At 43.3% G+C, this 288,358-nt stretch overlaps 7 protein-coding genes across 16 annotated transcripts; 5 read left to right on the top strand and 2 right to left on the bottom strand.

Annotated features, from left to right (window-relative positions):
- The first annotated feature begins 6,551 nt into the window (after positions 1 to 6,551).
- On the top strand, positions 6,552 to 12,882 carry LOC110492509 (40S ribosomal protein S23). Of its 2 annotated transcripts, none has more exons than XM_021566895.2 (4): positions 6,552 to 6,721; positions 12,097 to 12,256; positions 12,351 to 12,471; positions 12,700 to 12,882. In XM_021566895.2, exons 1-4 carry the CDS (start codon positions 6,568 to 6,570, stop codon positions 12,844 to 12,846), a joined length of 582 nt encoding a protein of 193 aa, XP_021422570.1. In that variant the 5' UTR covers positions 6,552 to 6,567; the 3' UTR covers positions 12,847 to 12,882. The 2 variants fall into 2 exon arrangements, with proteins under 2 accessions (XP_021422570.1, XP_021422571.1); XM_021566896.2 differs by lacking the exon at positions 6,552 to 6,721 and adding an exon at positions 11,263 to 11,391.
- Positions 8,593 to 11,351, bottom strand: LOC110492506 (glucose-induced degradation protein 8-B homolog). 2 transcript variants are annotated; one of them, XM_021566891.2, is made up of 5 exons: positions 11,217 to 11,351; positions 10,560 to 10,688; positions 10,272 to 10,468; positions 9,888 to 10,085; positions 9,121 to 9,524 (listed from the first exon to the last, which is right to left on the bottom strand). In XM_021566891.2, exons 2-5 carry the CDS (start codon positions 10,678 to 10,680, stop codon positions 9,351 to 9,353), a joined length of 690 nt encoding a protein of 229 aa, XP_021422566.1. In that variant the 5' UTR covers positions 10,681 to 10,688; positions 11,217 to 11,351; the 3' UTR covers positions 9,121 to 9,350. The 2 variants fall into 2 exon arrangements, with proteins under 2 accessions (XP_036803399.1, XP_021422566.1); XM_036947504.1 differs by lacking the exon at positions 11,217 to 11,351 and having other exon boundaries at positions 8,593 to 9,524; positions 10,560 to 11,202.
- A 271-nt stretch (positions 12,883 to 13,153) lies between the features above and the next one.
- Positions 13,154 to 49,275, top strand: dnah12 (dynein, axonemal, heavy chain 12). The gene is made up of 72 exons (XM_036947505.1): positions 13,154 to 13,447; positions 13,785 to 13,993; positions 14,178 to 14,265; positions 14,420 to 14,446; positions 14,627 to 14,816; positions 15,870 to 15,939; positions 16,092 to 16,250; positions 16,363 to 16,558; positions 16,650 to 16,838; positions 16,991 to 17,144; positions 17,267 to 17,358; positions 17,461 to 17,639; positions 17,729 to 17,864; positions 18,274 to 18,399; positions 18,528 to 18,662; positions 18,747 to 18,940; positions 19,046 to 19,280; positions 19,801 to 19,986; positions 20,125 to 20,325; positions 20,510 to 20,704; positions 20,810 to 20,931; positions 21,224 to 21,359; positions 21,467 to 21,613; positions 21,792 to 21,911; positions 23,099 to 23,255; positions 25,276 to 25,448; positions 25,546 to 25,698; positions 25,818 to 26,057; positions 26,157 to 26,402; positions 27,046 to 27,165; positions 27,274 to 27,383; positions 30,890 to 31,073; positions 31,262 to 31,402; positions 31,516 to 31,599; positions 31,714 to 31,902; positions 32,084 to 32,203; positions 32,303 to 32,491; positions 32,582 to 32,733; positions 32,873 to 33,011; positions 36,572 to 36,738; positions 36,850 to 37,105; positions 37,298 to 37,600; positions 37,688 to 37,866; positions 37,976 to 38,168; positions 38,336 to 38,497; positions 38,684 to 38,878; positions 39,002 to 39,135; positions 39,327 to 39,489; positions 39,705 to 39,962; positions 41,073 to 41,204; positions 41,293 to 41,382; positions 41,485 to 41,867; positions 41,986 to 42,133; positions 42,218 to 42,578; positions 42,685 to 42,877; positions 43,143 to 43,335; positions 43,428 to 43,600; positions 43,728 to 43,868; positions 44,045 to 44,203; positions 44,329 to 44,473; positions 44,653 to 44,803; positions 44,905 to 45,158; positions 45,258 to 45,398; positions 45,615 to 45,752; positions 45,908 to 46,141; positions 46,360 to 46,548; positions 47,026 to 47,129; positions 47,240 to 47,444; positions 47,551 to 47,688; positions 47,826 to 47,917; positions 48,001 to 48,068; positions 48,964 to 49,275. The coding sequence occupies exons 2-72, from the start codon at positions 13,809 to 13,811 to the stop codon at positions 49,155 to 49,157; spliced, it is 11,895 nt and encodes a 3,964-aa protein (XP_036803400.1). The 5' UTR covers positions 13,154 to 13,447; positions 13,785 to 13,808; the 3' UTR covers positions 49,158 to 49,275.
- Positions 49,276 to 49,552: 277 nt separating this feature from the next.
- On the top strand, positions 49,553 to 55,645 carry asb14b (ankyrin repeat and SOCS box containing 14b). 3 transcript variants are annotated; one of them, XM_021566871.2, is made up of 11 exons: positions 49,553 to 49,624; positions 50,279 to 50,444; positions 50,554 to 50,609; positions 51,025 to 51,156; positions 51,233 to 51,391; positions 51,496 to 51,741; positions 51,852 to 52,017; positions 54,014 to 54,346; positions 54,525 to 54,726; positions 54,833 to 54,986; positions 55,108 to 55,645. In XM_021566871.2, exons 2-11 carry the CDS (start codon positions 50,326 to 50,328, stop codon positions 55,275 to 55,277), a joined length of 1,737 nt encoding a protein of 578 aa, XP_021422546.1. In that variant the 5' UTR covers positions 49,553 to 49,624; positions 50,279 to 50,325; the 3' UTR covers positions 55,278 to 55,645. The 3 variants fall into 3 exon arrangements, with proteins under 3 accessions (XP_021422546.1, XP_021422547.1, XP_021422548.1); XM_021566872.2 differs by lacking the exon at positions 49,553 to 49,624 and adding an exon at positions 49,639 to 49,770; XM_021566873.2 differs by lacking the exon at positions 49,553 to 49,624 and having other exon boundaries at positions 50,073 to 50,444; positions 54,525 to 54,723.
- A 575-nt stretch (positions 55,646 to 56,220) lies between these two features.
- On the top strand, positions 56,221 to 82,263 carry LOC110492491 (protein TASOR). Of its 5 annotated transcripts, none has more exons than XM_036947503.1 (20): positions 56,221 to 56,670; positions 58,157 to 58,302; positions 58,765 to 58,857; positions 59,073 to 59,145; positions 59,840 to 59,931; positions 60,198 to 60,492; positions 60,728 to 60,833; positions 61,826 to 61,929; positions 72,356 to 72,465; positions 72,868 to 72,940; positions 73,048 to 73,122; positions 73,245 to 74,039; positions 74,496 to 74,785; positions 74,867 to 76,111; positions 76,560 to 76,682; positions 78,197 to 78,356; positions 78,842 to 78,950; positions 79,721 to 79,899; positions 79,980 to 80,081; positions 80,342 to 82,263. In XM_036947503.1, the coding sequence occupies exons 1-20, from the start codon at positions 56,361 to 56,363 to the stop codon at positions 81,799 to 81,801; spliced, it is 5,940 nt and encodes a 1,979-aa protein (XP_036803398.1). In that variant the 5' UTR covers positions 56,221 to 56,360; the 3' UTR covers positions 81,802 to 82,263. The 5 variants fall into 5 exon arrangements, with proteins under 5 accessions (XP_036803398.1, XP_036803397.1, XP_036803396.1 ...); XM_036947502.1 differs by having other exon boundaries at positions 80,339 to 82,263; XM_036947501.1 differs by having other exon boundaries at positions 79,980 to 80,114.
- Positions 82,264 to 100,625: 18,362 nt separating this feature from the next.
- On the bottom strand, positions 100,626 to 104,216 carry LOC110492501 (amphoterin-induced protein 3-like). Its single transcript, XM_021566880.2, has 2 exons — positions 103,613 to 104,216; positions 100,626 to 103,195 (listed from the first exon to the last, which is right to left on the bottom strand). The coding sequence occupies exon 2, from the start codon at positions 103,174 to 103,176 to the stop codon at positions 101,737 to 101,739; it is 1,440 nt and encodes a 479-aa protein (XP_021422555.1). The 5' UTR covers positions 103,177 to 103,195; positions 103,613 to 104,216; the 3' UTR covers positions 100,626 to 101,736.
- Positions 104,217 to 151,508: 47,292 nt separating this feature from the next.
- Positions 151,509 to 278,634, top strand: LOC110491138 (metabotropic glutamate receptor 7-like). Of its 2 annotated transcripts, XM_036947497.1 has the most exons (10): positions 151,510 to 153,603; positions 197,661 to 197,877; positions 208,780 to 208,915; positions 209,620 to 209,774; positions 215,025 to 215,162; positions 217,604 to 217,804; positions 232,358 to 232,497; positions 246,391 to 247,326; positions 265,355 to 265,616; positions 277,381 to 278,634. In XM_036947497.1, exons 1-10 carry the CDS (start codon positions 153,094 to 153,096, stop codon positions 277,428 to 277,430), a joined length of 2,745 nt encoding a protein of 914 aa, XP_036803392.1. In that variant the 5' UTR covers positions 151,510 to 153,093; the 3' UTR covers positions 277,431 to 278,634. The 2 variants fall into 2 exon arrangements, with proteins under 2 accessions (XP_036803393.1, XP_036803392.1); XM_036947498.1 differs by lacking the exon at positions 246,391 to 247,326 and having other exon boundaries at positions 151,509 to 153,603.
- Positions 278,635 to 288,358: the final 9,724 nt, after the last annotated feature.

The raw sequence follows: 288,358 nt of genomic DNA, 5'->3' as shown, positions 1-288,358 counted from the left end.
ATTACTACTGCACTACTAACCCCCTCCTTCAACCCTGAGGGGAAGAGATGGAGTTATATTACATTATCATTACTACTGCACTACTAACCCCCTCCAACCCTGAGGTGAAGAGATGGAGTTATATAACATTATCATTACTACTGCACTTACTAACCCCCTCCTTCAACCCTGGGGGGAAGAGATGGAGTTATATAACATTATCATTACTACTACACTACTAACCCCCTCCTTCAACCCTGAGGGGAAGAGATGGAGTTATATAACATTATCATTACTACTGCACTACTAACCCCCTCCTTCAACCCTGAGGGGAAGAGATGGAGTTTTATAACATTATCATTACTACTGCACTACTAACCCCCTCCTTCAACCCTGGGGGGAAGAGATGGAGTTATATAACATTATCATTACTACTGCACTACTAACCCCCTCCTTCAACCCTGGGGGGAAGAGATGGAGTTATATAACATTATCATTACTACTGCACTACTAACCCCCTCCTTCAACCCTGAGGGGAAGAGATGGAGTTATATAACATTATCATTACTACTGCAATTACTAACCCCCTCATTCAACCCTGGGGGGAAGTGATGGAGTTATATAACATTATCATTACTACTGCACTACTAACCCCCTCCTTCAACCATGAGGGGAAGAGATGGAGTTATATAACATTATCATTACTACTGCACTTACTAACCCCCTCCTTCAACCCTGAGGGGAAGTGATGGAGTTATATATCATTATCATTACTACTGCACTTACTAACCCCCTCCTTCAACCCTGAGGGGAAGAGATGGAGTTATATAACATTATCATTACTACTGCACTTACTAACCCCCTCCTTCAACCCTGAGGGGAAGAGATGGAGTTATATAACACTATCATTACTACTGCACTACTAACCCCCTCCAACCCTGAGGTGAAGTGATGGAGTTATATAACATTATCATTACTACTGCACTTACTAACCCCCTCCTTCAACCCTGAGGTGAAGAGATGGAGTTATATAACATTATCATTACTACTGCACTACTAACCCCCTCCAACCCTGAGGGGAAGAGATGGAGTTATATAACATTATCATTACTACTGCACTTACTAACCCCCTCCTTCAACCCTGAGGGGAAGAGATGGAGTTATATAACATTATCATTACTACTGCACTACTAACCCCCTCCTTCAACCCTGGGGGGAAGAGATGGAGTTATATAACATTATCATTACTACTGCACTTACTAACCCCCTCCTTCAACCCTGAGGGGAAGAGATGGAGTTATATAACATTATCATTACTACTGCACTTACTAACCCCCTCCTTCAACCCTGAGGGGAGGAGATGGAGTTATATAACATTATCATTACTACTGCACTTACTAACCCCCTCCTTCAACCCTGAGGGGAAGAGATGGAGTTATATAACATTATCATTACTACTGCACTTACTAACCCCCTCCTTCAACCCTGAGGGGAAGTGATGGAGTTATATAACATTATCATTACTACTGCACTACTAACCCCCTCCTTCAACCCTGAGGGGAAGTGAAGGAGTTATATAACATTATCATTACTACTGCACTACTAACCCCCTCCTTCAACCCTGAGGGGAAGAGATGGAGTTATATAACATTATCATTACTACTGCACTTACTAACCCCCTCCTTCAACCCTGAGGGGACGAGATGGAGTTATATAACACTATCATTACTACTGCACTACTAACCCCCTCCTTCAACCCTGAGGGGAAGAGATGGAGTTATATAACATTATCATTACTACTGCACTACTAACCCCCTCCTTCAACCCTGAGGTGAAGTGATGGAGTTATATAACATTATCATTACTACTGCACTACTAACCCCCTCCTTCAACCCTGGGGGGAAGAGATGGAGTTATATAACATTATCATTACTACTGCACTACTAACCCCCTCCTTCAACCATGAGGTGAAGTGATGGAGTTATATAACATTATCATTACTACTGCACTACTAACCCCCTCCTTCAACCCTGAGGGGAAGAGATGGAGTTATATAACATTATCATTACTACTGCACTACTAACCCCCTCCTTCAACCCTGAGGGGAAGAGATGGAGTTCTATAACATTATCATTACTACTGCACTACTAACCCCCTCCAACCCTGAGGTGAAGTGATGGAGTTATATAACATTATCATTACTACTGCACTTACTAACCCCCTCCAACCCTGAGGTGAAGTGATGGAGTTATATAACATTATCATTACTACTGCACTACTAACCCCCTCCAACCCTGAGGTGAAGTGATGGAGTTATATAACATTATCATTACTACTGCACTACTAACCCCCTCCTTCAACCCTGAGGGGAAGAGATGGAGTTATATAACATTATCATTACTACTGCACTACTAACCCCCTCCTTCAACCCTGGGGGGAAGAGATGGAGTTATATAACATTATCATTACTACTGCACTACTAACCCCCTCCTTCAACCCTGAGGGGAAGAGATGGAGTTATATAACATTATCATTACTACTGCACTACTAACCCCCTCCAACCCTGAGGTGAAGTGATGGAGTTATATAACATTATCATTTCTACTGCACTACTAACCCCCTCCTTCAACCCTGGGGGGAAGAGAGTGACGAAACAAAGATAATGTTGACAGTTACTCTTGATATACAACCTAAGGGACAGTACTATAGTACTATAACAGTACTATAACCCCATGATAACAATTCAACCTTGAGGGAAGATATGTATAGGCCTATGCATCTCAACAGTGCAACATGTATTTCCTCATCTACCTTTCTTCATTTGAACTATTCTTAAAAACATGGACAAACACTAAACAAAAATATAAAACACAACATGCAAAGATGTCATTTATTTGATTGAGTTACAGTTCATTAAAGGAAATCAGTCAATTGAAATAAATTAATTAGGCCCTAATCTATGGATTTCACATGACTGGGAATACAGATATGCATCTGTTGGTCACAGATACCTGAAAAAAAAATGGGCCTCAGGATCTCTTTACGGTATTTTTGAGCATTCAAATTGCCATAGATAAAATTAAATTGTGTTCCTTGTCCGTAGCTTATGCCTGCCCATAACATAACCTCACTGCCACCATAGGGCACTCTTTTCAAAATGTTGACATCAACGAACCGCTCACCCATACGGCACCATACACGTGGTCTGCGGTTGTGAGGCCAGTTGGACGTACTGCCAAATTCTCTAAAACGACGTTGGAGGTGGCTTATGGTAGAGAAATGTACTTCCCTTGCAACAGCTCTGGTGAACCTTCCTGCAGTCAGCATGCCAATTGCACACTCCCTCAAAACTTGAGACATCTGTGGCATCGTGCTGTATATTAAAACTGCACGTTTTAGAGTAGCCTTTTATTGTCACCAGCACAAGGTGCACCTGTGTAATGATCATGCTGTTTAAATCAGCTTCTTGATATGCCACACCTGTCAGATGGATGGATTATCTTGGCAACGGAGAAATGCTCACTGACAGGGATATAAACAAATTTGTGCACAAAATATGAGAGAAATTAGATTTTTGTGCGTATTGAAAATTTCTGGAATGTTTTATTTCAGCTCATGAAACATGGGAACAACACTTTACATGTTGCGTTTATATTTTGGTTCAGTGTATATGAAACCAGGTTATCCAGTTGTTTCCAACAAGAGGCTTTCACCTCTCCTGTGTTGTCAGAACAATGCAATTTAAGAAAAGAAGACAAGAAAAAGGAGGCTACTTTTAAGCAACAAGGCAAAGGGGAGTGGTATATGACCAATATACCACAAACCCCTGAGGTGCGTTACTGCTATTACAAACTGGTTACCAACGTAATTAGAGCAGTAAAAATAAACATTTTGTCATACCCGGTCTGATATACCATGGCTTTCAGCCAATCAGAATTCAGGCCTCAAACCACCCAGTTCATAATTCCAATGAATAGCTCCATATTTCCTGGTTCCTTCCTCTAACATCTGAAAGGACTGAACAGATATCACTAGTGATATGATAATAGCTTCAGGTTTCTGCCAAAGGTGTTTAGACCAAATATGCACTGCTCTAGTAGAGTTTAGTCAAAATACTGTTTCACTTCATTGATTTTGGGGGGTGGAGTTGAAAGCAGAGGCTTCTGAACTTGGAACTCTCCGATTAATTATTTCTGTTGACATGTGACATGACCCTGAGCTTCTCCTGCCATGTGAAGAGATGGAGAGAATGATTTTCCGAACACGTTTTACACCGATATTTCACTCCATAGGCCATTTACATGTCTTGGTACTAATATTTCTAACCAGGAAACAACTGTTTGGCAGGGTAATTAAGAAAGTACTGGCTGGATGATTTGATCCGCTTTGAATGGGAGCAGCATACAAAGAAAACACAACTAACCAGTAACGTCATTCCTGTAACCAAGAGAACCGCACCCTTTTCACCACCTAGACACCGGCACAAGTGCTGGGTCCTCCTCAAACAACAGAGACATTATCATACTAACAGTCACATACTGCCCTTCAAATTCCACTCATGACTCTTAGCCTCTCAACCTCAAATATCCCCAAACGACATTCCATTCATACTCTACAGCAGGGGTATTCAACTCTTACCCTATGAGGTCCGGAGCCTGCTGGTTCTGTTCTACCTGATAATGAATTGCACATACCTGGTGTCTCGGGTCTAAATCAGTCCCTTATTAGGAGAGGAACAATGAAAATGAAGAGTTTGAGGGCCTTACAGCTTGTGCAGTAGAATCTCTCTACCATGACATTCTATCACCATCCCTTGGTTCTTTTGCTTTTAGGGCCAATGGGTAATAGCATTGTAATAGGGTGTTTTTAAAGTGAATATGATTCATATAAAATGCCTTGTTTTATAGGCTGTATTGTCCTGATGGAGCAGCTGTAAGATGTAAATTGTAATAGGAATATTTAAAGGAGCTACATCACACACACACACACAGAAAGTATTCAGACTCCTTCCCTTTTTCCACTTTACGTTACAGCCTTATTCTAAAATGAATTAAATAAAAATTCTCAATCTACACACAATACCACATAAGGAAATCAAAAAAGGTTTTGAAATTTTTGCAAATGTATTTTTAAAAACAAAAATACCTTATTTACATAAGTATTCAGACCCTGTGTTATGAGGTGCATCCTGTTTGCATTGATCATCCTTGAGATGTTTCTACAACTTGAATGGAGTCCACCTGCGGTAAATTAAATTGATTGGACATGATTTGGAAAGGTGTCAATATAAAAGGTCCCACAGCTGAAAATGCATGTTAGAGAAAACACCAAGCCATGAGGTCGAAGGAATTGTCCTTAGAGCTCTGAGACAGGATTGTGTTGAGGCACAGATATGGGGAAGTGTACCAAAAAAATGTCTGCAGCATTGAAGGTCCCCAAGAACACAGTGGCCTCCTTCCATTTAAGAATGATGCTCTTTCTACTCTTTCTTGAACTGGCCGCCCGGCCAAACTGAGCAATCGGGGGAGAGGGGCCTAGGTCAGGGATGTGACCAAGCACCAGATGGTCACAGACAGAGCTCCAGAGCTCCTCTGTGGAGATGGGAGAACATTCTAGAAGGACAACCATCTCTGCAGCACTCCACCAATCAGGCCTTTATGGTAGAATAGCCAGACGGAAGCCATTCCTCAGTCAAAGGCACATGACAGCTCAATTGAAGTTTGCCAAAAGGTAAAAAAATAATCTCATAACCATGAAAAACAAGATTTGTCTGGTCTGATGAAACCAAGACTGAAACCAAGATTGAACTCTGAATGCCAAGCATCACGTGTGGATGAAGCATGGTGGTGGCAGCATCATGCTGTGGGGATGTTTTTCAGCGGCAGGGACTGGGAGACTAGTCAGGTTCGAGGGAAAGATGAACTGAGCAAAGTACAGAGATCCTTGATAAAAACCTGCTCCAGAGCACTCAGTACCTCAGACTACTAGGAGCCAGGACACACTGATTATTATTGTATTGATGACATTATGAACACTGTGACTCTGTAGCAAAGTCACTGTATATTGCTTTGATTTCGTACCAGCCTCTCAGCTTGATGTTTAGAGAACATTTGGTACCGTCTGATTAGAATATAAAGGGCCTGTCTCCAAGAGGCCCGTTACATTATTTTTTGGTTGCTTCTGCTCTGGAGGGGTTCTCCCTGAATTATTGTAATAAAGCAGATAGATTTTTAATTGATATTACCAACAACTGCTCTTCTTTTTGTTCACTTAAATCCCAAACAGACGTGTAAAACAGACAAAGTTTTAGGCTATTTAATTCTCAGATTTCAGGGCTCATAGGACCCCATTGTCCATCTGTGTTTAAAAGTGAATAAATGTAATGCAATGGATACTTTTTATTCTAGATATTGTATGTAATGAGAGCAGCTGCAGGTTGTGCAAACAGGCAATAAAGTATAATCATCTCCTCTTGTTGCCCACCTGTCGCTGACGTAGCCTCCGAGGACCTGTGTGAAGCAGTAACCCCAGAAGAAGCTACCCAGCACCATGCCCTGATCCCTCTTGGTCCAGTTGAACTTCTCCGCCATGCTAACGGCACAGATGGGCATGGCCACGCGGGCACAGTACAGCAGACAGGTCCCCAGCAGTAGCACCACCGTCCATACCCGCGCCAGGGGTCTGCATAGCGGGGACAGAGGACATAAGTGTGACCAGCAGAAAACAGGAATGTGTGTGAGAGGTACATTAATGTGTTCGGTGTGTGTAATTGACAATATGTGTGGGTGTGAGTAAGAGTAGGTGTGATATTCTCAGTAAAACCAACATCTGTGCATTTATTCTGATTGTTTCTTGTAAATGGCAAATTGGAACTTAAACTAAACCAACTACGCATATTCACAGAACTTGAAACGTCTAAATTTGACTGGGCTAAATTGTGTTAAATAGGTTAGGCCTAAATCTCATTATATGATAATTATTTGAGTGAATCTGACTGAATTCTTAGTTGGCAAGTCAAAGCAAAGATTAGGCTATCATGCCTTTAATAAAATTCTATGAATGCCTGACTATCAGACTTCCTAGACCTAGAAGCTTTTAAATTCCCCAAAGCTATGTGTGTGCAGCTTAGTAAAGTTAGCTTTAAAATAATCTTGAGACCACCAGTTGACAGGCATCATCTGATTAATAAGAAAGTCGAGTATTTATTTGGGAATGTCCCTCGTAGCAGTGTTAAATTTGGACTCAAAAGTAGCAACAAAGTATCAAAAACAAAGCTACATGTGTTTGAGTGGTAGATTTTATGTTTGCTGAAATCAAGGAAGAGAAACATTTTCTGAAAATATAATTTGCCAATGCCAACACATTACAGTAAACTATAGAGGAGCCGGAATCATTGCAAACTTGTATGGCATTTGCTAAATAAGGAACTAACAATCTCTCATATATTATTATATTATGTGTGGTTAAAAACACATAACGAAAGGGTGTGTCATTTCATTATGGTAGTTTTACGTTGAAATGAACACTTCTAGACTGTGGGAAAAACGTGAGATTGGCTACTGAAAATCGTCGTAAATTTACCTTGGCCAATACGTATTCGGTTCACTCCACTTCTTCTGATGACCTCCAGCGACCCCGGTTTTGTCTGTGATTTTTTCTTTGAGGCAGACCAAATCTGGACTAGAGTTCTTTCCATGTTTTTGCAGAATTGCCATTCAACGAAAGAGGTATACGATTTGATTTGCTGTCTCCTGCACTTTACAATTCAGCGCAGTAGGCTATGGAATGAGTGAAGAAAGTCGACAAAAATAAACGCTTGTTCGATGTTCGCGATGATACCGATGTATCATTTCCTTTCGATTACCGTGTAGGCCAATCCATAATGTTACTGCCGTGTGATAAAAAGTGCACGGGTGATTAGAGACGGATCGCCTTGAGTTTGACGATAAATCCACGTGTCAGTATTTTTTTCAGCCACGCAGTTCTTCCTGCCAACAGTAGGTTACATCGGAAGCAGCATTAAAGAAGCGACTCAGTCCTTTTCAAAAAACAGCATGAATTTGGTCAGAGTGAAAATTCCCAGTCTTCTTTACCCGCGGCATGGCTATCCGGTTCTAGCGCTTCACCATGACTGTGCAATATTCTAGACATTATATTCTTCCCTGAATGATACCCGATCGGATTGCACAGCAAAAAGAGAGAAAAAACAACTAATGTCCCAGGCATAGGATACCACAGAATGTTAGTCTATGATGGCCAAATCATCCTGAATTTCGCAACTAATGTTTGACGTTGCCCTGCTGCGATGTGATTGGCGTTGTCATCCTTGCTCATAGGACAGCCAGTGATGCTGCATAACGTATTCACAGAGTTGGTTCATCTGCCCTAGGCTGGATGAGGTATCAACTACCAAGAATCGGCAGTCGGCACCGTTATATAATAACCTGCAATCAGATGAAAAAAGTAAGATTCCTGCACACGTTGGTGTCTAAACTACATTTTCCACCCTCCGAGAAAGTAAGCTATCGGTTAAATGGCATACTGACGAGACTGAAAAACACAATATCATCACGTATTTTTTGGTGCAAATATAATGAACAACCTAAGCATATCAAGTGTTCCAAAATAGTATTTTATTCCATAATGTAAATAATCCAGTTGCAAAACTGTCAACATGAACTAAATTTATGTCTCTGTATGTATTCACATTATTATCTTGTTGGTTCAAGATAACACAGGATGAAAGCTAAGGTTGCAACAAAACCCTGACAACATTACAGGGTACTGGCAGCTTAGAAGCATTCCGTCAGTACCCAGCTTTGGCCCCTACACTAGAATTTATGAGAAACTGAAATGTGCATGTTTTTTGTTGTTGAGAAAAACAAAATGTACTGTAATTGAGACAGCGGACCACAGCAATGGGAACCAATTGTTCTACCCCAACCTCATTCATTTCTGTTTATAGGTTAACACGTTATAGTCCCAAGAGCCTAATTTAGGCTTTAACACACCATCCATATGCAAAGATGGCTAACTTTCCCTGCCAGTAGACAGAAAAAAAATAGTGTAACTGTGAAATCTGCAAAAAGGAAATGTTCATATACAACTATCTATTGCAGACATGAAACAAAAGTCTTATAATTTTACTTCATTAAAATACAAGGGTTTATATTTCAGATATTGAAGTTTCAGGCAGCAAGTCACTAAAATACAAACTGGATAGTTTGTACAGTCCATGTTATCAAAGTCTCCCAAAAAGCAACCCACACAAAGAAAGAAAACATATTGTTTCAGTCAGTCTCTGTCAGAGTATAAATAGGTAGGAGGGGAGTCCAATTAGTTTCCACCAGCATACACAGCCTGGTGTCCTCTCACTTTGGGTCCTCGATCGTGCCCTTGCTGAGGTCTGTCATTTTGGGGTACTTGACTTTCTTTTGGTCAAGTTCGTTCTGAGCCCACAGGAGCAGTTTGAGGAGCTTGGCCAGTTTGGGCGTTGACTCTCTGTTTTCGTAGTCCAGCACAGACTGGTTCACTTCACTCCACACCTTCAGGAAGCACACAGTGGACAGGAGGTATATTAAATCAGCATCAGTTATTAGGTCAAAAGTTATGGCTAGAAGGGATACAGCTTTTGTCAAAATAATGTAAAATGTTGAATTTTTGTGCATTTTAGCTAACCCTAACTCTTTTCCTAACCTTAACTTAATTCTCCTAACCTGCTACATTAATTATCCTAACCTGCAGAATAAATTCTCCTAAACTACTATGAAAAGTCAAATCTGACAAAACCACTATCCCATCTAGTCAAAACCAAAGTTTGTGTACTGACAAAATACTGAAATAGTAGTAGAAACTTGCAATATGCACGTTATCTATTTCTGGATTATGATAAGTGAGAATAAACACACCTTCTGCCTCTGCATTGTGTTGAGGAGGTCTCCGAAGGGTGACTCCTCAGGGTTGTCGAAGGCCAGCAGGGCCAAGGTTCTCTCCATCTCTGTCAGACACTCTCTACTCTCCTCCCCCTGCTCTGCCAGCTGGGACTGAGCAAACTCTAGTGCTGCCTCAGTCTCCCTCAGACGGATCAACTCAATCAGGTGCTGCTGCTGCAGAGGGTAAGAGCAGTATACAGGGACGGTCAGGGGAGGAAAAGGAATATGGACAAAAAACAGTGGAGGGAATAAGGAGACAAAAAGGATAGTGAGAGGAACAGATGGCAATGAATGAAGAAAACGGCAAACAAAATGAGACTGACAGAAGAATTATAACGGGAGAGGCAATCTGCTTTTTACCTGTAGGTGAAAGTACAGGTAGCGGTTAGTGTCAAGCAGTTCTGGGTGCATGCTGTTGATGAGTGCGATGGCCTCCTGTATCTGTCCCTTCAGGATCATCTCCCGGATCTTTATCCTCTCGTCCAGAGAATCCAGGTCCACACTGGGCTCAATCCCAGACTCCATACGGAACTTCTCAGCTGCCTCCTTAAACCCTTCTGTTCAAACCAAAGATATACAATTCTCTGTTTAGATCAGGAAAACTAACATCTACCTGTTACCAGGTTTTTCATTGTATGGTTACTATACCTGTCACCAAGTAGTTCATGATGAGCCTGTTCATGTCGGCCCTCTGAATGTGGACATTGTTGAGCTTCTCCATCCACTCTTCTCTTGTTATATCCTCCGGCTTTTCACTATAACTCATCATGAATTGTTCTACAAAAAACATGCCCCCCCCCCCATCATTGCCATGTTCATTGTAATTTGGCTAAAACGAAGGCTGAATGTTCAACACTGCAGTTAACTACTATGGATTGAAATAGTGGATGTGTCAGCTGTACAGTACACTTAATTATTATAGGTTTAACATGCCTTATCATATAGCACATGAAAGCATTGTTAGAAAATTTAGAATAACGACCATGCTGTAAAATTGTTGTATGAGATTGCCATGGACGTCATCTTAACGCCAATAAAGTATTCGTAAATAACGTAGGGGAGAGCTAAGTGAGTGTCATTTGGTATAAGCCGGAAGCTCAATAACGTTACTGCGGCCTTCAATGAAAACCACAACATTGAAGCCTTAAACTCAGCCGCTATCAAGCAAAACAACGCCATCTATTTGCCCTCACAGAATTTGTACAATATATAAATATGTACAGGGTCAGTTTAGTAACGTGCATATCTATTCGTATGAGTCAACTGTATTTTGGAAAAGCAAATATATTATTTTAAATACTGTACCTGATATTTTGCTGCTACTATTCAGCGGTAGCAATCAAGAGCGTCACACAGGAAAACTCACGGGATTTCATTGATTCCCCCAAAATGATTGGTTAGAGACTGCGATGACGCCTGGGTCATGTGGTAAGAATCGTGCGTGTGGCTTTTTTTCAGTACCCAGACGCTGAAGCAATGGGTGAGTCCCCAATATTCACATTGAAATAATACGTTTATTTGATTGATCTAACACACAAAAACTGTCTTGACAGTAGTCACAATATGATATTATGTCATCACACCATGTAGAAATGATTGTCGTGTATTATACGTACGAAAAGTCGGCAGCACCAGCCACATGTGAGAAAGACATTTCTGATATGAAAATGGATATCTAGTGGGTTAGAGATGTCAACTAGCTAGCTACCGTAACAAAACTCCCCTTCAATGTCCATGTAGGATACATCATGTTGTAGGGTGTTCGTTGGCTTATCTGGCTTCTTCTTGGCAGCTGCTTTCCCTCCTCGTCTCTGCGATGCTGTGCGCACGCCAGATAATGATGCAGTCCTTACATTCACAGACCACTAGATATTCCCGTCCTTACTTATTGTACATGACGGAGGAAATATGGTTCAAATGTTTACTTGTGGTGTATTATATTGATACAAGCACCTGCTATCTTTAAACTCAATCCGATTGTTTTCTTCTAGCCACATAGCCATGAAATCCATAACCATTCTAGTCACTACCTACCACTGCTGTTCAACATAACCAATTCCCACATTGGCGCTGATATGACCTGTAGAAGAAGCATGCATTGATCATTGTATTAGCTGTCAGTCAGTCTAGGGCAGTAATTTGGCCTAATCCTTCATACTGTCCATTTTGCCTCTCCTTTCTCCAGGCAAGTGCCGGGGTTTGCGTACAGCCAGGAAACTGCGTAACCATCGCAGGGAGCAGAGATGGCATGACAAGCAGTATAAGAAGGCTCACCTGGGCACTGCCCTGAAGGCCAACCCATTCGGAGGGGCATCTCATGCCAAAGGCATTGTACTTGAGAAAGTGTAAGACAACACTGTAATTTAGCCTATTACTTCATACTGTATGTTTTGGCCTCCACAATTTAGCTAGCTCAAAAACATCTCTCCTTCTGTCTAGGGGTGTTGAAGCTAAGCAGCCCAACTCTGCCATCAGGAAGTGTGTCAGGGTGCAACTCATCAAAAATGGCAAGAAGATCACAGCTTTCGTCCCCAATGATGGCTGTTTGAACTTCATTGAGGTAAGAAGTTATTTTCTATTTCTCATCACAGCTCTCTATTTCACATTACTCATCAAAGGTACATTTTATTTACTCAAGATCATCCATATATACTTTTGATTTTGTTTTATTATAAATTGGCCATCTGATCTTTGGATTCTGTCATCTGTGGACTACCTGCACATAATTGTTAATTGTCAGGCATTTCATCACAACCACTGTTTTAAAATCCTCTTCCTCTCCCATCAGGAAAACGATGAGGTGTTGGTGGCAGGATTTGGTCGGAAGGGGCACGCCGTTGGTGATATTCCTGGTGTCCGCTTCAAGGTGGTCAAAGTAGCTAATGTCTCACTACTAGCCCTTTACAAAGGCAAGAAAGAAAGACCTCGATCATAGAATGTATATACTCAAACAATAAAAAGTGGAAAATAATTTTAGATTTGTCTGTCCATTTTTCTAGGTGTTTATGGGGATATCTTTTATTTTTTTAAAATGATATGCCTTAGACTTGAATATTTTCTTTAGGCTTTGTAGTTTTGCATTAAATTGAGTAGACACACGTATAAAGGAAGCTGAACTGGATAGACACTAGTTGCTTGGTTAAATTTGTGACTTTTTTTATTGAACCTTTATTTTATCGGAGTCATAATGAGACCAAGGTATTTTACACGTGAGCCCAGAATTACAGAAATGCACACATCAAAAAGAAAATAGTCATACCAAACAAACACATGGTGGGATAATGGTATTGTTGCAAACTATTCATTATGCACCTAAATGTCTCCACATGCATAAATTGAAATGCATGATAGATAATGCCACACATTGAGAAAATGTGCATTCTGCAATCAGCAGCAGTGTGCTGTGCCTCCAGCAGGGGTATCCATATGGTTGTTTACAGTTTCTATAGCAACGGACTTGTTTTTCCTCCACTTTCAAGCAACTGAATTCTGCATAGACAGGAGTTACAAACAAGTATTAACAAAAGAGAGCAGGGGTAAGTTATACACATTGCATGCAAACCTTGCAACTTTTTTTTACATTTTACTCGAAATAAACTCGACTATAGTTATGAATGTACATTTAAGGAATAACTCATAGATACTTCAAACTAGCATGGCTAGCTAGCCACACCAACGATTTTAACTTCGAAGGCACACTGTTAACATTAGCATAAGCAAGCAAGGCAAGTGCTTATTGATTTAATAAGTTACTTTAGACTTTAAAAAAAATATAAAACAATTATGGCAGAGGAAATGCATTGGCTGTGTTTGCAACTAAAATGCAATATTAACTGATGGTTCAACAGGCTAAGGATTTTGCAATGTTGTTAGTGTCTTCCTTCAGTAGTCCCTGAGATGCCTTCCTCCGCAGGGGTGTTCAAGCCACCCATGGGAGATGGCCTGAACCAGTACTCTGTCCTGCCACCCATCCCAAGCACACATTTGCAGGAGGGGACTGCAGAGGACGAGATGACTGTGCAGAGGAAGCTGCTGAGGCACAGGAGAAGTAAACAGCAGCAACAGCAGTTGCATAAGATCCTGTATGTCCCTTGAACTTTTTGTTATTAAATGTCAAGCCATACATTCACTTAACTGGTATAGTACTGAGATATTTAGGATGACAATACACATGATGATTGTCATCCCCTGTTTCAATTACATTGAGTCAAATGCAAGTCGTTTTTGGTTGCTGTAGTATTCACATTGTGCTCTTTACTCTTGTAGGGTTGCTAGTGCAATGCAGGCATACAAGAACGCTAAGGATTTAAGACCAGTGGCTCCCACGTCCCCTGAGCCAGAGTTCCCCCCTTCTGTGAGATATAATGCTTTCTTATTGAGTTTCTCAGGCGGATCTCTGTTATCTCTGTTATGCTAATGCATGTCAATTTACTGCATACATTTTGAGTTTCGCTGCAGGTAATTCTCGTGTCAGAATTTCTCAAAGTTATCACCTTTTTATTTCACAGATGAGCAGTGAAGACCGAAGGCGTAGAGTAAGTTGGCTGCTTTTTGTTTTGTTAAGTCCCTTCTGGTCTCTGACAATTGTGTCTTTTTTTTTTTTTTTGTGAGATGCCAACAAAACACTATGTTCCTAGTTATTTGTGTTCAAAATGATAAGTATCAACCTATTTTCCTATTTCCGCACTGTCGCTCCATTGTGGCCACACCTGCAGTTAAACTACATGTTCCTGAAGGAGTGTGTGGAGGGCAGTCCTGTGGTGCCCATCCAGCAGCAGTGGCTAGATGCCATGCTGACCCGCATTCCTCCCCAGCTGCGTGTGGGCCCTGGGAGAGACGAGCTGCTGCAGGAGCTATGTAGGGAGGTCAGCGAAAACTTCCTCAGCGGGATGGTCAAACACACAGGTGCGTGTATTCATGTCTACCTCTATCTCCACAATTATATACTAATTCCAAATACAGATTTTTTTTAAACCACATTGTGGATCACTCTAATTGAGTTTTGAGACACTAAAAGACAATCATTGTCAAACATGGTACAGGCGTAATCTATGTTACATTACATCATCTATACATACACATGTATGCATAAAGAAAAATAAAAAAAATACAGTATAATAAAGGGACAGGTAGACACTTATAAAGAAACATCTCAGTTGAAAGATAAGGTTGCAGGCTTTGCCGCAGGCATTTACATTGTTACCTGATAAAAGTTGACACAATTTATTATTTTCATCCAGACTGTTAAAATGATCATTTTGTCTGGAAAGCTGACATAACATATCATCCCTAATGTCACTGTATAGCCCACAGTAAAGCAAGACATGAACTTCTGTTTCAATGGAACCATGGTTACAAAAAGTACATACTGTACACATTTATCTAAGGGAGTGTTTGTGTCTCAATATTGAGAGGGGCCACACTCCACATCTACATCTACATTTTGCAAAAGAGCTTTGATATTGGAATTGCAGGCAATTAGCTTTATAACTGCAAAAATGTATTTCCACTCAATGGCAAAATGTGTAGAATTGCAGGAAATTTGCTTTAAAATAGCAAAGAATTCTAGGTACGCAGTTTGTTCCTTTCGGGTTTGTTTATCAGTTGGTACCATTTTAGTTCATTGCTCTCTAAAAGTGTTGATTTAAAAGCATTTTGGTCATTTATAGAATACACTCTGTCTGTATCAGTCAGCTGAGTCATATGGATGAAGATGAAAGAAGGCTTTGACATGAAAAACATTTATTTGCAATTGCAAGATCACTAGCCCTCAAAAAATATGTTTACATTCATTTGGTGTGATCTCTGCCATTGTTTTACAAACACATAGCCACTGGTGAAGCCATAGAGTTTTGTAGACCATATCGCCTTGAATAGCAGCATTATATTATTTTGTTTTTAGCCATATAATGTCGTAGATTGTGTCTCACATTAGTATTTACAATCTGTCCCCTTTAGTGAGTACTGTGCTCCAGAAACCACAGATGAAAGGGACAGTTCTGGCAAGACATAGAACTCCATCAGCAAAGTGAGTGTCTCAACAATACACACCCAGCATGTTCATAACTAATCAATACACCACAGAGACGGATTGGCATATTGTGGCAAATAATGTGCCATTTATTGATTGAATTTTTGATGAATGATATTTTGTCAATTATACTTGATATTTATTTGCAGGGCTCTCGATTTCTCCAGACCATGGCATGACAGCTTTGTGAGAAGTCGCAAGGAGATAAAGGAGAAATTACACATTCTTCATCCAGTGATGAGGATAATCCTGGACATCGGCTATGGTGCATTTTCACATCTGCTATTGGTTGATCTTACTGACTGCAGGTAAAATTGTTCTATCACAGCACCACAAGTATAAGAATAAACACCTGATTATCTTCAATTTCTGTCTTCACATATGTTTTTATTATGTATTATTATTTTGTGTTGTGGTAAGGTCCACGGGACCTGTAGCCTGCGAGAGCCTGAAGCACAAATTGGCAGTGGAGTGTGAGAGGATCGAGGAGCGCATCATGAACACCTGGTTTCCCAAGGTCATCCACCTGCTGACCAGCAAGGACATGCTGCAGGGGGTCAGAGCCGAGAAACTGGACTCTTTCTACAACTGTGTCTCCACACTTATCTCCAACCAGGTGAGAAGGTGAGGTTTTGATCAGTACTGGTGTTTTTAGGAGCAAGTCCAGCTTATCTTGATGTTCTGTTTTTGGTTGCGTTTTTCCACAGTTAAGATCCTTAGTGGAGAGAAGCGTGGAAGACTTTGTCAGCTTATTCGATCCGCTCAATGTCTACCAGTTGCCTCTCTTCCGCATGGATTTGACTTTTGATGATGAGAAGATGGAATTCTATCCCAGCTTCCAGGACCTTGAGGAATCTGTTTTAGAAATTCTGAACCTGATCACCAACACCATGCAGGTATGAATCTCACGAGTGTGTCAGGATATTCTTTGTCACACAAATTAATATGCTTCATAATCAGTGTGAATAAATACGTATTTGATCATAGTCCATATTTGGCTTTTCATCTTGTTGGTGACAAATCACTCCTATCTGATGTGGCTTCACAGAAAGTCCAGACGGTCCAGTCTTGGCTGGCTGAGGCCAACAGCTCTGTAATTGATGCCAGACTGGCGGACCATGTCCTGCTATGGGCTCAGACCACCATAAGGTCTGCCGTACGTAAGAACCTGGAGGAGCCTTATAAACACTTCCAGAACTATGGTGAGAAACTAACATTCTAATGTATATCAATTCAAGAGAATTGAATAGCCCAGCTATTTGGTTTAATGAAAGTGAATATTGTAAAGGTTTATCTGTCCTAAACCCTTGTTGCTTCTTTACAGTTGACAACTATGATTGGCTGGTCAATGGGACAGCACAGGGTATAGTGGACAGGTTCGTTGAGGAGGAACACTCTTTTGATGATTATACTGAGGTAAGGGAGAGCAAGACAGGTCAGGTTTGATAGCTACACATTTTGTATCTGGAGTAGTATATGGTATGAATGTAATATGTGTGTCTGTGTCTTGTTCCACAGAAAGTGGAAGAGTTCTGTGTCCTGTCTAAGGAGATTGTCAGTCTGCCGGCGATAGCCCACTTTGCCATGGTGCGTCTGGACTGTGAGGAGCTGAAACAAGGGCTGGCCAAGACGGCTAAGACCTTTGCTCAGATACTCTTGGAGAAACTAATCACCAATCACAGAGAGCACAGTCTGCAGTAAGATCACAGATTGATCCACCATTTATAAATACAGTAAACAATTGTCATATTCAGTGCAAATCTTCCTCCTCTGTGCCTCTGCCAAGGATCTGCCAGGAGTTTGAGAACATCAAGGAGAAAGCCCTGAAGGTTCCTGAGACCACGGAGGACATGACTGACATGATAGCTTACATTGGTCATGCCAAGACAAAGGGCATTGAGGAGCTCAATGCCAAAATAATGGTAAGTAGCTGATGAACAAGGGCCTAATCCTGTCTTAATACTCATGTAGTGCATAATTGGGAAAGGGACATTTGCCCAACTGAATGCATTCAACTGAAATGTGTCTTCTGCATTTAACCCAACCCCTCTGAATCAGAGAGGTGTGCGGGGCTGCCTTAATCGACATCCATGTCTTCGTCGCCTGTTGAACAGTGGGTTAACTGCCTTGCTCGGGCAGAACAAAAGATTTTTACCTTGTCAGCTCTGGGATTCGATCCAGCAACCTTCCGGTTACTAGGTCCAACGCTCTAACCACTAGGCTAATTGACTTGCAGTAACTACTGTGTAACTACTGTGTAACTACTGTGCAACTACTGTGTAACAGTGTGAGACTCATCATGAGCCTCTGTACCCTTTTATCATCCGGCAGGAGACCCACCACAGACTGAACTACCTGTTGGACGTCCACATCTTTGACCCAGAAGACCTTGAGTTGAACTCTACAGTCCTCATCTGGCCACAAAAGATATACCCTGTGTTCGATCTCAATGATGAGGTAACATACTCCTTCATTCTGGATAAAGGAAAAACATTTTGCATGTCAGTGAAGGGGGTAATTAAGCCCTTCCACTACCATTATTGCTTTATGAAGAAAGAACAATCTTGTGCTGCGTCCTTCCCCAGGTGATGTTGAAGGCCAAGCAGAAAGGAGAGCAGGAGCTGCTGTGCCGTAGAGAGAGGCTGATGCTGGAGCTAGAGAAGCTGGGACGCAGAATGGAGGAGTTTGCAGAGTGCTCCGAGCTGGACATGATGCAGCAGGTAACAGCACAAGCGCTCTGGAATGTGTCTGTTAAGTTGATTAACATATCAGCCCATTTAGACTGATCTTTACCTTTTGATCAGTATGTGACTGATGTAAGGACAGTCCAGAAAAGGCTTCAGGATGCCGAGGAGGCCATCGACTTCATCAACAAAGAAGAGACTCTGTACAAATGGGACCTGTCGTCCTATCCCGTGGTGGAAGTCATCAAGGAGAGCATCGAGCCCTACCAGAAGCTCTTTGGCCTGGTGCTGAAGTGGCAGCGCACTGAGAAGAGGTCTGTGGGCTGTTTAGGTTGTTGTCATTCGCTCCATGTCATATCATATGCCGTAGGTCCGAAAACAATGTATAGTTGCTTCATGTCCCTGTCTGAAATGTTCAGGTGGATGGACGGCTCCTTCTTGGACCTGAATGGAGAGAGCATGGAGGTGGAGGTGGACGAGTTCTTCAGGGAGATATACAAGATGCTCAAGTTCTTCCAGCAGAAGCAGAAGAAGGCAGAGCAGATGGCGGGAGGAGGGGTGAAGAGGAGGCCCGGGGAGGAGGACCCGGGGAAGCAGGAGCGCCCCACTGCACTCATCTGTTCCACAGTCATGGAGCAGGTCAAGGACTTCAAGGTAACTACGTGGAAACAATTACCGTGTGGGAACTTTTGTTTAGTGTTGGTGGGTTGTTTGTGGGGTTATAATGGATGTTTAAACTATAGACCAGTGGTATTCAAAGTCAACATCACTGCAGTGGGGTCGCCAAAATTAAAACAACTTTTTCTAGGAACAAAAATTAAGTATGAGACAATGTACAAATGTTGTTGAGAATGATAATTTGAAGAAGGAAAAAAAATGTTGAGTAAATGTATTTATTGGTTTCTTTTCATTTTGATGAGATATAAGTGCAATGAATTGAAGGTTATTTATTGATGTAAAAATAGAAATGTACAGATTTTTAAGGTTGTGTCATTAGATTTGGGGTGGTGTCGCAAGAAATTAGTTGGCAAAAAATGAGGTCCCCAGAAATTCTGCCGGAAAAAATTGGGTCCCTGCTGAAAAAGTTTGAATACCACTGTTATAGACCATAGATATACCATATATGTAGATGTATGACCTAATGACTTGACTTCTACTGCGTTTTTGTTCCCAGGAGCACATCCCCACGGTGTCCATTCTGTGTAACCCAGGTATCAGGGCTCGCCACTGGGTTCAGATATCTGACATTGTGGACTATGACCTCACGCCTGACTCTGGCACCACCCTGCGGAAAGTGCTCAAGCAGAACCTCACCCCGTATCTCGAGCAGTTTGAGACCATAAGTGCTGCTGCCAGCAAGGTGGGAAAATGGGGATCATTTAATGAGAGAGACTTGTGTGACATGGGATAGCCCACAGCTAAGGATGCTCTGAACTGAAAAGCTCTAGTGTGAAAAGCCAACTCAAAGGGCTGATGAATATCTTCATTTCTCCGACAGGAATTCTCTCTGGAGAAGGCCATGCAGACCATGGTGGAGGTTTGGGATGGAGTCTCCTTCCACCACCACCCCTACAGGGAGTCTGGGGTGTCCATCCTCACCGCCGTGGATGAGATCCAGACCATGCTGGACGACCAGATTGTGAAGACCCAGACCATGAGGGGCTCACCCTTCATCAAGCCCTTCGAGAGTGAGATCAAGGTGGGCTTTATGTCAAAGCAACATTTCTTGTCCTCCCTCTCTCTTTCTCACCCTGGATAAATGCTTCCTGTAGGTGCTCTTCCCCAAAGCCTAACCTTAACCGTTATTGGAGAAAACGCTAAGCTGACCCTAGAGCAGCATCCAGGGGCGTTTTGATCCTACTCTGATCCTCTTTGTGTGTCAGGTGTGGGAGGAGCGTCTGATTCGTATCCAGGAGACCATAGACGAGTGGCTGAAGGTGCAGGCCCAGTGGCTCTATCTGGAGCCCATCTTCTCCTCCGAGGACATCATGCAACAGATGCCTGAGGAGGGGCGGCTCTTCCAGACCGTCGACAAGCACTGGAAGGAGGTCATGAGGCACTGCGTCAAGGACCCCAAGGTAGGACAGCTTTTAGGTGGCCTCACAGGTGCCAGTATGGGGAGGATAAAGGGGTCTTTAGAAGGGATGTCTTTGCGTGTACATAGCTATTTTGAATTTGTGCAGATATTGTCAGCGACCTCATTGCCTGGCCTGCTTGAACGACTTCAAGATTCCAACAACCTTCTGGATAAAATCATGAAGGGACTGAATGCCTACCTGGAGAAGAAACGACTCTTCTTCCCTCGGTAATGAAATGTACAGTGTTTTGAAATGTTTGTCTCTAGTTGTGCAAGAATTCAGAATTAATTCCTATCCCTCTCTCCCATTCCTTCACCTCCCTCCCATTCCTCCACCTCTCTCCCATTCCTCCACCTCTCTCCCATTCCTCCACCTCTCTCCCATTCCTCCACCTCTCTCCCATTCCTCCACCTCCCTCCCATTCCCCACCTCCCTCCCATTCCTCCCATTCCTCCACCTCTCTCCCATTCGTCCACCTCTCTCCATTCCTCCATCTCCCTCCCATTCCTCCACCTCCAGCTTTTTCTTCCTGTCCAATGATGAGATGCTGGAGATTCTGTCAGAGACCAAGGACCCGTTGCGCGTGCAGCCCCATCTGAAGAAGTGCTTTGAGGGCATCGCCAAGCTGGACTTCCTCCCTAACCTGGACATCCAGGCAAGTAGATCAATCAGTGGTAGCAGATCATGTTAACTTAATTTACTAGAAAAGCAAGTGAAGTTTTTCCTCCATCCATTTATCTATCCATCCACCCATCTATCCAGGCCATGTACAGCAGTGAGGCGGAGCGTGTGCAGCTCATCCAACTGATCTCCACTTCAGAGGCACGGGGAGCCGTGGAGAAGTGGCTGGTGCAGGTGGAGGACATCATGCTGCGCTCCGTCAGGGACGTGGTTGCCCGCTCCAGAGTGGTGAGATTACTCCACCACTACCATATGAATATAAAGTATGGTATGATGGGACACAGTACAAAAGCATATAGTGTAATCGGACATTCTACTATTACCGTATATATGCTAGAAAACAATATGATGCCAAACTAAGATGTTCTTACCAAGAGAGATTACATCCTCCCTCCTGTGTGTGTAGGCTTACGGTGAGACCCCTAGGAGTCAGTGGGTCAGGGAGTGGCCTGGTCAGGTGGTGCTCTGCACCTCTCAGATCTTCTGGACCCTGGAGGTCCATGAGGCCATCGGAGGAGGAGCTCAGGTACGGGGACCAGAACACACATCACTGTCATCTCTACCATGATGACCATTACCAAATATACAGTTGAAGTCGGAATTTTACATATACTTAGGTTGGAGTCATTGAAACTCGTTTCTAGTTAACAAACTATAGTTTTGGTAAGTCGGTTAGGACACCTACTTTGTGCATGACACAAGTAATTTTTCCAACAATTGCTTACAGACAGATTATTTCACTTATAATTCACTGTATCACAATTCCAAGTTGACTGTGCCTTTAAACAGCTTGGAAAATTCCAGAAAATGATGTCATGGCTTTAGTTGCTTCTAATAGGCCAATTGACATCATTTGAGTCAATTGGAGGTGTACCTGTGGATGTATTTCAAGGCCTACCTTCAAACTCAGTGCCTCTTTGCTTTACATCATGGGCAAATCAAAAGGAGTCAGCCAAGACCTCAGAAAAGAAATTGTAGACCTCCACAAGTCTGGTTCATCCTTGGGAGCAATTTCCAAATGCCTGAAGGTACCACATTCATCTGTACAAACAATAGTACGCAAGTATAAACACCATGGGACAACATAGCCATCATACCGCTCAGGAATGAGACGCGTTCTGTCTCCCAGAGGTGAACGTACTTTGGTGCGAAAAGTACATATCAATCCCAGAACAACAGCAAAGGACCTTGTGAAGATGCTGGTGTAAACAGGTACAAAAGTATCTATATCCACAGTAAAACAAGTCCTATATTGACATAACCTGAAACGCCGCTCAGCAAGGACGAAGCAACTCCTCCAAAACCACCATAAAAAAGCCAGACTACGGTTTGCAACTGCACATGGGGACAAAAATTGTACTTTTTGGAGAAATGTCCTCTGGTCTAATGAAACAAAAATAGAACTGTTTGGCCATAATGACCACTTATGTTTAGAGAAAAAATAGGGAGGCTTGCAAGCCGAAGAACATCATCCCAACCGTGAAGCAACCGTGAAGCAACCGTGAAGCACGGGGGTGGCAGCATCATGTTGTGGGGTTGCTTTGCTGCAGGAGTGATGACTGGAAGTGACTTGAAATCTATGGAATGCAACCTAACGCCTACCCCCCCGCTACCCTTGCCTTCACTGCTGAAAAAAATCCTAGGGAAACACTGCCACTTAGTTGAGGAGATTTGTATGATAGTCAACACACTAAGAAATGCATTTCTCTTTAGGGTCTGAATAAATACTACCAGCAGTTACAGAGCCAGCTGAAGGACATAGTGGAGCTGGTGAGAGGCAAGCTGCCCAAGCAGACTCGCACCACGCTAGGGGCTCTGGTCACCATCGATGTCCACGCCAGGGATGTGGTTATGGACCTGATAGACAAAGGTAATGTTCAGTAGGCTTTAGTAAATTGTTATATGGTACAATGCTGTTCTAATATACACCAAGAAAGAAAATGGAATTGATATCAGATATGTACAGTGCGGTGTCCCTCAGAGCAGTTGCCTTAGGCCGTTACTTGTATCATTGTTTTTACACAAAGCTAGAATGACTATGTATGCGTGTGATTCCACACTCTACATGTCAGCACACAAAGCCAGAGAGCTCACTGGAATTCTAAATAAGGTGTTACAGTCAGTGTCAGAATGGGTGATTATTAATAAACAGGTCTTAAATACATCTAAAACTAAAAGCATTGTATTTGGTTCAAAACATTCTCTAAAACCTGAACCTCTACTGGTTGTTTCATGAAAGGTGTGACCATTGAGCATGTTGAGGAAGCGAAGTTGTTGTGAAGATTTTGTTCTGCGTTTTTGTCACAAAAATCAACTGTACTAGCTGTTCAGGCTCTGGTCTTTCCCATCTTGATTACTGTCCGGTAATAAGGTGCAGCAAATCCCCTATTCGGACGGGATTACTTTTACTTTTACTTGGGGAGGTCGGGTAATGTAATTATGTGCAAGAGCACAAACCACCAAAACATTTTAGTCCCATCTGAATCTGCCGTGTCAGTCATTTTTACATGGCAGGAGAGTAACAATTCCAGCCAGAATAACCTACTGTTTTTGCAAACTCCTCTGATAATATTAGTCCTGTGCTAATCGAAATCCCTGTGTTTTGAGAGAAATGTCTTGAGTTTGACAGGTGCTGCTCGCGGTTTGAGCAAGAAAACAATAAGTGATTCGATAAATTTAACGAAGTGCCATGCATAGCCTATGTATGAAGGGCCTCCATGTATCAACTTTCACAGTGAATGCTTTTGTTTATACGTTTTGTGTGAATTACTTGAACATCACCAAATGCATAATTAAAAAATATTGCGACTATTTAATGTAACCCTTGCTGTTAATAGATCACAAAGCAGCATATAACTGAGCTAATTGATTGGAAATGACAAATTCACTTTCTCATCCATAGCCTAAAAACGCATATCAAGTGTAGGTGAGCTGTTTAGTTCGCATCGGAAGGCTGGGGGGCATTTAGGATTTATTCTACTGCAGATCGCTAAAATATCCTAATTATTATGATCACACTTCTTCAATTCAAATATTATGACAACACTACAGTATACCAAAGATCGTTTGGGATGGTTTAGAAACTTGGGAACCAAGCTCGAGTTATCAGCGTAGTCTCTAATCGCCTGAAATTGTTGAAATACAGTATCTTCACGCAATTCATAGAAAATTTCAAAACGCCAAGCCCAAGTCCAAAACGAATTCACGGCAACACACAGTTTTATACAGAGTCATGATCGTATGAAACTCCCTTCCATCTCCAATTACTCAAGCAAACAGCTAAATGACCTTTACAAAATGAATGAAACAACAACTCATGAAACGTCGGGGACTGTGAGAGGGCACACACAGACACTCTAACACATATATATTTTTGTTGTATTGTTCGTTTCATTGTATTTTAAATGTGTGACTGTCTATCAGTGTTTTGTGTTTTTTGTTGACCCCAGGAAGAGTAGCTGCTTCTTCTGCTAAAGCTAATGGGGATCCAAATAAATAAACAAATATGATGTCATATTTTCCTTAGGGCTGTGAAGACAGATGCCAATATCGCAATATTTTTTCCATGGTAAAAAAAATAAATTGCGAAGCAGACCAAACTCTTTGGTCCTTCAAAAACCTGCTGTATGTAAACATTTGTGTGATATAGCTTGGTAAATAAACACATGTGACTAGATGACAATGTTTGTTTCCTACATTAGGGCTGTTTCCAACATTAGGGCTGTTTCCAACATTAGGGCTGTTTCCAACATTAGGGCTGTTTCCAACATTAGGGCTGTTTTCCTAAAGAAATGAAATCGGCTAATATGTTTTGTTTCCTTGCCACGATACTAACGAGTGTTGCGATACTGGTGTTGTCCCGGCCCTAATTTCCTGTTATTCTATGACAGGTGTATCCCATGAAACAGACTTCCAGTGGTTGGCTCAACTGCGCTACTACTGGATCAACGAGAATGTGCGTGTACGCATCATCAACTGTGACGTCAAGTACGCCTACGAGTACCTGGGAAACTCCCCTCGACTGGTCATCACGCCACTGACAGACAGATGCTACCGCACACTGGTAAACCACCCCGAGAAACATGTAGTCTGAAAGATATCTCACTCAGGTCACTCCCAAACTTTAGACTAACATTTCATATTTTTACTTTATGTCTTAGATTGGGGCGTTCTACCTGAGTCTTGGTGGGGCACCCGAGGGGCCGGCAGGGACGGGGAAGACGGAGACCACCAAGGACTTGGCCAAAGCCCTGGCCGTGCAGTGTGTGGTCTTCAACTGCTCTGACGGCCTGGACTACCTGGCTATGGGGAAGGTAACTGAAGCTGGGAATAACAGCAATGTCAATCAATGTCCAATCCCTGTTTACTACACGTGTGGTCTTTATTATAGCTGGCGATAGTGCACCTTTATTTCTGTCTTCCTGTCTCTCAGTTCTTCAAAGGTCTTGCGTCGTCAGGTGCCTGGGCCTGTTTTGATGAATTTAACCGCATTGAGCTAGAGGTACTGTCTGTGGTGGCCCAGCAAGTCCTGTGCATCCAGAGGGCCATCGAGTTGAAGCTGGAGTACTTTGACTTTGAGGGCACCATGCTCAAACTCAACCCCAACTGTTTCGTGGCCATCACCATGAACCCGGGCTATGCTGGACGCTCAGAGCTCCCAGACAACCTCAAGGTACAGAGGAGGATACACTCTTTATCCTATGCAATAGATTGATTTAAAAAAAAATCCATGTTGATTCAACAGTACTTCACCCCTATTCATCCAAAACAGGTGTTGTTCAGAACTGTGGCCATGATGGTGCCTAACTACGCCCTGATAGCAGAGATCTCCCTGTACTCCTATGGCTTCCTGAATGCCAAGCCCCTGTCAGTAAAGATTGTGATGACCTACAGACTCTGCTCAGAGCAGCTTTCCTCCCAGTTCCACTACGACTACGGCATGAGGGCCGTCAAAGCTGTACTGGTGGCCGCAGGGAACCTCAAACTCAAGTTCCCAGACGAGAATGAGGACATACTGGTGTGTCTACAAAAGTTGGCTTACATTGATATGTTATTATGTATAAATGGTATATATATATATATATATATATATTTATAAACTGGGTGGTTGGAGCCCTGAATGCTGATTGGCTGACAGCCGTCGTTTATCAGACTGTATACCACGGGTATGACAAACATTTATTTTTACTGCTCTAATTACATTGCTAACCAGTTTATAATAGCAATAAGGCACCTCCGGGGTTTGTGGTATATGGCCTATATACTACGGCTAAGGGCTGTGTCCAGGCACTCCGCAATGTGTCGTGCCTAAGAACAGCCCTTAGCCGTGGTATATTGGCCATATACAACACCCTCTCGTGCCTTATTGCTTAAATATATATATATTTTAACGGAGTAGATCAGCTTTAATATTGCAAATAGATTGTAGATTCCATCAATGTAATTGTCTGCATCACTTCCAATCCCCCATTATATTATTTTGGCAAACATATTTATATGTATGTGTATGTTTATATATGTGGGTATGTGTATGTATGCATACATAAACATATATATATATATATATATATATATATATATATACATGGTATAGTTAAAAAATAAAGGCTATGTAAGGGTAGTCGCTTACGTTGAATGTTCTATGTTTTCGGCACTACCAGCTCCTGAGGTCCATCAAGGATGTGAATGAGCCCAAGTTTCTCTCTCATGACATCCCCCTTTTCAATGGAATCACCAGTGACCTGTTCCCCGGTATCTCTCTCCCTGTGGCAGACTATCAGGTTGGAATTTTCCTTGCTTGTTTTTATGTACTCTGTGTTGATAGAAGATGTTGATACTGTATGTGCATTGCATATTTAAATGTCTGCCATCTGTCATGTGTTTCCCAGCTGTTTCTGTCTTGTGCTGAGGAGTGCTGTAAGAACCACAATGTTCAGCCAGCTGAGGTCTTCAAGGAGAAGATCATACAGACCTATGAGATGATGATAGTCCGTCATGGGTACACTTTTTCAAGCAGCATCCTTTTATTTATTTTCTTTCTGAACTGAAACTCAATCTAAGTTGTATCTCATAGGTATTTGTATTTATTATGGATCCCCATTAGCTGCTGCCAAGGCAGCATGTGTTGTCATGTGTGTGTCTTTGCCTATGTGTTGTTTCACAGTCCTAGCTATTCCATAAGGTGTATTTTTATCTCTTTTTTTAAAATCAAATTTTACTGCTTGCATGAGTTACATGATGTGGAATAGAGTTCCATGTAGTCATGGCTCTATGTAGTACTGTGCACCTCCCATAGTCTGTTCTGGACTTGGAGACTGTGAAGAGACCTCTGGTGACATGTCTTGTGGGGTATGTATGGGTGTCTGAGCTGTGTACCAGTAGTTCATACAGACAGCTCTGTTCATTTAACATGTCAATGCCTCTCACAAATACAAGTAGTGATGAAGTCAATATCTCCTCAACTTTGAGCCAGGAAAGATTAACATGCATATTATTAATGTTAGCTCTCTGCGACAAAACTAGGGCTTGTAAGACCTGCCTTGTTGATAGTGTTGTTAAGAAGGCAGAGCAGCGCTTTATTATGGACAGACTTCTCCCCATCTTAGCTACTGTCAAAACAATATGTTTTGTCCATGACGGTCCAGGGTTACTCCAAGCTGTTTAGTCACCTCAACTTGCTCGATTGCCACATTATTCATTACAAAATTTAGTTGAGGTTTAGGGTTTAGTGAATGATTTGTCCCAAATACAATGCATTTAGTTTTTGAAATATTTAGGACTAACTTATTCCTTGCCAGCCATTCTGAAACTAACTGCAGCTCATTGTTATGTGTTGCAGTCATTTCAGTCGCTATAGTAACTGACATGTATAGTGTGGAGTCATCCACATACGTAGACACTGGCTTTACTCACGCCAGTGGCATGTCGTTAGTAAAGATTTTAAAAAGTAAGGGCCTTGAAAGCTGTCCCTCCAGACCACACTTTCTAGTAGGCTTAAATTGAAGATATGGCAATATCGTCTGCTATTATACTCAGTAAGTTGTCAGACCCTGGTGGCTTGTCAGTTTTCAGCTCTTCCACCCTCACTTTATGTAATTCTACATCATAATGCTTGTCTTTCATAATTTGGTCAGATATACTTTTTATTTTTATTTAACCTTATTTAACTAGGCAAGTTAGTTAAGAACAAATTCGTATTTACAATGGCGGCCTACCCCGTCCAAACCCCTAACCTGGACGACACTGGGACAATTGTGTGCCGCCCTATGGGACTCCCAATCACGGCTGGTTGTGATACAGCCTGGAATCGAACCAGGGTCTGTAGTGATGCCTCTAGCACTGAGATGCATTGCCTTAGACCGCTGCGCCACTCGGGATGTGTAGTGTTAGCTTTTGTTGCTGGCATGCCTACGTTTGATCATCTTGCCAATGAAAAAATCATTAAAGCAGTTGGTAATATCAGTGGGTTTTGTGATGAATGAGCCATCTGATTCAATGATTCAATTAATTTAAGGTGCTCTAAAGCTATAATACTTTGTCATTTATCTTTGTCTCATAGTGTTGTTTCTTCTTTTTTTTTCAGTATAGTCACATTTTTCAGTATAGTCACATGCCATTTTGCTATTCCTTTTGTCTCATCCCTCTCAACCATACAATTTTTCAATTCCTCATCAATCCACAGGAATTTAACAATTTTTACAGTGATTTTCTTAATGAGTGCATACTTATTAGTAACTGGAAGAAGCAATTTCATAAATGTGTCTGGTTGCTCCTCATTACATCCCACTGAAAATATTATTTACATCAACAACATAGGAATCACTGCAAAACTTATTGTGTGACCTCTTATACACTATAATTAGGCCCAGCCTTTGGAACTTTTGTTTTCCTAGATATGGCTACTATATTGTGATCCCTACATCCTATAGATTTGGATACTGCTTTAAAGCAAGTTTCTGCAGCATTAGTAAAGATGTGATCAATACATGTTGATGATTTCATTCCTGTGCTGTTTGTAAATACCTTGCTAGGTTGACTGGTAACATGAACTAGGTTGCAGGCACTGGTTACAGTTTAAAGCTTTCTCTTGAGTGGGCAGCCTGATGAAACCCAGTCAATATTTAAATCCCCCAGAAAATATACCTCTCTGTTGATATCACATACATTATCAAGCATTACACACGTCATCCAGATACTGGATGTTAGCTCTTGGTGGTCTATAGCAGCATCCCACAAGAATGGGCTTTAGGTGTGGCAGATGAAACTGTAGCCATATTACATAAACAGTTTTTAACATGAGATCCTATCTAAGCTTTACAGGAATGCGGTTCTGAATATAAACAGCCACACTTCTACCTTTGGCATTTCTGTATTTTCTGTAGATCTTATAACCATGTATGGCTACCACTATCAAATGTATTATCTAAGTGAGTTTCAGAGATTGTCTGAATATAAATGTAATCGGTTACTAGCAAACTATTGATTTCATGAACCTTGTTTCTTAAGCTACATATGTTAATGTGGGATATTTTTAGCACTTTTCTGTAATACTTTATTGTTTTTATTGCTTTACTGGGAAGCTTAGCAGAGGTTGACATGCTCAGGTTATTTATGTTAGTGCAGGGTGAGCTGCACACAGTGGACTTCCTCCTAGGGCACACCGCCTCAGTGCTAACAGTATCACTGGTTCATAGGCACATGATTACTGCATACACTATCTGTGTGATCAGCAGAGGCATTCAGGGCAGTTAGAGGGACATAAATTAGGTTACTTACAGTATGTCTACCAACGCCCCTTGTATAATGTACATTTGCTGAAGCATTATGACAACTCTGCGCCACAATGGTAGGGATTAACCTTTTGTGACTAGGGGGCAGTATTTTCATTTTTTGAAAAATAACGTTCCCGTTGTAAACGGGATATTTTGTCAGGACAAGCGTCACAATGGTAGGGATTAACTGAGCTGGGCTTGCGTCATTGAGAAGTCATTGTCTCAACGCAGAATTATAATGCTGTGAAAGGATCCAAATGATTTGGGTGGATCCCATCGTCCTTATAAAACAAGCTTTGTTTCCAGAAGGTATCAAAATTGTCAATAATTGTTACACCCACAGAGCTACGATAGTCTCGTAGCCAGTTATGTAGGGATAAATGTCTGCTGAACTGTTCAATGCCACGATTTAGGAAGGGCAGGGGGCCAGATATTATGGCGTGTTTGTCGGTGTCAAGTAGTGACATCCTCCTGATTCACTGTCATTTTAAAGAACTGACACGGCTTCACTGGTACCTGGTATCAAATCCCATTTTATTTGTCGCATGCTTTGTAAACAGCAGGTGTAGACTAACAGTGAAATGCTTACTGACGGGTCCTTTTCCAACAGTGCAGAGTTTAAGAGATATAAATAATAAATACATGTTAAATGATAGATGATGATAGAAGATAATGTTTAGTGGAATATTGTTTTGAATAATTTTTGCATTGCCCCTACTGGTGTGTATTTCAGATTTATGCTGGTAGGAGAGCCATTTGCTGGTAAGACCAAAGTCCTCCACGTCCTGGCCGACACCCTGACCCTGATGAACGACAGGGGTTACAATGAGGAGGAGAGGGTCCTCTACCGTACGGTCAACCCTAAGGCCATCACCATGGGACAGCTTTTTGGAGAGTTTGACCCAGTCTCACACGAGGTGGGGCTCAACCCTGGAATAGTCACAATCCTCTCACATCATTACAATCATATATTCAGACCATCTTTCAATATCAATAGTGTTATTTTTATTTCTTTACACCAATGGTTTTGCTATTTTGGATTGTGTATTATGTTGTGTTTGAGTTTTTTCTTTTCTCTCTCCCTGTCTCTGTTGGTGTTGCTCAGTGGGCAGATGGGATTGTGGCCAACACGTTTCGTGAGTTTGCGTCGTCGGAGACCCCGGATCGTAAGTGGGTGGTGTTCGACGGGCCTATAGACACACTGTGGATTGAGAGCATGAACACTGTGCTCGACGACAACAAGAAGGCAAGAATATAAGTCCACAACAAATATAATCCAATATAATGACTTAATGACATACCAGGAGGATGCGTAAAACAACTGTAACTACTTGCTGTATGCTTCCTTCTCTCCCACAGCTGTGCTTGATGAGTGGAGAGATCATCCAGATGTCCAATCAGATGAGTCTAATCTTTGAAGCCATGGACCTGTCTCAGGCCTCTGTAAGTCAACAAGCCATCAACACACTTGCAGGTACAGGTAGACTTCTTATTTTGTCCCAACAACAGTATCTTTCATGAATCGGTAATCTGTATATCTATCTCTCCCCTCCCCAGCCAGCGACAGTGAGCAGGTGTGGTATGATCTACATGGAGCCATCTCAGCTGGGCTGGGAACCCCTGGTGACCTCCTGGATCAACACCCTGCCAGAGCCCCTGCAGGCTCCAGACAACACAGGCCTGCTCATGGAGCTCTTCCACTGGCTCCTGCCCCCCTCCCTCAGGATGCTACGCAAACAATGCAGGGTGGGTGGACCACAAGGTTTAAGTCCAGAAGCATCAATTGGAGTTTGATCCTGTATATCAGCTATTTCCCTGCACCACAGTATATATATATATATATATATATTATAATAATAATATAATATATATATATATATATGTTTACAAGCTCTATAACATGTCTGATTACTTTCATATGTTCTAGGAGGTTGTCCCCACCAGCAACAGCAACACAGTGGTGTCCCTGACTCGGCTCTTTGAAATGCTGCTCACCCAACCTTTGAAGGAGGACACGGGGAACAAAAACATACGGACTTGGGTCATGGTAAGAGATTTAACAGAGTACTGCTGTGCGTGGCTATACTGAATTGAAATGACAGAAATCAACATACTCAGCTCAACTCCATCTCTCTTTCTGTGGCAGGCAGCCTTTGCCTTCTCCCTGGTGTGGTCGGTGGGGGGCAGCTGTGATACGGACAGCAGGAAGAGGTTTGATGAGTACCTCAGAGACATCATCTTAGGGAAGGCAGACAACCACCCCATCCCCGCTTCCGTGTCCAAATGGGAATGTCCCCACGATGAGAAGGGTCTGGTCTACGACTATTACTATGAGGTCTGTAACATTCCACTGGTCAATAAGGCTTCTGCAGTGTAAAACAGTATTTTTCAGTTTCTATGAAAATACATATATTTGGTATCCCAGTTTAAAGGGAAAGGTCGCTGGGTGCACTGGACTGACTCGATCAAGAACATCAATCTGGGGGACAAGAACACCAAAGTGCAGGATATCATCGTCCCCACCATAGACACGGTCCGATACACCTACCTCATGGACCTCTGCATCGACTATGGAGTGTAAGCATGCGTCAACACACCCAGACTAATGGGGATGTAATTTGTGTTAACGCACTTGCATTGTGGTCAAACATCATAATATTCAGTTGATACGTTATATTTTAAAACAGCCACTGATTATATGTCTGTCTCTGTGAAGGCCGTTGCTGTTTGTGGGGCCCACTGGGACAGGGAAGTCTGTGTACGTGAAGGAGAAACTCATGAACAACCTGGACAAGGACCGCTACCTGCCTTTCTTCATCAACTTCTCAGCACGCACCAGCGCTAACCAGAGCCAGGTGAACAATGAAGAGCTACAGATGCGCTATCTTAATTTTACCCTGTTTCTCGCAGCAGGAAAATAATCCTGCAGCAACAGGCAATGTGAATGATTATGTAATTAATGGAGTTTATTTTTTTTGTAGGGTTTGATACATTTTTTGTTAGGGCAAATCAAGTCTGACATTTTTTAAAGTGAAAATTACAAACTTTAAAAGCTTTTTTGAACACTGAATAAACTACAATTTGCATTTCCTGCTATGCAGGAACATTGTCTGCGACAACAGATTGATCAAATTAAGATAGCAGATAAGATAGCAGATCTGTATGTATCATACAGTATGTTGATCACGTCTGATCACTGGATACTCAATTCATTTCACAGAAAAGCACATTTTTTTGTCCATTAAAATAACATCAAATTGATCAGAAATACAGTGTAGACATTGTTAATGTTGTAAATGACTATTGTAGCTGGAAACGACAGATTTTTTATGGAATATTTACATAGTCGTACAGAGGCCCATTATCAGCAACCATCATTCCTGTGTTCCAATGGCACATTGTGTTAGCTAATCCAAGTTTATTATTTTAAAAGGCTAATTGATCATTAGAAAACCCTTTTGCAATTATGTTAGCACAGCTGAAAACTGTTGTGCTAATTAAAGATGCAATAAAACTGGCCTTCTTGAGAATAGCTGAGTATCTGGAGCATCAGCATTTCTGGGTTCGATTACAGGCTCAAAATGGCAAGAAAACTTTATTTTGAAACTCGTCAGTCTATTCTTGTTCTGAGAAATTAAGACTATTCCATACAAGAAATTGCCAAGAAACTGAAGATCTCATACAACGCTGTGTACTACTCCCTTCACAGAACAGCGCAAAACTGTCTCTAACCAGAATAGAAAGAGGAGTGGGAGGCCCCGGTGCACAACTGAGCAAGAGGACAAGCACATTAGAGTATCTAGTTTGAGAAACAGACGCCTCACGAGTCCTCAACTGGCAGCTTCATTAAATAGTACCCGCAAAACACCAGTCTCAACGTCAACAGTGAAGAGGTGACTCCGGGATGCTGGCCTTCTTTAGACCGGTGGAAATGTGTCCTTTGGTCTGGAGTCCAAATTGGAGATTTTTGGTTCTAACCACCGTATCTTTATGAGACGCGGTGTGGGTGAACGGATGTATTTTCCACCGTAAAGCATGGAGGAGGAGGAGGTGCTTTGCTGGTGATACTGTCTGTGATGTATTTAGAATTCAAGGCACACTTAACCAGCATGGCTACCACAGCATTCTGCATTCTAAAACTTTTGACCGGTAGTGTGTGAATATACAGTGCCAGGACACACCTACTCACTCAAGTTTTTATCTTTATTTTTACTATTTTCTACATTGTAGAATAATGGTGAAGACATTACAACTATGAAATAACACTAATGGAATCATGTAGTAACAAAAAAAAGTGTTAAACAAATGAAAAAATATTTTATATTTGAGATTCTTCAAATAGCCAACCTTTACCTTGATGATAGCTTTGTACACTCTTGGCATTTTGTCAACCAGCTTCATGAAGAATGCTTTTCCAACAGTCTTGAAGGAGTTCCCACATATGCTGAGCACTTGTTGGCTGCTTTTCCTTTACTCTGTCGTCCAATTGATCCCAAACCATCTCATTTGGTTTGAGGTTGGGTGATTGTGGAGGTCAGGTCATCTGATGTAGCACTCCATCACTCTCCTTCTTTGTCAAAAAGCCATTACACCACCTGGAGGTGTGTTGCATCATTGTCCTGTTGAAAAACAAATGATAGTCCCACTAAGCCCAACTAAATGGGATGGCGTATCACTGCAGAATGCTGTGGTAGCCATGCTGGTTAAGTGTGTCTTGAATTCTAAATAAATCACAGACAGTGTCACCAGCAAAGCACCCCCACACCATAGCACATCCTCCTCCATGCTTCACGGTGGGATATACACATGCAGAGATCATCCGTTCACCCACACCGCGTCTCTCAAAGACATGGCGGTTGGAATCAAAAATGTCCAGTTTGGACTCAAGGCCAAAGGACAGATTTCTACCAGTCTAATGTCCATTGCTCGTATTTCTTGGCCCAAGCAAGTCTCTTCTTAGTAGTGGTTTCTTTGCAGCAATTCGACCATGAAGGCCTGATTCACAACGTCTCCTCTGAACAATTGTCGTTGAGATGTGTCTGTTACTTGAACTCTGTGAAGCATTTTTTGGGGGCTGCAATTTCTGACACTGGTAATGCTAATGAACTTATCCTCTGCAGCAAAGGTAACTCTGGGTCTTCCATTCCTGTGGCGGTCCTCATGAGAGCCAGTTTCATCATAGTGCTTGATGGTTTTTGCGACTGCACTTTAAAAGTTCTAGAAATGTTCCGCATTGACTGACCTTAATGTCTTAAAGTAATGATGGACTGCCATTTCTTTTTGCTTATTTGAGCTGTTCTTGACATAATATGGACTTGGTCTTTTACCAAATAGGGATATCTTCTGTATACCACCCCTACCTCTTCACAACACAACTGATTGGCTCAAACACATTAAGAAGGAAAGAAATTCCACAAATTAACTTTTAAGAAGGCACACCTTTAATTGAAATGCATTCCAGGTTACTACCTCATGAAGCTGGTTGACAGAATGCCAAGAGTGTGCAAAGCTGTCATCAAGGCAAAGGGTGGCTATTTGAAGAATCACAATTATAAAATATATTTTCATTTGATTAACACTTTTTTGGTTACTAAATGATTCCTTATGTATTATTTCATAGTTTTGATGTCTTTCACTATTACTATACAATGTAGAAAATAGTAAAAATAAAGAAATACCCTGATTAGGTGTTCTAAAACTTTTGACCAGTAGTGTGTGTGTGTGTGTGTGTGTGTGTATATGCACTTTAGATTTGAATTTACACAGTGACTATGAGGTTAAAGTGCAGACTGTCAGCTTTAATTTGAGGGTATTTTCATCCATATCAGGTGAACCGTTTAGAAAGTACCACACTTTTTGTGTATAGGGACCCCAAATTATTGGGACAAATTATGTGTAATAAAACACTTATGTGTATAAAAGTAGTAAAAGTTAAGTATTTAGCCCTACATTAATGTGGATGCTATCCTGATTACAGATCATCCTGAATGAATAGTGAATAATGATAAGTGAACTTTACAGGCGCACATATCATACCCCCAGGACATGCTAACCTCTCACCATTACAATAATGGGAAGTTAGCATTTTGGTATGATATTTGTGCATCTAACTTTATCACTCATTATTATTCACCATTTATTCAAGATTATCTGTAATCATGGTCGCATCCACATTAATGTAGAAGCATTTACAAACATATTCTTCTCGTATTTACAGTAAAAGTGACTCCAAAATAACACAATACATTATTTAACATTCATTTCTACTGGACAAAAAATGACCTGAACCACAACCAAAACAAACAGCAAATGCATCCAACAAATTTGTAGAGTCACAAGCTTGATCTAGTCACTGTGTGCTATGAATACTTTTGGAGCTCACTGTTTATACAGTATATTCTTCCACTGTTTGTAGAACATCATCATGTCCAGGCTGGACAAGAGGAGGAAGGGGGTGTTTGGCCCCCCCATGGGGAAGAAGTGTGTCATATTTGTGGATGACATGAACATGCCTGCCCTGGAGCAGTTTGGGGCACAGCCTCCCGTGGAACTCCTACGCCAATACTTTGACCATGGCAACTGGTTAGAGACTATTACATTACAATGCCATCATATCTTGCTTTAGGCTAGAATGATCAGTGACATACCTGGAACTTATCATGTCTCTAAAGTTTACTTTCACTGTCTTCCCAGGTATGACCTGAAGGACACCACTAAGATAACCCTGGTGGACCTGCAGCTGATCTCAGCTATGGGGCCTCCTGGTGGCGGGAGGAACGCGGTGACGCCTCGCTTCCTGCGGCACTTCAACATCACCAGCATCAACGCCTTCAGTGACGACACCATGGTGCGCATCTTCTCCAACGTGGTGGCCTTCTACCTCCGCAACAACGAGTTCCCCCCAGACTACTTCACCGTGGGCAACCAGATAGTGGCCGCCACTATGGAGGTGAGAAGGTTCAGGAGATTACATTGGTAGTTATTTTATTTCCACAAGCATAAAACCCACTAGATTTAATCATATACAAGAGTATAAAGTTGTGATTGTTGCTCTTCACACTTCATTCGGACTCTTTTTAAACCATGTAAAATCAAGTTATTTCACTTTCTGTTTGTCTTCTTCGCCCACATCTCTCAAAAGGTCTACAAGAAGGCCATGGACAACCTGCTCCCCACGCCAGCCAAGTCCCACTACACGTTCAACCTGCGCGATTTTAGCCGCGTGGTGCAGGGTTGCCTTCTCCTCAAGAAGGAGTCCCTGGAGAACAAACGCACCATGATCCGCCTCTTTGTCCACGAGGTGTTCCGCGTCTACTACGACCGTCTGGTGGATGACCAGGACCGTGCCTGGCTCTACCTCCTAATGAACGACATCGTCAGGGACCACTTCAAGGAGAACTTTGAGCAGGTGTTTGACCACCTGAAGGCTCCAAGCAACAAGGCAGTAAGTACAGAATATGTTGTTTTTGATGGTGGTTTGTTTACTGTTGTTTAGTTGTGGTGATGAGGTTCCTGTGTTCCCTGTCACTAGCCGCGTGAGGAGGACATGTGTAACCTGCTGTTTGGGGACTACATGAACCCTGACCTGGAGGACAATGATCGCCTGTACGCTGAGGTGCCCTCCATGGAGAGCTTCGGCCAGGTGGTGGAGCTCTGTCTGGATGAGTACAACCAAACACACAAGAACCGCATGAACCTTGTCATCTTTCGGTAAAGGCCTTTAACGTCAGGGTTTGGGTTTTTATAAGCACAGCATGAGAGGTTAGCTACACTCACTGGAAAACTGAGTATGACTCTGTTTTTGTCCATTTGCGTTTAGCTACGTGCTGGAGCACCTGTCTCGTATCAGCCGTGTGCTGAAGCAACCAGGGGGCAATGCCCTGCTGGTAGGGGTGGGGGGCAGCGGGCGCCAATCCATCACCCGCCTTGCCACCTCCATGGCCAAGATGACCCTGTTCCAGCCAGAGATCTCCAAGAGCTACGGCCTGAACGAGTGGAGGGACGACCTCAAGGTGAGACTTTAGACTATTAACATAGAGATTATTCCAGGCCAGGTTGGACTGGAATGGCAACAGTATACAGACAGTTGAAGAGTTGTCACTAGAGGACTTGGGCTGGTATATTTGTTGTGTGTATTCCATATCATTTTTCTGATTGTTTGCTTTTTCCTGTGCTGCAGCTCCTGCTGAAAAGTGCAGGGGTGAAGGGTCAGAAGACGGTATTCCTGCTAACTGACTCTCAGATCAAGGAGGAGGCCTTCCTGGAGGATGTGGACAGTGTCCTGAACACAGGAGAGGTGCCCAACCTGTTCGCCACGGACGAGAAGGCGGAAATAATGGAGGTAGGTTTTCATAGACCAGTCAGATGGATAATAGGCTTTGGCTTATTAGAGTAAGGCTATGGTTGAGGTTGGAGTTGCTGGGGTTACTGCCCTTTTTTCATCACATCATCTAAGCAGAAGCATTCACAGTGAGTGTTGTGAATGAGAGGACTAATCATCCTCTGCCTGCTCCCTCTCTCTCCCCAGGCGGTGCGGCCTATCGCCCAGGCTGGCAATAAGAGTGTGGAGTTCAGCCCCCTGGCCCTGTTTGCCTACTTTGTGTCGCGCTGCAGGGAAAACTTGCACATCATAGTGGCCTTCAGTCCTATAGGAGAGGCCTTCCGCAACCGACTACGCCAGTTCCCCTCCCTCATCAACTGCTGCACCATCGACTGGTTCCAGGTACAGAGGCAGTACAAAACCTATTGAATCTGATGGCTTACACTGTATACTAACCATGAAGTAATAGCAACAATCTTTTGGTTATCAACTTCCCTCACCTCCTCTCGGAACTGCATCTCCCAGCCCTGGCCAGAGGAGGCGCTGGAGCGCGTGGCCAACAAGTTCCTGGAGTCGTTGGAGATGAGTGAGCATGAGAGACAGGAGGTCATGCCCATCTGCAAGACCTTCCACACTTCTGCCATCCAGCTCTCTCACAAGTACATACAACTCTTCCTTTCCATCTAATTTAACACAGATATCCGATATTCTCTTCTCATGCTACAGAAGTTATTGATGACAAAATAAACACAGCAATTCCATTTGAATGACTTTATCAAAACAGACTAAAATCAAGGACTGATTTATTACATATTTATCGCACGATAGCTGAGGATGTTGTTGTTCCCAGGTTCCTTTCGGAGCTGGGTCGCCATAACTACGTGACACCCACCTCCTACCTGGAGTTGATCGCTGCGTTCCGTCAGCTGCTCACCCAGAAGAGAGACATGGTCATGAAGGCCAAGAAGAGGTACACCAACGGCCTGGACAAACTGGCCTTCGCTGAGTCTCAGGTACATCAAACCGATTGTTTTTATCTTGCATGAATGTAGGGATCTATGTGGATTGTGTATGTCATGGTTTGTTGCCTCATTATGTACTGTGACTTGAGACCTAAGGCAATTTGAATCAAGTGTTCTTGAACCTTTGATGAGTCTGCGTTCACCCCTTTCTATTACACTGTGCTCAGCCTTAGCTCTGTCCCTCATGAGTATGATCTGTTGTGTAGGTGAGTGAGATGAAGAAGGAGCTGGTGGACTTGCAGCCTAAACTGGAGCAGGCCAAGATAGACAACACCAAGATGATGAAGGTGTTAGAGGTAGAGTCAGTGCAGGTGGAGGCCAAGAGTAAGGTGGTGCGTGTGGACGAGGAGGCTGCCACTCTGAAGGCCAACGAGGCCCAGGCCCTGAAGAACGAGTGTGAGAGCGACCTGGCAGAGGCCATACCTGCCCTGGAGATGGCCCTCTCAGCCCTGGACACCCTGAAGGTAGGAAAGGGGGATCAAATGTATTTATATAGCCCTTAGTACGTCAGCTGATATCTCAAAGTGCTGTACAGAAACCCAGCCTAAAACCCCAAACAGCAAGCAATGCAGGTGTAGAAGCACGGTGGCTAGGAAAAACTCCCTAGAAAGGCCAAAACCTAGGAAGAAACCTAGAGAGGAAGCAGGCTATGAGGGGTGGCCAGTCCTCTTCTGGCTGTGCAGGGTGGAGATTATAACAGAACATGGCCAAGATGTTCAAATGTTCATAAATGACCAGCATGGTCAAATAATAATAATCACAGTAGTTGTCGAGGGTGCAGCAAGTCAGCACCTCAGGAGTAAATGTCAGTTGGCTTTTCATAGCCGATCATTAAGAGTATCTCTACCACTCCTGCTGTCTCTAGAGAGTTGAAAACAGCAGGTCTGGGACAGGTAGCACATCCGATGAACAGGTCAGGATTCCATAGCCGCAGGCAGAACAGTTGAAACTTGGGCAGCAGCACGGCCAGGTGGACTGCGGACAGCAAGGAGTCATCATGCCAGGTGGTCCTGAGGCATGGTCCTAGGGCTCAGGTCCTCCGAGAGAAAGAGAGAATTAGAGAGAGCATACTTAAATTCACACAGGACACCGGATAAGACCGGAGAAGTACTCCAGATATAACAAACTGACCCTAGCCCCCCGACACATAAACTACTGCAACGTAAATACTGGAGGCTGAGACAGGAGGGGTCAGGAGACACTTTAGGAGACCTTGTCAGTTGCACAATTGATTGCATTCATCCGAAATGTGTCTTCTGCATTTAACCCAACCCCTCTAAATCAGAGAGGTGCGGGGGGAGGGGCTGTCTTAATCGACATCAGCTTCATCGGCGTTCGGGGAGCAGTTGTTGTTGGGGGTTAAGTGCCTTGCTCAAGGGCAGAACGGCAGATTTTTTCCACCTTGCCTGCTCAGGATTCGAACCTGTGACCTTTCAGTTACTGGTCCAACGCTCTTGGGATTCTGATCAAGCAGAGATCAGCCTGCCCTGCACAGTCTTACCAAAGGGGATTGAAAGACTTGCACAAAGCAAACAGACAAGGTATGATCTTATCTGATCTCTCTTCCCTCTCAGCCCTCTGACGTGACCATCGTGAAGTCAATGAAGAGCCCTCCGTCGGGGGTAAAGCTGGTGATGGCGGCTGTGTGTGTGATGAAGGAGCTGAAACCTGATAAAATTGTTGATCCTGCTGGGACTGGACAGAAGGTCAGCAACTGCTCTACCTATTTTTTTATTTATTAAATAAAATGTGTTTGTTTATATGTTTAATTATGTTTTCTTACCATTTGAATAGATTCTTGACTACTGGGGTCCGAGCAAAAAGCTTCTTGGAGACATGAATTTCCTACGAGACCTGAAAGAGTACGACAAGGACAACATCCCTGTGAGTCCCTGTGAAAAAACAAATGTGTTGAATTGCATTTAAACTGAAGTATCAATGTAAATCTATACTTTTTAATTGACTCTCTTCTCTTTTCCCGGCTAGGTCCCTGTGATGCAAAAGATCCGCAGTGAATACATGACTAATCCTGACTTTGATCCCACCAAAGTGGCCAAGGCCTCCTCAGCCGCCGAGGGCCTGTGCAAGTGGGTCACTGCCATGGAGATCTACGACAGAGTGGCCAAGGTAGTGGCCCCTAAGAAGGCCGGCCTGGCCGAGGCTCAGCTGTCTCTGGCCACCACCATGTCCCTGCTGAACCAGAAGAGAGCTGAGCTGAAGGAGGTGGAGGACCGTCTGGCCCTGCTTCAGAAGACCTTTGAGGAGAAGACTGAGGAGAAGGCCCAGCTGGAGTTCCAGGTGGACCTGTGTGCCCGCAAACTGGAGAGAGCTGAGAAACTCATCGGAGGCCTAGGAGGAGAGAAGACCAGGTGCTCTGGATGATGGAGATGATTAAATATATTGATTGTTTCAAATGGCTTGTGTAGGCCATTAGTACCTGAGGTCTTTGCTATGTCCTGAGGGACTTTGTGTGCTTTCCCTCTACAGGTGGTCCAAAGCAGCAGATGACCTTCAGAACACCTATGATAACCTGACCGGTGACGTGCTCATCTCAGCTGGCGTTATCGCCTACCTTGGAGCCTTCACTGCTGCCTTCAGACAGAACTGTGCCAAGATATGGACCAAGCTCTGCAAGGTACAGGCACATACAGCAGTACCTCAGCTCAACACCAATTCATTGTCACCAATCTTAATCTCGTTATTTATTCCTACCCTCCAGTCTAAGAACATTCCGTCATCAGATGATTTCTCCCTGAGTAAGACCCTGGGAGACCCCATAAAGATCCGGGCGTGGAACATCTCAGGCCTGCCCACCGACAGCTTCTCCATAGACAACGGGGTCATCGTCAGCAACGCCCGCCGGTGGCCCCTGATGATCGACCCCCAGGGCCAGGCCAACAAATGGGTGAAGAACTCTGAGAAGGACAACAACCTGAGCGTGATCAAGCTAACGGACGGAGACTACATGAGAACCCTGGAGAACTGCATCCAGTTCGGGACCCCTCTGCTGCTGGAGAACGTAGGGGAGGAGCTGGACCCGTCGCTGGAGCCCCTGCTGCTCAAACAGACCTTTAAACAAGGTACGGAACAGGACGGCACGCTCTGGTGAACATCATATCATGTGCAAGGATTTATCATTACATACTGGTGTCATTTGATCACAGACTATTTGTTTGTGTCATCCAGGGGGCATGGACTGTATCCGGCTGGGGGAGAGTGTAATCGAGTACTCATGTGACTTCCGGTTCTACATCACAACTAAGCTGCGGAACCCCCACTACCTTCCAGAGCTGGCAACGAAGGTGTCTCTGCTCAACTTCATGATCACCCCTGAGGGCCTTGAGGACCAGCTGCTGGGCATTGTGGTCGCCAAGGAGAGGTGTGTTGCAACACACGCTACACTACTCGCTATGCTGTTTATTTATAGTGGATCATTTTCCAGTAATGAAGTTATAATATAAACTCTTAACCTGTCTACCAGATACAGCACAGACTGCTCAAAAAGCATTGATCTGTTTATGACCAATTTATGACCAACCAGTTTATGACCAATCGTACTGTGACTGTATATGATGAAGATATGATGAAGATATTATGAAAATCTAGACGACTAACCCCTGACCTCATCATGTCTCTCTCTGCAGGCCGGAGTTGGAGGAGGAGCGGAACGCCCTGATTCTGCAGTCTGCATCCAATAAGAAGGTCCTGAAGGAGATCGAGGACAAGATCCTGGAGACACTTTCGTCGTCCGAGGGGAACATCCTGGAGGATGAGAGCGCCATCCAGGTCCTCGACTCGGCCAAGATCATGTCCAACGAGATCTCCAAGAAACAGCAGGTTTGGACCACACTGGAAAAACTCAGTCAAAATGTGTTGAAAGCCAATTAGAATGAGGTGGTCTAACTTCTACCCCATCTCCCAACCCACAGATTGCTGAGAAGACAGAGGTCAAGATAGCAGAGTCTAGGGAGGGCTACAGAGCCATCGCCAAGCACTCCTCCATCCTATTCTTCAGCATTGCTGACCTGGCCAACATAGACCCCATGTACCAGTACTCCCTCAGCTGGTTTGTCAACCTCTACATCAACTCCATACAGGACAGGTGAGAAACATGCTCCTACACAGATAACAAGGGTTTAGACCTCGTAAGTCACTGGTTAATGAATATGATGTACAGTTAGAGCGAAGCTCCTTTGTGTCCTAGGTAACACATGGCATCTGTGTTTCAGTAACAAGTCCAAGATCCTGGAGAAAAGGCTGAGGTACCTCATCGACCACTTCACCTTCAACCTGTACTGTAACGTGTGTCGCTCCCTGTTTGAGAAGGACAAACTGCTCTTCTCATTCCTCCTCTGCTCCAACCTCCTCCTGTAAGTCCATACCACACACTGAGGTCAAACATTTAAGATGGGTTTTTGTGAAATGAGTGAAGTTGTTTATTTATTCAAATAAAATTGTCTTTAAGCATGCCATTTAAGATAAGGTGGGATACATGTGATTGTTTGTGTCTGACAAGTGGCTGTTTTTTGGGAGGGGGGTTTCTCAGAGCGAAGAATGAAATAGAATATGGTGACGTTATGTTCCTGCTGACTGGAGGGGTAGGTCTGCAGAACAACGTCCCCAACCCAGACCCCCACTGGCTGCAGGACAAAAGCTGGGACGAGATCTGCCGGGCCAGCCACCTGCCCAACCTCCAGGGACTCAAGTATGACATAGACAAACTGCTGAGCTTGCCTCTTTTTGTTTTGGGGGATTAGAGATTTATTCAGTGTTTTGTTTCTGCTAATACTCAAATATGGAATATGTCGTCCTTCTCTGTGATTCTCATAGGGAGAGCTTCATCAAGATCCCAGATAAATTCTTGGTAATCTATGATAGCAAAGAGCCCTATAACACCAATCTGCCTAAGCCCTGGTGTGACTGCCTCAATGACCTGCAGAAGATGATAATTTACCGCTGTCTCAGGCCAGACAAGGTTAGAGAGAGAAATGAGCCAATCCCTATTTACTTTTGCTGTCCACCTAAAGTCAATGCAAAGAGGACACTCGAAAATCAATACAGAGGTTGCTGAGTGTAGATATAGGTGTGTGTGTGCGGACATATCATATGTTTGCATGTATGCTTACTGTTGTATGCTACTCCTTATGTTTCCAGATTGTGCCGGCCATCACAAACTATGTGACTGACAAACTTGGGAAGAAGTTTGTGGAGCCGCCTCCCTTTGACCTGAGTAAGAGCTACACAGACTCCAACTCCACCATCCCTCTGGTGTTTGTGCTATCTCCTGGAGCCGACCCCATGGCCAGTAAGTAGTACCCGACTGATCTCATACACAGACCTCAAAACTGCTACTGCTTTTGTTTGATACGGAAAATGGCTCTGCCCCGCCCCACCCCTCTCTTCCAGGCTTGCTGAAGTTTGCCAACGACAAGAACATGGGCGGCACCAAGTTCCAATCCATCTCCCTGGGCCAGGGCCAGGGCCCCATCGCTGCCAAGATGATCCGCTCGGCCATGAAGGAGGGTACCTGGGTGTGCCTGCAGAACTGCCACTTGGCTGTCTCCTGGATGTCCACCCTGGAGAAGATCTGTGAGGACTTTAGCCCAGAGACCTGCCACCCAGACTTCCGACTGTGGCTCACCAGCTACCCCTCGCCCAAGGTAGGGTACAACACTGCAGCCAATCCAGCCTGGTCAACCAGTATACAATAGGATGACGGCATCCATGATGTGGATTCATAACCCTCTTCCCTGTGTCAGTTTCCAGTGACCATCCTGCAGAATGGGGTGAAGATGACCAACGAGCCGCCCACAGGTCTCAGGCTCAACCTGCTGCAGTCTTACCTGTCAGACCCCGTCTCAGACCAGGACTTCTTCAACGCCTGCACGGACAAAGAGCTGGTGAGTGGTGACATGGTTCACACACACACAGACACACACACACATAGTCCTCTGTAGCTCGGTTGGTAGACTAATGCCAGGAATGTGTTCTTGCAATGCCAGGATAGTGTTTTTGATTCCCGGGGCCACCTATACATAACAAATATTATTATTATTATTTATTTTATTACACACACACCCACACTCTGCGCTGATTGTTCCTCTGGTTGTTTCTAGGTGTGGGAGAAGCTTCTGTATGGCGTTTGCTTCTTCCATGCTCTGGTACAGGAGAGGAAGAAGTTTGGTCCTCTGGGCTGGAACATCCCCTATGGGTTCAACGAGTCTGATCTGCGCATCAGTATCAGACAACTACAGGTAGTAATACACATCAACTCAGGGCTGGAGTATTTGAGAGAGATTGTCATTTTTAAAAGACTGTGGACTTAATGTGGTTGTTGAATATAAATATATGTGATTGCAGATTGTGTGGTTCCCCTCTCTCACCCTGTTGTGTGTTCCTCCTCCTCCAGCTGTTTGTGAGGGAGTACGATCAGGTGCCGATGGAGGCCATCACTTACCTGACAGGGGAGTGTAACTATGGGGGCCGTGTGACTGACGATTGGGACAGGAGGCTCCTGATGACCATCCTGGCTGACTTCTACAACAAGGACATCATCGAGAACCCCCGCTACACCTTCTCCCCCAGCGGAAAGTATTACGCCCCGCCAAAGTCCAACTACGAGGACTACATCGAGTTCATACGGGTAAGCAGGAGTTAGACAGGGAAGGAATGAGACATTAATTCATCAGGTGTACAGCTGTGTGTTGTCAGCATAACTATCAGTATCAATCCCATTCTGTCTGATAACATTACCATGTTCAAAGTGAAGAGAATTGGACCCAGAATGGAACCTTGCAGGATGCCGCATGGCTCACATTCATGCGTTCCATCATGTTTTCCATCTTGTGTTGATGTCTTCAGAACCTTCCGTTCCTCCAGCACCCGGAAGTGTTTGGGATGCATGAGAACGTGGACATCTCCAAGGACCTGCAGCAGACCAAGCAGCTGTTTGACTCCCTGCTCCTCACCCAGGGAGGAGGGGCCAAAGGAGGAGCCAGCTCCGGGGGAGACAACACCCTCTTCGACATAGCCAATGACATCCTCACCAAGGTAAAGCCAAACCAGTCCTTGTACTGCTGAAATGTACTGCCTTTCCCCCCCGATATATGTCTCATCCGAATCAATGATGTTAAGTTTGTTTCAAGTTTTATTAGTCGTATGAACGGGATACGCATGGTATACATCGTCCAACCAAATGCTTATTTGCAGGTTCCTTCTTGCAATGCAACAACAATAAGAAATAATAAAATAAAAGAATACGAACATAAAGTAAATGGCTCAGTAGAATAGAATAAACATTATAGCAAAAGTATAATACTGGAAGACACTATTTATAGTCCAATATGTACATACGTATTGGTGAAGGGGAGGGGGCAGTGTATAAATTGAGCAGTATAACAAGAGTCTTGTAGCAGCAGCAGCAGTGTGTGTGTGTGTGTGTGTGTGCATGAGTGAGTGTATGTGTGCTAAGGTACTGAGAATCAGAGCAGGTGGTCAGTTAGGTCACTTGTTGTCTGTTTTTTGTAGCTTCCAGCTAACTTTGACATCGAGGCTGCTCTGTTGAAGTACCCTGTTCTGTATGAAGAGAGCATGAACACTGTACTGGTGCAGGAGATGGAGCGCTACAACACGTATGTCATCTCATCACACACCCCAAAAAATAAAACTCAGAAAAACAGATAGATCTTAATGTAAATTACCAAAGCCCACAATAGGATCATATCACTGTCTTGTCTTCCAGGTTGGCAGTTACGATCCGTGTGAGCCTGCAGAACCTGCTGAAGGCCATCAAAGGCCTGGTGGTGATGGATGCTGAGCTGGAGGCCCTGTCAGGCAGCCTGATGGTGGGCAAGCTGCCAGAGAAGTGGGCTAAACGCTCCTACCCCAGCCTCAAACCCCTGGGCAGCTACATCACAGACTTCCTTGCCAAGCTCAAGTTCCTGCAGGTCAGTCCATTAGCCTCAGTATTGTTTTTAAATCCATCATCCGTTTTCTCATGAAGAGGAAACACTTTGGTTTTGTTTACTAATGTGTTCTCTTTGCCCCCTGCAGGACTGGTATGAGAGCAACAAGCCCCATGTCTTCTGGCTGTCTGGGTTCTTCTTCACCCAGGCCTTCCTGACCGGGGCCATGCAGAACTACGCCAGGAAATACTCCATCCCCATCGACCTGCTCTGCTTCCACTTCCAGGTCACACAAACAGCTGAATTAGAAGAGACTTTGGTTTTTTGAGGCATTGTTGTAAACAAGTTATTACTTAAAAATGCCCCTCTTCCTCTTGTTTGTCTGTTTTGATTAGCCTTTTCCTTCCCTCTCATTGGTAACAGGTTCTTCCCATCGACACCTCAAACTCCTCTCCTGAGGACGGGGTCTACATCCACGGTCTGTTTCTGGACGGCGCTCGCTGGGACAAGAATAGGTAGAAGACTCTTTCAAACAAGGCTATTCTTTAAATGATACCAGAGAGTGCAGTGAACTGAGACTGATCTCTCCCACTCACAGTGGAGTCCTGGCTGAGCAGCATCCCAAGGTTCTTTTTGATACGGTCCCCATCATCTGGATCAAACCAAGTAAGTTTGTCTCTCATTCTCTATGCACTTCTCTTCCTCTTTGACTCTTTGACTCCCCTCTGTTATTCTCTCTCTCTCTCTCTCTCTCTCTCTCTCTCTCTCTCTCTCTCTCTCTCTCTCTCTCTCTTTCTCTTCCTCTCTCTCTGACTTCTCTCTCTCTCTCTCTCTCTCTTTTTTTTTTTTTTTTTTTTACCTTTATTTAACCAGGCAAGTCAGTTAAGAACAAATTCTTATTTTCAATGACGGCCTGGGAACAGTGGGTTAACTGCCTGTTCAGGGGCAGAACGACAGATTTGTACCTTGTCAGCTCAGGGGTTTGAACTCACAACCTTCCGGTTACTAGTCCAACGCTCTAACCACTAGGCTACCCTGCCGCCCCTGCCGCTCTCTCTCTTTCTCTTCCTCTCTCTCTCTGACTTCCCTCTCTCTCTCTCTCTCTGACTTCCCTCTCTCTCTCTCTCTCTCTCTCTCTGACTTCCCTCTGTTATTCTCTTTCTCTCTCTCTCTCTCTCTCGCTCTCTCTGACTTCCCTCTGTTATTCTCTCTCTCTCTGACTTCCCTCTGTTATTCTTTATCTCTCTCTCTCTGACATCCCTCTGTTATTCACTCTCTCTCTCTCTCTCCCTCTCTCTCTTTCTCTCTCTCTGACATCCCTCTGTTATTCTCTCTTTCTCTCTCTCTGACATCCCTCTGTTATTCTCTCTCTCTCTCTCTCTCTCTCTCTCTCTCTCTCTCTGACTTCCCTCTGTTATTCAATCTCTCTCTCTCTCTCTCTCTCTCTCTCTCTCTCTCTCTCTCTCTCTCTCTCTCTCTCTCTGACATCCCTCTGTTATTCTCTCACTCTCTCTCTCTCTATCTGACATCCCTCTGTTATTCTCTCTCTCTCTCTCTCCAGTGGAGAAGAAAGGCAGTGACCTTCCCCAGACCCTGTATGTGTGTCCGCTGTATAAGACCAGCGAGAGGAAGGGCACCCTGTCCACCACAGGCCACTCTACCAACTTTGTCATCACCATGATGCTGCCCACCAGCAAGCGCCCCCAGCACTGGATCAAGAGAGGCGTGGCCATGCTCTGCCAGTTGGACGACTGAGGACACTGAGGAGTAGGGAAGGACACGCTGTTTAACTTTGTCATTACACCGAGACTTCGCTCCCTGGTGGATTCTCTATTCACTTTAATCATATAAAAAATACTTTGATGTAACTTGTGTGGCTGTTGGTTTTGTTTAGGTCTTTTGAGTGGGAATACATACATACAACACCTGATTAGGACCATAGCAGACCTACAGTATGTGATACCTGCCTATGGCCACTGGGAGGTGCGTGTGTGTGTGTGTGTGTGTGTGTGTGGGCGTGCGTGCGTGTGTTTGTGTCAATCAGTTGAGCTGTGGGTAGAGTTGCAGTGTGCTCAGTGGGTCAGAGCCAGGTGCAGGGTGGGAAGGTCCCGTGATCAGATATAAATAGCTGGGGAGATATACATAGACATGCTTTGGAAGCTTAGTGTGATTGACCCACTGAAGATTGTAGGGCCATCGGAGAAACAGCCTGTTGACTGAAGGTAAACAGAAAACAAAAGACATAATCCTCTGGGAGGTTTAAGGATGGAATGGTGTGGTGCCTGAATGCCATTGTTCATCTGAAATGGTGTGATATGGTGCCATGTAATTGTTGAACTTGGAGTGGCCATTGCATGCTCAACTTACAGTAAGTGGCTTGATGACTGTTGAATAATAGCTTTTTTAATCTTGAATGTTTTATCCACAGTTCCCTATAAAGGCTGATGTAGTTTTCAATGTGCAATACCCAACACTACAGCCACACATATAATGCACCAACCAATGCCTGTTTAGCCTTTATTGTACTATACTGTCATCATCAAAGTCACCCCACAGCAGAGAACTGGGGCAGCTATTTCAAGCAGAACACAACCATTAAGCATGTAAATATACTGTAATGTATCAATGTATTATCTTGTTTTCTATGTATGTGAAATGATAGTCAGCACAAACTCACAAAAATTACAGTGTGCAACATGGCTGCAATGCTCTCCAGTTTTACTGTTGTCTATGAAATGTCTGCCGAGGTCCTGTTGGTATTTGAGGCTGCTGGCTGGTCATGTGTATGGTCCCTGCCCTGGTAGGTTACATGTTGCCCCTTTAAAATACCAGTAGTTGAACAGAGAATGAAGGTTCTTAACATAATGTCTCCCCAGCTCAAGTTAGTAGTTTCCTGGTGAGTTGACCCTTCCTGGAGTGACAGATGAACTCCGAGACAGAGGCAGGATATGTTTTTGACCAACCAGAAGAGGACGTGGTCACACAGTATATGATTGAACAGAGCCTTCTGAAATACAACAAGCACAAAGGCTCACTCCCTAAGTAAGACCTCTCAAATGGCAAAATACCTGCTGCTTTATTCTGTGTATACCACATGGGTTAGCTGTGGAATATCCAAGTGATTCCGTGTTTATACATATATTTCACCCAGTGATCCTGCAGGCCCTGAAGGTGATCCTGATGAGGTCTTTACAGTGATAAAGGAAGGTGAGCATGGCTTTTTCCTTATCTTAACTCCTTAATGACTTCTGCTATGTGTGATCATCTCTTTTCCGGTCTCATAGATTGTCTGGCCCCGATATGGTGTGTGTGGAGTTGAGTCAGAGGTGGAATAAGATGGAGGGATATGACAGCACTGCCATAGAGGTTACAGCCGGTCTATTGACTTTGGGGCTGTTCCAGTGCAGGATACTGGAGGGCCCAGCGATGAATAACAGTTCTGGTCTTCGGATGCATCTCAATAAATATAATTCCTTTACTTGCCTCATCTCATTTCAGAAAGTGAAAATGTCTTTCACCTGTCCAGTTCTCACACATCAGTTCAACCGAATGAAAAGGACAGGAGAGGTAGCCATGTCAGAATATTGAGATTTACCCCGTACCTGTCTTCCTGTTCTGTTAGGTAATGAGGAGGCCCTAATAAGGCTAGCTGAGCAACCAGGAGCCATGTCCAGAGTAGACGACAGAGGATGGATCCCGTTACATGAGGCCGCAGTGCAGGAGAAGAAAAGTATACTGGAGATCGTCTTCTCAGGTACTGGTTTTGAGACATATCTCAAGGGACTTTCCTGGTCGAATCTAGGTAGTAATATACAGGTCCATGTGTCCAGCTTCCCCCCAGGGCGCAGAGCAGTGCCGGACTCTGAAAGGAGAGACACCTCTCTTCCTGGCTGTAGTGTGCGGCCTGAGGGAAAATGCTACGTTTCTGCTCCAGAACGGATGCTGTCCAGACCTCCAGAACGATGACGAGGAATCTCCACTTGTGGCAGGTATTCAAAATATATCTTAGATGTTCGTAGATTTCAATTTTTGTTTATGGAGCACAACTTTAACCTTCTGCCATTCTTCCTGCTTTGTCACCTATTTCCTACAGCTATAGTAAATGACCAATATGATTGTGCCTCGCTCCTGCTTCGTTGCAATGCCAAGGTGGACCAAACAGGAGATCTGGAGCGGACTGCCCTCCATGAGGCATCCCTCCTGGGTCTGGACAATTTTGTTAACCTGCTACTGCATTCCGGAGCCGACCCAAACGCAAGGGATGTTGACAAGCTGACCCCACTGGCACTGGCTGCAGAGACAGGGCACCTTAACGTAGTGGAGGTCCTGCTACAGAAAGGTGTGTGTGTCTGTGTGTGTGTGTGTGTGTCTGGACCATATGGAGTGATTCACTTTCTGTCTCTCCTCTCTCTCTATCATTTTCTCTCGCTCTCTCTGTCACTCTGTCAGGAGCCAGCATGCAGTCTCAGACAGAGGGCTCTGTGCTGTTTGAGGCGGTTGCATCAGGTAATCCTGACATCATCTCTCTGCTGCTGGACTATGGGGCAGAGCCTGACATGCCCAACCACAGTGGGCACCTACCCATCCACCGTGCTGCATACCATGGGCATCTGTTGTGAGTGGAGAAAGATCTTTACTTTATATACCCTTTTATATTTATTTATTTTTCTGCTGTTAGGAGGTACAGATATTGAAAGCGCTTCTCAAATCAAATCAAATCAAATCAAATTTTATTTGTCACATACACATGGTTAGCAGATGTTAATGCGAGTGTAGCGAAATGCTTGTGCTTCTAGTTCCGACAATGCAGTAATAACAAGTAATCTAACTAACAATTCCAAAACTACTGTCTTGTACACAGTGTAAGGGGATAAAGAATATGTACATAAGGATATATGAATGAGTGATGGTACAGAGCAGCATAGGCAAGATACAGTAGATGGTATCGAGTACAGTATGTACAAATGAGATGAGTATTGTAAACAAAGTGGCATAGTTTAAAGTGGCTAGTGATACATGTATTACATAAGGATACAGTCGATGATATAGAGTACAGTATATACGTATGCATATGAGATGAATAATGTAGGGTACGTAACATTTATATAAGGTAGCATTGTTTAAAGTGGCTAGTGATATATTTACATCATTTCCCATCAATTTCCATTATTAAAGTGGCTGGAGTTGAGTCAGTGTCAGTGTGTTGGCAGCAGCCACTCAGTGTTAGTGGTGGCTGTTTAACAGTCTGATGGCCTTGAGATAGAAGCTGTTTTTCAGTCTCTCGGTCCCAGCTTTGATGCACCTGTACTGACCTCGCCTTCTGGATGATAGCGGGGTGAACAGGCAGTGGCTCGGGTGGTTGATGTCCTTGATGATCTTTATGGCCTTCCTGTGACATCGGGTGGTGTAGGTGTCCTGGAGGGCAGGTAGTTTGCCCCCGGTGATGCGTTGTGCAGACCTCACTACCCTCTGGAGAGCCTTACGGTTGAGGGCGGTGCAGTTGCCATACCAGGCGGTGATACAGCCCGCCAGGATGCTCTCGATTGTGCATCTGTAGAAGTTTGTGAGTGCTTTTGGTGACAAGCCGAATTTCTTCAGCCTCCTGAGGTTGAAGAGGCGCTGCTGCGCCTTCTTCACGATGCTGTCTGTGTGAGTGGACCAATTCAGTTTGTCTGTGATGTGTATGCCGAGGAACTTAAAACTTGCTACCCTCTCCACTACTGTTCCATCGATGTGGATAGGGGGGTGTACCCTCTGCTGTTTCCTGAAGTCCACAATCATCTCCTTAGTTTTGTTGACGTTGAGTGTGAGGTTATTTTCCTGACACCACACTCCGAGGGCCCTCACCTCCTCCCTGTAGGCCGTCTCGTCGTTGTTGGTAATCAAGCCTACCACTGTTGTGTCGTCCGCAAACTTGATGATTGAGTTGGAGGCGTGCGTGGCCACGCAGTCGTGGGTGAACAGGGAGTACAGGAGAGGGCTCAGAACGCACCCTTGTGGGGCCCCAGTGTTGAGGATCAGCGGGGAGGAGATGCTGTTGCCTACCCTCACCACCTGGGGGCGGCCCGTCAGGAAGTCCAGTACCCAGTTGCACAGGGCGGGGTCGAGACCCAGGGTCTCGAGCTTGATGACGAGCTTGGAGGGTACTATGGTGTTGAATGCCGAGCTGTAGTCGATGAACAGCATTCTCACATAGGTATTCCTCTTGTCCAGATGGGTTAGGGCAGTGTGCAGTGTGGTTGAGATTGCATCGTCTGTGGACCTATTTGGGCGGTAAGCAAATTGGAGTGGGTCTAGGGTGTCAGGTAGGGTGGAGGTGATATGGTCCTTGACTAGTCTCTCAAAGCACTTCATGATGACGGATGTGAGTGCTACGGGGCGGTAGTCGTTTAGCTCAGTTACCTTTGCTTTCTTGGGAACAGGAACAATGGTGGCCCTCTTGAAGCATGTGGGAACAGCAGACTGGTATAGGGATTGATTGAATATGTCCGTAAACACACCGGCCAGCTGGTCTGCGCATGCTCTGAGGGCGCGGCTGGGGATGCCGTCTGGGCCTGCAGCCTTGCGAGGGTTAACACGTTTAAATGTCTTACTCTCCTCTCTCTCCTCAGGGTGTTGGAACGGTTGATCTCAGCAACAAAGATGGAGGCAGTGAAGAAGAGTGGTATGAGTCCCCTCCACTCTGCTGCTGCTGGGGGACACACCCAGTGCCTGGAGGTCCTTCTCAATGCAGGCTACGACCCCAACTTCATGCTGCACCCACGCGTGCGCAATAAATACGATGACGAACGCAGGTCGGCTCTCTACTTTGCTGTATCGAACAACGATGTCCAGTCCACCCGTCTGCTGCTGGAGGCTGAGGCCATGGTCAACCAGGACCCTGTCAACTGTCTACAGGTGGCTCTGCGGCTGGGCAACTATGAGCTTATAAACACTCTTCTGAGGTAGGAATCAAACTCAAGTCAAATCAAACTTGATAAAATAAAGTCCATTTCAAAGTCTCAATATACTTTACAGTAAAATATGTTATGTGAGTGAGAGGAATTAGCCTGTAGTATGTATTTTTGATTAGTGTGTACTGTTAATGTAGGCCTAATTAATTTTGTTGTTCTTATCAATCAGGTACGGTGCTAACGCCAGCTACTATTCTCGTGTCAACACAACACACTTCCCATCAGCACTGCAGTATGCATTGAAAGATGAGGTCATGCTGAGGATGCTTCTCAACCATGGATACGATGTACAGCGCTGCTTTGACTGTCCCTATGGAGACAGTTCCCATGACTACGCACCCTGGACGACCTCGTTCACCAAAGACATGGTGGTTAGACAACTAGTGCTAAGGAGGAAAACAAACATTATGTGGTCATTGTAAATGTGGTTATTACAAACTCTATCTCGTGTCTCTTTTTTTTTCTGTCTGTCTGTAGTTCTGTGAGGTGATAACAGTCAAGTGGCTGAAACACATCTCGGCACAGGTAGTGCGCATCATGCTAGACTACACAGACCACGTCACGCTCTGTGTCAAACTCAAGGAATGCCTGAAGACACAGAAACAGTGGCCTGAGATATGCTATATCCAAGGTACTATAATGGAACTGCACTGCACAGATGCCTTTTCACAATAATTATTATGTAATTACCATTTGACCAAATTTGTAAGTCAATTCCAGGTAAATAAAGCATGACCCTAATGCCCCCTCAGAGAATGTGCGCAGCCTGAAGCACCTGTGTCGGCTGCGTATCCGGGACTGCCTGAGCCGTCTGCATCTGCGATCCCCAGCCTTCATCAGCTTCATGCCTCTCCCCACCAGGCTTAAGGACTACCTCCGATACAGAGAGTATGACATCTACAGCAGGGGCAGCCCTGATTGATCATAACATAATGGCACTCTCTAAGAAAGTTCCAGTTCCTTATCAGTTTGTCTGGACCTTGTTTACTTTTGTAAGTGTGTGCCTCTTTAGTTCCTACTCGAGGATCAACAAACAAGCAATATTCTCTCCCTTTTTTCCTACTCTGAATGCATGTCATGTCATAGGCAGCACAATGTGTGTTGCTCCTAGGTTGAGCATTTTGGGTCACTGAACCAACTGGGATAAGCTTGTTTGGTTAAAATTATATTTTTGTATAATTATTGAATTTGTAAGGAATGACACACTTAGGGATTATGTGTAATGTCCTATTTGTATCTGTGATCTATAATAATTGTATTTTGTCATTAAACATTTGAACAGAAGTCTTAGAACTGGGTTCAGAAACCTTATTCTATTTTCATCTACTGACATTGAAATCCATGTCACCTGTTGTGCACACATCATATGCCATCATTGGAGAAGGCATAAAAATCTGAGGAAATAAGATTTTTTTCTTATAGCAGACTTTCATTTGTCAGATGTCATTCAAATAGACCAGCCAAAACGCAATAAGCATTTCCCAGTCATACCATCAGTCTGTATATCAAATGTCCGAATGAAAGTGGATAGGTCATGGTGTTATTGGGCCTATACTATTTATGGATATTACTTTGATTCAAACAAATGCCTTTTTATGTCAATACGTTTTCATGTGTCAGTCACAGACGGTATAAAATCATAACTTTAGAGACAGAAACGGTTTAATTTGACCCCAAAAATTGTCAAGATTTCTGTGGTGGCCAGGCCTTAGTGGAACCCCCCCGAGGTAGACAGACAGACAGACAGACACTAGTTCAGCCAGCTGCTGTCTCAAACACTGAGGTATAATAACGGTCTCAAAGGAAGTTATTCGACTCAAGGGCCTGTAGGAGGCGCGGCTTTGCTTGAATGTAAACAGATTGACGCCAGCGCTTTGCTGTGGTGGAGAAGAAGGCATACGTCATATTCACAATGGCGGAGGCAGGGTGAGGAGTAGAGTGTGTCAGTTAAGTGGCGCAGTAACCAACTACATTGCCCGCGAAAGACGCTAACGGTGCCCGAAAAATGGCCCTGAACCCTGAAGTGGAGAGAAAAACTGACATAGAGTGTCTGAAGACCGGTGAGCTCGACTTGGAGAGCTGCGATAGCAAGACAAATTCGTTGTCAGCCGCCATCTCGGCCACATCCAACCAAAATGGCGATCAGACTGGATGTGAAGACGGTGTAATGCCCGAACAAGAAGCCTCTGAGCGGCGGAGGAGCGGGCAGACTGCCGCGAGAAGCTCCGATAATTCACCTTTACCCGGCCAGAGACAGGCTGAAGAGTTGCCAAGGAGAAATTTTCAGATCCCGAGGAAGATCAAGGAACGGAAAGGTTGTGCCCTTTCTCTAGTACTAGCTAGCTATTTCCAACAGAGGCTGCCCTGTGTTTCATAATTCAAGTGCTGCATGTTGCAGACCCGCGTTCCCTACCGTCAGAATTTAGATTAGCTATTGACATGGATTAATGTGATCCATCTTCAGAGGATAGTTATCCTTAGTTTATTGCGCACAAATAAACTATTGCCTTGGTAAAGGTAAAATCACTTCCCGTACTCATCTCGGTCAGCATTGCAGGTAAGTTTCGGCCCAGGCGCGACGAAGAGAAGCACGTGAAGAGATGCTGTTCATCAAGCCTCCATATTACATGGGTCTACATGGAGGCTTGTGGCGAGTGAAATTAGTTTTGATGGTGCTATTCAGCTGAGGATTTTGAAAGCTTGTGGAAAATGAACATAGTAGTAAAGTCCCTTGGGTTGTACACACCACACCCATCTATGGTCTAGGCCTAGACTGGTTACCATGGCCCTTCCATGAAGCTCCTGAAGATAGTCATCATCCTATATCTTCATTGATTTGATACAGATTGTAGTAAACAAGTCCAGACCCCATTTGGAGTATTCTGGGGTAGAATACATGTAACTAGCTATACGGTGAGACCATTGGTCAGTCATCCAGGAATAGCCAGACTGGGAGAAGCTGCCAAGAACTGTTTTAGTATTAGCTAGGCTAGTTCATTCTTTAGAATGTTTGCTGTGCTGGTCTTGGCTCTTACATAAGATTTGCTTGGATTGTCATCAGAAAGAGCATCCAATCTATACCAATGGTGCCCACTATATTCACAGGTTGGTGTGTTTGGTTTTCATAATTGGGTAGATGCCGAATTATGATGCACAGCCTGCATGCAAAATACAATCCATCATACAAGTTTCTATCATGGGCATAGCTACATCAAGTTTAGTTTGATAATATTGTCTCTAGATTCTGGCCTTTGCCATGACGGATATGTGTCATGCATTCTGACTAAATAGTATATCTACCCATTTTCAGACTGCATGTGCTAGTTTTTTAGATGTTCCCATTCCTTAGTGTGATGTCACTGCATTTGGAAAATAGACTGGTGGGTGAGACTTGGTTGGACATATTGCATCATCATAATTTGGCACAAAGTACACAGAGAACTTGAAATATCTTTATCTTGAAATAAACTGACCAGATACCCATCATGTAGCCTATTGAGTTCTTTAAATTAACAGTGCATACAAATTAACAATGTAATCCAGTCCCTGTTCTATGGCTGTGTTTACACAGGCAGACAATTATGATAATTTTTCCTTCAATTGTTATTTTGACCAGTCATGTGAAATCTTTTCACATCAGATATTTTTTTAGAGCTGATCTGACTGGTCAAAAGACCAATTAGTGAGCGGGGAGTTGGGCTTCCTATGTGAAAGCAGTCCAATTTGTGCCAATCACATCCCTGAATGATACTAATCCTCTGCTTCTCTCCTCCCTCTCTTGTCATCCCTGCTCCTCGGTAGGCCTGTACCAGTTTCTGGCCCCTGACTCCCGGGAATTTGAGGGCCTTGTGAAGATCCTCTCCTCCTTCTACCTGGATGCATCATCCAGAGGGACATTCTCCTACTGCAAGGCCAGGCTCATTCACAATGAGCTGCTGGAGAAAGAGGTAGCATCACCAAGCTCAACCACATTATTATCATACTCCCAGCTTTTAAAGATTTTTATTTTTTTAGAGACCGTTCCACCCCCATCATATTTAACACAAACCAACCACATGGTACACCAAACTATACAGAAGCCCAGTGGGCCACAACAAATAAGATAAAAAAAAACAATAAGACAGGCCATCAGCTGATCAGTCCGCCTCAGGCTGTTGTCAACAGCATGGCCCAGAGGTCTGTTATAAGCAATCACTTTAGTCAAATCTCCACTTCCTAATGTTCAAAGAAAATAAAATGCATACCCACTGCTGATATTTTCCCCCGACTGGCACAAAACACTAGTTGATAGTTTTGCACGACCAACAACAAATACACACTTCATGCCTCACTGAAATTGACCCACCCTTTATATTGTTGTGTTTGCATTGCATTTCTCATGATGCCATATTTTCTCCTGTGTGTGCCAGTTCATTGAGAAGAGGAGGGAGCTGAAGCAGGAGGGCCGTACAGACCCAGAGCTGGTGGAGTCCTACTGCTTCCTGTTCCCAGACAAGTCCAAGGTGAGCCTAAGGGCCTGCCTGCCTCACCAGGCGGTGTGGTATAGTGCCGTGATCTAGTACTCTGATCTAATGTTTCTGCTACAGTCTGGATCTTTACAATTGCATTATGCATTCGGCCTACAATTTGAGTTTGGCTGCTGGGCTCCTGGTTGTTATTTGAAAACCACAGTTTTCTATTTCTTTGTTGGTATGATGAAGTGATGTTCTTTTTCCAGCTCCCGTGGATATGTGAGAAGGGTCTGTCTGTGGGACACTCCAGGATCACTACACTAGGAAATCCTGCTATGGGTGAGTGTGTGTGTGTGTGTGTACTTACTATTGAATGTCATGTATGATATTGTTTTTAGGGAGAGTTTGCAAATGTCCAGAAGGAAGGCTTTTCTCTAATGCATTTGTCTAACTGTTCTAGATGTTGGGGGTATGTCAGTTAGACATGGGGTTGTCCCCATACCTTATTTTTCCAATGCAAAAAGGAAAACGCAAAGCAGACAACTCGTTTGTCCTTTAAAAACCTTCTGTATGTAACATTGTGTGCTAAACGTTATTCTGGATGTTAACATGCGGCTGTGGAAATGTAGTCCACTTAATGTTTTGTTTCCTTTCCATGATACCTCTGAGTTTTGTGTTACTGGTATTGTGACAACCCTGTTAGAAATGGATCTGCGTTTGAACGTTAAGGTTTAATTGACTCTCTGTAATAGAGGATAATCTGTATGCCTCATTACTGTAAGAGTAGCTTTATCCACTGCCAGACAGCTTAGAATGTCTACCAGATACCATTACATAAGAAGATACCTAATACATGGCCTAGCAACAGCTGAGGATGGTGGAAATGTTTATCACAATCCCTCAAACCTCAGTCATAAACTATAAACCCACACATAGATATTTCCATTTGTTAGTCAAAAGTTAAAGTTGTCTATGCATGGTTTTTTGCCTCCTTAGTATGTTCTTGACTTGCCTTGACTTTTTGTCGTTTCAGGTGTTTATCTGTCTAAATTCTCTGATTTGCTTCAAATGAACCCGTTTGAAGCAGGCAGTTGTGGAGACATTGTCATATTTAAAGTCATGAGGGTAAATGCAGCTATCGCACTCATTATGGACCCAATTTAAACCATATATATATATATATATATATATATATATATATATATATATATATATATATATATATATATATATATATATATATATATATATATATATATATATATATATATATATATATTACTAACACCTAGAATGTAGTTGCTTACTTTTCAACAGCCTAGCATTATCATTGTTGAGTGCAACACCAGTTTCTATAATGTTTGACCCAGTGAGTGTGTTTGTCCCTTCAGGGACGGCTGAAGAGCATCTTTGAGAACATGCCTAAGAGTGTCCTGGACCCCACACCCAAGTTTGACTGTCACATCTCCAAGAACGCCACGCGGGTCACCTCGTTGCTGTCCTACAGAGCCTTTGAACTCACGCAGCAGTACTTCTATGAGTTTGCTTTTGATGAGATCAAGCCTCGGCCCAGACATGTGTGTCCCTACGCCGTGGTGTCTTTCCAGTACAAAGGCAAGGAGTCTGCTGCTGCACCTATGGCTGCACACAGGTTCAACAGCGCTGTCTGTGAAGGAGGAAGCAAAGGTACACTCCTGTTTCTGCTTCTTTACCTTATCTCTCTGCTTTAGTCTATTTGTACGGACATTTGTATTAAAAATAGAGGCAAATTTATTTGTATAATGTAGTTTGATAGCTACCTTGGAAGTTTGGCATACTGTGCCTTTTTTTTGACCTGTGACTGTTGACTGGGGCCATTATTCCTATTGCAATTGTGAAGTGTTTTGAATGCACTTTAAATAATGATTGATTTGCCTGTCAGGGAGGAGTAGCTACACTGTGTGGAGTGGGCCACTGGTGAACAAGGGACAGGAGTTGTGCCAGGTGTCTCTACGCTCCTCTACACGCCACTTCCTCCCTTTCAAACTGTGAGTACCTCTTTATTGTCCGTACCTGAAACACATGTATTTGTTATCAAATCAAGTATTATTGGTCACATGTTATTGCGGATGTAGCGAAGTGCTTGTGTTTCTAGCTCCAACAGTGTAGTAATATCTAACAATACACACAAACTTAAAAGTAAAAGAATGGAATTAAGTAATATATAAATATTAGGATGAGCCATGTCGGAGTGGCATAGACGAAAATACAGTATATACAAATGAGATGAGTAAAGCAAAAATATGTAAACATTATAAAAGTGATCAGTTTTCCATTATTAAAGTGGCTGGTGATTTCAAGTCTATGTATATAGGGCAGCAGCCTCTAAGGTGCAGGGTTACGTAACCGGGTGGAAGCCGCCTAGTGATGGCTATTTTGATGAGCTTGTGATAGTAACTGTTTTTCAGGCTTGGTCCCAGTGTGATGCGCCTGTACTGATCTGGTCTTCTGGATGATAGCGGGGGGAACAGGCTGTGACTTGGGTGGTTGTTGTCCTTGATGAGCTTTTGGGCTATCCTGTGACATTGGATGCTGTAGGTGTCCTAGAGGGCAGGTAGTTTGTCCCCGGTGATGCGTTGGGCAGACCGCACCACCCTCTGGAGAGCCCTGCAGTTGCAGGTGGTGCAGTTGCTGTATCGGGGGGGGGGTGATACAACCCCGACTAGATGCTATACATTGTTCATCTGTAAAAGTTTGAGGGTTTTAGGTGCCAAGTCAAATTTGTTCATTCTCCTGAGGTTGAAGAGGCACTGTTTGCGCCGCCTTCACCACAGTGTCTGTGTGGGTGGACCATTTCAGTTTGTCAGGGATATGTACGCCAAGGAATTAAAACCTACCTAAAACACATATTTGTTGTCCATGCCTAAAATGCATCTATTTGTTGTCCGTACCTAAAACATGGATATGAGTAGTGATTCATAGTTAATAAGCATGTTATGAGTACTGTAATAAGTTGATTGTGTGTGTGTGCCCTCTGCAGAACGGAGAAGTTGGAGATGAGTATGGGGATGCAGCTGGACCAGGTGAAGAGGAAGATCCCCTCTGTTCTGTTCTCCTGGGACACCTACAGCAGAACCCGGGAAGGTCCGAACCGCTCTACTCCTCTCCTCTATTCTACTCTACTTCTGTTCTCCTCCTTCTAATCTTCTACTCCTCCTCTACTCTCCTTCTAATCATCTACTCTCCTTCTAATCCTCTACTCTCCTTCTAATCCTCTACTCTCCTTCTAATCCTCTACTCTCCTTCTAATCCTCTACTCTCCTTCTAATCCTCTACTCCTCCTCTACTCTCCTTCTAATCCTCTACTCTCCTTCTAATCCTCTACTCTCCTTCTAATCCTCTACTCTCCTTCTAATCCTCTACACTCCTTCTAATCCTCTACTCTCCTTCTAATCCTCTACACTCCTTCTAATCCTCTACTCTCCTTCTAATCCTCTACTCTCCTTCTAATCCTCTACTCTCCTTCTAATCCTCTACTCCTCCTCTACTCTCCTTCTAATCCTCTACTCTCCTTCTAATCCTCTACTCTCCTTCTAATCCTCTACTCTGCTTCTAATCCTCTACTCCTCCTCTACTCTCCTTCTAATCCTCTACTCTCCTTCTAATCCTCTACTCTCCTTCTAATCCTCTACTCTCCTTCTAATCCTCTACTCTCCTTCTAATCCTCTACTCTCCTTCTAATCCTCTACTCTCCTTCTAATCCTCTACTCTCCTTCTAATCCTCTACTCCTCCTCTACTCCTCCTCTACTCCTCCTCTACTCTCCTTCTAATCCTCTACTCTCCTTCTAATCCTCTACTCTCCTTCTAATCCTCTACTCTCCTTCTAATCCTCTACACTCCTTCTAATCCTCTACACTCCTTCTAATCCTCTACTCTCCTTCTAATCCTCTACTCTCCTTCTAATCCTCTCTCCTCCGCTACTCTCCTTCTAATCCTCTACTCTCCTTCTAATCCTCTACTCCTCCTCTACTCTCCTTCTAATCCTCTACTCTCCTTCTAATCCTCTACTCTCCTTCTAATCCTCTACTCTCCTTCTAATCCTCTACTCTCCTTCTAATCCTCTACTCTCCTTCTAATCCTCTACTCTCCTTCTAATCCTCTACTCTGCTTCTAATCCTCTACTCTTCCTCTACTCTCCTTCTAATCCTCTACTCTGCTTCTAATCCTCTACTCTCCTTCTAATCCTCTACTCTCCTTCTAATCCTCTACACTCCTTCTAATCCTCTACTCTCCTTCTAATCCTCTACTCCTCCTCTACTCTCCTTCTAATCCTCTACTCTCCTTCTAATCCTCTACTCTCCTTCTAATCCTCTACTCCTCCTCTACTCTCCTTCTAATCCTCTACTCTCCTTCTAATCCTCTACTCTCCTTCTAATCCTCTACTCTCCTCTACTCTCCTTCTAATCCACTACACTCTTTCTAATCCTCTACTCCTCCTCTACTCTCCTTCTAATCCTCTACTCTGCTTCTAATCCTCTACTCTGCTTCTAATCCTCTACTCTCCTTCTAATCCTCTACTCTCCTTCTAATCCTCTACTCTCCTTCTAATCCTCTACTCTCCTTCTAATCCTCTACACTCCTTCTAATCCTCTACTCTCCTTCTAATCCTCTACTCTCCTTCTAATCCTCTACACTCTTTCTAATCCTCTACTCCTCCTCTACTCTCCTTCTAATCCTCTACTCCTCCTCTACTCTCCTTCTAATCCTCTACTCTCCATCTAATCCTCTACTCTCCTTCTAATCCTCTACTCTCCTTCTAATCCCCTACTCCTCCTCTACTCTCCTTCTAATCCTCTACTCTGCTTCTAATCCTCTACTCTCCTTCTAATCCTCTACTCTCCTTCTAATCCTCTACTCTCCTTCTAATCCCCTACTCCTCCTCTACTCTCCTTCTAATCCCCTACTCTCCTTCTAATCCTCTACTCCTCCTCTACTCTCCTTCTAATCCTCTACTCCTCCTCTACTCTCCTTCTAATCCTCTACTCTCCATCTAATCCTCTACTCTCCTTCTAATCCTCTACTCTCCTTCTAATCCCCTACTCCTCCTCTACTCTCCTTCTAATCCTCTACTCTGCTTCTAATCCTCTACTCTCCTTCTAATCCTCTACTCTCCTTCTAATCCTCTACTCTCCTTCTAATCCCCTACTCCTCCTCTACTCTCCTTCTAATCCCCTACTCTCCTTCTAATCCTCTACTCCTCCTCTACTCTCCTTCTAATCCTCTACTCTCCTTCTACTCTCCTTCTACTCCTCTACTCTCCTTCTACTCCTCTACTCCTCCTCTACTCTCCTTCTAATCCTCTACTCTGCTTCTAATCCTCTCTCCTCCTCTACTCTCCTTCTAATCCTCTACTCTCCTTCTAATCCTCTACTCTCCTTCTAATCCTCTACTCTCCTTCTAATCCTCTACTCTCCTTCTAATCCTCTACACTCTTTCTAATCCTCTACTCCTCCTCTACTCTCCTTCTAATCCTCTACTCTGCTTCTAATCCTCTCTCCTCCTCTACTCTCCTTCTAATCCTCTACTCTCCTTCTAATCCTCTACTCTCCTTCTAATCCTCTACTCTCCTTCTAATCCTCTACTCTCCTTCTAATCCTCTACTCTCCTTCTAATCCTCTACTCTCCTAATCCTCTACTCTGCTTCTAATCCTCTACTCTCCTTCTAATCCTCTACTCTCCTTCTAATCCCCTACTCCTCCTCTACTCTCCTTCTAATCCCCTACTCTCCTTCTAATCCTCTACTCCTCCTCTACTCTCCTTCTAATCCTCTACTCTCCTTCTAATCCTCTCCTTCTAATCCTCTACTCCTCCTCTACTCTCCTTCTAATCCCCTACTCCTCCTCTACTCTCCTTCTAATCCCCTACTCCTCCTCTACTCTCCTTCTAATCCTCTACTCCTCCTCTACTCTCCTTCTAATCCTCTACTCTCCTTCTAATCCTCTACTCTCCTTCTAATCCCCTACTCTCCTTCTAATCCTCTACTCTCCTTCTAATCCTCTACTCTCCTTCTAATCCTCTACTCCTCCTCTACTCTCCTTCTAATCCTCTACTCTCCTTCTAATCCTCTACTCTCCTTCTAATCCTCTACTCCTCCTCTACTCTCCTTCTAATCCTCTACTTCTCCTCTACTCTCCTTCTAATCCTCTACACTCCTTCCAATCCCCTACTCCTCCTCTACTCTCCTTCTAATCCTCTACTCTCCTTCTAATCCTCTACTCTCCTTCTAATCCTCTACTCTCCTTCTAATCCTCTACTCCTCCTCTACTCTCCTTCTAATCCTCTACACTCCTTCTAATCCTCTACTCCTCCTCTACTCTCCTTCTAATCCTCTACTCTCCTTCTAATCCTCTACTCTCCTTCTAATCCTCTACTCTTCTTCTAATCCTCTACTCCTCCTCTACTCCTCCTCTACTCTCCTTCTAATCCTCTACTCTCCTTCTAATCCTCTACTCTCCTTCTAATCCTCTACTCTCCTTCTAATCCTCTACACTCCTTCTAATCCTCTACACTCCTTCTAATCCTCTACTCTCCTTCTAATCCTCTACTCTCCTTCTAATCCTCTACTCTCCTTCTAATCCTCTCTCCTCCTCTACTCTCCTTCTAATCCTCTACTCTCCTTCTAATCCTCTACTCTCCTTCTAATCCTCTACTCTCCTTCTAATCCTCTACTCTCCTAATCCTCTACTCTCCTAATCCTCTACTCTCCTTCTAATCCTCTACTCTCCTTCTAATCCTCTACTCTCCTTCTAATCCTCTACTCTCCTAATCCTCTACTCTCCTTCTAATCCTCTACTCTCCTAATCCTCTACTCTCCTTCTAACCCTCTACTCTCCTTCTAATCCTCTACTCCTCCTCTACTCCTCCTCTACTCTCCTTCTAATCCTCTACTCTCCTTCTAATCCTCTACTCTCCTTCTAATCCTCTACTCTCCTTCTAATCCTCTACTCTCCTTCTAATCCTCTACTCTCCTTCTAATCCTCTACTCTCCTTCTAATCCTCTACTCTCCTTCTAATCCTCTACTCTCCTTCTAATCCTCTACTCTCCTTCTAATCCTCTACACTCCTTCTAATCCTCTACACTCCTTCTAATCCTCTACACTCCTTCTAATCCTCTACACTCCTTCTAATCCTCTACTCTCCTTCTAATCCTCTACTCTCCTTCTAATCCTCTACTCTCCTTCTAATCCTCTACTCTCCTTCTAATCCTCTACTCTCCTTCTAATCCTCTACTCTCCTTCTAATCCTCTACTCTCCTTCTAATCCTCTACTCCTCCTCTACTCTCCTTCTAATCCTCTACTCCTCCTCTACTCTCCTTCTAATCCTCTACTCTGCTTCTAATCCTCTACTCCTCCTCTACTCTCCTTCTAATCCTCTCCTTCTAATCCTCTACTCCTCCTCTACTCTCCTTCTAATCCCCACTCCTCCTCTACTCTCCTTCTAATCCTCTACTCCTCCTCTACTCTCCTTCTAATCCTCTACTCTCCTTCTAATCCTCTACTCTCCTTCTAATCCTCTACTCTCCTTCTAATCCTCTACTCTCCTTCTAATCCTCTACTCCTCCTCTACTCTCCTTCTAATCCTCTACTCCTCCTCTACTCTCCTTCTAATCCTCTACTCTCCTTCTAATCCTCTACTCCTCCTCTACTCCTCCTCTACTCTCCTTCTAATCCTCTACTCTCCTTCTAATCCTCTACTCTCCTTCTAATCCTCTACTCTCCTTCTAATCCTCTACTCTCCTTCTAATCCTCTACTCTCCTTCTAATCCTCTACTCTCCTTCTAATCCTCTACTCTCCTTCTAATCCTCTACTCTCCTTCTAATCCTCTACACTCCTTCTAATCCTCTACTCTCCTTCTAATCCTCTACACTCCTTCTAATCCTCTACACTCCTTCTAATCCTCTACACTCCTTCTAATCCTCTACTCTCCTTCTAATCCTCTACTCTCCTTCTAATCCTCTACTCTCCTTCTAATCCTCTACTCTCCTTCTAATCCTCTACTCTCCTTCTAATCCTCTACTCTCCTTCTAATCCTCTACTCTCCTTCTAATCCTCTACTCCTCCTCTACTCTCCTTCTAATCCTCTACTCCTCCTCTACTCTCCTTCTAATCCTCTACTCTGCTTCTAATCCTCTACTCCTCCTCTACTCTCCTTCTAATCCTCTCCTTCTAATCCTCTACTCCTCCTCTACTCTCCTTCTAATCCCCACTCCTCCTCTACTCTCCTTCTAATCCTCTACTCCTCCTCTACTCTCCTTCTAATCCTCTACTCTCCTTCTAATCCTCTACTCTCCTTCTAATCCTCTACTCTCCTTCTAATCCTCTACTCTCCTTCTAATCCTCTACTCCTCCTCTACTCTCCTTCTAATCCTCTACTCCTCCTCTACTCTCCTTCTAATCCTCTACTCTCCTTCTAATCCTCTACTCTCCTTCTAATCCTCTACTCCTCCTCTACTCTCCTTCTAATCCTCTACTCTCCTTCTAATCCTCTACTCTCCTTCTAATCCTCTACTCCTCCTCTACTCTCCTTCTAATCCTCTACTCTCCTTCTAATCCTCTACTCCTCCTCTACTCTCCTTCTAATCCTCTACTCCTCCTCTACTCTCCTTCTAATCCTCTACTCTCCTTCTAATCCTCTACTCTCCTTCTAATCCTCTACTCTCCTTCTAATCCTCTACTCCTCCTCTACTCTCCTTCTAATCTACTCTCCTTCTAATCCTCTACTCTCCTTCTAATCCTCTACTCTCCTTCTAATCCTCTACACTCCTTCTAATCCTCTACACTCCTTCTAATCCTCTACACTCCTTCTAATCCTCTACACTCCTTCTAATCCTCTACACTCCTTCTAATCCTCTACTCTCCTTCTAATCCTCTACTCTCCTTCTAATCCTCTACTCTCCTTCTAATCCTCTACTCTCCTTCTAATCCTCTACTCTCCTTCTAATCCTCTACTCTCCTTCTAATCCTCTACTCTCCTTCTAATCCTCTACTCTCCTTCTAATCCTCTACTCTCCTTCTAATCCTCTACTCTCCTTCTAATCCTCTACTCTCCTTCTAATCCTCTACTCTCCTTCTAATCCTCTACTCCCCTAATCCTCTACTCTCCTTCTAATCCTCTACTCTCCTTCTAATCCTCTACTCCTCCTCTACTCTCCTTCTAATCCTCTACACTCCTTCTAATCCTCTACTCTCCTTCTAATCCTCTACTCTCCTTCTAATCCTCTACTCTCCTTCTAATCCTCTACTCTCCTTCTAATCCTCTACTCTCCTAATCCTCTACTCTCCTTCTAATCCTCTACTCCTCCTCTACTCTCGTTCTAATCCTCTACTCTCGTTCTAATCCTCTACTCTCGTTCTAATCCTCTACTCTCGTTCTAATCCTCTACTCTCCTTCTAATCCTCTACTCTCCTTCTAATCCTCTACTCTCCTTCTAATCCTCTACTCCTCCTCTACTCTCCTTCTAATCCTCTACTCTCCTTCTAATCCTCTACTCCTCCTCTACTCTCCTTCTAATCCTCTACTCTCCTTCTAATCCTCTACTCTCGTTCTAATCCTCTACTCTCGTTCTAATCCTCTACTCTCGTTCTAATCCTCTACTCTCCTTCTAATCCTCTACTCTCCTTCTAATCCTCTACTCTCCTTCTAATCCTCTACTCCTCCTCTACTCTCCTTCTAATCCTCTACTCCTCCTCTACTCTCCTTCTAATCCTCTACTCTCCTTCTAATCCTCTACTCTCCTTCTAATCCTCTACTCTCCTTCTAATCCTCTACTCTCCTTCTAATCCTCTACTCCTCCTCTACTCTCCTTCTAATCCTCTACTCCTCCTCTACTCTCCTTCTAATCCTCTACTCTCCTTCTAATCCTCTACTCCTCCTCTACTCTCCTTCTAATCCTCTACTCTCCTTCTAATCCTCTACTCTCCTTCTAATCCTCTACTCTCCTTCTAATCCTCTACTCCTCCTCTACTCTCCTTCTAATCCTCTACTCCTCCTCTACTCTCCTTCTAATCCTCTACTCTCCTTCTAATCCTCTACTCTCCTTCTAATCCTCTACTCCTCCTCTACTCTCCTTCTAATCTACTCTCCTTCTAATCCTCTACTCTCCTTCTAATCCTCTACACTCCTTCTAATCCTCTACACTCCTTCTAATCCTCTACACTCCTTCTAATCCTCTACACTCCTTCTAATCCTCTACACTCCTTCTAATCCTCTACTCTCCTTCTAATCCTCTACTCTCCTTCTAATCCTCTACTCTCCTTCTAATCCTCTACTCTCCTTCTAATCCTCTACTCTCCTTCTAATCCTCTACTCTCCTTCTAATCCTCTACTCTCCTTCTAATCCTCTACTCTCCTTCTAATCCTCTACTCTCCTTCTAATCCTCTACTCTCCTTCTAATCCTCTACTCTCCTTCTAATCCTCTACTCTCCTTCTAATCCTCTACTCCTCTAATCCTCTACTCCCCTAATCCTCTACTCTCCTTCTAATCCTCTACTCTCCTAATCCTCTACTCTCCTTCTAATCCTCTACTCCTCCTCTACTCTCGTTCTAATCCTCTACTCTCGTTCTAATCCTCTACTCTCGTTCTAATCCTCTACTCTCCTTCTAATCCTCTACTCTCCTTCTAATCCTCTACTCTCCTTCTAATCCTCTACTCTCCTTCTAATCCTCTACTCCTCCTCTACTCTCCTTCTAATCCTCTACTCTCCTTCTAATCCTCTACTCCTCCTCTACTCTCCTTCTAATCCTCTACTCTCGTTCTAATCCTCTACTCTCGTTCTAATCCTCTACTCTCGTTCTAATCCTCTACTCTCCTTCTAATCCTCTACTCTCCTTCTAATCCTCTACTCTCCTTCTAATCCTCTACTCCTCCTCTACTCTCCTTCTAATCCTCTACTCCTCCTCTACTCTCCTTCTAATCCTCTACTCTCCTTCTAATCCTCTACTCTCCTTCTAATCCTCTACTCTCCTTCTAATCCTCTACTCCTCCTCTACTCTCCTTCTAATCCTCTACTCCTCCTCTACTCTCCTTCTAATCCTCTACTCTCCTTCTAATCCTCTACTCTCCTTCTAATCCTCTACTCCTCCTCTACTCTCCTTCTAATCCTCTACTCTCCTTCTAATCCTCTACTCTCCTTCTAATCCTCTACTCTCCTTCTAATCCTCTACTCCTCCTCTACTCTCCTTCTAATCTACTCTCCTTCTAATCCTCTACTCTCCTTCTAATCCTCTACACTCCTTCTAATCCTCTACACTCCTTCTAATCCTCTACACTCCTTCTAATCCTCTACTCTCCTTCTAATCCTCTACTCTCCTTCTAATCCTCTACTCTCCTTCTAATCCTCTACTCTCCTTCTAATCCTCTACTCTCCTTCTAATCCTCTACTCTCCTTCTAATCCTCTACTCTCCTTCTAATCCTCTACTCTCCTTCTAATCCTCTACTCCCCTAATCCTCTACTCTCCTTCTAATCATCTACTCTCCTTCTAATCCTCTACTCTCCTTCTAATCCTCTACTCTCCTTCTAATCCTCTACTCCTCCTCTACTCTCCTTCTAATCCTCTACACTCCTTCTAATCCTCTACTCTCCTTCTAATCCTCTACTCTCCTTCTAATCCTCTACTCTCCTTCTAATCCTCTACTCTCCTTCTAATCCTCTACTCTCCTTCTAATCCTCTACTCTCCTTCTAATCCTCTACTCCTCCTCTACTCTCCTTCTAATCCTCTACTCTCGTTCTAATCCTCTACTCTCGTTCTAATCCTCTACTCTCCTAATCCTCTACTCTCCTTCTAAACCTCTACTCTCCTTCTAATCCTCTACTCTCCTTCTAATCCTCTACTCCTCCTCTACTCTCCTTCTAATCCTCTACACTCCTTCTAATCCTCTACTCTCCTTCTAATCCTCTACTCTCCTTCTAATCCTCTACTCTCCTTCTAATCCTCTACTCTCCTTCTAATCCTCTACTCTCCTTCTAATCCTCTACTCTCCTTCTAATCCTCTACTCTCCTTCTAATCCTCTACTCTGCTTCTAATCCTCTACTCTGCTTCTAATCCTCTACTCTCCTTCTAATCCTCTACTCTGCTTCTAATCCTCTACACTCCTTCTAATCCTCTACTCTCCTTCTAATCCTCTACTCTCCTTCTAATCCTCTACTCTCCTTCTAATCCTCTACTCCTCCTCTACTCTCCTTCTAATCCTCTACTCTCCTTCTAATCCTCTACTCTCCTTCTAATCCTCTACTCTCCTTCTAATCCTCTACTCTCCTTCTAATCCTCTACTCTCCTTCTAATCCTCTACTCTCCTTCTAATCCTCTACTCTCCTTCTAATCCTCTACTCCTCCTCTACTCTCCTTCTAATCCTCTACTCTCCTTCTAATCCTCTACTCCTCCTCTACTCTCCTTCTAATCCTCTACTCTCCTTCTAATCCTCTACTCTCCTTCTAATCCTCTACACTCCTTCTAATCCTCTACTCTGCTTCTAATCCCCTACTCTCCTTCTAATCCTCTACACTCCTTCTAATCCTCTACTCTGCTTCTAATCCTCTACTCTCCTTCTAATCCTCTACTCTCCTTCTAATCCTCTACTCTGCTTCTAATCCTCTACACTCCTTCTAATCCTCTACTCTCCTTCTAATCCTCTACTCTCCTAATCCTCTACTCTCCTTCTAATCCTCTACTCTCCTTCTAATCCTCTACTCTCCTTCTAATCCACTACACTCCTTCTAATCCTCTACTCTGCTTCTAATCCCCTACTCTCCTTCTAATCCTCTACTCTGCTTCTAATCCCCTACTCTCCTTCTAATCCCCTACTCTCCTTCTAATCCTCTACTCCTCCTCTACTCTCCTTCTAATCCTCTACTCTCCTTCTAATCCTCTACTCTGCTTCTAATCCTCTACTCTCCTAATCCTCTACTCTCCTTCTAATCCTCTACTCCTCCTCTACTCTCCTTCTAATCCTCTACTCTCCTTCTAATCCTCTCCTTCTAATCCTCTACTCCTCTCCAGCTGTAGATCTAGTCTGGTTAATCTATACTCTGACCAAGACAACAGTCCATAGATGCTATAGAATAACATGACAACACTTAACAGTCCCTCCAAGATTTCGCAGTGTTTATGTGTGATGCTTGCTTTTACTGTCAATTCTGACATTCTAAATGGCAATTTGCAATAATTTTGTCCAATTTGTCACATGCGCTGCTGAGGAAAAAAGCTTGTTGACCTGTTCTTTGAGACATTTTATGTGCTAAAAGTACAGTGATTGCTTAAAATTGCGAACCCTCTTTTTCTAGTGAGGCGAATGGACAGTTGTATGCGGTACTGTTGCGATGATTTGAGTTTTATGCGGTGATTGGTCAGATTTGCAAGCCCTCGCATAATATTGTGCTTGCTAAATCTTGGAGGGACTGACCTACTCTGACTAACAACAATGTAAGACCTATCACCCGGAATCACTGTGTGGTTGTTTTAACTTTGGAGTGGAACTTGTTCTGACCGATCTGTGTGTGTTTCAGTGCTGAAGTGTGGGATCTACTGCAGCCTGTTTGAGGTGGTGGATGGGAAGGGTAAAGCGACCAGCAGCACTCTCTCAGGACTCATACATAAACTGGAGAGAGAGCGGATGGTGAGTCACTCCCTGACCGTCCCTCTGCAGGATGTTTTAATGGACCGTGTTTAATGATTACACAGCAACACTAGACTGGGTAGGGAGGGGATGTATCGTGGATCATTATATTACACACCCAGGCTTTCACATGTTGTTGTCATTACTTTGGTCCCCCATAATGTTTGATATGTAGGTCAGCTAACTGGTCAGTTCCCTAGAAATGGGCATGTTTTGAAGACTGGTTGTCATTTGGTTTCCATATTTGTTTAAAGGTAGAGCTAATGCCAATCAGGGAATTCCCATGCCATATTTGAAATGGATTGTCCCTGTTTTACGTGTGAATGTCTGTTGCACAGCTGCACTGTATGAAAAGAGTTTGTTTAGATGTATTGAATGTTAACGTCTCCTCCTCCTGTGTAGGTGCTGGTGAAGCCTTTAGTTGATAAAGGCTTTCTCTTCCTCTTGTCATCTACTCAGATGTTCAATCCCAATGGTACGTCCTCTCTCTCCTTATCTCAGGTGTCTCCGACTCTTTCCATTGATCGGACATGTTGTTATTCGTGTGGGTTAATACTGAGGGAGTTGTTTTGTGTATTCTAGAACGTCGGGGGAGGGTTGAGAAGAGCCTGCAGGCACTGTTTGTCTTTCAGGAGTCCAGGGGAGTCACCAAGTTCAGTAAGTATTCTAAAATGTCCTTCCTCAACCACAGTTACATATTGAATGTTAGGAACAGCCTTTATGAGCAGTATGTTACTTATGTCTGCCTCCCCCGTTGACCATGTCCCTGCCTCCCCCAGCGCCCAGACTGTCAGAGCAGGAGCCCCTGTCAGCTGAGCCCCTGCCCCCCCTGCTGGCCTCCATGGACCCCTTCATTCCAGCCCTGCACTACGCCTTGCTCAAGATGCGCTCCACCCCCGATAACAAGCACCTCAGCACCGTGGTGGAGCGCCAGGCCCTAGACTATCTGACCAGGAGGGACAGCGGCCGGGCCTTCCTCCTCCCAGAGTACCAACAGAACCTGGACGAGAGGGGCAATGTGCAACCCGCGCCCCGCCCCAAATCCAACATGGAGGGCCTGCTGCGTTCCTACTTACATGGCCTCTCCTCGGCCTACGTCCTTCCCATTGTCAAGGCCAGGGACATGATGGACAGGATCAACCAGCCCCCGCCTGCCCCTGCTCCAACTGTCCCGGACTACAGCCCTGTGTCAGACTGGGGGGGGTCAGGAGGGTCAGACAGACCAGAGAGGGTGGAGAGGCAACCTCTAGAGAGACCAGAGAGCAGCAGGAGGAGAGGGGGGCCGTCCCAGACCCATTCTAACGGGGCCGCAGCAGGGACAGGGGCCCCGCCCCAGAGGTCCAGGTTGGCCCAGAGTGAGTACGATAAGGACAAGATGAAAGAGTTGCTGAAGCTGATCCAGCTGCATAAGGCCCTGGTGAAGGAGCCAGGAGGGAAAGAGAGGGCAGAGGGGGGTGACGAGGGTGCCTGGGAGGGCCCCCACGGTCTGAAGAGGAAACTAGAGGAGGACGAATCAGGGGCCATGTCTAAATACCTACGAGGAGCCCACTTCAGCAATGGAGAGCCCAGTAGAGGTGAGACTGGTTTCTGTGTGGGCGAGGCGTGAGTCTGTGTGGGCGAGGCGTGAGTCTGTGTGGGCGAGGCGTGAGTCTGTGTGGGCGAGGCGTGAGTCTGTGTGGGCGAGGCGTGAGTCTGTGTGGGCGAGGCGCGAGTCTGTGTGGGCGAGGCGCGAGTCTGTGTGGGCGAGGCGTGAGTCTGTGTGGGCGAGGCGTGAGTCTGTGTGGGCTAGACTGGAAGAATAAGGGAAAGAAAAGTGGGAGGGAGACAGTTTGGTAGGGAGTAGTATGGACTGAGCAAGTTAACTTTAATGTTTCAACATTTGTACACCAACCACAGAGAATATTGCCATTTTAAAACTAGGCCTTTTTCATAAATAATATCCTTACGGTGTGTTTTTTTAAAAGCCTACCTTTATAAGCCTGATAAGCAAGGCTTCATCCCTCTTAGCCCCACTGTCTCTGTCCTCCCAGTAGCCCAGGGGGAGGAGGTAGAGAACTACAACCTGGCAGCAGTAATGGAGAGCATGGGGATCTATGACACTGACCTGAGGGACAGGGGAAACACTTCCCAGGCCTCCTCAGCCAACGAGACACAGCGCCTGCTCAAGATCCTGCTCTCCACTCTCAACAAGGCCATGGTTCAAGGTGCTGCCGCAGGCCCCACCGACCTGCCTGACCACGTGGAGCCCTCCACGGAGAACCCCCTGACTGGAGCTCCGATTGAAGGGCGAGTGGAGCAGGCCCGACAGGACTTCTTTGAGGTGAGATGCGTTTGTGGGAGGAAAAAAATGAAGTATGGACTGGTGTTTGTGATGTGACTGACCATGTTGTTGTGTGTTTAGGAGCAGACTGTGTGCAGTCTGACCAGCCCCTTTAGCGCTGACTCTCCAGGACAACAGCCACACACCTCAGACAACCCATCACTCACCTGGGAACTGGCCTCTCACACAGACAAACCTATCCCCTTCTTTGAATCTCAGAACGACGGCAACTTTGAGCAGAGGGGAGGTCTGGAGGGGGGTGAGAGAGGTCTGAGAGGTGCCTCTGTGGAGCAGGAGAGGGTAACCAAGGAAGCCTCAATAGAGAGGGGAGCCAAGGGGGCTTCCTTGGAGAGGGAGATGGCTCTGAGGGGAGCTTTTCTGGAAGGGGGAGCCAGGGACACCTCCCTAGAGGGGGAAAGCAAGGTGGAGAAGCCAGCCAGGGGTGTTTCCCTGGAGAGGGTAGCCAGGCCGTCCAGCAGTCTGGACACTATCGTAAGCCAGGAGCTCCACTGCCTCTCCAACTCCATCCAGGGCCTCATGGACAACCAGAAGATCTACTACAACTCCCAGCTGCCCCAACGGCTGTCTCCACGCCACGCCTGGCAGCCCAACAGCTCATTCTCAGACTTTGTGGCTCCCTATGTTGTGTCTGTCCCTGTTCAGGGCCACGTCAACACCCTGTGTGAGAGAATGGGCCGACTAGTACCCAAACCTCGCCACACAGACTCTGCTAAAACACCTGGGGCTCGTTCTACCCTCCATGTTCCCTCCGCCACTACCCATCCTATTCCTTCTTTCCCTCACCCGCCCCATTCCCTCTCCTCCATCCCTCCCCTTCCTTCCATGCATCACCTTCCACCCCCGCCTGCCCTCGTCCACTCTCCTGCCCCTGTCCTCATCACATCCCCCACCGCCAAGCCTGTCCCCAAAACCAAAGCACAGGCCCCTCAGGCTAAGAGCTCCTCTTCTTCCCAGAACCGGCCCAAACATGTCCCATTCAAACAGACCCACAAGAACCCCTCTGCAGCACAGAAGCCCTCCACAGAGAGGAAGTCAGAACCATCTGCCTCAAAGAGAGAGGTCTACTCTCCCGCCCAGGCCTCAATGGACTCCTCAGACTCCACCCCAAAACGGCCTAAACAAGATGCCATCACAGCCCCCTCTCCCCTTACCCCGGCGTCAGCTGCTGGACTACTGATGGGCCAGCTGAAGCCTGAGGTGTTCAGCAGCCTGGTGGAGATCTTCAAGGACGTGCAGAGGAACACGGTCAGATTCTACATCCACTCTGGAGAGGAGGAGGAGAGTGACATCTGTGTGGAGATCAAGGTACTGTAGGCTTCAGTTATGATCAACACTCATGTCCATGATGTAAGAAGAGACTCATTCTCACTGATTGAGCAAACACTTCACCAATACCTCTATTCAAGCTTTCTCTGATGCAGGCACTGCATTTTCAGCTGTAATGATCTGCACTGTGACGGGACAATCAGTGTTCCCTCGTGTTGTTGATCTGAAAACATGTTAAACTGACGTTGTCCTCTGGAGGACGAGGAAAGACGCTTCACACTTTTTTTTACTGCAACAAGAACACTTTATGGCTGTCTGCATTCTCTGCCATAATAAATTGTAGTACATTACTGAGATAATATTGCACCACTATTCTCTCTTCCTCACCCCCTCATCTGTCTGCTCCTTGTTAATTTGGTTTTGTGGTGTGCTGCTGACTTCTGCTCCTGTTTTTAAACTCCCTCTTTCTGTCTCATCCCTGTGACAGGAGTACTTGCTGAGCCTGGGCAACACGGAGTGTAACCCCCAGATGTTCCTGGAGAATAACAGCAGTCTGGATAAGTTGCTCATCGTCATTCAGAACGAGGACATCTCAGCCCACGTCAACAAGGTAACATTACCATCCTGGCTGGCTGCTAGGATGAGTCAATATCGCCACGGCACCAGACTGTTGTCTGCACGGGGAGAATTCTCCTCAGCTCCCAGAAAATAGTGGAATTCTAATTGGACCTGTTGAATTGATTTTAAATCCACCAAAAATCACAGATACTTTCGGTCATGTAGTGTATGTGGACAGCTGCTCATCAAACATCTCGTCCCAAAATCATGGGCATTAATATGGAGTTTGTCCCCCCCTTTGCTGCTATAACAGCCTCTACTCTTCTGTGAAGTCTTTCAACTAGATGTTGGACAATTACTGTGGGGACCTGCTTCCATTCAGCCACGAGCATTAGTGAGTTCGGGCACTGACATTGGGCAATTAGGCTTGGCTCGCAGTCGGCGTTGTTTTCGATGGGGTTGAGGTCAGGGCTCTGTGCAGACCAGTCAAGTTCTTCCACATCGATCTCGGCAAACCATTTCAATATGGACCTCGCTTTGTGCACGGGGGTATTGTCATGCTGAAACAGGAAAGGGCCTTCCCCAAACTGCTGATACAAAGTTGGAAACACATAATTGTCTAGAATGTCATTGTATGCTGTAGCATTAAGATTTCCCTTCACTGGAACTAAGGGGTCTAGCCTGAACCATGGAAAAACAGCCTCAGACCATTATTCCTCCTCTACCAAACTTTACAGTGGCACTACGCATTCGGGCACGTAGCATTCTCAGATTAGTCCGTTGGACTGCCAGATGGTGAAGCGTGATTCGTCACTCCAGAGAATGCATTTCTACTGCTCCACAGTCCAATGATGGCGAGCTTCACGCCACTCCAGCCGACGCTTGACTTTGAGCTTGGTGATCTGAGGCTTGTGTGCGGCTGCTCAGCCATGGAAACCCATTTAATGAAGCTCCCAACGAACAGTTATTGTTCTGACATTGCTTCCAAAGGCAGTTTGGAACTTGGTGGTGAGTGTTGCAACCGAGGGCCGGGTTTTTTACGCACTTCAGCAGTTGGCGGCCCCGTTCTGTGAGCTTCTGTGACCTACCAAATCGTGGGTGAGTTGTTGTTGCTCCGAAACGTTTCCAGTTCACAATAACAGCACTTACAGGTGAGCAGGGCAGAAATTTGATGGACTGACTTGTTTTTAAAGGTGGCATCCTATGACGGTTCCACGTTGAAAGTCACTGAGCTCTTCAGTAAGGCCATTCTACTGCCGAAGCTGGTCTATGGAGATTACATGGCTGTGTGCTCAGTTTTATACACCTGTCAGCAACGTGTGTGGCTGAAATAGCCGATTCAACATATTTGAAGGGGTGTCCACCTACTTTTGTAATTATATAATGTAAACAGTGTCGTTTTAATTGAATATATACACCGAGCTGGATGACATGATCTTCATGGCAACTAGTCTAGACAGTCATCACCTCTGTCTCACACAAATGTTCATTTCGATGTTAAGGATGAATTTAAAGCTGTATGTGTCTTATTTAAAGGTTGATTCTGAACCATGTTCCCCCTGTCAGATCCCAGCTCTGGTGTCATTGAAGAAGCTGTCCACGGTGAGCTTTGCAGGAGTTGACAGTCTGGACGATGTGAAGAACCACACCTACAACGAGCTCTTCGTCTCTGGAGGATTCATAGTGTCTGACGAGTTTGTCCTCAACCCAGACTTCATAACACACGGTGAGTCTACTGAAGCAGTCTCACCTGTCATCAGTCATTGTGATGTGTGGGATCCACACGTGAAGATTACGAGTTATACCCTTTTTTCTTTCTATACAGTTGGATAAATTCCACAGTGACTGGGGACTGTGTTTGTTAATGAGATCCATCTATATTCTAATTGAAAACAGTATTTGGCCAGTTGTTTTTTTCCCCCTTACAATTCAATCATTGTTTTATGTACCATGTAGCTGTGTCATTCCATTCTGGTTAAGGAATATATATGGTTATATATTGACTACAGATGGAAAGGGAAAAGACAACTCATGACTGGTCATTGATTTGATGGGATCAGTGTGTGTTGTGTTCCCTGTGCAGACTGGTGTTGTGTTATAGTGTTCCCTGTGCAGACTGGTGTTGTGTTATTGTGTTCCCTGTGCAGACTGGTGTTGTGTTATTGTGTTCCCTGTGCAGACTGGTGTTGTGTTATTGTGTTCCCTGTGCAGACCGGTTGCAGGCGTTCCTGCGGTTCCTAGAGGAGCAGAGCTCTCCAGAGAACCCCTGGCAGTGGAAGATTCACAATAAGTCCCAGAAGAAACTCAAAGAGCTGGGCAGGTCAGTAACTATCTCTACTACTACCATTCAGCATGACCCGAGACATTGACCTCTCTCAATCCATTCAGTAACTACCTCCATCCTATAGGACTGCCAAGTCAACCAATTAGGAACGTCTCTGAGAAGTCCAAAGTAGTAGTAGTGACTGTTTTACATTTGATATTTTATTAGGATCTCCATTAGCTGTTGCAGAAGCTATTCTTCCTGGAGTCTACACACAACATGAAACATAATACAGAATGACATAATACCAGAACATCATTAGACAAGAACAGTTCAAGGACAGAACTATATAAATGTTATTAAAGGCACACGTAGCCTACATATTAATACATACACACAAACTATCTAGGTCAAATAGGGGAGAGGTGTTGCTTTATCTGTTTTTTGAAACCAGGTTTGCTGTTTATTTCAGCAATATGAGATGGGAGTTCCATACAATAAGAGCTCTATATAATACTGTACGCTTTCTTGAATTTGTCCTGGATTTGGGGACTGTGAAAAGACCCCTGGTGGGATAAGTGTGGGCCAGCTGCAGCTTAACTAGGTCTTTCCTTGCAGCACTGGACCACTCGACTGGACAATAATCAAGATTAGACGAGACTAGAGCCTGCAGAACTTTCTTTTTGGAGTGTGGTGTCAAGGCTGAAAAGCAAAACACACAATCATATTATCATGCTTTTATTCAATACTTTTTTTGTGTGCTTTTTGTCCTACCTATTCAGACTCTTTTAGTAACAGACAGCCCCACCTCTCCTCTCCTCTTATAGGTTGAACAATGATGCCATGGCTCTCCTCAACCTGCTGACAGCCTATCAGAAGAAGCACCTGGTGGAGTTCTTGCCTTACCACGAGTGTGACGCCCAATCACGTCAGGCCCCTGATCTGGACTGCCTGGTCAAGCTCCAGGCTAACCACACCCAGCACCGCCACTTTATCTTCCTCACAGGTACCACAGCGCCGTCTCCTAACCCTCGGTGGTACAGTATGTGTATTAACTGAACAGCCCTGTCTTGTTTGTCCCTCCAGAGAGGCGCTTTGAGATGTTCATGCAGTACTCCAGGAACGGCATAGTGATCGCCAGCATTGATGACATCATGACCAGTTTCCACAGCCTGATTGGCTCCAGAGGTCAGAAACAACTGCCCACACCGCCCTCCACTGGTGGGTGATGTCAACAACTTCACCATTACATTGCTCTTTGGCTCTGTTCAAGTACTATCATTTGCATCTCTTTCCTTGAAGTGAAGTCCAAGTGTTTTATGGTCAAATTGTCAGTATTGAATACATCAATCTTTTCCCCTGTCCCTTTATCTACTCCCCTCTCCTCTTCCTCGCTTCCCCTCTACTCCCTCTCTTCCTCGTCTCTTCATCTCTTCCTCTCTCAGTAGTGCATGATGAGTGTATAGAAGAGGAGGATATGTCGCTGGACTCTGATGACGACAGCCACAACCAGGTGATCGTAGAGCATCCTGCCCAATCCCAGGAGGGGGTAGCAGCAGCGGGCATGGGGGACTCAACCCAGCAGCCCCCCTTACCAGAGTCAGATGAGTTCCGCCCCCCTCTCCCCGACCAGCTCAACACCCCTGGCCGACACACCCCCTCCTCCATCTCCTACTCCAGCAGAACCCCCAACCTGTCCAACTTCGCTGCTCTCAAATCTGCCATCTCCCAGTTCAAAGCCTCCAACCAGATTGCTAGGGCGGACATAGGCAGCACTTCGCCAGGAGGGTTTTCTGTCAACCCCCACCAGAGCTTCCTGTGTCCGTCTACCCAGTGGGTGTCCTACTCTGGCTCCTCCGGCTACACAGCCTCCCCAGCCTACCCCGCCTCGCCCTGTAGCACCACACAAGAACAGGACTACAGAAACCCAGCCGCAGTACCTACTACAGCCCCAGGTTCCACTCTGACCAGCCAGGCTCCCCTCACCCTACCGGACATCCCCCAGCCTCCCCCACTTCCTCCACATCTCAAGATGGGTGGGATTCTGTCCCAGTCGTTTAGCCTACCTGGCTCTGTTAGTGGAGCGGCCGGGGTTGGTGTTGGAGCATCTATCTCCACAGTCAGCAGCACTAGCACTCTGCCCATCACAGCCATAGTGGCCTCTTCCTCTTCTCTCTCCACTGCACTAACATACTCCGACCCTACTGTTGCCACCACAGCCTCCTTAGGCCTGGACTACTCTCAGAGCGACATGGTCCAGCTTGGCTACCCGGCAGCGGTCAGCTCCAGCGCTAACGGGACCCCCACCCAGCAGGGGGACAGGAGACTCAGTGGGCCTGGGGAGAGCCCATGGGGGTTAGGAGGAGGAACCCCTAACAGCCAGGGAGGGGCCAGGCCTGGCTCTGTCTCCCATAGCGGTCTCACCCAAGGCGGGGAGAGGGAGAGGACAGGCACTCCTGGTGGCAGTACCCCTGGAAGTCAGGGGGGCAGGACTCCAGTGAACAGTGTAGAAAGCCTTGGAGCGGGTATGGCTGTTCCCTCTGTGGCCACCAGGGGGGGCTCAATAGCTAGGCCCATGCTGCCCATCCATGGGACTGGAGGCAGTCGAGGTGGAGAGGCCAGTGTCCAGCCACTCAGCGGTGGTGGCTACGGCTGTTTAGGTGCCATGCCTGGACAGATGGGTATGGGACGTGGCGGCATGGGACGCGGGGGTATGGGTCCCTGGTCGTTAGGGGGGTACAGAGGGAGAGGAGCCCCACAGAGAGGCCCCTGGCCCAGGCCGGGAGTGGGACCCGAACGGCCGGATGGAGGTGGACCCTGCGGACCCTCCTGGGGTTACCCGAAGGGGAGGGGAGGGGGACAAGATTACTACTCAGATTACACATACTCACACAACTACTCCCCCTGAACAGACAATCATGATTACAGAGGGGGGAATGGACATGCCACACTCAGAGACTGGTAGAGCTGTCTGAATGTACATATTGACTTGTCATAAACACTTTGAATTGATAATGGTCAGAAGGATCCTGTTTTTTTTACAAATAAACTTGATACAGGCAGTGCCGAGTGTCGATACTGTCGTAACCGTACGCTCTTTACATGTAAGCTGTTTCAAACCCCTGTTCCGACCACTATATTTATAATTGTCAAGAAATGTATTGGCCTTCCAAGCGTCTCGGTTTTGTTTTATTTTTTTATTCTTTTATTTTTATTTTTTCGGTTTGTGAACAAGGGGAGAAAGGCAGACTATTTTTTTAAAGAAAGAAAAAAGATCAGTGAAAGGCACCACTTTCGCTGTTGGTTTTCTTTTTTACATCCTTGGTTGTTCCCCCAAAAAGATCTATTAAAATAAACATGTTTCAAATCATATGTTGCTTTTCTGACTTTTAACAGGATCATGATGACTAGCGATCAAAAAGCGTGCTCCACAGCTGTCAACACCTGTTATTGGGCTTTCTTTTAATACTTCTAGTATACCCCCTTCAGGTCTATCCCTCAGTTTAATGATGAATGAATAGTCCTGACAGCCTATTGGACAGATGAGGCTTAGCCTATCATGGAGGTGTCCAGCTTCTTAACTCTAAAGGGATGGATTGTTGTAGAAAAAAAATTGTACTAACATTTTGGTATGGAGTGCTAAGAACTTTCATGAATCTATAACTGACATCTCCCGTTGGCTTAGCAACCACAAGGTTCAGAACTATGACGGTAGCCCGTCAGAGCTTTTTTTAGAGTAATCTGATTGGTCAAAATACCATTCATTGAAAGAACAGAATTCGGTTGCCTGTGTAAACACAGCCTACTACTCCATCACAATAAATGGGACTTTGGTACAGAAGAAATTAAATATTCTGATATTTATTTACACAAATTGACCAATCACAGAGCTTTTTAAGAGCTGATGTGATTGGTCAAAAGACCAATTGGTGCAAAAAAAGATCAGAATAGGGCTGCCTGTCTAAGTGCAGTCATAGTGTCTAAGGAGAGGATAAAATAAAGCCTGGATTTTTGCTCCAGTCCACTACTATCAGCTGATTCATCAAGACCTTGATATTGTGTTAATGCCTGGCTTGACCCAAAAGGCTGCATACAAACATAGCTAAGGTCAGAACTCGGGGTTGTCTTGGAGAAAGTGAAGTAGCCTATAAATAATTGATGTCTTCTTTTTCCTCTCTGTATCAGAGGGTTTCACCACCAGAGGGCACTCCTTCTATTGGATAATATATAGTTGTGGGTTTCACCACCAGAGGGCACTCCTATTGGATAATATGTAGCTGTGTCATACCAACCAACACACACCTTTTTTTTTAAATGTTACCTTATTTTAACTAGGCAAATCAGTTAAGAACAAATTCTTATTTACAATGACAGCCTACGCCGGCCAAACCCATAGGGCAAATTGTGCACCGCCCTATGGGACTCCCAATCACTGGAATTGAACCAGGGTCTGTAGTGACTGAGATGCAGTGCCTTAGCTCGCTGCACCACTCGGGAGCACAGTCCTCCTTTTCCACCTCCAAGGCATATGCCTTTTGCATTTGACTTTTTGTACATTATTTGGTCACAAATATGGATCATATGGAGCTCTGACATACCAACATCTGCATAGGACACTGACAACATTAAATTTGCTATTCAGTTACCTGTCTCTTGCCATTCAGATGAAATGGTACAATGTGATATGATTTGTTTTGGTTTATTGTGTTAGAATATGTATATTTAGGTCACAATTATAAAGTCCATGTTCCATTACCATACCCCCATCCCTAGGTGGCAGCAGTGAGGCCTGATAAGAAAGTGATTGCTCTCAGATGCAAGTGATTAGTGACTGCTGGTGATTGCAGAGGAGGCTGGTGGGAGGAGCTGTAGGAGGGCGGGCACAGTCCTATAGCACCTCCAACCAGCCTCATCTAGATTGTAGATTCATGCAGCCTCACAGCATTTGTTTGTGTATGCCTTTTGCATTTAACTTTTTGTACATTATTTGGTCACAAATATGGATGATATGGAGCTCTGACATGCCAACGCTCACATCTGCAGGATGCTGATTTTCAGCCAGGTATGGTGTTGATAACGTACAGCATCCAAGGCTGCGTTTACACAGGCAGACTAATTCTGATCTTTTGCCCAATTATTGGCAAAGAATCGGCTCTGATCTGTAAAAAGACAAATTATTGGCAAAAGATCAGAATTGGGCTGCATGTGTGATCTTTTGCCAATAATTTGTCTTTTTACAGATCAGATCCAAGTTTATATTAAATAACCTATTTCTTGCTATAGAGTACCACAGTATGAGTCATAATACCCATAACATCTAACTGTCAAGGGAAATTGTTCTCCACCATTCATTTTTCCCATAGGAGGTTTTAGAAACACTTAAATAATGGCTGTGTTTTGTGTAGGCTTGATGTTTTGATAACCGTGTAAGTCCCTATAGACAAGGTGACTTATTATTTACCCCCCAAATTGAAATTCTAATTAGCTGCTAATGTGGCTATCATAAAGAAGTACAAATGCCATCATGATCTGGACGAGACTGCCGAGTTGAGGCAAAGGAAATAATCTCTGGATTAATGACCTAAGAAATTGGCTACATTTCTTTAAATGGACAATTCTGTGAACTGTCTAGTGCAAGTTTAAAATTGATACAATACCTGTTAGTAAAGGTGTCTGCTAGAGATGATGTGCAGGAGCTTGAAGGGATTTGTAGTCTTGCATGATGTCTATTTTGATGCTAATTAGCATTTTTGAATCTGAGAGCAAATGGAGCTGATTGTATTAATAAAAGTAACCTTTTCTGGGAGAGATTTACATGGTTATTAAAATGTCACACCAGGGTAAGCCTACACGAAACAAAGCCCTTATTTTAAGTGTTTCTAAAATGAATGGTGGAAAAACGACTGGAACCAACTCCCTGTTTGGCCGCTAGGTTTTATGTATATTATGACATCTTCACTGTGGGTCTCCATTCAGTTGAATTGGTACAAGGTGATATAACATGGTTTATTTTATCATGTAGACTTTTGGTTTACATCAGTTCAGGAGTAAGATCACAATGGATCATCAGGCATTTTTGCGAGAGTAGGACGATGTTGCCCATGCGTCTCAGGTCAGGTTGGTATCATCCGCTGTATAGTAAAGGGTAAGAATCGGAGAGGGTAAACTGAGGCTAGCTAATGCTAGGTTGACTAATGCTAAAGCAACCCATTGAATTCGACAACACTTGGTACCTACTCGCTCCAACCCTATGAGTCGCATTTTCATAGAACGCAATGGGTTGTTTTAGCATTAGCTAGTCTAGCATGCTGACGAAAATGACAGTTTAATAAGAATATTTAAATTGAGGATATTTATCATTTATCTCATTATGGGATAATTAGGGGTACAGCGCCATCTCCCATCACATGATTGAAGTACGTTTTTCGAGCCATATCTCACGCCGTCTCTGCGGTATCCACATTCTGTCACAGCATCGTTCCGACTAGAGAGCAAAGTAATGAACGTCTAGTCAGGTTTTTTGGGCCTTATCCCAACGAGCTAAAGCTTTGATAGTAACCCCAGGAGTTAACACATCTGTCTTTAAGCTTACTCGAAAGGAATTTATCAATGGCTGCCCCAGGATGTCTGACAAATGAGGTTGGAACACATTATGCCCACTAAGGTAACATTAAGATTGCAGCAATGTTTCCTACGCGCTCTATAGACCAGACTATGTTTGTTCAGTTTGCACAATACATACTGATGTGGACCTTCCTGCACCATAAATCAGCATAATTTCACTTTGACATTGTTTGCTCCATATGACTCATCTAGAAGTCTAGACCCAGCTTCTTTATTGTTTCCCAGAGAGAAATGTGATGTTGTTTTGCTTCATGTTATGAGGCACAATCTCTGAGACAAAACTTTCAGAAAATCTTCACTTCAGATGCAGAGATGAGAAGACAAACATCAACATGCCTGGCATGGAGCATGATGACTCTTCTTGCTTTTCAATCACTGACCGCTATCAAACAGAAGTTAATGTGGACTGAGAGTTAGGGTGTGGTTAGAGTTGACATTAGGGCTGTGTTTACATGACATCCTGTCATCACTCTGCCTGTGGGTGTCATGTCTGTCTGGGATGTGATAGAGCCTTCTGCAGCTGCATGCCTCCGTCCATCTCTAGCCTGATGGCTGTTTTGACAGTTCAGTAATAGACTCATGAGACTGAGAGGGGATAACTCTTCACTCAATACTGAATGTCATTTCAATTTTGCTGTTCAGAATTAACCCCCCACATCCACTGTAATTGGATTACTGATTTGAATCATTTTGAGTCCTTTTGGATCCAATTCAAATCCCTGCAAAACAAATAGGCTGGAAATAGGACCGAGTGCACTAATTGAAGCGTAATGGAGTATTTTACTTTGGGGGAGGGCATCTTTTCACCCATTCAGTGGGCTTCCCTGTACATCCTGGTAATTTGTTACATCTCCATTCAGTGGGCTTCCCTGTACATCCTGGTAATTTGTTACATCTCCATTCAGTGGGCTTCCCTGTACATCCTGGTAATTTGTTACATCTCCATTCAGTGGGCTTCCCTGTACATCCTGGTAATTTGTTACATCTCCATTCAGTGGGCTTCCCTGTACATCCTGGTAATTTGTTACATCTCCATTCAGTGGGCTTCCCTGTACATCCTGGTAATTTGTTACATCTCCATTCAGTGGGCTTCCCTGTACATCCTGGTAATTTGTTACATCTCCATTCAGTGGGCTTCCCTGTACATCCTGGTAATTTGTTACATCTCCATTCAGTGGGCTTCCCTGTACATCCTGGTAATTTGTTACATCTCCATTCAGTGGGCTTCCCTGTACATCCTGGTAATTTGTTACATCTCCATTCAGTGGGCTTCCCTGTACATCCTGGTAATTTGTTACATCTCCATTCAGTGGGCTTCCCTGTACATCCTGGTAATTTGTTACATCTTCATTCAGTCTGGAATGCACAAACCATTAAGCCCAGTTTCACTCAGTTCCAAACCCACCTACTCTCCCATTCTCGTTCTAAAACTCTGCATCTGGGAGCCTGCCTATGTGGGTTAGTGGAAACTAAGTTTGACTTGAGCCTGCTTGAAGCGCTGATCCGTAAACTGTCAAATGGATGGTAAGCAAATGGAATGAATTTTTAGGTATTTTTTTCTGTGCTTTTCATCACCGTCCTGTATTGCAGTGTGGTTGCATGATTTTTGAATGTGATTAGATTGAGTTGCATTTGGATGTGTATTATGTTCTTGTACATGCCCTCACCTATGTATTTAGTTTTCAAGGCCATCGGACTGTTAAACAGCCACCACTAAAATTGAGTGGCTGCTGCCAACATACTGACTCAACTCCAGCCACTTTAATAATGGAAAAAATGATGTAAAAAATGTATCACTAGCCACTTTAAACAATGCCACTTAATATAATGTTTACATACCTTACATTACTCATTCCATATGTATATACTGTACTCTATACCATCTACTGCATCTTGCCATCTTTATGTAATACATGTATCACTAGCCACTTTAAACTATGCCACTTTTATGTTTACATACCTTACATTACTCATTTCATATGTATATACTGTACTCTATACCATCTACTGCATCTTGCCTATGCCGTTCTGTACCATCACTCATTCATATATCTTTATGTACATGTTTTTCATCCCTTTACACGTGTGTGTGTGTGTGTAAGGTAGCTGTTGTAAAATTGTTAGGTTGGTTATTACTGCATTGTCGGAACTAGAAGAACAAGCATTTCGCTACACTCGCATTAACATCTGCTAACCATGTGTATGTGATTTTATTGTTGATTTTATTTGGACAGTGAAGCTAAAACATTTAATTTGGCTCTATATGTCAGCATTTTGGATTTGAGATTAAATGTTTCGTATGAGGTGACAGTACAAAACGTCACCTTTTTATTTAAGGTTATTTTCAAACATATGTTTTACTGTTATAGAAATGAAAGCATTTATGCATCCAGTCCCCACCCATTCAAGGTGTCATAATCACAAATTCACTTACTGTATTACTTTTTTTTCAAAAGTTTATTATTGTTTGTGACTTTTGAAAAAATGTTGGATGCATTTGCAGTTTTTTTGGTTGTTTCAGATGATATTGTGCCCAAATAGATATGAATGGCAGATAATGTATTGTGTCATATTGGAGTCGCCTTTTAATTATAAATAAGAATATAATGTTTCGGAACACTTCTATAATAATGTGGATGCTACCATGATTGTGAATTATGATGAGTGAGAAAGTTAGAGGCATAAATATCATAACCCCCCCCCCCCCCCCCCCCCCCCCAAATGCTAACCTTCCCTGTTATGCTAACCTCTCATCATTAACAATGTCTTGGGGGCATGATATTTGTGCCTGTAGGAGACAGGCGACTTGAATACACTGAAGTAGTTTCATATTTTCCAGAGAGCAGTAATATACAAAGATGCATGTTAGATCCACTAGGTGATGTCCTCCCATGATTAATCATAAAACCACCACTCAACACCCCGCATGTACTCGTTCACATTGCAGCCATGCTGATGCTTTAACTGCCACTCTCAAACAGCAGAACAACAGGACTCTCAGCCCAGCTGTGTCTTTCCTTTAAATGGACAGGGGGAAGAAAAAAAAGATTAGCGGGATTTAGCAAAGGAACAATTGACAAATCACCCTGGATCTATCCCTGTGGTAATCTCTGTAAACCTGACCCTAGCTCATGTCATCTCTCATGCAATAGCCCTGTCCTCCCTGACAAAACTGGCCATGAATAACAGAGACTAAACACAACGTTATCTCTAGTGGGTTAGAGGAGTGACGGAGAGATTAGGTAATGCTTACAGGGAGAATGACCTGTATGTACGTACAGCACCAGTCTAAAGTTTGGACACACCTACTAATTCAAGGTTTTTCTTTATTTTTACTGTTTTCTACATTGTAGCATAATAGTGAAGACATCAAAACTATGAAATAACACATGTAATCATGTGGTAACCAAAAAAGTGTTAAACAAATGAAAAAATATCTGAGATTCTTCAAAGTAGCCACCCTTTGCCTTGATGACTGCTTTGCACACGCTTGGCATTCTCTCAACCACCTTCACCTGGAATGCTTTTCTAACAGTCTTGAATGAGTTCCCACATATGCTGAGCACTTGTTGGCTACTTTTCCTTCACTCTGTGGTCCAACTCATCCGAAACCATCTCAATTGGGTTGAGGTCGGGTGATTGTGGAAGCCAGGTCATCTGATGCAGTACTCCATCACTCTCCTTCTTGGACAAATAACCCTTACACAGCCCGGAGGTGTGTTTTAGGTCATTGTCCCGTTGAAAAACAGATGATAGTCCCACTAAGCGCAAACCAGATCACTACAGAATGCTGTGGTAGCCATGCTGGAACTCTAAATAAATCACAGACAGAGTCACCAGCAAAGCACCCCCACATCACACCTCCTACATGCGTCACGGTGGGAACCACACATGTGGAGATCATCAGTTCCCCCACTCTGCATCTCACAAAGACACGGCGGTTGGAACAAAAAATCTCAAATTTGGACTCATCAGACCAAAGGACAGATTTTCACTGGTCTAATGTCCCTTGTTTGTGTTTCTTGGCCCAAGCAAGTATATTTTAATTGGTGTGCTTTTTAGTAGTGGTTTCTTTGCAGCAATTCAACCATGAAGGCCTGATTTTTCAGTCTCCTCCGAACAGTTGATGATGAGATGTCTGTTACTTGAACTCTGAAGCATTTATTTGGGCTATATATGAGGTGCAGTTAACTTTAATGAACTTTTCAGCAGAGGTAACTCTGCAAAGTAGAGTTGCAATTCAACGACTCAACGGATCATGTGGCAGGATCATGTGGCAGGATCATGTGGCAGGATCATGTGGCATTCCTGACATTCAATCCCAGTAAAAATTCCCTTTTTTAGGTCAGTTAGGATCACCACTTTATTTTAAGATTGTGAAATGATAGTAGAATAATAGTAGAGTGATTTATTTCATCTTTTATTTCTTTCATCACATTCCCAGTTGGTCAGAAGTTTACATACACTCAATTAGTATTTGGTAGCATTGCCTTTTAAATGATTTAACTTGGGTCAAATGTTTCAGGTAGCCTTCCACAAGCTTCCCACAATAAGTTGGGTGAATTTTGGCCCTTTCCTCCTGACAGAGCTGGTGTAACTGAGTCAGGTTTGTAGGCCTCCTTGCTCAAACATGCTTTTTCAGTTCTACCCACACATTTTCTACAGGATTGAGGTCAGGGCTTTGTGATGGCCTCTCCAATACCTTGACTTTGTTATCCTTAAGCCATTTTGCCACGACTTTGGAAGCATGCTTGGGGTCATTGTCCATTTGGAAGACCCATTTGCGACCAAGCTTTCAGTTCCTGACTGATGTCTTGAGATGTTGCTTCAATATATCCACATCATATTCCTTTCCTCATGATGCCATCTATTTTGTGAACTGCACCAGTCCCTCCTGCAGCAATGCACCCCCACAACATGATGCTGCCACCACTGTGCTTCACGGTTGGGTTAGTGTTCTTCGGCTTGCAAGCCTCCCCCTTTTCCTCCAAACATAACGATGGTCATTATGGCCAAACAGTTCTATTTTTGTTTCATCAGACCAGAGGACATTTCTCCAAAAAGTGTGATCTTTGCCCCCATGTGCAGTTGCAAACCATAGTCTGGCTTTTTTTATGGTGGTTTTGGAGCAGTGGCTTCTTCTTTACTGAGCGGCCTTTCAGGTTGGACTCGTTTTACTGTATATATTGACACTTTTGTACCTGTTTACACCAGCATCTTCACAAAGTCCTTTGCTGTTGATCTGGGTTTGATTTGCAATTTTCTCACATTCATCTCTAGGAGACAGAATGCGTCTTCTTCTTGTGTGGTATGGCGGCTGTGTGGTCCCATGGTGTTTATACGTGCATACTATTGTTTGTACAGATGAACGTGGTACCTACCTTCAGGCGTTTGGAAATTGCTCCCAAGGATGAACCAGACTTGTGGAGGTCTACAATTTTATTTTGAGGTCTTGGCTGATTTCTTTTGATTTTACCATGATGTCAAGCAAAGAGGAACTGAGTTTGAAGGTAAGCCTTGAAATATATCCACAGGTACACCTCACATTGACTCAAAGGATGTCAATTAGTCTATCAGAAGCTTCTCAAGCCATGACATCATTTTTTGGAATGTCCAAGCTGTTTAAAGGCACAGTACACTTAGTGTATGTACATTTCGGACCCACTGGAATTGTGATACAATTTCACTGTAAGTGAAATAATAGATGATGATAATAATAGATGTCCTAACCGTCTTGCCAGAACTGTAGTTTGTTAACAATAAATTTGTGGAGTGGTTGAAAAATGTGTTTTAATGACTCCAACCCAAGTGTATGTAAACTTCCGACTTCAACTGTATGTAAGAATGCTGTTCATTGACTAACTCATCATTTAACACCAAAGTACCCTCCAAGCTCATCATGAAGCTCGAGACCCTGGGTCCAGGATAGAGGTCGACTGATTATGATTTTTCAATGCCAATACCGATTATTGGAGGACCAAAAAAAAGCCGATACCGATTAATCGGCCAATTATTTTTATTTTTTTTAAATTAAAAAATGTTTTATTTTTTAAATTATAAAAAAAAAAAATTGAACGTTTATTTTAATTTTAATTTTTTAAATTAGATTTATTTGTAATAATGACAATTACAACAATACTGAATGAACACATTTTTAAACTTAATATAATACATCAATAAAATCAATTTAGCCTCAAATAAATAATGAAACATGTTCAATTTGGGTTAAATAATGCAAAAACAAAGTGTTCGAGAAGAAAGTAAAAGTGCAATATGTGCCATGTAAGAAAGCTAACGTTTAAGTTCCTTGCTCAGAACATGAGAACATATGAAAGCTGGTGGTTCCTTTTAACATGAGTCTTCAATATTCCCAGGTAAGAAGTTTTAGGTTGTAGTAATTATAGGACTATGTCTCTCTATACCATTTGCATTTCATTAACCTTTGGATGTTCTTATAGGCACTTTAGTATTGTCAGTGTAACAGTATAGCTTCCATCCCTCCTCGCTCCTACCTGGGCTCAAACCAGGAACATTGACAACAGCCACCCTCGAAGCAGCATTACCCATTCAGAGCAAGGGGAACAACTACTCCAAGTCTCAGAGCGAGTGATGTTGGAAACGCTATTAGCGCGCACCCCGCTAACTAGCTAGCCATTTTACATCGGTTACACCAGCCTAATCTCGGGAGTTGATAGGCTTGAAGTCATAAACAGAGCAAGGCTTGAAGCATTGTGAAGAGCTGCTGTCAAACGCATGAAAGTGCTGTTTGAATGAATGCTTACGAGCCTGCTGCTGCCTACCATCGCTCAGTCAGACTGCTCTATCAAATCATTGACTTAGTTATAACATAATAACACACAGAACTACGAGCCTTAGGTCATTAATATGGTCGAACCCGGAAACTGTCCTCCCGAAAACAAGACGTTTATTCTTTCAGTGTTATACAGACTCGTTCCGTATTTGATCTGACGGGTGGCATCCATAAATCTAAATATTGCTGTTACATTGCACAACCTTCAATGTTATATCACAATTACGTAAAATTCTTACAAATTAGTTCGCAATGAGTCAGGCGGCCCAAACTGTTGCATATACCCTGACTCTGCGTGCAATGAACTCAAGAGAAGTGACACAATTTCACCTGGTTAATATTGCCTGCTAACCTGGATTTCTTTTAGCGAAATATGCAGGTTTAAAAATGTATTATATGCAACGCAGGACACGATAGATAACTACACATGGTTGATGATATTACTAGTTTAACTTGTGATTATGATTGATTGTTTTTTATAAGATAAGTTTAATGCTAGCTAGCAATTTACCTTGGCTTACTGCATTCGCGTAACAGGCAGGCTCCTCGTGGAGTGCAATGTAATCAGGTGGTTAGAGCATTGGACTAGTTAACTGTAAGGTTGCAAGATTGAATCCTCGAGCTGACAATCTATTGTTCTGCCCCTGAACAAGGCAGTTAACCCACCGTTCCTAGGCCGTCATTGAAAATAAGAATGTGTTCTTAACTGACTTGCCTCGTTAAATAAAGGTTAAATAAAGGTGTAAAAAAAAATCAAAATCGGTGTCCAAAAATACAGATTTCTGATTGTTATGAAAACTTGAAATCACTAGTCACTTTAAATAACGCCACTTTAATAATGTCTACATATCCTACATTACTCATCTAGTATGTATATACTGTATTCGATACCATCTACTGCGTCTTGCATATGCCGCAAGGCCATCGCTCATCCATATATTTATATGTACATATTGTTATTCATCCCTTTACATTGTGTGTATAAGTTAGTTGTTGTGTATTTGTTAGATTACTTGATATTACATTTCGCTACACACGCATTAACACCTGCTATGTGTATGTGATCAATAAACTTTGATTTGAATTTAAATGCATTCTAGCTGACTACCTCATGAAGCAGGTTGAGAGAATGCCAAGTGTTTAAAGCTGTCATCAAGGCAAAGGGTGGCTATTTTGAAGAATCTCAAATATAAAATATATTTTGATTTGTTTGACACTTTGGTCTACTACGTGATTCCATATGTGTTATTTCATAGTTTTGATGTCTTCACTTATTCTACAATGTAGGTGTGTCCAGACTTTTGACTGGTACTGTATGTGTCACCCGTGTGGCTGGTCCCCAGTCCAGGGCCATCTTTGAAAAGGTGCTGACAGCATTTATTGACCAACACACTCTGGCTGCATTTACACAGGCAGCCCAATTCTGATCTTTTTTCCACTAATTGGTCTTTTGACTGATATCAGATCTGTCTAAACACAGCCTCTGTAGTTTAGACATGAGATTGGAGTGGTGATGACTCTGGTGCTTTGCATTCATTCTACGTGGGCATGTCTGCATGATGCCATGAAATCAGGTGCTCTCTATTTCCATATTAAGCATTTATTGTGATGATGGGGTTCAAGAAGAAGAAGATTATGGTGATTAAAGATGATTATAATTAGCAGTGACTTGGTTTTGATAAGACTGATCGTCACCCTCTCAGATTCAGACTGCACAATGATAATTTAATTAAAGATTTAACATTAATCAAAGACTTATCTGACCGGCTTTCCTTTGCGATACAGTATGTCAGATTGCAATTTATAGCTACTGGTGACATCTGCTTGACATTATAGAAAGGATTACATCTAATCCTATGCAATCTCAATCCTATCCTGACCACCTTTCTTCCTAAAGTTTGCATCCAGATGAAACAACATCTGAAAACATTGGTTAGTTAGAGGACTTTGATGTGGTGGCTTAGACAAAGACATATATTTTTCCTTGAAATCACTCCTTGTGTCTGGCCAGATGATGAAAATCTCTATGCACCCATATGTAATATCTGATCTCTTTGCCCTAATTGACCTAATGTTCTCACAGGCAGTAGGTTTTGCTGTGCTGAATTATCCTATTGCAGCTCTACATGCATGTCTGATGCGTGTGTGTGTGTGTGTGTCCACCTCTGTTTTTAGTTTGATCCATTTCTGATAATGCAGCATGTAAGCCTGTCATTTGAAGCATGCTAGATTAAAACAGAACAAAGCAAAAAGAAACCAGCACATTTCGCCTCAGATTTGCTTGGAGAAAGTGGCAGGACGCCATCGTAGCGTTTATCAGTACAGCTCCCATTTGTGTGGCGTTAGTACCAATGTTGCAAGTGTTCAGTGCTGATGGATCAAAGAGATGCCGCCTTTGTCGGCTATTCCAGTTGGTGATTTGTTTTTTGGGGCTTGTTGACGCCTGTTGAGGTTTCCGTTCTGCCACATGCCAGATAAACAACCATTATAGACATAAATCCTTATTTTTGGGGCTAGATTGTAGTGCAACAAGTTGATAGGAGAAATGTGGTATTAGGAGTTTCAACGTCGGTTACATTTTGTGTTCTGTGAAATGCTAATGTTACTACCAGGTAGACTCCTGTCACAAGTAGATTGGGGTTTTCAGGGAAGGTTTGTGCACAGGCACTAGATTGTTTCTACAGTGTCCTAGTTTCCATTCATTGAATCACAAATTCAGGATTATTGGATTAAAACCCACTAGAGTCGATTGATGTACCGTCAAAATCTGTCAGTTTAAGCAAGAGATTTTTGAAATGTATTTTTTGCATTGGATGCGTCTTAAGCCCTCACATCCGCCAACGTTGCACTTTCTCATCTGCGGTGAGAGGTGGCAAAGAGAGTTGTTTTGTCAGACTGAGACATTTCTGAGAAGGCTGATTTTTGGGATGTCTGTAGTGTCCAAACGGTTTGACCTATAAACTATTATGACCACTCTAAGGAAAGGGGAGACTCACGAACACGATGGTTCTCTACGACCCGCACAAGTGTCAGGGGACTTGTCTGAATTTGGTACCATCGATGAGACAACTTCTGTCTGTAACATCAGAACCGTTTGTGGTACAAACTAATGTCAACCTTGTTTGACTTTAATGAATGGCAATAATTTTAAAAAATCTGTTATTCAATGCATTTCTCTAGGCTATAGTAATAAAGGCCAAATTACATTTTTGTATATGTTTTTAATTTACAGTACCAGTCAAACGTTTGGACATAACTACTCAGTCAAGGGGTTTTCTTTTCTCTTTCATTGTAGAATAATAGTGAAGACATCTGAACTATGAAACAACACATATGGAATCATGTAGTAACCAAAAAAGTGTTAAACAAATCTAAATATATTTGAGATTCTTCAAAGTAGCCACCCTTTGCCTTGATGACAACGTTGCACACTCTTGGCATTCTCTCACCCAGCATCATGAGGTAGTCACCTGGAATGTGTTTCAATTAACAGGTGTTAATTTGTGGAATTTCTTTCGTTAATGTGTTTGAGCCAGTCAGTTGTGTTGTGACAAGGTATGGGGGTATACAGAAGATGGCCCTTTCGGTAAAAGACCAAGTCCATATTATGGCAAGAACCGCTCAAATAAGCGAAGAGAAAATACGGTACATCATTACTTTATTAAGACATGAAGGCCCGTCAATGTGGAACATTTCAAGAACTAGTGCAGTCGCAAAAACCATAAAGCGCTATGGTGAAAGTGGCTCTCTGGAAGACCCAGAGTTACCTCTGCTGCAGAGGATAAGTTCATCAGTTAACAGCCTCAGAAATTGCAGCCCAAATAAATTATTCAGAGTTCAAGTAAGAGACACATCTCAACATCAACTATTCAGAGGAGACGGTGTGAATCAGGCCTTCATGGTCGAATTGCTGCAAAGAAACACCAATAAGAAGATACTTTGCTTGGGTCAAGAAATTGGTGGAAATCTGTCCTTTAGTATGGTGGTGCTTTGCTGGTGACATTGTCAGTGATTTATTTAGAATTCAAGGCACACTTAACCAGCATGGCTATCACAGAATTCTGCACCAATACGCCATCCCATCTGATTTGCGCTTAGTGGGACTATCGCTTTTTTTTCCAACAGGACAATGACACAAAACACACCTCCAGGCTGTGTAAGGGCTGTTTAACCAAGAAGGAGAGTGATGGAGCACTGCATCAGATAAACTGGCCTCCACAATCACCCAACCGCAACCCAATTGAGATGGTTTGGGAGGAGTTGGGCCACAGAGACAAGGAAAAGCAGCTAACAACTGCTCAGCATATGTGGAAACAGGTTCAAGACTGTTAGAAAAGCATTCATCATAAAGCTGGTTGAGAGAATGCCAAGAGTGTTAAGCAGAGGGTGGATACTTTGAATAATCTAAAATTATAAAATGTTTTCAATTGTTTACACTTTTTTTGTTTTGTTACTACATGATTCCATATGTGTTATTTCATAGTTTTGATGTCTTCACTATTATTCTACAATGCAGAAAATAGTAAAAAATAACTAAACCCTTGTAGGTGCGTCCAAACTTTTGACTGGTACTGTATGTTTGATACCTACAGTGCCTTCAGAAAGTATTCAGACCCCTTGACATTTTCCACATTTTGTTACATTACAGCCTTATTCTAAAATAAATGTTTTCCTCAATCTACACACACAACCCCATAATGACAAAGCAAAAACAGGTTGAGACTTTTGCTAATTTATATATGTATATAAAAAGAAAAACTGAAATATCACATTTACATAAGTACTCAGACCCTTTACTCAGTACTTCGTTGAAGCACCTTTTGGCAGATATTACGGCATCCAGTCTTCTTGGGTATGACGCTACAAGGTTGGCACACCTGTATTTAGGGAGTTTCTCCCAGTTTTCTCTGCAGATCCTCAAGTTCTGTCAGGTTGGATGGGGAGCGGTGATGCGCAGCTAATTTCAAGTCTGTCCAGAGATGTTTGATTGTGTTTGGGCGCTGGCTGGGCCACTCAAGGGCATTCAGAGACTTGTCCCGAAGCCACTCCTGCGTTGTTTTGGCTGTGTGCTTTGGGTCGTTGTCCTGTTGGAAGGTGAACCTTCTCCCCAGTCTGATGTCCTGAGCGCTCTGGAGCAGGTTTTCATTAAGGATCTTTCTGTACTTTGCTCAATTCATCTGCCTGGCACTGAAAAACATCCCCACAGCATGATGCTGCCACCACTATGCTTCACCATAGGGATGGTACCCGGCTTCCTCCAGACGTGACACTTGGCATTCAGCCCAAAGTGTTCAATCTGGGTTTCATCAGACCACAGAATCTTGCTTCTCATGGTCTAAGTCTTTAGATGCCTTTTGGCAAACTCCAAGTGGGCTGTCATGCCTTTTACTCAGGAGTGGCTTCCGTCTGGCCGCACTACCATAAAGGCCTGATTTGGTGGAGTGCTACAGAGATGGTTGTCCTTCTGGAATGTTCTTCCATCTCCACAGATGAACTCTGGAGCTCTGTCAGAGTGACCATCGGGTTCTTGGTCACCTTCCTGACCAAGGCCCTTCTCCCCTGATTGCTCAGTTTGCTGCAGAAATGTTTTGGAACACTTCCCCAGATCTGTTTCTAGACACAATCCTGTCTTGGCGCTCTACGGACAATTCTTTCGACCTCATTGCTTGGTTTTTGACTGACATACACTGTCAACTGTGAAACCTTATATAGACAGGTGTGTGCCTTTCCAAACCATGTCCAATCAATTGCATTTACCGCAAGTGGACTCCAATCAAGTTGTAGAAACATCTCAAGTATGATCAGTGTAAAGAGGATGCACCTGAGCTCAATTTCAAGTCTCATAGCAAAGAGGTCTGAATACTTATTTACATAAGGTATTTGTTTTTGTTTTATTTTAAAATACAATTGCAAAAATTACTAAACCTGTTTTCGCTTTGTTGTTATGGGGTATTCTGTGTAGGTTGCTGAGGATGTTATTTAATACATTTTTGAATAAGACTGTAACATAATGTGGAAAAAATTGTGGTATGAATACTTTCCAAAGTCACTGTAAAGGGGTACTAAGATACAACATCAAATAGCTAAATGTAAGATAGTATGGGATCCAACCCTTTTTTCAATTTTTGCCTAAAATGACATACCCAACTCTAACTGCCTGTATCTCAGGACCTGAAGCAAGGATATGCATATTCTTGATACCATTTGAAAATAAACACTTTGAAGTTTGGAAATGTGTTATATTCTCCTACATTAATTTCACATTAGATCTGGTAAAAGATAATACATTGAATTTTTCGTTGTTGTACCATCTTCGAAATGCAAGAGAAAGGCCATAATGTATTATTCCAGCCCAGCCAAAATTTAGATGTTGGCCACTAGATGGCAGCAGTGTATGTGCAAAGTTTTACACTGATCCAATGAACCATTGCATATATATTCAAAATGTTGTATCAAGAACTGCCCAAATGTGCCTAATTGGTTTATTAATACATTTTCAACGTCGTCATTGTGCACTCTCCTCAAACAATAGCATGGTATTCTTTCACTGTAATAGCTACTGTAAATGGGACAGTGCAGTTAGATTAACAAGAATTGAAGCTTTCTGCTCATATCAATGTCTATGTCCTGGGATGTTTTTTGTGTTACTTACAACCTCATGCAAATCACATTAGCCTACGTTAGCTCAATTGTCTCGCGGGGGGGGGGGGGGGAAACACCGATCCTGTAGAGGTTACGAATTAAAATGTGACCTCATGATAATTCCTGTTTTTGAAGTCCAATCTTTCAAAGTGTGGGTAGCCTATTTTCCTACAGCAAAAATTGTCTTCATATTCTTGCTGAATCTTTAACCCTCCTGTTGTGTTCATTTCATGTTAATTAATTCTGTGTTCCCTGTCCAAAATGACCGCCCCATCATAGCTGATTGTAAATACATTATATATGTATTATTACCTAATGTTGTGTTAGATATTTTTTATCAACTTAAGTTATTGTGAACATTACAAGTTTTGAACTTCTTTTTGCTATTTATGGCCTGTAGGCCTCATTGACCTGAGCTCATACAACTCGTTTTTGAGTAGAAAAGCATAATGTATAGATTATTTTGACTATGACAAATACTCAGATGAAACGTATTGTGCTATTTATCACAGACTACTTTCTGTCAAAGTTTAACAAGGACATTTGTTTTGAAACCATTTCAAATTTTTAAATAGTGGCAGGATTTTGTCATCAACCCAGGATATGACGTATGTTGTTGGCCCTGAGGTCATCCTGATAACATTTTCAGCTGACAGCCGACCTCTCCTCTCAGGTGGGGATGAAGACCAGGACAAATTCCCATTCTTTGACTGGAATGTAACAACAACCTCAGCAGGGCCCCCTTCCTCATCACTGGATTGTTCCACATCGGTTGTCTCTTGGTCTGGATCATATTCTGTGTTGTCTTCAACTTCTGACACTTCCTCCTCTAATGCATCTTCACTGTCAGTTTCCTGGTCTCTCTCCTCCTCACCAGTGTCATTATCAAAGAGATGATCAAGAGCCTCACATATAGTATATCGTTTGGTCATTGTGCTGCCACAAAATGAATTGTAAGCAAGGGCTCAAAAAAGCTTTATACCAGAGCTGCGAGAAAAGTTCTATATAGTATTGAAACAATGTTGCGATTGTTTGTGAAAATGCTAACAGGTGTGGTTCCCGTGGGGCTTGCCATAGAGTGAGGTGTGTGTGTGTGTGTGTGTGTTTGCTCAAACACGCATGCATGTGTGGGTCTGGGAGAGGAAGTGTGTCCATCTGATGAATGGGCATGTGCCTGAACTGAATTTTATACACTAATTGTAGTCTCACCCATTCATTTCTAATGACCGATTATTTTTGACAAGGAACACCACAGGTGTACGAAGTTAAATAAAACAGCCCAATTTTTTTATGAAAATCATCAATGTATTTGTGTGTTCAGATGCCCTGTGTGGACAAAGTCATGGAGCCTTATGACAATCACATGAAATGAGCTAAATGTTTCAAAGAACGTTTTGAGAACTTTTTGTAATCAAACCCACATGTTGATGCTCCAGATACTCAACTAGTCTGAAGAAGGCCAGTTGAGCCTGTAATCAAACCCACATGCTGATGCTCCAGATACTCAACTAGTCTGAAGAAGGCCAGTTGAGCCTGTAATCAAACCCACATGTTGATGCTCCAGATACTCAACTAGTCTGAAGAAGGCCAGTTGAGCCTGTAATCAAACCCACATGCTGATGCTCCAGATACTCAACTAGTCTGAAGAAGGCCAGTTGAGCCTGTAATCAAACCCACATGCTGATGCTCCAGATACTCAACTAGTCTGAAGAAGGCCAGTTGTATTGCTTTTTAAAATTAGCGCTACAGTTTTCTGCTGTGCTAACATAATTGCAAAAGGTTTTTCTAATGATCAATTAGCCTTTTAAAATGATAAACTTGGATTAGCTAACACAACGTGCCATTGGAACACAGGAGTGATGGTTGCTGATAATGGGCCTCTGTATGCCAATGTAGATACCCCATTAAAATCAGACGTTTCCAGTTACAATGGTCATTTACAACATTAACAATGTCTACACTGTATTTCTGATCAATTTGATGTTATTTTAATGGACAAAAAACAAAAACAATGACATGGCCCCAAACTTTTGAACAGTAGTGTATATTTGCGGGGGAGTGTGGTTCGCCGGTGACCTGATATACTCACGCTTAACTTTAATCCCATGAAGGAAAAAAAAATAATACAATTCCAAAAACTCTATTACTCTAACAGCTTTTGTGGATGTCAGCCAAGTCCAAAATGTCCCAATAGGACTTCATCAGTGTTCCCCAATTCTGTCCCAGACCTTTCACCCGGATGTGTCTGCTCATGCACTCACATCCATTTATGGATTTAAAAGGAATTAGCTCATGTTAAATATAATAGGAAATCTGTCTACAATCTTCCCATGCTTACACCAATGCTATATTTTTACACTTCAGGGAGAAGGGAGGACCAATGCGTTTGGAGTTCATGATTTTAAAGAGAAGATAAATCTCTCCAGTGCCGAAGTTCGTGCCGTTCAATTAACTTTGCTCTAACCTTCCACAATAGCATGGACAGAAATATACAGTCTTGCAAAACTCAACCTGGTCTTCAATGAGACGGAGGAGAGGAAAGAGGAGGAACATTAGTTAGAGCCCTTATACAGACCTGTGAGGGTCTCTCTTTCACACTCTCTCCAGGGCTCAGCGATCATTTGAGGATAGTCCGGTTAGATGAAGCCTTCCAGCAGAGAAAGAGGAACGAGGATGTCATGTTTGTTCCATTCAGACCACCTGATACATGTCTATTGTAAGTCATGGGCTCAATTCTTAAAGTGCTCTTTGTCAGCGATAGGTTAACTAGGAGAGTCCGCTGGCGCCCCACTCCCACTGCAACCCTGGTTGCTCCCTGGCCAGGGTGGCCCTCAGATCCCCGTTCTGCTCCTCCATCAGAGGCTCCATGAACACCACCCGCTTGTTGATGTTGGCCTTGGTTGGGTCCCTGTGGCTCAGTGTGGGGGAGAAGATGGAGGCCAGGGTGTTTGGGTCGTAGGCAGGGATCGGGATGGCCGGAGGCAGGGGCTGCTTACAGCACCCACAGCGGCAGGGCGTTAGGTAGAGGTACATTAGGATGACTACCAGGGTGACCACACAACCCAGTAAGGTGGTGTAGCCCGTGTTGAAGGTGTCAGGCATGGGGCGGATCACGGTGACATTCACCTCCCTGGTTGCATTCAGCATGTGTTTGTAGTCCAGGGCTGTACACAAGTAGAGTCCCGAGTCATTCACCTTGGCTGCTGGGATCTCCAAGGTCCCGTTAGGGAACATGTTGATGAGGGTGTCGTTGAAGCTCGTCTGGGTCAGGTATTCCTGATTTGGAGAGACCCATGTGTATGACAGCTCTTTACCTCTGAGGGAGGTTTGGCAGTCCAGATGGACCCTCTCCCCCTCGTTCACCATGAGGTTGGAGAGGAGAACAGCCATGGGCAAAGAGACCACCTTCCCCACTGTGCAGTTTTGGAAGTAGAGGGAGTGTCGGAGGAATCGGACCGAGGCGCGCGGCTCGCCGTAGATCAGGCAGGTGTGCTCATCTGTGAAGTCCCTGACTGAGTCAAAGCCCCTCTGCTCCCAGTGCCAGAACACACTGTACATGGAACACTCACACACCAGAGAGTTGTTATGGAGGTACAGCCCCTTCTGCACTGACCCCGGCAGTGCCTTCACATCCTCCCAGGGTAGCGTGGTCATACGGTTGGAGGACAGGTCCAACATGGTGAGAAACGGATGACTGTGGTCCCGTATGGAAAAGAAGGGGAATTCTGTGACTTGGTTGAGGCTGAAGTAAGCCTTCCTGAGACTGCTCAGACCACTCAGCGTCCCACCCTCCACGCGGGTGATATGGTTGTTGTAGAGCAGCAGCTCCTCCAGCCTCCACAGACCCTGCAGGAAGTGCTGCTCCAGCACCCGCAGCCTGTTGGAGGACAGGTCCAGGTGACGGAGGCTGGAGGTGTTCTGGAAGACCCCATGGCCCAGCGTCGTGAGCTGATTGTTTGCCAGGCGGAGGGTGTCCAGTTTGGGCAGGCTGGAGAAGCTGCCGGGGCCCAGCCAGCCCAGCCGGTTGTAGCTGAGGTCGAGGGTGACGGTGGTGGGGGGCAGGAGGAGGGGCAGTCTGGTGAGGCCCTGGGAGCCACAGCTCAGTGTGTCTGAGGTGCAGAGACAGATGGAGGGGCAGGTTCCCTCTGTGGAGTGGAGGAGGAGGCACAGCAGCACTACAGTGTCTGGAGAGAAGAGGGAGGTCATTCTGCTCTGGCCCGTTCTCCTAGGGAGGAAAGAGATTTGTTATGTAAATGACCTACCATGGTTGAATGAATGCAGTGGGAAGAGATTGTCAACGACCAGTGACTATTACAATGGTCAGAATACTTTGACAAGGCTGAGAATGGAATAGAGTATAAACCATAAAAAGCCTTTAATCTATAGGTCAGTTTTATCATGCATGCACAAACAAAATGTATCCAGGGGATACAGAATTTTAAAAATAAATAAAGATTATCTTATCACATGACTTATCACATCTTATTGTCAAGTGTAACTGAACATTTTGGTTAGGAAGAAACAGTCACAGCAGTAACAACTCTTTGAGATATCCTGATGCATGTTTTTCCATAATGTTCTGACTGTGTCGTTAAGAGTAGTAGTACAGGAGTGGAAGAACAAAGGGTTAATAAAGAAATACCTTTTCCCTGAAGAGTACTTTCCCTCTCTGTACAACTGACTCAAAGGCTTGTCATCGTCCTCACCAAAAAGCAATTAAAACCGCATCGCTGCCACTGATTTAATAAGTGTCATGAATCAGATTAAAAAAGCATGACGTTATTCAGATATTCGCTCTACCACACCTCCATGACCTGCTAAAACAAACTACTCAAACAGCACGGAATCCTGACTGTTTTGTCTCTTTCCCCAAAGTACTATTTAATTCTAAGCAATCCTTCACACGAGTATCCAACTGTTCAGTCTAACTTCAGGACTTGTCCTTTTCCCAGAAGTAGTACTTCACGTTAAGCGAGCCACAGGTATCCAACAGTTCAGTCCGAAGTGAGAGCTTATCACCCCTTTCCCCAGACAGAATCCTGAGCAAAGGTGCCACTACTCTCTCTTCTATCACTCACTCAGTCTCTGTCCACTGGTAAAGTTGCTCTGTGAGCTTTATCTGTCTGCCAAATGTGAGCGGTGCTTTATAAAAAAATCCTGCAGTGCTTTGCGATGTTACAAACACAGCTCACTTAATCTCCTACAATCCCTTCCTCCTGCTGTTTGTCATTTAGAGCACAGCCCTGTCTCCCTCACTGTCATCTTTAAATAATGATGCTTTCCTTCCTTACTGCTATGTTTTCTCTCAAATTCAATCAACTTTATTGACATGGCGAGTTAAATAACTTGCATTATCAAAGTATACATATACCAACAGTGGTTTGACTAACAGTAATAAGGTAACAATAATAGTAGTAGTGATAATGATTTTAACATTAAAAGCAACTACAGCAATGAGAATAACGAATTAAAGTAATAGGAGGCTAGTTTTAACATGGTTGAAGAGTCACATGGCATGAAAGACAAGACAAAACAAAATGGCAAATGCTACTGTTGCATTGTACTTTTCACTGGTCGTCCCTCAGGTTGTGGGAGGGGGTCGTATATTTGGCTGCCAAAACTGCACATTTTAGTTTTCACCCCAAAAATATTATTATTATATATATATATATATATATATATATACACAGTGCCTTGCGAAAGTATTCGGCCCCCTTGAACTTTGCGACCTTTTGCCACATTTCAGGCTTCAAACAAAGATAAAACTGTATTTTTTTGTGAAGAATCAACAATAAGTGGAACACAATCATGAAGTGGAACGACATTTATTGGATATTTCAAACTTTTTTAACAAATCAAAAACTGAAAAATTGGGCGTGCAAAATTATTCAGCCCCCTTAAGTTAATACTTTGTAGCGCCACCTTTTGCTGCGATTACAGCAGTCACTTGGGGTATGTCTCTATCAGTTTTGCACATCGAGAGACTGACATTTTTTCCCATTCCTCCTTGCAAAACAGCTCGAGCTCAGATGGAGAGCATTTGTGAACAGCAGTTTTCAGTTCTTTCCACAGATTCTCGATTGGATTCAGGTCTGGACTTTGACTTGGCCATTCTAACACCTGGATATGTTTATTTTTGAACCATTCCATTGTAGATTTTGCTTTATGTTTTGGATCATTGTCTTGTTGGAAGACAAATCTCCGTCCCAGTCTCAGGTCTTTTGCAGACTCCATCAGGTTTTCTTCCAGAATGGTCCTGTATTTGGCTCCATCCATCTTCCCATCAATTTTAACCATCTTCCCTGTCCCTGCTGAAGAAAAGCAGGCCCAAACCATGATGCTGCCACCACCATGTTTGACAGTGGGGATGATGTGTTCAGGGTGATGAGCTGTGTTGCTTTTACGCCAAACATAACGTTTTGCATTGTTGCCAAAAAGTTCAATTTTGGTTTCATCTGACCAGAGCACCTTCTTCCACATGTTTGGTGTGTATCCCAGGTGGCTTGTGGCAAACTTTAAACAACACTTTTTATGGATATCTTTAAGAAATAGCTTTCTTCTTGACACTCTTCCATAAAGGCCAGATTTGTGCAATATACGACTGATTGTTGTCCTATGGACAGAGTCTCCCACCTCAGCTGTAGATCTCTGCAGTTCATCCAGAGTGATCATGGGCCTCTTGGCTGCATCTCTGATCAGTCTTCTCCTTGTATGAGCTGAAAGTTTAGAGGGACGGCCAGGTCTTGGTAGATTTGCAGTGGTCTGATACTCCTTCCATTTCAATATTATCGCTTGCACAGTGCTCCTTGGGATGTTTAAAGCTTGGGAAATCTTTTTGTATCCAAATCCGGCTTTAAACTTCTTCACAACAGTATCTCGGACCTGCCTGGTGTGTTCCTTGTTCTTCATGATGCTCTCTGAGCTTTTAACGGACCTCTGAGACCATCACAGTGCAGGTGCATTTATACGGAGACTTGATTACACACAGGTGGATTGTATTTATCATCATTAGTCATTTAGGTCAACATTGGATCATTCAGAGATCCTCACTGAACTTCTGGAGAGAGTTTACTGCACTGAAAGTAAAGGGGCTGAATAATTTTGCACGCCCAATTTTTCTGTTTTTGATTTGTTAAAAAAGTTTGAAATATCCAATAAATGTCGTTCCACTTCATGATTGTGTCCCACTTGTTGTTGATTCTTTACAAAAAAATACAGTTTTATATCTTTATGTTTGAAGCCTGAAATGTGGCAAAAGGTCGCAAAGTTCAAGGGAGCCGAATACTTTCGCAAGGCACTATATATATATATATATATATATATATATATTTATTTATTTATTTTGATAGTTTCAAATTCAAATACCTCTCCCCATAGGGGCAGCCTGGCTTGCCTGTGATCACCGGTCTCTATGGCCAGACTGTTGTCTGTCCCTCTGTCCTCTCTGGGCAGCCTGGCTTGCCTGTGATCACCGGTCTCTATGGCCAGACTGCTGTCTGTCCCTCTGTCCTCTCTGGGCAGCCTGGCTTGCCTGTGATCACCGGTCTCTATGGCCAGACTGCTGTCTGTCCCTCTGTCCTCTCTGGGCAGCCTGGCTTGCCTGTGATCACCGGTCTCTATGGCCAGACTGCTGTCTGTCCCTCTATCCTCTCTGGTCAGCCTGGCTTGCCTGTGATCACCGGTCTCTATGGCCAGACTGCTGTCTGTCCCTCTGTCCTCTCTGGGCAGCCTGGCTTGCCTGTGATCACCGGTCTCTATGGCCAGACTGCTGTCTGTCTCTCTGTCCTCTCTGGGCAGCCTGGCCTTGCCTGTGATCACCGGTCTCTATGGCCAGACTGCTGTCTGTCCCTCTGTCCTCTTCTCTCTTTTAACCTAACTCCTGTGACTCTCTTTCTGCCATTAACAGACAATGGGTGTTTGGGGATTTAACATGAAATATTCAATAGAGTGGTCATTGTCTTGTTGACAGTGTTCTACTTGATGAATCCCAGACGATTAGTATAGGGATATACACTACATGTATGTAAACCCCCGATGTCTCCCTCTCTCAACACACCTTTTTCTCTCCTCTCTAGGTTTGCAGTCATTAATGCTTCTCTCTACACATCCTTTGCTCTTTGTGTGGCAGGAAGATGTCTATTCCTCTCCACCCACCTCTCCTGTGCACTGTGTGGGTTTCTCTCCTCTCTCTCCCCCTCTGTCCCATCCTCTGTGGAAGTCTTTGATCCCTTCCTCTCTCCCCCCTTTCTGTCTCTCTGTGAGTTTGCCTCTTTCTCACTCTGTTCTTCCCTTCCATCCACTTCCCATCTCCTCTCTCCTCTCTGTGGATTTGTCTGGATAGATGCAGTCTATGCCTCTTGGTCACGGTGGTCCTGACAGCTCTGATTTCTGTCACAGTGCATTAGGTTCACCTCCCAGATAACACCTCCGCACTATACCTCATCGCCAGTGGGCGCATCCTGACTCCCACTCACTCATACAACCACAGAGTGCCAACCTGAGCCAGCCACGGGTGTAATGATGCATCTGGATCAGGCTTACTGACAGAAGGTGAACAGAAGGGAGCAGGTGAGGATGGGGATTGGCTCCACACGTAGCTGTAGTACGTAAGGAATCAGATTTGACAATTCCTGAGATTTTGTTTGATTAATCTTTTATTTTTTAGTAAAATGTTATCCGTTTTTGATATTTGTGTTGCTCCAGGACAACCGTTTGTGTAGGTGTTTTGATTTCAACAATAGTGGGTTAAAGATACTTTTATTATACTCCATGTTTATGCCATGGGCATATCACTGCCATGGATAGATGGGAGAATTACACACTATCTTGCCCCAAGGCTGTTGTTGTCAGTCAGCTTGGCAGAGATACACCCACCCACCCGCACATCACACATGCAATACTTGCATACATTTAATGTGCTTGAAAGTATTCCAAAAGACCTTGAAGGTGTTATTTTGAATATGATTTGTCCAATCTTATCCAAATGGTGAAGTAGTTCATGTAATAGAATGGCTGTATAGAGAGCTGGTTAAGACAAAAGTATATTGACAATTTTAGAATAAATGAGCTGCTCCCACCATATCGATAGGGGCATTAATCCCATACATGATAGTGTGTTCATCCCCTGGATGAGCTATAGACCTCTGCTTGAGAGCTGGTTCTTTCAAGTACCGTCTGCTGTGTGTGGACGTGCTTCTCAGCCAGGTCGAATGAATCTCTCAGTATATGACAGTTGTGTTGGATATTTTGACAGCTATAACAGAGGGGTCATGATCATGCTCCGCTGGGTGTAATGTTATTGTAGCCCGTAGCCTCTGTCCATGCATTGGACAGTTCAGGTTCTTGTGACATACTGTATGTTGCATTGTATATTTAAAACAAATGTAGTTATCATTAAAAGGGAAAATCTTTTCCTGATTTAGAGATTAAGTGATGGGGGGTAACTCCATTCAGCTCCAGTGACCTATTACAATACATATACCCCTATTGGCCTACATAATGGGTCCTGTGTGTGTTCTTGAATTTGTTGCTTGATCACGTACTCCTAAGAGAAACAATTCTGATGTTTTTTCCACTGATTGGTCTTTTGACCAATCACATCAGCTCTTTTCACATCAGATATTTTTCATAGCTGATCTGATTGGTCCAAAGACCAGTTAGTGAAAAAATATCAGAATTGGGCTGCCTGTGTAACCGCAGGGTAAGAAGAATATAAGCCCATAACGCTCTAGTTACAGAACATACTGCACTGTAATAACCTCTACAACAATGTCCATGGTATTCTCCTTTACACTGGATGATTGACTGGGAGTCCTGTCTATCTACCTGCTTTGCAAATCCTACCTCCCCCTGCATACATTTGATTAGACTGAGCATATATGCAAACTAGTGCTATCAAATCAGCCAGGTTCAGAGTGGACCTCAAAGCATAAACCCTGACCTGATGCTTCCTGCTCCCAGCAGTAAGTGATTTGCTGCACACCATCTGCTGCCTGCACAGGGACAGTTAGAGTGCTGCACAGGGAAATGTCTGCTCTTATCGTGCCCTTCACGTCCACTGTAAGCTACTATCTCTGTGGAGGCACAGATTTAAAAAATTGTCTCATTCTGGGAAAGCAGAAGTCGTTCTTAGTTTTAGTCATATGAACAGCTGCAAATGTCCGATCACCTCTGCAGTTGTCCTGCCAATAGAAGAGTGGCTGAGCTGCTGTCTTGTGGTTTGAACCATGGGTCTCTCGGTTCTATTTTCTATTCTATTCTTGGAGGTCACCAGCATGCATCTCTATGGATGCAAGTAGCTGTAATTCTAATGCATGGGTAAACTGTGACAGAGATAGAGGGAGGCTACAGTAGGTCCATCTGTCTGTTTTGACTATTGTATTGATCCAGCTGAATCCAGTGATCAACTCTGTAAACACATGTTGGGTTTGTCAATCCTAACATGTTTTGTATAGCCTCCTGTTCTCTCCCTGCCAATTATTAACCTGTGAATATGTACCCACTTAATTACCCTCCGTTTGAGCGGCTTTCTGTTAGCCTGGCCCACTGCCAAATTCTCAAATATGAATGAGTCAGCGGTGAGGATGAATAACATGGAGTTTAGTGTCTATTTATTTTGGTGTCATTTTGCAGTCTGTATTTTTCACACAGCGGGGACAAGTTTTCTAGTATGTTCAACGATACGGTTTCATTGTGATGGGAAGGTAAATTGTTGTTACCCAGATCCATGCACCCCTTGAATAATGTAAAGAAACATGTACTCTCCTATTTGAAAATGTCAGCGATAGCAATCCCATTTTATAGGTTACATAGAGAAAGAAGTTGCATATGAGACTTTGCACTCAAGTTACCCCACCTGGCAGTCACAGTTCAGGGAAATGCTTGGATGAAAAGGTTCAAGCCTGCCATCTAGTGGCCGGTGAATAAAGAACGATCAAAACATTAGTCAATAATAAAATGAATGTCCATTTCTCTCAGAAAAAAATACTTTTAGATACATTGCTACAAAAGTGGATTAAATATGTGGGAATACAAAGCACAATAAGCATACAAAATACTGCAAATATATAATTCCTTTTGAAATATTGGAGAAAAGAGATGAGTCTCTTTGGGATCAGATACTGCCCAGCACATCTTCCCTGTCGAGCACATGTTTCCTGTATATTTCTCCTGCTAATGTATGTTTGGGTCTGTGATTGCAAGTCAATAAACATTTAATTGTGTGCAGAACAAAGGCTATAGGCTACTTGTTGTTTTTAATGCTTCCATGTTACGTAGCCCCTCACTGTCCATAATGATTACTAAAGGATTTCAATTAGATCTCAAAGGGATTACTACAACAGCTTGCTGCTTCCCCCTCTTCCCATGATAAATTATTATGTGTTGTGGCTGGACTTCGGTAATAACTGCACTTGTCTCTGTGTTCCATTACTGAGGGATATGAGTTGTGAAATGAGATCAGTGACTACTCTGCTATCATTGATTGAGCTATAAAACATTATGGGCCAGAACAGAGTAAATTACATGACGTGATGGTGAGCGGGGTGCTCCCTCCTCTCTTGGGTCGTTCCACCTCAAAGCACAAGAAAGAGGATTTTGACACCCACCATCTCAGATTGTTCTGAAATTGTTTCTGTATTTACTAACATATATGATTAGCATTCCTGAAACATTATTTTGTTGAAATAACATTTCTGAGAAATGAAGGTAATTGATTGCACCCAAATTGGCCCTATGTTTGTTTGTTTATTTATTTATTGGATTCAGATAATATTCTAAAAATCTAGTACTCAACATCCGATTTGGACCAAACTTCTTCCTACCAATGAGTAAGACATGACGATTCTCCCAAAAATGGTCCAATGCCACCCATGGACTACTCACACCCCATGCCAATCCAACAACCAGTATACAGTATCAGTTCTCTGTTTGACAAGCGGTATGGAGCTGCTGCTTGGAGTATTTCTTCTCCATACTATGTAATGTATTCCCGGCGCATCTAGTTTATTCTCCCCTGATCAAAGAAATTAGTAATTTAATTCACTTGCATTATTTACCATAAAGTAGTGTGAATAATAGAATAGTGTTTATTAAATAGATCACAACATTTTTCTTGCAATTTTAGGTAGAAAACCAATTTGTCTCATGATGAAAATAATCATCCTCACAATTAAAGCCGGTCCTCCATGAAAGCAATTCAGTTTGTCCTTCTCTTAGCAACCTAATGCTTCAATCCAACTCTCCTTAGATAGTCCAACAAGTGACCATTCTGAGAGGGCTATCCCTATGATGTAATTCTCATATGAAGACTTTGATGGATAAATGGGCTAGGGACTAAAATGGTGTGACAAGACAACCCTAATAAAAACAGTTCTATATGTATTGGGATTAATCCCATAACGTTGAAACCATTAGAACTGTTGTAGCCTAATGGTTTGCTTGTTCACCAGGAATCGTCTAACGGCAACTAATCCCTTTTTTGAAGGAAATAAACCAGACCTAGGGGACATTTTCTGGACACACATTAAGCCTAAAACAAGGACAAACTGAATTGCTTTCATGGAGGACTGTCTTGAAATGTGAGTATGACCACACAATTTATTTTCATCATGAATCAAATCTATTGGTTTTCTACCCAAAGTTGCAATGGAAATGTTGTGATCTATTTAATAAGCACAAGAGAACAGCCAACTGGATGTGTACGGTATAGCAAGAATAGCGACATCTAGTGGTTAAACATGGTACTTTCATGCTACTTTATGGTAAATAATGCAAGCGATTTCAATTAACAATTTCTCTGAAAAGGGGAGGGAAAAACATCACCAGATTCACAGGGAATACATGACATAGTATGGAGATGCAATACTCCAAGCTGCAGCTTCATACTACTTGTCAAACAGAACTTATACTGGTTGTTGGTGGGATTGATGTGGGGGGTCCATGGGTGACTTTAGATTTTTTTTTAAATATATTCCTTGGTAGGAAGTAATTTGGTCCAAATCGGATGTTGGTCAATCCTACCGGTTTCTAACTACAGAAACCATTTCAGAAGAATTTGACATGGTGGGTGTCATGGCTATCTGAAATGACATGTAACAACTCTCCTCTACTTTTCTTCCCTCTCATTCTCCTCTTTCATATCCTGTCTGGTAGTTATTAATAAAGATGGGCAGGCCATGAGCTGACTACTGTATATATCCTGTACATCATCTCTATCATTATGGGAGATGCATCTGAGAAATGTCCTAACACGCTGATCGATTGGGCCAACCATGAGAACATATCATTGTCATATACAGTATATGCTGAGAGAGACATGGGAGGGAGATATGATGGGGTGTGTTTATACCAGTGTTTGAGGATGGTTCCTGCATCTGTGTGGGTTTCCCAGCAGAGTTTTAGAGAGACAGACAGACACAGAGTTTATGATGATTAGTTCCATTATAGCAGTCTGTCACAGAACTGGGCCAGTAGAACCCCCTAGCCAGCTCTGCCAGTTGTGCTGTTCAGTGAGCCTCTCTATCGGTTGTGCAGTGTCTCTGTCTCTCTGTGACACTGGGGGACATCAGAAGCGATGAGTGTTAAGCAGTTCCATCAAGGATCTCCGGGGCCATCCTCAGAAAATGAAACCGTCTCTAAACAGGTAACTCAATTTAACTCCTGGCCGCCTCTCTGCTACGCTACAAGCACAAATACTTTCCGAGCTGATTGGATGAGGTAACAGAGCCAGAAAGGGCAACAGGAGAGGCCTATGCCACCTAAATTGCCTGGACATTGTCAGGGGAAGCTTTTTTTCCCCTATAAATGGAGGACTGGAAACTGAGGAGCAGAAAGGTTCCAGTTTTCCCCCTCCTTTTCAATCAATGAAAGGGACTGGCTTTAATCAGGGCGGTATGGAGTGCTGAAGATGGCAGAATGGAGAGTTGCTCGCCTGGAACCGCTCCCAACTTTACCCACTGTTTCAAAGGAATCTTGATTGTACTGGAGAGGAGACGCCTTGTCCCTGCAGTCACTAAGGGATTCAGAATGAAACCACAGGAAAGTGAACAGGTGAAAGTAAAATATCAGCTCAAGCTGCAGAAATGCCACTTTGAATTGAAGACAGCAGTACAGTTTTATATAAGTTGTCTATATAAATATATATATATATATATATATGAGTAAGTGTTCTAAAACTTGTGTTATATATATATATATATATATACTGTATATGTAAAAAATAAAGAAAAACCCTTGAATGAGTAAGTGTTCTAAAACTTTTGACCGGTAGTGTGAGACGCGGTGTGGGTGAACAGATGATCTCCGCATGTGTATTTCTCACCGTAAAGCATGGAGGAGGTGGTGTGATGGTGTGGGGTGATTTGCTGGTGACACTGTCTGATTTATTTAGAATTCAAGGCACACTTAACCAGCATCGCACCACAGCATTCTGCAGCGACACGCCATCCCATTTGGTTTGGGCTTAGTTGGCTATTTTATGAAGGAGAAGGATGGAGGACTGCGTCAGATGACCAGGCCTCCACAATCCCCCGACCTCAACCAAATTTGAGATGGTTTGGGTTGAGTTGGACCGCAAAGTGAAGGAATAGCACCCAACAAGTGCTCAACACATATGGGAACTCCTTCAAGACTGTTGGAAAAGCATTCTTCATGAAGCTGGTTGAGAGAATGCCAAGAGTGTGCCAAACTGTCATCAAGGTAAAGGGTGTCTATTTAAAGAATCTCAAATATATATTTTGATTCATTTAACACTTTTTTTGGTTACTAAATGATTCCATGTGTTATTTCATAGTTTGTCTTCACTCTTATTGTACAATGTATAAAAATAAAAAAAAGAAAAACCCTTGAATGAGGTGTTCAAAAACTTTTGACCAGTAGTAGTGTGTGTTGTGTATATATATATATATCACACAATACTGTTCAAAAGTTTGGGATCACTTAGAAATGTCCTTTCCTTTTGAAAGAGAATTTTTTTTTTTTTGCCCATTAAAATTAACAAATGGATCAGAAATACAGTGTAGACATTAATGTTGTAAATGACTATTGTAGCTGGAAATGGCTGATATTTAACAGAATATCTACATAGGCGTACAGAAGCCCACTGTCAGCAACCATCACACCTGTGTTCCAATGGCACGTTGTGTTAGCTTATCCAAGTTTATCATTTTAAAAGGCTAATTGATCATTAGAAAACCCTTTTGCAATTATGTTAGCACAGCTGAAAACTGCTGTGCTGGTTGAAGAAGCAATACAACTGGCCTTCTAATTGAGTATCTGGAGCATCAGCATTTGTGGGTTCGATTACAGGCTCAAAATGACCAGAAACCAAAAACTTTCTTCTGAAACTCGTCAGTCTATTCTTGTTCTGAGAAATGAAGGCTATTCCATGTGAGAAATTGAAGATCTTGTACAACGCTGTGTACTACTCCCTTCACAGAACAGCACAAACTGGCTCTAACCAGAATAGAAGATGATTGGGAGGCCCCAGTGCACAATTGAGCAAGAGGACAAGTACATTAGTGTCTAGTTTGAGAAACCGAAGCCTCACAAGTCCTCATCTGGCAGCTTCATTAAATAGTACCCGCAAAACACCAGTCTCAACGTCAATAGTGTAGAGGTGACTCCGGGATGCTGGCCTTCTAGGCAGAGTTGCAAAGAAAAAGCCATATCTCAGACTGGCCAATAAAAATAATTTATTAAAATGGGCAAAAGAACACACACATTGGACAGAGGAAGATTGGGAAAAAAAAGTGCTATGGACAGACAAATCTAAGTTTGAGGTGTTTGGATCACACAAAAAAAACAAAACATTTGTGAGACACAGAAAAAATGAAAATATGCTGGAGGAGTGCTTGACGCCATCTGTCAAGCATGGTGGAGGCAATGTGATGGTCTGGGGTTGCTTTGGTGGTGGTAAAGTGGGAGATTTGTACAGGGTAAAAGGGATCTTGAAGAAGGCTATCACTCCATTTTGCAACGCCATGCTATACCCTGTGGACAGCGCTTAGTTGGAGCCAATTTCCTCCTACAACAGGACAATGACCCGAAGCACAGCTCCAAACTATGCAAGAACTATTTAGGGAAGAAGCAGTCAGTTGGTATTCTGTCTATAATGGAGTGGCCAGCACAGTCACCGGATCTCAACCCTATTGAGCTGTTGTGGGTGCAGCTTGACCGTATGGTACGTAAGAAGTGCCCATCAAGCCAATCCAACCTGTGGGAGGTGATTTCAAGAAGCATGGGGTGAAATCTTTTCAGATTACCTCAACAAATTGACAACTAGAATGCCAAAGGTCTGCAAGGCTGTAATCTCCATTGCTGCAAATGGAGAATTCTTTCACGAAGCAAAGTTTGAAGGACACAATTAAATTAAAAATCATTATTTATAGCCTCATCAACATCTTGACAATTTCCTATTCATTTTGCAACTACTTTCATGTATGTTAATTTGGAAAACAAGGACATTTCTAAGTGACCCCAAACTTTTGAACGGTAGTGTATATTTCCTAGGATTTATTATTAGCTTACACGAGAGCTACTCGGTTTTGACAAAACTGAAAGTGAGTCGGTTCCCTTGCGTGGGAGCCCTGTATCACAGAGGGTTGTGAAATGGATCTCTTTATTGTGACAGCTAGATTAGTTCCAATGAGAAGAGGGGCATCATTCTCCTAACATTCATTAAGTCACTCAGTCAGTCCCTGGCTCTCTTATTAGGCAAAATTATATCATGCCTTTCCACAGTCCTGCTTAGTAGTCAGCGTTAGTGCATCCAGGAGAGTCAATTTGACAAGTGCAATTTAATGTTGAGCTCAACAATGCTATCTCCTATCATTATTAATTACAAACTTAGCTCAGTTAATTATACCAAATGAGTTAGTTACAATGAAAATGCCAACGCGGTTGATACAGAGAGGACCCACTCATTTAGTTACAATGAAAATGCCAACGTGGTTGATGCAGAGAGGACCCACTCATTTAGTTACAATGATAATGCCAACGAGGTTGATGCAGAGAGGACCCACTCATTTAGTTACAATGATAATGCCAACGAGGTTAATGCAGAGAGGACCCACTCATTTAGTTACAATGATAATGCCAACGAGGTTGATGCAGAGAGGACCCACTCAGTTACAATGATAAAGAAACGGGTATCCAAAAGACTCAATTGAGCTCAGGTGCATCCTGTTTCCATTGATCATTCTTGAAATGTTTCTACAACTTGACTGGAGTCCACACCTGTCAAAATAAGGTCCCACAGTTGACAGTGCATCTCAGAGCAAAAACCAAGCCCTGATGTTGAAGGAATTGTCTGTAGAGCTCAGAGACAGAATTGTGTCTGGGGAAGGGTACCAAAAAAATGTGTGCAGCATTGAAGGTCCCCAAGAACATAGTGATCTCCATTCTTAAATGGAAGAAGTTTAGAACCACCAAGACTCTTCCTAGAGCTGGACGCCCGGGCAAACTGAGCAATCAGGGGAGAAGGGCCTTGGTCAGGGAGGTGACCAAGAACCCGATGGTCACTCTGACAGAGCTCTAGAGTTCCTCTGTGGAGATGGGAAGGACAACCATCTCTGCAGCACTCCACCAATCAGGCTTTTATGGTAATGTCGCCAGACAGAAGCCACTCCTCAGTAAAAGGCACATGACAGCCCACTTGGATTTTGCCAAAAGGCACAAAGACTTTCAGACCATGAGAAACAAGAATATCTGGTCTGAAACAAGATTGAACTCTTTGGCCTGAAAGCCAAGTGTCACGTCTGGAGAAACCTGGCATGATCCCTACGGTGACGCATGGTGGTGACAGCATCATGCTGTGGGGATGGCTTTTAGCGACAGGGACTGGGAGACTAGTCAGGATCAAGGCAAAGATGAACAGAGCAAAGTACAGAATGTTCCTTGATGAAGTCTTGAGCACTCTGGAGCAGGTTATCACACTGGGGCAAAGGTTCACCTTCCAACAGGAAAACGACCCTAAGCACACAGCCAAGACGACGCAAGAGTGGCTTCTTGTAAGTCTCTGAATGTCCTTGAGTGGCCAGGCCAGATCCTGGACTTGAACCCAATCACACATCTCTGGAGAGATGTGAAAATAGCTGTGCAGCCACGCTGCCTATCCAGAGGATCTGCAGAGAAGAATGGGAGAAACTCACCAAATACAGGTGTACCAAGCTTGTAGCATCATACCCAAGAAGACTCGAGGCTGTAATCGCTGCCAAATGTTTTTCAACAAAGTACTGAGTAAAGGGTCTGAATACTTATGTAAATGTGACATTTGTTTATTTTTTACAAGTTAGCAAAAAATTCAACCTGTTTTTGCTTTGTCATTATGTGTGTGTGTGTGTGTGTGTGGGATGGATTAGGATTAAAAAAAATTGAAGGCACTGTATGTGACGATGCATGAAGGACCCACTCAGCTCTTTCAGTAAAGGGCCATCAACTTTAACTCCCTGTTACTCAAGTGCATCTTCCAAAATATACTACTTGCTCTGAATTGACATACAAACCTCCCATTTTATAAGAGCTTTAAAAGGGCTGTTCCCCTTCATTTCTTCATTTGAGTTTAGAGGGCATATGTGTGTCCCAAGTCTAAATAGCACCTCTGCAATAGATCACCAGCATTGATTCTCAATGAACATCCAACCTGCTCAGACCGTAGGTCTAATTGAAACATAAAGGGGAGGACAGAAAAGTGATGTTGAGGTGCAGGTTCCAAAACAAACTATTTTACACTGCTTTCTGTGTCATGCTGAGGGAGAAAGAGAGAATAACTGAGTAGAGGTAGAAAGCAGTCAGTGAGAGTGATTGTAGCCTGCAGAGGACCACCATTACGCTTATGAAATCGCATGATCAGAGTTTCAATAAGATTGCAGCCATAAATGTGTAAATGCAGACAAAGCCCTCCCTTGCCTCACTTCCATCCTTTTACAAGTTCCAACATGTTTCTGCAATCCAATCGGGCTACAAGGCCACAAGGAGTTTCTCCTTATTTCTCAAATCCCAGAACAAATCACAAAGCCCAGCAAATCTAGGAGGCTGGCCGGCCCGAGGAGTGGCCCCAGGCTTAGATTCGCTTTGTTATTTGAGTGATTACACAATTATTACCAGCCGCCAATCCGCTCGCTGTTGTGTGTGCGTCGTCACAAGGGCACTTCGGGGATTTACACTGTTCTTCATTATTCAAATTTTAAATAGGCATGCTGATAAAGTTTATCCAAAATGAAACCCCACTTTTAAATAGATTAGTTTCCTGCTGCAAGGCCTAACCCTCGTCACAGGACCAGACTAATGAGAGATAAGAAAAATGGAGATAAGACAGAGGGGATGGAGGAAAAAAGGGAAGTGGAAAAGTGTGCTGAGAAAGTGTCTTCTCCCTCTTCGCTGTAGACTATGGGGAACATAACAAACACCACCATGCTTAAACTTGCCAAAATCCTCACAATCATTCATTAAAGCTAGAATCCTTCATTTAAAACAATAACCGAGTTCTCCCTGCCCCTGTTTCACCCAAATCCTCACAATCATTCATTAAAGCTAGAATCCTTCATTTAAAACAATAACCGAGTTCTCCCTGCCCCTGTTTCACCCAAATCCTCACAATCATTCATTAAAGCTAGAATCCTTCATTTAAAACAATAACCGAGTTCTCCCTGCCCCTGTTTCACCCAAATCCTCACAATCATTCATTAAAGCTAGAATCCTTCATTTAAAACAATAACCGAGTTCTCCCTGCCCCTGTTTCACCCAAATCCTCACAATCATTCATTAAAGCTAGAATCCTTCATTTAAAACAATAACCGAGTTCTCCCTGCCCCTGTTTCACCCAAATCCTCACAATCATTCATTAAAGCTAGAATCCTTCATTTAAAACAATAACCGAGTTCTCCCTGCCCCTGTTTCACCCAAATCCTCACAATCATTCATTAAAGCTAGAATCCTTCATTTAAAACAATAACCGAGTTCTCCCTGCCCCTGTTTCACCCAAATCCTCACAATCATTCATTAAAGCTAGAATCCTTCATTTAAAACAATAACCGAGTTCTCCCTGCCCCTGTTTCACCCAAATCCTCAATCATTCATTACTAAATTCTTCTTTAAGAAGGCAAATATCATCAGTGAGAGTTGTGGGAGTATGGAGTGAATAGGAGAGGAGTATCATAGGCTCCCACTCCTTTTCTATCTGTCAGTGTAGTCCAGCTGAAGTTGGCCCTCGCACCTCTGTTTTGATTATTTCTTTATCTCTCTCCAGCTGGCTGGCAGTGAGTAACAGCAGTGACCTGCCAGATTGCTTCCTGGACCATATTTCCTGGGATGACTCCTGTGTTGCTGTTCGCTCCTGAGGTCACTGGATTTATGCTGGTTTTTACAAATCTCTGAAACACACAGAGCCACTATTTATTTCATGAACAAAAGCGTGGTTTGATAAATAATGTGTGAAATAAATATTTTCTGTGCTATGGATAGGCTGCGGAACAGTGAGCCAGGTATAATTTCGGTGCAGACATTAACTTCTGTCAATGGTTGTCGGGGAAAGGCGAGGACATTTGACTGTGAAATTAAACGGCTGCAGCTCTAGCGTGTGTGTGCGCGTCAAAGGATGTCTTTGATCATATGCAGTCACTGAAATGTATTTTCTCTCTTTCACACACACCACCTCTGTTTACCTTGTTGCCTTTATGTGGGTGACATTTCTCTCTCTGCCTTAATTATGTGGCTGTCACTCATGTAAACGATGTCTTTGAAGTCTCCCCCATGTTAATGGCCCTGGCACCTTTTTTACAGAGGAAACCGCTCAGCAAGGTCACTGCAGACAAGGCCCCATCTGTCTGTCTGTGTAGCTCTCCTATCCTGAATCCCAGATCCACCATTACACAGGCAATCACCCCACCCTGCCAATCACCCCACAGCCCCCAGGGCAGGGACAATGGACCATCAATCTGATTTGCCCTGCTTATGACCGCTTATAACCCCCTTTAACTATTACAAGTATCACATTCTTAATGGTATGTGGTGCGATGGTGTTTAGTGTCTGTTTTCCTGCCTGTATCCCAGACCTTCACATGACTTCACAGCATATGTCATCACACCTGCTCTTCATAGTTACATTTTAGGAGAACACACAGAGGGTTGATTCACTAGCGGACTTACCATTAGGCAGAAGAGGCGATTGCCTCAGGCATTACATCAAGGGGCCCCATGAACTGGGTATAAAAATGTCACTTTTTCAAATATTTTTTTTTATACAAATTCTCCACTTGAGGCATAATAAATGAATAATAAAAACATTCATCAAAATCCATTTGTTTAAGATAAAGATGGCTTTTTTTGGGGCTGCGTCTCAATCCAGCGCATCCTCCAATGTCAGCCTTCCGCATCTGCAGTGGATGTGGCCGAGCTATAGCAGTGTTTGTCAGACCAGGAGACATCCCAACAGTAGGTACAGAAACGTCTGTAGCGTCCGAGCAGCTTGGGCTACAAACTACTATGACCCCTCTATGGACATAAAACTCATGAACATGATGGTGTTCGTGTTTTGCTCTACAACCCCCACGAGTGTCTGAAGGTAAGCTGGTACTGGGCCGAAAAATGAATGGAAGTGAATAAGGCATTTCCACGTATGAAAAGGTATACGAGTAATTCATATTTTATTTCCTGAGTGTTATTATATCTCTTAGATATAGAACAGACGCTTCAAAACACACTTCCTTTTGATTAAATGTTTGGCTGATATTCTATGTATGAATCCGTTATTCAATGCATTTCTATGGGCTCATAGCAGTGAGGCCAAATGCAATGTTTCATCAAATATACTGAAAAGAAATATAAACAAGTTACAATTCACATAAGGAAATCAGTCAATTTAAATAAATTAATTAGGCACTAGTCTATGGTTTTGACTGGGTGGGCCTGGGAGGGCATAGGTCCACCTACTGGGGAGCCAGGCCCACCCAAACAGAATGAGCTTTTCCCCACAAAAGGGCTTTATTATAGGCAGAAATATTCCTCAACACCCACCTCAGACGATCCTGCAGGTGAAGAAGACGGATGTGGAGGACCTGGGCTGGCATGTTCACACGTGGTCTGAGGTTGTAAGGCAGCTTGTGGTACAGAAATTAGCATTCAATTCTCTGGCAACAGCTCTGGTGGACATTCCTGCAGTCAGCATGCCAATTGCACTCTCCCTCAACTTTTATTGTCCCCAGCTCAAAGTGCACGTGTGTAATGCTCATGCTGTTTAATCAGCTTCTTGATATGCCACACCTGTAAGGTGGATGGAATATCTTGGCAAAGGAGTAATGCTCACTTACAGGGATGTAAACACATTTGTGCACAGAATTTGAGAGAAATAAGCTTTTTGTACATTTCTGGGATTTTTTATTTTATTTCAATTCATGAAACGTGGGACCAACACTTTACGTGTTGCGTTTATATTTTTGTCCAGTATATATAGTATTTAGACTTCCCCATGATGTCAGCAAAGAAGCACTGAGTTTGAAGGTAGGCCTTGAAATACATCCACAGGTACACCTCCAATTGACTCAAATTATGTCAATTAGCCTATCAGAAGCTTCTAAAGCCATGACATATTTTCTGGAATTTTCCAAGCTGTTTAAAGGTAGAGTCAACTTAGTGTGTGTAAACTTCTGACCCACTGGAATTGTGATACAGTGAATTATACGTGTATAAGAGAAATATAAAAATACACACACACACACACACACACACACACACACACAGTTGAAGTCGGAAGTTAACATACACCTTAGCCAAATACATTTAAACTCAGTTTTTAGTAAGAATTCCCTGTTTTAGGTCAGTTAGGATCACCACTTTATTTTAAGAATGTTTAATGTCAGAATAATAGTAGAGAGAATGATGTATTTCTGCTTTTATTTCTTTCATCACATTCCCAGTGGGTCAGAAGTTTACATACACTCAATTAGTATTTGGTAGCAAGGCCTTTAAATTGTTTAAATTGGGTCAAAAGTTACGGGTAGCCTTCCAAAAGCTTCCCACAATAAGTTGGGTGAATGTTGACCCATTCCTCCTGACAGAGCTGGTGTAACTGAATCAGGTTTGTAGGCCTCCTTGCTCGAACACACTTTTTCAGTTCTGCCCACACATTTTCTACAGGATTGAGGTCAGGGCTTTGTGATGGCCACTCCAATGCCTTGACTTTGTTTTCCTTTAAGCCATTTCATTTTGACACAACTTTGGAAGTATGCCTGGGGTCACCCCCGTGCTTCACGGTTGGGATGGTGTTCTTTGGCTTGCAAGCATCCCCCTATTTCCTCCAAACATAACAATGGTCATTATGGCCAAACAGTTCTATTTTTGCTTCATCAGACCAGAGGACATTTCTCCAAAAAGTACAATCTTTGTCCCCATGTACAGTTGCAAACCGTAGTCTGGCTTTTTTTATGGCGGTTTTGGAGCAGTGGCTTCTTCCTTGCTGAGCGGCCTTTCAGGTTATGTCGATATAGGACTCGTTTTACTGTGGATATAGAAACTTTTGTACCTGTTTCCTCTAGCATCTTCACAAGGTCCTTTGCTGTTGTTCTGGGATTGATTTGCACTTTTCACACCAAAGTACATTCATCTCTGGGAGACAGCGCGGTATGAGCGGTATTTTAATTTTTTAAAAATGTATTTCACCTTTATTTAACCAGGTATTCTAGTTGAGAACAAGTTCTCATTTGCAGCTGCGACCTGGCCAAGATAAAGCATAGCAATTCGACATATACAACAACACAGAGTTACACATGGAATGAACAAAACAGTCAGTAATACAGTAGAAAAAAGAAAAATCTATTTTCAGTGAGTGCAAATGAGGTAAGATAAGGGAGTTAAGGCAATAAATAGAACATGGTAATTGCAATATGGCAATTACCACTGGAATGGTAGATGTGCAGAAGATGAATGTGCAAGTCGAGATATTGGGGTGCAAAGCAGCAAGATAAATAAATAAATACAGTATGGGGATGAGGTAGATGAGCTGTTTACCGACGGTGTACAGGTGCAGTGATCTGTGAGCTGCTGAGGGAGATAAGTGTCCAGCTTCAGTGATTTTTACAGTTAATTCCAGTCATTGGCAGCAGAGAACTGGAAGGAAAGATGACCAAAGGAGGAATTGCTCCCAAGGATGAACCAGACTTGTGAAGGTCTACAACTATTTATTTGCTGATTTCTTTTGATTTTCCCATTATGTCAAGCAAAGAAGCACTGAGTTTGAAGGTAGGCATTGAAATACATCCACAGGTACACCTCCAATTGACTCAAATGATGTCAATTAGCCTATCAGAAGCTTCAAAAGCCATGACATAATTTCCTGGACTTTTCCAAGCTGTTTGAAGGCACAGTCAACTTAGTGTATGTAAACTTCTGAGCCACTGCAATTGTGATACAGTGAAGTATAAGTGAAATAATCTGTCTGTAAACAATTTGTGTCATGCACAACGTAGATGTCCTAACCGACTTGCCAAAACTATAGTTTGTTAACAAGAAATTTGTGGAGTGGTTGAAAAACTAGTTTTAATGACTCCAACCTAAGTGTATGTAAACTTCCGACTTCAACTGTATGTGTGTGTGTGTGTGTGTGTTTTTTGCCTACAGTACATGGAACCCAAAAAAATCAAAATAAAATAGCTAAATGATCCGTGGTACAATCTTTAAAACAATTCCATATGTTCGCTTACAAAGCCCCGGGCCCTTAGACTCTTAGACATTATGCATTGTTTCTGTAAAAAGACAGGTGCTACTGGTAATAATGCCGTGGTCGTCGACGTAGGGGCAGAGGACATGCATGTGTAGCCCATGTATCAGATGTTGTCTAGCTAAAAAGAGTAAGTCATGTCATCCTCTTTTTTACCAGACAGAGTCAGATACATGGGCTAAATCTAATAAGACAGATGGGCGATGTTACTCTCGATCAGATGCTTTCATCAGTGAGATAGTTTCAGCCACTTGTGAATTGAAAGGAAAGTTAGTGGGTGTGCTATTCATATGGTGGGATTATTTTGGGATGAACGCGTGAAGGTAATCTACTTCTTGAAGTGATTTGTTTGACAATCAGATGAAAACATCATGACTGGTTGTATTCATGGCATATTATTAAAATGTAATACATTTTTACAGTTAAATTATGTCTTTATTATAAATCACATAAAAATGTATGGGAGGGGGGGCCTCAGACTGGCCTCTGCCTGGGGCCTCCAGATCACTATATCCGCTCCTGGGTTGATGTGCTGGAACAGTTGTGCTGCTGCTGTGCCCTGTATACTGGGCTGAAGGCATAGATAAGTAAGCAATAATGGCATATCCATGTTATGTAGGAGTAGTCTGCTTTCATAGTGCAGCATATCTCTGAGCAGAATTCTCTGTGACAGTTACGAAGTTGAAGTCTGTCGGTAAACTCACCCGACCATTCACTTCTACCACTTAGGAAACCAGACACCATTTAAAAGTGCATTGGCTAAACCTTGAAAACTACCTCCAGACTACCCCTCTCTCCTCTCCTCTCCTCTCCTCTCCTCTCCTCTCCTCTCCTCTCCTCTCATCCTTTTTTCTTGTACTCTCTCTCATCATGTTAGGAGACATGGTATTCCTTAGTGGAGCTGACGCAGGAGAATGTGATGTGAATGCTGGTGCTCCCTACCCATACAGCAGCTCTGATAATGTCTCTGTAATGTATTAGATACTTCAAACAGAGTATGCTTCTTATAAGCCCAAAACAGGAGAGATAGCCAGACAAACAGCACCTATGGCTTACTCTAGGTCAACAGGAGGAAGAGGTTAGACATGTAATCTATGTCCTGTATGGGTTACTGCTTTTCAAACTTACCATCCTGGTGGTGATGCTGGTGTAACTTTGCATAAGATAAAAATGCCAGGGAAAAACCTGCCCTCTCTCTGATTTCAGCCATCTTCCTTTTCCTACTGTTTTTACCCTCCCTACATTCCTGGCAGTCGTCTTATCAGCAGTGCCCACCTAGGAAGGGGGGGGGGGGGGTGTCTCCACAATGCAAGGCCCTTAAGGTTAGGTTTTTCTTTTTTAAAGCGGCTTCTCTTCCTCTCCCCCAACTTCTAATATGACACAAATCCCACTGACATTGGAATGTTTCTTGTTGTCAGGTTGTCTTAAGGTGTATTAGTCCCCTTTTTTTGCTCCAGTGTTTGTTCCGGTTTGTATACAACTGAGGAACCAGCGGGAGGAACCCTGGCTGTGTAGCCTCTATCCCTGGCTGGGTGTTTGAAAGACTGGCGCCTGCTCAAGGCGAAGGTGATTGGCCAAGCATACTGAACTCCAATCCTGCAGGGGTTTTGAACATGATCCCTCATACAGTTTCGATTGTTATTCACCTGGATCTGGCTGTCGACTGAGCTCAGACTACCATGCAGCCTACCAAGCTCAGACTACCATGCAGCCTACCAAGCTCAGCCTACCATGCAGCCCAAAATGCCACTGTAGTTCTTCGGCTATATTTTTTTCTGTGTTCTTTTGTGTTTCCTGTTGTTTTTGAATCTAGTTTGATTTAATCCCCACCTATGAAGTCCCATAGCACCATAAAACAAACAGATACAAAGTGTCTGCTCTCTCCCCATCATAGCAGACTATTGTCTCTCTACAAATACCCGGATGGAACGACAGATCTGCAGACAGCATGGTGGTGTGAAGCCCAGTTCTCTTTGGCAAGGTGAACGTAGAGGGATTTCACATCAGTTAAAGGGAGCATGGCTAGGACAGGACTACATCTCCTCTCAAGAGCCTGAGCCCTGAGGTACAGATCCACCTTCCTACTGGGAAAAAAATAGTTGAATCGACATTGTTTCCACGTCATTTCAACAGAAAATGTAATGTGAGGATATTAAATCTACATAGAAAACTGATTAAGACATAAGAAATCCCAGCATGGGAAAATTATAAACCAGTACTCATGGGTTGAAAGTAAAATGAAGTGGCCTCCCAAGGCACTGCATCACAGTGCCACTACAGACTCGGGTTCAATCCCAGGCTGTGATCAGGAGTTCCATAGCACAGCCAATTGTGAGCTGTGCTATAGGACTCCCGAACCCGAGTCTGTCACTACAGACTTTGGTTCAATCCCAGGCTGTGTCACAACTGGCCGTGATCGGGAGTCCCATAGCACAGCCAATTTTGACACAGCCTGGGATCGAACCCGAGTCTGTAGTGACACTTCAAGCACTGCGATGCAGTGCCTTAGACCTCTGCGCCACTTCATTTTACTTTCAACCCATGAGTACTGGTTTCTAATTTTCCCATGCTGGGATTTCTTATGTCTTAATCCCTTGGCATATTGCAGGAGATTTTCTTTCTAAAATTAACTAGCCCCTTGAGACTGCATAGATAGCAGCTGCTTTTCTGCCACTTGGCGAGTTTTCAACAAACAAAGTGGCTTATTGCAAACGGGAAGCGTTCACACATTAGCTGTTTTTAAGGGCTGCGTGAAATTATAGGAGTATCATGCTGCCGCTTGAAAGAATTTGTGTAAAGCAAACTTATGAATGTGATGTGGGAACCAGGGGAATCTTTAGGAGAAAATCCTGTTTTTGTAGAAGCTCTTTGGCAGCATGTGTGCTTTGGGTGATGTTGCAGTACTGGGAGTAAAAAAACACAGACAACATGGAGGAATTCTAAGGAGATGCCTGGCTGCTCACTCTAGCTGTAAACTCCAATGTGTCTGCCACTCACCAGGGTTAGTCAATCAAACCTGCTCTGGGGCTCTTGTCGAAATTAATCTACCAACCAAAGCATATTCAATCACACCACTGATAGATATATATATTTAGTGGTGCAATAACAATACTTTTCTGCAATGTGGGTTTGATTGAATATCAGCTGTATTCTCAGCATGGTACAGGCAGTGACAATATGTTTTTTATTGTATGGAAGTGTAGTTGGTCTCCCTCTCTGACCTGCACTGTGTTCCTATCTTCCATACTGAAAGATGCCCTGCAGAAAACTGGACACACATTCCTCCTCAGAGCTAGTGTTGATCTGCTACTAACATGGAAGAGGGTCCCCTATAGTGCCAGTGATGATCGTGTGGAGTAGTTTCAGTTTCAAGTATTATTAGTCATATCAATGGGATATGCATGGTATAGATCATCCAATGTAATGCTTACTTGCAGGTTCCTTCTCGGCAATGCATCAACAACGATAAATAATACAAGATATGAACATAAACATAAAGTAAATGTCTGTTGAATACAATCGACATTTGAGTATAAGTACAATACAGGAAGGCACAATTTTTTGTATAATATTTACACATGTATTGGGGAAGGGGGGAAGGGAGGGAGGGTGGCCAATTATAAGAGAAGGGTACGAATGAAAGGAGACTGGTAAAACAACCCCATACACCGAGTAGTAGGTTTAGACTTTTAGATTTTTAGATTTTAATAGCTCATAAAAGTAGGTTTGATATTTTAATGAGATTTAGCATTGTTCCACATCTGTAGTAAAATGTAATTATCTTAGAAAACTATGTTTGTGTTTTACACACCATTAGAGTTACCAATATACTCCACTTTCCCATAACTACGCTATTCATTATTATTCTCCAGTGGGTAACCATTATTGGAGTAAATCTATTACCAGTAATCTCATCTATGCTGTATAGCAGCATAGAATATGAAGGTACTTTATATCCAGAGTGTCGCAGTGGTCTAAGGCACTGCATTTTAGTGCAAGATGTGTCACTACAGTCCCTGGTTCAAATCCAGGGAGTACATTAGGGCGGCGCACAATTGGCCCAGCCTCGTATAGGTTAAATAAATGAAAATAGCAATAAGGGTACAGGGTATACACTTTAATGGACTGCATCTGTTCTGTGTAATCTGATAATGATTTAACATCATTGTATAACAGCCTAGAATATATCGATACTGCATCTATTATGTGTAATCTGATAATGATAAGTGTGCTGTATGGCAGCCCTGGCCCGCTTTGTCTCCTCTGCAACGTCGAGACTCAGACAAGTGAGTCATGTTAGAACTGACAGCAGATATTTATCACTGCCCGCCTGTTTGTGCCTCAGCTTCAGTACGGATAGTTTTTTTCTGTCAATCTAGCAGCCTATAATAAGCACTGGAGTTTAGCACTAATAACACAGCCTTCACCGTTCATCTCAGCCCCCTCCCCCCTCCCCTCTGTAGGACAGGAAATAGATCTGAACAGGTTCTGGAGAAACCGTCCCAGGGTATCATCAGTTGGACGCTGGTTGTGTAAATACACCAAAACAACTGGAACGGATTGTGACTGTGCGTGCCGGTGCTGCATATGCATAATTAGCTCCGGGCAATGTTTTCATCTGTGAAATTCAAAAGTTTTGCATCATATAGGAGAAATATACTTTGGCTAACATGGCCGTCCCTTTCAGCAGTTCACACTGTCACTATGAATATGTCCCATACACCATACAATTTGACGCATGTCAGGTGTTGTAAAATCACAGGTTTCTTAAAAGGAATATGGCATTTCTCAAAAGGTTCTGCCACCTACTGAAAATACTCTTATTATTATAAGAATACAAAACCTGCAGTGGGTCTTGATATGCAAGGAGATGAGTTGTGAAATAACATTAGGATACATTGCACACAGCGAGAGATGGAATTGCTGCTGACTTTATGTTACCTGGGCTATATAAATGCTTTGGAAAATAGCTGCAAAACATTCTGCATCAACAAACATTTGTGGAAAAGGAGTGACCCTGAAGGAAGCTTTTCTATTTGTTTTTTTTGTCTCAAAACGGAGTGTAATTATGGAAACCTATCCCTGCAGTAAAGTCATGATTGCTGTCGAAAATTGCTGTCTTAATGGGCTGATATTTGCTTTTAGTGCTCTTTCAAATGACCTTCTGAACTTCGGATGCAGCATAACACATCCTTCTAAAAGCATTTTGAAAATGACTAGCTTCATCTCTGTTGTTTGTGCCCTGCTATATTTTAAAGTATCTATCAATCATGTCGACAGGGCTGTGTCTTCCAGCTTATTTCCACCTGTATGTGAGTGGAATAGTGTATTATTTATCCACAAATACTGCTCCTCCTCCCTGATAGATACCTGCAGTCTGAGGATGGCCTCTATGTTTGAACGTAAAAAGCCCCAACTCTGGCCACACTGGTCATTTTATTGGCTCTTCCCGTTTCCTGCTTGTTGCATTAGTTTGCCCACAGGGATTTCTTTTGGCACATTCAAAGAGATTTGGGTTAATAATTGATGGTGCGATTTATAGACTGTAGTGCCTGAAGTTCAATTGCAAGCATCCACTTAAAAGGAAAGGATTCTTTTCACCCACTGTGTTTGCCGCAGAGAGAGAGTGCCATGACTTTGATGTCAAGCTACCGTTAAAGTTAAGACCAGAAACATAATGCTCTCAAAACCATTTCCGAAACAATTCCCATCCTTAAAATATATTATTAGCGGTGAATGTATTAAACATTAAGAATGGAAAGGGATGCAGAATATTGATTCATTGACTACTCTATGCCCTCACTGTGTGTATTTGTGGAATGGAGGATGCTTGGCTCCTCTACTGTTAGCATCTTGAGGATAGACCAGGCCTACAGTTTGTCAAACATCATTGAAGTCTGAAAAATATCCATCTTTTCTCTTCTGTACATAGAATGGTTCAAAGTTTGTTTGATCAAGAGTCCTTGAATCAACCCCTCGGTTTGATTAGGTTAGATGCAAGCGAAAGGGGTTCTTATTATAACCAAGTGCACTAGAGATGCTCACATTGATTAAGAATTACTATAATTGTGTTAGCCCAGGATACACATATATACAAAAGTATCTGTATACCCCTTCAAATTAGTGGGTTTGTTTATTTTAGCCACATCTGTTGCTGATAGGTGTATAAAATTGAGAACACAGCCATGCAATCTCCATAGACAAATATTGTCAGTAGAATGGCCTTACTGAAGAGCTCAGTGACTTTCAATGTGGCACCGTTATAGGATGCCACCTTTTCCAACAAGTCAGGTCGTCAAATTTCTGCCCTGCTTGAGCAGGCCCGGTCAACCGTAAGGGCTGTTATTGTGAAATGGAAATGTCTAGGAGCAACAACGGCTCAGTCGCGAAGTGGTAGGCCACACAAGCTCACAGAACAGGATCGCCGAGTGCTGAAGCGCATAGCGTGTAAAAATCATCTGTCCTCGGTTGCAACACTCACTACCAAGATCCAAACTGCCTCTGGAAACAACGTCAGCACAAGAACTGTTCGTCACAATCTTCATGAAATGGGTTTCCATGGCCGAGCAGCCAAGCCTAAGGTAACCACGGGCAATGCCAAGCGTCGGCTGGAGGGGTGTAAAGCTAGCTGCCAGTAGAAACACATTCTCTGGAGTGATGAATCACTCTTCACCATCTGGCAGTCCGACGGACGAATCTGGGTTTGGCTAAGCCAGAAGAATGCTACCTGACCCAATGCATTGTGCCAACTGCAAAGTTTGCTGGAGGAAGAATTAATGGTCTGGGGCTGTTTTCATGGTTTGGGCTAGGCACGTTAGTTCCAGTGAAGGGAAATCTTAACGCTACAGCATACAAAGACATTCTAGACGATTCTGTGCTTCCAACGTTGTGGCAACAGTTTGGGGAAGACCCTTTCCTGTTTCATCATGACAATGTGCCGTGAACAAAGCGAGGTCCATACAGATTTGTCGATCTGTGTGGAAGAACTTGACTGGCCTGCACAGAGCCGTGACTTCAACCCCATCGAACACCTTTAGGATGAATTGGAATGCCGACTGCGAGCCGAGGCATTGTTGTTGTTTTTTTAACTTAAAATTCAATATTGTTCATTGGTTTTGTTTACTGTTGGTATTCTTAATTTCTGACTCAGGGAATTATAACTGAATGAAAGCCATTCTAAGCACATTTCTGCCATTTCTTAAAACCTCTTTATCCTGCCACTTCCCAGGGAAAAGAAGAAGAGAGAATAGAATCCATTCTGAATAGAATAGAAAGTGAGAATCAGCCGTAAGAAGGGCACCTGCTTGCAATTTTCTGAAAGGAACCTGCATTATGTCTGCATGGTTATGAATTCCATTTTAATTTCCTGTTTATTTCTCCCTCTGAAGCTATGGAAACTGGAAGCGGATTGAAATGTCATTCACTCCTCGTCTTTCTCTCACATTGCCTTTGATTTATAGATTAGATTTTCACCTTGAAAGAAAAAAAGGGAGATATTCTAAAAGCAGAAAAAAACAACTTCTGACACGACATTGAGGAGCTTAGAGAGAGCTGAAAGGTGGAAGAAATAGGCAAGATATAAAACTCCCATTCAGGCCCACTGATGAAATATGAGGGATTGTCTCAAACAATGTACCAAAACGTGATATGTAGCAAATGAACTGGGCTTTATTCAATCCCAGAGCAACCCTGAAAGTCCCAGTCTCTACTGTGCCCTGTAAAGACAAAGCAGATCATTCTCTTACACACACATTCTGTCAAGCAGGCATAAAATTCTTCAGTACACAATCAGTTAGTTGCCTTAGCTCAGATTTCTCTGGCAACGTTGGAAACACAGAGGACTCTTCCTGTGCGTCTTCCTGGTTCTCCCTGCATCTCTATGCATCTCTGTGTTTCGTTGCCTGTGCTATAGTGTGAGTCAATGAGACATGATAATATAAGGTTGTGTGAGTACAAATGAGAAATCACCAGGGGATCGGAAACCCTGACCTTCCTGTGACCTCTCCAATTTCTTTGACATTGCCTTGAAAGGAATACGTGCATATTTCAATCCGCAGGGACTTGGGTAATGAACACGTAGTACCATCCTCCACCTCATATTTCTCCACTTATTAGGGATGATCATTGGAATGCCTCAGATACCCATTGTGTATGCAGGCAGTGGAACGGGAAAGTCGCTGGGGGAATATTACCCTCGTGTGACACAGAGTTCCAGCCGCTGTGCTCCTGTGGGATTTATTGTTAAGAGGGAGAGGGGAGACAAGAGGACAGGGGGAGTTGGGAACCACTGAAGCATTGAGCTCACTGAACAGACCGACCCTAGGGATAACTCTGGCTCAGACCAGAACTGTCCCCTGCTGGCCTGAAGAGCTTCCCTCTGTTTAACCATGGAAACAACCTGGGGTCTCTCTAATGGTGAAGCATCAATGCAGATTTTTACCTCAATACTTACACACCTGATTCAACTAACTTCGATTAGTTGCATCAGGTAGGAAATAACCAAAAATGTGAAGAATGTAAGTCTACTCTCCAGTAGTAGTAGAACCTGCCCTATGTAAGGTATATGCTGGTATTGATAGTATATAAGGCTGCTGCCATGAGTGCAGATTTTAGTGGGTGTTACTCATCCATATGTAAAGGTGGTGATTTATTTTCCCACCTTATGCCAAATGTCTGTGAGGTCATTTGTAACAGAGTTCATTTCCTTCTAACGAGTACGAGAGATTAATTCATGTGTTTGATGAATGGTTTGTCAGCAGGAAGCCAACCCAAGCAAAGCGCTTCCAGTGGGGTTCTGTGGGGAAAGAATACACCTGGGGCATCTAGCTGGAATAAGTAGGTCTGGCCTCAACCGTAGTGTTTAATTCCATCCTCTGTATGGTAATGAGCCATGGTAGATAAACATGTGCTGAACATCATAGTTAATTTAGAAAAGGAGAGAATGTGCACATTCTGCATGCTGTGTAATGAACAATGTTACAAATGCATTAGATTAGAAACATTTCTATGTAGGCCTATATATATGATGTTGAAGACAGAATGCCCACACTTTCTATCTTATATACTGTAAAGATGTATTATTAAGCAATGTTGCAATACATGATGTTGAATAATGCAGTCAATCTGAAAATGTGGATATTCTACATAGTCATTTATACTCACACAAATTCTAGCTTGTAGGAAAACAGTAGTTGTGTAAGAGAGACAGATTTCGCCCCCAAAACGAATTATAAGAGGATATAGAACTGCCAATTTCATTTTAAACAAGCCTTTGTTAAAAGCATAAAGCTGCTTCAAAACTATCCATTGTGGAAGGAGAATAGCAATCATCGCAGAGAAGAAAAGATTAGGAAAAATATGTTTCATTCCAGACACTTGTCGGTACTGTTTTTATTCTCTGCGTCTTGGGTTACATAGCTCACTACCACTATTACAAGTCAGACATGAAGCTGCGTGTTTCACCTCTGGTTGGTAAAACACACAGGTTCCTGTTCTATCTGTGATTGTTGAGGAGATTTTCTGTACTTCCTGTACTGTCTCTGTAAAGCCTCCATGTTTCCAAAGTCGACATCAAAACAGACAACATTACAATGGCGCCATTAAAATGACATTATCATATGATTAGACAGGGGATTAGTGGAGCTTTAGTACTTTCTCTTTTGTATAGGTGACAACAGTTGTGCCACAACCTCTAAACCCACATACACACAAGTATGATTATGAATCATTGACAAAGAACGTTAACAAATGTCCTCAATTATAATACTCTATAAACGCTTCCTGATAACGCTTCAGACCCAGGAATACACAGCTACTTAGAAGTTCAGGTAATTAACCGACACAATGCCAGGGGCGTTTGCTATCACAATCAAATGTGTGACATCGTCCCTCTCCCCGAATATCACTGCAGACACAGCAACTGCCTCCGCTTATCATTGCACCCGTTAGGGCCACATAGGTTAGTTATAGAAACAAAGGCCCAATCACTCACTAAAATAACCCCCAGAAGATTCTAGAACTGAGTGAGTGGAAGGTCAGAACCTCCCGGTTGTTCCACTGTCAGTCTTAATACTCTGCCGCTATATCGCAACAGTAAATGTGGTAAAGAGGTCAATCGAACTCGACCAAAACAATGGATTTGCCATGGAAAAGTGTGGGGGAAAGATCCTAAGTCTCCTCATTGCCCCCTAGCAAAATGTATCTACATTTAGGCTGTTGTTTCTATGTGTATTTCACATGATGCTGAGGTCAACATCGGAGTATAATGCTTGTATGGATGTCAACCCCAACACATGTTCATGTCATCACCAATCAACTACATTAAGGTTAAAAACAACTGACTACCATCAACGATTTCTGTATGTTAGCTATGCTACCCAGCTTCTAAGAACTAGAGATTGCATTTAGAAGTCACTTCGAAACCTGAAAAGGGAAATCTTCTACATGTTATGAAGCGAAAACAACGAAACACTGTATATCCAATGTAAGCACATTGTGGGCCTGTTACACTACATAAACCATGACGGATTTGACGAATATCGACTTTGTTAGGACAGATTTGTTGAAAGTGCGCCAATCTGGTCAGTGGAATGTCTATGCTCCATTGACTCCTTTACTGCATCACCCTCCTTTTCCCCAATCAGGAGAGACTGTTATTGCCATGGCAACAATAAAAGGAAAACAGCAAATATTTTTGTTTCTAGGTATTTTCACCGGAATGCTGTACTGTAGGTCATAATGTACCAATCAGCTTTTTGTAGTTATGGACAGGAATTGGAGGAGAGGGTGCTGATCCTAAATCGGTTGTTATGGACAGGACTTGGATGAGAGGGTGCTGATCCTAAATCGGTTGTTATGGACAGGACTTGGATGAGAGGGTGCTGATCCTAAATTGGTTGTTATGGACAGGACTTGGATGAGAGGGAGCTGATCCTAAATCGGTTGTTATGGACAGGACTTGGATGAGAGGGTGCTGATCCTAAATCGGTTGTTATGGACAGGACTTGGACGAGAGGGTGCTGATTCTAAATCGGTTGTTATGGACAGGACTTGGAGGAGAGGGTGCTGATCCTAAATCGGTTGTTATGGACAGGACTTGGATGAGAGGGTGCTGATCCTAAATCGGTTGTTATGGACAGGACTTGGATGAGAGGGTGCTGATTCTAAATCGGTTGTTATGGACAGAGAAACATTTTGACTGGTGCGACAAATGAGACTGCTGAAACATGAACCCAATGTCCACTTGACTGGTCTGTGGTCACTACACATCCCATCACACTTACTGCCAGAGCTGGGGCTGTTAGCCTCAGTGTCTTGGCTGAGTTCCAAACCCAGCTCCAAACACTTACTGCCATCTAATAACTCTTGGCTGCAGACTGCCACTCCTCACATCGGTCACAATGGCTGATTTGTGGGTAATGTTCAAGCACAAAATGGCTGCTGTCCATCACCCAGGTTGGTGCATCACATTGGTTGATGTAGTAGTGAAAGGTGAAGTTTAGACGCTTATCACTGAGCCACTGTTGTACCCCTACCTTCCAATGGTCTGTAGTGTTTAATCCAATACAGATGAAGGATCTTCATTTGATCACACAGTTGTGGCAGGAAATGTCCTGTACAGCAAACTGCAAACTGTGTATTCAAGGTTTAAATATTTGAGAAACTGGTCAAATTAAGATCCTACACCTGTACCTCTCTGTCACATTGTGAGGCTTTGGCTGAGCACTGGGCGCATGCCAGCAGACTACAAAGACATAATTGGAGAGGAGCAGGTATGATAGATGGATCACTAGGATAATTGAGAGTGCAGAGAGTCTCAATTATCATTCCTGGAGAGCACCTGCTATACTCCAGGTGTAAACAAGGAGAAGATCTAGTAATCTGTCTTCACATACTGTGCTTACAGGTATAGCTTGCTGTGACGGAAATGCAATAGCTAAACAAGAGGTTTAAACTCAAAGTGCTTTACATTTCCTGAGGGTGACTCATTGCCTGGTAGCAGATCTGTTGTAACTCCTCTTTCATTCATACAGTGCCTTCAGAAAGGATTCACACCCCTTGACTTTTTGCACATTTTGTTACGTTACAGTCTTATTCTAAAATTTATTTAAACATTTTTTGGAGTACTATTTATAAAAAATAAACAAGTACTGTATTTACATAAGTATTTAGACCCTTAGCTATGAGACTTGAAATTGAGCTCGGGTGCATTCTGTTTGCATTGATCATTGTTGAGATGTTTCTACAACTTGATTGGAGTCCACCTGGACATGATTTGGAAATGCACACACCTGTCTATATAAGGTCCCACAGTCGACAGTGCATGTCAGAGCAAAAACCAAGTCATGGGGTCGAAGGAATTGTCCGTAGAGCTCCGAGACAGGAATGTGTCGAGGCATAGATCTGGGGAAGGGTACCAAAACATTTATGGAGTATTGAAGGTCGCCAAGAACACAGTGGCGTCCATCATTCTTAAATAGAAGAAGTTTGGAACCACCGAGACTCTTCCTAGAGCTGGCCGCCTGGCAAAACTGAGCAATCGGGGGAGAAGGACCTTGATCTGGGAGGTGACCAAGAACCCGATGGTCACTCTGACTCTATTATAGAGTTCCTCTGTGGAGATGGGAGAACATTCCAGAAGGACAACCATCTCTGCAGCACTCCACCAATCAGGCCTTTATGGTAGAGTGGCCAGATGGAAGCCACTCCTCAGTAAATGGAACATGATAGCCCACTTGGAGTTTGCCAAAAGGCACCTAAAGACTCTCACACCATGAGAAACAAGATTCTCTTGTCTGGTGAAACCAAGATTGAACTCTTTGGCCGGAATGCCAAGCGTCACATCTGGAGGAAACCTGGCACCATACCTACAGTGAAGCATGGTGGTGGCAGCTTCATGCTGTGGGGATGTATTTCAGTGGCAGTGACTGGGACACTAGTCAGGATCGAGGCAAATGTTCCCAAGATGGCGTAGCAGTCACACGTCTTTGTTCCCGTCTTGTTGTGGTAGCCAGCTTACTAGCTAGTAGTCATCTAACCACTGCTAGCGGTCATCAGCTAACCTATAGCTCAGAAAAATCTCGCCAGTTTGCACAACGCGATTCAAACCAGAGCATACCGGACTTGTTTTCTCTCCATATCCCCAGATTCCTAGCTCTGAACCTTTTCACCTGGATCATCGCAGCTAGCTAGCTGCCTAGCCTGGAGCTAGCCCATTCTAGGCCCATCTCCCGGCTAGCTGAATAAGTCCATCAGCCACTCCTGGGCTGCAATACATATTTTGCCAATTGGCCTGGACCCTTTTTACTGCCGGTCCAAAGACCCGCCGATCCTTCACGACTGGACTACCAACGTAATCCGCCCGAGAGGGTTCTTCAACTGGCTACTACGTCACGACGTCCCCTGAATGCCCATCTGGTAGCCTCCTACCTGCGGCCTGCTAGCTGTCTAGAGAATATTGAACTGTTACCTGAAGAGATCCTTTGGCCAATTTCTTGGGCCACTGTACCTATTTTGCCAATTGGACTGGACCCCTTTACTACACGGAACCCTACTAATCCATCACAACTGGACTACCGACGTAACAGCACGAGGAGGTTATAACAGACTTCTTCTGTCGCGACGTCCCTCTAAGGCACTTCTGCTAGCTTGCTATCCCTGGCCTGCTAGCTGTCTGAACCGCCGTGTCTCCAGCCAGCCTAACTACTCACTGGACTCCCATGATCACTCGGCTACACATGCCTCTCCCTAATGTCAATACGCCTTGTCTATTGCTGTTCTGGTTAGTGATTATTGTCTTATTTCACTGTAGAGCCTCTAGCCCTGCTCAATATGCCTTAGCTAACCCTTTAGTTCCACCTCCCACACATGCGGTGACATCACCTGGTTTCAATTATGTTTCTAGAGACAATATCTCTCTCATCATTACTCAATGCCTAGGTTTACCTCCACTGTATTCACATCCTATCATACCTTTGTCTGTACATTATGCCTTGGAATCTATTCTATCGCGCCCAGAAACCTGCTCCTTTTACTCTCTGTTCCGAACATACTAGACGACCAGTTCTTATAGCCTTCAGCCTTACCCTTATCCTACTCCTCCTCTGTTCCTCTGGTGATGTAGATATTAATCCAGGCCCTGCAGTGCCTAGCTCCACTCCCATTCCCCAGGCACTCTCATTTGCTTGTCTTCTGTAACCGTAAAAGCCCAAATCCGTAAACACGGGCACCCCTCATCACTGTCAAACGCTCCTTAAAATACTTCAGCGAGCAGGCCTTTCTAATCGACCTGGCCCGGGTATCCTGGAAGGATATTGACCTCATCCCATCAGTAGAGGATGCCTGGTTATTCTTTAAAAGTGCCTTCCTCACCATCTTAAGTAAGCATGCCCCATTCAAAACATTTTGAACCAGGAACAGATATAGCCCTTGGTTCACTCCAGACCTGACTGCCCTCGACCAGCACAAAAACATCCTGTGGTGTACTGCATTAGCATCGAACAGCCCCCGTGATATGCAACTTTTCAGGGAAGTTAGGAACCAATATACACAGGCAGTTAGGAAAGCTAAGGCTAGCTTTTTCAAACGGAAATTTGCATCCTGTAGCACAAACTCAAAAATGTTCTGGGACACTGAAAAGTATATGGAGAATAAGAGCACCTCCTCCCAGCTGCCCATTGCACTGAGGCTAGGAAACACTGTCATCACCGATAAATCCAATATAATTGAGAATTTTAATAAGCATTTCTCTACAGCTGCCATGCTTTCCACCTGGCCACCCCTACCCCGGTCAACAGCCCTGCACCCCCCAAAGCAACTCGCCCAAGCCTCCCCCATTTCTCCTTCTCCCAAATGCAGATAGCTGATGTTCTGAAAGAGCTGCAAAATCAGGACCCCTACAAATCAGCAGGGCTAGACAATCTGGACCCTCTCTTTCTATCTGCCGAAATTGTTGCAACCCCTATTACCAGCCTGATCAACCTCTCTTTCGTGTCATCTGAGATTCCCAAAGATTGGTAAAGTGCCGCAGTCATCCCCCTCTTCAAAGGGGGAGACACTCTAGACCCAAACTGCTACAGACCTATATCTATCCTACCCTGCATTTCTGAGGTCTTCGAAAGCCAAGTTAACAAAAAGAATACAGACCATTTCGAATCCCACTGTACCTTCTCTGCTATGCAATCTGGTTTCCGAGCTGGTCATGGGTGCAGCTCAGCCACGCTCAAGGTCCTAAATGATATCTTAGCCGCCATCGATAAGACACAATACTGTTCAGCGTATTCATCGACCTGGCCAAGGCTTTAGACTCTGTCAATCACCACATTCTTATCGGCAGACTCAACTGCCTTGGTTTCTCAATTGACTGTTTCGCCTGGTTCACCTACAACTCCTCTGATAGAGTTCAGTGTGTCAAATCGGATGGCCTGTTGTCCGGACCTCTGGCAGTCTCTGTGGGGATGCCACAGGGTTCAATTCTCAGGCCAAGTCTCGTCTCTGTATACATCAACGATGTCGCTCTTGCTGCTGGTGATTCTCTGATCCACCTCTACGCAGAGGACACCATTCTGTATACTTCTGGCCCTTCTTTGGACACTGTGTTAACCAACCTCCAGACAAGCTTCAATGCCATACAACTCTTCTTCCGTGGCCTCCAACTGCTCTTAAATGCAAGTAAAACTAAATGCATGCTCTTCAACCCGCCCGTCTAGCATCACTACTCTGGACGGTTCTGACTTAGAATATGTGGACAACTACAAATACCTAAGTGTCTGGTTAGACTCTAAACTCTCCTTCCAGACTCACATTAAGCATCTCCAATCCAAAATTAAATCTAGAATCGGCTTTCTATTTCGCAACAAAGCAAACTTCACTCATGCAGCCAAACATTCCCTTGTAAAACTGACAATTTTTTGGTACTGTATGTAAATGTCATATTTGAGATTGTTTATTTTTACATTTGAAAACATTTCTAAAAAACATTTTTTGCTTTGTTATTATGAGGTATTGTGTGTAGATGGTAAGGGAAAACAACAATTGAATCCATTTTAAGGCTGTATCCGAATGCACTGTATACTGTACATACAAAGTACATATAATATGACATATGAACAAGGTACAGGTAGTGGCTAAAGTCCATCCAGATCTGCAACCAGGCTGTCCCTTATGGAAAAAAACACATGAATTTCACATTTTCACATGTGAAGCGTTCCAAAAATGTTTTAATGTGATCACGTGATCTTATGTGAAGTTAAATGTGGCAACTTGTGTAATTTCATGTTGTCACATATTTCTTTTCACATGATTTCACATGAATTCATGTGATTTAAAATCTAAATTGAATCAAATTGTATCTGTCACATGCTTCATAAACAACAGGTTTAGACTAACAGTGAAATGCTTACTTACAGGCTTACATACTTCCCAACAATGCAGAGAGAGAGAAAATAGAGAAATAATAGAAAAGTAAAACACTTAATAATAAAAGTAATTATAGTTGCAAAATAAGTAACGACAACTTGGCTATTTACAAGGGGTACCAGTACAGAGTGGATGTGCAGGGGTGCCAGGTAGTTGAGGTTGATACAGTATGTGCATATAACTAGGACTAAAGTGACAGTGATTTTCCACTTAAGAAATCATGTGGTTTTTCTGTAAGGGTAACCCTTCACACCACAAGTGTGTGTGGGTGTCATCCACCTGTGTGTAGCCCTTAATATCTTGTTTTTCCCCGTAAGTAGACTGAGATAAAGCATGCAATTACAAAGCGTGAAAAGCTGTAAATATCTGGATTTTGTTCCTCAAAACAGATGGTGCATAATTAGCCACAAGGCCCAGTGACCTTCATGCCCTTAATCTAATACTGCCCTAACATTGAAGGAACATAAACATCTAACCCAGGTTTGAATATGTATGACTCGAAACACATGATGGTGTGCACTTCGTACAAATCACTCCGACATTCTGGGAGGTCTGGAAGGAAACCCAGGCCCGTACATTTGTGCCCGGTAATTAGAAGCTTTCCAGGTTAATTAATTTGACAGACGGACCCCATTGTGCTCACTGCCAGCCAAAAAGCCAACTGTATTGGCTGAGGTCCTGAAGGGTGACTTTTTATTGTTCTTTGATTCATGCTTGTTCAAAGGACCACACAGGTCTGCAACCTGTAATTGACTTGAAGAAGTGGGGCTCACACCTAAAAGAGGGCTTGTTATTGACACTGAGGTAGCAGATAGATTTTGATAGATTTCAACAAACAATATTGGAATCACCATGGTAACAACCATAAACTGTCAAATCCATCTGGCTGATAGAATATGAATTTTGGTTCAAATATGTTACATTTAATTAGGTTTTAGAGTCATAGAGCAACTGGTGAGAAGCTAAATTGCCACTGTGTATACCACTTGAATTAAGAAGAACATTATTACTTTTGTCAACTCTGTAAAACATCAACTCCATCAGACTGTTATCTAATGTCAAGTCTGTCAGAGTGCTGAAACATCTGATAGAATGGTTATGTTGTTATTGGGGATTTATAAATTAATATTTTTCCCTATTTTACAAAATATTAAACTTTTACTTTTAGAGGCAGATATATCTGTTTCGAGTATCCACTACGTCAGTGGCTTGTCAACTCCGTCACTGATGGCTAACCCCCTTTTTTGGGGGTCAATATTCTGAATAAATATTTGAATCACTGCTCTATGCTTAAACAGCTCAAGCTGTTTCTATGCTAGACCTATGGGATAATGTTTGCGGGAAAAAAGATTGTCCCATCTTTTACAGTTTTTTTCGATTGCTAAACGACAGTGGACACAACTGGAGTCACATGTGCAAAACTCTAACTACAGTCTGCACAGCAGCAGTTCATGTGGACCAAACTCTAGTTCGTTTTTCATTGCTTGAACACAGTTTTCAAAACTCTACACACTTATCCCATGACTTTAACCACAACCTGCACAACACTGTGGATTTACAGCACTTTGTTCAAATGCTAACACACTGCTGTCAAAACTGTGAACCACACATTCAAAACGGAATAGATTTCAGCCTTGTGCCTTTCAAACACTGCTGATTGCAATTTCAGCTGAAAGGCTAAGCAGGTGTCTTGTTTTAGACTTGTTAGTGAACACACACACATATTACAGTATATATAGGTAGAGCTCAGAAAGACTCATTTTGGAAATGGAACAAGGAAGATGGGTTCGTGGAGGGAGAAGGGTGGCAGGGAGAGGGCGGATGCGTGGAGGAAGACAAAGAAGACAAAGAGCTGTTATTTCAGATTAAATAAGGGCTACACTTATAGACCATGTCGTGAACCATGGTCTGTCATTGAGAGAGGCAGGATTGAGGGTGCAACCCAATCTGCAAAGATCCACAGTGGCATCTGTAATGCGAATTTTCCATCATGCAAACAGGTGAGAGAGTTACATCCTTACAGTAAATGAAAACATTACAGGAATCTATTTTGTATTGCAATTATAGAATATTTACACAGATATATATTACAGTAAGTTTGACTGTAAAATATATTTTTACAACAGGACCCAAAGGCTGCCCCCAACAGGGGGAAGAGGAAAAATATTTTCAGATGCGCAGGAAAATGCTATTGTTGACATGGTTGTTGTCAGCAATGCAATAAAACTGTGGGAGATTCAAGATAGAGTGCTGGCTGATAATGATATATTTGAAAATGTTAATTCTGTCAGCACAACAACTATTGCTCGAGTCCTAAAGAAACACCAAGTTACAATGAAACAGTTATACACTGTACCGTTCGAGAGAAACAGTGAACGGGTAAAAGAGCAAAGATACCAATATGTCCAGGTAAGACGTCTGAGGTTACGTACACAGCTATACAAAATATTTACAGTAAAAAAAACACTAGCATTTCTACAGTAAAACTGTGCACTTACTGTTTTTCAGAGAGTAATGGAGGTGGAAGCACTGGAAAGACCACGTTCATTTGTATTTATCGATGAAGCTGGATTTAACCTTGCCAAAACACGGCGCAAGAGGAAGGAATGTTATAGGTCAAAGGGCCACTGTGGAGGTTCCAGGCCAAAGGGGGGGAAATATCACCATGTGTGCTGCAATGGCCAATGATGGTTTGCTTCTCAACACACCACTCATTGGCCCATACAACACAGAAAGGCTTATAGCTTTCCTAGAACAGCTATATGCTCAGCTAGTGCCAGCAGAACAGGGAAGCCAGTAAGAAACCCCCAAGTTTTTGTCATAGTTTGCGATAACGTTGCTTTTCACCACTCTGCAGCTGTCACAGATTGGTTTGCAGCACATCACAGATTTATGGTTTTGTACCTGCCTGCATATTCACCCTTCCTCAACCCAATATAGGAGTTTTTCTCTGCCTGGAGGTGGAAAGTGTTTGGTCACCACCCACATGACCAAATGTCTCTTTTGGAAGCATTGCGTGCCGGATGTGAGGACACGAGTCCAGAGGACTGCCAGGGATGGATAAGGCACTCCAGAAGGTTCTTCCCCAGGTGCATGGCAAGAGAAAACATTAGATGTGATGTTGAAGAAAACCTGTGGCCTGATGCTAGAGAGAGGCAGGATTAGCCCCTCAATTATTTGTTTGAATTACAGTATGTACTTTTAGTTTCTACCTTTTTTTTCTCATTACTGCAATTCCGTAAATTACTACAGACTATTGAAGCAAACTGCTAATTTTAATTTACCTTAAAGAATTGTTATGTTCTAAAAATTGTAATAAATCATGTGAAAGAATGTCACTCTTTTCTTTGAAGAAAATATTACTTTGTATGAAGTCACTGAAATTGTTCAAACTGTAAAGATGAAAAGTTTGTATTTTCTGTATTGGTGTTTGATGCTAGTGTTTTTACTCTCAGTGTGTTCTGAGTGACAGTGTGTGTTATCTCAGTGAGGGTTGTGCATAGGGTTGTGTGTTTGGCTGCACTGAGCGTGTTTTGAGCCATGTGTTAAGAGTTGTGTTGCTTGGAATGAGTTTTGCAGGTGATGTTTAGCTCTGTTTAGCTCAGGTGACTGTTGGTAGTGCAGACTGTAGTTAGAGTTTTGCACATGTGACTCCAGTTGTGCCCACTGTTGTTTAGCAATCGAAAAAAACTGTAAGAATCCCTGAGCTCTAAAACAACATGTTCTCTCAGCCTAATGGCAAAATGTGTGAAATAGCATGAGATTACCTTTTGGAAGTAACAGTGGTTATTGTTGTTGAAATTCAAAACACCCTGACAGTTGGTTATTGACAGCTCAGGCCTCTTTTAGGAAGCCATTTCGGAATAGGAGTCGTGTGTGTGTGTGTGTGTGTGTGTGTGTGTGTGTGTGTGTGTGTGTGTGTGTGTGTGTGTGTGTGTGTGTGTGTGTGTGTGTGTGTGTGTGTGTGTGTGTGTGTGTGTGTGTGTATAATCATGTATACATTATACTGTACATTGCCTTTTCCCATGGCAGATGCAATGCCTCATCACTTGGTAACTTGTACTTCGCCCCCTGTTCCTGGTGAATTTGAATTTAACCATGAGTGCATGTCAGTGTTTGAGCGTAAGTGTGTGTGAATTGGTGTGTGTGTGTGTGAGAGAGGGAAGGAGAGAGGATCCAAACTGAAGTGCAATCTCAGTCTAAATCACAGAGGGTTCCCAGGGGAAGGGGCCCTCTTCCTGGGGTTAGTCAGTGAATTAAATCACTATGCAGGACCCATTTTTCAAAAGTAACCTTTCCCGTTGACAGTGTAAGTGCGAGTCTGGATCCATCCACACGGTCCAAGAAGTGGAATTAGTGTCGTGCATAGACTGCAGTCTCCCAGGTTGTCATTTGTAGGGGCTGTTGCTGCATTTCTCACAGCCCTGCCTGTGTCAGTGTATTCATACTGGAAGAGCCCATCTGCCTCTCTTCCCTCTAGTCTCCTCCCTCTCTTCCCTGCTTCAGATCTCCCCAGCAGGATGTCCTTAACTCTGGTCTGGGTTGAATGGTGTTGCTTTGATTAATACAGATAGCGTTCTCTCACAACTACAGTAGCCAATCTCTTGCTTTATTGGAAGGGATACCATAGACACGTCCAATAGCTATGAGCAGGTGCTGGATATGAAAGTAAAACGTTTTGCGGGTGATCTTGTCTTTTATTCCATAACATCAGTCACAAGGATGCATTTAAACCATTGGGTAATGGCAGGTGAAGTTGGATTTCTCCTGGACCACAGCTATATTCTGCTGTTCAGAGTTGAGCCTGATTTTTATATTGAATTCTGCTTCTGCCACCAATACAGCTAACTGAGATAAATTCTAAACATGACAGAGTTGGGCTTGAATTAATCTCTATTGGATCTAAATTAATCGGAAATGTGTCTGTTCATGCCTGTAACGTCAAAAGGCCATGTTTCAATTACAGTTACATGATAATACCCTTTAATCTCTTAATTGAGCAAAATTGACATAATATGCAACTCTGAACCTAACCATTACATTCAGCAACTCTGAGATCCATAATGTGTTGATAGTTAAAGGGTAAATTCCATTTGTAGTTTGAAAGCATATAATAATGCCAATCACATTTGCTAGTGAGATTACAGAAAAACACATCAATTTTTTCCAGTAGGTATCTTGATGCTAATTTGCGAATTAAGGGAGATTAAGATGACAGTATGTGTGGACTAAGTACTCACGCAATACCCGTTGAGTGTCAAGCTTCCTAAATACAGTGCCTTGCGAAATTATTCGGCACCCTTGAAATTTGCGACCTTTTGCCACATTTCAGGCTTCAAACATAAAGATATAAAACTGTATTTTTTTGTGAAGAATCAACAACAAGTGGGACACAATCATGAAGTGGAACGACATTTATTGGATATTTCAAACTTTTTTAACAAATCAAAAACTGAAAAATTGGGCGTGCAAAATTATTCAGCCCCTTTACTTTCAGTGCAGCAAACTCTCTCCAGAAGTTCAGTGAGGATCTCTGAATGATCCAATGTTGACCTAAATGACTAATGATGATAAATACAATCCACCTGTGTGTAATCAAGTCTCCGTATAAATGCACCTGCACTGTGATAGTCTCAGAGGTCCGTTAAAAGCGCAGAGAGCATCATGAAGAACAAGGAACACACCAGGCAGGTCCGAGATACTGTTGTGAAGAAGTTTAAAGCCGGATTTGGATACAAAAAGATTTCCCAAGCTTTAAACATCCCAAGGAGCACTGTGCAAGCGATAATATTGAAATGGAAGGAGTATCAGACCACTGCAAATCTACCAAGACCTGGCCGTCCCTCTAAACTTTCAGCTCATACAAGGAGAAGACTAATCAGAGATGCAGCCAAGAGGCCCATGATCACTCTGGATGAACTGCAGAGATCTACAGCTGAGGTCGGAGACTCTGTCCATAGGACAACAATCAGTCGTATATTGCACAAATCTGGCCTTTATGGAAGAGTGGCAAGAAGAAAGCCATTTCTTAAAGATATCCATAAAAAGTGTTGTTTAAAGTTTGCCACAAGCCACCTGGGAGACAAACCAAACATGTGGAAGAAGGTGCTCTGGTCAGATGAAACCAAAATTGAACTTTTTGGCAACAATGCAAAACGTTATGTTTGGCGTAAAAGCAACACAGCTCATCACCCTGAACACACCATCCCCACTGTCAAACATGGTGGTGGCAGCATCATGGTTTGGGCCTGCTTTTCTTCAGCAGGGACAGGGAAGATGGTTAAAATTGATGGGAAGATGGATGGAGCCAAATACAGGACCATTCTGGAAGAAAACCTGATGGAGTCTGCAAAAGACCTGAGACTGGGATGGAGATTTGTCTTCCAACAAGACAATGATCCAAAACATAAAGCAAAATCTACAATGGAATGGTTCAAAAATAAACATATCCAGGTGTTAGAATGGCCAAGTCAAAGTCCAGACCTGAATCCAATCGAGAATCTGTGGAAAGAACTGAAAACTGCTGTTCACAAATGCTCTCCATCCAACCTCACTGAGCTCGAGCTGTTTTGCAAGGAGGAATGGGAAAACATTTCTGTCTCTCGATGTGCAAAACTGATAGAGACATACCCCAAGCGACTTACAGCTGTAATCGCAGCAAAAGGTGGCGCTACAAAGTATTAACTTAAGGGGGCTGAATAATTTTGCACGCCCAATTTTTCAGTTTTTGATTTGTTAAAAAAGTTTGAAATATCCAATAAATGTCGTTCCACTTCATGATTGTGTCCCACTTGTTGTTGATTCTTCACAAAAAAATACAGTTTTATATCTTTATGTTTGAAGCCTGAAATGTGGCAAAAGGTCGCAAAGTTCAAGGGGGCCGAATACTTTCGCAAGGCACTGTATTGGGTTGGTTTCTAAGGCACAGATTTAATAAAGCTAAAAGTAATCCCAATTCTGGTTTAGTTGTTTAAAAATAATAACATTTGAGATTTTCAACATACAATTGAATGGTTAAAGCTGCAATCAGGAGTTGAAACAATAACAAAGCGTTTTCCCCAACCCTGTTTCCCTGCTGGAGAAATGTGACCTCTCAAAGGACTGACCATCCATGATATCAAAATAGTAGTTTTAACCATGTTGATGCTAGTGTTGACATTGTTTACAAACATTGGAATAAATCAAGCCACTCATTCTAAAATTATCCGCTGAAATTGTTGCAACACCTATTACTAGCCTGTTCAACCTATCCATTTCATATCGTCTGTGATTCCCAAAGATTGGACATCTTTTCAAAGGGGGAGACACTCTAGACCCAAACTGCTACAGACCTAAATATATCCTACCCTGCCTTTCTAAGGTCTTTGAAAGCCAAGTTAACAAACAGATCACCGACCAATTCGATTCCCACCGTACCTTCTCTGCTATGCAATCTGGTTTCCGAGCTAGTCATGGGTGCACCTCAGCCACCCTCAAGGTCCTAAACGATATCATAACCAACATCGATAAGAGACAATACTGTGCAGTTATATTCATCGACCTGGCCAAGGCTTTCGACTCTGTCAATCACCACATTCTTATCGGCTGACTCAACAGCCTTGGTTTCTCAATTGACTGCATCGCCTGGTTCACCAACAACTTCTCAGACAGAGTTCAGTGTGTCAAATCGGAGGGCCTGTTATCCGGACTTCTGGCAGTCACTATGGGGGTGCCACAGGGTTCAATTCTCGGGCCAAGTCTCGTCTCTGTATACATCAATGATGTCGCTCTTGCTGCTGGTGATTCTCTGATCCACCTCTACGCAGACGACACCATTCTGTATACTTCTGGCCCTTCTTTGGACACTGTGTTGACTAACCTCCAGACGAGCTTCAATGCCATACAACTCTCCTTCCGTGGCCTCCAACTGCTCTTAAATGCAAGTAAAACTAAATGCATGCTCTTCAACCGATCGCTTCCCACCTGCATCACTACTCTGGACGGTTCTGACTTAGAATATGTGGACAACTACAAATACCTAGATGTCTGGTTAGACTCTAAACTCTCCTTCCAGACTCACATTAAGCATCTCCAATCCAAAAATACATCTAGATTTGAATCTAGAATCCTATTTCACAACAAAGCATCCTTCACTCATGCTGCCAAACATACCCTTGTAAAACAGACCATCCTACCGATCCTTGACTTCGGCGATGTCATTTACAAAATAGCCTCCAACAATCTACTCAGAAGATTGGATGCAGTCTATCACAGTGCCATCCGTTTTGTCACCAAAGCCCCATATACCACCCACCACTGCGACCTGTATGCTTTCCTTGGCTGGCCCTCGCTTCATATTTTTCGCCAAACCCTAGGCTAGGTAAAGCCCTGCCTTATCTCAGCTCACTGGTCATCATAGCAGCACCCACCTGTAGCATGCACTCCAGCAGGTATATTTCACTGGTCACCCCCAAAGCCAATTCCTCCTTTGGCTGCCTTTCCTTCCAGTTCTTTGCTGCCAATGACTGGAACGAACTGCAAAAATCACTGAAGCTGGAGACTCATATCTCCCTCACTAACTTTAAGCACCAGCTGTCAGAGCAGCTCACAGATCACTGCACCTGGACATAACCCATCTGTAAATAGCCCGTCCAACTACCTCATCATCATATTGTTATGTATTTATTTATTTTGCTTCTTTGTACCCCAGTATCTCTACTTACACATTTATCTTCTGCACATCTATCACTCCAGTGTTTAATTGTTATATTGCAATTATTTTGCCACTATAGCCTATTTACTCCCTTATCCTACCTCATTTTCACAAACTGTATATAGACTTTTTTCCATTGTATTATTGAATATGTTTGTTTATTCCATGTGTAACTCTGTGTTGTTGTTTGTGTCGCACTGCTTTGCTTTATCTTGGCCAGGTCGCAGTTGTAAATGAGAACTTGCTCTCAACTAGCCTACCTGGTTAAATAAAGGTGAAAAAAGAAAGTTGAATATTTTCTTCAAGAATCAATGGGTACATATCATCCATTCATAAGTCCACAATGTACGTAGCAACTGCAGAATGCCCCTTTAAAATGTTTTCAACAGCATATCTATGACTGATTGTTATTTTAAGCCAGGTGTCAGAGTCTAGGTGATGTGGGTAAGGCGGAGTCAGGCGCAGGACACAGAGATGAGTAATAATAGTACTCAAAAATAATCTTCCAACAAGGAGAACGAAAATCCAGAATCACATACATGAAACAACTGACAACAATAAACACACACAAAACCATGATGGCTCCAGAGGATTAAATAGGGTAATAATTCAAACGTAATGAGAACCAGGTGTGTACAACACAGACAAAACAAATGGAAAAAGAAATGTAGCTCGGTGGAGGCTAGAAATCCAGCGAAGTCGGAGTCAAGTCGTGACACCAGGTCCATGAAACCGAATTATTATACTATTGATTAAAATAGCAATTTAGTCAGGTTGAGAATTATGGCCCCCTGAATGAGACATCAGCTCCTCTAAGTAATGCTAATTTAACCATTCTCCTTTTTCTTTAAAATGCACTGATAAATATGAAAATAAAAGCTTCCAAATGAAACAAACCTCTCTGTAATGGTTAAAACCATGTCTTTCTACAAACCATATCCCTGTCCATGAATGGTATACATTATACTCAGTAGTGCTGAATGTCGGCCTCAGCTGAGCTCCCTTAATTTAACGCATAGATTTCCCTTTGTACTTCCTAATTTTTGCAATTTGTTTGCCATGCATCCTTGATAAAAATAGCCTTTATTCCAATGCATTAGATTTATCATTGTTACATTTTGTCAGTCATCTGTTTAGAGCGCTCATTGCTTTGTTTTCAGGTGCACGCTGGGACACAAGAAGTAGACCATTTATTTAGCTTGACTATTTTCAATCAATATGTGTTTTCTTTCCTGGATCAGCTGATGATGGTCGACAATATCACCAGACCACTAGCCTACAGCTAGACACTAGCGCGCATCCACTCCATCCAACAAGTTGACTCTTTCAGTTAGAAGCATTTGATTGTGCAGTTGCATAGGCCTACTTTATTTATAATTTGTGTGCCCATGAAAACGTTTTCAAGGCGAAACATATTGAAATGTTACGTAGGCATGGTTACACTTAGTGCATTTCCAGAGATATCCAAGATCCAGGATTCAGAACATTGAACTTAAACCCTGTAGGAATCCTGGATCTTGGATATCTAGGGAAATGCACCAAGTTCAATTTTCTAATTAAATCGTTAATCCATTTCATAAACATGTAAATAATCTAAGAACATTATATATAGTGTTTTATGACCCAGGATCTATGAAGACTCTAATCATATAATGTTCACAATGCCTTTATCAATGATTTGTCTGTTTATGTGGTGGTTGTGTGATGACAGCATATAACTGTTAACATTGATATCTTTAATGGCGCTTTCAATAGAATTGGGACCTCGAGTCAAATAATTCCTTTGATTTTCAGTTCGGAAAGTCAGAGTCAGCGATTTCCAAGTTCCAAGTTGTTTTGAATGCGGCATAAGCAGCTTTATCTGAAGCCTGGGTGTATTCATGTGTGTAAAACTGCCTCGGCTGAGAGGGCTGAGAGGGTAGGCTACCGGTAGTGGTGTAGACCTACACTCTTAGAATGCATTGAGAGTATAGAGAGCATTACTTTTTTCACTGCGACCAGCAATCGGAGTTTACCCACGTATTTGTATGTTTTTACCACATTAGGCTACCACACTATATCACCAGCTACCGGTAGGCCTATTTGAAGTTCATGGTAATACACATTATAGCCTAGGCTAGTAAAATGAGGTTGACCTTTTTTTTTCTGAGACAGTTTCAGCCCCATTTCATGTGTCTGGACATTCCAGGCAACAAAAAGGTACAGTTGTCAGCAAGGTGCAATGTCAAATTTAATTAGGCACACTTTTTGGTGTTTTATAACAGTTGTTCATTTCCATTAATAAAATGGAGCAAGTGCACATGCATTGAGTGCACTGTCTGGATGCTGTAATTATTTTGGAGTGGACGAACATGCACAGGTAGCCTACTTTTTGAAGTGAGTTGTTTGACAATCAGATAATAAAAGGTCATTCATTTGTATTTTTATTGTTTAAATGCCATCTTTACTATTAGGCCTGTAAAAATGTTTTGTGGCACCCAATAGAGACCCCCCATGTCACGGTGTAATTCGCACTCTGAATTTAGTCCAAAGATATAGGCTTAATCTATGTACATGAAACCAGCCGCTAGAGTTTAAATTGTTTCGGTGCTGATAGCTTTTAGGTGGTAGGCTATAGGATATTATAACCCAGGGTGTAGTTATGCCTCACTACCGGTGTCACAGCATGGGGGGATGGCAAAGAAGAATTAGAAAGTGTCTTGTGGAGAAGGGGTTGCCAGGGCGACCAGTTGGCACCCTTCAAAAATGTCTGTGTTCAATGCTCTGTCTCTCTGACATTTCCTTTGCAGGGGGGTAGGCCTTCATGTTTGGTAGGCTAACATTTAGTGTGCTCTGAGCAAAAAATGTTGGATACATCAAAATATCTGAGTTCTTGTTTTAAATTGTACAAATAGGCCGCTTATTATAAAATAAGCCTATATCTTAGAATAGTTGACATTGTAGGCTAATCACGCGGTTGGATCGACTTCCTGTCGCGTACTATAGCCTATTCGTGAAACGTCTACATAATCAGCACTGTCAAATGATTTACAAAATCTCCCAGATGAACTGTATATTATCGTGTCCATTTGAGATATGTTTTAAGCAAATGTATAATTAGGTGGGTGGAGTGTGTGAGTGCGTGTGTGTAATGAGAGGGAGAGTGACTGGAGAGTGGAGAAAGGGAGGGAGACGAGAGGCGAGGGAGAAAAAGAGAGATTTTGGATTTCAACGGACCCCCGAACGACTGCGTGATGTACAAAGGGCTGCTCCTTTGCTCAGTGCGCACCGATGACGATAATGTGAAGAAGGCAAAATAACGAAGGAGCTTACACGCAATCAGAGGGATACAATAAAAACTGTGGTTTACAATGTTAGCCTTGACTGAGAAATGTAAAGACGAAGCACTGACAGAGAGGAGTTGACACACTTTCCCAAACCTCGAAAATATGACTTTCTACAGGTAACCGTAATCGCTGGAAACCTTGTTGAAAAGTGATTTACCTCGGGGGGAGAGGGAGGGGGGGTCAAGCAGCTTGAATGACGTCTCAGGGAAAGCGGGTGAAAACTAATCGTGCATGGTGAGTCCATCTGTGAGTCATTCATTTGTCTTACTTGTAGGCTATATGATTTTTGGGGGGGCGGAGGAGAAGGAAATAAAGAAGTAGAGATTGTTTGCATTTTCGTACAGCTCGAAGAGTCTGAATGCCCACCAACGGTAGGCGTTTCATTTGGGGAGATATTTTGTGATGATATGGACTCCGGGTCGACCGACACGCAGCAGGCAGATCGTAGCGGACACGCCGGATCCGTCACTGCGCTCATGTGAAGTTTGGCTCTGCGAAAAGGATGTCACCCAGTTCTGCTGGATCTAAAATCAAAGAGCATTTTTAAAGGCTGTTTGATCTGTTCGGTATTTTAATTCTGCGAAAGATATATTAGGATTTTTCTCAGTTTTGATCGGATCCCTTTTTCTTTTACTGTGAACCTACTATGTGTTGCTTTCAGTGATAGCCTACAGTCATGCATATTTTTGGCGTAAACTATTTTATTAATGTTTTCTCAGACAAATGGATGTCAATTACCTCGTTTCACTGAGCGATTTGAATCCCTGTCAGTTTTTTTATATTCAACAAGCTAAGCGAGCACTGATAATCAAGCGATGGGCGCAGTTTGCCTGAGTAGGAACCGAATGGGTCTCGATTTTTTTAATGCAGCTTGTTGAATAGGTAATAGGAATGGGCTCGCATTGACAAACTTTACAGCCATTTGGGTGGTAACAGGCGGTTTACAGCTTCCCTAAAACTAACTCAGCTGTCAGAGCATCATGGCTCGTTACGGTTTCGGACTGAAACAGAGCCCTCGCTTTCTATGGATAGTGTTTTGCTTGATGAGAACGTTGTCGGATTTCGCGCGGTCGCAGGAAGTTTACGCACCCCATTCTATCAGGATTGAGGGACATTTGACCCTGGGTGGTCTCTTCCCCGTGCACACCAGAGGGACCGACGGCGTGCCTTGTGGAGATATCAAAAAGGAGAACGGGATCCATCGGCTTGAGGCCATGCTGTATGCTCTGGATCAAATCAACCTCGACGATCAACTTTTACCCAACATCACCCTAGGCGCCCGGGTGCTAGACACTTGTTCGAGAGATACATATGCGCTGGAACAATCATTAACTTTCGTTCAGGCTTTGATACAGAAGGACACTTCGGATGTGAGGTGCACCAATGGAGAACCGCCGTTGTTCGTCAAGCCCGAGAAAGTGGTTGGAGTCATTGGCGCCTCGGCAAGTTCTGTATCGATTATGGTCGCCAACATTTTGCGCCTCTTTCAGGTGAGTAACCTCTGAAAATTCCCAAATACTGTATGCCTATTTTTAAAACAACATGTGTAAGCTAGTCCTATTTTATTAGGCGTCTTAGGCTGTAAAATAAAACACATAATATGTACAGTATTTGTTGGCCTCATTGCATTATGAGAAAAGGATGAGAGACAGTTTGAGTGGGCTGTTGCGCTTCCCTGGTGGTGCTGAAAGAACAGCTCCTGCCAGCTGTGTAGTGCTAGGGCAAAAAACAAAACGTGCACATGGGGGGCAGGAGGCCACAGGAACGAGTTTGCGAAATTCTGCTCTATCCCTCCCTCTCCTTCAATCTCCCTTTCCCTTTATTCAAGGTGGATTAAATGTAGCCTGGCTGGCAACCCAGTCTGAAAGATCTGATAGAATGGTTGTTTTTTATTGGGGATTTTCAAATGAATCCTTTTACATATTTTACAAATGTTTGGATTCAACTTTTATTTTTGAGGCAAAAATATGTCTGTTTTGAGTGTCTGTTGTCAGCTACGTCAGTGGCTTGTCAGCTCTGTCACTGATGGCTTGTCAGCTACGTCAGTGGCTTGTCAGCTCTGTCACTGATGGCTTGTCAGCTACGTTAGTGGCTTGTCAGCTCTGTCACTGATGGCTTGTCAGCTACGTTAGTGGCTTGTCAGCTCTGTCACTGATGGCTTGTCAGCTACGTCAGTGGCTTGTCAGCTACGTCAGTGGCTTGTCAGCTCTGTCATTGATGGCTTGTCAGCTACGTCAGTGGCTTGTCAGCTCTGTCACTGATGGCTTGTCAGCTACGTCAGTGGCTTGTCAGCTACGTCAGTGGTTTGTCAGCTACATCAGTGGCTTGTCAGCTCTGTCACTGATGGCTTGTCAGCTACGTCAGTGGCTTGTCAGCTACGTCAGTGGCTTGTCAGCTCTGTCACTGATGGCTTCTCAGCTACGTCAGTGGCTTGTCAGCTACGTCAGTGGCTTGTCAGCTACGTTAGTGGCTTGTCAGCTCTGTCACTGATGGCTTGTCAGCTACGTCAGTGGCTTGTCAGCTACGTTAGTGGCTTGTCAGCTACATCAGTGGCTTGTCAGCTACGTCAGTGGCTTGTCAGCTACGTCAGTGGCTTGTCAGCTCTGTCACTGATGGCTTGTCAGTTCTGTCACTGATGGCTTGTCAGCTCTGTCACTGATGGCTTGTCAGCTACGTCAGTGGCTTGTCAGCTACGTTAGTGGCTTGTCAGCTACGTCAGTGGCTTGTCAGCTACGTCAGTGGCTTGTCAGCTACGTCAGTGGCTTGTCAGCTCTGTCACTGATGGCTTGTCAGTTCTTTCACTGATGGCTTGTCAGCTACGTCAGTGGCTTGTCAGCTCTGTCACTGATGGCTTCTCAGCTACGTCAGTGGCTTGTCAGCTACGTCAGTGGCTTGTCAGCTACATCAGTGGCTTGTCAGCTCTGTCACTGATGGCTTGTCAGTTCTGTCACTGATGGCTTGTCAGCTCTGTCACTGATGGCTTGTCAGCTACGTTAGTGGCTTGTCAGCTACGTCAGTGGCTTGTCAGCTACGTCACTGATGGCTTGTCAGCTATGTCAGTGGCTTGTCAGCTATGTCAGTGGCTTGTCAGCTACATCAGTGGCTTGTCAGCTCTGTCACTGATGGCTTGTCAGTTCTGTCACTGATGGCTTGTCAGCTCTGTCACTGATGGCTTGTCAGCTACGTTAGTGGCTTGTCAGCTACGTCAGTGGCTTGTCAGCTACGTCAGTGGCTTGTCAGCTATGTCAGTGGCTTGTCAGCTCTGTCACTGATGGCTTGTCAGCTATGTCAGTGGCTTGTCAGCTATGTCAGTGGCTTGTCAGCTCTGTCACTGATGGCTTGTCAGCTCTGTCACTGATGGCTTGTCAGCTACGTTAGTGGCTTGTCAGCTCTGTCACTGATGGCTAACCTCCTGAAGATCAATCTTTTTCTCAATCAAAAATAAAAACGAATCACTGTATTGCAAAATATAATATTTGCTATATAAATGTTTTATGTTCAAAATCTAGAAAGAAAATGCCAAAATATTCATAGAATATTTAATGGTGCTGTAAAACACAGAAAAATGGTTTTGGAGATTTGTATGAAGAAAAATTATAATGTCATGTTATAATTACACATTAAAGGCCTTTTAAACACTTGTTGGCCAATACATGTATAAGTTAGATGCTTTTTATGGTGTCTGAGAGAGTTGACATAAATCCAGTTAGTTGCATGTTATATACAGTGCCAGTCAAAAATGTGGACACACCTATTCATTCAAGGGTTTTTCTTTATTTTTACTATTTCTACATTGTAGAATAATAGTGAAGACATCACAACTATGAAATAACACATGTAATCATGTGGTAACCAAAAAAGTGTTAAACAAATCTAAATATATTTTATATTTGAGATTCTTCAAAGTAGCTACCCTTTGCCTTGATAACAGCTTTGCGCACTCTTGGAATTCTGCTATTCCAACAGTCTTGAAGGAGTTCCCCCATATTCTGAGCACTTGCTGGCTGCTTTTCCTACTCTCCACAGCCCAACTCATCCCAAACATCTCAATTGGGTTGAGGTCGGGTGATTGTGGAGGCCAGGTCATCTGTTGTAGCACTCCATTACTCTCATTCTTGGTCAAATAGCCCTTACACAGCCTGGAGGTGTTTTGGGTCCTTGTCCTGTTGAAAACAAATGACAGTACCACTAAACGCAAACCAGATGGGATGGCGTATCACTGCAGAATGCTGTGGCAGCCATGCTAGTTAAGTGTGCCTTGAATTCTAAATAAATCACAGACAGTGTCACCAGCAAAGCACCCCCACACCATCACATCTTCTCCTCCATGCTTCATGGTGGGAACCACACATGTAAAAATCATCCATTCACCTACTCTGCGTCTCACAAAGACACGGCGGTTGGAAGCAACAATCTCAAATTTGGACTCATCAGACCATAGGACAGATTTCCACCAGTCTAATATCTATTGCTTGTGTTTCTTGGCCCAAGCAAGTCTCTTCTTATTATTGGTGTTCTTTAGTAGTGGTTTCTTTGCAAAAATTCAACCATGAAGGCCTGATTCACGCAGTCTCATCTGAACAGTTGATGTTGAGATGTGTCTGTTACTTGAACTGTGTGAAGCATTTATTTGGACTGCAATTTCTGAGGCTGATATGAGAGTCCTCATGAGAGCCAGTTTCATCATAGCGCTTGATGATCTTTGCGACTACACTTGAAGAAACTTTCAAAGATCTTAACATTTTCTGGATTGACTTACCTTCGTGTCTTAAAGTAATGATGGACTGTTGTTTCTCTTTGCTTATTTGAGCTGTTCTTGCCATAATATAGACTTGGTATTTTACCAAATAGGGCTATCTTCTATATACCACCCCTACCTTGTCACAACACAACTGATTGGCTCCAATGCATTAAGAAGGAAAGAAATTCCACAAATGAACTTTTAACAAGGTACACCTGTTAATTGAAATGCATTCCGGGTAAATACCTCATGAAGCTGGTTGAGAGAATGCCAAGAGTGTGCAAAGCTGTCATCAATGCAAAGGGTGGCTTCTTTGAAGAATCTCAAATATAAAACATTTGGATTTGTTTTGGGTAACTACATGATTCCATATATGTTATTTCATAGTTTTGATGTCTTCACAATTATTCTACAATGTAGAAAATAGTAAAAATGCAGAAACACAGTGGAATGAGTAGGTGTGTCCAAACTTTTGACTGGTACTGTATATGCTCTCTTTTTAGCTGGTTCTTTGTCGAATTTTGAGCTGCAGTCATACAAAATCATGTGTTTCTCCACTCCGAGGATTAATCCACGGATAAAAAGGGAAAGATAATTTGTTTTAAGTTAGCAATCTTTAATTCATCTCACCTAGTTTGTCTTTCAAGCATCCACATGGATTTGTCTCTTCCTGATATCAAATAAGGGAATTTGCAGTGCATGGATCGTCTCAAATAGAACCATGTTCTATTTTAATGCTTGGCTACGCAGACGCTCGGTCACGTACAGTACACGAGCGGTGTGGGTGAAATTATTGAATAACATGTATGTGTTCATTTTTTTTGCAATGCTCGCATACGCAATGTAGCCGGTGAGGTTTGCATGTCAGACTAACATGCTGACTAGACCGGGTACAGGCATTCGTCTGCGTGCGCCAATGCGCACATGTTATCTTTGCAAAATAACTATTTTGGATGCAGCAGTTGTTAGCTAGAATGCTAACACTCCTTGACATAAACTCAGCCCAAAAAAAATGTTCCTTTTTCAGGACCCTGTCTTTCAATTATAATTCATAAAAATCCAAATAACATCACATATCTTCATTGTAAAGGGTTTAAACACTGTTTCCCATGCTTGTTCAATGAACCATAAACAGTGAATGAACATGCACTTGTGGAACGGTTGTTCAGACACTAACAGCTTACAGACGGTAGGCAATTAAGGTCACAGTTATGAAAACGTAGGACATTAAAGAGGCCTTTCTACTGACTCTAAAAAACACCAAAAGAAAGATGCCCAGGGTCCCTGCTCATTTGCGTGAAAGTGCCTTAGGCATGCTGCAAGGAAGCATGAGGACTGCAGATGTGGCCAGGGCAATAAATTGCAATGTCTGTAATGTGAGATCCCTAAGACAGTGCTACAGGGAGACAGAACGGACAGCTGATCGTCCTCGCAGTGGCAGACCACTTGTAACAACACCTGCACAGGATCGGTATATCCGAGCATCACACCTGCGGGACAGGTACAGGATGGCAACAACAACTGCCCGAGTTACACCAGGAACGCACAATCCCTCCATCAGTGCTCAGACTGTCCGCAATAGGCTGAGAGAGGCTGGACTGAGGGCTTGTAGGCCAGTTGTAAGGCAGGTCCTCACCAGACATCACCGGCAACAACGTCGCCTATGGGCACAAACCCACCATCACTGGACCAGACAGGACTGGCAAAAAGTGCTCTACACTGACGAGTTGCGGTTTTGTTTCACCAGGGGTGATGGTCCGATTCGCATTTATCGTGGAAGGAATGAGCGTTACACCGAGGCCTGTACACTGGAATTATATCCATTTGGAGGTGGAGGGTCCGTCATGGTCTGGGACGGTGTGTCACAGCATCATCGGACTGAGCTTGTTGTCATTACAGGCTATCTCAACGCTGTGCGTTACAGGGAAGACATCCTCCTCCCTCATGTGGTAACCTTCCTGCAGGCTCATCCTGACATGACCCTCCAGCATGACAATGCCACCAGCCATACTGCTCGTTCTGTGCGTGCTTTCCTGCAAGACAGGAATGTCAATGCTCTGCCATGGCCAGCGAAAAGCCCGGATCTCAATCCCATTGAGCACGCCTGGGACCTGTTGGATCAGAGCATGAGGGCTAGGGCCATTCCCCCCAGAAATGTCCAGGAACTTGCAAGTGCCTTGGTGGAAGAGTGGGGTAACATCTCACAGCAAGAACTGGTAAATCTGGTGCAGTCCATGAGGAGGAAATGCACTGCAGTACTTAATGCAGCTGGTGGTGACTGTCACTTTTGATTTTGACCCCCCCTTTGTTCAGGGACACATTATTCAATTTCTGTTAGTCATATGTCTGTGGAACTTGTTCAGTTTATGTCTCAGTTGTTGAATCTTGTTATGTTCATACAAATATTTACACATGTTAAATTTGCTGAAAATAAATGCAGTTGACTGTGAGAGGACATTTCTTTTTTTTGCTGAGTTTAGGTTGTAGCAAAAGCTAGCCAAAGGGCCATTTTACAGGTTGAAGTTAGTGTTTTTTTTTTTTTAGTAAAACGCAGTTGATTTGCGATGACACAAACATTACATTAAGCAGAACATTCATAGGAGCCTTAAAATCCAATTATAATCCAATAGTAGTGTGAAATGCACTCATAAGCAATATGTAAATAGAGGCTTTTTTTTGCTGGCATTCTATAAGAACTCCCCCTTGTTCTGCCACCTACTTGCGCACATTGCCCTCATGCGGCAATGTTTGCAAACACAGAAAGGGGTCTTTAGGCAACTCAGTTCTGATTATTTTTTATATGCATATTGTTGTGGAACAGTTTCATTTCAATAAGTATGTTTTTGTTTCTTAAAATCATTGTCACGTGGTTAATCATAAAAATCAGAATTAAAAATGATACACATCTATAAGTTACAATTCAACTAAGGGAGAGCACCTCTGCCATATGGACACATTGATAGTCTACACTGTGATCCATTGGCGGCTGACGAAATGAGTACATGGAACTCCGAAATAGCCTGCAGGTCAATGCAGCAGTAGGCCTATAACTTCCATTGTCAACTAACCTAACTAAAATACATAGCCCTAAAGCTGATAAAAATAAAAACTGAAGAAAATATCCGGATGAAAATTCTGGATCTTTCAAATAACATGAATCTCTCTACTCTGTCTGCCTAGAGTTCCCCAAACCAGTGAGCTAGGGACAGACAGCTGATTTTATTACGTTTCCACTGGATATATAGTGCATTAGGAAAGTATTCAGACTCCTTTTACTTTCTTCACAGTTTGTTACATTACGGCATTATTCTAAAATTGATTAATTGTCCCCCCCCCCCCTCATCAATCTACACACAATACCCCCTAATGGCAAAGCAAAAACTGTTTTTTTTAGATTTAAAAAAATAACTATAACATTTACATAAGTATTCAGACATTACTCAGTACTTTATTGAAGCACCTTTGGCAGTGATTACAGCCTCAAGTCTTTTTGGGTATGATGCTCTAAGCTTGGCACATCTGTATATTTGGGGAGTTTCTCCCATTGTTCGCTGCAGATCCTCTCAAGCTCTGTTAGGTTGGATGGGAGCGTTGCTGCACAGCTATTTTCAGGTCTCTCCAGAGATGTTCGACCGGGTTCAAGTTCAGACTCTGGCTGGGCTGCTCAAGGACATTCAGAGACTTGTCCTGAAGCCACTCCTGTTTTGTATTGGCTGTGTGCTTAGGGTTGTTGTCCTGTTGGAAGGTGAATCTTCACCCCAGTCTGAGGTCCTGAGCCTCTGGAGCAGGTTTTCATCAAGTATCTCGCTGTACTTTTCTCTGTTCATTTTTCCCTCCATCCTGACTAGTCTCCCAGTCTCTGCCGCTGAAAAACATCCCCACGGCATGATGCTGCCACCACCATGCTTCACCGTAGGGATGGTGCCAGTTTTCCTTCAGATGTGACACTTGGCATTCAGGCCAAAGAGTTCAATCTTGGTTCCATCAGACCAGATATTCCTGTTTCTCATTTTCTGAGAGTCTTTAGCTGCCTTTTGGCAAACCCCAAGCAGGCTGTCATGTGCCTTTTACTGAGAAGTGGTTTCCGTCCAGTCACTCTACCATAAAAGCCTGATTGGTGGAGTGCTGCAAGATGGGAGAACCTTCTGGATGGTTATCCCATCTCCACAGAGGAACTCACCTCCCTGACCAAGGCCCTTCTCCCCCGATTGCTCAGTTTGGCCAGGCGACCAGCTCTAGGAAGAGTCTTGGTGGTTCCAAACTTCTTCCATTTAAGAATTATGGAGATGACTGTGTTCTTGGGGACCTTCAATGCTGCAGAAATGTTTTGGTACACTTCCCCAGATCTGTGTCTCTACACAATCCTCTCTCTGAGCTCTACGGACAATTCCTTCGTCCTCATGGCTTGGTTTTTGCTCTGACATGCACTGTCAACTGTGGGACCTTATATAGACAGGCGTGTGCATTTCCAAATCATTTCCAATCAATTGAATTTACCACTGGTGGACTCCAATCAAGTTGTAGAAACATCTCAAGGATGTTCAATGGAAACAGGATGCACTTGAGCTCAATTTTTGAGTCTCATTGAAAAGGGTCTGATACTTACAGTATATAAATAAGGTATTTCTGTTTTGTATTTTTAATAAATTAGCAAAAATGTCTAAAAACCTTTGTTATTATGGGGTATTGTGTTTAGATTGCTGAGGATTTTTTACTTATATAATCCATTTTAGAAATAAGGCTGTAACGTGAAAAAATGTGGAAAAAGTCAAGGGGTCTGATGCTTTCCGAATGCACTGTGGCATCATTACATCATGATTTGTTTTTCATGGTGATTATGGTGGCCGGGAGAGTGTTGGAAAGATTTTTCAAATACTGTGAAGAACTATTATTATTTGCAAAATATGTTTTAAAAAAAAAATAAAAAAAATAAAATGACTTGCTGTGTGAGGTGAAGAAAAAATGACTGAGAAGCTCAGATTATTAGTGGTGGATGTGGTGACTTTAAGACAATCAGAATTCAGACATCCCAAATGAGAACTTTCCTCCATATGCATGCGGCAGACCAGGTACGACCTACTTCTATGCGTGCTCTCCTTCTGTATGTTCCTCTTGAGCAATCAGACCCATTACCATTGCTCACATGGAGCACTCCAAACAAAAGACAATGAAAACAATTGACACAGCTTGTAAATGATGGTTATGAAATGAACCAAAACTTGTTTGTCACGAGTGTATCAGGTTGTGAACTCTGCAAACATCGTTTCCACTCCAATAATGAGAAAATAGGCTAAATTACCATAATTAAAACATGCATTAACAGAAATGAATGTAACCAAATGACGGAGGAGTAACTGTGCATCCACTAGGCCTACTGGTCACATACAGTATCAGTCAAATCTGGACACACCTACTCATTCAAGGGATTTTCTGTATTCTACATTGTAGAATAGTAGTGAAGACATCAAAACTATGAAATAACACATATGGAATCATTTAGTAACCAAAAAAGTGTTAAACTAATCATAATAAATTGTATGTTTGAGATTCTTCAAAGTAGCCACCCTTTGCCTTGATGACAGCTTTGCACACTCTTGATAATGAGACACAGTGACCACAGTAAAATGTTTAAGTGTTCCTCGTAGGCCTGTGTACCTCTTGTTGAGAAAGAGTCAGCAGCAGAACACACTGACAGTAGGCTCACTGTTAGTACTGCAGTGGAATGAGGCACCCTGCAGAGCTGCAAAACAGCAAATGAATTATTAAAAACGCATGTTTAGAGCAAAATATGCAATTATTTAAAATATTGTGCATACATTTGCCATAGTACAAGCCAACATCTAAGCAAGTTCTCTCATTTGAAGATATAAGATGTGCTGTTCAGAAGGCCAAGTAGAAAACATGAGTTTTAGTGTTTGTGTTATTGACTTGTGGTTAAACATTGTGTCTTACTATCAATGCTATTATTGTCTGTTTTCCAAAATCAATTAAACCAAGCACAGGCAAGCACACTAAGTAGCTGTTTAATAGAGACTGAAGCCATCAAAGTACTTACCATGCTGCTTTATGAAAGGCCCAACCACACACACACACACACACACACACACACACACACACACACACACACACACACACACGCACACACGCACACACACACACACACACATTATTACCCCCTTCTCTTAACACCAATTCCAACCAGACCACTCCAGTCATACTGGTCTCAGGAGCTTTGTGGCTGTCAGGTGGACATGCTTGTTGATGGTTCCAATATCTTGGCTTTAGGGTAAATTCCCTCTTCCATTATCAATGCAGGGTTGTACTCAGGATTCTCCTTAGAGTGAAGGCATCCCAAGGACTATAATTGTCATGTCTTTCCCAAATGCAAGTGATTATGTCTAAAATATGTTCCTTGAGTATAGCATTAAAACTCATCCACATAGTAGAAAAGTTTTGGAGTTATCATGGGATTTGTCGACCCATAAAATATTCCTTGGGGAAAGAAAGGATACTTCAATAAGTCCCTAATTCCGTTATCTCAGGTGCTCCAGTGTCTGTCTGTGTGTCAGGCTGCAGCAGTGTAGGTGGGGTGTGTGCTGTGGCATCAGCGTAGTAATCAGGCTCGGGGAATCAGTGGGTTGACACAGGCGCCGTCACACAGCTCCTTCCTCCGTTTGCTCAGGCAATCACTCTGCATTTATGCTAATTCTCCCCACTGCACCGCGCTGGCTGCCATCATATAGCTGTCACCGGCTATGTTGAGCCCCACAGTCAAACCCTACACAAATCCTCAGGAGGAAAGATTTGTTTAAATGTCTCGATTTCCAACCGATTTCAATATTGAGACAGTACAGTCTCCTCTAAGTTTTTCTCTTTCTCTCCCACTTAGACATGTTCTTGTCTTGATGATCATATTGATAGTACACATTGATTAAGTAGAATCCCAGTGGGAGTCAATAGAATCCGGGGATGATAGCTCCCTGCTCATTTACACTCATCACTGCAACTGATTCATTTGTGATAGCAATTACAAGTTTCACAAAATGTTTTCAAATCCAATCCATCAAGTGGAGAATTCATTTTGTCAAAAGCTGAATGAAACACCTGTTCCGTTGTGATAGAAAAGGTAAAGTGGAATTTCTTCTGTTAAAATCGGGATTAACGGCTCCATACTTTATCAGACAAGCCGTGCCTGATTTCATTTTCTTTTCATTGTCAACAATAAAGCGGATGAAGATGTCTGTGGTTGAACAACTGGAGTTGAGGTGCTACCTAAATTAAGTAGACAATAAATCCCAACATAAGGTGAGATCCTCTTCATATAAATGTAACATTTTTTATTTGATGAAGGTTAAAACATTGTGATGTATCAGTCAGTCATGATCTTTGTCATATTCTCTTCAACTCCAGTCAGTGCACAATCCAAGAAATTCTGGAATGTTCTCTCTGTCCTCAATATAACTCTATGGACAGAGTCAGAGGGGTCAGTCATCTTCTCAGAGCAGTGCATCAGTGCTGTGGTCCTTCAGTGAGGATTTCAGTGGACGTCACCATATACTGTAACACAGCAATTGTGTTCATCTCCCCCTGTGATAAATAGAACAGCAGGGAAGTTAAATACAGATTGTTGCTTTCATTGCCAGACAATAAATATCGCTGCTGTCTTTTCAAGGTGTGAGTGGCCGCTGAACTGTTAATGCTGGGAAATTGACACGGGATAGATTTTTCAGAGGGCCCACGAGTGTTGATCAATACTGTTGCCAGGGTGAGGCTGATTTTCTCTGAAGATGTTTTCATTTCCCTGTTCTTTCACACAGCACTATAGAAATGAGAAACAACAATTACACAAAACGCTTCAATTATTACAGATTGTTCAAACAAATTAGTTGTTGTTCTCAACCTCTGAGAGATCATCTTTTAGTATTTCATCGTTCTGTGTTTTGCGAGCATTCTCCCACGTTTGAGGAAGGCCTCTTCCTCAGCCTAAAATCCTTAGTGTCCATTAGCAACTATTGGCCCATGGAATTAATAGTGAAATATAAATATATATACAGTTGAAATCGGAAGCTTACATACACCTTAGCCAAATACATTTGAACTCAGCTTTTCACAATTCCTGACATTTAATCCCTGTAAAAATTTCCTGGCTTAGGTCAGTTAGGATCAGCACTTTTATTTTAAGAATGTGAAATGTGAAAGAAAAATAGGAGAGAGAATTATTTACTTCAGCTTTTATTTCTTTCATCACATTCCCAGTGGGTCAGAAGTTTACATACACTCAATTAGTATTTGTTAGCATTGCCTTTAAATTGTTTAACTTGGGTCAAATGTTTTGGGTAGCCTTCCACAAGCTTCCCACAATAAGTTGGGTGAATTTTGGCCCATTCTTACTGACAGAGCTGGTGTAACTGAGTCAGGTTTCTAGGCCTCCTTGCTCGCACACGCTTTTTCAGTTCTGCCCACAAATTGTCTCTAGGATTGAGGTCAGGGCTTTGTGAAGGCCACTCCATTACCTTGACTTTGTTGTCCTTAAGCCATTTTGCCACAACTTTGGAAGTATGCTTGGGGTCATTGTCCATTTGGAAGACCCATTTGCGACCAAGCTTTAACTTCCTGACTGATGTCTTGAGATGTTGCTTCAGTTTATCCACATAATTTTCCATCCTCATGATGCCATCTATTTTGTGATGTGCACCAGTCCCTCCTGCAGCAAAGCACCCCAACAACATGATGCTGCCACCCCGGTGCTTCACGGTTGGGATGGTGTTCTTCGGCTTGCAAGCATCCCCCTTTTTCCTCCAAACATAACAATGGTCATTATGGCCAAACAGTTCTATTTTTGTTTCATCAGACCAGAGGACATTTCTCCAAAAAGTACGATCTTTGTCCCCATGAGCAGTTGCAAACCGTAGTCTGGCTTTTTTATGGCGGTTTTGGAGCAGTGGCTTCTTCCTTGCTGAGCGGCCTTTCAGGTAATATCGATATAGGATTTGTTTTACTGTGGATATAGATACTTTTGTACCTGTTTCCTCCAGCATCTTCACATCTTGATTTGCACTTTTCGCAACAAACATTCATCTCTAGGAGACAGAAGATCCTGGCTGCGTGGTCCCATGGTGTTTATACAGTGCCTTGCGAAAGTATTCGGCCCCCTTGAACTTTGCGACCTTTTGCCACATTTCAGGCTTCAAACATAAAGATATAAAACTGTATTTTTTTGTGAAGAATCAACAACAAGTGGGACACAATCATGAAGTGGAACGACATTTATTGGATATTTCAAACTTTTTTAACAAATCAAAAACTGAAAAATTGGGCGTGCAAAATTATTCAGCCCCCTTAAGTTAATACTTTGTAGCGCCACCTTTTGCTGCGATTACAGCTGTAAGTCGCTTGGGGTATGTCTCTATCAGTTTTGCACATCGAGAGACTGAAATGTTTTCCCATTCCTCCTTGCAAAACAGCTCGAGCTCAGTGAGGTTGGATGGAGAGCATTTGTGAACAGCAGTTTTCAGTTCTTTCCACAGATTCTCGATTGGATTCAGGTCTGGACTTTGACTTGGCCATTCTAACACCTGGATATGTTTATTTTTGAACCATTCCATTGTAGATTTTGCTTTATGTTTTGGATCATTGTCTTGTTGGAAGACAAATCTCCATCCCAGTCTCAGGTCTTTTGCAGACTCCATCAGGTTTTCTTCCAGAATGGTCCTGTATTTGGCTCCATCCATCTTCCCATCAATTTTAACCATCTTCCCTGTCCCTGCTGAAGAAAAGCAGGCCCAAACCATGATGCTGCCACCACCATGTTTGACAGTGGGGATGGTGTGTTCAGCTGTGTTGCTTTTACGCCAAACATAACGTTTTGCATTGTTGCCAAAAAGTTCAATTTTGGTTTCATCTGACCAGAGCACCTTCTTCCACATGTTTGGTGTGTCTCCCAGGTGGCTTGTGGCAAACTTTAAACAACACTTTTTATGGATATCTTTAAGAAATGGCTTTCTTCTTGCCACTCTTCCATAAAGGCCAGATTTGTGCAATATATGACTGATTGTTGTCCTATGGACAGAGTCTCCCACCTCAGCTGTAGATCTCTGCAGTTCATCCAGAGTGATCATGGGCCTCTTGGCTGCATCTCTGATCAGTCTTCTCCTTGTATGAGCTGAAAGTTTAGAGGGACGGCCAGGTCTTGGTAGATTTGCAGTGGTCTGATACTCCTTCCATTTCAATATTATCGCTTGCACAGTGCTCCTTGGGATGTTTAAAGCTTGGGAAATCTTTTTGTATCCATATCCGGCTTTAAAGTTCTTCACAACAGTATCTCGGACCTGCCTGGTGTATTCCTTGTTCTTCATGATGCTCTCTGCGCTTTTAACGGACCTCTGAGACTATCACAGTGCAGGTGCATTTATACGGAGACTTGATTACACACAGGTGGATTGTATTTATCATCATTAGTCATTTAGGTCAACATTGGATCATTCAGAGATCCTCACTGAACTTCTGGAGAGAGTTTGCTGCACTGAAAGTAAAGGGGCTGAATAATTTTGCACGCCCAATTTATCAGTTTTTGATTTGTTAAAAAAGTTTGAAATATTCAATAAATGTCGTTCCACTTCATGATTGTGTCCCACTTGTTGTTGATTCTTCACAAAAAAATACAGTTTTATATCTTTATGTTTGAAGCCTGAAATGTGGCAAAAGGTCGCAAAGTTCAAGGGGGCCGAATACTTTCGCAAGGCACTGTACTTGCCTACTGTTGTTTGTACAGATGAACGTGGTACCTTCAGGCATTTGGAAATTGCTCCCAAGGATGAACCAGACTTGTGGAGGTCTACAATTATTTTTTGCTGATTTCTTTAGATTTTCCCATGATGTCAAGCAAAGAGGCATTGAGTTTGAAGGTAGGCCTTGAAATACATCCACAGGTACACCTCCAATTGACTCAAATGATTTAAATTAGCCTATCAGAAGCTTCTAAAGCCATTACATAATTTTCTGGAATTTTCCAAGCTGTTTAAAGGCACGGTCAACTTAGTGTATGTAAACTTCTGACCCACTGGAATTGCGTGTGATACAGTGAATAATAAGTGAAATAATCTGTCTGTAAACAATTGTTGGAAAAATGACTTGTGTCATGCACAAAGTAGATGTCCTAGCCGACTTGCCAAAACTATGGTTTGTGAACAGAAATTTGTGGAGTGGTTGAAAAATGAGTTTTAATGACTCCAACCTAAGTGTATGTAAATTTCCGACTTCAACTGTATATTTTTTGCTGACATCAGGGGATGGCTGCCTGCTATTTCCTGTTTCCTTTCTTTCCCAAAGAGAGAGGCGCAACTTTGTATTGAAATCAGGTGAACTCTGTCTAATCCTTCTGTCAGGGGACTGAGCCCCTGCAGACAAGCTGTCTAGGTGAAGCATTGATGTCCTCTCATAGTCTGACAGACAATACTCTGTTTTTGTCTCTCGCCCTTTCCCAAAGAATCATCAGTACGATTGAGGCGAGGTAGATTGAAGCCTGACAGAAAAACGGATCTATTCAGCAGACATCCGAAAGCACTGACAGACACACGGACATGTAGGCGAGAAGGGTTGTGTAACTGGCACACTAAGCTGTCACGAAATGTCATAGGTTAAATGTGTCTGCTTGTTCTAAACACAGTGAGCCATTTGCACATTCATGCGTGTGACAGCACAGGGTCAATTACTCCCATCTAGAGCACCTTTATTTATGTCTCCAGCGGGTAGAGGTCAACTGTCAAGCATGTGGACACACACACACACTCAGGCACGCAAGAATGTACGCGAACACCAAAACAACCAAACACACATAAACACACACACACACACACACACACACACACACACACACACAAAGAATATAAAAAGACAAAGCTCTTGTGGAACTGTTCCGTGCCAGTGGTTTTGGAGCTTTTTTATTTTCTCTCCAAAGCTAGTCTTGCTAATTGGCTTTTACTCTGAGTGTGACACAGAGAGCTCTCTGATAGCGAGTTTATTCTCCCAGATACAGAACAAACTCTGATAAGAATTATAATTATAATTTATTCAGACTTCCAGGAGCAATTATCAAACCGAAAATGGACCCCTTTTAGTGTAAAAGACAACTCTCAGCATGATGAAACAAACATACACTGTCCTCTATGGCCTTTTCGAGCCCAAGCATTGTAAATAAGCCCTGGTTTATGCACTTCCAGTGTAGGTGAGTAATGCAATATTAATATAATAAGTAAAAAATATCCCTCAGTCAACCCAGCTGTCTTTGTGGGTGACGTGGTCGGTCCTGAGGTCAGACACTGTCTGTCAGAGGGAGATTGGGAAACCTTGTTAACCCAATCTCCTGGATATGCCGTTGGGGGTAGCTCCTGGATATGCCGTTGGGGGTAGCTCCTGGATATGCCGTTGGGGGTAGCTCCTGGATATGCCGTTGGGGGTAGCTCCTGGATATGCCGTTGGGGGTAGCTTCTGGATATGCCGTTGGGGGTAGCTCCTGGATATGCCGTTGGGGCTAGCTCCTGGATATGCCGTTGGGGGTAGCTCCTGGATATGCCGTTGGGTGTAGCTCCTGGATATGCCGTTGGGGGTAGCTCCTGGATATGCCGTTGGGGGTAGCTCCTGGATATGCCGTTGGGGGTAGCTCCTGGATATGCCGTTGGGGGTAGCTCCTGGATATGCCGTTGGGGGTAGCTCCTGGATATGCCGTTGGGGGTAGCTCCTGGATATGCCGTTGGGGGTAGCTCCTGGATATGCCGTTGGGGGTAGCTCCTGGATATGCCGTTGGGTGTAGCTCCTGGATATGCCGTTGGGGGTAGCTCCTGGATATGCCGTTGGGTGTAGCTCCTGGATATGCCGTTGGGGGTAGCTCCTGGATATGCCGTTGGGGGTAGCTCCTGGATATGCCGTTGGGGGTAGCTCCTGGATATGCCGTTGGGGGTAGTTCCTGGATATGCCGTTGGGGGTAGCTCCTGGATATGCCGTTGGGGGTAGCTCCTGGATATGCCGTTGGGGGTAGCTCCTGGATATGCCGTTGGGGGTAGCTCCTGGATATGCCGTTGGGGGTAGCTCCTGGATATGCCGTTGGGGGTAGCTCCTGTATAACACCGTATAACACCGCACCTTGTACTTCAACGTACCTCAAATTACCTCCTTCCTTGCCCAGCCCATAAGAACCAATCTAAGGCATAAGGAGGGAATGCAGGGGTATCATCCAGGCTTCAGTGAGTGGAGGGCAGGCTATTGTTCACTCACCCATCCAGCTATGTATTACCACCAAGCCTCTATATACCCTGGAGAAACAGGGGGCCTATTTAACTTACCTCCGCTCATATTCACTGTAAAAAAAGAAAAAAATATCTTGATTCAACAACATACAATTGTAAGGCAATCAGCTGCAATAGGATTGTGAGTTTGTTCAACAGACATTTTGATAAAACAGCAGTGGTGGAACCTGACCTAAAATATGTTGACCTAAAATGTGTTCTCAGTGAACAGAATAATGTAATATTTGGTCTCTGGTATCCAGATTTGTTTTGTACAGAAAAGTCCTTATCCCAGTACTACAGTTATACAGCATGGATCAGAATAAATAAATAGATATTTTGGCTCTCTCTTTTTCCTCCTTCTGTCCATGTGCTGTAGCTGGATTACCAAACACCTGTACATGTCCTTAAACCTAATCTGTTATTCCATACATGCAATACGAGGCTAATCACTTTCAAATCACTTTCTCATTCTGACAGCACTGCTGGTAGTTGGCAAATGCATTAGATTGTTTCCTATTGTGTGTGTGGTCTTTGTGCTGCCATTTTAGACTGCGGGTGTGTGCCATTCGAGAGGTGGTGCATGTTCCTCGGTGGCGGCTCCTGTTAAGCTTTGGTTCTGCATATTCTTTTTGAAGCCTCCAGAAGCTTTCCCCTTTTTTACACCCTCCCTCCCTCCCTCCCTCCACCCCTCTTCCCCATCTCCCCTCTTCCTGCTCTTCATTCATACATGGTGCTTTAGAATCCTATTCCACACAGTCTAATCCTGTTCAACTGCTTGTCAGGGAGAATTCCCCCTCAACGCGTGAAAGAATTGCAACTGAAGAAATGCAGAGGAGCCCCAAAACATCCAGAAAAAAAAGGGACCTTCAGATTCACGTTGTGAACATGTCCCCTCCCCCACTCTCCCCCACCCTCCCACACCCTCCCCCACCCTCCCGCCCTACATCCTCCTCCCAAATCCTCTCTTCCTTACACACAGAGTCACAGACTCACATTCCACAAGACACTTTGCAGTCTGATGGCAGCCTAACTAAGTGGGAAGTGCACTGCTCACATGGCCAGCCTGTTGTCCCCAGAGGTTGGTGGCACTGTTATGTATAGACTGCTGGACGTCTTAGTGAGGAGGAGTCTAATGCGGACGGGCATGCACACGAAAGACTGACTGGCAGGAGATGTGAAGATAGTTCAACCTGAGCTCTGCATCACTGAAAGAAAAGAAGACTGCTAAAAGCCTCTTACGGAAAATAGTGTTTGTGTTTATATGTGGCTTTTTGTGTGTGTGTGTGTGTGTGTTTAAGTGTATGTGTGTGTGTGTGTGTTTGTGCGTGTTTAAGTGTGTGTGTGTGTTTGTGCGTGTTTAAGTGTGTGTGTGTGTTTGTGCGTGTTTAAGTGTGTGTGTGTGTTTAAGTGTGTGTGTGTGTTTAAGTGTGTGTGTGTGTGTGTGTGTTTAAGTGTGTGCGCATGTACATGTTTGTGTTAGAAAGACGGTAGGGGAGACGGGGGACCCGTGGTGTGTATCCTCTCACTATATACAATAAGCCTTCATTAGGATTCATTGGTTGTCCTTCAGTTGTGTTATTACAGCAAGCTCTAAGGCCATCTAAGTATGACTGTTGTCAACGGATAGTCATAAATCTGCGCCGCATCAAAACTACGTAATGACGGGGTATATTGAAGGAAGGGGATTTTTTTTACAATAGGACCAACTTGAACTGCAGGTAGACATGCATAAATACCTGTTGATTTCACCCCTTAAAAATTCACAAGATTACTGCTTTAGAATTTGATTAGCTGAAATGTACTCCTGGCTATATTTCTCTGGGGATGGTGGTGAGTGTTCCATTTTCACTCCCTTTCTTTCTCTCAGCCTTGCAGTGTGTGTGTGTGTGTGTGTGTGTGTGTGTGTGTGTGTGTGTGTGTTCCTCTGAGCCTGGAAAGTACGCCATGGTGCTGCAGCAAGAGCATACATACGAAATCAGTTGACAGGATTACTGTTTTCAGATGCGAATCCCTCAGGATTTTAACAACACTCTCAAAGCCCATCTCCGACTGACAGTTACATTGATTAGGGGAAGAACTCAATCACAATTGACGTTTAGCAAATAACCATATCCATTCCCTAGCAAATGGGGTTGCTTAAACTGCAATTGACCCCTACAGATTGGCCATTGATGAGAGAATATAAGGGTTTTGAACTCCCTTTCTCACTAACAGTCCACTCATCTTTCATCTATTCGGCTGAATGAACAATCCTCAATCAATAGTCTGTTATTTATCAATGGATTTTGCCTCCAGTGGGGTTAGAAGGCCAATCAAATGTGTCAACCATCAATAAATCTGTCCGTTGCTATGAAACTGTAAGCCATAACCTCCCTCTGGGCAAAAACTGGTTGAATCTATGTTATTTCCATGTGAATTTAACCCAAAAATTCAATGTGATGAAGTTGAATCAACATGGAAAAGTGATTGGATACAAATAAAATCAAAAACATAATTATTATTATTTTATTTTTTTACCTAAAGGCCTTTTCTCAAATACTGTGTGCAATCTTTTTGTCCAAATTTGGAAAAAAATATAGATTCTGATTTTGACGTCCAATGCATTTTTCCGTCCACTTTTCCCAGAAATGTACATAATGTCACCAACGCTGCTGCAGTGGTTCTTAGTGGCAACACGTTGTTCAATGTGGCAACACGTTGTTCAATGTGGCTAGACAGCAGTGGCGATGTTAGCATGTACATCTTGGTGGGTTGCAATGTGGCTAGACAGCAGTGGCGATGTTAGCATGTACATCTTGGTGGGTTGCAATGTGGCTAGACAGCAGTGGCGATGTTAGGATGTACATCTTGGTGGGTTGCAATGTGGCTAGACAGCAGTGGCGATGTTAGCATGTACATCTTGGTGGGTTGCAATGTGGGTTGCATGCCAGAAAAGCCACTACACAACACAACCCTAAACAATACATTAATGGCACTATAACGGTGACTAACGGTGCCCACAAACTGTTAGGGCCTACATAAAGCTGTCCGAACACCGTACCACTTTTACACTTGGCTATCAGCGGAGCCTTGTCTGGCAGTGAAACCGTTAATTCAGCCTCATTTACTGCCTTTAAAAAAAACATAGCTGATATGGCTGACTTGCTTAAACAAATGTGGTTTAATCAACATAACTATTTGTTCAGCATGTTTGAAATGTCCAGTGACAGAATTCAGAACATGGGCCATTTTTACAGCGTAATCCCTGTACACCAAGCCAGAACCGTAGGATAAATAAAGGGGGCATATAAGCAGACAATGAAAGTTCTTTCAATATATGATGATTGCGTTTCTCTAAAACAGGTTAATGGCTACATGTACACCACCAAGATAGAACAGTAGGCAGAATTAAGAGGTGAAAATAGACCAAATTATTAACGCAATTTGGGTCTTTTCGCGTCAAAAAAGATAGTCGTCATATAACTATTTGACGCGTTAAATAAGCTTTTCATTTGACACGTCAAATAACGCAATTCTATTATAGAATGTTGTGTGCTGAATTTGCATGTGCAAGCCGCGCGCCAACACTACTATCAGTAGCACTGTCAAAGCTGTAAGTTGCAAAAATAAGTTTGCCAACAAGCACACACTGGCCACAAACGATGTGTTTACAATACTGTGTTGGTGAAAATAGACCAAATTATTAGGGCGAGGCACATGGGCTACTAACAGCTTACTACACAACATACACTTAGAATGACTTAATTAGCTACAGTAGACATATCTCCCTTGTATATTACATCATTTATGCAGCAGCATACAAGACATTTTTGGACTCACCTTGTGAAGGTGGCATGGCGGTCATTTTGGGCAAATTTTGTCATCAAACTTTGTCATCAAAGTCTGGCATTCTCTGGATTTATGGTGGGAATTCTGAAAACAAAAACAAACAGCAACTCCATTGAATAGCAGGCTAACATTAGTAGTTGCTTTGCAACGCTTGCAGTTAGCCACCGATTCCTTACAAACCACTCATTAGTGAATTTGCGATTTCCAACTTCTTGTGTAATCTTTATGTCCAATGGCTGATGAGCACCGACACATTTTATCTATAATTTCTCTTCATTATTTATCTTCATATGACAAGGATTAAAAATGATTTACCAGTAGATTGTCGACTTGATTCATGATGATGACTGCTCGCTAAGACTTTGAAAGTAAGATGTTGACATAATCAGTCCAATCAAAGCCCCAGTTCATATGTCATTTGACGTCATTTTATCTGTAGCCAATGACCTTGAGCCTTCTTGGAAGTGCACTTGTAATATAACTCTAAGCCAGGACCCAAAGGGCTGACATTTTGGATGTCTACCCTTACTAAGGACTTAAACTTGGCGATCACGTAATGTTCCCATGAGTGACAGAACACTGAGCCAATTACGGCACAATGCTCCTATTTTCTGCTGGCTCGCCCACCACCACAGAAAGCACTGTGCAAGGCTGAAACACCTGCATTTTGGAGCTGCCTTACTCAAGAAAATAAAAAAGAGACAATGTTTGTATGCGGCTTTATAAACTCAATTATATATATATATTTTTTACATTGTTTGCAAACTGATATGTGACATATATTAGTGCCAAAATAACATGCAAAAGAGGCAAGGCCCCCAAAAATATGGATATATTTATTCATGTATTTATTTATTTATTGCAAAAAATGTGGGGCTCTGCACTGAACGACAGTTCCTCCCTGGTAGCGAGGATGCAGTAATGAGAGAAAAAGAATATACTACTGGAAATATTAAGATAGGCTATTCATCCTATAGGATGAATCATGAAATGAGATTGGCTATGCTTCGTTCAGTTGCACCCATAATTAGAGAATAAATGCAAAACTGGCACCTGTAGTCATTCCTCACACATATGCTGACCATCATGAGGCTTGCGGCCTACAGTTTTCTCTCTATCTGATTAAAGAGATGAAGCCCAGACAGGAAAGGCCAATTTTAGGAAACTTTTTGAATAGATATAGAGAATTAGCAAACTCTTCCACCCACCTAAAATGATCCATCAATCAAAGCCGCCTGAAACACATCTCACTCAGGCATATAAGCAAATCACATTTCTCCTTTCCCAAAACCGTATTAAAAACCTTGCCTTAGTTTTCTGTAAGATATCAGAAATGAATCTACACTATAAAATAATGTTAAACCAATGTAGCCTATAATATAAATTGACAAGGAAAGTGTTAAGGAGGAGATATAGAGACAGCTGTGATATAGGCTAGATGAAATTCACAACCATTAGAAAATAGAAACACATGCACTCAACTTGTCCATAATCTAATGGTCATCCAGTCCATAGACTAATGATCAGCCTGTATGAAGCCTAATGATCAGCCTGTCCATAGTGTAATGATCAGCCTGTATGAAGCCTAATGATCAGCCTGTCCATAGTGTAATGATCAGCCTGTATAAAGCCTAATGATCAGCCTGTCCATAGTCTAATGATCATCCTGCCCATAGTCTAATTATATACCTATTCGTTGCCTAATGATCAGCCTGTCCGTAGACTAATGATCAGACTGTATATAGCCTAATGATCACCCTGTCCATAGACTAATGATCAGACTGTATAAAGCTTAATGTTCAACCTGTGCATAGCCGAATGATCAGACTGTATATAACCTAATGATCAGATTGTATATAGCCTAATGATCAGACTGTATATAGCCTAATGATCAGACTGTATATAGCCTAATGATCAGACTGTATATAGTCTAGTGATCAGACTGTATATGGTCTAATGGTCAGACTGTATATAGCCTAATGATCAGACTGTATATAGCCTAATGATCAGGCTGTATATAACCTAATGATCAGCCTGCCCATAGTCTAATGATCAGCCTGTATAAAGCCTAATGATCAGCCTAACCATAGTCTAATGATCTACCTGCCCATACTCTAATGATCAGCCTGTATAAAGCCTAATGAGCAGCCTGTCCACAGTCTAATGATCAGCCTGTCCGTAGACTAATAATCAGCTGGTCCGTAGCCTAATGATCATCCTGTCCATAGACTAATGATCAGCCTGTCCGTAGACTAATGAATAGCCTGTCCATAGCGTAATGATCAGCCTGTCCATAGCCTAATGATCAGCCTGTCCGTAGACTAATGATCAGCCTGCCCATAGTCTAATGATCAACCTTTCCATAGTCTAATGATCAGACTGTATATAGCCTAGTGATCAGACTGTATATAGCCTAATGATCAGACTGTATATAGTCTAATGATCAGACTGTATATAGCCTAATGATCAGACTGTATATAGTCGAATGATCAGAATGTATATAGCCTAATGATCAGACTGTATATAGCCTAATGATCAGACTGTATATAGCCTAATGATCAGCCTGCCCATAGTCTAATGATCAGCAAGTATAAAGACTATTGATCAGCCTGCCCATAGTCTAATGATCAGCCTGCCCATAGTCTAATGATCAGCCTGCCCATAGTCTAATGATCAGCCTGCCCATAGTCTAATGATCAGCCTGCCCATAGTCTAATGATCAGCAAGTATAAAGACTATTGATCTGCCTAACCATAGTCTAATGATCAGCCTGCCCATAGTCTAATGATCAGCCTGTATAAAGCCTAATGATCAGCCTGTCCATAGTCTAATGATCAGCCTGTCCATAATCTAATGATCTACATGTCTGTTGCCTAATGATCAGCCTGTCCGTAGACTAATGATCAGCCTGTCCGTAGACTAATGATCAGCCTGTCCATTGCCGAATGATCAGCCTGTCCATAGCCGAATGATCAGCCTGTCCATAGTCTAATGATCAGCCTGTCCATAGCCTAATAATCAGCCTGTCCATAGCCGAATTATCAGCCTGTCCATAGTCTAATGATCAGCCTGTCCGTAGACTAATGGATAGCCTGTCCATAGCGTAATGATCAGCCTGTCCGTAGACTAATGATCAGCCTGTCCGTAGACTAATGATCAGCCTGCCCATAGTCTAATGTTCAGCCTGCCCATAGTCTAATGATCAACCTTTCCATAGTCTAATGATCAGACTGTATATAGCCTAATGATCAGACTGTATATAGCCTAATGATCAGATTGTATATAGTCTAATGATCAGACTGTATATAGCCTAATGATCAGACTGTATATAGTCTAATGATCAGACTGTATATAGCCTAAGGATCAGACTGTATATAGCCTAATGATCAGACTGTATATAGCCTAATGATCAGCCTGCCCATAGTCTAATGATCAGCAAGTATAAAGCCTATTGATCAGCCTAACCATAGTCTAATGATCAGCCTGCCCATAGTCTAATGATCAGCCTGTATAAAGCCTAATGATCAGCCTGTCCATAGTGTAATGATCAGCCTGCCCATAGTTTAATGATCAGCCTGCCCATAGTTTAATGATCAGCCTGTATAAAGCCTAATGATCAGCCTGTCCATAGTGTAATGATCAGCCTGCCCATAGTTTAATGATCAGACTGTATATAGCCTAATGATCAGACTGTATATAGCCTAATGATCAGACTGTTTATAGCCTAATGATCAGCCTGTCCATAGTTTAATGATCAGACTGTATATAGCCTAATGATCAGACTGTTTATAGCCTATTGATCAGCCTAACCATAGTCTAATGATCAGCCTGCCCATAGCCTAATGATCAGCCTGCCCGTAGCCTAATGATCAGCCTGTGCATAGTCTAATGATCAGCCGTTGATCAGTTTTAGTGAAGCAATGAATTTGAGGGAGTACTTTTTCTAAATCTGTGCAATCACTTATTGATAAGGTTAAACACAGTGGATATTTTTCTCTCTGTCTTTTAGGATTGCCTATATCACAAGTGGTCACCTAGATTCACTTTAGGAGGCCTATAATATATAGCCTAATATGCTATACGCATGAATCAGTAGTATATTCGTTCACTTCCAGTTACATATCTCTCTGTCTTCTTCCAGTTACATATCTCTCTCTCTTCTTCCAGTTACATATCTCTCTGTCTTCTTCCAGTTACATATCTCTCTGTCTTCTTCCAGTTACATATCTCTCTGTCTTCTTCCAGTTACATATCTCTCTGTCTTCTTCCAGTTACATATCTCTCTGTCTTCTTCCAGTAACATATCTCTCTCTCTTCTTCCAGTTACATATCTCTCTGTCTTCTTCCAGTTACATATCTCTCTCTCTTCTTCCAGTTACATATCTCTCTGTCTTCTTCCAGTTACATATCTCTCTGTCTTCTTCCAGTTACATATCTCTCTTTCTTCTTCCAGTAACATATCGCTCTGTCTTCTTCCAGTTACATACTGTATATCTCTCTCTTCTTCCAGTTACATATCTCTCTGTCTTCTTCCAGTTATATATCTCTCTGTCTTCTTCCAGTTACATACTGTATCTCTCTGTCTTCTTTCAGTTACATATCTCTCTGTCTTCTTCCAGTAACATATCCCTCTGTCTTCTTCCAGTAACATATCTCTCTGTCTTCTTCCAGTTAAATACTGTATCTCTCTTCTTCCAGTTACATACTGTATCTCTCTGTCTTCTTCCAGTTACATACTGTATCTCTCTGTCTTCTTTCAGTTACATATCTCTCTGTCTTCTTCCAGTAACATATCCCTCTGTCTTCTTCCAGTAACATATCTCTCTGTCTTCTTCCAGTTACATATCTCTCTGTCTTCTTCCAGTTACATACTGTATCTCTCTGTCCTCTTCCAGTAACATATCTCTCTGTCCTCTTCCAGTAACATATCTCTCTGTCTTCTTCCAGTTACATATCTCTCTGTCTTCTTCCAGTTACATATCTCTCTGTCTTCTTCCAGTTACATATCTCTCTGTCTTCTTCCAGTTACATATCTCTCTGTCTTCTTCCAGTTACATATCTCTCTGTCTTCTTCCAGTTACATATCTCTCTGTCTTCTTCCAGTTACATATCTCTCTGTCTTCCTCCAGTTACATATCTCTCTGTCTTCTTCCAGTTACATATCTCTCTGTCTTCCTCCAGTTACATATCTCTCTGTCTTCTTCCAGTAACTTATCTCTCTGTCTTCTTCCAGTAACTTATCTCTCTGTCTTCTTCCAGTAACTTATCTCTCTGTCTTCTTCCAGTTGCATATCTCTCTGTCTTCTTCCAGTTACATATCTCTCTGTCTTCTTCCAGTTACATACTGTATCTCTCTGTCTTCTTCTATGTTCCCTTCTTGCGTAATTCACGCATCTCAGTGGGCAACTCCACTGCTCTTTCTCTCCCCCCTCTATCTAGCTCTCGAACAAGTAACCTATAGACAATAAACAGCAATATAGTTTGAAACTTATTTCAAGCAATTTCAAGCATTTTTTAAAAAACTAATAGGCCTATTCGAGGAGAGAAGCATCGATCGATCCGCTTGCTTGCTGAATGGCTATAAAATAAGCTACCGCCTTGGCAATGAACTGGCAGAGAATTTTGAATGGCGAGGGTGATGTGTAGTTCTGCTGTGGTGTGATCACATTGGCTAAATTGATATGTTGTGGCACTGATGCAAACGTAAAATAATACACTATTTAATTCATTTAAACAGCACCTGTCCCAGATAACGATTTGTATTGGTCAACAGCTCATTCTCACATGTGAAAAGAGCAAAAAATCTAACCTGTTGGGACTAAATCATTGACAGATTGCGGCAGAACGATATTTCGCAATCGGTGTGAATGGCGTCATAAACAAGACATGCTCATATATGTTTTTCATAAATAACGGACTTGTTGAGAAAGGACCTTAAATCCAATGACATGGTTATCCTTTCTGTTGATTTCACATTGAATTCATGCCATGTAAATCAAAACTAGACTGACATCAGTCCATCATAAAGGAAACATTATGGTGGATTCCCTGTTCCCTCTGCAATACAACAGCAATGTTAAAACATGTCTTTTTCTAGTTCTTCTTCTTGTTAGTCTTATTCTTGTTTATTTTTTTATATATTTGTTTTGTTCTTCGTCCACCATTATCTGTAGTATACATATCACAATCAACATCTTCATATGCATTCATATGATCATAATTTCTACCAATCTTTTCATGTTATCTCCCCTCTCTGTCTCTGTGTTTTTGATGTGCTATCTCCCTGTTGCTTGTGTGCTTCTTGCTCTCTCTCTCATTCTGCAGGCAGTAAACAGATCAGTGGTGTTCTACGGGGTAATAGTCTGGTGTCTGCTCTTCTCTGACTACTCTGACTCCAGCTCTGGAATACATGTCAGTCTGCCGCCCTTTGACAGCCATGGCAGGCCCTATTCTGCTGATAAAACTCTGGCAACAGGGAAGTGCGGGAAGTGTGCTTGGCGAAAACAACAGAGGGAAATCGTTTGAGTGATGTGTGCATTAGTCTATGGCAGCTGTACACAACTCTGGTTGTAAAGCGCTGCAGTTTTGCTGGTTTGCATCCTTGCCCTTAACTAGGTACTGTTTTCTTGTTGGTAAACAAGCTGTATGCACAGCAAATCAGCATACTAATTTTGAAGAATCTGGAATCAGGAAAAGTATATCTGATGAGGCCTAGTCCACTACTACTGGGGCGGTAGGTAGCCCAGCGTCTAAGGAGTTGGACCTGTAGCCGAAAGATCACCTGTTCGAATCCCACCTGTTTGAATGGTGGAAATTGATCTGGCAATTGAAGGGCTGCTGGGTTCATATCCTAACAGTCCCCTACTGTTGGGCCCTTAACCCTAAAACAAGCTTTACATCCAGGGGCTCTGCACTGCAGCTTGACCCTGTGCTCCTCTCAACAGTGTGTCTGTGTGCGGGGGGTTGAGAAAAGAAGAGAGCAGAAGACACATTTCTGTTGTTCGTTGTGACTATGAACAATAAAGTTGTACTGTATAGTACAGATCTACCCGGATGCAGAATTTTTAAAAGACAATTACAGGACATTGTGTGTGGGAGACTAGCAGGCCTCTGACAGGGGTGTTAGGATAGACCCATCAGTGATGTACCCCACTTCCAGACAGGAGCACGGCTAAAGACAGGATCATTCTCATCCCTGTCAGAATGGGAGAGAGACAGAACTGACCTCAGTAGAGGGGCCACAGCACAGGCTTTTTATTGGAGTAACATTTGGCTGTTAAAATAAGATGGAGAGGGTAGACGATGCCCTAGCCACTGATGTCATATCCAAAACATTGGTTTTTCCAATCCAAAATGTAAACTACAAAAAAACAGAGTGCAGGGAAAGATTTTATCTTGCATCTTTCCAGATCTACAGCCCAACAGATGCAGTAGATCTGTCAGGTGTGGCCCGGATGGTAATGGAGGGGAGTTGACAATAATGAATAATTCCCAGGTATTGGTCCAGATCAGGCTGATGAGAGGAGATAGTGTAGTCAACTCTCTGACTGCGGGCCAGGTTGAAGACGTGACTGCAGGCGCTGCCTCCAGAGCTGGTCATTTTCTATTCAACCTTTGTTGTGACAGATACATATGTCTGGAGTGGTGCAGGGTGGGAGAGGTTATCAGGGAGAGAGAATACACAGAAAGATATGGAATAGAAGAGAGTGAGAGAGAGAGATGGAATACACAAGGAGAGAGAGGGAATATGGTAGCTGTGGTATTTTGTGACGCTGCTGCGATCAGTATGCAATTAGAAGCCCTTGGTGGAGAATGCTCTGTGAGCAGCAGACAGAGAGGAAGAGATAAGATTGCAGAGGCTCACCCACTTTGTCTGCACTATTAGGGGAGGAATGTGGCCAGTGATGGTGCTATGTCTGCTCTGATCAGAGAGAGAGAGAGAGAGAAAGTAAGAATGTCAGAGAGAGAAAGGGAGAACATCAGAGAGAGAGAGAGAGAGAGAGAGAGAGAGAGAGAGAGAGAGAGAGAGAGAGAGAGAGAGAGAGAGAGAGAGAGAGAGAGAGAGAGAGAGAAAAAAAGTGGGCATAGCAGAGAGAGCGAGAGAGAAGGGGGGATGTCAGAGAGAGGGATAATGAGGGAAAGGGAGGGAGAGTGAGAGACAAATGGAGAATGAGGGAGAGTGAGAGACAAAGGGAGAATGAGGGAGAGTGAGAGGGAGAGAGAAGGGGAGAACGAGGGAGGGAGAGAGAGAAAGGGAGAACGAGGAAGGGAGAGAGAGTGAGTGAGAGAGGAAGAGAGAACGAGGGAGAGAGAGAAGAAGGGAGGGAGTCATTGGGATGCAGGGCAGGGTGTTGTAGGCACAAGACTGGAGACAGACAGTGAATCTGTCAAGCCCCTCCATGGTTCAGGTGTAGCTACAAAAAACAAGCACATACTTTATCCCTGCTCCCTGGTAAATAACCTGTCAGAGACAGACAAAGACCAAGTGGAACAATGAGGCGTTGCGCCATGTCACCCTCCTCTGTCTCACACACACACAAAGACAGTGATATAAATGATGTAGTCAATTATGATTTAAGTGTTTTCTCTCATGTGAAAACTGTTGTTCTGTTCTCTCATCTAAATTGCGCTAGCCTGGAGAGCTGTTAAATGTTTTTATGCATATTAGACTGATCTATATTTCATGTTGGTTGGGAGATGACTTTACTTTATCAATAACAAGGCTGTAAGAACAGTGTATAATAAAGGATGGTCCAGTGCACAGCAACTATTGGGGGAATCAATAGGACTATGTACACCACTGTTCAAAAGTTTAGGGTCACTTAGAAATGTCCTTGTTTTTCAAAGAAAAGCATTTATTTTGTCCATTAAAATAACATCAAATTGATCAGAAATACAGTGTAGACATTGTTAATGTTGTAAATGACTATTGTAGCTGGAAATGGCAGATTCTTTATGGAATATCTACATAGGCGTACAGAGGCCCATTATCAGAAACCATCACTCCTATGTTCCAATGGCATGTTGTGTTAGCTTATCCAAGTTCGTCATTTTAAAAGGCTAATTTATCATTTGAAAACCCTTATGCAACTCTGCCCAGAAGGTCAGCATCCCGGAGTCGCCTCTTCACTGTTGACTTTGAGACTGGTGTTTTACAGGTACTATTTAATGAAGCTGTCAGTTGAGGACTTGTAAGGCGTCTGATTCTCAAACTAGACACTCTAATGTACTTGTCCTCTTGCTCAGTTGTGCACTGGGGCCTCCCACTCCTCTTTCTATTCTGGTTAGGGCCAGCTTGCGCTATCCTGTGAAAGGAGCAGTACACAGTGTTGTACAATATCTTCAGTTTTTGGGCAATTTCTCACATGGAAAAGCCTTCATATCTCAGAACAAGAATAGACTGACGAGTTTCAGAAGAAGGCTCTTTGTTTCTGGCCATTTTGAGCCTGTAATCGAACCCACAAATGCTGATGCTCCAGATACTCAACCAGTCTCAAGAAGGCCAGTTTTATTGCTTCTTTAATCAGACAAACAGTTTTCAGCTGCGCTAACATAATTGCAAAAGGGTTTTCAAATGATCAATTAACCTATTAAAATGATAAACTTGGATTAGCTAACACAACGTGCCATTGGAACACTGGTGATAATGGGCCTCTGTACGCCTATGTAGATTTCCCATTAAAAAATCAGCTGTTTCCAGCTACAATAGTCATTTACAACATTAACAATGTCTACACTGTATTTCTGATCAATTTGATGTTATTTTAATGGACAAAAAATGTGCTTTTCTTTGAAAAACAAGGACATTTCTAAGTGACCCCAAACTTTTGAACGGTGGTGCATGTAGCTCGTGAATAGACAGGAATACATCTGATAGCACTTGGTCATAAAGCTGCAGGCTATGGTTTATTCTCACTGTCAGTTCAGGTCCCATAGCACCTGGCGAGACTCTCAAATGTAATGCTACTACCAATAGAATGTAGAGTGTTTAAACCTTCTCTATAGAGCCTTTCTTTGTTATTTCTTATGTACATCTATCCTACCATTTAGTCATTTGGTACGACTGAATCACTTATAGTACTGTCAGTGTATTTTCATACATTTATGTTGCATGCATAGAATGAGCATCACAACAAAATCAAGCATAATGTATACAAGCATATCCCTTCGGAAATGCATCATGCAATTATTGTCAGCGCAAACTTTACAATACATGAACAACACAATAGAATGTGATTTTCTCCCGCCCTTCAGGCTGTTTTAATAAAGAGCTCTGTGTCGGTCTGAGCTCAAACTGCAGTTTAGAAACAGATTATTTCCTCTTAACAGTCTGAACGGCATCATGGTGGAAATAGCAGGCTATTTACCAGATGGGAAGATGGAGGTCACTTACTGTAGGATCCCTTTAGTGAGCAATCCACACTCCTCTCCTCTCCTTTCCTCTCCTTTCCTCTCCTGGTCAAATATCTGATTTGTGAGTCATACCTGGCCTCTGTCCCTGTGGAGAGGAACATGCAGTGCATCTTAAAATACACTCTGGCGTGGCAGACCTGAGGCCCAGCAGCCAGCCCAGCACACATACACCACATCCAGGGGAACAGCATTTCACTACACTCGCATTAACATCTGCTAACCATGTGTATGTGACAAATAACATTTGATTTGAGTTGATTTGAGGAGGGGGAGACAAGGGAGAGGATGGGAAACCGGGAAGAGGAGAGGGAGACCGTGGAGAGGAGAGGGAGAGGAGGGGAGACAGGGTAGAGGAGGGAGACAGGGGAATGAGAGACTGGGGAGAGAAGGGGAGATAGGGGAGGAGGGGAGACAGGAGAGGAAGGGAAACCGGGAAGAGGAGAGGGAGACTATGGAGAGGAGAGGGAGAGGAGGGGAGACAGGGTAGAGGAGGGAGACAGGGGAATGAGAGACTGGGGAGAGAAGGGGAGACAGAGTGAGAGGAGAGGAGGGGAGGGGAGACGGGAGACAGGTTAGAGGAGGGAGTTGGGGGAAGGGGAGATGGGAGAGAAGGGGAGACTGGGTGAGGGGAGACTGTGGGAGGTGAGAGAGGGGAGAGGAGAGGCTCGGTGGAGTGAGAGAAGGGGGAGACAAGGGAGAGGAGGGGGAACAGGGGAAGGAGTGACTTCACCTCTGGGCAAAAACTGAATGAAACTACGTTGCTTTCAGTCATTTCAAAAACAAAAAAAATCTATGTTTTTGACATTGAGTCAATGTAAGGGAATTTCATTTTTTCCCCACCCAACTTTTAACCATAAACCAAGGACCGGGTGACGTTTTTTCCCCACCCAACTTTTAACCATAAACCAAGGACCGGGTGACATTTTTTCCCCACCCAACTTTTAACCATAAACCAAGGACCGGGTGACATTTTTTCCCCACCCAACTTTTAACCATAAACCAAGGACCGGGTGACATTTTTTTCCCCACCCAACTTTTAACCATAAACCAAGGACCGGGTAACATTTTTCCCCACCCAACTTTTAACCATAAACCAAGGACCGGGTGACATTTTTTCCCCACCCAACTTTTAACCATAAACCAAGGACCGGGTGACATTTTTTCCCCACCCAACTTTTAACCATAAACCAAGGACCGGGTGACATTTTTTCCCCACCCAACTTTTAACCATAAACCAAGGACCGGGTGACATTTTTTGTTGATTTAATGTTGAATTCACCTTAATTGACTACTCAACCAAATGTAAATAAAACTAGACATTGAACTGATGTCTGTGCCCTGTCGGAAGAGGGTAAAAATATACTTTGACAGGGCAAGACTGCTGAACGGTTAATCAGATGGCTACCCAGACGATTTGCATTGGCCCTGTTTTTTTAACACTGACTCTCTTGCACTGGCTCTATGCACACTGTCTGGACTCTACTCACACACACACACACACACACACACACACACACACACACACACACACACACACACACACACACACACACACACACACACACACACACACACACACCCTTTCACACTCCTCATATGCTGCTGCTACTCTGTTTATTATCTATCCTGATTGCCTGGTCACTTTCATGCCTACCTACATGGACATATTACCTTGATTACCTCAACTACTTCGTAACCCTGCACGTCGACTCGGTACATGGATTCCTTGTATATAGCCTTGTTATTGTTATTTTATTGTGTTACTATTTCTTTTTATTACATTTATTTTGCTAATCTTTTCTTACTTTTTAACTCTGCATTGTTGGGAAAGGGCTCGTAAGTAAGCATGTCTCTGTAAAGTCTACACCTGTTGTATTTGGCATGTGACAAATAAAATGTTATTAGATTTGAGGTCTGAGGCCCAGCATACACCTTGGATCAGCCCAGTGGATGGGTATAGAGAAGAGGGAGAAGGATGGGGAGATTATGGGAAAGAAGTGAGATAGTCATAGAGCCTTTGGAGGGATGGACGTAGACACAACAAACAGGTATAATGTGGAGGGGGTTTACTGTCAGAGAAGGATGATGATTGGTGGAGACAGGAGGGAATAGTGTTTAGAAGAACTGATGGAAAGCCTCACTAGGGGAGATAATGGAAAGTCTAACTAGATGAGCAACTGGCTGGGGGGTGGGATGGGAGATTTTCTCATCTAAAAATGTCAAAGGGGGAAATTGGGGGAGGCAGACTAGAAAAAGACGTATGGGGGAGTGGGAGTGACTTAAGGGAGAATGGGGAGGGAGTTTGTAATGGAGAAGTGACTAACTAGCTTCCTAGTTGGCTGTATAGATTAACTGAGGGACCTGGCTGGCTGGGGGATCCGGCTGGCTGGGGGAGCTGGAGGCAGGGAGACTGGCTCATGTCAGAATGGGTAAGGGGAGAATGGGAGAGGGATGTGGGAGACCAGGGAAAGATATAAATTATTGGCCTAGGGAGAATGGGGTAGAGAGGAGAATTGAAAAGAATGACTGGCTTGTGAGAGTGGAGTGAACGAGGGAAAGAGACCAGAAATGAATAGAGAAAGAGATACTGGTTCGATGGAGAGGGGCTAAAGGGAGAATGTGTGAGAGAGGGAGAGACACCAGAAGAAAGGGAGGCAAGCTCCATTGACATTGACTGGGGGAAGAATGGGGGAGGGTGGAGGGAGAGGGAGAGAAAAGGAGACTAGCTCAATTGAGATTGACTGATGGGAGAATGGGTGAGGGAGGGAACAGAGAGAGCAGGTAGTGGATCAAGGGAGGGAGAGGCAGGCTGGCTGGCTAACGTCTAAATGGCTAGTGGCAGAATGGCTTGACTCAGGAAACTGGCAGCCCCAGGCCCTCCCTGGGCAGGAAGTGTCTGCTGATCATCTGTGTGGGAGTGTCTGGATGCAAAGAGAGAGAGGAAGGGAGGGGAGGAGGGGGAGGAGTGAGAGTGAGAGAGACAAAGAGAGAGAAAGAGGAGATGGATATGAGGATGCGAGACTGTTTAAAGTGACAGACAGACGGACAGACAGACACAGTGAAGAGAAAGAGGAGATGGATATGAGGATGCGAGACTGTTTAAAGTGACAGACGGATGGACAGACAGACACAGTGAAGAGAAAGAGGAGATGGATATGAGGATGCGAGACTGTTTAAAGTGACAGACAGACGGACAGACAGACACAGTGAAGAGAAAGAGGAGATGGATATGAGGATGCGAGACTGTTTAAAGTGACAGACGGACAGACAGACAGACACAGTGAAGAGAAAGAGGAGATGGGAATGAGGATGCGAGACTGTTTAAAGTGACAGACAGACGGACAGACAGACACAGTGAAGAGAAAGAAAAAGAGCGAGAACGAGATTCAACAGTCAAATCGAGAGCGATCCCTCGTGTCTTCCTCTTTTGTTTGGCAGTAGCATGTTCTGGTGTGGAGAGATTACCCAAGCTCAGCCCGGGGTTCCATGTCTGGCCACAGTCATTACCTCTGCCCTGCTGACAAATGGTACTGTCATCTGAATACGCATCTCCCGCTGTTTAATCCAGCTATGCTAGTAGACTTTTATTTTCAGCTGTCCCTTTGATTTATCAGCAGCTGCTTGAAATGAAATGTGATAACTGTTCAATATCTTTGTAGGCGCACATTATATTTTACACTGCAGAAATACATTTTTACTGTACAGTTGTGTTGCTCTGTAGAGGTACTATTCTCTCTGTCAATGCACATTCTAATCTCACATCATTTGCCATGAATTCACATCATATCACTGTCAACATAAAAACAATATGTTTTCATTAAAAATGCTAATTCATATCTTCTGGTTGTTTTGCTGGTGAAGTGTGGTCCCAGATGACTCCTTTTCCTGATCCAGACCCTATGCCCAGTGTTCCCCCGCAGTGTGATGGTGAAGTGTGTGCCCTGGCATTTGGTCACAGACAGCATAAGGTCAGAGTTGACTCTGTCAGAGAACTCGCTATCAGTTCTGCTGTCTGCCACAGAGACTGTAGCAGCGCAGCCAGGCTGACTGATGTCATGTCTGCCAGGCTGACTGATGTCGACACATAGTTACAATCTAATCATGCAATGAATAGAAACAGAGTTTCTTGAAATGGAACCTGGCTTGCTGTCATCTCTCTAGTTAAATGTATTCAGGGTAAACAGTTCAGCTCCTGTCACAGGAATTGTTTTGTTTTGTTGTTCTGAGTTTTTCCTCTGAGTAACTCTGTGAGAAATGGAGACTAAATCCAGACTGGATGCGGTCTAAGTTTCTCTGGCTAACTCGTGAGTTATGGTGACAGAACTCAACTATTTTAAAACTGAGGGTGGCTCTCTCTCTGAGCGATCATGATTCTCCATCTGAAAGATGGGCTTTGGTTTACATAGAGGATCAGGTTTGAGTAAGAGTCCCTGAGGGTATGCACTGTCCAGTCTATTATCCATTGAGTTAGTCTGCTGTGATTTGTATCTCTGAAGACGATAACATATTCACCCCGGTGATAGAAGAGATAGATGGTTGCCATTTCTATGACAGAGAATCATAACGTAGCTCTAGCCTATGCCACCCATGTTTTTGAGAATCGTTTTTCATTGGGCATCATCCTTCACAATGAGAGAGAATGAGCAATAGCCACATGGCAGACAGACAAGTCAAGTGCCAGAGAGGAGTAAACGGTTAGAAATAAACAACATAAACATCCCTTTTCTCGCTCAAAATAAATGATGCTAACCCTTCACCTATGTTTAGAACCATCCACCTCGCTGCTTTGTAGCCGGCGGTATGTGAAATAACAGTGGAAAGGGCAAGCTACACAGTCCACCCCCCCCCCCCCCCCCCCCACACACACAGTAACGTCTCTAACCTTTACACAGTAACCCCCCCACACACACACAGCAACGTCTCTAACCTTTACACAGTAACCCCCCCCACACACAGCAACGTCTCTAACCTTTACACAGTAACCCCCCCACACACACACAGCAACATCTCTAACCTTTACACAGTAACCCCCCCCCCCACACACAGCAACGTCTCTAACCTTTACACAGTAACCCCCCCACACACACACAGCAACGTCTCTAACCTTTACACAGTAACCCCCCCCACACACAGCAACGTCTCTAACCTTTACACAGTAACCCCCCCCACACACAGCAACGTCTCTAACCTTTACACAGTAACCCCCCCCCACACACAGCAACGTCTCTAACCTTTACACAGTCCCCCCCACACACATAGTAACATATCTAACCTTTACACAGTAACCTCACAGTAACCCCCCCCACACACACACAGTAACATCTCTAACCTTTACACAGTAACCCCCCCCCCCCACACACACACAGCAACGTCTCTAACCTTTACACAGTAACCTCACAGTAACCCCCCCCCCCCACACACACATAGTAACATCTCTAACCTTTACACAGTTCCCCCCCCACACACACAGTAATGTCTCTAACCTTTACACAGTAACCCCCCACACACACACAGCAACGTCTCTAACCTTTACACAGTAACCCACCCCCACACACACAGCAACGTCTCTAACCTTTACACAGTAACCCCCCCACACACATAGTAACATGTCTAACCTTTACACAGTAACCCCCCCCCACACACAGCAACGTCTCTAACCTTTACACAGTAACCCCCCCCCCCACACACAGCAACGTCTCTAACCTTTACACAGTAACCCCCCCCCCACACACAGCAACGTCTCTAACCTTTACACAGTAACCCCCCCCACACACACAGCAACGTCTCTAACCTTTACACAGTAACCCCCCCCCCACACACAGTAACGTCTCTAACCTTTACACAGTAACCCCCCCACACACATAGTAACATGTCTAACCTTTACACAGTAACCCCCCCCCCCACACACACAGCAACGTCTCTAACCTTTACACAGTAACCCCCACCCACACACACACAGTGACCCCCCCCCCCCACACACAGCAACGTCTCTAACCTTTACACAGTAACCCCCCCCCCCCCACACACAGTAACGTCTCTAACCTTTACACAGTAACCCCCCCCCACACACATAGTAACATGTCTAACCTTTACACAGTAACCCCCCCCCCCACACACAAAGCAACGTCTCTAACCTTTACACAGTAACCCCCCCCCACACACAGCAACGTCTCTAACCTTTACACAGTAACCCCCCCACACACACAGTAACATGTCTAACCATTACACAGTAACCCCCCCCCACACACAGCAACGTCTCTAACCTTTACACAGTCCCCCCCCACACACACAGCAACGTCTCTAACCTTTACACAGTAATCCCCCCCCCACACACACATAGTAACATGTCTAACCTTTACACAGTAACCCCCCCCCCCCCCCCACACACACACACAGCAACGTCTCTAACCTTTACACAGTAACCCCTCCCACACACACAGCAACGTCTCTAACCTTTACACAGTAACCCCCCCACACACACAGTAACATCTCTAACCTTTACACAGTAACCCCCCCCCCCCACACACACAGCAACGTCTCTAACCTTTTCACAGTAACCCCCCCACACACACAGCAACGTCTCTAACCTTTACACAGTCCCCCCCCCACACACACACAGCAACGTCTCTAACCTTTACACAGTAACCCCCCCCCCACACACACATAGTAACATGTCTAACCTTTACACAGTAACCCCCCCCCCCCCACACACACACACACAGCAACGTCTCTAACCTTTACACAGTAACCCCTCCCACACACACAGCAACGTCTCTAACCTTTACACAGTAACCCCCCCACACACACAGTAACATCTCTAACCTTTACACAGTAACCCCCCCCCCCACACACACAGCAACGTCTCTAACCTTTTCACAGTAACCCCCCCACACACACAGCAACGTCTCTAACCTTTACACAGTCCCCCCCACACACACACACAGCAACGTCTCTAACCTTTACACAGTAACCCCCCCCCACACACACACAGCAACGTCTCTAACCTTTACACAGTAACCTCACAGTAACCCCCCCCCACACACACAAAGTAACATCTCTAACCTTTACACAGTACCCCCCCCCCACACACACACAGCAACGTCTCTAACCTTTACACAGTAACCTCACAGTAACCCCCCCCCACACACACAAAGTAACATCTCTAACCTTTACACAGTTCCCCCCCCCCACAGTGCCCCCCCCCCCCCACACACACAGTAACATCTCTAACCTTTACACAGTAACCCCATAGTACCCCCCCCCCCCCCGCACACACAGCAATGTCTCTAACCTTTACACAGTAACCCCACAGTACCCCCCCCCCCGCACACACAGCAATGTCTCTAACCTTTACACAGTAACCCCACAGTACCCCCCCCCCCCACACACACACAGTAACGTCTCTAACCTTTACACAGTAACCCCACAGTAACCCCCCACACACAGCAATGTCCCTAAACTTTACTCAGTAACCCCACAGTAACTCCCCACACACAGTAATGTCCCTAAACTTTACTCAGTAACCCCACAGTAACCCCCCACACACAGTAATGTCCCTAAACTTTACTCAGTAACCCCACAGTAACCCCCCACACACAGTAATGTCCCTAAACTTTACTCAGTAACCCCACAGTAACCCCCCACACACAGTAATGTCCCTAAACTTTACTCAGTAACCCCACAGTAACCCCCCACACACAGTAATGTCCCTAAACTTTACTCAGTAACCACACAGTACCCCCCCCCCCCCCCCCCCTCCGCACACACTGCAAAGTCTCTAACCTTTACACAGTAACCCCACAGTACCCCCCCCCCCCCCGCACACACAGCAATGTCTCTAACCTTTACACAGTAACCCCACAGTACCCCCCCCCCACCCCCGCACACACAGCAATGTCTCTAACCTTTACACAGTAACCCCACAGTACCCCCCCACACACACACACAGTAACGTCTCTAACCTTTACACAGTAACCCCACAGTAACCCCCCACACACAGCAATGTCCCTAAACTTTACTCAGTAACCCCACAGTAACCCCCCACACACAGTAATGTCCCTAAACTTTACTCAGTAACCCCACAGTAACCCCCACCCACCCACACACACACACACACACATACATAGTAACCCTGTTTAGTCACTTTTCCTCATAAACACACCTGTTGAAAAGTCTAATTCAATCTTAGTAAGCATATTGGACTGCTCTTTCTCTCCCTCTCGTCCTCTCTGTACCTGTCACAGCTTTCTCTACCTCTCTCAGCTCTCCCTCTCCCTTTTCTCTCTTTGGCTCACTTTCTCTCTCAGCTCTCTTCCTTTCTCTCTCCCAACCTCTCCTCTCAGCTCCCTCTCTCCCTTTCTTCACAGCTTTGCATTTAATCTTGTCCTAGAGGCAGCTCTGCAGAGTGGTCATGAAATATTATTTTAAACCTAACCTTAACCACTCTGCTAACCCTATAACACATAACCCTAACATTAAATGAAGACCAAAAATCAAACTTTCGTTGTTGTGAATTCTTACGATAAAGCCAAATTTGACTTTGCAACTGTCCCATCTAGCGGAAATCGCTCAGTTCTGCCTCCAGGGCAAGATTCATGACAATAAAAGCAAACTGTCCCTTCCTTCCTCTTTCTAGACTGCAGCTCTGGATTGTTATTCAGAGAGGTAGGCAGCACTTTACGGTGGTAGATCTATAAAAGAGTGTCCCCTATAAGAGACCGCTGTGTTTTCCTCCCATTGATCCAGTCAGCCCTGATACATTTAAGAGCAAGCTGAGCGATTACCCTTAGCAATCTTAACTCTGATCCATACCACAAATGCCAGGCGCCAGACATCAGCTCTGGGTAATTGTGATGCTGAAAAGGGGGCATTGTTAATCTACCTTTTTTGCCCCTCGTTCCTGTGCCTGAGTTCAATTGCTCATGTTCAATTCATTCTGATTTTAATTGTGCTTGAGTTATTATGGTCTAGACTGCCTGGATGTGCTGCAGTCACTACACTACCTTACCTATGGTGGGACTGAGAGAATGGAGAAATGTGATTATGTATTGTTATGTACAACAGGCTCCACTTCACTGTAGAGACCCTATGCGTCATCTTATCACAGTCAGACGTCAGCAAGTGCAGGGTGGTCTATTTTAACGTAGGCTGTCTATTGGCTGAGCTGGTAATTAATGGGGCATTACAGAAGGATTCGATATTTAGAATGCAACGTCCATTTAAGACACTTGTAATGAAAAGAGTGCTTAGAACAGTCTGATCAATGGGAATTTTACAAAACCTATTGCTGAAGCAGATTGGATTTTGCTTGATGAAGCAGGATAGTGACAGAAAAACAGAACAGTTCACCTTTTGTCCCTATAATAAATAGAGGAAGAAGTAATCAAGCTCCAAAATATTGTAATTTAATCCTTCTATTTTACACAGTAGTCTAGATACATTACAAACTGGAGTCTTGCTTCATTTGTAGTCCATTAGCTAGCGGAGAGAGAGGTGCACAGGTGTGAAATCCTTATCACAGACTGTTTATACCCACAGCGTCTCGTAGTATTGTAGTCATGTGGGAAGCTCTTAGTCTCACTCCCATGCATTTACTGATTGAAGGTTTAGCTTTATTCAGCGGGAGGTCAAGGGGGTAATTAAAAAAGGCCCAGAGTAAGTAGTGTGTAAGAATTATATCAACAGGCCATGAGACATGGGGCAAATCTTGGTTGTGCTCCCAAAATAACACACAGCCCACTTTCTGCTTCTTATAGCATTTCCTGCAGCAAGAAGCTCAGGAGAGGATAGTTTGTTTCCAGCCCTGTTTCTGAAAAGATGTGACTCAACAATCTATCAGACCTATATAAGACCTCTGGGGCGCCAGAGTGCATCACATTATAAGAACAACAACATTGATGAGATACAGCTCCTACCAAACACTGCAAATAGATACTTTCAGAGAGACGGAGACAGAGAGATGGAGACAGAGAGACGGAGACCGAGAGATTTAGACAGAGATACAGAAAGAGAGAGACAGAGAGACGGAGACAGAGAGACGGAGACAGAGATACAGAAAGAGAGAGACAGAGAGACGGAGACAGAGAGACAGAGACAGAGAGACGGAGACAGAGAGAGAGACAGAGAGAGAGACGGAGACAGAGAGACGGAGACAGAGAGACGGAGACAGAGAGACGGAGACAGAGAGACGGAGACAGAGAGACGGAGAGACGGAGACAGAGAGACGGAGACAGAGAGACGGAGACAGAGAGAGAGACAGAGAGAGACAGAGAGACGGAGACAGAGAGAGAGACAGAGAGAGAGACGGAGACAGAGAGACGGAGACAGAGAGACGGAGACAGAGAGACGGAGACAGAGAGACGGAGAGACGGAGACAGAGAGACGGAGACAGAGAGACGGAGACAGAGAGACGGAGAGACGGAGACAGAGAGACGGAGACAGAGAGACGGAGACAGAGAGACAGAGAGATGGAGACAGAGAGACAGAGAGACAGAGACAGAGAGACAGAGAGACGGAGATAGAGAGAGACATAGAGACGGAGACAGAGAGACGGCGACAGAGAGACGGAGACAGAGAGACGGAGACAGAGAGACGGAGACAGAGATACAGAAAGAGAGAGACAGCGATAGAGAGATAGAGAGACAGCGATAGAGAGACAGAGATAGAGAGAGAAAGCGAGAGCCCGAAATAAAGAGAGAGAGATAAAGAGAGTGAAAGAGAGAGACAGTGTGTTAAAATACAAATCCTGGCATTCTCTTTCTCATCCTTTTATTACATTGTATCATAGTTTTTTTTAAAGTAATTTAGCAGATGCTCTTATCCAGAGCGACTTACAGGAGCAATTAGAGTTAAGTGCCTTGCTCAAGGGTACATTCAATATATTTTTTACCTAGTAGGCTCGTGGATCCAAACCAGTGACCTTTCGGTTACTGGCCCAACGCTCTTAAATGCTAGATTACCTGACTGCTGCCCACTTTTGAACCAGAACACTAAATTCTAACTCACTGAAGTGGTTTAGCATCTGACAGTATTCCCTCCCCTGAATTTGTGTAATTGTATTACAACCAGAACGGATGTTGTACTCGCATATACGTTTGGCCGTTCAACATGTATTAAGTTGCTTTGAACATGACCTCCTGTTCCCATCCTCTATGTGTCTGCTTTGTGCTGTAGTAGGTCAAAGCCATAACTCATACTCAGTGCTGTTAGCCAGGGTTGTGGAATTCCATCAGTGGGCTTCTGTGTCCTCATTCCCCTGTTTCCCCAGTGTCCAGCTGCTTCTGATCAGCCTAATAGGAATGGATTGCATTCAAACAGCAGCTTAGATAAGATGGTGTGATGGGGTATCTCAACCATATCCAACAATATCAATGTGATGCACCCAGCCCACCTGAGTTATTCAAGGTAGCTGGTCTGTACCTGAACACTCATAACATCTCTGTGATTGCACCGGGGACAGGTGAGGAGGGGTGAGGAGGGGTGAGGAGAGGAGGGGAGAGCCTAGGTGAGGAGGGGTGAGGAAGGGAGAGGAGGGGTGAGGAGAGGAGGTGAGGGGAGAGCTGAGGTGAGGAGGGGAGGGGTGAGGAAGGGAGAGGAGGGGTGTGGAGGGATGCGAGAGTTGAGTAAGGGTTTGAAGGGATGTGAGGGGTGAGGAGAGGTGAGGATGGGAGAGGAGAGGTGATGAGGGATTTGAGGGGTGAGGAGAGGTGAGAGGTTAAGAGGGATGTGAGGGGTGAGGAGAGGTGAGGAGCGGTGAGGAGAAGAGAGGAGAGGTGATGAGGGATTCGAGGGGTGAGGAGAGGTGAGGAGGAATGCGAGAGGTTAGAAGGGATGTGAGGGGTGAGGAGAGGTGAGGAGGGGTGAGGAGGACAGAGGAGAGGTGATGAGGGATTCGAGGGGTGAGGAGAGGTGAGGAGGGGTGAGGAGGAGAGAGGAGAGGTGATGAGGGATTCGAGGGGTGAGGAGAGGAGAGGTGAGGAGAGGAGAGGTGAGGAGGGGTGAGGAGGAGAGAGGAGAGGTGATGAGGAGAGAGGAGAGGTGATGAGGGATTCGAGGGGTGAGGAGAGGTGAGGAGGGATGTGAGGGGTGAGGAGAGGTGAGGTGATACCAGTGTCTTATAAAATCCTATTTAATTTACACATCACCAATAGCATTTGATGGGGTAAACAGCAATACTTATTTGAGAGCCAAGCTGTCTGTGATAATTATAGGGGACCGGGAACATCTCAAGTGATGATACACTGCTTAATAATACTAGTAATGATGATATTGCTTTTATACCGTGCTTTTTACTAGGTCTCACTAGGTCTCAAAGATTTTTTCGTTCTCTGTCTGGTTGAAACTCGTGTCATCCACCATCAACATTAAGCATATTCAGCATGAAGTATTCAGTTAGGTAGAACACATTCAGTTAGGTAGAACACATTCAGTTAGGTAGAACACATTCAGTTAGGTAGAACACATTCAGTTAGGTAGAACACATTCAGTTAGGTAGAACACATTCAGTTAGGTAGAACACATTCAGTTAGGTAGAACACATTCAGTTAGGTAGAACACATTCAGTTAGGTAGAACACATTCAGTTAGGTAGAACACATTCAGTTAGGTAGAACACATTCAGTTAGGTAGAACACATTCAGTTAGGTAGAACACATTCAGTTAGGTAAAACACATTCAGTTAGGTAAAACACATTCAGTTAGACAGAACACATTCAGTTAGGTAGAACACATTCAGTTAGGTAGAACACATTCAGTTAGGTAAAACACATTCAGTTAGGTAGAACACATTCAGTTAGGTAAAACACATTCAGTTAGGTAGAACACATTCAGTTAGGTAGAACACATTCAGTTAGGTAGAACACATTCAGTTAGGTAAAACACATTCAGTTAGGTAGAACACATTCAGTTAGGTAAAACACATTCAGTTAGGTAGAACACATTCAGTTAGGTAGAACACATTCAGTTAGGTAGAACACATTCAGTTAGGTAAAACACATTCAGTTAGGTAGAACACACTCAGTTAGGTAGAACACATTCAGTTAGGTAGAACACATTCAGTTAGGTAGAACACATTCAGTTAGGTAGAACATATTCAGTTAGGTAGAACACATTCAGTTAGGTAGAACACATTCAGTTAGGTAAAACACATTCAGTTAGGTAGAACACTCAGAACATTGCAGACAGAACTATAATGAATAGGGCTGAAAGTTGTATACTGTTGTTGCACCCTGTTGAGCATAAGAGGAGTAAAATCTCTTCTCATCACTTCACTCTCCTCCAATCAGATCCCTCAGATCAGCTATGCCTCCACGGCCCCAGAGCTGAGTGATGACCGGCGCTATGACTTCTTCTCTCGGGTGGTTCCCCCGGACTCATTTCAGGCCCAGGCAATGGTAGATATCATCAGAGCCCTGGACTGGACCTACGTCTCCACCATTGCCTCTGAGGGTAGCTATGGAGAGAAGGGCGTGGAGGCCTTCCAACAGATCTCCAAAGAGGCTGGTAAGTAATGGAAGTAGTAGTGGATATGATACTGTAAATGATAACATACTATGGTTAGATTTAGTTTTGGAGTTATTTCTCAAAGCGCTGTAGACGTGTTGTTCCTCTTGAAGCATTTTTCCCCCATGGTTCCATACAGACAGGGAATGATCACAGGTGAGAATGCCCTCCTCCACCTTATAGCAGGTTATAATTACACTGCCAATTTAAGACAGGCAGCACACTGACGGGAGGGAGGGAGGGAGGGAGGGAGGGAGGGAGGGAGGGAGGGAGGGAGGGAGGGAGGGAGGGAGAGGCTGTTTTGTCCATCAGGGGCTCACTATGGACCAACAAATTGCTGTAAATTCCATGCTGAGACTACACAGACAATTATATTTTGTAATAATTTAAGAAGTATTAATGTATTGACAACAATTATCATAGTGACTTCTAGTACTGTGAGTGACTTTCAGCTCTGTGAGTGACCCTGAGTAAAATATGATCTAAGAATATAAGAGTTTGTTCTGTGGGTGCTGGCAATATCTGTTGTGTGGGAGAACTCTCAATTCCATTTCCATCCCAGCAACAGAGGCGCTGCTTTAAGAAAGGATTACCTACTTCATCATCTGGACCAGGAAATTACATTCCGTGATCTACGCTTCAGCATTCATACAACTCCTCCCCCGACAATAGCACTGTACCTAGGGAACCAAGGTTGCTTCCTGATTCTCACCTTGACAAGAGAGGAAGAGGCGAAGCAGGAAGGATTATCTTCCGCAAAAATCTGTAAAAAATAATCCCCATGCGTTTCTATGGGCTTAATATGTAGGCCTGCCTTTCTGGCTTTGGGACAACGACTCCCATTGTTAAGAAGGAAACATGAGCCACTGGGCACAGACGTAGTTTCAACATCTAGTTTTGATTTACATTTGGTTGAGTTGTCAAAGTGATCACATAATTTTTTGGGGTTGAAATTACATGGCAACAACGTTTATTCAACCAGTTTTTGCCCAGCATCTCGTCATTATATACAGATCTCTGCCTTAACCTTTACAGATCCCAACTATTTTCCTGTAATCTGCAGCTACTAGCTAGACCCCTGTCAACCAATCCTGAGTATCGGTACTGAGGAGTGATGCTAGTGTAGAGGAAAGGGCGAGAGCTAATGATATCCTTAAATATGGTGGATAAATTAAGATACATTAGTTCACTCAGGCCGTTTCACTCAGGCCGTTACCATTTAAAAAAATTGGCAACTTCCTGTCTACTTTAGGGAGTGGCTCTCCCATAGACAGAGCTTGGACTGGTCTACTTAGTTCATTGACTTCCATTGAAACAGAAAAATTAGGGAGTGGGATGTCTCACTTCCTTTTCCGTCTCTGATATCCCTTGGGCGACGATAAGAAGTCTGGAGGACATGAAAATTTAATTTGTTCATGTGCAGTGTGATCACTCATTAAAACTTTAAGAGGCTGTTGTGGCGCTGGAGAGAACAGCTGCAGGATGAGTCTCAGCAGAACACTAAGAGGGTATTGGGAAGAAAAGTCCTGATGATTTAGTGGGTTACTTTGGAGGGGATTTTATTTCAGTGTGTTACATACTCCAACGCACATGGTGGGTCTGCACATGGTGGGTCTGCACATGGTAGGTCTGCACATGGTGGGTCTGCACATGGTAGGTCTGCACATGGTGGGTCTGCACATGGTGGGTCTGCACATGGTAGGTCTGCACATGGTAGGTCTGCACATGGTGGGTCTGCACATGGTGGGTCTGCACATGGTGGGTCTGCACATGGTAGGTCTGCACATGGTAGGTCTGCACATGATGGGTCTGCAATGACCAGATGGTTTTCTGTCTGTTGTACTTCCTTCACTGGTGTTTTTGTCTCGGCAAAACGCTGCATTGATAATATTGTTGTGACTGTAAAAACATCACAGACGAGGGAGTTAGAAATGTATCTTCCTGTTCTGGTTGACTCATCCATTACAATAGAGCTGCAATCAGGGAATGCCCTTCTGTATCCCCATACAAATCAAATAGGAATAATTTCCCTCAATGAAAGCCCTGCACACTCTAGGCATTGTGCTTTTGATAAAGGCTTTGATTTCAGAATGATAACTCTCGATATTCATAACATGAGAGAATGTGTCATTTGCAGTACGAGATGCTGCATTGGATTGAAATGAATAGGCATCATACTGTATTTGCACTGAAGCAGTGGTGCAGTAGAAATCTCTCCAGTAACATTGAAAGAGAAACGTGCAGTCCCAGATACAGCCACAGTTTGTTGTTTTGAGTTGATCTGTAGGGCCTTCAGATGTTTCTGGAAGTGACATGGCAGATGCATTAGTAACATTCTCGCTTCACCACTTCAAGGAGAAGCTTCTCCCGGACTAATGCAATATGGCTGCCCATTACCCCGAGCAGAGTGTTGGTCAGCTCATATCGATCTGCTCTGTTTTCCACTCTCCTCTTTCTCCCTTGTTTTGGTAGTATTCCACCCTTGCAGTTTAATTTGAATGAGTTGTCTTTGCTTTAGAATTGCAGCATGGGAAGATGAATCTTGTTTGTATTTTTCTTGGTGTGTACCTCTGGATTGGGTCCAGTGTAATGGAGTTTGTTTTTTCTCTTTGATAAACAAACTCATGCAGCGCGTTTGAGGATTAGATTCTCCCACAAACATCACTCTTAAATTAATTGCTGTATGCTGCCACAGCCGGGTTTTCATATCATTAGTTTGAACAATGAAAAACCTGTCAAAGGCACTCCAAATATTTAGCCCAGGGACTGAAGCGGAAAAATGTAAGAGAATTTTATTTTATTTTGAATTCATACATATGGAGTGACTGCCCTAGTATTTGACCAATAGCTTTATGTGTTCTCAGAATATGAGCATTCTAAAGTGGAAAAGTGTGCTCCAGCCGCCGTCCCCGCTCTCTTCTAGAGACAACGTGACAGTGGAATGGAACGTGGGATAAGGAAGGAAGGGGTTCATGTGCACAGAATAGCAATGGAATTATATTTCTGTGGGCTCCCACTTGAGCTGCATGGGGAGGAAAGTGTCAGTGAAGGGAGCCTGTCGTCGTTCTGCCTCTGCTCCAGAGGTGATAAATATAATTGGAGCATTATGGATCCCCCTCGGGGGTGAAGTGATGGTACGATTGGGGTTTTGCGGGGTAGTGGGGGGACAGTGGAATGGGTAAGAGGGGTTGAACCCATCAGGGACCACTGATTTCTGAAACGCCACCGTCACATCCTGGAGTGCATTTTGGGAATCTCCGGGATATGGGGATGAATAATGGACGCTGTTAATGTAGCACACGGCCCGTGGCACTTAGACTCATCAGCCTAGGACCATCAGCCTAGGGCCATCAGCCTAGGACCATCAGCCTAGGACCATCAGCCTAGGACCATCAGCCTAGGGCTAGCAGGAGCCTGATGAATTAAATAATCATTATTTTATCTGTGATATATTAATCAAGCTGGGACATGTGGAGCACTTGAGTTGGAGGGGGGAGAGTGTTTAATGTAGATACCGAGCAGTAGGTCTGAAGCTACAAATGAAATATTGTGCACGTCCCAGGATGTTAATTTCACGAAAACCACATTCTTACCCAATACTTTTAGACTGTTGCATTAAAACTATGTTTGAGGTTCCATGTTAGAATCGCCTATGTATAAGATTTGAATACTCCACACAGAGCAGTGTGAGGAGTAAAACACTCCCCTCTATGATGCCCCTTGCATTTATCTCTCAGAGTTATCATTTTTTTTCTAACGGAGACAGTGGACTGCTCTTTGGCTGCCAGTGGACTGCTCTTTGGCTGCCTGTGTAAATAGAGAGCTCTTTCTTTCATGCCCAGAGAACAGACACTCTGCCAGAGGCAGGTGAAGACACTCAAACCCACAGCACTAGACTCCAGGCTCTGATGGCTCTGCCTGCCTGGTGTTCTCATCTTGACTGAGTGACGAGGAATTCTGCAGTCATTCAATAATTTAGCCTCAGTTTCACAGCACATAGCCAGTCTGCAGCCTTCAGGCAGGCTAGTCCTCACAGAATATTCCAGCCGGGAAAAAATACAAAAAACAAAAATGATTGTCACGTACAGTACACCGGATAGGTGCAGTAAATGTGTTGTTTTGCAGGGTCAGCCATAGTAAGGTGTTGTTGTACAGGGTCAGCCATAGTAGTACGATAGGTGTTGTTTTGCAGGGTCAGCCATGCTAAGGTGTTGTTTTACAGGGTCAGCCATAGTAGTACGATAGGTGTTGTTTTACAGGGTCAGCCATAGTAGTACAATAGGTGTTGTTTTACAGGGTCAGCCATAGTAGTACGATAGGTGTTGTTTTACAGGGTCAGCCATAGTAGTATGATAGGTGTTGTTTTACAGGGTCAGCCATAGTAGTACGATAGGTGTTGTTTTACAGGGTCAGCCATAGTAGTACGACAGGTATTGTTTTGCAGTGTCAGCCATAGTAGTATGATAGGTGTTGTTTTGCAGGGTCAGCCATGGTAAGGTGTTGTTTTACAGGGTCAGCCATAGTAGTATGATAGGTGTTGTTTTGCAGGGTCAGCCATGGTAAGGTGTTGTTTTACAGGGTCAGCCATAGTAGTATGATAGGTGTTGTTTTGCAGGGTCAGCCATGGTAAGGTGTTGTTTTACAGGGTCAGCCATAGTAGTATGATAGGTGTTGTTTTGCAGGGTCAGCCATGGTAAGGTGTTGTTTTACAGGGTCAGCCATAGTAGTACGATAGGTGTTGTTTTGCAGGGTCAGCCATAGTAGTACGATAGGTGTTGTTTTGCAGGGTCAGCCATGGTAAGGTGTTGTTTTACAGGGTCAGCTATAGTAGTACGATAGGTGTTGTTTTACAGGGTCAGCCATAGTAGTACAATAGGTGTTGTTTTACAGGGTCAGCCATAGTAGTACGATAGGTGTTGTTTTACAGGGTCAGCCATAGTAGTATGATAGGTGTTGTTTTACAGGGTCAGCCATAGTAGTACGATAGGTGTTGTTTTACAGGGTCAGCCATAGTAGTACGACAGGTGTTGTTTTGCAGTGTCAGCCATAGTAGTATGATAGGTGTTGTTTTGCAGGGTCAGCCATGGTAAGGTGTTGTTTTACAGGGTCAGCCATAGTAGTATGATAGGTGTTGTTTTGCAGGGTCAGCCATGGTAAGGTGTTGTTTTACAGGGTCAGCCATAGTAGTATGATAGGTGTTGTTTTGCAGGGTCAGCCATGGTAAGGTGTTGTTTTACAGGGTCAGCCATAGTAGTATGATAGGTGTTGTTTTGCAGGGTCAGCCATGGTAAGGTGTTGTTTTACAGGGTCAGCCATAGTAGTACGATAGGTGTTGTTTTGCAGGGTCAGCCATAGTAGTACGATAGGTGTTGTTTTGCAGGGTCAGCCATGGTAAGGTGTTGTTTTACAGGGTCAGCCATAGTAGTACGATAGGTGTTGTTTTGCAGGGTCAGCCATAGTAGTATGATAGGTGTTGTTTTGCAGGGTCAGCCATAGTAGTACGATAGGTGTTGTTTTGCAGGGTCAGCCATAGTAGTACGATAGGTGTTGTTTTGCAGGGTCAGCCATAGTAGTACGATAGGTGTTGTCTTGCAGGGTCAGCCATAGTAGTACGATAGGTGTTGTTTTGCAGGGTCAGCCATAGTAGTACGATAGGTGTTGTTTTACAGGGTCAGCCATAGTAGTACGATAGGTGTTGTTTTGCAGGGTCAGCCATAGTAGTACGATAGGTGTTGTTTTGCAGAGTCAGCCATGCTAAGGTGTTGTTTTACAGGGTCAGCCGTAGTAGTACGATAGGTGTTGTTTTACAGGGTCAGCCATAGTAGTACGATAGGTGTTGTTTTGCAGGGTCAGCCATAGTAGTACGATAGGTGTTGTTTTGCACGGTCAGCCATAGTAGTACGATAGGTGTTGTTTTACAGGGTCAGCCGTAGTAGTATGATAGGTGTTGTTGTACAGGGTCAGCCGTAGTAGTACGATAGGTGTTGTTTTAGAGGGTCAGCCGTAGTAGTACGATAAGTGTTGTTTTGCAGGGTCAGCCATAGTAGTACGATAGGTGTTGTTTTGCAGGGTCAGCCGTAGTAGTATGATAGGTGTTGTTGTACAGGGTCAGCCGTAGTAGTACGATAGGTGTTGTTTTACAGGATCAGCCGTAGTAGTACGATAGGTGTTGTTTTACAGGGTCAATCGTAGTAGTATGATAGGTGTTGTTGTACAGGGTCAGCCATAGTAGTACGATATGTGTTGTTTTGCAGGGTCAGCCATAGTAGTACGATAGGTGTTGTTTTGCAGGGTCAGCCATAGTAGTACGATAGGTGTTGTTTTGCAGGGTCAGCCATGCTAAGGTGTTGTTTTACTGGGTCAGCCGTAGTAGTACAATAGGTGTTGTTTTACAGGGTCAGCCATAGTAGTACGATAGGTGTTGTTTTGCAGGGTCTGCCATAGTATTACGATAGGTGTTGTTGTACAGGGTCAGCCATAGTAGTACGATATGTGTTGTTTTGCAGGGTCAGCCATAGTAGTACGATAGGTGTTGTTTTGCAGGGTCAGCCATAGTAGTACGATAGGTGTTGTTTTGCAGGGTCAGCCATGCTAAGGTGTTGTTTTACTGGGTCAGCCGTAGTAGTACAATAGGTGTTGTTTTACAGGGTCAGCCATAGTAGTACGATAGGTGTTGTTTTGCAGGGTCTGCCATAGTATTACGATAGGTGTTGTTTTGCAGGGTCAGCCATAGTAGTACGATAGGTGTTGTTTTACAGGGTCAGCCGTAGTAGTATGATAGGTGTTGTTGTACAGGGTCAGCCGTAGTAGTACGATAGGTGTTGTTTTGCAGGGTCAGCCATAGTAGTACGATAGGTGTTATTTTGCAGTGTCAGCCGTAGTAGTACGATAGGTGTTGTTTTGCAGGGTCAGCCATAGTAGTACGATAGGTGTTGTTTTACAGGGTCAGCCATGGTAAGGTGTTGTTGTACATGGTCAGCCATAGTAGTACGATAGGTGTTGTTTTACAGGGTCAGCCATAGTAAGGTGTTGTTGTACAGGGTCAGCCATAGTAGTACGATAGGTGTTGTTTTACAGGGTCAGCCATAGTAGTACGATAGGTGTTGTTTTACAGGGTCACTCATGGTAAGGTGTTGTTGTACAGGGTCAGCCATAGTAGTACGATAGGTGTTGTTTTACAGGGCAGCCATAGTAGTACGATAGGTGTTGTTTTACAGGGTCAGCCATAGTAAGGTGTTGTTGTACAGGGTCAGCCATAGTAGTACGATAGGTGTTGTTTTACAGGGTCTTCCATAGTAAGGTGTTGTTGTACAGGGTCAGCCATAGTAGTATGATAGGTGTTGTTTTACAGGGTCAGCCATAGTAAGGTGTTGTTGTACAGGGTCAGCCATAGTAGTACGATAGGTGTTGTTTTACAGGGTCAGCCATGGTAAGGTGTTGTTGTACAGGGTCAGCCATAGTAGTACGATAGGTGTTGTTTTACAGGGTCAGCCATAGTAAGGTGTTGTTGTACAGGGTCAGCCATAGTAGTACGATAGGTGTTGTTTTACAAGGTCAGCCATAGTAGTACGATAGGTGTTGTTTTACAGGGTCAGCCATGGTAAGGTGTTGTTGTACAGGGTCAGCTATAGTAGTACGATAGGTGTTGTTTTACAGGGTCAGCCATAGTAAGGTGTTGTTGTACAGGGTCAGCCATGGTAGTACGATAGGTGTTGTTTTACAGGGTCAGCCATAGTAAGGTGTTGTTGTACAGGGTCAGCCATAGTAGTACGATAGGTGTTGTTTTACAGGGTCAGCCATAGTAAGGTGTTGTTGTACAGGGTCAGCCATAGTAGTCCGGCGCCCCTGGAGCAAGTTAGGGTTAAGGGCCTTGCTGAAGTGCACATCAACAGATTTTCACCTTGTTTGCTCGGATATTTGAACCTGCAACCATTTCGGTTTCTGGCCCAATGCTCTAACCGCTAAGCTACCTGCCACCCTTAAAGGTTAGTGCTATCTGGAATCGTTGTGACGTTACCCCATTGAAGTTAAACATTTAAAATGGTTAAGCTAAGGGTTAGGGACGGGTAAGGGTTAAGGTTAGGGTAGTGGTTAAGAGTAGAGTTTAAGGTAGGGACGTCCCAAGGATTCCAGATTCCACTAACCGAAAGCAAAACCACTCAAAAGGCTTCTTATCTTCATCAGTGACTGGCTGCCATGGTCCCATGTCTCTGTCAGCTTCCTGCTACAAGGTATGGCCTCTGCTTCCCTATACACCACACACACTGTGACAGTGACAGGCAGATTTTCATAAGACTTCTCTTTCACCCTAAATTCTAGATACATTTTAGTTGGATTAATCCTCATCACTTATAATACCCTCCGACCGACCGACAGACAGACAGACAGACAGACAGACAGACACATAGACAGCCCCCAGAGCTAAAAGGTGTGGCTAATACCTCTCTAAGAATTAGCCCTAGTATATTATTAGAGTTTCCCAAAAAGGAAACCTTGTTCGTAGCAGTGTCATAAGCCCTCCCAGAGCCCTGAAGAATCATATGGAATCTCTGTGCTGAAATGGAGCTTTAGTGGTGTCCCTATGAGACCCTCCGGCTGCTGCTACAACTCCACAGATACACCACAATACCAGGCTACACTTTTCATTTTAACAGGAGAGCCCAATCCTCAAGCATTTAACAGACCAGCCGCCAGAGAAAGGAACTCAGCTTTTGTGTTCTGTCCACTTAAGGAGGATTACAGGAGCCATCCTCACTGTCTTTGTAGAGATGTGGCTGCTTCTTTTTGGGATGGTGAAAGGGGGATGGAGGAGAGGGGGAGAACTCGGAAAGAGTCATTTAGATGGAGCTGTCTTTAGCTGTAGCCCAGTAAACAGGGTCTGGAGTTTTGTTTTCTACTCTGCCAGCTAAAAGTTGTTTATATCAAAGTAATGAGCCTGAGCAGACAGCCAATTAGTTGATTCCTCCAATTTCTTGGTCTACTCAGGGAAACCAACCCAATGTTGCAAAGGTTATCTGGTATTAGGAGTGCTTGAGCAGGAGATATTTTAATTAGTTTTGATAGAGAAGCCTGAGTGTCGACTCAGGACCAAACCTGCCTGCAGCTCGTCATGTAGCTCCAGTTATCATGTGTCTTCAGGTGTAATGTCTGTTTACGCTAGATGGTTAGGTCGGCCCGTGCACTCACATCTGCTTGAATACAATTAAGCTATTTGTTAAAGATACGATTTGATGTTTATATTCCGATAATGAGCTCTTGAATGCGACCCGAGGATGACAAATCTATCAAACTCTGTCAAACGTAATGTTTGTTTTTCTCTCTTCACAAAATGGTGGCTGCAGTCTCTCCTCCAGCACCAGAGTTTTCATCAGCTCAACACAGAGATACGGGACGATATTTAAAGATGACCTTAAATGCTTGACAGGAGCAAATTAGGTCCTATTACAGGCCCTTCATTTTAGATTCAGACAACCATGGATTAAGCTAAATGATTGCCTTAATCAATATTCCCCCAAGGACAATTGCCAACTAAGTTTTGGCCATATCTCTGAGGTGACTGTCACGGGAGGCTCGCCACATATCTAATAACTATTTAGCGACGCAGGGAAGCAATCAGTCAGTATCTTTCGTCCTGCACAAACTCATTAGCACTGACCTGTCTGAACATGATTCATTGTCAACATTAATATCCTCATTGTTTGTGTGGCCTGTCTCCACATCTGCTTGGTTGACTGTCCATTGTGTTGTGTCTAATAATGATGTTAAATGAAAAGTCAATGGGGAGGGGACGACTTCAAAACATCTGTGTTCACAAAGTGTGAAAAGTCTTTCCATGTTTTCTTTCTAGAAGAATGATGCAGTTTCCTATTGGTCTTCTGTTGGACTTAGGATTCACCCACAGCCCTCGATTAAGAAATGTATCACACTATTCATTTGTCAGGGTTTTCCTTTCAATTGCTAATTCCTATGCTGCGATGTACCACTTACTGTAAACCACTCAGCTCACAGCATGTGACTCAAATGTACATGGGGTGTAGAGTATGTATACAGTGATTGTCTTTTTTTAGTCATCTATCTATCTCACATACCTATAGCGAAGATGAAAACACAAAACAACATGGCTCTTCCTTTCAGCATCACCTTGTTTGAAAGCGATCCATATCCATATGGACCGGATTTCCAAGAGTCAAGGTTAACACAACCTTGACTTGAGGGTTTTAAGTGTGTGTTTTTAATTAGAGCTGGGGGATATGGACAAAAAGACATATCACAATAAATTGCCTGAAGTGATGCAATAATGATAAATAGCAAGATAAGTTTATAACCATGTGCACCACAATTTAAAAATATATCCTTTAAACTACTACTGCTAGTTTAATGGTTGTAGCCATCAATTTTTACATTTATAATGTTCTGTTTATTGTCCCAGCTCTAATTTGTATATGTTCATGTATGTTCCAGAGGGCTCATCATCTTTCTCTCTCCCTCTTTCTCTCTCCCTCTCTCTCTCTCTGTCTCCCCCCTCTCTCTCTCTCTCTCTCTGTCTCCCCCTCTCTCTCTCTCTCTCTCTCTCTCTCTCTCTCTCTCTGTCTCCCCCTCTCTCTCTCTCTCTCTCTCTCTCTGTCTCCCCCCTCTCTCTCTTACCCTCTCTCTCTCTCTCTCTGTCTCCCCCCCTCTCTCTCTGTCTCCCCCCCCCTCTCTCTCTCTCTCTGTCTCCCCCCCCTCTCTCTCTCTCTCTCTCTCTCTGTCTCCCCCCTCTCTCTCTCTCTCTCTCTCTCTCTCTCTCTCTCTGTCTCCCCCCCCTCTCTCTCTCTCTCTCTTTCCTTCTCTCTTTTTTATTTCTGTGTATCTCTCTGTATATCTATCTCTTTCTTTCTGTGTATCTCTCCCTCTGAATTTAAGGTGGGATCTGCATCGCTCAGTCTTTGAAAATTCCCCACAACCCCAAGCTGGAGGATTATGACGAAGCTATCCAACAACTGCTGGAAACGCCCCACTCCCGGGGAGTCATCATCTTTGCCAGTGAAGAAGACGTACGGTGCGTAGAGCAGTACACAGCATCCAAATGCATTTATGAACGCACTGGGTGTCTGAAACACAAACATGCCTCCAATAACACAAACAGAAAGGTGCCTGGGAGGGGAACCGAGAATGTGGAATATCACAACAAAGCAGCAGAGATATTGTTAAGTTTACAATGCCTCAAGGGATATGTCTCTGAGAGGAAACATGATATTTTTTTTTTATAAATAAACTGAAGGATGGATAGACAGACCATAGTAAGAGAAAAAGAAAGAGGGAGAGATGGAGAAAATATGAGGGGGAGAAAAATGGAGAGAGATAGAGGGCTCTTGAAGTCCTTTCATATCTTCTATACATCAATCAATGGAGACTGCTGAGGGGAGAACGAACTATAGTAATGCCCGGAATGGAGTCAATGGAATGGTATCAACAACATGAGAACCACATGTTTGATCCAATTCCCATTGACTCAATTCCAGCCATTATTATGAACCGTCCTCCCTTCAGCAGCCTCCACTGACATCAATGGATTTGAAACACAGTGAATATAAATAGGTTCATGGTGTAACTTAAATATACATTGATATAAATATAAATAGTACACAACTTCTGCAATATACTGATATGCATCTTGATAGGTTGCTTGATAGGTTCCCCATGATTTTGGATTGCATGTATCCCTTTTGCTTTCTCCTCATTCCCACATGGCTGCCCTTGCAGGGGACTTCTCAATGCCACCAAGAGAGCCAATCAGGTGGGCCATTTCCTGTGGATTGGGTCGGACAGTTGGGGGGCGAAGAGCAGCCCAATACACCAGTTGGAGGACGTGGCAGTGGGAGCAGTCACTATACTGCCCAAACGCTCATCTATTAAAGGTAATGGTACACACACACACACACACACACACACACACACACACACACACACACACACACACACACACACACACACACACACACACACACACACACACACACACACACACACACACACACACACACACACACACACTGTTTTACCAGTCAGCAGTGACTTCTGTAGCAGTTCCACTCAGTGTCACTGTGATGATAGCCACTCATCATTACAATCTGGGGCCTAGGTGGAAAGGGAAGTGTGGATTATTGTAAAGCTTTTTTTTAATTAGAGTGATCTAGACAGGACAATAGATGGCAAGATGAGTATAATAAACCAGCATGCAGCATGACGTCCCTTTCAGAAGAAATTCAGCTGAGTCATGATTAGTCATCGTCTCTTGTCACAGTGCTTCTGATGATAAATCTGACTGTGTGAGAGAGCAGAAACCTGTGTAGGATTTGGACCTTGAGTATGTCACAGCTGGAGATGAAACATCAACCCAAACCTTGTCTTTGTACTTGTTATCCATTATTATTAATACTGCTTATCTATAGACTTCATTGTTTATTAATTCCTTTTCACACAGTATAAGTTTTAAAACAAGAGTTCAATAAAAATTCAACAAAATATACAGTACATAGGAGATAGGTGAGGTGAGAACTGATTGGACTTATAGAAACCTCACAGTAGGCTTTCTCATGAATTACAATGCCCAATGAAAAAAACGTATTACAGTGTACTGCCATTCCAGGAAGTACCGTAGCATATAGACTTCACATACAAAACCCATTATTATTGTCCCACAGAATTAAATTGGGGAGGGGACTGTGGATCGGTCTAAATCCGTCCGTTCGTCTGTTCGTTCTTACGTTAGTCACATGCGATATCTCAGACAGCACTGGCACAATTTTGATGAAACTTGAGTGAATGATGCGTTTTGCCATAGAGATTGGTCATTTACAAAATTACACTGATTTGCCCAAGAAAGGAGTTATAGTAATTAAGTGACATTTGTGAGTCTCACCAGAGCGGAAGAGGCGAAGCAATCAGGATAACTGGGCCCAAAATCTTTCTTCTCCAGCAAATGGTGTTTTTTCATTTTTTTCCTCTCACCAAGCGAGGGGGTATTGTATGGAAGTCAATGGGAGAATGCCGAATTTGGTAAACAAAAAATGTAATGGTTTATTTACTATGTGTGGCTTATTTGATTAAGTAGATGTTTTGCAGCGCTTACTGTGGGTTGTTACTGTGGGTTGTGTACTGATAAGTAGGACCAGGGTTGGGTAGGTTAATTTCTAAATGTAATCCATTACAGTTACCTGTCCAAAATTGTAATCAGTCACGTAACTTTTGGATTACCCAAACTCAGTAACGTAATCTGATTATATTCCGTTACTTTTAGATTACTTTCCTCTTAAGAGGCATTAGAAGAAGACAAAACTCTATGTTACCAATTGAACAACATCTATTGCAGGATAAATCCATATTAAAGTTTACATAGCTGGCCATATATGGATGTTAAATTTTACTTGTTGGGTTGGTTATGTAGACTTCTTCTCACCTATCACTTTCTACTACATATAATACGATTAAATTATGTCTTTACATTAAAAACCAAAGTCTATCAGAATTCCAGTCATTCCAATAAATGTTATACCCCTTGATCTTCAAGAATAGAACTTGGAAATATGGAGCTATAGACTAGCCAAATTGTTTTACCTGAGCATGACCCCAAAACTAAGGATTTATTGGCCAGTCCTACTCTGTTGTTTATGATTTTGTTGTCATGGAGGACTGATTGGGCTCATTGATTCGAGATGAAAAATAAATGCTGCGCTCATGGAATGGTATGCTTGGAGCACTACCGAAAAGTGCTATTTACATGTGAAAAATGAATGCCATATGCTGCATTTGCTATAGGACTTGTGTCTACCTTTTTATTGGGGACACTTTGATATCTTGATAATATGCAGCTGTTTAAAGGGGAAATCCACAGATGAAACAATAACAAAACGGTTGCCCCGCCTCTGTTTAGGTAAAAAGCTGAGGGATGGGCCTGGAGAAATGTAACCACTCTCAGATTAATAGACAATGCTACAGTATGGAAGCAAGGACTGATCGTTCACCATCCTTCACTCTGTGGTCCAACTCATCCCAAACCATCTAATTTGGGTTGATGTCGGGTGATTGTGGAGGCCAAGTCATCTGATGCACCACTCCCCTCTCCTTTTTGGTCAAATAGCCCTTACACAGTGTAACGGTCGTCGTATGAAGAAGGTGTGGACCAAAGCGCAGCGTGGGAAGTGTTCATGATTATTTATTTAAAAAACTGAACACTGAGACAAAATAACAAAACGTAACAACACGAAACAGTTCTGTCTGGTGTAGACACAAAAACAGAAAACAACTACCCACAAGACACAGGTGGGAAAAGGCTACCTAAGTATGGTTCTCAATCAGAGACAACGATAGACAGCTGCCTCTGATTGAGAACCACACCCGGCCAAACACACAGAAATAGAAAACTTAGAACACAAAAACATAGCATGCCCACCCCAACTCATGCCCTGACCAAACCAAAATAGAGACATAAAAAAGATCTAAGGTCAGGGCGTGACAGTACCCCCCAAAAAGGTGTGGACTCCGGCCGCAAAACCTAACCCTATAGGGGAGGGTCTGGGTGGGCATCTATCTGCGGTGGCAGCTCTGGTGCGGGACGTGGACCCCGCTCCACCTTAGGCTTGGCCCACTTAGGTGGCGCCTCTGGAGCGGGGACCCTCGCCGCAGGCCCCGGACAGGAGAGCGACTCTGGCAGCTCCGGACAGGAGGGCGACTCTGGCAGCTCCGGACAGGAGGGCGACTCTGGCAGCTCCGGACAGGAGGGCGACTCTCGCAGCTCCGGACAGGAGGGCGACTCTGCCAGCTCCGGAAAGGAGGGCGACTCTGCCAGCTCCGGACAGGAGGGCGACTCTGGCAGCTCCGGACAGGAGGGCGACTCTGGCAGCTCCGGACAGGAGGGCGACTCTGGCAGCTCCGGACAGGAGGGCGACTCTGGCAGCTCCGGACAGGAGGGCGACTCTGGCAGCTCCGGACAGGAGGGCGACTCTGGCAGCTTCGGACAGGAGGGCGACTCTGGCAGCTCCGGACAGGAGGGCGACTCTGGCAGCTCCGTACAGGAGGGCGACTCTGGCAGCTCCGGACAGGAGGGCGACTCTCGCAGCTCCGGACAGGAGGGCGACTCTGCCAGCTCCGGAAAGGAGGGCGACTCTGCCAGCTCCGGACAGGAGGGCGACTCTGGCAGCTCCGGACAGGAGGGCGACTCTGGCAGCTCCGGACAGGAGGGCGACTCTGGCAGCTCCGGACAGGAGGGCGACTCTGGCAGCTCCGGACAGGAGGGCGACTCTGGAGGGAAGAGACGCAGAGACAGCCTGGTGTGTGGGGCTGCCACAGGGCCCATCAGGCTGGGGAGACCTACAGGAGGCCTGGTGCGTGGAGGAGGCACCGGATGAACCGGGCTGTGGGGGAGCACTGGAGCGCAGCCTTGGCACCACTCCTCCAGGCTGAATGCCCACTTTAGCCCGGCCCCTCCAGAATGCAGGCACAGCTCGAACCGGGCTGTGGGAGACCACTGGAGATCTGGTGCTTACCACACCTCTCCCTTAGGCTCAATGCCCACTTTCGCCCGGCACAGTTGGAGCGCAGACATAGGGCAAACTGAACCCTCCCAACGCCCCGGAGACACAGTACGCAGAGCCGGCGCAGGATACCCTGGGCCGAAACGGCGCACCGGAGACCAAACGCGCTGAGCTGGCACAATCCGCCCTGGCTGGATGCCCACTCTCGCATATGGCACTTGCAGGGGGCTGGCATGTAGCGCTCCGGGCTATGAGTGTGCACTGGAGACACCAAGCGCTTCACCGCATAACACGGTGCCTGACCAGTCCCACTCTGCTTCCGGTAAACACAGGGAGTTGGCTCAGGTCTCTCGCCTGACTCCGTCAATCTCCCCGTGTGCCCCCCAAAAAAGATTTTGGGGGCTGCCTCTCGTGCCTCCTGCGCTGCCTTGCCTCATATCGTCACCTCTCCACTTTAGCTGCCTACAGTTCTTCTTGCGGGCGGCGATATTCCCTGGAGGTGTGTTGGGTCATTGTCCTGTTGAAATACAAATGATAGTCCCACTAACCACAGATGGGATGGCATTTTGCTGCAGAATGCTGTGGTATGCCTTGAATTCTAAATAAATCACACACAGTGTCACCAGCAATGCACCCCCACACCATTACACCTCCACCTCCATGCTTCACGCTGGGAACCACACTAGCGGAGATCTTCCGTTCACCTACTTTGCACCTCACAAAGACACAAAATCTCAAATGTGGACTCATCAGACTAAAGGACAGATTTCCACCAGTCTAATGTCCATTGCTCGTGTTTCTTGGCCCAAGCAAGTCTCTTCTTCTTATTGGTGTCCTTTAGTAGTGGTATCTTTGCAGCAATTCAACCATGAAGGTCTGATTCACAAAGTTTCCTCTGAATAGTTCATGTTGAGATGGACACATGACATCCCAGAAAAATTGGAGTTGGGCCTGTTTTTCACACGCGTATCTGCCCTCTCATTGGCTAGAATCCCACCTGATCTTGCCTCCTCCTGACCACCTTCTGGTCTGGATACCAGTCTCTTTAGCTAACATTCCACTCCTTGCCACTCCTTGTAATTCCCAAAGAGTCTTTGGCACATGACCCGGAGTATAGAGAGGGGATTAGCTAGAGAGAATGGTACCCAGACTAACTACTGCCTTCCATATTTTAAGCCATTTATTTTCATTGTTAGACCGGCCACTTGAGTATCTGGTAAATATAATGGATAATCTGTGGCCACACACGATAATTGAAATGTGCTAGTCACACGCGATATATCAATTGGCCCAAGGGGGGTGCTGAATCATTAGTGGAGGACGACATGTTTACTATTGTCTTGTTTATTATGTATCCTGCTTTTTAATTAATGTCATATTCATGTCATTTCCAAGATGAAAGCCCTGATTAAAGATCCATGTGGTACACAGGAACTGCAGTGGTCAAAACTTGATAACAAGTGGTTTATTTGTACTTCGTAGCTATGAGACTAATACAACTCCTAAATGCCAGTACAGCACAGCGCTGCAGCTGCAGCAGCACTGCCCAAGTCTTGCATCATTTCCCTTTGGTTGGGTTCTGTTGGTAATTGGTGGAGATCTTAAGAATTCTCTTTTCTTTGTTCGATTCCCCAGGGTTTGATGAATACTTCACCTCGCTCACCCTGGAGAATAATCGCCGGAACGTGTGGTTCGCCGAGTTCTGGGAGGAGAACTTTGACTGCAGGCTCCTTAGTTCCTCCAAAAGAGAGGACACCAGCAGGAAATGCACAGGTAGGTAGCCAACAGAGATTTGTTTGGTTATGTGGTTAAGTTTTTTCATGTTTGTTTGTTTGTGGGAGGGGTCATTACTATTGGCAATGGTGCACTATGAAAAGAATACCGATGTAGGATCCACATTTGATTACCCTGTTGCAGGTGAACCTTCCTGCAATGCGGGAAATTTGAAGTTTAAAAAGGCTTCTGAAGTTTGCAATTTCCACTTAGAAATGTCAGACTCGATTTTTTCTTAAGAAAAATATATCAACCCCTTCAAAAATGTCCATTAATTATAATCCACGTAATAATTCACACTTCCTGTTGGTGCAGGATTATGTTTTTATAGGTATCTTAAGATAATGGTAGAGCACATCTTTACAAATGAGGACTCTGAGGTGTAGTCCGCTGGATAATGTAAATAGCTGGTCCTACTGGGATACTAAAGTTGTGCCCAGCTGGGTAATGGCATCATGCCAGCAGTGCTAAGCTGTGATATGTATGCTAAGTAGGTAGTAGAGCAAACATGCATGCCATTTGGAGAGGTGCTGAGCAGAGGAACTACACAGAAATGTTGAAAGTAAGTAAAGCTCTGCTACAGTAGCTCACTTGATGCTCCCAAAGAGCTTTAATACTGATGATGTTTTGATCTCGCTGCAAGCATTATTTGCAATGAGGTGTGTTGGGACTTGGGAGTATTGATAGTGTGGAAGTGTTGCATACTGTGGTGGATACTTTCTATCCTCTAGGTATGCCAGCAAAGGGCGAAGCTGTACAATGTCACTGAGTCAATGCTAGTGACAGGGATTGATATATTTTATATGGCTTATGGCTGAGATGTACTGCTGACCATACAGTAGCTAGCTATAGCTATAGCAATTAGAGCGACAGGGAGTTGTTGGTACAGTATCTTATATATACCGTCTTTCATCATTTCTTTATGTGCCACATGCTTCAGATCCTTGCACTTACTAAACCACATAAAAAATGTATGTAGAATATCAACAAAGCGTATAAGCATTGTACAAAGACACAAAAAGGTTGGTGTAGAGCTGCTTCCATTTCTCCATCTAACCAAGCCGATCCATATCCATATTTATGAATGTCAGGTACTAAGGGGAAGGTTATTTTTTTTGCATTCAAAGCTTATGCATTCAGTACTCTACTCACTGCTCTGGAAAACAGGAAAGGTTATGTGTGGGCTGAAATGTATGTTGAAAGGAGAGAAACTGGAGAAAATGTCAACACTTATTACTTTTGACCTCCTTCAGCTTGTGCCAGTCTCCCACGTTGTAGTCATATTCGTCATGGCCACACAGACTGCTTTTTTTCCTTCTTCTCAAGTTTGCAATGTGAACTGGGAGTCTTTATTTGGTACTTAAATGTGAAAATCACACAGTAATCTCCTTGCACTCGAGCAGCTTTCCCCACAGTGCTGTATAGCGCCCCATTCATCTGTTATTTTGCACTGTGTATTGACGAGCTGCTTTCCTGTTAATGTATCCTTGTTCATTACTGCCTGCGTCTTTCAAATGAATATATTCAGCGTCCATATGCCATGCTTAATGATAGAACCTGTTCACATTAGCACGTTGAAAATGTGCAAAATACCGCAGTCAAAGGATCCCCACCTAAACTAAGTGTGTGTGAGAGAGCGAAGAGATCCCCTACCAACCTGAAGCCATTCATTTAGACATTCAGTATCACCAGTGTAATGAAAATGCCTACAAAATAATCCAAAGGGAAGCGGGAAGAGACCGAAAGGGAAGAGACCGAAATAGAACATGGTGCTGCCAGAGGTGCTAGGAGATGCCTCCAGACCAGGGCTGTCAAACTCATTCCATGGAGGGCCTAGTGTCTGCTGACTTTTGGTTTTAAGACCTAGACAACCAGGTGAGGGGAGTTCCTTACTAATTAGTGACCTTAATTCATCAATCAAGTACAAGGGTGGAGCGAAAACCGGCAGACACTCTGCCCTCCGTGGAATGACTTTGACACGTGCTCTAGAAGCTCGTCAAGGCCTTGAACACTCTTAAAATGGGACAAATGTGATACAAATATATAGGGCCAATAGCAGCCTGACTTCACTATGAAATATATGCATATGTACATATGGTATTCATTTATGCCTGGTTGTCTCCTCCTTGGCTAGCACTTCTTGTTTTACACTTCTACAACAGGACTCTGCAGGACTATGACCCATGCCGTGCTACAGTATATGATCAGGGTGACTAATTCACAGTGTGTGACTGTCCTTTTCTTGTCCTTTTTCTTTGGTCCTCTGTAGCTCAATTGGTAGAGCATGGCACTTGCAACGCCAGGATAGTGGGTTCGATTCCCGGGACCACCCGTACGTAAAATGTCTGCACGCATGACTGTAAGTCGCTTTGGATAAAAGCGTCTCCTAAATGGCATGTATTACATATTCCCTCTCCTCTCTCCACTGTCTTGTCCCTCAGGCCAGGAGCGGATCGGAATAGACTCAAAGTACGAGCAGGAGGGGAAGGTGCAGTTTGTGATAGATGCGGTGTACGCAATGGCTCACGCCCTCCACAACATGCAGAGAGACCTGTGTCCTGAGCACTCTGGCATCTGCCCTGTGATGGAGGCAGCCGAGGGGAAGACTCTGCTCAAGTACATACGCAACGCCAGCTTCAACGGTCAGTACATTGCTTATCCCCTGACCGTGTTGATTTAAACATATAGGCGAAGTGAAATGCCGCAAGCTTCATATAAGTACATATTTTTCTTTGTGTTCCAGTGTAATTTGTTTTGTGCAAATACAATTAAACAAGGACAGGTGAGAGGTAAGATAGAAGCATGGACAGATAGAGTGGACATTGCTTTAAAATCCACATGTTTTTCTCAGTCCACCAATAGAATTTGCCATTTCATTTCTGAACATGCAGTCACTACAGGCACTGGATTCTCCTATGTGTGATGTGTTGAGCAACAATTAATTAAACATTATTAATTAAAGTGCCAGCGGACCACATACTGTAAATTCTCCAAATCGTGGAATGTCCAACTCTCTCTGTCCGTTCTACTAGATCAAATTCTATGGAACAATAATTTCTCCATGGGAATGAATAAAGTTTACTGAATTTAGTTGAATTGAATAGAGGAATGATTGGAGGGTGTACAGTAGGGGTGGTGTGTTGTAGAAGTATGAGAAACCTTGCCTGGGAGATGGTAAATTGGCATTTCTCAAGTATTTGTTGTTTCTAGGTGAAATGGGTGAAATAAAAATAAAATGAAATTCTACGTGGCATAACCATTTCTAGAAGAGACTTATGCAAGGTCTGAAGGCTAATATTTTCTTTTGGTCTCAGAAAGAATTTAGAAAAACCTTTGTAGCTGCCAACTTCTCTCCAGTTGGTATTTAACACAATTCATGCGGGGGCACAATTCATGCAAATGTACAATAATGAATAAATGTTTCTCACAGCATTCAGAAAAGGCTAACAAGCTGTTGCTGTATTTTGTTGCACTCTTTCTGAACCTATACAGTACCTGCTATGCACTTGCAATAACACTGTCACAGAAGAATGCTCGGCTCACTAAATTAGCCATTGCCCGGTCTACCCCGGCTGATTCAGTATTCAGATTCACTAACCCTTGTACTTGTAAGCCAACATTAGTACTCCCATAGCTTTGACAGACATATCTATTTGTTCTTTACTGCATCCTGTCTGGACTATGTTTGTGGGTGCGTGTGCATGTGCATTTGTATGTGTCCATGTGTGCCGTATTTGTTGCTCTCCCCACGGTGCTTGAGACACAGAGCTGAAGAGAGTGAAAGAAGGAGAATAATGAAACAAGAGAAGTGCAGCAGTGGAGCACCCAGCCCACCCACACTGCTCGACACAGCACAGCAGCAGTAGAGCCCCCAGCCCACCCACACTGCTCGACACAGCACAGCAGCAGTGAAGCCCCCAGCCCACCCACACTGCTCGACACAGCACAGCAGCAGTGGAGCCCCCAGCCCGCCCACACTGCTCGACACAGCACAGCAGTAGTGGAGCCCCCAGCCCACCCACACTGCTCGACACAGCACAGCAGCAGTAGAGCCCCCAGCCCACCCACACTGCTCGACACAGCACAGCAGCAGTGAAGCCCCCAGCCCACCCACACTGCTCGACACAGCACAGCAGCAGTGGAGCCCCCAGCCCACCCACACTGCTCGACACAGCACAGCAGTAGTGGAGCCCCCAGCCCACCCACACTGCTCGACACAGCACAGCAGCAGTAGAGCCCCCAGCCCACCCACACTGCTCGACACAGCACAGCAGCAGTAGAGCCCCCAGCCCACCCACACTGCTCGACACAGCACAGCAGCAGTGGAGCCCCCAGCCCACCCACACTGCTCGACACAGCACAGCAGGAGTAGAGCCCCCAGCCCACCCACACTGCTCGACACAGCACAGCAGGAGTAGAGCCCCCAGCCCACCCACACTGCTTGACACAGCACAGCAGTAGTGGAGCCCCCAGCCCACCCACACTGCTCGACACAGCACAGCAGGAGTAGAGCCCCCAGCCCACCCACACTGCTCGACACAGCACAGCAGTAGTGGAGCCCCCAGCCCACCCACACTGCTCGACACAGCACAGCAGGAGTAGAGCCCCCAGCCCACCCACACTGATCGACACAGCACAGCAGCAGTGGAGCCCCCAGCCCACCCACACTGATCGACACAGCACAGCAGCAGTGGAGCCCCCAGCCCACCCACACTGCTCGACACAGCACAGCAGCAGTGGAGCCCCCAGCCCACCCACACTGCTCGACACAGCACAGCAGCAGTAGAGCCCCCAGCCCACCCACACTGCTCGACACAGCACAGCAGCAGTGGAGCCCCCAACCCACCCACACTGCTTGACACAGCACAGCAGCAGTAGAGCCCCCAGCCCACCCACACCGCTCGACACAGCACAGCAGTAGTGGAGCCCCCAGCCCACCCACACTGCTCGACACAGCACAGCAGGAGTAGAGCCCCCAGCCCACCCACACTGCTCGACACAGCACAGCAGGAGTAGAGCCCCCAGCCCACCCACACTGCTTGACACAGCACAGCAGTAGTGGAGCCCCCAGCCCACCCACACTGCTCGACACAGCACAGCAGGAGTAGAGCCCCCAGCCCACCCACACTGCTCGACACAGCACAGCAGTAGTGGAGCCCCCAGCCCACCCACACTGCTCGACACAGCACAGCAGGAGTAGAGCCCCCAGCCCACCCACACTGATCGACACAGCACAGCAGCAGTGGAGCCCCCAGCCCACCCACACTGATCGACACAGCACAGCAGCAGTGGAGCCCCCAGCCCACCCACACTGCTCGACACAGCACAGCAGGAGTAGAGCCCCCAGCCCACCCACACTGCTCGACACAGCACAGCAGCAGTGGAGCCCCCAGCCCACCCACACTGCTCGACACAGCACAGCAGTAGTGGAGCCCCCAGCCCACCCACACTGCTCGACACAGCACAGCAGGAGTAGAGCCCCCAGCCCACCCACACTGCTCGACACAGCACAGCAGTAGTGGAGCCCCCAGCCCACCCACACTGCTCGACACAGCACAGCAGGAGTAGAGCCCCCAGCCCACCCACACTGATCGACACAGCACAGCAGCAGTGGAGCCCCCAGCCCACCCACACTGATCGACACAGCACAGCAGCAGTGGAGCCCCCAGCCCACCCACACTGCTCGACACAGCACAGCAGTAGTGGAGCCCCCAGCCCACCCACACTGCTCGACACAGCACAGCAGGAGTAGAGCCCCCAGCCCACCCACACTGCTCGACACAGCACAGCAGCAGTGGAGCCCCCAGCCCACCCACACTGCTCGACACAGCACAGCAGTAGTGGAGCCCCCAGCCCACCCACACTGCTCGACACAGCACAGCAGCAGTAGAGCCCCCAGCCCACCCACACTGATCGACACAGCACAGCAGTAGTGGAGCCCCCAGCCCACCCACACTGCTCGACACAGCACAGCAGCAGTAGAGCCCCCAGCCCACCCACACTGATCGACACAGCACAGCAGTAGTGGAGCCCCCAGCCCACCCACACTGATCGACACAGCACAGCAGTAGTGGAGCCCCCAGCCCACCCACACTGATCGACACAGCACAGCAGCAGTGGAACCCCCAGCCCACCCACACTGCTTGACACAGCACAGCAGTAGTGGAGCCCCCAGCCCACCCACACTGCTCGACACAGCACAGCAGGAATAGAGCCCCAGCCCACCCACACTGCTCGACACAGCAGAGCAGCAGTAGAGCCCCCAGCCCACCCACACTGCTCGACACAGCACAGCAGCAGTGGAGCCCCCAGCCCACCCACACTGATCGACACAGCACAGCAGCAGTGGAGCCCCCAGCCCACCCACACTGCTCGACACAGCACAGCAGGAGTGGAGCCCCCAGCCCACCCACACTGCTCGACACAGCACAGCAGGAGTGCACTTTTGTCATGTGTTAGTTCAGAGCCCCATGCGAACGTATGAATCTTTCATCTCATACAGCGCTCACACAAAGCTGTCCACACAGATAATTTTGTTCCCTTGGAAATAACGTGAAATATAAAATAGAATGGCGTTTGTAATGGCTTTCTATCTGCATGGAGAGCCACACTGCTTAATTGTTTGCTTACTGGCAGACTGTGAGTGTTTGTGTGTGTGTTAATCTGTGTGTGTGTGATTCTTTGTATTTCCATGGGCGTAGAACAAGACAGTCTTGTAGTCCTGTCATACCCACTGCTTACATTGTACTATGTCAACACCTTGTCAACAACAAGATACAGTATGTCAACAACTCTGTTCTCTGTCTGTTGGAAGCAGAAGTGGCAGATTGTTGACTACCACAGCTGTGTGTGTGTGTTTTTGTTTCAGTTTCATAGTAAAGAGGATTCTGCCTTTCTGCAGTCATATGTTTAGTGCAAGTATTGGAAATGTAACACTTTACATGAGCCTGTTGTCTTAAGGGCTTAAGGGTTGTGTCATAATACTGACATAATACTGATGTCCTTAACATTCATGACAGCTAATGTTATATTATGACAACTGACAATAAATTGCCTTGCCACAAACCATTGTCTATCTGCCAAATGTCCAGGCATAAACCTGGTCAGCTGGCTTCCACAATATACTGTATGTGAGGGAGGAAAGGATGGGAAGTGTTCAAGTCATGTATTGTTATGTACAATGCATCGACACTAAAGGTCCTGCTAGTCTCATGTTTATTACACACAGTTCAGATAGGGCTGAATGGGGCCCTAGACAACCTATTCATATTCTGCACACACAGAGTGAAAGTTATTTCAGTGACTTCACCTGGGTTATTCAGGGAATTAACTCCCCTCGTCTGAACCCAATTGAGCTCTTCTAATACACCTTGCAGACCATTAACACTGCCATTTCAAAAGCTGGTAGTGAATTAAGGTAGTGAATTGTGTATGACTAATGCACAGGAATCTTATCGAGAAAACTTAAGCAACTTATTGACTTTGATGGTCATACAAACTTTGAGTGTCGGATTGGGTCCTCCCATGAGAGTTCTGCATCCTTTAGGTCTCTTCCTGTATGTATGGTGCATCTAAATGAGCTTGTTTTACTTCCTGTCATCTCTCTGCTTGCTGTATGAGGGGAGATTTTTCTCCTGCTCTTTAGTAGAATGTTCAATGACAAATGTCCTTGGGAGAAAAGAAAACTGGCATCTAGGCAGCTGACAGTCCCTACTGACACAAAAAGTGTCTAAAGTAAAATAAAAGATGTGCAGTGTTGGGGTACAGACTGTATCTCACAAAGACTATGTCCTACACAAACTCAAAGGTAGCATGTCCCCCAAAATCATTTTGGACAGGTGTTATCGGTCCTTTTCCACATTTTAAAGAGCTATTACTACAGTCAATTCCCATTCCACATCCGATCTGAGTCCCCCCCCGTCCTATATAAAAAATGGTATCTCCTATGCCTTTTAATTATTTTATTTACTGCCAAGGTGTTAAACTGAAGGAGTAATACAGTCTTTCTAACAATGGCTGGATGAGGGCCATCGACCTTACTGGGTGTTGTATAGCGCTCTATGTCACATCAAAAGAGACACTTGATTCTCTGGGACCTCCTCATTATGGCGAGGTGTTAACACACAGAAACATACAGATATAAACACACAACCACGCACACACACACATGAATCAAGCCCCTTATTTAATTTCTCAAATACCGTGTTAGTGATGTCATGATGCCACACACAGTATTATCAAACCTCCCCATGTTTGATTGTAAGGAGGGTGTCGTTTTTTTAATGCTTAATTTGGAGACACAAGAAAGCCTGGTTGAAATTCTCAAAAACACACCTAAACAAGCCTAAATCCCGTGGAAATGTTCTATGGCCCAATTAAATGAAATTAGAGCTTTAATCTTTGCCAATACTGATCAGCACTGTGTTTACTGATGACCAAATGAAGCATTCAATGAAAAGAACACCCTCAGTCAAACATGGGGGAGGTTTGATAATGCTGTGGGGTTGCATTGCGGCCTCTGGTACTGGGGGCCCCTGAAAATGTTTGAGGCATCATGAAATCAGCATATAATCAAAAATGCTGCATTGGAGTACAGTGTTTAACCCGTATCTAAATGCTGTATTGGAGTACAGTGTTTAACCCGTGTCTAAATGCTGTATTGGAGTACAGTGTTTAACCCGTGTCTAAATGCTGTATTGGAGTACAGTGTTTAACCCGTGTCTAAATGCTGTATTGGAGTACAGTGTTTAACCCGTGTCTAAATGCTGTATTGGAGTACAGTGTTTAACCCGCGTCTAAATGCTGTATTGGAGTACAGTGTTTAACCCGTGTCTAAATGCTGTATTGGAGTACAGTGTTTAACCCGTGTCTAAATGCTGTATTGGAGTACAGTGTTTAACCCGTGTCTAAATGCTGTATTGGAGTACAGTGTTTAACCCGTGTCTAAATGCTGTATTGGAGTACAGTGTTTAACCCGCGTCTAAATGCTGTATTGGAGTACAGTGTTTAACCCGTGTCTAAATGCTGTATTGGAGTACAGTGTTTAACCCGTGTCTAAATGCTGTATTGGAGTACAGTGTTTAACCCGTGTCTAAATGCTGTATTGGAGTACAGTGTTTAACCCGTGTCTAAATGCTGTATTGGAGTACAGTGTTTAACCCGTGTCTAAATGCTGTATTGGAGTACAGTGTTTAACCCGTGTCTAAATGCTGTATTGGAGTACAGTGTTTAACCCGTGTCTAAATGCTGTATTGGAGTACAGTGTTTAACCCGTGTCTAAATGCTGTATTGGAGTACAGTGTTTAACCCGTGTCTAAATGCTGTATTGGAGTACAGTGTTTAACCCGTGTCTAAATGCTGTATTGGAGTACAGTGTTTAACCCGCGTCTAAATGCTGTATTGGAGTACAGTGTTTAACCCGCGTCTAAATGCTGTATTGGAGTACAGTGTTTAACCCGCGTCTAAATGCTGTATTGGAGTACAGTGTTTAACCCGTGTCTAAATGCTGTATTGGAGTACAGTGTTTAACCCGTGTCTAAATGCTGTATTGGAGTACAGTGTTTAACCCGTGTCTAAATGCTGTATTGGAGTACAGTGTTTAACCCGTGTCTAAATGCTGTATTGGAGTACAGTGTTTAACCCGTGTCTAAATGCTGTATTGGAGTACAGTGTTTAACCCGTGTCTAAATGCTGTATTGGAGTACAGTGTTTAACCCGCGTCTAAATGCTGTATTGGAGTACAGTGTTTAACCCGTGTCTAAATGCTGTATTGGAGTACAGTGTTTAACCCGCGTCTAAATGCTGTATTGGAGTACAGTGTTTAACCCGCGTCTAAATGCTGTATTGGAGTACAGTGTTTAACCCGCGTCTAAATGCTGTATTGGAGTACAGTGTTTAACCCGTGTCTAAATGCTGTATTGGAGTACAGTGTTTAACCCGCGTCTGAATGCTGTATTGGAGTACAGTGTTTAACCCGTGTCTAAATGCTGTATTGGAGTACAGTGTTTAACCCGTGTCTAAATGCTGTATTGGAGTACAGTGTTTAACCCGTGTCTAAATGCTGTATTGGAGTACAGTGTTTAACCCGCGTCTAAATGCTGTATTGGAGTACAGTGTTTAACCCGCGTCTAAATGCTGTATTGGAGTACAGTGTTTAACCCGTGTCTAAATGCTGTATTGGAGTACAGTGTTTAACCCGCGTCTAAATGCTGTATTGGAGTACAGTGTTTAACCCGTGTCTAAATGCTGTATTGGAGTACAGTGTTTAACCCGTGTCTAAATGCTGTATTGGAGTACAGTGTTTAACCCGTGTCTAAATGCTGTATTGGAGTACAGTGTTTAACCCGCGTCTAAAAACTGGGTATTCATTGAAAGTTGTGGGTCTTCCAGCAGGACAACAATCCCAAAAACACACAAAAAACACCCAGGAAAGGTTCAAGAAAAGATGCTGGACTGTTCTGGAGTGGCCAGCAAAGAGTCCAGACCTGAATCACATCCAAAACCTACACGAGATCTGAAAACAGCGTTGGTGGAGAGCACCCCTCAAATATTGAAGAATTAGAGCAGTGTTCTGCTGAAAAGTGGGCCAAATTGCCAGGAGAAAGGTGCAGAAAGCTCATTGATGGCTATAATAACTGTTTGTCTACAGTTATCTTGGCCAAAGGCTGTGAAACCATGTATTAGCTCCGACATGCAAAAAGCAAAATCCATGCCATTTGTGTTTATTGTGTAAATGACTTAAGTTTACAAAAATACAATTGGTTCTGCAACGTTGAAAATCCAATATGAAGGTGTGGAGACTATATATATATATATATTTTTTTTACAAATTCTACTTATTTGACAAGAAATTAGACATTATGTAAGAAAAGTGCAAGGGTGCCAATATACAGTATTTGGCAACAACTGTACAAACTTTGAATGTCGGATTGGGTCCTCCCATTAGATTTCTGCAGTCTTTAGGTCTCATCCTGTTCGTATAGTGCATCTAAATGAGCTTGTTTTACTCCCTGTCATTTCTCTGCTTGCTGTATGTATAGTGCATCTAAATGAGCTTGTTTTACTCCCTGTCATTTCTCTGCTTGCTGTATGAGGGGAGATTTTTGTCTTGCTCTTTAGCAGAATGTTCAATGACAAATGTCCTTGGGGGAAAAACTGGCATGTATGCTACTGACAGTCCCTACTGACACAAACTAAAAGGAAAGGTGTGCAGCGTTGGGGTACAGACTTTATCTCATAAATACAACGTCCTACACAAAACTCAAAGGCAGCATGTCCCCCAAAACCATTTTGGACAGGTGTTATTGGTCCTTTGTCTTTAACATATTTTATAGAGACATCACTGCAGTCAATTCCATTTCCACATCTGCTCCGAGTCCCCCCGTCCTAAATAAAAAATGGTATCTCCTATGCCTTTGAATTATTGTAGTCACAGCCAAGGTTAACTCACTGTTAAACTGAAGGAGTAATACAGTCTCTAACAATGGCTGGATGAGGGCCATCGACCTTACTGGGTGTTGTATAGCGCTCTATGTCACATCAAAAGAGACACTTGATTCTCTGGGACCTCCTCATTATGGTGAGGTGTTAACACACAGAAACATACAGTTGTACAGTGCGTTAGGAAAGTCCTCAGACCCCTTGATTTTTTCCACATTTTGTTACGTTACAGCCTTATTCTAAAATGGATTCAATTGTTTTTTTCTGTCATCAATTTATATACCACATAATGACAAAGCAAAAACAGGTTTCTCGAATTTACAAAAGTATTCAGACCCTTTACTCAGTGCTTTGTTGAAGCAACTTTGGCAGCGATTACAGTCTCAAATCTTCTTGCGTATGATGCTACAAGCTTGGCACACCTGTATATTTGGGGATTTTCTCCCATTCTTCTCTGCAGATCCTATCAAGATCTGTCAGATTGGATAGGGAGCATTGCTTCACAGCTATCTTCAAGTCTCTCCAGAGATGTTCGATCGGGTTCAATTTCGGGCTTTGGCTGGGCCGCTCAAGGACATTCAGAGACTTGTCCCGAAACCACTCCTGCGTTGTCTTGGCTGTGTGCGTAGGGTCATTGTCCTGTTGGAAGGTGAACCTTTGCTCCAGTCTGAGGTCCTGAGCACTCTGGAGCAGGTTTTCATCAAGGATCTCTCTGTACTTTGCTCCATTCATCCTCCCCCTCGATCCTGACTAGTCTCCCAGTCCCTGCCGCTGAAAAACATGCCCACAGCATGATGCTACCACCACCATCCATCACCATAGAGATGATGCCATGTTTCCTCCAGACATGATGCTTGGCATTCAGGGTAGAGAGTTCAATCTTGATTTCATTAGACCATAAAATATTGTTTCTCTTGGTCTGAGAGTCCTTTAGGTGACTCTTGTCAAACTCCAAACGGGCTGTCGTGCCTTTTACTGAGGAATGGCTTCCGTCTGGCCACTGTTTATGTATAGTGTGTTTGAGCGCTACATAGTCACGGGTCTTTGTAAGTTTGGTTATTTTGTTTTCAGTTTCACTTATTCATTAAAATATGAAGTATCGAAGTATACATTTGCAAAAATGTCTAAAACCCTGTTTTCGTTTCATCATTATGGGGTATTGTGTTTAGAGTTTTTATTTATTTAACCAATTTTAGAATAAGGCTGTAATGTAACAAAATGTGGAAGAAGTCAAGGGGTCTGAATACTTTCCGTATGCACTGTGTACACACACACACACACGCACACACGCACGCACGCACGCACACACACACACACACACACACACACACACACACACACACACACACACACACACACACACACACACACACACAAAAGTTAGGCCACATACCTGTATTTCATTCTCCAATACTGTGTTTCTGATTTTATGATGTCTTGCACACACTCAAGATTGCCAGTACCAGAGGCAGCAAAGCCATTATCAAACCTCCCCCATGTTTGATTGTAAGGAGGTTGTTGGTTTCTTTGAATGCTTCATTTGGTTGTAGCAAACATAGGAAGACCCCACTGCTGAATGAGACACAAGAAAGCATGATTTGAAATTCTAAAAAAAAAACACCTAAACAATCCTAAATCCTGGGCAAAGGTGTGGAGACCCAAAGTTTTTTTCAAATGAAATTTGACATGAAATGAAGCATTATGTAGGAAAAGTGCAAGTGTGCCAAAATACAGTATTTGGCCTAACTGTACATACTTTGAATGTCGGATTGGGTCCTCCCATTAGATTTCTGCATCCTTTAGGTCTCGTCTAAATGAGCTTGTTTTACTTACTGTCATCTCTCTGCTTGCTGTATGAGGGGAGATTTTGGCCTTGCTCTTTAGTAAAATGTTCAATGATGGTGTCTTTTGGGAAAATAACTGCTGTGTAGGCTACTGACAGTCAATACTGACACAAACTAAAAGGAAACGTGTGGAGCGTTGGGGTACAGCTTGTATCTCACAAGACAACGTTCTACATAGGGTTGCAAAATTCGGGGAACTTTCAGTTAATTCCATGGTTTTCTCGAAATCTTGGTTGGAGGATTCTGGATTTCCTGATTATTCCCTCCTTATTCCGGGAATTATCCAAACAGGATTTCGGGAAAACCAGAGAATTTATTTAAAATTTCTGGAATTTTGCAATTCTTGTCCTATACAAAACACAAAGGCAACGTGTCCCCTAAAACCATTTTGGATATGTGTTATTGGTCCTTTTCCTTCTACAGGTTTTATAGCCAGTTCTATTACGACAGTCGACCTAGCACTCTATGTCACATCAAAAGAGACACTTGTTTCTCAGAACCTCTTTATTATGGCGAGGTCTTAACACACAGAAACGCACAGATGTATACACATATGCACGCACACAAGCACGCGAACACACACAAACACAGTCACACACACACACGCACACATGCACACTTCATCCAAATCAGGCCATGGATGTCATTTCTACAGTAGCGTGTTTCAGGTGTCCAGAACCTTCAGTAAACTAATAAGCCAAATCTGCGATTCTCTGCTTGAGACAGGCTGCTACAAATTGGGGCCAGATGGGGACCCTATGATTCTATGGCTGACCTATTTATCTTCATTTCCTGTACAGCATGTGTGATTGAGAAGGTTTGCTTTTGACCTGAGGAAATGTGCAACCGTCTTGTAGAATGGCCACCATATGATATTCCTAATGCAGAGCTGTGATAACCTACAGCTGCACACCACTCCAATGATGCTGCACATCTATCTAATGGTGTATCACACCGATCTGATGCTGAAGTGCTGAGATGTGAAATGTAGAGCTGTGGTGTGGTGTTGGCTAGACTCAGCACATGCTCTTTCACAGGGAACACAGGTGAGGTCTATAGCACAGCAGAGTCATCATCAGTCCGTAGGGAGCTAGCTGGTCTTGCTAGCATTATAATGAGGGGAAATGGTCATTATGAATAGGCTATCAGCACATGAACACACCCTGTGTACATTTTTTCTCTCACTGAGGTTGATGTACTGTTGGACCAATGTGCCCTGAAGACTAACCCCAGGCCTTTATTAGTCTTAACTGAAAATATGCATGTGTAATTCAAATCTTCGCATAAATACAGTGTATTTGGAAAGTATTCAGACCCCTTGATTTTTTGGGGACTTTTCATCAAGGATCTCGCTGTACTTACCTAGTTCAACTTTCCCTCGATCCTGAGAAGTCTCCAAGTCCCTGCCCAGTCCCCACAGCATGATGCCGCCACCACCATTGTCGTGACTTTGCTTTCATTAATCTGATGACTGTTATTTATCTAATCATCTAACTATTGTTAATTGTTGCCCAATCAAATGAATAATGTAACAATCATCTCATTAGGATTTGGGGAACCACGAGAGCAGTTCTTTAAAGAGTTAATATCTCCCAAAATAAAGTCTGATGGTCTTTAGCTATTACATCTATAAACAGTCAACTCATTAATCTTAACCTCCTATCATATCATCATTCTGAACAGTCGTAACCTCCTGCATCTGCAAAAAACCCAGTCTTACTTATGACTCAATACTCCACAAATTTGTTTAATTATTTATTTACTCGCTAACTAATTGATAACACGGGCTGACACAATATGGCGGCTTGGTAGAAAAAAAGACAGAGAGGGCGCGAGAGAGAGAGACAGAGACATAATACTTTGGTACATTTAGAAACTACTCTCACAGTAATCATATTCTTTGCACACAAACCGCCGCCTTTTTGGAGAAAAAAATGATGAATGTGTTCACTTGTAAATGTCTTGGTTCTTTGTGGATTTCTGTCGGGACCATGCTTCTTGGAAAGGTTGTTGGGCCTTTTTGCGGCACACTTGTAAGGCTCTGATTGTTCAAAAGGGGTCCCCACTCATCTTTTACCATTGTTCTCTACCATGGTCCGGTATCTGTTGACTTGTCGTGTAGTCCTGAACAGAACTACAGTTTATTCTACTTTCCATTTGCTCCTGAAGCTGCCTCTTTGAAGATAGGCTAGCCAGCCGTGACGATGCTTCCCATTGGGGGGATGATAGTAGCGTACTACAGTGATTTGAGAAGAGTAGTAGAATGGTCCCACTTAAATTTGTTTTTCTAGATACTTTACTTAGGACAGCTAATCAGCCGTACCAGTGATTGTCCAGGAGGTAACTTCATCGTCTCTACCTCGTGTTGAGATTTCAAAGTTCAAACCACTTTGGACATGAGCCGCAGCTACATGCCTCTCTGGTCTGATATGTTAAATCTTAACCCACTATTTTATACAGTTCATTCAAAAGGGGCAGTTCGTGAGGCTGACACACTCTCTGACCACACTCAAGGGGTGGTGACTACTCATTTGTACAAAGTTGTAGAAACAATTTCCTCTTATAGGTTCTACGATCACATCCCCAACTTAACAAAAACACTTTCATCATTTTTTAAATTTCATACACAACCTAGAGGACAGAGACTTCGTACATGTAGTGTGTATACTTTTCAAGTTACAGTATTTAGTTTTTAATATGTTTAATGATGACACAAAAAACAACCAAAATGACATTATTATTCTTTAGATCGACCCTGACCATTCCCCACAATCTATGTTAGAAATATTGTTCCAGTATTCACTTTAAAACATGTTAAAGTTTTGGCGGGAAAATGTCTGTGAAACAAAGAAACATTCTTGTGTGAATTTGGAGAAGGAGATTGGCTGAAGGTTCTAATCCTTGATTTACAACAGGGTGTGAACTGTCAACCCCCCACCAGCTCCCTTCTCCCCCCTTCGCGGGTGAGAGGAGGTCTGGCTGAAGTTATTTACTGCAAAGATGATCCGACCCATCTGGATGCTCACAGGACAGTCATGACACCTACTTCACGGTAGGAATGGTGCCAGGTGTCCTCCAGACGTGGCACTTGGCATTCAGGCCAAAGAATTCAATGTTGGTTTCACCAGACCAGAGAATCTTGTTTCTCATGTTCTGAGAGTAATTTAGGTGCATTTTGGCAAATTCCAAGAGGGCTATCATGTGCCTTTTACTGAGGAGTGGCTTCCATCTGGCTACTCTGCAATAAAGGGCCAATTGGTGGAGTGCTGCAGAGACGGTTGTCCTTCTGGAAGGTTTTCCCTTCGCCACAGAGGAACTCTGGGTCTCTGTCAGAATGACCATCGGGTTCTTGGTCACCTCCCTGACCATGGCCCTTCTCCCTTGATTGCTCAGTTTGCCCGGGTGGTAGCTCTAGGAAGAGTCTTGGTGGTTCCGAACTTCTTCCATTTAAGAATGATGGAAGACAATGTGTTCTTGGGGACCTTCAATGCTGCCAACATTTGTTGGTACCCTTCCCTAGATCTGTGCCTCGACACAATCCTGTCTTGGAGCCCTATGGACAATTCCTTCAACCTCATGGCTTGGTTTTTGCTCTGACATTCACTGTCAACTGTGGAACTTTATATAGTCAGCTGTGTGCCTTTCCAAATCATGTCAATTCAATTGAAGTTACCACAGGTGGACGCCAATCAAGTTGTAGAAACATCTCAATGATGATCAATGGAAACAGGATGCATTTCTAAAAACCTATTTTCATTATGTCATTATGGAGCATAGTGTGTAGATTGATGAGTAAAATATTTTATTTAATCCATTTTAGAATAAGGCTGTAACATAACAAAATGTGGAAAAAGTCAAGGTCTACTCAATATAAACACGTTTCTATCATTCCTTCCTTCTGTCTCCCTGCAGGTAGTGCAGGCACGTCGGTTATGTTTAATAAAAACGGTGACGCCCCGGGACGCTACGACCTGTTCCAGTTTCAGATGACCAACTCCAGTGTTCCTGAATACAGGCCCATCGGACAGTGGGTGGAGACTCTCCAACTCAGGGTAAGGTTATGGCATGTAATCATGGCTAGGGTCAAGGAAAAATGGTCATAAAAAAATCCTTATAATGGCCTTATTTTATGATATTCATGATCTGTAGAACTACATTTAATACATTTTACAGAAATATAAGTACAAACTGGGCACTTGTTGATTGAGAACATTTCCCACTAATTAGTACTAATTAGTCAATCATTTGTTTAGGAAGAGCATTGTAAAATCTAATTGAGGAGTTAGCCTGTAGTCCTGCCTGTTGCTCTTGCTTTTTGGCAAGATGGCAACAAGTTGTCAAAATCAGAAAAAGACTGATATCCATCTAATGAAATATCTTTATCAAGAAATATTGAGACGGGTGACCTTGATGGTTTCATCTCTGATGAAGATATGCATCAAAAGGGGTGTGTCAAAATGCGTCAAAACATTTTCCTAAATCCCTTCTGAAAACATCAAACACAACAAACCACCCCTCCTCCTAAAAATATAAAAAATGTAAAATAACTACTACAGCAGCCTTATCAGTCCAAGGTGACAAATCTTGCTTTGTGGTCTCCATGGCAACAGTGGTGTTGTTCTCATTACAGTTTGTAACCAGGAGCTGTTCCAGGGAGCACCATTGTCCACATAACAAATCACAGCCCCTGCACAGATAACTGATAGCAGATCATAATTGAATAAAAAAACACATTTGTCATACAGGTACAGAAATACACACACACACACACGCACACACACACGCACACACACACACACACACACACACACACACACACACACACACACACACACACACACACACACACACACACACACACACACTGTAGATATTGGCATGCACTAAGGTATTGACCAGAAAAAAGCAGTAGATTTGAAGACAGTTTGTTTTCTGAATCTTTGTTGTGAGAATCTGTGGTTGTGTAATTTCTTAAACGTGATCATTATCAGAGCAATTAATAGATTAATTCAAAAGGTTTTCAATGTTTTTGGGAGCAAGATAAATTATATAGGTTGTGATGTGAGATGCAAGATAAAGAGTTGTTCTAGATGACTAGTACTGATAAGTCCAACCCATTTCTGACCTTAAGGTTAAACTAATATTGTTGACAAAACGCAATGCCAAATAAATCTCCTGGAGTGTGAAGGCTCAGTATCTTTTAAGTACTAAAATTCAGTGGCCTTCTCTAAATTCTCTGTAGACGACTTTACATTTATATGACAATATAACGATCCTGAAGAGATATTCCCCCTCTAAGACGGTTGTAAAATTGGCATTTTAAGGCGGTAAATCATATTCTCCTTAACTAATCAAATTTTTCATAACTCTCTGGCTTTTCATTTCATTCAATAAAATAAACTACTGTCTCCATGGTGATATCAATTACTATTGAGTACAAAATAGGACGCATGAAAGTATATTGTTTTATTTAGCTTATTCTTTGCACTCTTATGAGTGGAACTACTTTTCAAAAATTATGAAAAATATATTGTATTCTCCACTGCAACAACTCAGTGGAGGTTATATATTCAGTGTCATCTATAGTATGGTGCTTGCTGCATTAGTTGTGAGCAGTGGTGTAAAATACTGAAGTAAAAATACTTTAAAGTTGTTTTTTGGGGTATCTGTACTATTCTTCACTATTTATATTTTTTGATGACTTCAGTACATTCCTGAAGAAAATAATGTACTTTTTACTCCATACATTTTCCCTGACACCCAAAAGTGACACTAGACATAATATACAGTGCATTCGGGAAAGTATTCAGACCCCTAGACTTTTTCCACGTGTTGTTACGTTACAGCCTTATTCTAAAATAGATTCCATTGTTTTTTCCCTCTCTTCAATTTACACATAATACCCCATAATGACAGAGCACTTTTTTTGTTTTTATGTTTGCACAATAAAAAACTGAAATACTACATCTACAGTGCCTTGCGAAAGTATTCAGCCCCCTTGAACTTTGCGACCTTTTGCCACATTTCAGGCTTCAAACATGAAGATATAAAACTGTATTTTTTTGTGAAGAATCAACAACAAGTGGGACACAATCATGAAGTGGAACGACATTTATTGGATATTTCAAACTTTTTTAACAAATCAAAAACTGAAAAATTGGGTGTGCAAAATTATTCAGCCCCTTTACTTTCAGTGCAGCAAACTCTCTGCAGAAGTTCAGTGAGGATCTCTGAATGATCCAATGTTGACCTAAATGACTAATGATGATAAATACAATCCACCTGTGTGTAATCAAGTCTCCGTATAAATGCACCTGCACTGTGATAGTCTCAGAGGTCCGTTAAAAGCGCAGAGAGCATCATGAAGAACAAGGAACACACCAGGCAGGTCCGAGATACTGTTGTGAAGAAGTTTAAAGCCGGATTTGGATACAAAAAGATTTCCCAAGCTTTAAACATCCCAAGGAGCACTGTGCAAGCGATAATATTGAAATGGAAGGAGTATCAGACCACTGCAAATCTACCAAGACCTGGCCGTCCCTCTAAACTTTCAGCTCATACAAGGAGAAGACTGATCAGAGATGCAACCAAGAGGCCCATGATCACTCTGGATGAACTGCAGAGATCTACAGCTGAGGTGGGAGACTGTCCATAGGACAGCAATCAGTCGTATATTGCACAAATCTGGCCTTTATGGAAGAGTGGCAAGAAGAAAGCCATTTCTTAAAGATATCCAGAAAAAGTGTTGTTTAAAGTTTGCCACAAGCCACCTGGGAGACACACCAAACATGTGGAAGAAGGTGCTCTGGTCAGATGAAACCAAAATTGAACTTTTTGGCAACTATGCAAAACGTTATGTTTGGCGTAAAAGCAACACAGCTGAACACACCATCCCCACTGTCAAACATGGTGGTGGCAGCATCATGGTTTGGGCCTGCTTTTCTTCAGCAGGGACAGGGAAGATGGTTAAAATTGATGGGAAGATGGATGGAGCCAAATAGAGGACCATTCTGGAAGAAAACCTGATGGAGTCTGCAAAAGACCTGAGACTGGGACGGAGATTTGTCTTCCAACAAGACAATGATCCAAAACATAAAGCAAAATCTACAATGGAATGATTCAAAAATAAACATATCCAGGTGTTAGAATGGCCAAGTCAAAGTCCAGACCTGAATCCAATCGAGAATCTGTGGAAAGAACTGAAAACTTCTGTTCACAAATGCTCTCCATCCAACCTCACTGAGCTCGCGCTGTTTAGCAAGGAGGAATGGGGAAAAAATGTCAGTCTCTCGATGTGCAAAACTGATAGAGACATACCCCAAGCGACTTACAGTTGTAATCGCAGCAAAAGGTGGCGCTACAAAGTATTAACTTAAGGGGGCTGAATAATTTTGTACGCCCAATTTTTCAGTTTTTGATTTGTTAAAAAAGTTTGAAATATCCAATAAATGTCGTTCCACTTCATGATTGTGTCCCACTTGTTGTTGATTCTTCACAAAAAAATACATTTTTTCGCCCCAGTCTGAGGTCCTGAGCACTCTGAGCAGGTTTTCATCAAGGACCTTTCTGTACTTTGCTCCATTTGTCTTTCCCTTGTTCCTGACTAGTCTCACCAGTCCCTGCCACTGAAAAACATCCCCACAGCAAGATGCTGCCATTCTTTACCATAGGGATGGTGCCAGGTTTCCTCCTGACGTGACGCTTGGCATTCAGGCCAAAGAGTTTCATCTTGGTTTCATCAGACCAGAAAATCTTGTTTCTCATGGTTTGAGAGTCCTTTAGGTGCCTTTTGGCAAACTCCAAGTGGGCTGTCATGTGCCTATTATTGAGGAGTGGTTCCGTCTGGCCAATCTACAATAAAGGCCTGATTGGTCGAGTGCTGCAGAGACAGTTGTCCTTCTGGAAGGTTCTCCCATCTCCACGGAGGAACTCTGGAGCTCTGTCAGAGTGACCATCAGGTTCTTGTTCACCTCCCTGACCAAGGCCCTTCTCCCCCGATTGCTCCGTTTGCCCGGGTGGCCAGTTCTATGAAGAATCTTGGTGGTTCCAAACTTCTTCCATTTAACCCTTGTCTTAAGGGTCAAAATGTGTTTAACAGCAAAGAAAACCCCCTAAATTATATATTTTTAAATCATTTACACACCACAAAAAACACAAAGACACACACACACACAATGAGAAATTGAGATTATGTGTGCTACTGATTGCACTCAACCAGCAGCTCCTGAAGAGGAAGATCACCATGGTTGGCACAGTTAGAATGAACAAGCCTGAGCTCCCCCTGCACTCCTCCCAACAAGAGGGAGAGAGGCCTTCTCAGCAAAGTTTGCCTTCACGCTCACCACCACTCTAGTTTCTTACCTCCCAAAGAGGAATAAGCCAGCCACCACCCTGGGATACAACCACAACAAAGGGTGCGTGGATAACCTGGACAAGGTGATTGGAACTTACAGCTGCAGGAGGATGACTGCCCGCAGGCCCCTGGTCATCTTTCATAACATCATTGATGTGTCCTCATACAATGCCTTCACGATATGGAACAAGATCAACCCTACCTGGATGCCTGATAAGCGGTACAAGAGGAGGGTGTTCCTGGAGCAGCTGGGAAAGGCACTTGTAACCCCACACATTCAAAGAAGGGAGTGCCTCCCCCACACAACAGCCTCTGCAGAGCTTGTGAAAGCTGTTCAGGGGGCTGAATCTTGTCCTGAACCACTTGAGGCTGCAGCTGGTGCAGACAAGAGGAGGAGATGCAAATTCTGCCCCCAAAGAAGGACTGTAAAACAAATACTATGTGCTGCTGTGAGAGATACATCTGCAAAGTCCATGCACACACACTTGCATACTGTCCTACATGTGCTAATTAGAGTTGATTGATTTATGTTCTTCACATTTTTGTTTTGTATCTATTATCTTATTTTATTCTTATTTATTGTTGTTGTTTATACACCTTGTGTGTGGGGGCAATGGGTAAACAAATGGGAGAAGACTAGTATTTTGTCGGTTAATTCCTCATTGTACAATATATAAGAATATATCACTATGTTGCCAAAAAAGTTCAAGACTGTTATTGTTTCCCTTCAATAAAATGCATTCAAAATTACTTTATACACATTTCTGCTACTTTCTTAGGCTATACAAGTGCTATCTCTTGCTAAAAAAGTAACGTTTACACCTATGCAGTACCTTTAGCAATTGTAATACCCTTGTTAGAACCAATTATTGAGTTTATTCTTGTTCTAATTAATTGGCATTATATTTAAAAGGTGATTGAATAGCTCCTGAATTGTAATGTTGTTAATGCATTACTTTTGAAGAAATATTTCTTTAATGTATAAGTGAATAGGTTAGTTTACTTTTAAGTTTAAGTTTTGACCAATAAGGTCGCTTGTTAAGCTGTGGCCAATGGGAAAAAAGAGAAGGAGAGAGACGTTGAAAAAAAGGATGGACATTACATTATGACCGTTGGTGAAGAATTGTTTTTTACAGAAGGCGTTAAAAATAAAACAAAACCCATACCTACCGAGTTTTGAAGGGAAATACAGATTTTATTTTATAAGAGAGTTGTTACAATTTTGTTAAGAAAGACTTAGTAAAGACTGAAGCTACAATCTCATCGTGGAGGAATTGGACAGCCTTGAGGTTAGCCTAGCATCCTGTGAAACCGAGAGAGAATTGCTTGGGAAAGATTAACGAGTTCATGTTCCCATGGGATATCGGTTACTGCTAAAGAGTACTGTCTACATTGATTGTGCACGACTCATTGGGGTTTATTCTTTTTATTTCTTTTGATGTGGTGCTATGAAAATGTAATAATACACATATTGAACCTTATGTATGTTGCCTTGGTGGAGTCATTTACTGTTTCAATTTAATTGAATGCATGGGAAAGTATATCCTTATACAATAACAAAAACCTATAATAATTCCATCTGAAGTTAATACCCTATTTGTCATCACCTTAGATAGTTTACAATGGGGATTCTTATTGGAGATGTCCTTCTCACCTAACATCCCATGCTGTTGAGATACTCTACTTAAGTTAATATCGTGATAGTGAAATTTGAGCGTGGTGAGAGGGTTAAATTTTTGGGTGCTCGTCTGGGAATTTTGTTTTTGTTGATGGATATTTTCAGAAATGACTCTGGTGTAATTATTTTTTTTGCTCACTGTTTTCACTGCTGACATCTATACTAACATTATACACTGACTCACCATTTGAACATTTTCTTTCTAACATTGCTGTATAGGCATAGACTTACAACATGAGTGCTGAAGATATTGTTTCCTGGTGTAGAGAGAAACAACTAGCTGTTAATCGTGCATTTGTCCTTAGCAATGTGACAGAGGATGTTTCTGATGAGGTTCTGCTGGAAACAATGATTTATGTTAAGGCTTTTGGTAAAATTAAACTGCATGGTCGTTGTTCCTATTCAGCTGATAAAAAGCAGGATGTTTTGGTAGAGATATCAAACAATCTTAACGAAATAGCTGTGCCAAGTGTTGCTTGGATACCTGGAGAGTTGGGTCCCTGGCCTGTACATGTAGTTTCACAAGCCACATCTCCTGTTGAGAGAGAGGGTGAAGATTTTCAGGCGAAGCTATTATCCTTTCTAAGACATAAAGGGAAGACTGTAGCTGATGTTAAAGGCCTGGTAAGTCCCTCTGGCGCTGACCTCAACACTGAACTGGTTACTGCCATCAGTTCACTGGTAGAGAAATGCAATAATGTGCCATCTGAGACTCAGAGTTACTGTAAGCTGCATTTGTTTTCAGGTGTGTAACCCAGTCCTAGTGGAGAGGAAAAGTATGACGCATGGGCTGAGCAAACCAACCATTTACCTAGAGGAATGACAATGCACCGACAATGTGAAAAAACAGAGAATAATAGAAAGTCTTAAAGGGCCTGCTGCTGACATTGTGAGGTTCTTCAAGACAGGGAACCCCCATGCTACAGCGCTCGAATACAAGGCTCTAGAAACAGCATTCGGTACCACCAAAAGTGCACCTGATCTCATGGTAATGTTCAGAAACACATTCCAAAGTGAAGGAGAGAAGCTTTCAGCTTACCTATTGAGACTTGACAAATTGCTGCAGGCTGTTTATCGAAAAGGAGGCATTGAGCTGTCAGAGATGAATCGCATACGCATTGGCCAAGTAGTGAGAGGTGCATCCTCACATGACATGGTTGCACTTCGTATTCGCATGACCTATAAACTACTTGAACCACCAAGCTTTACTGAACTACTACAAGAAGTAAGGGAGGAGGAGGACATGATTCAAGACAGGAACACAACGAAGAGTGTTGTGAAGTCATCAGCTGTTGCTCCTGTTGCCACAGTTTGCGAAAAAGCTAATACCAAGATAGAAGTGCTGACAAAATAAATAAAAGTTTTAAAAATTAAATGACGCAACTCATGCCTGCTAACATCACAGCAGCTCAATCTGACACACAAAGGTCAGATGTGGCATTTAAAAGCAAAAAGAAGAGACTAAATCCATCACAAGAACAGACTAAAGCCGACAGCAAACCCGGAGTGTTCTGTTATAGATGTGAAGAAGATGGCCATTTCAAGAGAAACTGTGAAGGTGAAGAGAACTTGAGGAAAGTCAACACACACCTAATCAAATAAAAGCGGTCTATGGGAAACTACAGAGGGACCCAGTAAAGGAGCGGCCTGAAGTCCCAGTGAAGATACGTTCCGCCAAGTGCCACAAGTATGAAGACATGAAAGACATGCTACCTACAGGTTTAGTTGGTCCAAGTTCTGTCGTTCCTGTACAGATTGAAGGTATCTACGCTAAAGCTTTACTAGATAGCGGGTCTCAGATTACTCTACTTTACAGATCCCTTAATGACAAGTACTTGACGCATTTGCCATCGATTCATATAGGAAACTTAGAGATATGGGGCCTTAGCTCTGATCAGTGTCCATATGATGGCTATTTGTCACTGAAGCTTGAGTTCTCAGGATCGGTTGTGAGTGTAGCAGAGACCATGGAAGCACTTGTGTTGGTATGTCCAGATCCGGCCATGAAAGGTGATGTGCCTATTCTGGTCGGCACAAATACGTCTGTAGTAAAGAGACGTATGGCTTCTTGCAAAGAAAAGGAAGGTGAAGGTTTCCTTAGCACACTACAAATTCATCCTGTTATCAAAGAGGCATATGAGAGGATGATAGAAAGCTCAACGGATGATGACGAGAAGAGAGGAACTGTCTGTTTCACACAGACAAAACCTGTCACCCTGCCACCTGGTGGCAGGCGAGAGTTACTGGAATTCCAACGTTTCCTGGGATACCTTCTACTCAAACCATTCTGGTAGAGAGGCCTGAAGAACCCCGGTTCCCTGAAGAACTACTAGTGAGGCCTGAAATCCAGACAGTTGCAGTTGTGTCGTCTAGAAGAATCACTCTTACTGTCAGGAATGTCTCGACAAAGGAGATCACCCTGAAACGAGGTACGCCTATGGCTCATCTGTTTCCTGTAGATGTGCTCCAGGTGTTCCATTGAAAAGTAAGCAGGATTCATCTGAGAGACTGATGTCTTCTTCATTCGACTTTGGAGATTCTTCAGTGCCTGAGGGATGGAAGAAGAGGTTATGTGAAAAGATGATGGAATGGAAAGAAGTGTTCTCAACACATGAGTTTGATGTGGGTTGTTCAAAGAGTACTCACCACACCATCAGAGTTACTGAAGACAAACCATTTAGGGAGAGATCTCGCCGCTTGTCCCCAGCTGATGTTGAAGATGTGAGGAAGCTACTTAATAACTTCAATATATCTGGGATCATATCTGAGTCGAGAAGTCCCTGTGCATCTCCTATTGTGGTGATGAGGGAAAAGAATGGCACCATTGTTGAGGGTCCTGTTGATTACAGGACCCTCAACAAGTGCACTGTTCCAGACCAGTACACAGTTCCACGTGTGGAGGATGCTCTGACATGTTTGAGTTGGAGCAAATGGTTCAGTGTGTTAGATCTCATAAGCGGATACTATCAAATTCCGATGGGCGATACAGATAAAGAGAAGACTGCATTTATCTGTCCAGTTGGATTTGACCAATTTGAGAGGATGCCACAGGGTGTGTCCGGAGCACCTGCAACATTTCAACATGTCATGGAAAAGACAGTTGGAGACATGAACCTACTCAAAGTTCTTCTTTAACTTGATGACTTAATTGTGTTTGAAAGGACGCTGGAGGAACATGAGCAGAGGTTACTCAAGGTGTTAGACCACTTGAAAAGTGAAGGCCTAAAACTGTTCCTTGACAAGTGTCAGTTTTGCCGCACATATGTCAACTATGTTGGACATATCATATCCCAGAATGGAGTGGCTACAGACCCTTCAAAGAGTGAAGCTGTCACCACCTGGCCAAGGCCTGAAACTGTGACTGCTCTGCGTTCTTTCCTAGGATTCTGTGGATATTACAGAAGATTTGTCAAAGACTATTCTAAAGTGAGTTACCCCCTAAATCAGCTCTTATGCGGATATCTTCCCTCTGCCAAGAAAGTAGGAAAGTCCAAGGAAGAGGAGAAAGCCTACCTCAACCCCTCAGAACCATGTGGATCAAGGTGGGATGAGAAGTGTGAATTGGCATTCGAGACATTGAAGGAAAACCTCACAAAAGCTCCTGTGTTGGCCTTTTCTGATCCTCAGTTGCCATACTTTCTACATGTAGATGCTAGCCGCGAAGGGTTAGGTGTACTTTACCAAGAGACAACTTTACCAACAGACAACCACCCATTGACATATGTCCTCATGTCCCCAAAATTGGATGCCACTGGTCATCGTTGGCTAGCTGCGTTATCTACCTTTGACTTTAGTCTCAAGTACAGGCAGAACATAGATGCCGATGCTTTATCTCGCCGCTCTCATCAGCAAACTGCAGTGGAACAAGATTGGAGAGGCATTACTGCATCTGGTGTCCGAGCCATGTGCCAGATGTCTAATGTTATTAGAGTAACTCCTGGATCATCTAGTAGAGTGATTGATCAGTTGGGAGCCTCTATGCATGCTGTGCCTCAAGCATACTGTAACCTGAGCATGCTGAAGTCTCACATGCCCAGATTGAGCACTATGGAACTTTCTGCATCACAACAAGAAGACCCTTGCTTAGGAGAGATGTGGGTTGCCCTTAATAAACATGATATTACCAGGGTGACAATGACCAAACATCCATTAATCTCTTTGCTCCTGAGAGAGTGGGAGAAGCTAAAGATGGAAGATGGAGTTACCCACAGGATCACACATCCGCCAAACAAAACTCATCGTGCTCAGCTACTACTTCCAGAGAAGTTCAAAACTATGGTCCTGAAGTCGCTGCATGATGACTCAGGTCATTTAGGATTTAACAAAACGTATGGACTTGTCAGAGACCGGTTCGACTGGCCACACATGAAGATGGAAGTAGAGGAGTACTTTAAATCCTGTTCTCGTTGTGTACAGAGGAAAACACTTCCAAAGATAGTTGCTCCGCTTGGTCATATGCAAAGTGATGGACCTATGGACCTTGTGTGTATGGAATTCCTGTCCATTGAGCCTGACTCATGTAACACAGAGAATGTCCTGGTCATTATGGATCATTACACGAGATACGCTCAAGCTTTTCCTACGAAGGATCAGAAAGCATCCACTGTATTGTGGGAGAGGCACTTCCTCCATTATGGTCTACCGAAGAGGATGCATAGCGATCAAGGTAGAGATTTTGAAAGTAGACTCATTTGTGAGCTACTGAATATGCTTGGGTTGGAGAAGTCAAGGACAACACCATATCATCCTCAGGGAGATCTACAACCTGAGAGATTCAACCAAACCTTGTTGAACATGCTTGGAACTCTTGATCCTACACAAAATAACAAATTGAGTCAGTACATTGGGCATCTAGTGCACTCGTATAACTGTACTTGGAATGAAGCGACTGGCTACTCGCCCTATTTTTTTTATGTTTGGACGTGAAGCTAGATTGCCCGTTGATATCTGTTTTGGAGTCTCGAGTGATAGCTCTTCAGAGAGAACTTACCTCAAGTATGTATCTGATACGAAGAAACAGTTACAAGCTGCTTACAAATTTGCTTAGAGCACTGCTGGAAAGCAAAACCATGAAAACAAACAGCGATATGATAAGATGATTCGCTACACGCAACTTATGCCTGGAGACAGAGTCCTTATATGGAATCTAGGACTGCATGGAAAACATAAGCTGGCAGATCGCTGGGTTTCTACGCCATATGTGGTGGAAAGTCGGATGTCAAACTTACCTGTTTGAATCCTGAAAGTGGAGATGGACCCATTAAGATTCTTAATCGGAATCACCTGCTACCACTGGGGCAGAAAGTGCACCTAGAACCTGTGGTTAACATAGAACCAACTCCTAGTAGAAGGACCCTGCAAAGAAGGAGGAAGAGAAAGGGAAATTAAAAGTTGTCTGGAAACTGTACTCCTCGGAATGATGAGTAAGTTGAAGAGGTTAAGAATCCAGAAGGATTTCGACTCAGAAGATGAGGACATTGGAGTATGGTATGAAGTGCCTAATACAAACTGTAGGAGCCGAGAAGTGGAAGAGATGTCGTAACCTTTTAGCTTGGACCTAGACATAGTCTGGAATCAAATGACTGGGGGACCTGAAAGAGCAGAACAAGTTGTAGAAGCAATAGAGTCCAGTCAAGGAGGAACAAGAAGTTCAAGGAGAAGTGAAACTTCGGAGGAAATAGAAGGACCAGAAATAAGAAGATCTCAGAGAGTAAGGAAAGCTCCTGTACTACTTACCTATGATAAACCTGGAGTTCCAAGTATAGCCCCAGTTGTCAGATATTGTTCCACACTATACAAGTGGATTGGATAAGGGAAACACAAATGTATCTGCTTTTCAATGATCTAACAAGCTTTGTCTCAGTTGTAGGTTGTAGACAGAGTTAAGAGTTGAAACGGTTACTTATTACATTTCACGTGTGTGTTTACAAGTCATGAGGACATGCCTAATTTTGGTGGGGGGAGAGTGTAATACCCTTGTTAGAACCAATTATTGAGTTTATTCTTGTTATAATTCATTTGTATTATATTTAAAAGGTGATTGAATTGCTCCCGAATTGTAATGTTGTTAATGCATTTCTTTGGAAGAAGTATTTCTTTAATGTATAAGTGAATAGGTTAGTTTACTTTTAACTTTAAGTTTTGAACAATAAGGTCGCTTGTTAAGCTGTGGCTTAATGGGAGTTGACCTGGTTGACGGGAGAGCTGGGAAAAAAAGAGAGGGAGAGAGACATTGAAAACTACAGGATTTCAATGGGTTTCAATTCCAGAGACTGAGCTCTTGGGCCACGCTCTTTGGCCATGCACACCTGTGATGGGTTTGGCATCGAAATGAGAATGCATGAGCAGAAAAGAACCACATACGTAAAATATGGTGTTGGAACTTTCATGTTATGGGAGTTTTTTGCTTCCTGCGTCCTGGGGCCCTTTTTAAGGTCCAAGGCATCATAAACTTTACCCAGTACCAGGATATTTTAGCCAAAAACCTGGTTGCCAGGAACCTGAAAATTGGCAACAAGTGAATCTTCCAGGAAGACAGTAACCCCAAGCACACATCAAAATCCACAAAGAAATGGTTAATTGGCCACAAAATCAACATTTTGCATTGGCCATCTCAGTCTACGGACATGAGATCCATTGAAAACCTGTGGTTTGAACGGAAGAGGGCAGTCCATAAGCACAGATTAAGGATATCAAGGATCTGGAAGGATTCTGGGTAAAACTTTATTTGGATAGTCCACATGTAGATGCTCTAAAAAACTATCTACTAACCCTAAACGTAAGCCATACCCTAACCCTATCCCTAACCTTAACCCTTATCCTAAACCCTAACCCTTATCCCTATCCCTAACCTTAACTTTAACCCTTACCCTTATTCTAAACCTAACCCTAACCTTAACCCTTATCCTAACCCTTACCCTATCTCTAACCTTAACTTTAACCCTTACCCTTATTCTAACCCTAACCTTAACCCTTATCCTAACCCTAACCCTATCTCTAACCTTAACTTTAGCCCTTACCCTTATTCTAACCCTATCCCTAACCTTAACCCTTATCCTAACTCTAACCCTATCTCTAACCTTAACTTTAACCCTTACCCTTATTCTAAACCCAACCCTAACCTTAAGCCATACCCTATCCCATCCCTAACCTTAACTTTAACCCTTACCCTTATTCTAAACCTAACCCTAACCTTAAACCTTATCCTATCCCTATCCCTAACCTTAACCTTAACTTTAACCCTTACCCTTATTCTAAACCTAACCCTAACCTTAACCCTTATCCTAACCCTATCCCTAATGTTAACTTTAACCCTTACCCTTATTCTAAACCTAACTCTAACCTTAGCACGCAGTTGCTTATCAAAAGATAGTCTGTTGATAGCATGACCAACTACAGGTGGACTATCCGGACTATCTAAATGAAGTGTAACCGGATTCTGTATGGAAGAATGGTCTACGATCCCTCCTAATATGTTTTCCAACTCCTAAAACATTTTACAAAAAGGCTCAGTGCCGTAATCATTGCAAGGTGAGGCGTTGAAAGGTATTGAAAACAGGGGTGTCAATAATATTTACCTCTACCTTTGTGAGAAATATTTGTATTCCTTGTTAAACAAGCATTAGTTTAAAATAATATAATTTCCCAATTTATTTGAGTATACAATGTAGCTCAGTATTTGAATTATTTATTTTATACAGTCATCATTGCTCATCTTTATCAAGGGTGTCAATAATTTCGAACCTCACTGTATCTCATCCTGTATCTCATCCTGCATCCAAGCCCATTTGCCTATCAGGTAGATGCAAACGACTTCATCCCTATCGACTAACCCTCTTATCTGAAGTGCTTTCTCCACGGCCTGTGGTCTCCTCTCTCTCTTTCTCTCTCTTTCTCTCTCTCTCTCTCTCTCAGCTGGAGGAGCTGCAGTGGCCAGAGGGGGAGCAGGCGGTCCCTATTTCCATGTGCAGTCTGCCCTGTAAGACAGGTGAGAGGAAGAAGAGGGTGAAGGGCATGCCATGCTGCTGGCACTGTGAGCTGTGTGATGGTTACCAGTACCAGTATGATGAGACCTCATGCCGCCTTTGCTCTTATGACATGAGGCCCAACCCCAACCGGACGGAGTGCCAACCTATCCCCATTGTCAAGCTGGAGTGGCACTCCCCCTGGGCCGTCATTCCCGTGTTCCTCGCCATGCTGGGTATCATCGCCACTATCTTTGTCATGGCAACGTTCATACACCACAACGACACACCCATCGTACGTGCGTCAGGCCGCGAGCTGAGTTACGTGCTGCTGACGGGCATCTTCCTGTGTTACATTATCACCTTCCTGATGATTGCCAAGCCCGACGTGGGTGTGTGCTCCTTCCGGAGGATCTTCCTGGGCCTGGGGATGTGCATCAGCTATGCTGCGCTGCTCACCAAGACCAACCGGATCTACCGGATCTTTGAACAGGGGAAGCAGACAGTGACAGCCCCGCGCTTCATCAGCCCCACCTCCCAGATCGCCATCACCTCCTCCCTCATCTGTCTGCAGCTGCTGGGTGTGCTCGTCTGGTTCGCCGTGGACCCCCCCAACACCATCATCGACTACGATGAGCAGAAGACCATGAACCCCAACCTAGCGCGTGGGGTGCTGAAGTGTGACATCACGGACCTGCAGATGATCTGTTCGCTGGGCTACAGCATCCTGCTGATGGTCACATGTACCATCTACGCTATCAAGACCCGCGACGTGCCAGAAGACTTCAACGAGGCCAAGCCCATCGGCTTCACCATGTACACCACCTGTATAGTCTGGCTGGCCTTCATCCCCATCTTCTTTGGCACAGCCCAGTCTGCAGAGAAGGTGAGTCATCTCTCTCTCTCTCTCTCTCTCTCTCTCTCTCTCTCTCTCTCTCTCTCTCTCTCTCTCTCTCTCTCTTCCCTCTCTCTCTCTCTCTCCCTCCATCTCTCTTTTTATCCCTCCCTCCCTCTCTCTCCCTCCCCCTGCACTGCTTCTGCTTCCAGCCTGTGTTTTATCTCATGCAAACTTACACACTGACATAGGCACACACTGACATAGACACACACTGACATAGACACACACTGACAAAGACACACACTTAGAGACACAAAAACACACACACACACACAAAACCAAACACACAGGGTCTGTATGCTAAAGACTCATTCTCTTTTGATTTCAAATTCATATGGCTCAGATGTGCATAATAAAACACACAAGGACTGCAGGAGACATAAATAGGCATTAGAAAGGGGGGGTGCTGTGAGATGTAGCAGCTCCTTATGTCATTATCTTAGCTTTCACGCCTGGAGCTCAACACTAGCTATTATGCCTCATCCTGTGGAGGAAGACTAGGAGGAGGAGAAGGAGGGGGAGAAGGATGAGGTAGAGAAGGAGGAGGTGGAGGAAGAAGTCTAGGAGGTGGAGGAGAAGGAGGATGAAGAGGATGAGTAGGAGGTGGGGGATGAGGAGGAGGATAAGGAGGAGTTGGAGGAGGAAGAGAACGAGGAGGTGGAGGAGTAAGAGAACGAGGAGATGGAGGAAGCGGTGGAGGAAGACTAGGAGGCAGTAGCGGTGCATGGGTAAATCACTGTGGAGGAAGACTAGGAGGCAGTAACGGTGCATGGGTAAATCACTGTGGAGGAAGACTAGGAGGCAGTAGTGGTACACACTGTGGAGGAAGACTAGGAGGCAGTAGCGGTGCATGGGTAAATCACTGTGGAGGAAGACTAGGAGGCAGTAGTGGTGCATGGGTAAATCACTGTGGAGGAAGACTAGGAGGCAGTAGTGGTACATGGGTAAATCACTGTGGAGGAAGACTAGGAGGCAGTAGTGGTACATGGGTAAATCACTGTGGAGGAAGACTAGGAGGCAGTAGTGGTACATGGGTAAATCACTGTGGAGGAAGACTAGGAGGCAGTAGTGGTTCATGGGTAAATCACTGTGGAGGAGGACTAGGAGGCAGTAGCGGTGCATGGGTAAATCACTGTGGAGGAAGACTAGGAGGCAGTAGCGGTGCATGGGTAAATCACTGTGGAAGAAGACTAGGAGGCAGTAGTGGTACATGGGTAAATCACTGTGGAAGAAGACTAGGAGGCAGTAGGGGTGCATGGGTAAATCACTGTGGAGGAAGACTAGGAGGCAGTAGTGGTACATGGGTAAATCACTGTGGAGGAAGACTAGGAGGCAGTAGTGATGCATGGGTAAATCACTGTGGAAGAAGACTAGGAGGCAGTAGGGGTACATGGGTAAATCACTGTGGAGGAAGACTAGGAGGCAGTAGTGGTACATGGGTAAATCACTGTGGAGGAAGACTAGGAGGCAGTAGTGGTTCATGGGTAAATCACTGTGGAGGAAGACTAGGAGGCAGTAGTGGTATATGGGTAAATCACTGTGGAGGAAGACTAGGAGGCAGTAGTGGTACATGGGTAAATCACTGTGGAAGCCAAGCCAGTAAAAAAGCCATATTACAACCTATGTTGTGATAATTGCGTTGTTTGCTCTATAACCCACTTGTTCATATGCCACTGTGATATACAATAAGGCTGTGACAACAAAAAGACAACAGTCACACAGTGGCGGAATATATTTAACTACACATACGTTTGTTTCATTACAAAACCGCAGAGCAGCATCTGTTCAGTGAAGTCCACAATGAAAATATTGCATGTAACCAACAGTTACATGACCTGCAGCATAGTCAAGCAAGTTCATGTTTTCTACAGTTTACTAATCAACTACTAATTTATAACCACAGAGTTACCGCAAGTTATACCAAAGACAACAGGCGCACTACCTCCGCTATTCTAGCACCATTTAAACATCATTAAATCAAAAAGGCTCTACATGCTTAGTTTATTACACTGAAAACAAACCTAAAAATAGCAAAATCAAATCAAATTTCAAATCAAATCAAATGTATTTATTTAGCCCTTCGTACATCAGCTGATATCTCAAAGTGCTGTACAGAAACCCAGCCTAAAACCCCAAACAGCAAGCAATGCAGGTGTAGAAGCACGGTGGCTAGGAAAAACTCCCTAGAAAGGCCAAAACCTAGGAAGAAACCTAGAGAGGAACCAGGCTATGTGGGGTGGCCAGTCCTCTTCTGGCTGTGCCGGGTGGAGATTATAACAGAACATGGCCAAGATGTTCAAATGTTCATAAATGACCAGCATGGTTGAATAATAATAAGGCAGAACAGTTGAAACTGGAGCAGCAGCACGGTCAGGTGGACTGGGGACAGCAAGGAGTCATCATGTCAGGTAGTCCTGGGGCATGGTCCTAGGGCTCAGGTCAGATGACCAAAACTATTTAGTCCAATTAATGTTGCTAAATACTGTATCATGTGGGTGTCCATGGTACTGATTTCTGTGTGTGTGCGTGTGCAAGTAAAAAAAAACAAATTGCCTCACCCTACATGTAGACTCGTTGAACACCAATGCCATGGGCCTCTCTTTCATGTTGGCAAAACAGTTTATGGCTGTGTCATACAGTACAATTTTTTTTTTTGTTGTCATGGGCTACCTAGCTTAAATGCTTGCTAGCCTAACTTCCTCGCATGGGCAACAATGAACCAGCTAAGTTAGCTAGCTAGTTAACTTCAGCCTACTATGCTACATCTAGGCTACAATTGAACTTCAATTGTCTCAGGCCAGTGTCACAACATATTAATTTATGGTTAGATCAGAATCGCAGTCATAATCATTGGCCTGTTCAGATAATTAAGCCCCACGTTCATCCATGGCTTAGGAAAGGGAAGATTTAGCAAGCTAGCTACTGCAGGACATCAGCACAAGCAGACCAGAAACAGAAGTTTATCTGAAAATGAAGTTTTGTTTAGGATGTAATTTGATTGGTGTGAAGCCAAATCCAAACTGGCCTCCCTTGGGGTGCATTTTGCTGCACCAGGACAAAACACTAATGAGATCAGCTCAATGCTGATTGGCTAATTATTTTATGTTTTTTATCAAGTGAGGCTAAATGCTTTCCGGCATCAAACAATCAAATGCCACAGTGGCTTACATTTTGTACTTTTTTGGTCCAGAGAGCATCAGATACATGGGCTACACATAATGAGACAAGGGTGCTGTTTGCTCTCGCTCAAATGATTTCTCTGGTGAGATTCAGACTCTTGGGATGTGATGGAAAATTATAAAAACACACAGAGAGAAGAAAGATAAATTATTATTCTTAATATAAAAATACATATACACTACTGGTCAAAAGTTTTAGAACACCTACTCATTCAAGGGTTTTTCTTTATATATACTATTTTCTACATTGTAGAATAATAGTGAAGACATACAATTAGGAAATAACATATATGGAATCATGTAGTAACCAAAAAAGTATTAAACAAATCTAAATATATTTTATATTTGAGATTCTTCAAATAGCCAGCTTTGCCTTGATGACAGCTTTGCACACTCTTGGCATTCTCTAACCAAATTCACCTGGAATGCTTTTCCAACAGTCTTAAAGGTGTTCCCACATATTCTGAGCACTTGGTGGCTGCTTTTCCTTCACTCTGCAGTCTGACTCATCCCAAACCATCTCAATTTGGTTGAGGTCGGGGGATTGTGTAGGCCAGGTCTTCTGATGCAGCACTTCATCACTCTCCTTCTTGGTCAAATTGCACTTACACAGCCTGGAGGTGTGTTGGGTCAATGTCCTGTTGAACAACAAAAGATAGTCTCACTAAGCCCAAACCAGATGGGATGGTGTATGACTGCTGAATGCTGTGGTAGCCATGCTGGTTAAGGGTGTCTTGAATTCTAAATAAATCACAGACAGCAAAGCACCCCCACACCATCACACCTTCTCCTCCATGCTTTACGGTGGGAACCACACATGCGATCATCCGTTCACCCACATCGCGTCTCACAAAGACACAGTGGTTGGAAACAAAAAGCTCAAATGTGGACAAATTTCCACTGGTCTAATGTCCATTGCTTGTATTTCTTGGCCCAAGCAAGTCTCTTCGTCTTATTGGTGTCCTTTAGTAGTGGTTTCTTTGCAGCAATTCGACCATGAAGGTCTGATTCACGCAGTCTCCTCTGAACAGTTGATGTGTCTGTTACTTGAAGCATTTATTTGGGCTGCAATTTCTGAGGCTTGTAACTCTAATGAACTTATCCTCCGCAGCAGAGGTAACTCTGGGTCTTCCTTTCCTGTGGCGGTCCTCAGGAGAGCCTGTTTCATCATAGCACTTGATGGTTTTTACGACTGCACTTGAAGAAACGTTAAAGGTTCTTGAAATTCCCCATATTGACTGACCTTCATGTCTTAAAGAAATGATGGACTGTCGTTTCTCTTTGCTTATTTGAGCTGTTCTTGCCATAATATGGACTTCGTCTTTTACCAAATAGGGCTTTCTTTTGTAAACCCCACCTACCTTGTCACAACACAACTGATTGGCTCAAACGCATTAAGAAGGAAAGAAAATCCTCAAATGAACATTTAACAAGGCACACCTGTTAATTGAAACCATTCCAGGTGACTATCTCATGAAGCTGGTTGAGAGAATGCCAAGAGTGTGCAAAGCTGTCGTCAAGGCAAATGGTGGCTACTTTGAATAATCTCAAATCTAAAATATATTTAGATTTTTTAAACACTTTTTTGGTTACTACATGATTCCTTATGTGTTATTTCATAATGTTAATGTCTTCACAATTATTCTACAATGTATAAAATATTAATAATAAAGAAACCCTTGAATGTTCTAAAACTTTTGACCGGCAGTGTATATTGATCAAATATTTTGAAGAGGAAGACTAGGAGGAGGAGGAGGAGGTGGAAGAGGAGGTGGAAAAGGGGGATAGATAATCTGAGTCAAGACATTCCATTCCTCGACAAGGTGCACTCTAGAAATGCACTTGACATCAGCAGCTACTGGAGTTGATTGAGAACGTGACATCCTGACCCCCTGTGCTAGTCATTGCTTATCTGAATAGTATTGGACAGAATACAGGTGCATTTATCTGCTCAATTCTTGAGTTGTGTGTGATGCTTGGCAGGCCTTGTGTACATGTAGCTGAGTAGAAGTTTTCCACTGACAGACTATCAAGGTCGACAGGAAGGTTTTACACTAACCTTTTGAATGCCGCCCCGTTCAATATCCTTTCTGCTAGGTTACAGAAAGGGATAGATCACAAACTGATTTTCCTCATCTCAATTTGCCAGTGATTTCATAGATGAATTACACTCTCAGTTAGCCATTAGGAGTTCATTGTGTAGAGCAAGCCCTTAATGTGTCCATCCTCCTTATGCGGTTAACTCATACAGAACACTGGCTTTCATCTTACACCTACGTAAGCCACAAAAAAACCTACGGCAGTAGCCTCTTGATGCAAGGCTTTTTGTAGGCCCACTCCTGTGGCCTTTAGCAGATAAGGAGGAGTGGTGTTCACAGGGAGCCCTCCATTAACTCCTAAGTGTGTGTGTGTGTGTGTGTGTGTGTGTGTGTGTGTGTGTGTGTGTGTGTGTGTGTGTGTGTGTGTGTGTGTGTGTGTGTGTGTGTGTGTGTGTGTGTGTGTGTGTGTGTGTGTGTGTGTGTGTGTGTGTGTGTGTGCGTGCGTGTGCGTGCGTGTGTGTGTTGTATGATTTGCTCCCAGGGACTGATTGCTGTATTTGACCAGACTCCTTATCTCCAAAATACCTTGCACTTGTTGCTTGTGACTGAAAAGCCCCAGAGACGTTTGGTTTTGATTTATCTGGGCCATTCAGGAACTCCCATTATCTAAAGATGTGTGGTGATACGATGCCAGGCAATTCCTAATGTTAAGCATGAGATCCTGTTATTGTATCCCGCTTTGATCACATCGGCCAAAGCTCTGTTGCCGTATTGACTGAATTCTCTGCAGCTTTCCACACCTGTGCCTCCACACACCCAAACCCATGCTGTGTGAAGCGATGCACACACAGCAACAAAATATCAAGCAGCGCTCTTTCCCCCCTCTACACCTGCACTTGCTCAGTCAGCCACTCAGCAGACAGCACACAGATAATGACCATGAGAATAACCAGCTTGGGCTAAAGCCAGATTGACTGATTCTACCTCTGACTGGCAGTCCTTCAGGCAATTGAGAAATAGATGTCTTACTCTGGTTAGAAAAGCAAAGTCAACATACTTCTTGAATTGTGTCTCTGAGAGTGGTGGAAATCCAGCTCAATTCTGGAATGTGGTCAAATCTTTGAAAAATAAATTCCACCCTTCCCATCGCCCCAGCAGGTTCTGACATCCTCTGGTCCAAACATTACATTGGTCTGTTATATTTGAAATAATGGTTTCTGAAAATACCTCAAGTTCCACTAGAGGGAGTCCTTTATTCACCTCTAAACCTTTTTTTCTTCTGAATTTGAACCATTTAATTTGAATCGTGTATTAAGTGCCTTGCAAAAAATGTAGGTAAAAAAATCCACAGTAGCTGATTTGCTTATCCCTTTCTACTGCAGGTCATTGAAAATAAGAATTTGTTCTTAACTGACTTGCCTAGTTAAATAAAGGTCAAATAAAAAAACAAAAAATTGTAGAACCTTTGACACACATTTTCAATATAACAATTACTTCTGGTGCTACCCCTAAGATCTGAAAGGCGGTGCATGTCCTTCCCCTTTACAAAGGTGGAGATCCTTCTGACCTAGATAACTACTTCCCCATTTCTAAACTATCTTGCCTTGCAAAAATATTAGAATCACTGGAAAACTCTCAGCAAATAACTTATTTAAAACTTAATGTGTACCAGTCTGGTTTTAGACCTGGACATATCAACATTTCACCAGCTATACTTGTCTTAAATTATATATTTTATTTAATAATTTCACCTGTATTTAATCAGGTAGGCCAGTTGAGAACAAGTTCTCATTTACAACTGCGACCTGGCCAAGATAAAGCAAAGCAGTGCGACAAAACAACAACACAGAGTTACACATAAACAAACGTACAGACAATAACACAATAGAAAAATCTATGTACAGTGTGTGCAAATGTAGAAGAGTAGGGATAAGGTAAGGTAATAAGGTAATAAGGTAAGGTAATAAAGGTAATAAGGTAATAAAGGTAATTAAGGTAATAAATAGGCCATAGAGGCAAAATAATTACAATTTAGCATTAACACTGGAATGACAGATGTGCAGATGATGATGCGCAAGTAGAGAATAGAGATACTGGGGTGCAAAAGAGCAAGAGGATAAGTAACAATATGGGAATATTAAATTAGATCATAGGAATTACTGTGCTGCCATATTTATAGATCTATCCAAGGCCTTTGATACTGTCGGCCACCCCCCACTCATTCAAAGGTTCTGTGAAATGGGCCTCAACTAGGCATCTTGTAAATGGTTTGGGAACTAACTATCTGTCGGACAGGACACAATTTGTGCTTTCTGATGGTGTCAAGTCAAGTTACCTATCCTCTTTACTATTTAAACAGTACCAGTCAAAAATTTGGACATTCAAGGGTTTTTCTTTATTTTTAATATTTACTATATTGTAGAATAACAGTGACATCAAAACTATGAAATAACACATATGGAATCATGTAGTAACCAAAAGAGTTTTAAATAAATCTAAATATATTTTATATTTGAGATTCTTCAAATAGGCACCATTTGCATTGATGACAACTTTGCACACTCTTGGCATTCTCTCAACCAGCTTCATGAGGTAGTCACCTGGAATGCATTTCAATTAACAGTTGTGCATTGCTAAAAGTTAATTTGGGGAATTTCTTTCCTTCTTAATGTGTTTGAGCCAATCAGTTGTGTTGTGACAAGGTAGGGATGGTATACAGAAGATAGCCCTATTTGGTAAAAGATCAAGTCCATACTATAGCAAGAACAGCTCAAATAAGCAAAGAGAAATGACAGTCCATCTTTACTTTAAGACATGAAGGTCAGTCAATGTGGGACATTTCAAGAACTTTTATCGTTTCTTCAAGTGCAGTCGCAAAAACCATCAAGCGCTATGATGAAACAGGCTCTCATGAGGACCGCCACAGGAAAGGAAGACCCAGAGTTCCCTCTGCTACAGAAGATAAGAATTAACTGCACCTCAGATAGCAGTCCAAATAAATGCTTCACAGAGTTCAAGTAACAGACACATCTCAACATTAACTTTTCAGAGGAGACTGCATGAATCAGGCCTTCATGGTTGAATTGCTGTAAAGAAACCATTACTAAAAGACACCAATAAGAAGAAGAGACGTGCTTGGGCCAAGAAACACAAGCAATGGACATTAGACCGGTGGAAATCTGTCCTTTGGTCTGATGAGTCACAAATGTGAGATTTTTGCATTCAACAGGCGTGTCTTTGTGAGACGCAAAGTAGGTGAACGGATGATCTCCGCATGTGTGGTTCCCACCATGAACCATGGAGAAGGAGGTGTGATGGTGTTTTACTGGTGACACTGTCTGTGATTTATGTAGAAATCCTCGAATTCCATCCCATCTGGTTTGCACTTAGTGGGAATATAATTTATTTTTCAACAGGACAATGACCCAACACACCTCCAGGCTGTGTAAAGCCTATTTGACCAAGAAGGAGAGTGAAGGAGTGCTGCATCAGATGACCTGGCCTCCACAATCCCCTGATCTCAACCCAATTGAGATGTATTGTTACGGCTGCTCCCACTCTCCCTCCCTGATGCTCGAGGGCGCCAGTCTGCCCTACATTACGCACTCCTGCCACAATCATTACGCACACCTGCTTCCCTCATCACGTGCATCAGCGATTCATTGCACTGACCTAGACTCAATCACCGTGATATTACCTCCCCTATATCTGTCTGTTCCCCAGCTCTGCTCCCCACTTCTGCATTGATTGTCATATGTCTCTGTTTTACCCGGTTCTGACGATGTTCCTGTCCTGTTCCATGTCTGTGTAGATTAAATGTTCACTCTCCATACCTGCTTCTCATCTCCAGCGTCGGTGCTTACAGGTTTGGGATGAGTTGGACCGCAGAGTGAAGGAAAAGTATTCTACATGAAGCTGGTTGAGAGAATGCCAAGAGGGAGCAAAGCTATCATCAATGCAAAGGGTGGCTACTTTGAATAAAATAAAATATATTTTGATTTGATTAACACTTTTTTTGGTTACTATGTGATCCCACGTGTATTATTTCATAGTTTTGAAGCCTTCACTATTATTCTACAATGTAGAAGATATAAAAAAATATAGAAAAACCCTTGAGTAGAATGAGTAGGTGTGAACAAACCTTTGACTGGGACTATATATAAATAATATTGGTCTATCTGCAAAACCTGCAACATTCATCTGTATGCAGATGACACTGTTATGTATGCTTTTGCCTCTAAGACTGACCAGGCTATGTTGGAACTGTAATCCGATTTGGTCGCCTTGCAGAAACTCTTTGTTGATTTAATATGTGTACTTAATGCAGAAAAAAATTAAATGGATGCTGTTTTCTGATTCTCATAGAAATACTATAGATGTCTTACACCAGTGGTCACCAACCTGTCCATCTTCAAGACATTCTTCATCAATCACCAAACATCTCTGTAGAAAAGCCATCAATAAAGGCTTGCACTTTTGTAACTACGTTTCTTGTTGCGCTGCTGGCGTTCGCTGCAATTGATTCAGAAGCCCACTGAGTAGGTAAAGTGTTCCCATGTTGAACCATTTTATTCATGTGAAAAGGCAAACTACCCAGCCAGAGAGAGACTGTCAAAAAAATACAGCAAAGAACTGGTGTTTTCATGAGTGAGTTCATGTCTAAGTTTGAATTCAGCACTGTCAACACAGATACAAAACATCAAATGTTCTTCTCCCTACTTCAACTCGCTCTGCAGCTGCAGTGAATGAGTAGCCAAGTGTATCGATAGCCATGCATTTGTATTTTTATTAGCAGCTTTTCGTGTCTGTTACTATCGAAGAATATTTCACTTTCTCTGGTCATAGGAAGAACATGAATTTGTGCATGAGGCAGATGCGGTGTGACTCGAGTTTCGCCATCAGGTGGAAGACAGTTTCCCTTCTCTCTGATCAGTCTTACCAGAGGAAAGGAAGGAGAGAGCAGGGACAATGACAGATGGACCTTCTGCTGCTCTGTCCCTCCCTCCCCTGAGACTAATGCCGTGTTCAAAACAACTGGGAACTCGGAAATATCCAACTTTCGACTTCAGTGCGTTCAAGACAACTGGGAACTCTGAAAAAAACGAGATCCCACTGGGGAAAAATAGTTTTGATCAGTTATCCAACAAGAAATGGAGAAACAAGAAATCTCCGACATGGAGATCACTGATGTCATGATTTTACCTAATTTCTTTCCTCGTGTCCCCAGTTGTCTTGAAAGCACTATGACCAAATGTATGCTCAGCTGTGCCTCGCAAGTGCTACACCAACAAATATATTTTGTTATCAAAATGTTGTTATCAGAGTTTTCAAATGTAATCTGATCTCAGAAGAACAATATTGTCAGGCCAAGCATAGCTATGTTGTGATAATGTATTAGACCTACTGTAATCTAAGCGATAGAGCTTGGCATGCTTTTTTACAGTGAAAGTGATCTTGACTCAGGAAATGTTGGTGACCGCTGGGTTACACATTTATGCATTGGATGGTTCTTTCATTGAGCAGGTTCCTGCCTATAAATATCTGGGCTTTTGGATTGACAATAATCTGACATTTAAAAAACATACGGATGAGCTAGTTAATTAGCTGAGGTTTAAAGTAGGCTTATTTTATATAACTAGATTTCCTGACAGTTCTTGACTAAGAGTAGTCAATGCTGCATTCCGATAAATGGAGTCACCACAAACCTTTGGATGCTGTCTATCATAGAGGCGTACGTTTTATCACAGGTGACAGTTTTAATAGGCATCACTGCATCCTGTATCAAAATGTCGGCAGGTCCTCATTAAAGCCCTGTAGATTACTCCATTATTCCCTTTCTGTTTACAAAGTTCTACTACACAAGCGTCCGACCTACGTTACTTTAAAAATATGAGACACCAAACCCGTTCACAGGGATGGTTAACTCTCGGGGTTCCACTAGTACGTACAGATCTAGATAAATCCCCCCATTTTTGGAATAGCCTACAAAACTCCCTGCATCTCGACTTTCTGGTGCCTCTAGGGCAGTTTTGGGACTTTAATGTTGAGTGAGTTTCATAACAATTTCAACTGTTTGGATTGAATGTAAACTATTTATTTGTGGTGTTTGAAGCTGTAGTGTTGATTCTGTAATTTGTGGTTTATCTTAATTTATTGATCATTTTGAATATGTTATGTTGTTCTCCTCGGTACACCATTGTAAATGAGACCCTGGTCTCAATGTCCCCTGAATAAATTAAAGTTAAATACAAATAAATAACCAGCTTCCAAATGCAATTTGTTTAATGTTCCACTGCCATCCACTCAGTAGGAATGGGGAATGATCCAACCGAACATGACTGTTGGAATGAAACTACATATAAGGGATTGTGGGAAATTCTGTAGTAAGCATGTGTAACTGTGTTTTATTCAAGCAAACCTGCAAATAACATTGGTCATTTAATTGTTGCCATATTGTCTGTTTTTTAAACAAAAATGTCTAACATTCTGGAGGGATCAGGTATCAGTGTACATACAGCCTATAGGGAGGAGGTCAGAGACCTGGCCGTGTGGTGCCAGGACAACAACCTCTCCCTCAACGTGAACAAGACAAAGGAGATGATTGTGGACTACAGGAAAAAGAGGACCGAGCACACCCCCATTCTCATCGACGGGGCTGTAGTGGAGCAGGTTGAGAGCTTCAAGTTCCTTGGTGTCCATATCACCAACAAACTAACATGGTCCAAGCACACCAAGTTTACCCATTTCATTTGAATGTCTCAAGTTAGAATCTCTGAGTAATCTCTAACTCTATATCATTCATTCAATTTTGACTGCGTGAAAACCACCTTTGTAAAGAACTCCTGACACCAAACAAACTTTCCCCTAAAACCATATAAACTTCCACCTGGAGTAACCTCACTCGGAAAAGGAAACTTGTGTTAAATCAAACTTCTTTACCTCAACACGTCTTAACAAGCCGTTCAACTCTTGTAAAATGGCACTTGTGCATATGTGAACTTCTTAAAGTCAGGGCAAGCTGCCAAGTTAGATTACGTGGTTAAGACGAGAAGCATTGAAGCATATCCTCCAACTTTAGGGGCAGAAAAACAACATTACCTACAATACGGTTGTCTTTTAGCAAATGACTTCATTTGACAAGAATTAGACTTGACATTTTCTTTGTCAAGGCGCTTTGCCTTCCTGAATTGATACTGTACTTTAGATGCTTACTGTCTCTGCCTGAGTTTTCATATCTAGAACCTTGAACAGCATTCAATTCACACCAACATTTTACAATCAACAGTAGGAGAACTGTGGGAAGCAGGGGCATTAAATTAAGCTCTAGCCTTATTATAGTGGTTAGAGATTGAGAGTATGTTCTTAAAGGAGGGATATATTTTTTTAACAAGTTAATGCCAGGCCAAGAAGGCAACCTTAAAGGATGCATTAAGCTGAGCACATGACGACAACAACCATATTGTAAGTAGCCTAAAGTGCATGGGTGGCAAGTTAGTGGTTAGAGCGTTAGTTCAGTAACCGAAACGGTTGCTGGTTTGAACACCCTAGCCGAGAAGATGAAAAATCTGTTGATGTACTCTTGAGCAAGGCACTTGACCCTAATTTGCTCCAGGGGCGCCGTACTACTATGGCTGACCCTGTAAAACAACACATTTCACTGCACCTATCCGGTGTGTGACATTCTTATATTGTTGTTGTTGCATCAAGTCAGTATATCCAAGTGCTACAGCACTTCACAATTATATAAATAGACTTAGCCGTTGAGTATACTACAGTTTTTGGCGTGTTAAACAAGCAGCTATATTCCAATCACATTTATGGCAGTCTAGATCTTCTGACTGTATTTTTTAACAAGGCTGATTTTTCTAACACGGCTGATGTTTGATCACCTCCTGTGATATCCCAAAACGTCATCTCTGTACCATTGTCATTAGCCCATGCATTTACAGCATGTGAAATACAGCCAGTCAGACAGTCTATGATAGGCCCATTCATGAGCAGAGAGGAAGGGTCCCCAGAGCAGTAGCATACACTTCCTCCTGATCTGACTGAAAAAGTAGGCTACCCCAAAACAACAAGAGACTTGCAGGTAGATGAGAGGACAATGCAAATCCCCCAGATCCATTATTGAAGGTGTTTTCCAACAGGGCAGGAGAGCATCCTAATGGTAACTCTACTGAATGGTGTCTTTATCTCTGTGTGCATTTATGATCCCCAATTTATACCAGACTAAATTGCCTGTGCTGTACATCCCGTGGGTATAATTATCTAAAAACCTTCCCCAGATTTTTGTCTGTGCAGATAGAAGGCTGTTGACGGTTTGCTTCCCTGTTATCTGTCTGTTGACGTTTGACGATGCTTGTCATTGAGATGTTAAAATTCAGACTTAGTCGTTTGATTCTTGATGATTATCTTAATAAATCATTACTGCAGCTATAAATAGAGAGTTGCCAAGCAGTTGGGAAATTGGCTTCATGTATTTATTTATGTTAAAGCAATAGGAATTCATTATACATGCTCTGTGACAAGCTTAGCATTCCTGTGATGTGTGAGAGGGATGCGAATTTGGCTCAAGCTCCCACTGAAGCACTCTAAAGAACCCTGTCTGTATAACAGGAGCTTGGGCAGCTAACTACCAATAACAGTGCGTGTTAGTGTATGTGTATGTGCGTGTATGCCTCTTACACTTCTTGTGGGCTACTGTAGAGAAATCAGGTCTCTTACATAGTCAATGAATATATGATAGGGTCAGCAATGCAGTAGTCTCATTACAAGCTTATTTTAGCAGTGTTTTAATAGCTCGCACCAAACTCTGTGTGGTGATGGTGATGGTGTTGCTATGGATACCAGACAAGGAAACATAGCTAGCGGTGGAGATCCTCTGGTGATGAGCAATTATAATGCATGGAACACTGCAGGGTTTGATCAATATACCCAATCACACACGCTGTAAATTGACAGCAACGCAATCGGGAAAATACGTGCAACAATTCCATTGTCTTCTGTTTCTAATGGTGTGGAACAGAAGGCATTGATACTGTATGAGCACCATGATATTCATACGGTTATTAATGCATGGTGAGACAGATCTCTCGCTCTGATGTCGCTCCGCAGAGAAAGAGAGAAAGAAGGAAAGAGAGTGGAGTGAGATATGATGTTGATAATGTTGGTATTTGAACGAGTTGCAGAGATCAGACGAAGAAGCCATGACTTGCATGTAAATGTCTCTGTGTAGAATGTGTGCAAGGCTTTACCATGGCTGGTGCCATTTGCTGAGGAAAACACTATGCAAATGGTGACATTTCCTCTCATATAGATTCAGTCAGTTTTACTGCCATACAGATATTTACTACTGTATCTCCCTCACTACAGGGTGTCAGAAAATAAGTGGCATTTCGATATTTTAAGTACCATAGCTCAGTTTTAAGTAGATTTTTCATGGACTGCTCTTCAAACACAGATATACGCCCTCTTACGTGTTTCAGCCTAATCTAAGACTCTTGAAGGAAACAAGTGCCTCTTGCGGGTATGTGAACTACATAGCTGCTTGAACGATGATTTCCTTCTAAGAATACGGTTATATAATTCAGAACAAACTCAAATTATAGCCTGATTAAAGGTTATGCAAGCTCAGAGTGTTTGAAAATTCAAGTATGAATGGTGTTATGGTGTCCGTCTTGTTGAGCTTAAGCGTAATCTTCTTAAATGTACAGTTAAATACCTCCGTCAGGCCGAGGACAGTCCAATGGCTAATCTAAAGGTGCTGAGAGTTCAGAGAGATAAAGAGTCATATTTGCTAATTCACATTTTCTAGGTCAAGGTTCACCAAGGAGTGAGATGAGAGAAGTCATAACGCCATTTAACATTCACATGCGTGATGCTACAGCATCCATTTTGCGGCAGAAAGCTCAATATACATCAGCTATTGCAGTGGAGAGGAGATGAGTGCCACACTGAAGAAACTGCTAGTTACTGCTGATACATACAGTACACTATGGAGTGTAGGCAAGTGTCTAATATACAGTGAGCTCCAAAAGTTTTGGGACAGTGACACATTTGATGTTATTTTGGCTTTGTACTCCAGCACTTTGGATTTGATATAATACTATGGCTTGATTAAGGATAGTCCTTAATGAATCGTTAATAATGATAAGTGAGAAAGTTACAGACGCACAAATATCATACCTCCAAGACATTCTAACTAACCTCTCCCTATTACTATACCAGGGGAGGTTAGCATGTCTTTCTTGGGGGTTATGATATTTGTGCATTTGTAACTTTTATTCAGGACTACCCTTAATCATGATAGCATCCACATTAATGTAGAAGTTTTTAGAAACACATTCTATTCTTATTTACAATAAAAGTACTAAAAGAAAAAACTCAAAAATGAGACAATACATTATTTATCATTCATTTTTACTGGGCACAAAATAATCTGAAACACTACCAAAACAAACAGAAAATGCATCCAAACAAGTATGTAGAGTCACACGCTTGATGTAATCATTGCATGCTAGAAATATGGGACCAAACAGTAAACTTTTGACTACTTTATTAATACGAATCTTTAGGGGTGTAAATCATTTTTACACCTACCTTTTTGAGAAAACAAATATTTATTTACAGTACTCTGTATTGTTAATTGGACTTGTTCTGTCATTTCAAATCAAATAAAATTGTATTAGTCACATATGATAAACACAACAGGTGCAGACCTTACAGTGAAATGCTTACTTACGAGCGATCCCCTAACCGACAGTGCAGTTTAAAAAAACACATATAAGAATAAGAGATAAAAGTAACAGGTAATTAAAGTGACTATGCATAGATGACAACAGAGAGTGGTAGTGGTGTGGAGAGGGGAGGGGGGGGCAACGGTTAGTTGAGGTGGTACGTACATGTAGGTAGAGTTAATTAAAGTGACTATGCATAGATGACAACAGAGAGTGGCAGTGGTGTGGAGAGGGGAGGGGGGTGGGCAAGGTGAATAGTCTGGGTAAACATTTGACTAGATGTTCAGGAGTCTTATGGCTTGGGGGGTAGAAGCTGTTTAGAAGCCTCTTGGACCTAGATTTGGCGCTCCGGTACCGCTTGCCGTGTGGTATTAGAGAGAACAGTCTATGACTAGGGTGGCTGGAGTCTTTGACAGTTTTTAGGGACTTCCTCTGACTCCGCCTTGTATAGAGGTCCTGGATGGCAGGAAGCTTGGCCCCAGTGATGTACTTGGCCATTCACACTACCCTCTGTAGTGCCTTGCAGTCGGAGGCCGAGCAGTTGCCATAGCAGGCAGTGATGCTCTCGATGTTGTAACTGTAGAACCTTTTGAGGATCTGAGGACCCAGGCCAAATCTTTTCAGTCTCCTGAAGGGGAATAGGTTTTGTCGTGCCCTCTTCATGGCTGTCATGGTGTGCTTGGACCATGTTAGTTTGTTGGTGATATGGACACCAAGGAACTTGAAGCTCTCAACCTGCTCCACTGCAGCCCCGTCGATGAGAATGGGGGCGTGCTCGGTCCTCTTTTTCCTGTAGTCCACAATCATCTCCTTTGTCTTGATCACGTGGAGGGAGAGGTTGTTGTCCTGGCACCACACAGCCAGGTCTCTGACCTCCTCCCTATAGGCTGTCTCGATGTTGTCGGTGATCAGGCCTACCACTGTTGTGTCATCAGCAAATTGAATGATGGTGTGGAGTCGTGCCTGGCCGTGCAGTCATGAGTGAACAGGGAGTACAGGAGGGGGCTGAGCACGAACCCCTGAGGGGCCCCTGTGTTGAGGATCAGTGTAGCGAATGTGTTGTTACCTACCCTTACCACCTGGGGGTGGCCCTTCAGAAAGTCCAAGATCCAGTTACAGGGGGAGGTGTTTAGTCTTTAGATTATTGTTTAGATTTTAGATTATTTGTGTATTTGTATTGTATTTGAGAGACATTCTACTGCCCTGTTGGAGCTACTAACATAAGACATTCTACTGCCCTGTTGGAGCTACTAACATAAGACATTCTACTGCCCTGTTGGAGCTACTAACATAAGACATTCTACTGCACTGTTGGAGCTACTAACATAAGACATGCTACTGCACTGTTGGAGCTAATAACATAAGACATTCTACTGCACTGTTGGAGCTAGTAACATAAGCATTTCACTGCACCTGCAAATCTGTTTACACAACCAATAAACTTTGATTTGATTAGAATAAATGCTATGGGAGTATGAGTGGTTGGATTGATATTTTCCCCCACAGCATCAGAATGCACACACCCAGACCACTCATGGAGCAATGCATGATAAATTAATGTGTTGCTCTTTTTGCTTTACAGTAGGCAAGGCCAATTTCTCTCAGTGATTACATTGAAATCCATCAAGACCACCTACAAGGTCTCTGGGGTATGACCATGATAGGTTCTGCTCTTCCCTCTCTCCCTCAGCATTACATCAAGCCCAACCTGTAGATAGGGGTAAGTGCTGTGTAGTGCAGTAGTGCAACCAGACCACCCTATAGCCAATAAGTCTAACAGTCTAACAGCTATGGGTGTGGGTGATCAGTGTTATAACAGTACAGTACAATGGTGTGGCTCTTTTCTCTGTCCATTTCCCTCCACAGGCATAGACCTGACCCCCTGTAGATAAGTGCTTGATAAGGGCTACGGGGCGATTTTACTATATGAGAGTGCATTCTAATTAATGTGGCTTCTCTCTCTCTCCCTCTCTCTCTCTTGTTCTCTCTCTCTCTCGCTCTCTTGTTCTCTCTCTCTCGCTCTCTCTCTCTTCGTCCATCCTCTTTCCCCCTTCCTCCACAGCTGTACATCCAGACAACCACCCTCACCATCTCTATGAATCTCAGTGCATCTGTAGCTCTCGGGATGCTCTACATGCCCAAGGTCTACGTCATCATCTTCCACCCGGAGCTCAATGTCCAGAAGAGGAAGAGGAGCTTCAAGGCCATGGTCACCGCCGCCACCATGTCCTCCCGCATCTCTGTGAAGCCCAGTGAGAGGCCCAATGGAGAGGCCAAGACCGAGTTGTGTGAAAACCCACCCATCGCACCCACCGACCCCATGAGTGAGTCACACAACATGGCCATTAACGTATCCTGTAACTACTTTGTTAAATAAAAAAATGACTGACCATATAACTACTACGTAGTATCTGTAGTAGTAGAAGTAGCAGCACAAACGGTTTCAAATTATTTTTTTATATTCCTAGTTACTGTGTACTGTACATGTAACTCCATGGTATCTGTTACATCCCATGACACATACTGAGAGCAGTGAGAACCCTGCTTACCATGAGTCAGTCACGCAGCATAGTCCGTTGTGCCTCGAATGAGATAACGAGGTATTAGACAGAGATGACTTAATCAAAGACATCAGGAAGTGCACATGGGAGCCAGCCATTCAGTCCTTTTCATTGGCTCTGCCGTTCTGGCTCCCAGTGTAAACTGACTTCCTGAAGAAGATTGAGATTTATCACTGTCTAATCAACACAGTGTCCAAGATTGAGACATCACTGTCTAATCCTTCCCCATCTCATTCCAGTCGTGTATTGTGTCAGTGGTATATTTCACATTCCGGTCATATGATGTGGGATGCTATAGTATAGGTCCACTGGTCTTGGGGGATCATCTCTGATTGCTTAATTAATGGTTATCTAGTTAAATGCATAAATTAGCCTTAGATTAGCAGAGACCAAGACAAGACCAATATGGGTGGCTTTGTCTGTTGTGTAGCTGGTATCTAAGAGCACAGGAGGTCTGTGTTGAAGACTGGTAATGAGGTAGGGTAATCTGTGACACCGACTGTGTGTCGTTGACACCACACTGCACTACTGTTTGTGTGGTGCAGTGGGATTTATGGTTTTCATAATGAGAACATCATTAGGTTGAAGATCTTAGACCAGTAATCTAAGACTGTATGCCTTCTCCATACAGTATCCTTCCAGATCCTTGATATCCTTTGTCTGCACATATGGACTGCCCTCATCAATTCAAACCACAAGTTTTCAATTGGGTTCAAGTCCAGAGACTGAGATGGCCATTGCAAAATATTGATTTTGTGGTCAATTAGCATTTTGGGGGGGATTTTGATGGGTGCTTTGGGTTACCATCTTACTGGAAGATCCACTTGCGTCTAAGTTTTAGCCTCGAGGACAGGGGTAACCAGGTTTTTGGCAAATATGTCCTGGTACTGGGTGAAGTTTCTGATGCCGTTGACCCTAACAAGGGCCCCAGGACCAGTGGCAGAAAAATGTCCCCACAATATCAAAGAGCCACCTCCATGTTTTACAGTAGGTATGGGGTTCTTTTTTGCATATGCATCCTTCTTTCGACGCCAAACCCACCAGTGGTGTGCGTGTCCAAAGAGCACTATTTTCATGTCATCGTACCATAGCACTGGTTCCGATCCAAGTGCCAATGCTGTTTAGCAAACTCCAGGCATTTACATTTGTTGGATGATTAAAAAAATAGAGCTACCCAGTACGAGGACATTTTTGCCAAAAACCTGGTTAACCCTGCCAGGAGGCTGAAACTTGGTCGCAAGTGGATCTTCCAATAAAACAATAACCCGAAACACACATCTGAGATGGCTCTGGAGAAGAAGGCAGATGTTTACGTGCCCCCAACCGATTGTGTGTTTTGTTTGTGTTGTTTGTAACTTATTTTTTTATTTATTTTGTACATACTGTTGCCGCTGCCATCTCTTATGACCGAAAATAACTTCTGGACATCAGGACCGTGAGTACTCACCATGGACTGGCAGAATCCTTTTTTTCCTTTAACAAGTCTAACGAGGCCGACTTGAATAATATACTGCTTTCTTGGGAACTGGCCCAGATCCATGTGGTTTGCGTGAAGAGGAGGCAGAGAAAAAGGCGCCGGAGGGCGGGCTGCCTTCTGAGAATTTGTAGACAATCGAATAAACCCCCTCTTCCTTCCATTCTGCTAGCAAACGTGCAATCTTTGGACAATAAAATATATGAGGTACACGGAAGACTAAACTACCAACGGGAGATTCAAACTGCAATATCACCTTTACTCCACACACATACAAAGCTCTCCCTCGCCCACCTTTTGGCAAATCTGAGCATAATTCTATCCTCCCGATTCCTGCTTACAAGCTAAAATTAAAGCAGGAAGCACCCGTGACTAGATCAATAAAAAAGTGGTCAGATGATGCAGACGCTAAGCTACAGGACAGTTTTGCTAGCACAAACTGGAATATATTCCGGGATTCATCCGATGGCGTTGAGGAGTACACCACATCAGTCATTGGCTTCATCAATAAGTGCATCGATGATGTCGTCACCACAGTGACTGTACGTACATACCCCAACCAGAGGCCATGGATTACAGGCAACATCCACACTGAGCTAAAGGCTAGAGCTGCTGCTTTCAAGGAGCGGGACTCCAACCCGGAAGCTTATAAGAAATCCCGCTATGCCCTCCGACGAACCATCAAACAGGCAAAGCGTCAATACAGGACTAAGATCAAATCGTACTACACCGGCTCTGACGCTCGTCGGATGTGGCAGGGCTTGCAAACCATTTCAGGCTACAAAGGGAAGCACAGCCGAGAGCTGCCCAGTGACACGAGCCTACCAGACGAGCTAAACTACTTCTATGCTCGCTTCGAGGCAAATAACTATGAAACATGCATGAGAGCACCAGCTGTTCTGGAAGACTGTGTGATCACGCTCTCTGCAGCCGATGTGAGTAAGACCTTTAAACAGGTCAACATTCACAAGGCCGTGGGGCCAGATGGATTAACAGGACGTGTAGCCTGTAGCCATGAAGTGCTTCGAAAGGATGGTCATGGCTCACATCAACACCATTATCCCAGAAACCCTAGACCCACTCCAATTTGCATACATCCCCAACAGATCCACAGATGATGCAATCTCTTGCACTTCACACTGCCCTTTCCCACCTGGACAAAAGGAACACCTATGTGAGAATGCTATTCATTGACAACAGCTCAGTGTTCAACATCAAATTAAATCAAATTTATTTATATAGCCCTTCCTACATCAGCGGATATCTCAAAGTGCTGTACAGAAACCCAGCCTAAAACCCCAAACAGCAAGCAATGCAGCTGTAGAAGCATCATAGTGCCCTCAAAGCTCATCAATAAGCTAAGGACCCTGGGACTAAACACCTCCCTCTGCAACTGGATCCTGGACTTCCTGACGGGCCACCCCCAGTTGTTAAGGGTAGGTAACAACACATTCGCCACGCTGATCCTCAACACAGGGGCCCCTCAGGGGTCTGTGCTCAATCCCCTGCTGTACTCAATCAATCAATCAATCAAATTTATTTTATATAGAACATCGTACATCAGCTGATATCTCAAAGTGCTGTACAGAAACCCAGCCTAAAACCCCAAACAGCAAGCAATGCAGGTGAAGAAGCACGGTGGCTAGGAAAAACTCCCTAGAAAGGCCAAAACCTAGGAAGAAACCTAGAGAGGAACCAGGCTATGTGGGGTGGCCAGTCCTCTTCTGGCTGTGCCGGGTGGAGATTATAACAAAACATGGTCAAGATGTTCAAATGTTCATAAATGACCAGCATGGTCGAATAATAATAAGGCAGAATAGTTGAAACTGGAGCAGCAGCACAGTCAGGTGGACTGGGGACAGCAAGGAGTCATCATGTCAGGTATTCCTGGGGCATGGTCCTAGGGCTCAGGTCCTCCGAGAGAGAGAAAGAAAGAGAGAATTAGAGAGAGCATATGTGGGATGGCCAGTCCTCTTCTGGCTGTGCCGGGTGGAGATTATAACAGAACATGGCCAAGATGTTCAAATGTTCATAAATGATCAGCATGGTCGAATAATAATAAGGCAGAACAGTTGAAACTGGAGCAGCAGCACAGCCAGGTGGACTGGGGACAGCAAGGAGTCATCATGTCAGGTAGTCCTGGGGCATGGTCCTAGGGCTCAGGTCCTCCGAGAGAGAGAAAGAGAGAAGGAGAGAATTAGAGAACGCACACTTAGATTCACACAGGACACCGAATAGGACAGGAGAAGTACTCCAGATATAACAAACTGACCCTAGCCCCCCGACACATAAACTACTGCAGCATAAATACTGGAGGCTGAGACAGGAGGGGTCAGGAGACACTGTGGCCCACTCCGAGGACACCCCCGGACAGGGCCAAACAGGAAGGATATAACCCCACCCACTTTGCCAAAGCACAGCCCCCACACCACTAGAGGGATATCTTCAACCACCAACTTACCATCCTGAGACAAGGCTGAGTATAGCCCACAAAGACCTCCGCCACGGCACAACTTAAGGGGGGGGGGGGGGGGGGGGGGGGGGGGGCGCCAACCCAGACAGGATGACCACATCAGTGACTCAACCCACTCAGGTGACGCACCTCCTCCAGGGACGGCATGAGAGAGCCCCAGTAAAGCCAGTGACTCAGCCCCTGTAATAGAGGTTAGAGGCAGAGAATCCCAGTGGAAAGAGGGGAACCGGCCAGGCAGAGACAGCAAGGGTGGTTCGTTGCTCCAGAGCCTTTCCGTTCACCCTCCCACTCCTGGGCCAGACTACACTCAATCATATGACCCACTGAAGAGATGAGTCTTCAGTAGAGACTTAAAGGTTGAGACCGAGTTTGCGTCTCTGACATGGGTAGGCAGACCGTTCCATAAAAATGGAGTTCTATAGGAGAAAGCCCTGCCTCCAGCTGTTTGCTTAAAAATTCTAGGGACAATTAGGAGGCCTGCGTCTTGTGACCGTAGCGTACGTGTAGGTATGTACGGCAGGACCAAATCAGAGAGATACTCCCTGTTGACTCATGACTGCACGGCCAGGCACGACTCTAACACCATCATTAAGTTTGCCGATGACACAACAGTGCCTGATCACCTACAACAACGAGACAGCCTATTGTGAGGAGATAAGAGACCTGGCTGTGTGGTGCAAGGACAACAACCTCTCCCTCAACGTGATCAAGACAAAGGAGATGATTGTGGACTACAGGAAAAAGAGGGCCGAGCATGCCCCCATTCTCATCGACGGGGCTGCAGTGGAGCAGGTTGAGAGCTTCAAGTTCCATGGTGTCCACATCATCAACCAAATAACATTTTTTTAAAATTTTTTATTTCACCTTTATTTAACCAGGTAGGCTAGTTGAGAACAAGTTCTCATTTACAACTGCAACCTGGCCAAGATAAAGCAAAGCAGTTTGACACATACAACAACACAGAGTTACACATGGAATAAACAAACATACAGTCAATACTACAGTAGAAAAGTATATATACAGTGTGTGCAAATGAGGTAAGAGAAGGGAGGTAAGGCAATAAATAGGTCATGGTGGCGAATAAATTTCAGTCAGTGGGTTTGGCGACGAGTATGAAGCGAGGGCCAGCCAACGAGAGCGTACAGGTCGCGGTGGTGGGTAGTATATGGGGCTTTGGTGACAAAACGGATGGCACTGTAATAGACTGCTTCCAATTTGTTGAGTAGAGTGTCAGAGGCTATTTTGTAAATTACATCGCCGAAGTCGAGAATCGGTAGGATGGTCAGTTTTACAAGGGTATGGTTGGCAGCATGAGTAAAGGATGCTTTGTTGCGAAATAGGAAGCCGATTCTAGATTTAATTTTGGATTGGAGATGTTTAATGTGAGTCTGGAAAGAGAGTTTACAGTCTAGCCAGACACCTAGCTATTTGTAGTTGTCCACATATTCTAAGTCAGAACCATCCAGAGTAGTGATGCTGGACGGGTGGGCAGGTGCGGGCAGCGATCGGTTGAAGAGCATGCGTTTACTTTTACTTGCATTTAAGAGCAGTTGGAGGCCACGGAAGGAGAGTTGTATGGCATTGAAGCTCATCTGGAGGTTAGTCAACACAGTGTCCAAAGAAGGGTGTCGTCTGCGTGGGGGTGGATCAGAGAATCACCAGCAGCAAGAGCGACATCATTGATGTATACAGAGAAGAGAGTCGGCCCGAGAATTGAACCCTGTGGCACCCCCATAGAGACTGCCAGAGGTCCGAACAACAGGCCCTCCAGTGCAAGCACACCCAGACAGTCGTGAAGTGGGCACGACAAAACCTATTCCCCCTCAGGAGACTGAAAAGATTTGCATGAGTCCTCAAAAGGTTTGGCATGGATCCTCAAAAGGTTCTACAGTTGCACCATCGAGAGCATCCTGGTTTCATCCCTACCTGGTACGGCAACTGCTCGGCTCCCGACCGCAAGGCACTACAGAGGGTAGTGCGAGCGGCCCAGTACATCACTGGGGCTAAGTTTCCTGCCATCCAGGACCTCTATAGCAGGCAGTGTCAGAGGAAGGCCCTTAAAAATGGTCAAAGACTCCAGCCACCCTAGTCATAGACAGTACTCTCTGCTACCGCACGGCAAGTGGTACCGGAGCGCCAAGTCTAGGTCCAAGACGCTTCTAAACAGCTTTTATCCCCAAGCCATAATACTCCTGAACACCTAATACTGCTCTGAGCAGTTGTATTAACATAAAATATATATATTCTTTTGCAAATTTTTCTTGCTCATCTTTATCAAGTGTGCCAATCATTTTGGACCTAACTGTACCTGTGATGGACAGGATTAACGTAAGCCAGTTTAAATCGCCCTATACTATCTCCATGCTCACCTCATTTTTCTAGACTAAATCAAGAATTGATTGACAGGCCATGGTAACACATCACGGTTCCCATCGGCCTTATTTTCTCCATCTCTACTAATCACCTGGCACACACTGCACGTGATCAACAGGTGCTGGCCTTCTCTTAGTTCCGGCTCTGATATGACAGCTATTCCTGAAAACGTCCTGTGATTGTTATTGTCATCTGTGTAATGAGCTGGAGCGTGTGTATGTGTGTATGTGTGTGTGTGTGTTTGTGTGCGTATGAGAGAGAGTGAGTGAGTGAGTGAGTGAGTGAGTGAGTGGGAGAGTGCTTGCGTCATCAGGATGGCGACAGTGTCTCTCTGCCAGTCACACACGTGGCTTGTGGAGTGAACACACTGCGTAGGGGGGACAACCTCAACAGCTGTGGTAGCAGCGCAGCCAAATTCCCCAAGCAGAGCCCGAATGGAGCTCATCTCCGAGAGGCCCTCCCAAAAGTACACTGTGTTATCTGCTCTGTGCGTCTCTAACCTTCTGTCTCCCTACACGCATGTTGCCTCGCTTCCTCTCCTCTCTCCTTGCTTCCTCTCTCCTCCCCTCACCCTTCTCTTTTAGCAGCAGTGGAAGTGACATTTATTAATGGTGAATTTATATACATGACCTCCCCTGAACTGTGGATCCCTTGTCCCTGGAGACTGTACCTCAGCCCTTATAACCGTCAAAGTGCCAAATAGTACCTTTCAGGAGGGATTCCCTCTGACTGATCTGACTCATAATGATTTAGAGTTATTAAGTAAGATAATTAGTAGCTCTGAAGATTCTACAGGACATCACTATCGATATTAGTCAAACTATCTCTATGACTGTCCCTTACAGAAATGTAAGGATTTGCCCTGTAATTTAGAAATATTGGCAATGTCTCCTCTCTGTCCCAGCAGTGATTATGAGCAGAGACATATTGACCACATCAGGCATGTGTGGATGAATTAATGATTTGTAGGTACATTTTTGTTTTATGACCAATCAATCAATACCATGACAAGGGAAATTGTACCCATGTGTGCCACAAACACCTTTGTTTTACTATCCTTGTGGGGACCAAACAATTGATTACCATTCCAAATCTAAATCTAAACTAAAACCTACATCTAAAATGGCCTTTTTCCTTGTGTGGCTCAGCGAAATGTCCCCGCTTGTACTGACTTCTGGTCCCCACAATGATAGTAAAACCAAAAACACAATAACACACACACACACACACAAACAAAATCATTGCTTTCTTCTTGAAAATATAAACTTTTTTGACCAACTGCACACATATACAGCTAAGACTGCAGAAGCATGTTGTACATCTACACATGTTTTATTCATCATAGGCACTGGCCAAGACTACAAAATAAGTCTGGAAGGAAGTGGTAGGACTTTAATTGCATAGCCCATGGGAGTTGGTCACCATGGCAAGATTTAGAGCAGTAAAAAAAAAAGTTTACAGAGCTACACTATATAAAAAAAAGTATGTAGACACCTCTTCAAATTAGTGGATTTGGCTATTTCAGCTACACCCGTTGCTGACGGGTGTATCAAATCCAGCACACAGCCATGCAATCTCCAAAGACAAACATTGGCAGAAGAATGGCTTTACTGAAGAGGTCAGTGACTTTCAACGTGGCACCGTCATAGGATGCCACCTTTCCAACAAGTTAGTTCCACAAATATCTGCCCTGCTAGAGCTGCCCCGGTCAACTGTAAGTGCTGTTATTGTGAAGTGGAAACTTCTACCATGGCTCAGCCGCGAAGTGGTAGGCCACACAAGCTCACAGAATTGGACCGCCGAGTGCTGAAGCTGTCCTCGGTTGCAACACTCACTATCGAGTTCCAAAATGACTCTGGAAACAACGTCAGCACAATAACTGGTCATCGTGAGCTTCATGAAATGGGTTTCCATGTCCGAGCAGCCGCATACAAGCCTAAGATCACCATGCCCAATGTCAATCGTCAGCTGGAGTTGTGTAAAGCTCACCGCCATTGGACTCTGGAGCAGTGGAAACGTGTTCTCTGGAGTGATGAATCACGCTTCACCGTCTGGCAGTCCAACGGACAGATCTCGGTTTGGCGGATTCCAGGAGAATGCTACCTGCCCGAATGAATAGTGCCAACTGTAAAGTTTGGTGGAGGAGGAATAATGATCTGGGGCTGTTTTTAATGGTTCAGGCTAGGCCCGTTAGTTCCAGTGAAGGGATATCTTAATGCTACATCGTACAATGACATTCTAGATGATTCTGTACTTCCAACTTTGTGGCAACAGTTTAGGAAAGACCCTTTCCTGTTTCAGCATGACAAAGCGAGGTCCATACAGAATGGTTTGTCTAGATCGGTGTGGAAGAACTTGACTGGCCTGCACAGAGCCCTGACCTCAACCCCTTCAAACACCTTTGAGATGAATTGGAACGCCGACTGCGAGCCAGGCCTAATCGCCCATCTTCAGTGCCCGACCTCACTAATGCTCTTGTGGCTGAATAGAAGCAAGTCCTCGCATTAATGTTCCAACATCTAGTGGAAAGCCTTCCAAGAAGAGTGGAGGCAATTATAGCAGCAAGGGGGGCACCAATTCTATATTAATGCCCATGATTTTGGAATAAGATGTTCGATGAGCAGGTGTCCACATACTTTTGGTTGTGTAGAGTATGTCTCTGCTTTAAGTAACGCAATGTGCATCGACCTCCATTAGACAGGAGAGAACACTGCATAGGTGGAGTAGTGCAGTGCGCAACACTGACATACCATTGTACCTACCTTGGTGATCAGCAAAGTTGAGGTCCGTTTCCATGGCAATGTAGAGACAGGGATCACATCAAATGCCCTAGCATTTGTTAGGTGCCCACTTGTGTGGTGTTGGTGTTGTTGCATCGCTAGTTAGTATCTGAAAATAGAGAGTTTGACTCAGGGGTGTTGCTGAAATTAAACAATGCACTAAACCAGGCAGTGATTGTGCAACGATTGTTAACGGTGCACGTTCACATGCAATGCATGAATGTATGATAGAGTTACAGGGTATTTATATATTATGCATGTACTTTGTGTCTTTTCTATTTACACTGCCTTCAGAAAGTATTCATACCCCTTGACTTATTTTACATTTTGATGTCTTACAATGAGGGCACTTGGGAGCCAGTACCACCCACTGGGGAGCCAGGCCCAGCCAATCAGAATACGTTTTTTTCCCCCACATCAGGGCTTTAATACAGACAGAAATACTCCTCAGTTGCATCAGCTGTACGGGGGGCTGTTCTCAGACGACTCCAGAGGTGAAGACATTGGATGTTGAGGTCCTGGGTTAGCGTGGTTACACATGGTCTGCGGTTGTGAAGCTGGCTGGACTTACCGCCAAATTCTCTAAAACAATGTCGGAGAAGGCTTATGGTAGAGAAATGGACATTAAATTATCTGTCAACAGCTTTGGTGGACGTTTCTGCAGTCAGCATGCCAATTGCACACTCCCTCAAAAAGGTGTGTTGTGTGACAAAACAGAACATTTTAGAGTGGCCTTTTATTGTCCCCGAGCACAAGGTGCACCGGTGTAAGGATCATGCTATTTAATCAACTTCTTGATATACCACACATGTCAGGTGGATGTATTATCTTGGCAAAGGAGAAATGCTCACTAACAGGGATGTAAACAAATATGTGATTTTTTTTGTTGTTGTTGAGAAATCAGCTTTTTTGCGTATGGAACATTTCTGGGATCTTTTATTTCAGCTCATGAAACATTGGACCTACACTTTACATGCATTTATATGCTTGTTAAGTGGACAGTAAGTATTCACACCCCTAAGTCAATACTTTGTAGAAGCAACTTTGGCGGCGATTGGGGATGTCTCTATCAGCTTTGCACATCTGGATTTGGGGATTTTCTCCTATTCTTCCTTGCAGATTTTATCAAGCTCTATTAAGTTAGATAGGGAGCGGCATTGAACCACAATCTTCAAGTTTTTCCACAGATTTTCAATGGGATTCAAGTCTGGCCTTTGGCTGGGCCACTCAAGGACATATTATTGTTCTGAAGTCATCCCAGCATTGCTTTGGTGTAGGCTTAGGGTCATTGTTTTGTTGGAACGTAAATCTTCACCCCAGTCTAAGGTCGTTTACACTCTAAAGAAGTTTCTTATCAAGGATTTTATCTGTATTTGGCTCCATTCATTGTTCCCTCTATTCTTACCTCTACCAGTCCCTGCCACTAAAAAGCATCCCATAGCGTGATGCTGCCACCACCATGCTTTACGGTAAGGGTGAAGTTCAACGTGTGATGAGCTGTGCCTGGATTTCTCCAGTCATAGAGCTTTGCATTCAGAATACAGAATATTTTGCCCTATGCCCCTTTTGCCCTATGCCCCTTTTGCCCTATGCTTCTTGTGCCTTTTGGGCAATTCCAGGTGTGCTGTCGTGTCTTTTTCTCAGGAGTGGCTTCAGTCTGGCCACTCTCCCATAAAGCCCAGATTGGTGAAGTGCTGTAGAGATTGTTGTCATTCTGGCAGGTTCTTCCATCTCAGCCAAGGTCACCTCCTTGGCCAAGGTCCTTCTTGCCCTGTTGCTCAGTTTAGTCGACAGCCAGCTCTAGGCAGAGTCTGGGTAGTTCCATATTTCGTCAATTTCCCAATGATGGAGACCACTGTGGTCTTAAAAACTTTCATCACTGTATAAATAGTTTTGTACCCTTCCCCAGATATATGCCTCATCACAATTATATCTCAGAGATCTACAGACAGTCCCTTGGACTTCATGGTATAGGTTCGGCTCTGACATGCACTGTCAACTGTGGGACCTTATATAGACAGGTGTGTTTCTTCATAAATCATGTCTAAACAATTGAATTGGTCAGAGGTGAACTCCAATACCGTTGTCATGACATCTCAAGGATGTTCAAAGGAAATTGGATGCACCTGATTCTTATGTAAAATTAGATATTTCTGTATTTCATTTTCAAAAGATTTGCAAACATTTCTAAAAACATGTTTTCACTTTGTCATTATTGGGGTATTGTGGTAAGATGGGTGAGAACAAAATCAATTGAATCAATTTTGAATTCGGGCTGCAACACAAAAAAATGTGGAATACATGGGTATGAATACTTTCTGAAGGCACTGTATATCTGCGTATGTTTGTCCATTGCTTATTGTATTTTGTTGCACTGTTATAATAATCTTATAATCATTATAATATTTGACCTACCTCGCTTCTCAGGTCAAGCTACGAAGAAAACATATGTGAGTTACAACAACCTCAGGATCTAATGGCCTCCCAGGGAATGCTCCGTGTCCTTACTCTGGGATGATGACCATAACTGGGGAGCACAGGAAGAGAAGACGGGCAGGGGTAGGGGCAGTGGCAGGGGCAGGGGCAGGGACAGGGACAGGCTGCCTAGATAGTACTATGGTTTCCAGGACTGTGGATGGTGTCAACCTTTATAATTTTTGTCTTCTGAAGAGGAAGATGAAGGGGGAAAGGAAAAATGGAGGGATGGAGGTATTTGATATGAGCAGTGAATGATGAAGAGATAGCTAGCTGTAGGATCGCAACTGGGCCCTGATCCATGCTGTTCTGTTCGGATCTGTTCTAGAACCAGACTGTGGGTTCTTAGAACCTCTGTAGTGTGTTCCCTTATCTCTGAAACAGTCAGTGATGTGAACAACCTCTGTGATACAGGAGTCAGTCTAAGTCATCCCTGAGAAAAAAAGAAGACTGGACAGTTTATTTAAATGTTTTTTTGTTGTTGTAATATCCATTAAAGCCATATTCTCTTGCAGTGCCCATGGTTTGTTTTTAAGTTAAGTGAGGTTTCTTCTGAGTTCCTTGTGCCTGAATTTAAATTTTTTCAACATAATATTATGTTGAATTTCGACCTTGACTGAATCACCATGACTAGCAAGCTCTGCCACATGCGTTTTGTTTTTATGAAATCCACTCACATTAATCATTTTAACATGAATAACTATGTCAGCGTGATGAGCAATGTATCTATATTTTTTTGTAAATATCTGAGAGTATTTTCATGTTTGGATAACAACAACAAAAATATCCAGTATATGTTTAATTGGCTTTGGATGGTAACTAAAAAGCAGCACACACTGTACACATTGCATGTGCGAATGTATGTCTGTTCTATTTGATGTAAAACAAAAAAAAGATAAATAAATTCTGAAATGACTTTGATCTTAAGCATCATTCTGAAGTTTATTAATTTCTTTTAAAGAAATGACTCTTGATTCATAACAGAATATGGCTTTAATCTGTTATTAAAATGGACCCCTCTGCATCTGTCAGCATGTTGGTTTTATATAGTTTTGTACTTTATGCTTAATTATCAATGGCGTGGGAAGAAAACCTATCTGAACAATCATGCAAGTATGTTGTGATGTTGTCTGTCCAATTATCAACATGTAATAAAATAATTTTGTTATCTTTTATACAATTAAACAAAGCGGAACCTAATCGTTATTTGTGTGCATATGTGTGAGTGCTTGTGTGAGTGCTTTTGTGTGTGTTTGTGTCACTATTCCTGTATTGGCGTGAGTGTGGCGTGAGGGGGCATGCGTGTGTGTGTGTGTGTGTGTGTGTGTGTGTGTGTGTGTGTGTTTGCATGCATTCACATGCATGTGTTTGTGTTCGCACGTGTGTCTAATAGAGAGATTGACAGCTGTGTATGCACTGATGCATGGGTAAATACCATTAATCAGTGTTTTGTTTATGGCTTCATGTAAACTGATGACAATGTAATCTGCTCATTTTGTGTCTCACCCTGTGAATGCCACATTATCAGGCTCACTGAGCTACGCTGTCATGCAGAGGAGATGGGTTCCTGGGAGATAGATAAACTATGTCCACTAGCTGGCCCATTTCTTCCACTACACCCTCTGTTTCTGTTTCTCTCTTTTTATGCCTCTCTCTCTCTTCATCCTCTCACTCTCTCTTTTCCACTCTCACTCTCTCTCACTCTCTTTCACCCTCACTTTCTCCCAACCTGACTCTCCTACCTTTTCAGCCTCTCCCTCAGCCTCTTTTCCCAACACCAATACTCTGTATGTTGAAAATGAAATATGGCAGAACAATTTGTCCACATACAAAAAAAGCCTATTTTAAAAGCTGCAAGCAGCGTTGCTGGGGTTCAGCTGTGTGTCCACTGTGCCACCATCAGGACAAATTGGACACATTGCCCAGGGGTGAGCTACTTCTGTACTGTTTATCACGCTTGCCAGATATCAGAACTCAACATCAATCAGGTCATTCAATATTATCCTTTTGAGGTATTTTGGACCATTTTCAATTATGTTTACTATTTCAAACGCCTTGTTCTTCAGGACCGCTGGACAAATTTGGAACCAAATGTGGTATATATATCTATGTACCCATGTCTTTAAACTTAACATTTTCCAGGACTCTAACTCAAACAATATGGCTGCTATGAGCCAATAAGCTTCCATTAATGGTTTTTCAATTCCAACAGTGCAACCATGTGGCATAACATAACCATACTTCACAGGTTAGCTAGACTCATATCCCTGAGCGTGTGTGCCAAATTTCATCACTCTAAATCAAACAGATTAAGAGATATAAACATGTACCCGTTATAGCGCCAACGTGTGGTTGATCTGACTGTGCTTGAATATGTTGAGTCTTCACAGTATTTGGAACATGTGTACCAAGTTTTGTTACAATACAAATATCCGTGACTGATTTATATGCATTTATGTGCCCGACCATGCCCACATGACTGCTTATTGGTCAATAGCGGCCATGTTGTTTGAGGAACTAGTCTGGATGTTGCGTTGGGAGTACTTTGTCCATAGATGCCACATATGAGGTTTCGTACAGATCTGTCATTCCGTGCCAGAGGAGTAGCATTTTAAGTGTTTTTCACAAAATTCTAAATGGTGGAAAATCCATAATGGTGGCCCTTGATGGTCCTTGGGGCAAATTTGTTCGTTGTACCAAATTTGTTCGTGGTACTGAATGTCATGACGCTAGGTCAAAGTTTGCATGTTAAATTGATTTTTATAGCGCCACCATGTGGCCTGTTGGCATGGTATTAAATGAGAGGGTGTGACCCTTTACCATCATGCCAGGTTGCACCTTCCTAGGCCTTATCATCTCAAGATAATTTGTATTTTAATTTGGTCTAACGGAAGAAGAGGAATAATAATAATTAACTAAATAAATACAAAAGGCTTTCAACAGCGTAGCTGCTGAACCCCTAATAAGCTAAACACAATTCACCTCTTGTATGTGCCTGTAAATGTACATTATTCTTTATTAACTACAATGCATCACAATAGCTACATTCCCCCGGAGAAACACGAAGTAAACCTGTTTGCTTACCATGTAAAGTCCCCTGGAGTCTATTACATAGACACATGACATGACGTATGACTGGGCATGCTGCTGCTGCTACTGCTGCAGTAATCTGCCTGTGTGTGTGTGTGTGTCAGAGGGAGAGGAGAAGAGAGAGAGAGAGAGGAGAGCCATTCTCAGCACAGAGTTTCTGTTGTTTCCCATTAGCTGCGTCTGGCAACTCCCAGGTTCCTTTGAGACCAGATGGTCTTTACTTCTCAAATGTATAGTCTGTCATTCCTCTCGCGTGCAGCCAAGAAAAATCCCACTTATGCCCAATTAATACTAGCCTTTCCTCCTCCAGCTTGTCAGTGTCTGTTTGGAGGCAATCGGTAGGGGCTGGCCCACATTTGGATTTGTGGCCCTCTGGGGAAAAAACTACAACAAATCAAACAAACTCCAAGAGCATTAATGAAAGAACAAACAAAACAAAAAGCTGCCATTTTATTGGATGTTTTGAACAATTACCTGCACCTCAAACAATACTCTTCAGTATCTCAATAACAAACGACAGACTTGAATAAGTGGCAGTAATATTCTTAAGAGGAATTGATCTTTGAAATTCAAGACAAGGTGCATTCTGGAAATTCCTACCACTTCAGAAGAATGGAAATCAGGTTCCCTTTTCATTCTACACTAAAGACTCATAGAATAGTATTTGCTTTGTATGTGCTAAAGAGCCCGTTATGTAGATAGCCCACTTGAGTCTAGTGGGAGACTCAAGTAGGCTGAGATCAGAGAAAGTAAAGTAATCATGGTAGTCTGATAGCTAGAAGCCGACACAAGGGAAAGTAAAGTAATCATGGTAGTCTGATAGCTAGAAGCCGACACAAGAGAAAGTAAAGTAATTATGGTAGTCTGATAGCTAGAAGCCGACACAAGGGAAAGTAAAGTAATCATGGTAGTCTGATAGCTAGAAGCCGACACGAGAAAGGAAAGTAATCATGGTAGTCTGATAGCTAGAAGCCGACACGAGAAAGTAAAGTAATCATGGTAGTCTGATAGCTAGAAGCCGACACAAGACAAAGTAAAGTAATCATGGTAGTCTGATAGCTAGAAGCCGACACAAGAGAAAGGAAAGTAATCATGGTAGTCTGATAGCTAGAAGCCGACACAAGGGAAAGTAAAGTAATCATGGTAGTCTGATAGCTAGAAGCCGACACAAGAAAAAAGTAAAGTAATCATGGTAGTCTGATAGCTAGAAGCCAACACAAGAGAAAGTAAAGTAATTATGGTAGTCTGATAGCTAGAAGCCGACACAAGAGAAAGTAAAGTAATTATGGTAGTCTGATAGCTAGAAGCCGACACAAGAGAAAGTAAAGTAATCATGGTAGTCTGATAGCTAGAAGCCGACACGAGAAAGTTAAGTAATCATGGTAGTCTGATAGCTAGAAGCCGACACAAGAGAAAGCTTTTAGCCAATAGTTTTGATTTTGTAGCCAATTTAACTTACATTTTTGTAGACAGTTTTACTGGTTATATGTTTTACTGGTTATAACTTTAAAATACTTTTAAAAGTCTATTTAAGGCTGTAGGTCGCAAGGTGTTTTCACCTTCTTTTTGGACACCAAAGAAGTGTTTTAAAGAATAATGGACACCCACAATTTCTGGAGTGGGTGTGACCTGGCTTAACGCTTTCTGCTATCTTGACTTTTACATTAGAATCCAATCTTCACTTGTGTCTGTTGTTTCTTTATACCACATCTAAGTTGCAGAACTCACAAACACAACTCAAGCTTTCCCCTCAGACCCTCCACATATCTCCGTTTATTCAAGCACGGCCTTTGAGGAAAGCCTTCCTCATGTTGTCAGAACTCTGATGTGCTCTTTCACAGACAATTTACCAATGATGAGTCCAAATTAGCTCTGTTTTGTGGCTCCGACTCTCTCCACTCTCCTATCTCTCCATAAATGTCCAATTATCTAACTCTAGCCAGAGTGAAACCTTATCTGCTTCCCTCACTGGACGACTGGGACAGATAGAGCAACTTCCTGTGGATTAAGCCACTCTTCCGTTCTCTCTTTATTTCTCGCTCTCTTTATCCCTTTGTCTTGGTCTTTCCCTCCATCTATCTTTATCTATCTAGCTATCAGCTAGGTGTAAATGTTATATTTTTTAATGGAAGTCAGTCTGTAGGTACTTACCATGCAGTAGCTACAGTAGCTGAACTGAATCACCCAGTTTCCCTGTTTCCCATTAATGCAATTCCACATATCAGTTACAGTAAATTGATGATAATGGCAATGCTCAGGGAATAGGGATCTCTAATTGAGCAATACCAGAGAAAGTTCCCTCTTTTTCTCTCCAACTCTCTCTATTAATGGCTGTGGGGTCTTCTGGTGTCAGCCCACTTTCATCCCCTGGTCCACCCATCTCTCCCTTTCTGCTGACACTATACAGAGAGTGTGTCATAACGTTATTGCATTTTTAACCAGGGGCACGGAGCAGGCATTATTCTCATTACATTACTGTCTCCTGGTATATATTTAGTTGTCTCTGTTTTACTCCCTTTGCTTCCGAGAGGAGTTTAGTGGGTGGAGAGAATACGTTTGAAATCTGTTGGTTTGACATTCATTAGAGATATGGGTTGTGGCAGTCTGCAATTAACTCAGTCATCTCCTTTATCTTCACCCGGGCTTGGCTGCTTGGCTGTGGAGTCTATTCTGCTCTGTATGGACGAAAGGATGGGTTTCTTCATATCGCTCTCTCTCTTTACTTCTCTCTCTACTTCTCTCCACTTCCCTCTCCTTCCCTCACTCCATGACTGCTAATTTCATTCTCTCTAGCGTCTAGCTGCTAATGATAATTTGGAAATCACATATCTGACGTTATGGCTATAATTGACTGATTGTGTTATTAAGATTGGCTGTGTGAGAAAGAAAACTCATTCTATTTGTAGCAGTAGCGCAGATGCAAACCGCTTTTCCCTCCACAAAAAAATTAATCCATTAATTGAGAAAATGACTGCCGCGTGTTGACATTATGATTTCTGTGAATATGCTGCATATTTGTTTTGCTGTCGGCTGAATAAAATCTGTTGTTCACATGGCCAGAGCCTGCACATGTACTGCAAAAAGTCATGCATTTTTAAAAGCGAATCATAACACAGGTCCATGGCAAAGCAACAGCCAACAGCGTTTATGTGAAGGCAGATACATCTGTGGCCTAAACAAGAGGTGACAGAGATAAGTACTCGCTGGCTGTGAAATATGATTAGAGCTAAGCCCTTGATTTCAAGGAGCATGGCAAAAACAATGCATTTCCACAACCCACACAAGTCACTACTTTTCAAGGGGAAAGGAATAAAAGGTTAGATAGAACTAGAAAACAACTGGAGAAATAAGAGGAATATACACTCTTGGAAAAAAAGGTTCCAAAATTGTTCTTCGGCTGTCCCCAGAGGAGAACCCTTTTTGGTTTCAGTTAGAACCCTTTTGGGTTCCATATAGAACCCTCTGTGGAAGGGGTACTTTATGCAACCCAAAAGGTCTCTACCCGGAACCCCCAAAAAATATTCAAAGGGTTCTCCTATAGGGACAGGTGAAGAACAATTTTAGGTTCTAGATGGCACCTTTTATTCTAAAAGTGCAAAGCAGAGGAAGAAAGGAAGTAGTCTATGTTTACAATTAGACAATAAAGCATATTTTGAATTTTAAAAAAGTATGTCCAGTCCAGTGAAAATCACCAGTCTAGTGTTTTGTTTGCAGGAAAAGGTTTTATATACTGTAATACATCTCGCTCTTGGACACTGCGGCCAAATCTTGACTTGAATTATGTGCACATAACACAAACATATTGATAATTTTGCATGGTTCATGTGAAAGTTTGAATTAAGTGCTCCTATAATACCAGTCTGAATTCGGCCATGAAATGTACTGTAATGTCAAATTGAAATTCAGTGTGACACATTTTTCAGTTGTCTCTGAAGTATAGATCACTCTAGATTTGATTAAACTCTTCACAAAGGCTACATTAATTATGTATCATCACAATGGAGATAATGGACCAGAGTACCAATTGAAGATGACTTCACAAAAATTCCTCATGACATGATCTCAAATATTAAATTATTGGAATGGAGCAGTCTTCCACATCGTCTGTGAAGAACGATAGAGAGTAGAATTTTCATTTATCTTCTCTATACTGCATATGATACAATCTACGTACAGTATTTCTAATCAAGCAACTTTTTACCTCATGTAGTGTGTGTGTGTCTGTGTGTTTGTCCTTCCCTTTGATCCATCCATCCTATGATCCAGCTTCTAGAGTCCTGTTCCCCAGGGTTGCGGTCCCCTGAGTGGCCCCACACAGAGAACAGAAGGGGCCTGGCGATGTCCAATTTCCACACTCACTGACCCAAACATACCCATCTGGCCCTCAGGGCCCCGGGAAACAGAGGACTCACACTAAAGCACTCGGCAAACATGGAACAGGAGGGTGGACCATGTTGAGTACTGTGTTATATAAATATTTTTTTTTTTTTGGGGGGGGGGGGGTTCACATACACCGGATAGGTGCAGTGATATGTCTTGTTTTACAGGGCCATGGTAGTACAGCACCCCTGGAGCAAGTTAAGGTTCAGTGCCTTGCTCAAGGGCACATCCACACGTTTTTCACCTTTTCGGCTCAGGTATTCAAACCAGCGAGCATTCAATTTCTGGCCCAAAGCTAAGGCTACCTGCCGCCACTAGATAAACTAATGTTAATAACTTTCATGTTCATAACTGTGCACTCTCCTCAAACAATAGCATGGTATTCTTTCATTGTAATAGCTACTGTAAATTGGATAGTGCAGTTAGATTAACAAGAATGTAAGCTTTCTGCCAATATCAGATATGTCTATGTCCTGGGAAATTGTCTTGTTACTTACAACCTCATGCTAATCACACCAGCCTACATTAGCTCAACCGTCCTGTGGAATTGACACCGATCCCAAAGAAGTTTTAAACTAGTTAACTTGTTCTCTCTAAAAAAAAAAAATTGGTCAAACACCACTCTATCAATTTACTAAGAACATGCAACAAACTGATTTTGTGGCTGTTAGAGTCAGCAAAGGGTGCTTTACTAATTTTAGGCAGTGGAATTACTTTAGCTTCATTCCACGCTTGTGACACACTCCTTTATGGTTTAGTTAAAGATATAGCAAATATGGGTGGCAATAGAGTCTGTTACGATTCTCAATAGTTTCCCATCATGGTTGTCTATACCTGGCGGCTTATCATCATTATTGATGGATAACAATATTTTTTCCATCTCTCCCACATGAACTTGACCAAATTCAAATCAGCAATCCTTCTCTTTCTGCTCAATGTTGTCATTTCACTTCTCAGTTTTCCACTTAATTTGTGAAATAGTCATTGAAATAATGGGCAATATCTATAGGTTTTGTTCTGCCAATTATATAGTTTAAGGTACTCCAAAGTCTTTTCCCATTGTGTTTTATGTCATTTAACTTGGTTTAGTAATGTCATTTCTTCTTCTTTTTATTAAGTCACAACTTTTCTCAATGTACAGTAAGTCAACCAATCAGCTGAGCAGCCTGACTTGTTTGCCACCTCTTTTGCATCATTTCTTTCAACCATAATATTTTTCAATTCATCATCAATCCAGAGGCCTCTAACAGTTCCCAACTTAATTTCTTAACAGGTGCATGATTGTCAACAATTTGCATTAATCATTTTACAAATACTTCTAGTGCTGCTTCTGGATACCCTTTCTCATATACATCAGACCAACATACAGTAAATGTTTTACATCTTTAACAAATGAGTCCTGAGAAAATATATTGAATGATCTCTTATGAATTACTTTAGGCCCAACCATTGGCACTTTGGCTTTCCTTGTTTTTGCCACAATGTCATGGTCACTACAGCCAATGGGAACTGCTATGTTTTTGGAGAAATGCAGCATTAGTGAAGATATGATCAATATAAGTGGATGTCACAGATCCAACACTATTATTTTACACCCTAGTTGGTTGAGTAATTGGTCATAGTACAGGCATTAGTCACAGTTAGAAGCTTCTTCTTGATAGGACAGCTAGTGCCTTACAAGTCAATGTTCAGGTCACCCAGAAAATATACCCTTTATTTTGGTAAGAAAATGTGGAGGATTTTGTTTTAGATGCACAGGACAACCCTACTACAATATGTGGATGTTGGGGAGATAAATGTGGTTTAATATCTAAAAAGAACAAAGAGTGTTAACACATTGCAATCGTGATGATCTGTTGAACATCATTTCTAAAGGTTGAAGATGGTTTAACAGCTGGTGCTGACATGACCTTAGTGCCGACTCATTATTATTGCAGTGTTCTCCTCCCCCTGTTCTAATCCCAGGCAAATTCCCCAATAACCTTTCACATGACAGTTTGTACTGTTGCTTCAAACTCGTGCCGTGGCCTCCAATAAGGTATTGTCTAGTTCAGAATGTGGCTCATGCCTTATAAACCAGGGGGAGTAGTCAGTACAACCAATAATATGTCATGTTTTCTTCCCATCCGAGCCCCCTTCCAAGACAATTCACAACGTTCATATGAATGGGAGCTTTACTGGTCTTCTATGAGTGACAAAACTTTATTCTCTCCAGTCTCTGGAATGGATCCAATTTACGAGATAAGAATGGAAAATGCAATTAGTCTAAACGTTTGAAATATGTAAGGGAATTACAGAGGAAGTCTCACAGTTGTTCCAATTTATCACATTTTTCTGATTATAATTGTCACTCCGGAGATGACTTTACACGTGTTATTGTGTGGTGAATTAAAGGGGAATCCTTTCATTACTTATAGGCTATTAACAAATGGCTCATTTCAGGAACAAGTGTGAGTTTGAGTTGAATGTGATAACAACAGTGATGTACTGCTGAGAAGATGTGGTTGTGCAGCATGGCCCTCTGGGTAACACTTTCTGTTGCTTTTGGATGAAATTAAGAGCAGAAATTTTTCATGTGACAACCATATCATTTTGAGTGACATAGCCATCCTCAGAATAATTATAATCTGCATTATTACCTTATTAACACCTATAATAAATTGTGTAAATCAATCCCAGTTCCTACTGTTGCTATCCATTTTCAATGTGACTTCATGTCATGATATTTCTGAAGTACTGTATTTTATGTCTGACTCATACAAATGATTATTTTGTGTTTTGATTGCAGGTTAGAATATTTCATCATGAATCTTGTTCTGGAGGCAGCTCTGCAGAGTGGTCACTAGCTGGCAAAGCCACTAAGTCATAAAATCTGATTTAAAACTTAATCCTAACCTTAACCCTAATCCTAACCCTAACCCTCATGCCTAACCCTTACCTTAAATTAAGACTAAAAAGCACATTTTTGTTATCATTAAATTTTTACAATGTAGCCAATTTTGAAATGGCCATGTTCTGCCTCCAGGACAAGACTCCAGGACAAAACGTCAACCTGCGTTTTGTTCAGTGTTGCTCTGGTTTGGAACCCATTCTCTTTCAAAGGTGTGTTACTGCCCTCTTCTGGTTTGTGTTTATCTCAGTGATAATGCATGGGGTGTGGACAAGGTTTATGCAATATTTACCTTTTTCACTAGATGGCACTATGTTCACTATCAATAGATAATAATGTAATCCATATTGGTGGCAATGAATTGTCTCTGGTTATTTCAAAAATATATATATTTCACCTTTATTTAACCAGGTAGGCTAGTTGAGAACAAGTTCTCATTTACAACTGCGTCCTGACCAAGATAAAGCTAAGCAGTGCGACACAAACAACAACACAGAGTTCCACATGGAATAAACAAGCGTACAGTCAATAACACAATAGAAAAAAAGAAAGTATATATAGAGTTTTTGA

This window comes from Oncorhynchus mykiss, chromosome 16 (genome assembly GCF_013265735.2).
Source record: "Oncorhynchus mykiss isolate Arlee chromosome 16, USDA_OmykA_1.1, whole genome shotgun sequence".
In the NCBI taxonomy this organism is placed as follows: Eukaryota; Metazoa; Chordata; class Actinopteri; order Salmoniformes; family Salmonidae; genus Oncorhynchus; species Oncorhynchus mykiss.
Note: the sequence above shows the minus strand (reverse complement) of the source record. Positions and strands in the feature narration are given on the sequence as shown.

Coding starts and splice junctions, on each gene's coding strand:
- LOC110492509 (XM_021566895.2), top strand. CDS start 6,568: ATGCTAACGGCACAGATGGGCATGGCCACGCGGGCACAGTACAGCAGA. Junction 6,722..12,096: donor AACAGGAATGTGTGTGAGAG/GTACATTAATGT, acceptor TCCTTTCTCCAG/GCAAGTGCCGGGGTTTGCGT. Junction 12,472..12,699: donor GCTGTTTGAACTTCATTGAG/GTAAGAAGTTAT, acceptor CTCTCCCATCAG/GAAAACGATGAGGTGTTGGT.
- LOC110492506 (XM_036947504.1), bottom strand. CDS start 10,701: ATGTTTTTTGTAGAACAATTCATGATGAGTTATAGTGAAAAGCCGGAG. Junction 10,086..10,271: donor ACCTGTACTTTCACCTACAG/GTAAAAAGCAGA, acceptor TACCCTCTGCAG/CAGCAGCACCTGATTGAGTT. Junction 9,525..9,887: donor ACACAATGCAGAGGCAGAAG/GTGTGTTTATTC, acceptor TGCTTCCTGAAG/GTGTGGAGTGAAGTGAACCA.
- dnah12 (XM_036947505.1), top strand. CDS start 13,809: ATGCCTTCCTCCGCAGGGGTGTTCAAGCCACCCATGGGAGATGGCCTG. Junction 17,359..17,460: donor CTTTTGATGATTATACTGAG/GTAAGGGAGAGC, acceptor CTTGTTCCACAG/AAAGTGGAAGAGTTCTGTGT. Junction 20,705..20,809: donor ACTGCGTCAAGGACCCCAAG/GTAGGACAGCTT, acceptor GAATTTGTGCAG/ATATTGTCAGCGACCTCATT.
- asb14b (XM_021566871.2), top strand. CDS start 50,326: ATGAACTCCGAGACAGAGGCAGGATATGTTTTTGACCAACCAGAAGAG. Junction 51,742..51,851: donor GGAGGTCCTGCTACAGAAAG/GTGTGTGTGTCT, acceptor TCACTCTGTCAG/GAGCCAGCATGCAGTCTCAG. Junction 54,727..54,832: donor CGTTCACCAAAGACATGGTG/GTTAGACAACTA, acceptor GTCTGTCTGTAG/TTCTGTGAGGTGATAACAGT.
- LOC110492491 (XM_036947499.1), top strand. CDS start 56,361: ATGGCCCTGAACCCTGAAGTGGAGAGAAAAACTGACATAGAGTGTCTG. Junction 74,786..74,866: donor CCCGACAGGACTTCTTTGAG/GTGAGATGCGTT, acceptor TTGTGTGTTTAG/GAGCAGACTGTGTGCAGTCT. Junction 79,900..79,979: donor CCACTTTATCTTCCTCACAG/GTACCACAGCGC, acceptor TTGTCCCTCCAG/AGAGGCGCTTTGAGATGTTC.
- LOC110492501 (XM_021566880.2), bottom strand. CDS start 103,176: ATGACCTCCCTCTTCTCTCCAGACACTGTAGTGCTGCTGTGCCTCCTC.
- LOC110491138 (XM_036947497.1), top strand. CDS start 153,094: ATGGCTCGTTACGGTTTCGGACTGAAACAGAGCCCTCGCTTTCTATGG. Junction 197,878..208,779: donor ACAGATCTCCAAAGAGGCTG/GTAAGTAATGGA, acceptor TCTGAATTTAAG/GTGGGATCTGCATCGCTCAG. Junction 209,775..215,024: donor CAAACGCTCATCTATTAAAG/GTAATGGTACAC, acceptor TCGATTCCCCAG/GGTTTGATGAATACTTCACC.